Here is a 288358-nt window from a genome sequence, read left to right on the forward strand (position 1 = left end):
AACGATGAGAGATATTAGAGGAAGAAGAAGAAGAAAAGGCTTCCTTAGTTGCTTGTTGGGACAAGTTCTGTGGTGGCTCCTTGTTCTGAGCTTCACTTGTGCTGAGGAACTGTGTGAAGACCTCTCAAAGGAGGTTTGGGAAATCAGGGTCTTCAACATTTGATAGAGGAAAGTTGGAGTCTCAGCGTGTTGGTGGGAGGAGGGAGACTTGATGCACCACCCAAAGAAAATGGTAGTTGGCCGTATCTTGCAGAGCTGTCTCCTTTCTGGTGATGAAGGAAGACCCACGGCTTGATATACCCCCTACATAAAATTTTGAATTTAAGCTTTTGTGGGCCACTACACTAATGGATTGGTGTTTGGGCCTGGCGCGTCCACATTAGTGCAGTCCAAATTGAATTTGCTTTGGCAATTAACAGAGGCCCTGTTGGTATGACTCCAGGGTCCAGCAGTGATCGAGATAGAGAGTTGGAGGCTGCCAAGTCACCTGCTATAAGGAGTCAGATCAGATTCAGGGGGTCTGCACCTGCCTCTTGAAATCAGGGGGTCACTGAGAATGAGGCTGACACAGGCAGGACCCCAAACCTCCCAGAGCAATGGGGCCTGTAGACCCAGAGTAAAGGTAAAGGGACCCCTGACCATTAGGTCCAGTCATGGACGACTCTGGGGTTGTGGCGCTCATCTTGCTTTATTGGCCGAGGAAGCCGGCGTACAGCTTCCGGGTACCAGCTTCCGCGAACCAGAGCAGCACACAAAAACACCATTTACCTTCCCACCGGAATGGTACCTATTTATCTACTTGCACTTTGACGTGCTTTTGAACTGCTAGGTTGGCAGGAGCAGGGACCAAGCAACGGAAGCTCACCCCGTTGCGGGGATTCGAACCACCGACCTTCTGATCGGCAAGCCCTAGGCTCAGTGGTTTAGACCACAGTGCCACCCACGTCTCTAGACCCAGAGTAAGAACCCTCAAAGCTGCCTTCCCCTGAGCCCCAGGAACCAAATACCCCCCAAAGTACCTCTCCAGTCATGGAGTAAAGGAGTGCACCAGGCAGAAGGCTGTGAAAGAGCGCCCATCTTCAGGACAGAGCATTGTCCCTTTAAGAAACCAATTTCTCCACAAAAGGAAGGAGCCTGAGAGAGCTGGGTCCTACATTTATCAAATATTTGTTAAGCATCTGGGAGTTCATACTACATGGTTAATAGATTGCTGCTTGGGCCTGGTGCGTTTGAGCTACTGCAGGGCTGCTTTAATTTGCTTTGAAAATTTGATGAAGCAGGGTGTCTTTTTCCAAGTGAGCTTCAGCAAGAGCTGTCTTAGCTTTGACTAGTTCTTGTTTAAGACATTCATTTTCTTCAATCAGCTGCTCCTTGAATGAATCAGATAAATTCCTAAAAGGTTTAAGAGACCTGCTAATTTACATGGTCCATCGTAGCTAAGATCGTGAAGCTGAGGCTCCAATACGTTGGCCAGCTCATGAGAAGAGAAGACTCCCTGGAAAAGACCCTGATGTTGGGAAAGATGGAGGGCACAAGGAGAAGGGGACGACAGAGGATGAGATGGTTGGACAGTGTTCTTGAAGCTACCAGCATGAGTTTGACTAAACTGCGGGAGGCAGTGGCAGACAGGAGTGCCTGGCGTGCTCTGGTCCATGGGGTCACGAAGAGTCGGACATGACTAAACGACTAAACAACAACAATCATCCAGAGATTGGGCCTAACACCAACAGAACTTGCTTGGGACTGAGCACCCACTTTATGCCTACATTATCAGCTGTGTTAATGCATTGAAACCACTCTTGGAAAGGTGTGACCCAAGAAAATGAGGAAACACTCCAACTGTGCTGGAACCATGCTAATGTTGGGTTTCTTTTTATCCAGTATTTGTGACCATTGTACAGTGAAGAATATTGGAGTGGTGCTTGGTCAGCTGATCTGTCACTAATTAATGATTAAACTAGGGCTCTTCAGAGATGATCACTGGTCATGTGTAGGAACATTCAATACTTAAACCTTTTAAGAGATTGGGTTTGTTTGTTTTTTTAGCAAAAATGTAATCTAACTGTATATTAATGCACTTGGGAGGGGGGGAATCGAATAACTGCCCTCCTGGACTTGTGAAATTCCATTTAAAGTGTAAAACTGCATTATAAAAAAAAAAAGATTGCTTTGAAAATTAGCAGTTTGAGTTCTTCCTCCTCCACCTGTAGCACCCTGCTTGTGGTTAACGCTTAGCTGGAATGAAATATTCAACGCAGCAATAGAGAAATTAAAATAATAATTTATTTGTCAGACAAATAAATGAGAGACACAGTGGTATATGGTTACCAAAGCTCTGCCCACTCCAGCCCTGATGGTCAGCACTTATATTTCCTCAGCTCAGCCCCCTTGCTCCTCCTTTGGCTGCCTCTGTCCAATCAGCCTGGTTGAAATTCCTATTGGCTGTTTGCTAGAACCAATCATAAAAGATACACCCATTTCCTATTGCCTTTTATGGGAGACAAAGAGCTATATTTCCTTCTATCTATAAATGGCAAATAAGTAGTCATATATCTTACATTTGCCTCTACAAGGCACCTTAATTAACATTTCACCTTTTGCCCTATTGCCCTATTCACTGCAAAACAGATGGCTAAAACATATGGTGCATGGGTTTTTTTAAAATTTTTATCTTAAAGAGATCTTGGGTTTACCTTCTCACACACCATCTATGAAATAAGAATCTAACATAAGAATCTAACATTTCTTACTTTCTAAATCCTTTGCATAATTACATTTAAGCCAATATATTTCATACATTAACATATATAGCTTTTTAGAAGGAAAGGAAAGGCCTCTTCAAAGTAAAAAAGGAACTTAATAAAAACAGTTTTGAAAGCAACCCCTTAGATCTACACCCCCCTTTCAAGCCAGCTGCTGTTTCTAAAAGCTCTTGCCCTTTTAACCTTATGAAAATGTGGCTCAAGTTTAATGGGAGGCACAATAATTCTTACTATTTACCAACTCTTAATTGTGTTTTTGTAGCTTGATTATATTCTGTAATTTGTATGGTCAGTGTGACCTTTTGCTCCCAGCCTGTAATTTCCTTTTACAACCCTGAAATATTGCTATAGATCAGTGGGGCCCTTGAACAGGAAGATAAACAGCTGCCAGTCTTTTAGACAGCTGGTCTTCTGCCTGGCATTTAAAACACACAAGCATCTGCAAATATATTTTTAAGCCCATTTTAAAATACAGATCTTGATCAGATGCCTCATAATACAGATCTTGACCAGATGCCTCACACCGAGGGCCAGGACAGCTTGTGAGCTTCACTCAGGTTCTGCTTGGCCACTGTGAAAAGAGGACACTGGACTAGATGGGTCACTGGGGACCTGATCCACCAGAGGCATCATCATTGCTTTTTTTTTTCTGGGGGTGCTAAAGGGTATGCAGTACCAGCACTTCTTTCTAGAAGAAAAGCATTGGGTATTCTTACGTTTTTTTATGATCCAGCTTCTCGGCACCAGCATCACTGCAAGATTACCTGCAGTGCAGAATTCAGCAGCCAGTTTGCTCACCAGAGCAAGATAGTTTGAGCATATTATACCGATTGTGGTCTGACTGTACTGGCTACCAATTAGTTTCCATTCCAATTCGGAGTGCTGCTTTTGACCTATAAAGCCTTAAATGGCTCAGGACCGCAATACCTTGAGGACCGGCTCTTCCCATATTAACCTACCCAGACCCTGAGATCATCTTCTGAGGCCTTCCTTCGTGTGCCTCCTCCTTGAGAAGTCAGGGGGGTGGCAACACGAGAACAGGGCCTTCTCTGTAGTGGCTCCCTGTCTGTGGAATGCTCTCCCCCAGGGAAGTTTGCCTGGTGCCTTCACTATACACCTTCAGGCGCCAGGCAAAAATGTTCCTTTTCAACCAGGCCTTTGGTTGATCTGATTGACATCCTATACCCTTTTAAAATATGTCTCTTTTCTGGGGTTTGTGTGTGTGTGTTATTGGGTTGTTGTTTTTTATTCTGATTATATATGTTGTGATCTTTTCTGTGAACTGCCCTGAGACCTCCATACCCTATAGGGTGATATAATAATAATAATAATAATAATAATAATAATAATAATAATAATAATAATACCTGGAAGGGTCTCAGGTGCAGAGACAAGTTTGGGCTGAGAAGACACACCAATCAGAATGAGGGATTGGTTCCCTCACAAAGCTGAGACCTTGCTTCCAGGATGTCTTATCATGGTCCTATCCAGGTAAGCTAGGTAGTTCCGCCTCCCCACAAGTGACTGTTTAAATCAGGCCTCCCCAGACTCCGCCCTCCAGCTGTTTGGGGACTACAACTCCCACCATCCCTAGCTAACAGAACCAGTGATCAGGGATGCTGGCAACTGTAGTCCCAAAACAGCTGGAGGGCCGATTTGGCGGATGCCTGCTTTAAATGTTACACATGTCTCCACCCTGAGACATGTAACTTATACCGCACACGGGTAAGAAAAGATGTAGCGTGCCACAAAAAGACAGAGAGATTCTAATTATTTATTTAGCTTCCCACCTAGGATGGGATGGAAAACAAATGAGAGGGCTCCCAGCTGGTGGGGAGGTGGGGGGAACCACGGTAAATAAAAATCTATTTACCTTTGTAACAACTCGCCATAAATTATGAATGCGGAGGTGTCAAAAATTTGCATAGAAGATCTACGCCGCCCTCATTTAATCCTTGCACGTGGGGCCGGAGCTTTTCTTATGAAAATATATTCAAGTGCAAAGAGGCCATCCTGGTGCCTGAAATCTCTAATAAGCAATGGCCGAGGTTAGATCGCAGGGGAGGCTGATTTCACCGATTAAAGGGGAAGAAATCACCTGCATCTTCTGCCTCCTTCAGCTGACAGTTAATATAACAAAATACTGAGGACTTTATTCAGCCCTAAGCAGATCAAACCTCTCCATTCTTAAGGAAATCAGCCCTGAGTGCTCACAGGAAGGACAGATCCTGTAGCTGAGGCTCCAATACTTTGGCCACCTCATGAGAAGAGAAGACTCCCTGGAAAAGACCCTGATGTTGGGAAAGATGGAGGGCACAAGGAGAAGGGGACGACAGAGGATGAGATGGTTGGACAGTGTTCTCGAAGCTACCAACATGAATTTGACCAAACTGCGGGAGGCAGTGGAAGACAGGAGTGCCTGGCGTGCTCTCGTCCATGGGGTCATGAAGAGTCAGACACAACTAAACAACAGCACTTCCAAGTCCTACTATTATTATTATTATTATTATTATTATTATTATTATTAAAAAGACCACTTTCTTTCTGTAGGCAGAGTTCAGGACAAACCCGAGGAGATGCCATTCGTGCCTTTAGTAATTTTTTATATAAAAAGTGCAGGCTAGGGCAAGACCCAGGTACAGGAAGTAGGTGAGCAGATCTGGCTGGCTCCAAAAGAATATTTTTGATCATTTAGGACAGGGGCTGGCAAGGTTTACCTCTCCTGGGCCGGTTCACACCAGCAGAGATCCCTCCATGGGCTGGATAGCGCAGGCGTGAGGGTGCTTGCGCCCGTGGTTTCTGGGGTCTGAGTCTGTGCAGAGCCAATTTCTGGCATCTTCATCTGCGCAGACGTGATTTCCGGCATCTGTGTCTGTGCAGACGTGATATCCGGCAACTGTGTCTGTGCAGACGTGATTTCCGGTGCCATGGAAGCAAGTCCACACACCGTGCCATGCCGGTTTAGAGCAGCACACAGGGACTCACCGAGTGGGTGGCTCAGTTTGGGGGCGGCTCAGGGGCCGGTTAAACAACCCCCATGGACCGCTTGTGGCCCATGGGCCTTAGGTTGCCAACCCCTGATTTAGGAAGTAGCTGTGGTTCCTTGCCCCTATGCAAACACAGACCCATGGGAGCCAGACAGGGCCAGTTCTACCATCAGGCAGACTAAGGCAGCTGCCTCAGGTGGCAGATACTGTTGAGAGAGTCAGAACTTACAGGGTTAAGAAGTTCTGAGTGACGCTTCACATTCCGAGAGGTGTGTTTAGAACACTGGGAGTGGTCAGTATCTCTGAGAGAGAGAAAGACACACACTGTGTGCGTGTTTGCTCCGTGGAGAGCAGCAGCAAGATGTGCGCTCTGTCGCCAGGAAATATATAGCTGTTGTGTTTGCTAAGAAATAAAGACTTTAAAGATAAGGAGACTGCTGCGTTTCAGCCTGAGTTATTACCACACGACAGAACGTTCCTGCTTCTGCTTCTGCTGTGTTTACTCTGCTGGAGTCATTGGTCTTTGGGAGAGGTCAGAGCCGCGCAGGGAAGTGTGCCGGACCCCCGGACGCCATCGAAGCAACAGGTTATGGGTGATCAGCAATAAAGATAAGAAACGTTCGTGCGTGTGAGAGACTGCAGCCAGAGGCCAGCCGATGAGACGCTGGGAAGGGTGACTGCAGGCAAAGAGGCTGAGGAGCAGCCAAAGGCCAGCTAAGCAGTAGCTGGAGCTCGCTGGGAGGAGCTGTGCTGTACCGGGTGCCGGGAGGAGCTGATACTGGTCGTAAGTAAGCTGGGCCCCGGGGGAGAAGATGGCAGACAGCCATGAATCGCGTGCAGTCCCTTTTGAAGAGGCAGACGGGAATGAGCCCTGGGTTGGTTGGCAGGCACTGAAGAAAGTGGGAGCCAGACCTGAGGGGGCTAGACGCCAGCCTGAGGGACGCCCAGAGGGGGCCAGATGCTGCACAGAAGCTGAGGAACGCCCAGAGAGTCAAGGAGGGGCTGTGGGACGCCCTGGAAGCCCAAAGTGGGCTAGAGCCGTGTCAGGAAGCTGCTGCGATGCTTTGACACGCCAACGTGACAGGCAGCCGTGTGCTGGAAAGCTGCTGAAAGCTGGGAAGAGGAAAGCAGTGGCAAGCTGTTCCTCTGGAGGCTGTGCACCTAAGTTTGGGGGTGCAGGCCAGAAAGGCCAGTCCAAGGGTCTTGAGAGTGCCAAGGCTGTTTGGCAGGAGCTGGAGAAGGTTTGCAGAGAAACCACAGAGCTGGAAGCCAAAAGCCACGTCCCCAAGCCTCAAAGAGAAGCCTCTAGTAGAGCTGCTGGCAAGAGTGGGGGGGCACTGACGTCCAAAGGCAAGTTTGAAAAGTTTTCCATTCGTTGCTGTTTTGTTTGCGGTTCTCCGGAGCACCTGCGCCGAAGCTGTCCACAGCGAGACAAAGGGCAGGAAAGTCCCAAGGACATTTCCCATGGGAACCAGCCCGGGAGAAGAGGCCAGCGTGGAAAGTCCCAGGGTCGGCCGGAAGGGGAAGGAAACGCTTATCAGCTGTCTGCGTCTATGGCAGTTTTGGACAACAACAACACCTGCAGCGAAAGCCCCAAGGTCGGGGGCAGCAAGAAGTTAGTTGCTAAGGCAACAAAGAAGGACAACTCCGGAGGGGGGAGAGTCCTACGTTGGGTTGTTGACTCGGCTGCGAATGCCCATCTGGTAACAGCGCCACCTGATGGACAAATGTGGAACTGCAAGGCTGTTTCAACTGAGAAAACAGTTAAATTTGCTACAGGTTCACAGGGACATGTGACCCATGTTGCTAACATGTTTGTCTCTTTCTTGCAGGATGAACTGAAGGTCTATGTTCTCCCTGAGATAAAACACTGCCTGTTATCTGTACCTTGTCTTTTACAGGAGGGATATTCAGTGAGTTTTGAGAACAATGTCTGTACAATTTCCAGAGGGGGGAAGCAACTGGTACGTGTTGAGAAAAATCAGAACAATCTCTTTGTTCTGGAATCACCTCTGGAGGGAGAGGGGAACACTCATGTTTCATGTGCATGCGTGTGGCACAAGAGGATTGCACACGGGTCTTGTGATGACTTGCAGGTGTTATCAGAATGCACCAAAGGGTGCAAGGTAAGAGAATGTGGTGCAACCCTAAATTGCAGGGCTTGTAGAAAAGCCAAGAGCAAGGGATGCAGTTATCCCAGAGTGGAGAGGGTAACCACAAAGCCTTTTGAGCTTGTGCACGCAGACCTGTTTGGGCCTATGCCTCAGCCAAGTCTGGGCAAAGCCAGGCATCTGCTGATTTTGATCGATGATTTTACTAGGAACTCCTGGGCTTTTTCTCTGACAACGCAGGAGGAAGCAGCGCAACTGATCAAAGATTGGGTTGCGGCGGTGGAACAGAGGTTCTCCACCAAGGTGCAAGGTTTCCAGTTTGACCGTGGTTCAGAGGTCACTGGGTCTGCTCTAAAGAGTTTCTTTCGCCAGAGGGGGATACGTCACAAGGTGACTTCGCCTCAGGAGAGTGGCGTGGCAGAGCTGAGGAGTAAGGCTCTGATCCAAGTTTCAGAAGTCCTATTGAGTGACTCTGGGTTGCCTCACAGTTTCTGGGGGGAGGCAGTAAAAACGGCCAATTTCACGATGAACAGGTGCTACAATGCAGTGGTAGGTGACACCCCATATTTCTTGCTCAACGGACAGAAGCCACAGGTGCATTTCTTCCGTTCGTTTGGTTGCAGGGCCATGGTGCCTGTACCAAAGTGGTTGCAGCAAGAGAGTGGTCCAAGGTACCAGGAAATGATCTTCTGTGGGTATGAACCCGCGACCAAGGGGTGGAGATTTGCGTACCCAGAAGGTGATCAGACCAAGCTTCTGGTCAGCAAGCATGCTGAGTTCAAAGAGCAGCAGGGAAATAGTTCAAGGCGCAAAGTCAGCCATGACACTGTCTCAGATTGTCTGTCTGAATCCGAATCTGAGCAGGAGGGAGAGCCAGATAATGGTGATCTGGCCGATGATCAGGATCAGGACCAGGGGGAGGCGTCTCCACAGGTTGTGAAAGGAGTGTCCAAGAGTGAGCCCTCATCTCCTGTTAGAGTGATGGAGAAAGCTCACAGACGGGTCAAGTCAGAGGGGGACTCTGATGAAGAAGACGCTCTTGCTGGCCCCAGTGGGTCAGGAGAAGAACCCCAGTTTGTGCCCAGGCAGTCTTCACGGGCAACAAAGGGAATTCCACCTGAGAGGTTTCAAGTCACAAATGCGTGGGTTGGTCTCGCACAGTGCGAACCAGAGATTTGTGAGGAGACTCAACAGGCAGGTGGGAAGGTGTGGGACACACAGAGGTCTGTAAAGGTGTGCTCACAAGTCCTCTCAGAATGTGATGCGAGAGGGGGTGTTGAGAGAGTCAGAACTTACAGGGTTAAGAAGTTCTGAGTGACGCTTCACATTCCGAGAGGTGTGTTTAGAACACTGGGAGTGGTCAGTATCTCTGAGAGAGAGAAAGACACACACTGTGTGCGTGTTTGCTCCGTGGAGAGCAGCAGCAAGATGTGCGCTCTGTCGCCAGGAAATATATAGCTGTTGTGTTTGCTAAGAAATAAAGACTTTAAAGATAAGGAGACTGCTGCGTTTCAGCCTGAGTTATTACCACACGACAGAACGTTCCTGCTTCTGCTTCTGCTGTGTTTACTCTGCTGGAGTCATTGGTCTTTGGGAGAGGTCAGAGCCGCGCAGGGAAGTGTGCCGGACCCCCGGACGCCATCGAAGCAACAGATACTAGGGAGCAGGCAATGGCAGCCAGGCATCCCAAGGGCCAGACTTGGGCTTGTGGCCTGCCCTAAAGCAGTGTTGTTTGACTTTTGGTCCCCAGATGCTGTTGGACTACAACTCCCATCATCCTCACCCAGCACAGCAAATGGTTAGGGATGATGTGAGTGCAACAACACTTAGGGAGCAAAGGCTGAAGATCTGCCATACAGTATCTACAAGCCTTAGACCATTGATGGCCAAAGTTGGCCCTCCAGCTGTTTTGGGACTACAATTCCCATCATCCCTGACCACTGGTCCTGTTAGCTAAGGATGATGGGAGCTGTAGTCCCAAAACAGCTGGAAGGCCAACTTTGGCCATCACTGCCTTAGACAGTCCTAGATTGCAAGCAAGAGGATATGAGCCAGAGTGAGGGGGAGTACTGAAGGCAGCAGCAAGAGACTGAGGAAAGCAAGATTCCATTAGGTGTTTGTTAAAGGGGAAGGAGCGCTTTAATCTCCTTGATCTGTGAGTCTGTAGTGTAGGAAAGAAGGCAGATTAAAGGAGGAGGAGGACGAGATTGGAGATGCAGAAGTCTAGACAGTGGAAGCAAAAAATTAACTCTCCTGGATTTAGGTAGAAGGAAAGAATGGAGGACAAGGGGAATCTGTAAGCCTGGGATTTCTGTTGCCTTGCCAATTGATGTATTGGGAGTTCTCAAACCAAAGGCTGGGGGAGAATTCAGCCGCACAGTGGGAGACAGGGCCAAAATGAGTGTGCAAGGATGAGTTAAAGGAGGAGCAGCCCACCCAGCTGCTACAGGCTGCTAATCTGTATAGAGTCCAGCAAGCCAAGGTAACCTTTGACATAAGAACATAAGAAGAGCCTACAAGATCATGCCAACAGCATTCTCACCCAGCAGAGACATTCAACCTCTGATGGTAGACATAGATTAGAACATAGCCATCAGGCCTAGCAGGCACTGGTAGCTTAATCCTCCATGAATTTGTCTAATCCCTCTTTCAAAGCCATCTAAATTGGTAGTGTCCATCAGCACATCTTGTGGGTGTGAGTTCCATAGACTGTGAGCTGTGTGAAGAAGGGTCTTTTGTCTCTCCTGAGTCTTCCAACCTTCAGCTTTACTGGACGACCCCTTGTTCTATTATTGTGGAAGAGGAAGCAAAACTTCTCCCTCTCTATACCACACATAATTTAAACACCTTGCAGAATTCAGTCAATAAATGAGGGCAAAACACATTTTTGTTCACTGAGCTGGGAAGGTAAACGGAAGGAAGAGTAATTACAAAATGGAGAAATATACATTTTTTTAATTTTCTTCCTTTTTCTTCCTCCCTTAAAAAAAAAATAAAATCAATGTGGGATCTCATCTTCTAAACCGGGTGAACCAAAGTCAACTTTTAAATATATATTTAAAATAATTGATTGACACTCCAAGGTAATACTTTTTAAATTCCTCCAATTAAACAAAGCAAATTTAATTCTAAGTTTAATTAAAAGGAAATTTAATTAGAAAGAAGATTAAATTTTAATTAAATTCCTTCAAAATCCTTATCCATGTCTCCGCTGCTAATATTTCTCTCAGAACCAAATCCCTTCTTAATATTCTTAAATTCTATTCTAGTAAACTTCTCCTTTATATTTAAATCATATCTGCCTGGATGAATGTACTCTCTACTGGGGAAAGGGGAGCAAAAATCATTACGCCTTTTAAAATACTGGAAGAGGGCAGCCGTTCCACTCTGTGAGTCGGAAGCGGGCAGCAGAAAACTTAGGTGTGCTGAGGAATCAGCTCTGCACAATTAAGAATGCAGAAAAGCTGGCTAGTTCGGAGTAAAGGTCCATTCAGGCCAGCACCTTGTTTGCAGCTCTAGCTAGATAGTTAAAAAAAACAACCTATATTCTTACTCCATTTCTTTTCCAATTATTGTATCCTAAAGTGGTTCACATGGGTGGGGAGTACATTTAAAACAGTATCATTCCACTTTGAACAGCGATGGCTTCCCCCAAAAACTGTGGGAGCTGTCATTTATTAAGGGTGCTATTATTAGGATACTCCTTATTTCCCCCACAGAACTACTCAAAGGGAGACTCTCTCTTTTTATAGTTCTCATGGGTGGCATGAAAGATTTATGTTTTGCTTCCCTTACTTTTGGCCCTAGGGTGCTTGTGTCTTTTCTCTCATTCTACAAACCATCTCACCAGCCGTCTGCACCCTGCAGCCCTCCTGGGTGCTCCAGCTTCACTTAAAGCCCAGGGGGAGACTTCATGAAGGAGCTGCTCCTATGGGGCTTTTCCAGATCTGAAAGCACCCAGGGAGGCTGCATAAGAACAAAAGAAGAGCCTGCTGCATCAGACCAGTGGCCCATCTTCTGTAGTCCAGGACCCTGTTCTCACAAGAGGCCAAACGGATGCTTTGAGCACAATCTGAGCTCCTGTGGTTTCCAGCAACTGGTATTCACTGCCTGTGACTGGGGAGGCAAAGTATAGGAGAATGGTAGAAAAATGCTAGAAAATATGTTTATTAGGGAGGGAAAGCACATCAGCCACTCTTTTGTTGTTGTTGTTTAGTCATTTAGTCGTGTCCGACTCTTCGTGACCCCGTAGACCAGAGCACGCCAGGCACTTCTGTCTTCCACTGCCTCCCCCAGTTTTGTCGAACTCATGTTCATAGCTTCGAGAACACTGTCCAACCATCTCGTCCTCTGTCGCCCCCTTCTCCTTGTGCCCTCCATCTTTCCCAACATCAGAGTCTTTTCCAGGGAGTCTTCTCTTCTCATGAGGTGGTCAAAGTATTGGAGCCTCAGCTTCACGATCTGTCCTTCCAGTGAGCACCCAGGGCTGATTTCCTTAAGGATGGATAGGTTTGATCTTCTTGCAGTCCATGGGACTCTCAAGAGCCTCCTCCAGCACCATCATTCAAAAGCATAATTCAAAACCTGGAGCAGGAACCGGCAAGCCACTCCAGCATCCCTGCCAAAAAAACTCCATGGACAAAGCCACTCTTTGCCACTTTGCAAAAATTTGCAAAATTTGCCACTTTGCAAAAATAAGATAAGCTCAAACACCAAGCAGAATTTTATTATTCAGTGCCCTGAGAACAAGGCAGGAAAATGAAAGTCTATTTTGCAGGAAAAGAAAATGTCTGAGAAACCAGGGGGAAGGGGCAGATTTCAGAAGAGTTGACGTATCCTTGCTCCCTGTCCCCAGTCCTAGAGAATTTACCTTGATGCTTTGAGCATCATTGGGATTTGCACCTGAAAACTCTTCCACCAAACTATCTTCTCATCCTTTCCATGAACTCAGCCATTTTCTTCCTGAAGTGCTTGCCTTTAGGTTGTTGCCATTTTTTTCAGGGAAGGGAAAGAAAAAAACTTGCTGACACTCCAGAGGTCATGTGTGCCACTCCTGGACACGAATCTTTGCTTTGAAGATGGTTTCCCTCCCACTATCTCACCTCCAGGTCACCGGCTCCATCCCTCCAGGCGCCCGGCTCACCTTTGATCTTCCCCCCTCCTCCCCCCCTTTACCTCCAGCTAGTCAACAGCACCTGACCCCTCTCCTTGCCAGCTGTCAACCTGCTTTCCCTTAGCGATGCTAACGCCATCTCGCAACTCTGACCCGGGCTCGGATGCTGAGCGTTGGAGTTACGGCCCTGGTGTTTGTCTTCTCTCCCTCAAAGATAAATACCAGCTGAGTGACAAAAATTCATACATATTGATTCTCTGTTGCCGGGGGTGGCTACAAAGTACATGCTTCTCGGATTGATGGATAGCATACGACAAGGGTATTTGCATCTCTCTGGCCTTGCAGGCACAGTCCTCAAGCAGATACAGGCAGGGATTGATACTGCCTACAGCTAACTGTCTTCTATCAACAGCCATCAAAGCCTGGGTGGATTTGCATGATGTAGGCTTTAATCATTTGGCTAAGTGTGGCATTTCCAATACATTCTGAGCAGCTCTGGGGTCACAACGGCATTTTTGGAGGGTTGCCATTTTGAAAGAATTGTCCCCATCCACCCATTCACTCCAGCCCATTTCAGACCCAGGTTGTTCTGGACACAGCTTCCCACAGTCCAGAGGAGCAGTCGGGGAGGGGGCAGTTATTCAGAAGGGAAAGAGAGAGACGTGCCTTTCTCCCAGCCAGCTGAAAGCAGTGGGCTAGAGCCCCCCTTTCCCAAAGGAGGAGAGACAGTACCTTATCAGTACAGTAAGAGCAGGCTGAACGGAGGCCAACCCTCTGGAGAGCGGCCATTAGTCACATCTCAGGGGAGGGGAGAACCTTCAGCAGAGGAAGGGGTGGGAGCTGACCCTGAAAGTCCAAGGGCTCGCAGAAGAACAAAGGTCAAAAAGAGGCGTCAATCAAAAAGGAGGAGGGGCGGACGTTTTCATGTTTCCTGTTGGAGACGCAATGATAGCTCAGGTGCTTCAACTGAACTGTGATGGATAGTTGCTAGTGGGAGCGGCTCTCAGGCTAATGACTGTATACAATAACTCTTCTTGTAATTACCACAACTGCGTGCTGTTTATCTAAGCCGGCAGCCTGCCAGCTCCTGACACAGGTGAAGCTCCAGAAGTGGGGCTGCAGGAATGGGGGAGCAGAGGCAGTCTGCTTCTGTACTTGCCCTTGAAGTTCATGTGTCCGATGTTAGGATATAGTTCCGTTCCACCTTTAGAACAGGCATGTGGAGTTGTTGTATGTCACATATCTGTTTACTTCCAGCACAGTCTGCTGGGAACTTCCGTTGTATACAGCTTTTGCCTATCCTGCTGTTTGCTTGGACACAAAGGGAAGCAGACATGTTTTTCCTTTGTCCTGCTGCTGAATAAAATGCTGTAAATATGCTTACATATGCCTCTGTCCGCCACCTCCGTTGTGAAGAGTTATGCACTCTGCTGATTAGAGCGTGGTCAAGTTTTTGAAGGCTTCTGAAGCTATGAGTCGCTAATTGATGCTGTTCCAAGGGAACCGGAGTTTGCCCAGCTGCCGGCCGGAGGGCTGGAGCCAGCTGGGGGCCTAGGAGTTGCCCCCATTCCCCGGACGCATCCCAACATCCAGGACTGTGCTGAGGAGGGTTGCACTGAGGAGGGATGGTGGCAGCCCCAACCCCCCCCCCTTCCTGCTCTTGCATCTTCCCAGGAGCAGGAGGACACTATAGATTCGGAACAGTGGTTTGCAGAGGGGCATAGTTCAGAAGGCAGAAGCTGGGAAACGGGAAACACTGGATGGGAAACAGCTAGGAGAAGAAACACTGGAAGAGAGAGGGTTAACAGATTCGCAGTCTCTGGACAGCATTCCTCCGCTCAGCCCAAGATCAAGAAGAGCTCAGAAAGTGTCACAACAGAAAGCACAGAGGGTACAAGATCAGATTACAAGACGTAGGAGTGATGTAGATTAATAGGGATGGAAGGGGGTGTTGTCCTTAATTGGGAGCACTGCCATTTCTAGGAGATGTGTTCTTTGTTCTCTCGCTATGATTATTAAAGTTTCTAACTGGTAAGACGTTCCTTTCTTTGATCTTCTTATCTGCTGCCACGGGGGGGGGAGGGGGGAGCTGATTCCCCGAAGCCTGACATCATGGCTGTGGGCCAGCATTTTGAACTGGTGAGGTGTTCTTGCTGGATGTGCTCCAGAGTCTGCGTTTGGCTCCATTGCCCATCATGGCTTCTCCATTCATTTTTCTGGAAGAGGAGCGAAAATTGTGTGCGTTGTTCTGAGCCCAAGCTCAGAAAACTCCATGCAAACTACGTATATCCCCGGGCTGGAGTAAGGGCAGGGTCAAATACTGTGTAGCATGATACAATCTATGTTTCTCAAAAGGAAGGGAATTGAATCTACTGGGGTTTACTCCTCGAGGATGGAGATGGATTGAGGATTAAATTTATAAACTAAAATTTAAAACTCCTGTTGAATGTGTGAGAGACAGTAATCAAGCTATGAAGCCCTTTTAAGCAGAGTAGGAAAAAAAAAACTTTTGCAACTTAGGAATTAGGCAATTACACCTCCTGTCCCTGTTCATTTGCTGTCTGCTGACCTTTCCCGTGTTTGTCCCTGATGCCAAGAATAAACCACATGTTTTAGTAAAAATAAAAAGGTTTACTCACATTCAATGCAGGCAGCAAACATATCAAAGTAGTATGCAGGCAAAAATACTTATTAGTTACAAAATTAAACCAAATTAGTTTCCAAAATGGAGTCTGGGCTCTAAAGTAAGCCCAACCAGGTGTGTTTGCTTACATCGCTGGCTTGAAAGGAAAGGAGAGACCTGTCTTCTGTGAGAATGCAGGGACTCTGTGAGCCTTAAGCCCTTCATAGGCTTATTTAGCAAATATAATTGTCATTTTGACTGCAGATTTCCCCACACCCTAGGAGGTTCGAGTTGACAATCTCCTTCGAAGAAAGGTGGGAAAACAACAATCAAACAATAAAAAGCACCAATGACGCATGGAAAAGCATGCGTGAACAAGTCATTCTCTACCACACAGGGAAGTCTTTCCAGTTTTTTAAAAAACAATTTCTTCCAAGCAGGGCTTGGGAACCTTTCTCAGATCCCTCCCCAAATCTGGGGGACCACATGCCTGTGAAGAACAGGGACAGAGGCAAAACTGGGTCAAACAACAAACACCAACTTGCCTTTGTACAGTAGACTAGTACGTTTCCAAGTATGTTTCCGAGCACAATTCAAAGTGTTGGTGCTGACCTTTAAAGCCCTAAACAGCCTCAGCCCAGTATACCTGAAGGTATACTCCATTGTTCAGCCCAGACACTGAGGTCCAGCGCCAAGGGCCTTCTGGCAGTTCCCTCACTGTAAGAAGTGAGGTTACAGGGAAGCAGGCAGAGGGCCTTCTCTGTAGTGGTGCCCGCCCTGTGGAACGCCCTCCCATCAGATGTCAAGGAAATAAAGAACAATCTGACTTTTAGGAGACATCTGAAGGCAGCCCTGTTTAGGGAAGTTTTTAATGTTTGATGTTTTATTGTATTTTTAACCTTATTTTGGAAGCCGCCCAGAGTGGCTGGGGAAACCTAGCCAAATAGGTGGAGTAGAAATAATAAATTGTTGTTGTTTTTGTTGTTGTTGTTGTTGTTGTTGTTGTTGTTGTGCACACCTCTTTCCGTCCTCTATCCATGGCATAGCATGAGGGGCTGGGGGGACCGTGGCCCCAGGCACATATTTTTTAGGGGCACGACTAGGTCCCCCATGCCAGACTCTCTCACTGGAGCCTGGCTCTGATAGCACAAGGCAGCTCCAGAGACAGCTTCCACACACGATGGCCAAATGCCACCAGCTGCAGTTCCACCCCAGGTCAAGCCTGACCTGGGGCAGGGGTGGAGAGAGGGGAATCGGCAGCAACATTGCTGTCTACTCTCCTGGGCCATGGCGCATGAGGAACCTGCCGAGGCAGCTTTCTTGCGCCAGACTGCAGCTCCACTCCCGGGTCACTTCTGACCCAGGGGCACAGCGGGCTCCCTGCATGCCTCGCCACCCAAAAACCCGTCCTGGGTGGCGGTAGCATATCCTCTGTCGCTGTCCTCCATCCAGGCAAGCAAGAGTCATTATCGGAGGACAATTACATATTTAAGCCAGGCAAAAGCACCTTTTAGAGGGTTGGTAGCAGCTGTGGCCCAGAGGATGGCATTTGGCCTGCAGTTCCCCTCCTTCTGCTCTGAAGTTGCCATTTTGTTTTGGTTCAGTTTCTCCCGATTTTGCAGCAGAGCTTCTTCTATCTCGGTCTCCAGGGTACGAGGCTCTCGAGACACGTTCCTGGCCCATACTTCATTCTCTTCCGAAGCCCACTAGCCATGCCTACCGGCATTAGGAGTCACACAACCGAGCTCCTTGCTCATGAAGACAGATGCTGTAGCAGGCCTGCAGTACACCATCATATATTCATAAGAGAGGAAAGGAGTATATACCATGACCTTCCTTGAAATATTGGGTCTATTTACACGGGGGTTGTGTGGACCACATTACTTATGAGTCGCCAAGGGAAGGGGGGGTGGAACAGAGCTATGGGTAGATAAAGTGATCAGTGCATCCTACTGTAAATAAGTCTGAAATTTCTCTGAAGGTCGACCCATTCTTGATTTATATCCTGGCATCTTATGAAATAATGTTGACCAGGTAAGTGCTTTTTCATCCTCCATTCCCCTTCCTTCTCCCCCCCCCCACACCACCCCCAACCTTTGTTCATATAAGAGATTTTTTAGTTGTTAAGTTACTTGGTTTTGAAAGCATTTTGAGGTGGGAGGCTGGGTATGCATGTAGAGCTTCAGACAGTGTTGTATTTATGGAGTAAAAGGCTGAGGAGGATCAGATTCCAAATAACGTTCGGAACCTCTGTGTTCCTTTGGGAAGGTGATGTATGGCCTGATCCACAATTTATCTGAGTCAATATTTTGGGGTGAAGGGAGGCACTGTATACCTGAAAGAGCATCTCCAGCCCCTATTGTCCAGTTCTAAGAGCCTTCTGTAGGTTCCCTCACTGTGAGAAGTGATGTTACAGGAGACCAGGCAGAGGGTCTTCTTGGCAGTGGTGCCCACCCTGTGAAACACCATCCTGTCAGATGTCAAAGAGATAAAGATGCAACTTTTGGAAGTCATCTGAAGGCAGTCCTCTATCTTGAAGCTTTTAATGTTTGGTATTTCTTTATGCTTTAATATTTGTTGGAAGCTGCCCAGAGTGGCTGGGACAACCCAGTCAGATGGGTGGGGATCAAATAATAAAATCATCATCATCAATCATCATCGGATTGTGGAGTTGGGACCCTGATGCCCATCTAGTCCAACCCCCCGCAATGCAGGAAAATGCAGCTGTGCCGTACATGGATCAAACCTGAAACCTTGGCATTATCTTTTTTTTTTATAAATATTTATTGAATTTTCCAATTTTATACAAACACAAAAAGAAAAAGAAAAAGAAAAATATTAAAAACAAATCAATTTCAATAACAGTTTTTCAATAACATGTTTCTTTGACTTCCTCATACCTCCCCTTCTTGTTTTCTAGTTCAAATTGTTAATCCAGCAAATCCTAATCTCTTAACATTCCTTTTAACTAACACCTTATTTTCCAATCAACTCTTTAAATTTTATGACTTAAACAATTTTAATCCCAGTTATTTTTATCATAACAGCTAGAGACCACATAAGTTCAATCCAGCATCTTTCAGAGTTCATTAATTTGAAACCTTGGCATTATCACCACCGTGCTCAAGTCTAACCAACTGAGGGTCAGACTGTAATTTACCCAAATGGACCAGACTCTGTGCACTCCCCAAACGTGATACCAACTCAGTGGGAGGGAAACAAGATTGGCAAAAATCTTGAGATTGCACTTGAAGATTTGCTGGGGCGCCATGCAAATCTCTCTCTTCCACTCTTCTGCACACTCAGGTCTTATTACCTGCCTTGCCTGTTTATTTCTTCTTCTTCTTCTTCTTCTTCTTCTTCTTCTTCTTCTTCTTCTTCTTCTTCCTCCTCCTCCTCCTCCTCCTCCTCCTCCTCCTCCTCCTCCTCCTCCTCCTTTCTTAGCCATTGGCATTTCAAGTGTGTTAAAATGTGGTTATTATTATGCACAAACTCTCGTTCACATGGGCGATTAATTAAAAACCCAAATATTGTTACCTGAAATCCGAAGCAAATGCTGTTGGTTATTATCCACCTGCACCACAATAGCAGCAGGTGCAGCAGGCGACGGAAAGTCTTCTTTTCTGTGCGTCTGTGCCAGTGGCCCAGGAAGTGAAATCCCAGAGCCTTAAAGTCAGCTGGTTGAGATAAATTGAAGGGGACCTCATTGCTCCCAAACACTCTCCTGGAAATAATGGCATCTTGACATTTTATCAAGCACTCATGCAGTCATTCTCCATGGTATCAGACGGAGCTTGAAGGATAGAGCCGTAAAGAAAGGATTGTCAGTCATAAACATTCTTCAAAACCATGGAAGCCACAAATGAAAGTTTAAGTAATGGAGGACGCAATACCCTTGATATTTCAACAATTACCTGCAACAACTGCCTTCCTTCAAAGGCCAAGCTATTCCCTCTACCTCTCTCGCCCAAGACTATCACTGTTGCAGCAGGAGGGGAATAAACAATGCAATAATGTAAAATCTAACAAACAAAACACAAAGGGAAAACAAAGGGTCATTTTTTAGGCTTCAATTCCCATCACTGGATATTTGGGGAAATTACATAAAATAAAGCTTTGACCGTCAGCTTAGGCTCATGATACTAGCAGCCACGAAACTAGAGCAACCATCAATAGTTCGTTGTGAGGCTGAGCTGTGAAACCAGGGGAAGTATCTAGTTTCTCAGAGTACCGCGGTTAGAAATGTAGTGCTAGTTTTATATTTAGTTATATTGCATTCAGATATGATTATACACTAGCATTTCTGCCCTGTTTTCTAATGTTCCTTTTGCACCGCGGTACCTGCTGTCCTAAGGGACGTGGGTGGCTCTGTGGGTTAAACCACAGAGCCTAGGACTTGCCGATCAGAAGGTCAGCAGTTCGAATCCCTGCGACGGGGTGAGCTCCCGTTGCTCGGTCCCTGCTCCTGCCAACCTAGCAGTTCGAAAGCACTTCAAAGTGCAAGTAGATAAATAGGTACCGCTCCGGCAGGAAGGTAAACAGCGTTTCCGTGCGCTGCTCTGGTTCGCCAGAAGCGGCTTAGTCATGCTGGCCACATGACCCGGAAGCTGTACGCCGGCTCCCTCAGCCCATAAAGCGAGATGAGCGCCGCAACCCCAGAGTCGGCCATGACTGGACCTAATGGTCAGGGGTCCCTTTACCTTTACCTTACCTGCTGTCCTATGGAACTGTGGTTTTCTTTGACTGATAATGCTGACATTTGTGCTAAATTTCATTCACACCAGTGGGTGTGGTGCGATACAACAACACATGTCATTTGAGGACATTGCAATGGCCTCACACTTTCTGAGCATGCATGTTTCTGTGCTTCGCCCATGAAAAGGACAGGAAATAACTGCATGGCAGTATACCAACACCATGTTCACCACTGCTCTCCAGGTTAAGGAGATTTTTTTTTTCCTGGAAGCAATTAACACAAAAATGAGCACTAGACTCCCACTTTATTCCACCACATTTCTGGAAGTGGGTTTTATGTAACATGAAAGCTCGGATATTAACAGTTAGGGACATGTCAGCAAAATGGAACAAACTGTCATGTAAATGTAGCCCAAGTAGTGTATTTCATCAGTGATGCCACAACTGCGGCTCAAGCCAATTGACCTCTCACTCTCTTTGAAAATCTGCCACAGGGCTCCTCTTCTTCCTATAAGAGGCAGCTATCAATTCCGTGTAAAATATTATGTGGCCTCCACACAGAAGAAGAAGAGGAGGAGGAGGAGGAGGAGTTTGGATTTAATATCCCGCTTTATCACTAACTTAAGGAGTCTCAAAGCGGCTCATAATCTCCTTTCCCTTCCTCCCCCACAACAAACACTCTGTGAGGTGAGTGAGGCTGAGAGACTTCAGAGAAGTGTGACTAGCCCAAGGTCACCCAGCAGCTGCATGTGGAGGAGCGGGGAAGCGAACCCAGTTCACCAGATTACAAGTCCACCACTCTTAACCACTACACTACGCTGGCTCACTGAAACACTTGGTGCTTTAAAGCGAGGCCTAGCCCACCCATGAGGAAGGTGAGGCGACCACTTTGGGTGGCAGGATCCACAGGAGCAGTGGATCCAGCCTCCAAGGAATGCAATAGTAGTGGCACACTGCTCAGAGGCTTGGATCTGCTACCTTCTCAGCTGCCCGACTAATGCCGCCTCTACAGTAGCTTCTTGGCAAATAGGAGGCACTGGTGGTCTTCTCTCATCCCCAGAGAGGAAATGGAAGGGGCTGCCCTATGGGGTTTCCTGCACCTGCCCAGTATGATTCAGAATGGGTCACATGCCCCCCAACCACCACCACAGCCTTTGATTCCCACTTCAACCAGTGGGTAAGCTTGATTTGATTCACCGTTTGTTTCCAATTAGTTTTGGGGGTGCTGAAGCTTGAACTGTTATGGGGATCCCTTCGCAACCAGCAACAAGGTCTGGGTAACCACGGTTATCTTCTTCAGTTGGGTTGTTTAGAACATCTGTGCTACTGACTCTCAAACTCTTGGGATTATTGAAATATATACAGCAACGCAGGTGGCGCTGTGGGTTAAACCACAGAGCCTAGGACTTGCCAATCAGAAGGTCAGTGGTTCAAATCCCCGCAACAGGGTGAGCTCCCGTTGCTCGGTCCCTGCTCCTGCCAACCTAGCAGTTCGAAAGCACGTCAAAGTGCAAGTAGATAAATAGGTACCACTCCGGCGGGAAGGTAAACGGCGTTTCCATGCACTGCTCTGGTTCGCCAGAAGCGGCTTAGTCATGCTGGCCACATAACCCGAAAACTGTACGCCGGCTCCCTCGGCCAATAAAGCGAGATGAGCACCGCAACCCCAGAGTCGGTCACGACTAGACCTAATGGTCAGGGGTCCCTTTACCTTTACCTATACAGCAACAAAATGGATCAATTTGAGTTGTGCAATTTTGAGTCGACCCATTTTTATTATTATTTTAAAAAGCAGTGTGGACTAAAGTCACTTAATCAGCTTCCGTCCTGTTCCCATTGTAGATCTTCACCTACTTCTTCTTCCCTAGTCCGGCAGGTGGCGGGCATCATTTTGTGGGTTGCTTCAGGTGCCCAAATGACTTGGGCCAGCCCTGTTCAAAGCACACCTGGGAGTCTGCTTTGATGTCTGATATTGAGCAAGCTGCGTGGCACAACGCTGGGGGCCAGAAGCCTGTACTTTCTGTTTCCGCTAGAATAAAAGAAAACACCTTTAAGCTATTGAGTCAGTGGTATCCAGCTCTGCAGAAAAGTAATGGAATCAGTTCTCAAATGACACCTTACTGCTAGATAGGTATTGACACAATATGCCACACAGGGTGGGCCTGCAATGCAATTAAGCCTTATTGGGGACAGTGGCATTTGGTTTTTTTTTATGAAATCAGTCTTACAGCACAGCTGTACCATGCAGAATACTCCATCCTTGGCTTTACTGATAATATTCCAGGGGGAGCAGAAAGACCTTCAACATAAAGAATTAACAAAACCGCTCCTAGTCTCTGCAAAGCAGCTAATAGCTCATAATTGGAAAAGACTAGAACACCTTCATATTCCTGAATGGCAACAAAAGGTGTAGACCATAGCTGTTAGAGAGAAACTCACAAAAAAGAAATGAGATCACTAAGGGGACAAGAACTTGAAGCTGATTTTACTGAAATATACAGGACCTTCCTTCTATAAGCAAATACTATTTGATCTGACATCCTACATCAACACATGGACAGTTGTGGTACAATGCATTCTATTATTATTATTATATTTTATTTCTACACCACTTTATATTTTTAAAGAAAAATCTCAACTTGGTTTGCAACACATTAAAACGTCAAACAAAACAGTCTGGATTGCGCTGAGGACCCTGAAGAACATCTGAAACTCTTGCTGTCTCAATTTGCCACTTTCAGCCTAAGAAATGGAATGGGAGAGGGGACATTAAGCATCACTGTCCTCTGGGGCCTCCCTCAAAACGTCAGCAGGGGTAGCAGGAACACTAGCTGCACTCTTATACAAGAAGGAAATTCTCCTAAGCATCCAGGTGCTTGAGGTGAGGGGGCTGAGAATGTCCTCACTATTTGCAAGAGGGATTCAGGATTTTGGTTTGTGTATTTCAAGGGGACTGAATTACTCTGTCACACTCATGCAACAAATCCATTTAGAAATACTTTTTTGCACTTTTGAAAAGCAATGGGGAAACACACTGAAAAGTTTGGAATGACCATAGCCCCATCCGAGTCCTGTTGCTGAGCTAGCAGAGCCTTGTAGTCTTGCCTAATGTACATGGGAAGTCAAGACAGTCCAGAGGTAAAGGAATCTAGATGATTACACAACCAAGGCTCCAATCCAGAGGTCAGGGAATCCAGACAGAGAACAGGAAGCAGCAAGGTAGGGCCAAGAACTACAGGTGTTGATTTCAGCATCTGACTGCTGCTGAGATCTCTGTTTAAGAAGCCCAGAGCCAGCTGGTTCTCATCAGTGCTTGATTGATCTCATCAGTGCCTTCTTCTCTGTGAAGGAGTCACTCTGTGGAGTCAGTCCCCCTTCTCCCCCTTCAGGCTGCTGTTCAGCAGGTGAAACTGACTCCTGTCCCATGACAAGGATGAAGAAATGAAGAGGAAAAGGTGGTGCTTGGGAGCTTGACAGGAAACCACAAAGTGTATTTTCCCCTGATTATCTGTTATTCTGAACCCTGCCCTCTACAGACTGGAGGCATGCAAGGTTGCATGTACCCAACCTCCACATAAGCTTTGTGCATGCAAAGCAAGACGAATAGTCAGTAGACAGGTTGCCAGGAGGAGCTCAGTGTGATTGGACTTGTTGAGCTAATCTTCTACGAAATGGTGCCATTTCTTGCAACCGACGTAAGATGGCAATCCAAAACCACTGGTTCAAAATCTGCTGATATTGTTCTCTTAGCCTAGTCTCCTCCACAGGGGTGTTGTGAGGAAGTGGGAAGTGAGGAAGGCCTTGGAGGAAGTTGAATCATGACAATGATGGTGATGATGGAGAAGCAGTTTTTAAAGAACTAGGTAAAGGTAAAGGGACCCTTGACCATTCGGTCCAGTCACGGGGAACTCTGGGGTTGTGGCGCTCATCTCACTTTACTGGCCGAGGGAGCTGGCATACAGCTTCCAGGCCATGTGGCCAGCATGACTAAGCCACCAGAGCAGTGCATGGAAACACCATTTACCTTACCACCAGAGTGGTACCTATTTATCTACTTGCACTTTGACATGCTTTTGAACTGCTAGGTTGGCAGGAGCAGGGGCCGAGCAACGGGAGCTCACCCCATCGTGGGGATTCAAACTGCCAACCTTCTGATCGGCAAGTCCTAGGCTCTGTGGTTTAACCCACAGCGCCACCCGCGTCCCATTTTAAAGAGCTACCCTGGAGTAAATAGGGATATTGCCTATACAGCTACTCATTTCTTTTTTTAAGGACCACAATTGCCTGCATTCTGAAAATGCTGATGTTGGAGAGCTGTCAGTGCCTTACTTTGGATTCATTTATGCATTCCATTTCCATGACAAAACAGGTGATTTTTGTGCAAATGTGTCACATCTTTAAAAGTGGAAGAGCACACTCACTGAGAGGTGAAAAGGTTCCTGTGCTGTGTTAGCAGAAGGGGAAGTTCCAAGGAACAATGATATTAAATCCCCCGTGCTCCCCCTTACCCCCTCTGCAATAAAACATTCATTCTGTTTTGTCTGACGCCTCATCTTTCCCTAAACCATTGTCAGCAGGATCCATCAACATAATAGCATTTAAGTGGTGCAGTTCAGCCAGCTTGTAAAATAGGTCCTGTTAAGCACTCCTCAAGAACACCATTAAGACCCAGAAATGCATACGTTGACCACAGAGGCTGTGTTGGTACATTTGCAGAAGTACAGATGACACGGCTGCGTCTTAGGTTTTGCAAGATCTCTGTCTGTCCAAACTCAGCCCCTCTCGGGGGACCCAAGCCCTGCCCTCGACATCCAACACAGTTACAGCGGCCATGTGTCTTGCTCAGGGCTCACCCAATACATTTTGTTGCCTGCAGAAAAGGTAAAATGGTCAACCTTGTACAGAAGCTGATCAGATGGGTAGCTGAATCTGATTCCCACACTGGCGATGGAACAGCACCCATCGTCGCTCAGAATAGAATGTGGTCTTCAGGCTGAAAACGTTTCCCCAGCTCTTACCTATGGAATCATAGAATTGTAGAGTTGGAAGGGACACTAAGTGTTGTTTAGTTGAACCACCTGCAATGCAGGAATCTCAGCATCCAAGACAAATGGCCATCCAACCTCTGCTTAAAAACCTCCAATGAAGGAGAGTCCACAACCTCATGAGGGAGACTGTTCCACTGTCAAACAGCTCTTACTGCCAGAGAGTTTTTCCCATATGTTTAGTCCGAAGTCCAAGTTAGTTCTTGTAAGTTGAAGCCATTGGTTTGAGTCCTACTCTCTAGAACAGAGCAGGAGAAAACAACATTGCTCCATCTTCCATGGGACAGCCCTTGAGATATTTGAAGATAAGAGTTTGGATTTGATATCCCACTTTATCACTACCCTAAAGAGTCTCAAAGAGGCCAGCAATCTCCTTTCCCTTCCTCCCCCGCAACAAACATTCTGTGAGGTGAGTGAGGCTGAGAGACTTCAGAGAAGTGTGACTGGCCCAAGGTCACCCAGCAGCTGCATGTGAAGGAGCAGGGAAGTGAACCCAGCTCACCAGATTACGAGTCCACTGCTCTTAACCACTACACCACACTCTTTTCCAGGCTAAACATACCCAGCAATTTCAACTGTTCCTCATAAGGCTTGGTCTCCAGAACCTTGATCATCTCGGGACACAAGAAGAGTCTTCTGGATCAGGCCAATGGCCCACCTAGTCCAGCATCCTGTTCTCACAGTGGCCAGCTGGATGGCTTTGGGAAACGTGAAAGCACAAGAACACTCCCTTCACTTGTGGGTTCCAGCAAATAGCATTCAGAAACGTTCCTGCCTCTGACCGTGGAGGCAGAGAATGGCTAGAAGCCATTGATAGTCTTCATCTCCATGAATTTGTCTAATCCTCTTTTAAAGCCATTCAAGTTGGTGCCCAACACTGCTTCCCAGAGGAGCAAATTCCATAGTTCAAGACAGCATCATAGTGAAATGCAATGCAGGATCCCTCCATCTAGGTTAATACTTCTTCCACTCAGGTAGGGTTCCATCTCTCTCACTGAATGGTGCATATATTTGTTTTCTGTCCGTCTCAGCCAGGCAATTAATGTAAAAAAATGTACCCAACCCTGTTTGATTTGGAGATATTGGAAATAGCGTTCTTTCTTTTTTAGGTGGAGAGGGCGACAGGCTATGCTCCATTTTCACACACACACACCCCGAAAGAAATTCTCATTGTGCTGAGTCAGAAAGCTTTGGCTTTTGATCATGAGTTATTGGATAGTGAGCTGCCATTCATCTGTGGCTGGAAAACTACGGGCCTGAACAAAAAGAGAATAGAATTGGCCAGCAACCCCCCGAGGGAGAGCTCTTTTTGCAAACCTTCTCCATTCTCTAAATCAAGACCCTGGATTGCAATTGCCATTTGTCAGGCATTTGTCAAGGTTGACAATCTCTGCAGAGCCAGGCTGGAAAAGCAGAGCCTCTTGTCGCTATCAGATGATTGACAGGGTGGGTGCAGCCAGCACCAGCATTCACAGCAAGTGTGTGTTGGAGAGCTGGATCGCAATGGTAGCACCAGGCAGAACCATACTTTGTGAAATGCACACAGGTCCTGTACTACAAATGTTCATTATATGTAAAACTACTTATCCAACAGGGATGCGGGTGGCGCTGTGGGTTAAACCACAGAGCCTAGGACTTGCCGATCAGAAGGTCGGCAGTTCGAATCCCCGCAACGGGGTGAGCTCCCGTTGCTCGGTCCCTGCTCCTGCCAACCTAGCAATTCAAAAGCACATCAAAGTGCAAGTAGATAAAAAGGTACCGCTCTGGCGGGAAGGTAAACGGCGTTTCCGTGCGCTGCTCTGGTTCGCCAGAAGCGGCTTAGTCATGCTGGCCACATGACCCAGAAGCTGTACGCCAGCTCCCTCGGCCAATGAAGCGAGATGAGCGCTGCAACCCCAGAGTCATTCACAACTGAACCTAACAGTCAGGGGTCCCTTAACCTTTTTACTTATCCAACATGACAAATGAGTACCCAAAACCTCCCTATACATACCACAGATCTCCTGCTTTGGAGGGTAGGACATGAACCAGTAGCTTCAAGTTACAAGAAAGGAGATTCTGACTAAACATCAGGAATAACTTTCTGACAGTAAAAGGTATAGTACCCCTGGATGGTTAAGTCTAGTCAAAGGCGACTATGGGGTGCAGTACTCATCTAGCTTTCAGGCTGAGGGAGCCGGCGTTTGTCTGCAGACAACTTTCCGGGTCATGTGGCCAGCATGACTAAAGCACTTCTGGTGCAATGGGACACCGTGACGGAAGCCAGAGTGCACGGAAATGCCATTTACCTTCCCATCACAGTGGTACCTATTTACCTACTTGCACTGGTATGCTCTCAAACTGTTAGGTTGGCAGGAGCTGAGACAGAGCAACAGGAGCTCACCCCGTCACGTAGATTTGAACTGCTGACCTTCTGAGCAGCAAACCCAAAAGGCTCAGTGGTCTAGACCACCCATTGTTCAACAGTGGAATGGGCTTTGTTAGGAGGTTGTGGACTTTACTTCTTTGGAGGTTTTTAAGCAGGGGTTGGAAGGCCACGAATCTTGGATGCTTTAGCTGAGATTCCTTAATCATCATCATCATCTTTGGGAGGCTTCCAGCAAAATATAAAAAGCATAATATAATGTCAAACATTAAAAACTGCACGATACAGGGCTGCCTTTAGATGTCTTCTAAAAGCTGTGTAGTTCTTTATCTCCTTGACATCTGATGGGAGGGAGCTCCAAGAAGGAATTGCAGAGGGTTGGACTAGATGATGCAAACAGTCAGACCTAAGTATCCCTTCCAACTCTACAATTCTATGAATCTCTATGCAAACAGCCAGACCTGTGTGTAGTACAAATAAGCAGTATTAAACAAGGCTTACTTTGTGTGCTTTGTTGGTCCGTGGCAGCAGTTTCTCCAGAAACCATGCGAGGAGTGGGGAGGAAGGGGAATGATTGGACAAAAAAGAGACACGTTTTTTTCCCTTCCTTGTTTGTCTTTTGCAAGGTTTCAGAAGGTTTTCCTGGATTTCCCCATCATTGTGTTCAAAGTTCTGTGGTCGGGAATGAATTGGAATTTTCCCCATAGGACTCAGTGGAAATCTTCAACTCTTTATGCAAATGCTTGCCTAACTTATAGTTTCCTGAGAATGCATAGTGTTCGGATAGTGAGACCTGTGCTTACACAACATTGAACAGTGGGCCTGGTGGGCCTGGTGAGGTGTAAGGCAGGAGGCCAGCAGTAGGTGGCGCCAGAGCCAATGACAGGCAGAGTCTCCCTGTGTACTTCTATGAATGGAACACCGAGACACAGGAGAGGGAAAGTGATAGATACTGTCAACTCCTGCACTGCTTGTAACCAAAATTGGAAAGGTTCAGCCTGCCATCTTGATTCAAGATGGCGTCAAATGGTATCCAAACATAGATGAAAAGCTCTTCCTTGATCTCAGGAAATGTCAGGCCACATTGGGTGGTGACATTTTTGCCTGCCTCTCTCTTCATCCTAAAGAAGAGCAAAGTAGCAACAATAAAGAATACGGCAAAATTAAAAGCATCTAAAAACAAACGAAGGAGCCTCTCAAGGATTCTCAGTGTTGAGCGTTCCAGTGAGTGGTGTTTTGTCCGACCCCTGTGCCCAAATGCACACTCCCTTTTAGCAACGAAAAAATAAATATTAATCAAGATTTGTGTGTTTGTTTACCTGGAAAATAATAAGCAGAGTGGCAAGGAATCGAGCTTTTGAAGTAAACAGGATAGCGCAGGGAGAAAAACATTGGCGAAGGCATAAAGCTAACTTAAAATAAAGCACTTGACCCTCAAGGCAAAATATTAAAATGCTGTTTTGGCAGCCAGAACGGATAGCCGAGTTGCTGAAAGAGTACCAGCTTTTTTTATAAGAAAAATAATAATAATAAAGGTAGACAAATACCAGCCCTAATCCCAATTCTCCCACCGTGTTCTGCAAGCTGAGTGAAACTCGAGGGGGAAATTCTTATTACAGCAAATAGGTGTGAGTCTAGAGGAAAAAATTAAGTCAACCTGACAATTTACAAATTCCTTTTCAAGCATGAAAGGTGGGCGAAAACACTGGGTTATTTTTAAATCTGAGCTGCCGAGGTGTGTTTTGTAGCTGTTAATAGCACTGTCAGAGAATGAGGGACACAGTGAGAAGAGGTCTCATTATCAGACAGAGCTTCATCTCCGTGGAGTGGAGACGAGGAGAGACAGGGCTTTTTGTCAAGCGACCAATATTGGAAGGGTGGGGGAAGGGAAGCTCATGTCCGGGAGAGGTTTCTCAAGTTATGGTGAGGCCTGGGAGTCTGCTTCTGATGCAGAGCAAAGATGGAAGCTCACCTCTGAAGAAGAAGAAGAAGAAGAAGAAGAGTTTGGATTTGATATCCCGCCTTTCACTCCCTTTATGGAGTCTCAAAGCGGCTAACATTCTCCTTTCCCTTCCTTCCCCACAACAAACACTCTGTGAGGTGAGTGGGGCTGAGAGACTTCAGAGAAGTGTGACTGGCCCAAGGTCACCCAGCAGCTGCATGTGGAGGAGCGGGGAAGCGAATCCGGTTCACCAGATTACGAGCCCACCGCTCTTAACCACTACACCACACTGGCTCTCACTGGCTCTGCTCTGAGGAATTTTGTCTTTTGTCATTTGCAGAACCTTTTTTTGTTCCCCCCAATCCTAACCTGACAATGGCCATTCCACCCACTCTTGCTCAGGAAAACAAATATCCAGTGCAAGTAGAGAAGCAGAGAAGGTGAAAGATGTCAAGAGGAAAGGAACATCTGCCAGGAACTGACAATCTTCTTAGGCCAGGATGGAGATGCACATGGAAGATGGAGCAAGCTTATTTTCTGCTGCTCAAGAGAATAGGACCTGAATCAATGGATTCAAATGACTAGTGTAATAAACAAAATCTGCCCTTATTCCCTTATGGGATACACAAGAGCCCTTGCAGAGTCTTTTGTAGGTTCTCCATCGGTAGAAGAAAATAACAGAGGCCAACCAGAGAATACTGAGAAGCAAAGCAGCTAGTAAGCTTGATCTTTATTCAACCATTGCAACAGGGTGCCCCCTCACAGACAGGAGAAAGGAGGATGAACCCCTAACAAAAGCATGCCTGCCCTTATATAGACATTTAAAATTGCCCATCCTCGAGTCCAAGACCACCCCCAGAAGCATCATACATACATCACAGAAGGGGTATAGCCCAAGACCACCCCCCAGATACATCATACCTACATCACAGAAAAGGCGGTCTACAACAGAAATCTGAGTGCATTGTTTATTTCCTGTCTGGCAGGTTACCTGTTCAATGGCCACTTGATTGGATTGCCTGGGGAGCCTGGCCAGTCTTTTGTAATGATAAATACTTAGTTCCTGAGCCAGGTCACAGGCTCACACCCTATTCATATCTGAAATGTGCCCTTAAGACAGGATTTGTGAGGGAAGAGACAATGGGGAGGTTTCCCACTTTGACCTTGCAGAGAAATATTTGAGGTCAATTTGTTCAGGACTTTTTTTCTATGGGGTTTCAGACATGTGGTTTATCTATTTATGTATGTGCTTGCTTGGTACATTTATGAACATTTATTACATATCGTAAGTCCTTAAAATTCTTATAACACTAGAAAGGAGATTCTGGTGCAACCTTAGGAAGAACTTTTCTCTCTTTTCTTGGAGGTTTTTAAATAGAAGTTGCATTGCCATCTCTCCAGGATTATTTAGCAGTATTAGAAAGTGAATTATGAAAGCTAGAAGCTAAATGGCACCTTTAACCTCAGTTATGGGCACAACAGCAGAATGTCTAGGTACATTTTTTTATAAGAAGAATACAAAGCTGAAGATGAATGAACTGCAGCTAAAAAATTATGTTCATTTTCACATAGTCTAGTCATTCCCCTGCCCATTCCCCTAATATTCTTAAGAGGGTCTCTTCTCCAGTCTTCAGAGAGTAGCTGGAAGTGAGGAGGCTGAAAAAGGTCTTCCTTTCTTTCCACCCTGCAGTTTTGATCTGAAATCTTATGCGCAGCAGCTCAGAAACTGCTTGCGCTAATGAAATTCCCTGTCGCAAAATGTGCATAGAACAGTGGGAATTTCGATTCCTGCATTGCAGATGGTTGGACTAGATGATTCTCAGAGTCCCATTCAACTCTCCAATTCCATGATGAACTAAGTAATTAAATAATGCACACATGCACACACACACAAATTGCCAACTAATTTTTTTCGAAACAGGCAAGGGAATCGGAAGCTATGTTTAAAAATTAGGCCCAGAGAAATCTGTTCAGCTCACCTTTGAAGCATGATTCAAACACTTGGTCATTGGTGCCAAACTCCTGAGTATTTTGCCAGAGCAGGAGGCTCTTAGCTCCCCTAAGAGAGAAAGTTCAGTTTGTTTTAAACCAATCAAGCTGGTCTATTCCCGGCAGCTGCATCATCACCTCTCTGAAGCAGAGCGAGAACTTCAGGATTGAAATTGGCCCAGCTTTCCGAGTCGACACAGATCAGATAAACAACACATTCATTTATTTCTCCAAGGAGCCGGGAATGATAAACAAAAGGGTAACGTCTCCCCGCTTTAAGAACATAGCTGACGCATCGTGTTACATTTGTGTAATGGTATTCAATTAACACATTGCTGTTGTTGGTTGATTAAAAATTAACTGTGAACACTTATTTAACATTTACCCACTTGCAGATGCTCCCTTGACTTATGAGGATTCTCGGGAGTTTAAAAATATTGGGGGAGCACGGAGAAGGGGCCGCTTCTGCCTCCCCTCGTCACTTTAATGAAGTGAGATTACTTTTCGTAGGGCATCTTGAAGCCATATTGCTGAAAATATCTCCCCCACATATAGAGAATTTGCCTATATATTATGTTCCTCAAAAGTCTACCTCTGCATCTGTGTCTCACCTTTCTCCCTTGAACTGGTTTCCCATGATGGCCATGCTCTGCCTCAACATTAAATTGCAGCAATGCTTCTGAATGCTGGAAAGCACGGAGGTGTGGGGCAGGGAGAGTACTGTTGCACTCATGTCTAGCTTGCAGGTCTTGTACAGCAGACCCTCCAAGTGTCTGTATTTTCCAGGGACAGTCCCATACCGTCCCAACATATCTTCAATGAAAATAGGGATGTCCTATCCAATAACAACAATAATAATAATACTTTACCCATCTGACTGGGATGCCCTAGCCACTCTGGGCAGCTTCCAATTTATATAAAAAACTGCTCCCGGAGTCTCTGCAGTCCCAGATTTACAGAAGAATAAGAGTTTGGATTTGATATCCTGCTTTATCACTACCCTAAGGAGTCTCAAAGTGGCTAGCAATCTCCTTTCCCTTCTGCCCCCACAACAAACACTCTGTGAGGTGGTATCTGAAGAAGTGTGCATGCACACGAAAGCTCATACCAAGAACTAACTTAGTTGGTCTTAAAGGTGCTACCGGAAGGAAAAAAAAATTTTTTGTTTTGACTATGGCAGACCAACACGGCTACCTATCTGTATCTGTGAGGTGAGTGAGGCTGAGAGACTTCAAAGAAGTGTGACTGGCCCAATGTCACCCAGCAGCTGCATGTGGAGGAGCGGAGATGCGAACCCGGTTCACCAGATACAGAGACTACCGCTCTTAACCACTACACCACACTGGCTCTCAGAAGCCTTCTGAGTTTCTAATTTGATCCCAGAATCTCCCGCTTTTCCTTAGGACGTCTCTATTTTCATTGGAACAATGTTGGGGAATTTGGAGTTATACAGCCCCTGAGCCAAGGAGATAACTAACCTTTAGACGACACCTGAAGGCAGCTCTGTGTAGGGAAGTTTTTTAAATGTTTAATGGTTTAATATGTTTTTATATATGTTTGAAATAGTCCAGAATGTGGGGCAACCCAGTCAGGTTGGGATATATGAGGAAGAAGAAGAAGAAGAAGAAGAAGAAGAAGAAGAAGAAGAAGAGAAGGAGGAAGAAGAAGAAGAAGGGATAGGACATCCCTCTTTTCACTGGAGAAATGTTGGAGGGCATGTGTACAGGCATCCTGTTGGTCACTGTGAGAAAAAGATGATGGACCTGAATGGGCTATTGGCTTGATCCAGCAGGCTCGGTTTATGTTCTTAAGTATATGTCCAATGATGTCAAACACACTCTCCCCCCTGCTGTGCAAGACTTTGGGTGCCAAGAAACCCCACAGAAACAGAAGATTAGATCTCAAGAGGAAATAGTGGGTGAGAGACTTGATGTGTTTGTGTGTGCAACGAGGGAGGGGAGCCGAGCGCCTTGTTTTGCTTATGTTGTTAAAAGAACATCTGAACCGCAGTTCTGGAAGAGGTCTCCTCTTCTTTTGAAAGCCTGCTGTTTGATAGAGTGTCACCCGTCCCCTCCTTTCAGAAGAACCAGCTGGCAGCTAAGTGCTAAAGCCACTGACTCGCATGTGTTTTTCTGACATTTAACAAATGGGAACAGCTTGCAGATCTGCGTTAAGTCACTCTGTCTGGCAAATAATCATCGGCTATGCGGCGTCGATGTTCAGAACATTAGCGCAAACACAAAAAAGGAGGGGAGGGGGGAGAGGGAGGAAGGGAACAAATAAATTGTGCCATTGGAAACCCTTTGCAGGAGGACCTATCCGTGTGAGTGGGGAGACTTTGGGGAAAGAAAGGAATGCATTTGAATATAAGGACATCAGAGGAGGCCTAGTGGATGGGGTCAAAGGCTCATTTAGTCCCAACTCTACTTCCAACTAGATGCTAGTGGGAAACCTTCAAACAGGACCTGAATTCAACAGCACTCTCCCCTCCTCTGGTTTCCAGCAACTGACATTCACACTTCTGGTATGCAGGGTGAGACCCCACCTGCCCACAGACTGTCTCACCAGGGTGGTGCATGCTCTAGTTATCTCTCGCTTGGACTACTGCAATGCGCTCTATGTGGGGCTACCTGTGAAGGTGACCTGGAAACTACAACTACAGTGGTGCCCCGCAAGACGAAAAACGCGCGAGACGATAGGGTTTTTCGGTTTTTGCGTCGCTTCGCAAGATGATTTTCCCTATGGGCTTGCTTCGCAAGACGAAAATGTCTTGCGAGTTTGTTCGCTTTTTTCCTAAAGCCTCTTGAAGAGGCGCAGTTGCGATGGACCGTGCTTCGCAAGACGAAAAACATCGCAAGACGAAAAGACTCGCAGAACGAATTAATTTCGTCTTGCGAGGCACCACTGTAATCCAGAATGCGGCAGCTAGACTGGTGACTGGGAGCGGCTGCCAAGACCATATGCCTAATAAAGGATTTTGAATTGAATTGACCATATAACACTGGTCTTGGAAGACCTACACTGGCTCCCAGTATGTTTCTGAGCACAATTCAAAATGTTGGTGCTGACCTTTAAAGCCCTAAACAGCCTCGGTCCAGTATACCTGAAGGAGCGTCTCCACCCCCATCGTTCTGCCTGGACACTGAGGTCCAGCTCCAAGGGCCTTCTGGCGGTTCCCTCCCTGCGAGAAGCCAGGTTACAGGGAACCAGGCAGAGAGCCTTCTCGGTAGTGGCACCCTCCCTGTGGAACGCCCTCCCATCAGATGTCAACAAGAAAAGCAACTACCAGACTTTTAGAAGACATCTGAAGGCAGCCCGGTTTAGGGAAGCTTTTAATGTTTAATAGGTGATTGTATTTTAGTATTGTGTTGGAAGCTGCCCAGAGTGGCTGGGGAAACCCAGCTAGATGGGTGGGGTATAAATAAATTATTATTATTATTATTATTATTATTATTATTATTATGTTGTAGATGGTACACAGAGCCATGATGGATAGCAACCTTTTAAAGCTATCCAAATTGGGAGCCATGACTACCTTCCAAAGGAGTCCATTCCACTGTCAAACAGCTCCTACTGTTTCGTCTTGTAACCTTTCCTCACAGGGGAGCTTCTCCAGCCCTACAATCACTTTGGTGGCCACTTTTCCAGCTCTGCAATACCCTCTTCATATTAGGAAGCCAGAACTCAATGCAATATCAAATGCAATCACACCATAGATTTACCCAGCAGCAGAAGGGTTACTGAACTTCTGTCATTCACATTCATACTGTCTCCAGCCTTGCTGGTCCATCGAGTCTAGCATCACGTTTCCGACAGTGTCGAATTTTAGGGCTGTGGCCTGCCCATGAGGCAAGGTGAGGCAGTCACCTCAGATGGCAGATCCAGCTACTTATGCCCTTGCCTGCCCCTGCCACTCCACCTGCATTACAGCAGGCAGACACCACCACACCTGCCATGTGTGTTTGTTGAAGCATTTTCTGTTTTGCCTGAAGTTGCACAAATTCCTAAGCCAGCCCCGGTAATTGGATGCCTCCGGGAAGCTTGCAAGCAGAGCAAGAGAGGGTCACAGGATGGTGACCAGGCCACGTGGACCAGTCTTGCCAGCCTGGTGGCCCACCCTTAGGTGGATGTGCGAAGTCACCCTTCGCTGGTGTCCAACCTATGACCTGGCCTGAGGAAAGAGTACCTAGAAATAGAGGATACAGAAGAGAATGAGGCTTTGGTTCCATCCTTGGGGGAAGAACTAGCAGGACATTCACATGGACTTTCCTGGCTAGAGGACAGAGCCCTCCCTCCCTCCACTGATTCAGAAGATGCGTCTTCCTCAGGACCCCTGTTTCCCCAAGATGTTAAGATAAGGTGGGGTCCCTGCAATAGGCCGGGGAGGAGCTAAGCTACAGATCCAGTTAACATACATTATAGTTCAGATGGATCTGAAAAAGCAAGGACAACAGCTTTACTGCTGCCTCAGTAGGACTTTGGGAGCTCTCCGTGGTGCTGAAAGTGATCTGGGTACCCTTGGATTCCTGACTGGGCTTCTTGTTCCAATTTCAGTGTCAAGCAACACTTAACTGTTGGTCTAGTAGGTTCATCTTGACCTAGGCAACAGGGTTACACCCTATTAAAAAGATGCCATATTATGATATCAGAACATCGATCCTTCTATCTCTGACTGCTTGGTGTCAGTGCAAAGTCTCAGAAATAGCTCTTTGAGAACTGAAGAGCCTTCTGGGTCAGACTAATGGCCTCACTAGTGCAGCATCCTGTTCTCACAGTGGCCAAGCAGATTCCCAGATTGGAAACCCACAAAAAGGACCCAAGCGCAAGAGCAATGTGCTTTCTCAGCAACTGGTATTTGCAAGAACCACAGCTTCCAACTATGGAGGCAGACCATAGCCATTGTCTTTTAAAGACCTCCAGTTGGTGGTCATCAGTTGGCAGCTTTTGCCACCCTGCAATCTTAGATCTTTCACATGCAATTCCACCACATGTGATTTTATTAAATTTGGACATTACAGATTCTGTAAGGTTTATGTTAACTAGTTCTTAATGTTTGCATATGTTTTTACACCCTCCTCTGTAAAACACTTTGAGGTTTTCTCTTAAGTGGTTACATAGGAATAAATAAATAAAATGAAATAAACATTGAATTTGGGACTTTGTCCTTCTAAGTCTTGTGTTTGGCCACAGAGCTTTGGAGCCACCCATTGAATGCAATCTACTTTTAACTCCTCGGGCAGCAAAACGGTTCACCTCTGATTTTGGTAGCAGAGGACCTATCCTCATGTTCGCCATCCAAAAAATGGATTATTCTGCCACAAGGAGCTGCACTAATGTGTCTGCATTTCAAAGTGAGAGATCGGTAGTGTGGGGTGGGGGGCTTTATCCCCAAGAGATGAGATTAAAACCAGAGACAGTTGATAAAGAATCTATTGTAGCCCCGCGTATTAGAAGAGAGAGTTATTGTATCTTCCGGATCCATCAAGGTGATAAAGTAACAGATCACGCTGAAGGAGAGGCTGGAAACTGAGCCCAGTTTTCCCATATGGGTAAACAGAGTCTTGTGGCTCTCAGACGGCACTATAAATCCAAGCTAAGCATTTCAGGTCTATATCAGGGTGACAGAAAGCTTCGCGCCTTGTGATTCATCCTGAACGGATGCATCATCTTTTTGTTCCAATCTAATCAGGAACATTTTTGAAATGCCCATTTTTCTTTCGGAGTCAAAAAAAGGCAGGGAAGAGATTTAGTTAGGGTTGTTTTTCTTCCTTCCTGCCTTCTTCTTCTTCCCCCATTTGATGTGAAGTTTGAAAAACGTCTATCTATCTATCTATGAATGACTTGCCTTCTTAGCAGAGGACCCTTCTGGTGGCCGAAGGTCCCAACTCTTGTGTTTTACCCCCATCTAGTGGTATCTGTGTAATTTTGCATTCTAGGCTGGTGATATTATGATGGTGCCTTTTTAAAAAATGGTTTCACCATTTTATTGTTGAGACTTGTGGACCGATCGGGGAATCCTTAGTCAATTTATTGCAAACCTTTTTTTAATTAGCAACCATAGCTAAGTGATAGAACACAACAGGATAGTTCGGTTGGTTAGAGGGTGGTGCTGAGAAGGAGAAAGTTGCAGGTTCGATCGCCACATGGGACAGCTGCATATTCCTCCATTGCAGGGGGCTGGACTAAAATCAGCCTTTCTCAACCTGTGGGTCCCCAGATGTTGTTGAACTACAACTCCCATCACCCCTAGCTAGCAAGGCCAGAGCTCAGGGATGATGGGAGTTGTAGTCCAACAACATCTGGGGACCCACAGGTTGAGAACCTCTGGAAGGGTCCCTTCCAATTCTACAATTCTAACATTTTATATGAGCAACTGGGGAGATTTTGTAGACTTTTGGACACCACATTTCTATTGCATTGCTGTGTTGTTGTTTGGAGGCATCCACAAAGACATCTGCCCCCAGCCTGGTGCCCTAGAGATGTTTCAAACTACAACTCCTATCAGTCTAAAAGATCTCAAAAATGTCCTCCCCTCTTTTAGTGAGTAGGCTGAACTCTCAAACTGGCCATCTGTCCTGCTTCTCCATCTGTATTTCTGTGAGAAAAACAACAACAATATATTGTTTGTGTGTCCCGCTCCCCTCCCAATATTCTGATAAGGATGTTGTTGTTTAGTCGTTTAGTCGTGTCCGACTCTTCGTGACCCCATGGACCAGAGCACGCCAGGCACTCCTGTCTTCCACAGTCTTCCCGCAGTTTGGTCAAACTCATTTTGGTAGCTTCGAGAACACTGTCCAACCATCTCGTCCTCTGTCGTCCCCTTCTCCTTGTGCCCTCAATCTTTCCCAACATAAAGTCTTGGAGCCTCAGCTTTGGGATCTGTCCTTCCAGTGAGCACTCAGGGCTGATTTCCTGAAGAATGGATACGTTTGATCTTCTTGCAGTCCATGGGACTCTCAAGAGTCTTCTCCAGCACCATAATTCAAAAGCATCTATTCTTTGGCGATCAGCCTTCTTTGTGGTCCTGCTCTCACTTCCATACATCACTACTGGGAAAACCATAGCTTTAACTATACGGACCTTTGTTGGCAAGGTGATGCTGTCTAGGTTTGTCATTGCTCTGATAAGGATAGAGAGTGTTTTTTTCCTGGGGGAACGCAGGGATATGCACACCCCTAAACATTTTGTGAATCTTTGTATTTTTGTTCATTTACTGTATTTATTTTCCCCAATCCGAACTATACAATGGTGATTTTCTTGAGTCAAAATGAGAGTACCCCTAAACATTTTTTTTTTTTAGAAAAAAGCACTGAGGATAGATACTTTCACTACATTACAAATATATTAAAAGGGGGAAGGGGAGAAGCAGCATGAGAACAAGAGCTAGCAAGCCTTGCCACAAAAGCCAAGACGTTAAACACACAATTAGATTTTTTTTTATTTGAGATCTTAACTTTTCTGTGCCACAGTGAAGCTTTGGAGCTTGCAAAGTACAGGAGTGTATTGTGAATGTTTAACTTGCTAAATATTTAGTTTTCCCGTGCAGATAAAAACTAGCATTATATATGTATATATGTATATATATTATAATATATTAATATATATATTAAAATATATTATTGTTTAGTTATGTTTAAACATTTTACTTACATTATCTATTTTAATACTACTACTAATAATAATTTTATCATTTATTCCCCGCCACTCTGGGCGGCTTCCAATGCATATAAACACATTTACTGGGATGGAATGGGTGTGCGGCATAATTTAACACAATATAGTAAAAAGAAGAGCAACGATAATATCCAGCTTTCAAGGCTATTCTGCTTCATGGGCTCCGACGAAAGCTAAGCCCCTCTCACCCAAGTCCCCCACCTTTAACTTTCCCCCCTTTTGAGCAGCACGGAAAAGCTTCCCCCATTGGGCGCCGCCATCTTTGCCTCGCCCTATTCCTCCCCTGGGCGCGGCCATTATTATCATTCTCCTCGTCGTTTTCCGTACGCGCCGCCGCCATCTTTGTACCGGGCACCGCGAAGGGAGCTAGAAACTTCCGGGCAGGCTTCGCTGTGCCCTTTGGAACGCCGGCGGAGGAAGCTCCTGCTCCAATCAGACGGCCGCTCCGAGGCCGGGCGGCTTCTGATTGGAGGAGCGCGGGGGGCGGGCTGCGGGCGGGGCTTCCGAGGAGCCACCAGCTGCTTGGAAAGGAGCAGAAGGGCGAGCGAGGAGGGAGGGATCCCGGAGCAGCCGCCATGGGGGAGGCAGAGAAGTTCTATTATGTTTACAGCTGCGACCTGGACATCAATGTGCAGCTCAAGATGTGAGTGGGAGGGAGGAATGCATGCATGCATCAATCAATCAATCAATCAATCAATGCACATTTATCTGCATGCCTAGAGGCTTGCTTTTTTGGGGGTGGGCAAGATATATGAGGGCTGGTGGGGGGGGCGCAGCCCCATAGGGCAGGCAGAGGCAGCATCGACCCTCCAGACGTTTTGGGACTACAATTCCCATCATCCCTGACCACTGGTCCTGTTAGCTAGGGATCTTGGGAGTTGTAGTCCCTAAACATCTGGAGGACCGAGGTTGCCTCTGCCTGCCATAGGGGCAAGGGGTCGTCATCTCAGTGTCAGAGCCCCTGCTTTAGGGAAGCCTTTAATATCTGATGAATTATTGCGTTTTAATATTTTGCTGGAGGCCGCCCAGAGCGGCTGGGGAAACCCAGCCAGATGGGCGGGGTATAAATAATAGATTATTATTATTATTATTATTATTATTATTATTATGCAGAAAGCATCAGGTTCAATCCCCAGTGGCGCCTACAGGAAACGCTGGGAGCGTCGCCTGCCCAGGAGAGGTGCTGCTGCCAGTCCGTGTGGGCAATGCTGAAGTAGACAGACCAATAATCCGACTCAGTACAATGCTCCTTTCTGATGTAGGGAAAGGGACTTTTTGTTGTTGTTTTTTGGAAAGGGACGTTTTTGAAGTGAAGATTGCTAATGTTCTGCAATTTTTTAATTTTTTTGCTAGTCTGTTTTATTATTGTCATTACATTCAGTTAATCGTTGCAATTAATTCGGTATTTGCTCAAAGGCTCCAAAGGTAAAGGTAAAGGGACCCCTGACCGTTAGGTCCAGTTGCGGATGACTCCGGGGTTGCGGCCCTCATCTCGCTTTATTGGCCGAGGGAGCTGGTGTACAGCTTCCGGGCCATGTGGCCGCTTCTGGCGAACCAGAGCAGCGCACGGAAACGCCGTTTACCTTCCCGCTGGAGTGGTACCTATTTATCTACTTGCACTTTGACATGCTTTCGAACTGCTAGGTTGGCAGGAGCAGGGACCGAGCAACGGGAGCTCACCCCGTTGCGGGGATTCGAACTGCTGACCTTATGATCGGAAAGCCCTAGGCTCAGTGGTTTAGACCACAGCGCTGAGAGGCTTAAACTGTACCAAGAGGCAGTGCCTACCTTGCAAGCAGGAGATCTTGGGTTCAATTCCCAATCACACCTCCAAGGAGCACTAGGAACGTCCCCTACCTGAAACCTAGGAGAGGTGCTGCTGTCAGTCCGTGTGGGCAATGCTGTTCTGGATGGGCTCAGTATAATGCAGCTTGTTGATATAGTGAACGGGACATTTTTGAGGCGAAGGTTCTGCAAGGCATCTTTTCTCCCTTGTCTGTTTTGTTATTATTATTATTAAAATAAATAATTTGTTGGTGCGATTATTTCGACATTTGCTCAAAGGCTCCAGATGTACTTTAAAACAAACGCCGCAAGGCTTGAATTGCAGCAAGAGGTATTAGCAGGGCAGCAACCTACCTTGCAAGCAAAGGGTCCCAGTGGCATCTTTAAGTAGAGTTGGGAACGTCCCCTGTCTGACACCCTGGAGAGCTTGCTGCTGCCCGTGTGAGCTATGCAGGAGACTTCTTCCTTTCCTTTTGAGTCTGAATGCTTTCCCATTTTAAATCATAATGCCTTGCCCATAGAAATTAGCTTATCAAGAAGGTCATGCTAGCCAGAACCCTTCCTCTTTAATGCTATTTTTCTACATGCAGGGAGTTCTCGCGCACACCCCGTTCAGACACTGGAGCCATAACCTACGGTCTGAAGTGGAATTATCTTTGACATAGGCTTGCTACCTTGTCTCTTGCATAAGCCTACTTTAGGCAAGGAACAATTCTCTAGTAGATTGACTTAAAGTGAGGGGAAAAAGTAGTTGATCCCTTGCTAAATTTGCCCGTCCGCCCTCTGACGAAGAAATGACCAGTCCATAATTTTAATGTTAGGTTTATTGTAGCTGTGAGAGATAGAATAACAAGGGGGAAACCCCCAGAAGCCCAAAAGACAAAAGTCAGAGATTGATGTGCATTATAATGAGTGAAACACTAAGTATTTGATCACTTTGCAAAAGATGACCTAGTTGTTGTTGTTAATCGTTTAGTTGTGTCCGACTCTTCGTGACTCCATGGACCAGAGCATGCCAGGCAGTCCTGTCTTCCACTGCCTCCCGCAGTTTGGTCAAACTCATGCTGGTAGCTTCAAGAACACTGTCCAACCATCTCATCCTCTGTTGCCCCTTCTCCTTGTGCCCTCCATCTTTCCCAACATCAGGGCCTTTTCCAGGGAGTCTTCTCTTCTAATGAGGTGGCCAAAGTACTGGAGCCTCAGCTTCAGGATCTGTCCTTCCAGTGAGCACTCAGGGCTGATTTCCTTCAGAATGGATAGGTTTGATCTTCTTGCAGTCCCTGGGACTCTCAAGAGTCTCCTCCAGCACCATAATTCAAAAGCATCCATTCTTCAGCGATCAGCCTTCTTTATGGTCCAGCTCTTGCTTCCATACATCACTACTGGGAAAACCATAGCTTTAACTATACAGGCCTTTGTCGGCAAGATGACTTAGTACTTGGTGGCAAAACCCTTGTTGGCAATTACAGAGGTCAGACGTTTCTTGTAGGTGGCCACCAGGTTTGCACACATCTCAGGAGGTATTTTGTCCCACTCCTCTTTGCAGATCCTCTCCAAGTCAGATTTTGAGGCTGATGTTGTAGCTACTCGAACCTTCAGCTCCCTCCAGATTTTTGATGGGGTTAAGGTCTGGAGACTGGCTAGGTCACTCCAGGACCTTAATGTGCTGCTTCTTGAGCCACTCCTTTGTTGCCTTGGCTGTGTGTTTTGGGTCATTATCATGCTGGAATACCCATCCTCGACCCACTTTCAATGCCCTGGCTGAGGGAAGGAGGTGCTCACCCAAGATTTGACGACACATGGTCCCGTCCATCATCCCTTCGATACGATACGATACGTTGTTATTCTGTCTCCCACAGCTACAATAAACCTACCATTAAAATTATGGACTGGTCATTTCTTCGTCAGAGGGCAAACAGGCAAATTTAGCAGGGGATCAAATACTTTCCCCCTCCATTGTATTTACCTCTGGCTGTGTGAAAATCTTGTTGCTGTGATCTTTTTCTTTGTTCATTGTTTCCTTAGAGGAAGCTTGGAGGGGAAAAGAGAGCAGAAGAGCTACAAAGCGGTTTTGGAAAATCCCATGCTGAGGTTCTCGGGATTGTACCAGGAGACTTGTTCCGACTTGTACGTCACCTGCCAGGTGTTTGCAGAGGGCAAACCTCTTGCCCTTCCGGTTCGGACGTCCTACAAAGCTTTTAGCACCAGGTGGAAGTAAGTGCCTTTCGACTTTCATTTTGGACAGCTGGCTGCCATACCGTATTTTCCGGCGTATAAGACGACTGGGCGTATAAGACGAACCCCCCAACTTTTCCAGTTAAAATATAGAGTTTGGGATATACTCGCCGTATAAGACTACTCCTCTTCCAACGCACACCAAATAATTTTTTTAAAAAACAGTCTCCAGTCCGGCTCGGAAATCCGCTCCACTTCCCAGTGGCTGGGGGCTTCTAGGGCCAATTTTCAAGCGTATTTCTGCTTCATCTAGAGAGCATGGTGTCCTCTGATTTAATTTGCTGTCGTTTTACCCTTTGGTGGGGAGTTGCTGGAGGAGCTGCTGCTGTAGCCAGCGTATAAGACGACCCCCGACTTTTGAGAATATTTTCCTGGGTTAAAAAGTAGTCTTATACGCCAGAGAATACAGTAACTGACCCTGGGCTAAGCAATGACTATTAGCCATGATCTCCACTGTCATAATGACATAGGGACATAAGCAAGCCTTGCTGGATCAGTCCAGTGGCCCATTTAGTCCAACTTCCTGTTATCGCAGTGGCTGACCAGATGCCTGTAAGAAACCTGCAAGCAAGATTTGAGGGGAGGAGCCTTCTTCCCTCCTTTGGTTTCCAGCAATTGGCATTCAGAAGCCTTATCGCCTTTGACCATTGAGTCAGAAGCATAGCCATCGTTGCTAGTAGCCAGTGATGATAGCCCTCTTCTCTGAATTAGTCTAATCCTCTTTTAAAGTCATCCAAGTTGGTGACCCTCTGACTGTAAGAGCTGTTTGACAGTGGAACAGACGACCCCCCCTTTATTGGCATAATTGAAACAATAAGATCATAGATGAGAAAGAGAAAAGTCTTCCATGAAACATTAGTAATGTGAACAAAATAAAAAAAATAATAAAATTCCTTCCAGTAGCACCTTAGAGACCAACTAAGTATGCACATGAAAGCTCATATCAATAACTAACTTAAAAGGTAAAGGACAAGGGACCCCTGACCATTAGGTCCAGTCGTGGCCGACTCTGGGGTTGCGGCGCTCATCTCACTTTATTGGTCGAGGGAGCTGGCATACAGCTTCCGGGTCATGTGGCCAGCATGACTAAGCCGCTTCTGGCGAACCAGAGCAGCGCACGGAAACATTGTTTACCTTCCCGCCGGAGCGGTACCTATTTATCGACTTGCACTTTGACGTGCTTTCGAACTGCTAGGTTAGCAGGAGTTGGGACTGAGCAATGGGAGCTCACCCCATTGTGGGGATTTGAACCGCCGACCTTCTGATCGGCAAGTCCTAGGCTTTGTGGTTTAACCCACAACGCCACCCACATCCCCAATAACTAACTTAGTTGGTCTCTGAGGTGCTACTGGAATGAATTTTTATTATTATTATTTTTTATTTATATTATTTATTTATATTTATATTTATTTATTTATATTATTATTTATATTATTTATTATTTATTTATTTGTTTATTGATTGATTGTTTTGTTTTGTTTCAACTACGGCAGACCAACACGGCTACCTACCTGTAATTAGTAAACCAGACATATTTAACACGTAAAACATACAAAAACTCAGTAGCCACCATTAAGTAAAACTAAGTAGCATTAGATTTGACTTTAAAAATCTCGGCTAAATATCCTGAAACAATCTCAGTAGTTTCAGGCATATCATCCCTCAGCGGATACTGGATCACAGATTCTTTGCAAGTAGGTACGTTGAGCTTCAAGGGAGTCGCCAGTAGATCTGTCTCTCTGAAGAATGTCAAAGACATTCCCAAAAAATATTTTTTTAAAATGATATATTTTATCTAAGTCTACTCTCGAAGGGTATTTTGGGGAGCCTAAAAAAACTATGACCTGAAAAAGCGCTTTTGAATCAACCTAGGGGGCTATTATGGGAGAAACAACACTACGGGTTATAGCACTGATTGCTTTTATTGATTTAAAAACAAAAAACAACAGACCACCTTGAACAGGGCTGGATTTAGGTTTGATGAGGCCCGAAGCTACTGAAGGAAATGGGGCCCTTTATATGTCCTTTGTCAACAACAAATTGTCACTGTTGCTATATCTATATGGTAATTTGTGGACCTTATAGGTATCTAAAGCCATTTGCACATGTTGCTATGCAACCAGCCCATGCAGAATGTAGGCACCCTATATAAAAAAATGAGCAAACCAGTGATATTTTAGGGAGCAGGCTAGCAGGCGGGGCCCATGACTTACATCACAGGAGCCTACACAACACGAAACACTGTTGCTGTATGTAGGTTTTATTTTATTTGTTTTCTATCTTATATTTTGGAAATGTACATCCAGTTTTTTTCCTTTAATTTTTTTTGGGGGGGGCCCAAGAGAGTGGGGCCCTAAGCTATAGCTTATTTAGCTTATACATAAATCCGGCACTGATGAAAGGTGGTTGGCTTTCCCACATTGGAGGTCTCTAAACCGAGTTTGGATGGCTTTAATCTGCCATTGGTGCTTTAGCTGTGATTCCTGCATTTTAGGGGGTTGGACTAGATGGCACTTGAGGGCCCTTCCAGCTCATTAATTGTATGGTTTTGTAAGTCCAAACTAATACCCACAATCTCTCCTCAGCTGGAACGAGTGGTTAAAACTGCCAGTCAAGTATCCAGACTTGCCACGCAATGCCCAAGTGGCCTTGACGATTTGGGATGTCTATGGACCTGGAAAAGCCATCCCTGTTGGGGGAACTACTGTCTCGCTCTTCGGAAAGTATGGGTATGTGGCTCAGCTTTCATGTGTTCTGTGCCTTGCAGATTTAAACACTGAAACACATCAAACATTAAAAACTTCCCTAAACAGGGCTGCCTTCAGATGTCTTCTAAAAGTCAGATACAGTCGTACCTTGGATCTCAAATGCCTTGGCTGCTGGAGAAATTGACTCCCGAACGATCGAAACCCTGAAGTGAGTGTTTTGGTATTCAAACAATTTTCAGAAGCCGAATGTCCGACGCGGCTCCTGATTAGCTGCAGGAGCTTCCTGCAGCCAATCAGAAGCTGTGCTTTGGTTTTCAAATGTTTTGGAAGTCGAACGGAAGTTCAACTTCCAAGGTACGACTGTAGTTGTTTATTTCCTTGACATCTGATGGGAGGGTGTTCCACAGGGCGGGCGCCACTACCAAGAAAGCTCTCTGCCTGGTTCCCTGTAACATCACTCCTTGCAGTGAGGGAACTGCCAGAAGGCCCTCGGAGCTGGACCTGCGTGTCAGGGCTGAACGATGGGTGTAGAGATGCTCCTTCAGGTGTACTGGGCCAAGGCCGTTTAGGGTTTTAAAGGTCAGCACCAACACTTTGAATTGTGGGAGCCAATGTAGGTCTTTCAGGACTGGTGTTATATGGTCTCGGTGGCCACTCCCAGTCACCAGTCTAGCTGCCGCATTCTCTATGAAGCTCGCTGGATGACCTTGGGCCAGTGAAATACAAATACAATACGATAATCTTTATTGTCATTGTCCCATACAGAACAATGAAATTGAAAAATCTACATAAGACATTCAAAAACCAACAAGCCTGCTATCCCAACCTGGTTAGCCCCTTAAAAACTCTGATACCCCATTTTAAATGCAATATACTCCCATAGAGACTCCTTACACTGTGTTTAAAACCAAAATCGCATTTGGATAGAAACTGTTTCTCAGGCAGCTAGTCCTAGTCTTTATAACCCTGTACCTTCTTCCAGGTTACATTTATCGGCATTATGAGTTAAAACATTTCAAAACACTAGGATAAATTTAAAAGGGGCAGGAGTGAGGCTGTCGAGGACCACAAGATATTGGATTGTTCTGCTTCACCCTGTTTATTCCCTAAAGGGATGATTCATTAAGAATCCTTCTGGGTAAGATGAAGGTTAGAAAGGAAGCCACTGGGGCAGAAACGTCCTAGTCCCTATCCGCTAGGAGGAACCTCATTTGGCTTTCTCTCGGAGCCGTGGGTCGCAGGTCCAACATCTTGCTCAGCATCTGTTTGCGGAGTCTGCTGTGCAAAGGGCAGTCCAAAAAGAATATGGTCAGGTGAATCTGTTACTCCCTGACTGCAGGCACACATGCGGGCTTGATAAGGAATTTGCAAGTATCTACCTGTGGTCACTGCGGAGGGCATTTAGTCCTGCGAGCATAAAAGCTCTTCGTTGGGTAGGTAGTAGTAGTGATAATAATAATAATAAATTTTATTTATACCCTGCCCTCCCCGGCCAGAGCCGGGCTCAGGGCAGCTAACACCAATAAAATCACAGTAAAAACATAATAGGGGGGAAAGAGAGAGAGAGAGAAAAACACAACAATTTAAAATACAGGTTAAAATGCAGTTTTAAAAAGCAGGTTCATTTTAAAAGTAGCCCATAAATCAAAATCAAGTCCATAAGGGGAGGGAAACATAAGGGTCAGACTGAGTCCAAACCAAAGGCCAGGCAGAACAGCTCTGTCTTGCAGGCCCTGCGGAAAGATGTCAAGTTCCGCAGGGCCCTGGTCTCTTGTGACAGAGCGTTCCACCAAGTCGGGGCCAGTACTGAAAAGGCCCTGGCCCTAGTTGTGACCAATCTAACCACCTTGCGACCTGGGACCTCCAAAATGTTGTCATTTGTGGACCTTAAGGTCCTTTGCGGGGCATAGGTCTTTTAGGTAATTGGCACGATCCGTAAGAAGTAGTTGGGCCAGTCACTGCCTCTCAGCCTAGTCTATTTCGCACAGTTGTGCTTTGAATTAGGAGCGTGGAGAACCGTTCTTCAGCTCCTTGTATGAAAGGTTGAATGTAAATATGGTGAATAGTTAGGAAATAACGCATGTGATGAGCTACTGCTGCCTTACCAATCCTTTGGTGATCTTTCTGCATGTGGGTGTTCTGTCTGTGCTCGTGTGGTAAGGTAAAGGGACCCCTGACCATTAGGTCCAGTCGTGGCCAACTCTGGGGGTGCGGCACTCATCTTGCTTTATTGGCTGAGGGAGCCGGCGTACAGCTTCCAGGTCATGTGGCCAGCATGACTAAGCCGCTTCTGGCGAACCAGAGCAGTGCACGGAAACGCCATTTACCTTCCTGCTGGAGCGATACCTATTTATCTACTTGTACTTTGACGTGCTTTCAAACTGCTAGGTTGGCAGGAGCAGGGGCAGAGGAACGGAAGCTCACCCCGCCAGGGGGATTCGAACCAACGACCTTCTGACCGGCAAGTCCTAGGCTCTGTGGTTTAACCCACAGTGCCACCCGCGTCCCTGTGCTCACTGTCTGTGCTTGTGTGGGCGTTGTCCTAAATCTGCACTTTTCTCACAGGATGTTCCGCCAGGGAATGCACGATCTGAAGGTCTGGCCCAACGTGGAGGCAGACGGTTCGGAGCCCACCAAGACCCCTGGGAGAACCAGCAGCACTCTTTCGGAGGATCAAATGAGTCGACTTGCCAAGGTGAGGGGAAGTTCTTGGCTTTTGCTTTTGTGGCGCTAGTCCTCAGTGTCCTGCTATTCTGCAGTGCACTCCCTCCGTGTGTGAAAGTATAATTTTAGTGTGATGCACCCTGTACGCCAATGGGAGAAGGACAGCACAGACAAAAATGGTCCTTGTTTCTAATGGGATATCTAAGAAAAACAAATTCATGCCCTTAATAAGCAAGATGATAGGATTCTTTTGTCGTTGATTGGTGTCTTAATACTTTCATCTTTCAATTACCAGCAATTGTCTCAAACTTTCCTTGAGAGTCTCTTTGTCATTCCGGTTAAATACGTACAGTAATTATCATTAAGTCCCATTATAATGTGATACAGTGCTACATCTTTCCTATCATGTTTCAGTTTCTGTATTTATTTTACGCTCCCCTTCTTTCCTTTAAAAACAGTTTCTTTTTCAATTTTAATAAAAGCAGGTGAGGTTGGGGGAGGCTAGCTTCCACGTGAAGTGTTGAATGCCTCCTCCCTCATTTAATGTTACACGAGAGAGATCTGGGGTTAGCAACCACCCAGACCATATGTTGTATTGTAGCTCTGGCTGGAGAGTGTGTGTGTTTGTTGGTCAGGAAGCTCTGAGCTGTAGTAACACTAGCCATTCACTTTCCACCCTAGATAAGAAGCTTTGAACTGAAGTAACTCATTTTTCACCTTCCATCCCAAATCAGAAGTTATGAGCTCCCTTGTCTCTTACATTCTACCCTGGACAGGAAACTCTGAGCTGTAGTAACTCTCAAGCCACTAGATAAGAAGCTTTGAGCTGTAGGAACTCTCTTTATTCCCCTTCCAGTCTAGAAAGGAAGTTCTGAGCTGTAGCAAGTCCCTTGTCTCTTACGTTCTACCCGGGACAGGAAGCTCTGAGCTGTAGTAACTCTCTAGCCCCTCACTTTCTACCCTAGATAAGAAACTTTGAGCTGTGGGAATTCTCCTTATTCACCTTCCAGTCTGGAAAGGAAGTTCTGAGCTGTAGTAACACCTTCCACTCTGCACGTTGGGTCGGAGGTCCTAGATCTGGTGCAATGTTTTCCCCTTGCACTCTGGGAGGTGTCGATTCCTGCTTTTGTGACAGTTTGATATCGTTCACTTTTGGCATCAAGTTCAATAGACCTTGTTAAATCTTTTTTCCCCCTTCCTTTTTCCTTTTTACAAAATATGGATGTCAGATTTCATGGTTTCAAGGCAACTCTCCATGGCTTTGTGCAAATTGAAGTGAATATCTGGAACGGGGCTATAAATATGTCAGTTTGATCTTTTGGAGATTTACCATGGCAATAAACTAACTTGCATTAAAGTTGCACATACCTCTTATAAAGCTAGTTTACCTTGGGATTCTAATACAAAAAAAAGCATTATAATCCACACATTTCTAGTCGGTAGGTCACTGCGACATTGCCGAGGTTGAACTCGAGAGAAAATGTTTGCGGCATCAGCCAGCCAGTCCCTGTTACCACTCTGTGCTGGCAGATAGTATTGGAGGAACTGTATAACAAATACAACAGTTAGTATAGAAGGAACTGTAAAATCTAGTAAAAGTATTTTAAGCTGGTTAGGGTGTCTAGCAAAAGTCGATTTCAAAAAAAAGTAAGTGGCTAGTCCCTTTGTCTTCTTGCAGAGGTGGACTTCAAAGCATTTGGGCAATCTCTTCTACGGGAGTAGAGCGAATCAGGACTCTTACAAATTGACTTGACTTGTGGAGATCCTTCGCTCTCCTTTCCATGCCAGCGTAAATCACGCAACACAAATGCAAAGCTATGTGATTCTTAGTCCAGATTTTGGCAAACTATGACTCCCATTATCCTGGCCATCGGTCCTCTGGAGGGCCTCGGATTCCCCATTCCTGTCAGGTGAGGGGTGCCTTTGGAGCACCAAAAACTGAGTACCACGGCTCTCCACAGAGCAAAGGCTGCACTTTCTGTCTGCCTTGGGCGACATTCTTAGCAGGGTATAAGATTTATAGTTTCACCAGCTGGTCCATTCCCTAAAGCAGAGTAGAAGTTTTTTTGCTTTGAAAGCGAACCATTTTGCAATGAAAGGGCATCTGGGCAGCTGGGGAGAACGATGTTGTCAAAAGGAGACGTATGTGACCTTCGGTTGACATTCAGACTTTTTAAAAGAGTAACCAACTGGACCAGAACTGGTGACAAGGACTTTGCCGCCTGGAGGACGTTTTCTCTGTCTCGCCCAGTAGATGACTCCTAGTCACAGAAGCACGTGCGATTTTGGGATTCTCCTTAAGATGTCGCCACAGTCCCTTTTTAAGAGAATGTGCAGTCTATGTGCAGCTGTGTCAGTTGGTTTATGAACAGGAGAGGGAGACAGCAGTCTAGTTACTCTTACATGGTACCAAACTCAGACAGGGTTTGTTTCTGAACTGAGCTAGATGGGCAAGTGGTCTGACATAGGCCACAACAACAACACCATCCATTTATCATCATCATCATCATCTGATACAATTTTTTAATTACATTTTCTGTTTTATAATTTAAAGTACTCATTTTTACATCCTTAAAATATCAGTGACTTCCCTTCTTCTCTTTCCATGGTTCATTTTGCATATCATAAATCCCTGCATATTTTGCAGAAACTATGCCATTCAGCATTCCATTAGTGCATCTATCATAACTTACTGTATTTTTTGCTCTATAAGAGTCACTTTTTCCCTCCTAAAAAGTAAGGGGAAATGTGTGTGCGTCTTATGGAGTGAATGCAGGCTGTGCAGCTATCCCAGAAGCCAGAACAGCAAGAGGGATTGCTGCTTTCACTGCGCAGCGATCCCTCTTGCTGTTCTGGCTTCTGAGATTCAGAATATTTTTTTTCTTGTTTTCCTCCTCCAAAAACTAGGTGCGTCTTGTGGTCTAGTGCGTCTTATAGAGCGAAAAATTTACACTGCTGGATTTATCTTAATGCTGCCAGCATTTTCAGCTGTTCACAGTTATTTCCCATACATTCAATAAACGTTTTCCAATCTTCTCTAACCATATGTTCTTCTGGTTCTGTATGCTAAGTCTGCAAGCTGCGCATATTCTGTCAACTTAAGTTGGGACCTCTTTGGTTGGGACCTCATCATCATCATCTATTTTCTATGATTCTATTATTCTATTCAGTGTAAGAAACTCAGATATATAAGCTAGGCACCAAATGGCTCCTTAGACTAAGGTTGCAGTCGCAAAACGGAATGTTTAGTTGCCACTTAGGGGCAAGACAGACAGCTCTAAAGATTTATTCTTCAAATGATGGACAGACTGTGGTTGATTCTCAATTAAACATCTGGCTAGTTCAGAAGACAATCTTGAGCAAGGTTAAGAATTCTGAGACCTTCAATAAGAAAAGTCACTCCCCATATATATTGGCCTGTCCCTACCTCTTTTTCTTAATGGTGACATGGACCATTCATAACAGAGGGATATTCTTCACAGCTGTGAGCAGGGCAGTGGGTTGGGGTACGTGAAGATGAGCAAAAACAGTTAACTAGGACATCATTCACTGTTCCTGCTCAGGCTGCACAGGAAAAGCATTTTGGTTCTTCGAGGTTCTGCAATATTAAAACACTATGGTACCATATTGAACATATGTGGCTTTCTCCAAAGAATTCTGGGAGCTGTAGTTTGGGTGGTGAGACATGTTTGGACACCCATCTCTGTTCCCCTCACAGATATACAGTTTCCAGAGCGGTTTAGCAATCAGAGTTCCTGGTGAAGAAATATTGATTGTTAAACCACTCTGGCAATTGCAGCTGTGGGACAGGAATGTGGGTTTTCTAACTCTCAGCACCCTTAACAAACTACACTTCCCATAATTCTTTGGGGGAAACCATGACTATATACCACATTTTCCCATGTATAAGACGTCCCCATGTATAAGACACCCCCTATTTTGGGGGCCTCCAAATAGGGGGAGGATATAACAATGTATAAGACGACCCCCAATTTTAAACATTATTTTTGAATTAAAAAACAAACCCTAGTCTTATACACGAGAAAATATGGCAATTCTTTAAATGAATGGTTGTGAATGTACAGCAACATCCTATTTTCTCACGCTTTCAACTCCCTTCATATCTCTGTTAATACTGCATTAGAGTTACGCTGAGATGGAATTCCCTTTTGCCAATTAGGCTGTGATGCAAAATTTCTGACAAAGCAGAATATTAGATTCCGGTTAATGGTCTAGAGATGGCTGCCCCTTCACAGCTCACAACTAATGAATGGGTCTCTTTAATGTAGGCCTCTGGCAAGGAACATTTGGAGGAAGTAAGTAGCAACACCAAGAAGCCACGGTTTGCTGGAGCCTGTCTTTGGAAAAAAAAAATGCATGTTGCAACTTCCGGGTGACTAACGTCTTAATCACTGGAAAGCTTTCTCTGTGCTGCATATATTATGCTGCAAAACACTGCTCTGAAGCTGCCTTAGTGCGTATTAACCCGCCTATGCTTCTAAATGAACTTTATGAATTGCTATTACGGGTCAGACAGGCCTGGATTTAACCACAGGGCGTTTCGTTTTCCTTCCGAAATGTATTTATTTGCCAATTTATATACGGTTGAGTCATAAGGAACCTAATGTAAATGATAAGAACAGTGTGAATTGCTGTGGAAAGTGTTTAGGCTGTTTTTCATAAAAGCATACAGCTGTGTGCAGGGGAGAGCTTGCATCCTTCAAAAGCACCTGAAATGTATGAGAGATAATAATAATAATAATAATAATAATAATAATAATAATAATAATAATAATAATTTATTATTTATACCCCACCCATCTGGCTGAGTTTCCCCAGCCACTCTGGGTGGCTCCCAATCGAGTGTTAAAAACAATGCAGCATTAAACATTAAAAACTTCCCTGAACAGGGCTGCCTTCAGATGTCTTCTAAATGTCAGGTAGTTATTTATCTCTTTGACATCTGATGGGAGGGTGTTCCACAGGTGGGATCCCACTACCGAGAAGGCCCACTGCCTGGTTCCCTGTAACTTGGCTTCTCGCAGCGAGGGAACTGCCAGAAGGCCCTTGGTGCTGGACCTCAGCGTCCAGGCAGAATGATGGGGGTGGAGACGCTCCTTCAGATATACTGGACCAAGGCCGTTTAGGGCTTTAAAGGTCAGCACCCAGTGCTCGGAAACATACTGGGAGCCAATGCACATCTCTCAGGACCGGTGTTATGTGGTCCCGGCTGCCACCCCCAGACACCAGTCTAGCTGCCACATTCTGTATTAATTACAGTTTCCGAGTCACCTTCAAAGGTAGCCCCATGTAGAGCGCATTGCAGTAGTCCAAGCGAGAGATAACTAGAGCATGCACCACTCTGGCAAGACAGTCCGCGGGCAGGTAGGGTCTCAGCCTGCGTACCAGGTGGAGCTGGTAGACAGCCGCCCTGGACACAGAATTGGCCTGCGCCTCCATGGACAGCTGTGAGTCCAAAATGACTTCCAGGCTGCACACCTGGTCCTTCAGGGGCACAGTTACCCCATTCAGGACCAGGGAGTCCTCCACACCCGCCCACCCCTCTTCCCCAAAACCAGTACTTTTGTCTTGTCAGGATTCAACCTCAATCTGTTAGCCACCATCCATCCTCCAACTGCCTCCAGGCACTCACACAGGACATTCACCACCTTCACTGGTTCTTATCCATGGGCAAGGAGTTCCATAGGTTGGTATTTCCATATGAAAATGCCATGCTCTTCGTTGTCACAAAACTGACATGATGTGGCATTGTCTAAAGCAGTGGCTTTCAACCAGTGTGCCAGGGCACCCTGGGGTGCCTTGAAGGATGGTCAGGGGTGCCGCGAGCAACACTGGCCTCTGTCCCTTTTTCCTTCCCTCCCTCCTCTGATGACCTCTCATGTATCTGCCTCCCAAAGGCTTGCACAGATGTTTGTTGCATCAGCCCTGGCTACAAGCTCCCCAGACGAATGGTGCCTCTGGGGCTGGCCAGGGGGTGTTTCCCAGGCCCCTGTGGGGTAGTGTGAGGGGGCACCTCTCTTTGGGGCAGGGGGGGCAGCTCAGAGACCAGGGGCGCGGCTGCCCAGAGGACTCCCAAGGAGAGGGGAGAGGAGGAAAACTCCACAAGGGAGGGTGTTGGGAAAAGGGTGAGAGACTGCCAGCTTTTCAGGCAAGGGGGGGCATAACTGGGCTACTGAGCCCCACAGGGGTGCCGCAAAAAGAATATAGTTGGTCAAGGGAGCCATGGACCCGAAAAGGTTGAAAACCTCTGGTCTAAAGCATAGTGCATTGGACAGGGATTCCAATTTTCTATGTACAGTCATACCTCGAGTTGAATGTCCTTTGGGTTGAGCGCGTTCGAGTTGCGCTCCGTGGCAACCCAGCGTGTTACTTCCGGGTTTCACCGCTCGCGCATGCGCAGACGCTCAAAATGACGTGTGCATGTGCGGAAGCAGCGAAACGCGACCCGTGCAGATGCGCCGTCGCATCTTGTGTTCCGTTCGGGATGCGAATGGGGCTCCGGAACAGATCCCGTTCGCATCCCGAGGTACCATCCCGAGGCCCCATTAGCTAAAGTGGTGTTTCAGGTTAAGAATAGTTTCAGGTTAAGAACGGACCTCCAGAACGAATTAAATTCTTAACCAGAGGTACCACTGTATATACGAAAAGATTAAGATATATTGTATGGGTAATTGTGGTCAGAAAGGTTTAACGCTACAGAGGGGTGCCATTGGTCTGCAATTGCCCTAATTTCTGTAGGGTCTCTTAGATTACTTATGCATCTTCTCCTTTAACTCAGATGGCTAGGGGATGTTAAGTAAAATGCAGCACTCCCAACATCCTAACTACGGTGTCGACGTGAAATAGCGATTGGAGTCATTCAGACCCCGTCCGCCTTTGATGTCCAATACCGCACCTTCCCGGATTCCGTTTAGCTGAGGTCTGATTGGCCTGAATCTAATTTTCACAACATGGGAAATGCGAGCGGTGCCTGAAACCACGGAGAACGGTCAACCCAATGCGTCAACTCAATGCGTGTGGCACAGGTGGCAGCAGTGCAGTTTTGGTCTACGCTTTGGTGGGTCAGCTGTGACCTCCCCACCCCCCCAAAAAAAAATCCATAGGAGAGTTAAACGAAGTGGTACCTCCCTTGTCGTTGCTCCCCTGCCACTGGGCTTGTTGCCTTTTATAATAATACAGACTAAAAACTCACACCAGAAGTGGCATGCATGGTTTCTTGACCTGTATGGATTTGTGTTTGCTTCAAGCCTCCTATCCCCGAGTGCGTCTTGTTTCGAGCGATATTATGCTAATGTGTTTCGGCTGTGTGTCCGGGACTGCAAAATCCAGCGGTTGTCAAGCATAATATGTGGCCGGTGGGGCTGAGTTCACTGGGATGGGCATGTGTGTTTCTGTCTCGCACGTTTTGTTGAAATCCTCTGTAGACCGCCTTTGGGTCTGAAGCTACCAAGAGAGGGTTCCCTTGTGAGCTGCAGGCACAATAGGGGTTTCTTGAGGCTGTTTTGCCCAATTCTCTGAGGCCTTTGGAAGTGTGTATTACTCTTGATTGAGCAAGTGCACTCTCTGGCCTAGCTGATTCTTGCAGATGAGCTGCATTGTGCAAATTGAACCATCTCATTATATGCCGTTTCCCCCTAATTCGGTAAATTTTGAGTATTGTTCTACGTTAACGAAGCTCTTGAAAACGTAAATGATAAATATTAAAGGTTCAGCCATTGTGCTTAGCTACGAGGACGGCTGAGGTGAAGGTTATTTTGCAGCACAGAATTTACTTCCACAAATTATAGATCTGCAAATCTTCATACAGGGTCGATCTCATGCTTTTGTTTTCGACTTGGTGTCTGGGTTATTGGGTGTTTTTTGTTTTGTTTTTGTTTTGCAGAAGGAAAACCTTTACTCTTTAATATTTTTTTATTACATTTTCTGTTTTACAATTTCAAATAAACATTTTGCAAACTTTAAAATACCCAATGACTTCCGTTCTTCTCTTTCCATGGGTCATTTTACATATCTTACATCCCTGCATAACCGTTCAAATCAATTTTCCACTTTTGCATCCATCAAAAATTATTTACTCGGTTGAATTTATCTTAATGCTGCCAGCGTTTTCAGTTGCATACTGTTATTTTCCATATATTCAATAAATGTTTTCCAATCTTCTGCAAAAGGAAAATCTTTAGGTAGGCTACAATCCAAACCCTTTTTGTGGACTGAGCAGACGTATAATTTAAACAAGCTATAGCTGAAGGCCCCACTCTCTTGGGGGGCCCCCCAAAAATTAAAGGAATAAAAACACCTGGATGTACATTTCCAAAATATAAGATGAAAAACAAATAAAATAAAACCTATGTAGAGCAACGGTGTTTTGTGTTGTGTAGGTTCCTATGACGTAAGTAATGGGCCCCGCCTGCTAGCCTGCTCCCTAAAATGTCACTATTTAGATACCTATTAGGTTCATAAAATACCATATAGCATATATTCAACACACAAAAAACAGCGACAATTTCTTGTTGACAAAAGACAGCTACCTTCAGTAGCTTAGGGCCTAATCAAACTTAAATTCGGTCCTTCATGCATCTTCCACCCACCAGGTATTGCGCCGACGCAACACATGATTCACCTATGAAGCTAACTTAGCTGCCTTTAAAATGTCAATAAGGGCAAGAACTGTGTCAAAGCCCACTCTTTGCAAGAGTTAAAGGAAGCCTCAGATTCAGAGATTGTAGACACAGCGTGGGTTTACCTTTCTGAATCTCGCAAAAGGGTATTGTGTCCAGCTGCTGGAGAAGACCCATGAATGTGGCTCAGCTGAGATGGTTGAGGCTCACTTTCCCTGCCATTTTAATTTATGTCCAGAGACCAGTTAACCACAAGTAATATTGGGCTTTATCCAACATAGTGCTCATGTGAATGTGTTGTGCATGGATAAATTAGCACAAAGATTTATCCATGCACAACACAATGTTTTCCACCATCCGCCCCCCCATGCAACCCCAAAATGTGTGCTGGGAGTTCCTGCAGATCTGGAGAAGGCATGAAGCATGCACAGGGGTAGGAGGGAGAAAAATCCTCTTGCACTTGTGCTAATCAATAATAATAATAATAATAATAATTATTATTATTATTATTATTATTATTATTATTATTATTTATACGCCGCCCTTCCTGGTTCAGAAAACCGGGCTCAGGGTAGCTAACAACAAATTTAACACACTTAATTGATGCAACAAAAACAGCATAAAATACAGTATAAAATGGGAATAACACTAAATTCAGAATTCAAAAATCAATTTAGGGGGGAAATCCATCCAATAAACATTAGATGATCACCAGGGCTAGCTGGCTAAGTTAGTCCTATTTGGGCCAGCGAGGAGGCCAGGGGAGAATTAGCTGTGGGATCCCAATGCGGGTAATCTTCATAAAAAGGGGAAGGGGAGGGAAGGAAGGAAGGAGAATAAAAGATCAGGCTAAGTTCAGATTGAAAGCCAGGCGGAATAGCTCTGTCTTTCAGGCCCTGCGGAAGGAAGTTAAATCCTGCAGGGCCCTGGTCTCATGGGACAGAGCATTCCACCAGGTCGGAGCCATCAATGAGAAGGCCCTGGCCCTGGTGGAAGATAATCTGACTTCCTTAGGGCTTGGGACCTCTAAACTATGATTATTCATGGACTATGCAATGATTTAATCTATGCAATGATTTAATTGTATACTATCCCTATGACTCCTGACATCACCAATGTTGGCTGCGTCCACATAGCAGTTTATTCCATTCCCCCCAGCTGTTGATTTCAGCATTGTATTCAAGGTTTCACACCGCACAGAAGCGACTCCTGGGAAGATGTTCCACAAGTCTAACACTCATTTCTGTGCAGTTTGCCAGAAAGTTGTTTCCTGGAAGTGCTCAACTTCTTTTGCGTTCTGCCATATTTGCAGAAGTTGGCTGGTGTGTTGTGTGAAAGCTCAGCTGAGAGGCGGAAATCGACAGAGAAATGTCAGAGTAATGGAACAAACTGCCATCTCAACGCAGCCTTGGTTCTCTGTAATGACCAATTTGCTTCCCAATTTGGGACGCGGGTGGCGTTGTGGGTTAAACCACAGAGGCTAGGGCTTGCTGATCAGAAGGTCGGTGGTTCGAATCCCCGTGACGGGGTGAGCTCCCGTTGCTCGGTCCCTGCTCCTGCCAACCTAGCAGTTCGAAAGCACACCAGTGCAAGTAGATAAATAGGTACCGCTCCGGCGGGAAGGTAAACGGCGTTTCCGTGCGCTGCTCTGGTTCGCCAGAAGCGGCTTAGTCATGCTGGCCACATGATTGTACGCCGGCTCCCTCGGCCAATAAAGCGAGATGAGCGTCGCAACCTCAGAGTCAGCCACGACTGGACCTAATGGTCAGGGGTCCCTTTACCTTTACCTTTACCCCCACCTCCAGTCTCATGGATTCCAGAAAGAGGGTTGAGGATGCAAAGTTGCAATGCTAAGCACACTTTCTCTGTGGTAATTAATTCTTGGGGAAGGATGCTTGGAATTCCACTGAGCACGTCTCCCATCAAAACCCTTGGGACTGAACACTGTTTTTTAAGGTGGATTGTGACCTTTCTGAATAGGTTAACTATCTCCCCCCCCCCCCCAGTTCCTTTGATTAACATGCTCTGAATTTTGGGAGCATGCTGGCTGTTATAAAGGCAGCTGAACTGTTTTGCCGAGGCTTGAAATACATGCCATGTATATTTAGTTTAAAGCAATTTCCGGTTGTCTTCAAAACAACCAATTCTTGCGTTGCATGGAGTTGGAGTGGATGACCTTTGGAAATCCCTTCCAACTCTACGATTCTGTGATCAGAATTCAGAATGACGCCTCTCTCTTTCTCTTTCCACCCATGGCAGCTCACCAAATCTCACCGACAAGGCCACATGGTCAAAGTCGACTGGCTGGACAGACTGACCTTTCGGGAGATCGAGATGATCAATGAGGTAGGTCATAGGGGGCACTGGGCTTCTAATGAGCTTTCGAGCCTTGCTGATGCAAAAACCTCGGCGCACCAGGATGTCTGTAATTCAGAGGGTGCACCCAGTCTCCACCCGCACTCCATGCAAATGTTTAGGGTGTTTCTCTTCGTTAATTTATAGCTTGTATCTAATAAAGTTTGACATGACCTTTCGTTTGGCGGTGCCTGGCAAGGTGCTTAGCCCAGCCCAGCCCAGCTTCTTGCAGCCTCGCAATATGGGGGAGTTAGAGCAATAAAATAACGAGATAAAGCAATATTAAAACAACAGGACGCAGCACTTGAGGAAGCACTAAAAAAGTTAAAAAATAAAATGGAAGAGAGGGATAAAAACAAGGGCTGGGGGTTGATTATAGAGCCAAAAACTGCAACTTTGATGATTAGGGTGTTAAATTAAAGACTTAGCCCTCCGGACTCTGAGGTTTCTCACTTCAAAGGCTGGAAATGGATCAGTTTCTGTGCACAAATATAAGATGGGGAACACCTGGCTTACTAGCAGTACATGTGAAAATAATCTAGGGGTCTTGGTGGACCACAAGCTTAACATGAGTCAAAAGTGTGATGCAGCAGCAAAAAAGCTAATGTGATTCTAGGCTGCACCAATAGAAGTCTAGTGTCCAGGTCAAGGGATGTGATAGTACCACTCTATTCTGCCTTAGTCAGACCATACTTGGAATACTGTGTCCAGTTCTGGGTGCCACAATTGAAGAAGGTGATTGACAAGCTGGAATGTGTGCAGAGCAGGGCAACCAAGATGATCAAGGGTCTGGAAACTGAGCCTGATGAGGAATGGCTGAAGGAGCTGGGTATGTTTAGCCTGGAAAAGAGGAGACTGAGACCCTAGTCTCTTGTGACAGAGCGTTCCACCAGATCAGAGCCACAGCCGAAAAAGCCCTGGCTCTGGTTGAGGCCAGCCTAACCTCCCTGTGGCCTGGGACCTCCAGGATGTTTTTGTTTGAAGACCGTAAGGTCTTCTGTGGGGCATACCAAGAGAAGCAGTCCCGTAGGTATGAGAGTCCTAGGTTAAAACCAGCACCTTAGTGCAGTAGTCTCCAGTCTTTTCTGACCAGGGGCCCACCTTTAATCAACACATGAATTTGGAGACCCACCTCTTCCCCTTTCTTACCATATATTTGCATTGTAGTGCTTCTCCTGCAACCCACCTTAGATCCAGCTGTGACCTGATGGTGGGTCCCCAATACCCAATGGATTAGTGCAGTGTTTCTCAGACTTGTCGTCCACCAGCTGCTGGAGACCCAACTCCCATCACCTGTAGCTAGCAGGACCAGTGGTCAGGGACGATGGGCGTTGCAGTCCAGCAACAACTGGAGAACAAAGTTCGCAAAACATGGGATTGGTGGGTCTACAGAGAAGCAGAGACTCCAGAGAAACCAGAGGCCTTTCTCCTGGGCATGGTCGGCCAATTGGTGCCAAAGAAGGATAGAACTTTCTTTATGTATGCTACAACAGCAGCAAGAATACTTATTGCAAAGTATTGGAAGACACAAGATCTACCCACCCTGGAAGAATGGCAGATGAAGGTGATGGACTATATGGAACTGGCGGAAATGACTGGCAGAATCCAAGACCAGGGAGAAGAGTCGGTGGATGAAGATTGGAAGAAATTTAAAGACTATCTTCAGAAATACTGCAAAATTAATGAATGTTAGAATGATGCCGGAGGAAGTTAAGTGGTTTTAGCAGCAATGTTATAAAGGAGTATGTAAAAAATGGATTGTTAACAGGTGAGAATGTAAAGTTATAATATATTAAGGTAAAGGATTAAGATAAAAACAAGGAGGGAAAGGATTTGCTGAATTAACTAACTGAACTGGAATACAAAAAAGGGAGGTGTGAGGAGGTCAGGGAAACAAGTAAATGAAAGACAAGATATGAAAACATTGATTTGTTTTTAATTGTTTGTATTTTTCTGTACTTTGTATTTTCTCTTTTTTTCTTTTGTTTTTTTCTTATTTTGTAACCTTTTTTGAAACTTTAATAAATATCTTTTTTTTTTTAAAAAAAGAGAGAAGCAGAGACTCCAAACCTCCATGCTTTATAACATCTACAGCCAGCCATCATTGTGCTTCTCCCCCCGCCAAAATAACCCCTTCCTTGTAGCAACTTTGGAAGTTTCAGTCAGTTTAGCTGTCCCGGTTTTGGGTCACCACAAACCAAGGTTCTGCAGCAGCAGCATGGAGACCTGATCTATTAGTTGCCCGCGCAGGAGATAATTCATTCTTTCCCCCTTCCACAAGCAACGGGTGTTCCTTTCTCAGTGCAGTTTATCCTGGCATTAAATCTCTTTCTCCCCCCTCTCTCTTTGCTTTCAGAGTGAGAAGCGCAGTTCCAACTTTATGTATCTGATGATTGAATTCCGCTGCGCAAAATGCGATGACAAAGAATACGGGATAGTTTATTACGAGAAGGTACGCGTCTTTCACGAGCTTTTACGTTTTTGTTTATCTTTGTATCTCAAGCGCCAGGCAAACAAATTTGTATGTTTTCCCTCGTGTCAGGGCTGGTGGTGGAATACTTATTCCCCCGCCCTTCCAGGACAGTTTAGCAGACACAGCTGCCAGGTGGCAGACACTCTTATGTGAGCATGCAAATCAAACACAGAAGCTGTCTTGTGATTGCGTGTTCCAGTCATTCATGTGATGCACTTCAGGTTTATAGAATTTTGATAAGTGCAAGTAATTTTAACAATCTTCAGATTCACCAGCCTAGCTTTCCTCCTTTGTTTCCTGCCCTCAACCCCCTTCCCCCACAAGCCCCCCCTTCTAATAAACACCCCCACCATCACAACTTAAAAACTTGTGCAGATAAGTTTTGCAGGACTCTTTTATTTCAAATGATTAGAGGGTTTTGAGAGGATGCATTTTACAAAAATGCATGGGCTATGTTCAAGGGCCATGTTACATGGTTGTGCTCTTACACATCTTTTAAAGTAATTAATTATTTCATTAATCAATTGATGTACGTTAATTTGGGTCTCTATTCAAGGTTTGACTTTGCTCATTTGCAAACCCAGAGTGGCAGGGCATGAGGCATAACTATAACCACAGATGCAAAATTGTAAGGCATGTTCATTACCTTCATAATCATAATATGAAATTTAAAGAGTGGGAAAAGCAACTTAAAGCATTGTAATATAACAATATTGCGCCTTTGAAAATGACATAACTGGCATTTGCTTGGGTGTGTGTGGTTCCACTGATATTTTTTTCTGGTAGATATGTTGACAAACAATTAAATCAAGTGCTTGCTGTTTCCCACCCTAACTGAAGATCTGGCCTCTTCCTAACTTCCTCCAGCCCTTAACAAAATCTAGTATCCTAGTATTTTGGTAGGAATGTTGATTGTTGCCCAGTAAGTAACTGCTTTCCAGATTCCTGTTGTTTTCAGCTGGGTAGGAGTGTGTGAAGAAGAGTTGGATAAGAAATAAATAAGCAGTAAGCAAGCAGACAAGAAGAAAAATGATTGTATAAACGTTATATTGATCGGGAACTGGACTAAAGGGATGCAGTTTTCATTTATGCTATTTTCACTACTTGTATAGGCAAAGCTGCATAAGATGCAGACGATGGATGCCCCTAAACTATCTGGGGGTGCAGGATGTATCTGAGACCCTGTTCTTCTTAATATTTCTTCATTCTGGTCACTTTTACACAGTCCAGGATTTGTGTTCCAAAACAGTCCGGTAATGTTATCATTCTCACATTGGCTAAAGAACCATTGCTGTTTTCTTCTTTGAGTAATTTATAGCATCTTATTATGCCGATGACATGATGTTTCCTTTAATCTCATCATCCAAAGTTCTCAGGTATGGTTGGCATTCGTCTCTCTCAGGAGACAACCTGAAGTATACGCTGTGGTCTAAACCACTGAGCCTCTTGGGCTTGCCGATCAGAAGGTCGCCGGTTCAAATCCCCGCGACGGAGTGAGCTCCTGTTGCTCTGCTCCAGCTCCTGCTGACCTAGCAGTTCAAAAGCATGCCAGTGCAAGTAGATAAATAGGTACCACTGTGGCGGGAAGGTAAATGGCGTTTCTGTGTGCTCTGGTTTCCATCACGGTGTTTCTGTTGTGCCAGAAGTGGTTTAGTTCTGCTGGCCACATGACCTGGAAAGCTGTCTGTGGACAAACGACGGCTCCCGTGGCCTGAATGTGAGATGTGCGCTGCAGCCCCATAGTCACCTTTGACTGGACCTAACTGTCCAGGGATCTTTTACCTTTTTTATTTTTATATGTTTACTTCTATTGGTCTCATGTAACTGTCACAGAAATTCCGTACAAAGTTCCCGGCATCTGGCACAAGATGGCAGAGGGTTGAAGTTTCCATCTGTTTTTGGTTTATTGTGACTCCTGAACTGCTTGCTAAAGCTGATGGTTTTGGGTCTTAAAGGTAAAGGGACCCCTGACTGTTAGGTCCAGTCGTGGACGACTGGGGTTGCGGCGCTCATCTTGCTTTACTGACCGAGGAAGCCAGCGTACAGCTTCTGGGACTAAGCCGCTTCTGGTGAACCAGAGCAGCGCAGGAAACGCCGTTTACCTTCCCGCCGGAGCGGTACCTATTTATCTACTTGACTTTGATGTTCTTTCGAACTGCTAGGTTGGCAGGAGCAGGGACTGAGCAACAGGAGCTCACCCTGTCGCGGGGATTCGAACCACCGACCTTCTGATCGCCAAGCCCTAGGCTCTGTGGTTTAACCCACAGCCCCACCCGCGTCCCTCTGTTTTTGGTTTATTGTGACTCCTGAACTGCTGCTGAAGCTGATGGTTTTGTGGTCCTAGCAGGGCCCAAATGAACACTTGAGTTCGAATCTCCCGTCAAGCAGCGAAGCAAATCGGGCAGGCCTTGGATGACCCAGTCTCTCTCGCTCTCTCAAACTAGCCTATCTTACAGGGCTGATGTAACTGGGAATAGACTGGGATCACCTTCTGTATGGCGCTCCCCTATGGACCTCCTTCGGAGGAAGGCCAGAATACAGACTGTATGCTCTGCTATAGTCCTGCTCTCTGTGTCATGAAAGTGGAGAGGGAACATGTGGTTTCTGCTCTGATGGCATTCTCATGAATGCGCAACAAGATGTGCCTAGGTTGGGGATTTGCTGTTCAAAACAGAAGGGAAGGGAGATATCTTAAAATAGCCTTGACCCTGGGTGTGTACTGATGAACCTGCTAGATTATTCGAAAACAAATCCTAGCCATTGCGTATTTCAAAATGTCTTTCCGTTCCATTGCTTTGTTGTGTTGTCTCTTTCCCCACAAGGTCAGATTTCCATGTTCCTCCTCACTTCCACCCATGCCATGGCTTTCTTCAAGGTACTGCGGCTTAAGAGCTGAGTTTCCAAATCTTGTCTCTGGGACACATTAAGTCCCTTTGACAAGCTGCGTTGATCTTTATCAGCTGAGAGATTTAATGTTCCTTTCTCTTTGTGACTTAGGACGGTGATGAGTCATCGCCCATTTTAACGAGCTCTGAGATTGTCAAGGTTCCAGATCCACAGATGTCTATGGTGAGTCCTTTTTCTGCACAACGTAGTCCGTGGAACGGCAAAGGTATGCTGAAATGGGGAGTGTGTATTCATGCACCTTAATGTACAAATGAGGATGCCTCAATTTCCCATAAGTAATCATAATCTTATTTATATGGCACCCATCTGACTGGATTGCTCCAGCCACTCTGGATGGCTCCCAACAAAATATTAAAAACAGAGTAGAACATAAATCATCAAAAAACTTTCCAGTACAGGGTTGTCTTCAGATAGCTTCTAAAGGTGGCTTTTAAGTCATGCAAACACTCAGATATAATGCAGAAGTTAACACCAGGGGAACATTGAGGAAGCGGAATAAACTGTTGTGTGAATGCAAGGTTATTTTCCTTCTCTCTTTTTTAAAATTTTTTTTAATTCAAAGTTATAACAAAACATATTATCCAAAAACATATCCTTATTTCCCCCCCCATTTTCCCTCCCCCCTCCCCCCCACAGAACCCATCCCCCCACCCCACCCTCCGACTTCCCTCAGTTCCAGTCTTTGGTTTCTCCAATAATGCTATTTTCTGCATGTTACAAAATTGTATAGATCCTCAAACTGTTTAGCTGATTATTATCAGTAAAAAAATTGTGAATGTTTATTCAAAACCTGCCAAGGAGTCCAGTTCGCTTTGTTGCGTCTTCAGATCCTTTCTGAAAGGTTCCCATTCATCCTTAAAGTCACAGTTATCCTTGTCCCGTAGCTTATATGTCAATTTTGCCAGTTCTGCATAGTCCATCAATTTTTCTTGCCATGATTCTTTAGTTGGGGTTTCTTCAGTCTTCCATCCTTGTGCTACCAGAACTCTCGCGGCCGTTGTCACATACATGAAAATGTTTTTCAACTTTTCTGGCAGGTCTTTCCCTATGATCCCCAACAAAAATGCCTCGGGTTTTTAAACAAATGTTAAATGGAACATTTTCTTCAATTCATTGTATATCATTTCCCAAATTTTTTTAATTACCTTACAATCCCACCACATATGATAAAATGTTCCCTCCTTTTCCTTAAACTTCCACTTATTCCTTCTCTCTCAACTAACTTTTGTTTACTGAAGGAAAACCTAGTGGAGAGGAAACACCACAAGCTTGCTCGGAGTTTAAGAAGCGGACCTTCTGACCACGATCTCAAGCCCAACGCTGCTACCCGAGATCAGCTCAACGTATGTTGCTGTTCTCCCACACCTTTGAACGGATGTTGGGTATTGTTGACCAGCAGCTCCTGAAATGCAAACTCAAGACATTGTGTGTGCTACCTGTACCCTGATTTTCAGCCTCACCCTCTCAAACTGACCAGATTAAGGCACCACACACTGATTTATGGCTAGTGCTGACCACATTTTGCAAACCTAAACCTTGGTTAAGACTTCCAAACAGTGCAGGCAAGCTGTAGTTTAGAGCACCTTAGCTGTTTGCATTTCCCAGCCTCTCAGCACTCCTTCAGGTTAGCCTCCAGAGGGCATGGTGATGGTTTGTTCGTTCTGACTTCAAAGTTAGCCCAAACTATGGTTTGCAATCATTGCATCAAACCACGTTGTTCTTCAGCCACATTTTGCCAGCTGATTGCAGATCCAGCACCAGCTTTTCTCTGGTGTCTCGGTAGCCTGGATATCGGAGATGTTGGAGCTGTGACTTCAGTTTATTTGGATGTAGAATACAATTGAACTGAAGTATCAGCTTCAAGGGGCCACCTGAGATAAGCCCCTGGTGATAGGACTAAGGAGCAGCCTGAAAGCAGTTGGGGTGGAGGGAGAATGCTCAAGATAGTCTTCTCCTACATGTCCAGATCAAGTGTTCATAAGAAGTGGGGCTAATTGGTGCAAAGAGAGCCAACAGCAGAAGGAAGTAGCTGCCAATGCAGGTTTTGTTTGGCTGAAGAACAGAAGGTTCCCGGTTCTTAAACAGTGGTACCTTGGTTCTCAAACTTAATCTGTTCTGGAAGTCCATTCCAAAACCAAAGTGTTCCAAAACCAAGGCACCCTTTTCCATAGAAACAACCCCTAAAACAGCAATTTAGCATGAATTTTACTCTCTAACGAGACCATGGATCCATAAAATGAAAGCAATAAACAATGTCCTGCAGTCACAGAATCAATTAATTCGTAGTTGAACTGGGTTCCACACAGTTACAAAAAAAAAAAAAAAAAAAAGAGCCACAAAAATGCAAAATAAATAGCAAAACCAGACAGACCTCAGTGTAACACTCAAAACGGAAGTGTGGCACTCAAATAAGAAGCATGACACTCAAAACGGAGCATGTTTGGCTTCCGAAAAAGGTTCGCAAACCAAAACACTTCCTTTTGGGTTTGTAGTGTTTGGGGTTCCAAGTTGTTTGAGTACCAAGGCGTTTGAGAACCAAGGTGCCACTGTAAACTGAAAGTGAAGTTCTCAAGTTTTCTTTTTTTTTTTTTTTTTGTCAGGCTTATATGGGTAAGTTAAGAATACACCTTTCCACAATAATAAAAACTGGCTTCTGATTTTAACTTTTCATTTTTCTTTATTGTATGGGTTTGTGTACTGTGTTGATATTTTATTTAGGAATTAGCAGTATATAAATAAATACAAATGAGGCAGAAGATGAGGAGGCACTTCTGACCTCCTCCATGTTATTAATAGGTATTGGTTTAGAGGTTTGGTGTTCGTGTGCTTAAGATGCACAACACCCCACCCCTTTGGTCCAAATAAAAGAAACCCATAAGTGCCTTTTTATTTAGATCATCGTAAGCTATCCACCGACGAAGCAGCTGACTTATGAAGAGCAGGACCTCGTGTGGAAATTCCGATATTATCTCACTCATCAGGAAAAGGTGAGTGCCCGAATTAAATTTATATTCTTATAATTACAGTCATAACTCGTGTTGCGTTGGGTTCATGTTGCATCTTTTTGGCTTGCAAACGCGTGTGCAGAAGCTCTGTATGGCGCCGCATGTGAACGCAGAAGCGGTACTCTAGTTATGGACTTTTCAGGGTGTGAACGGCACCCCAGAATGGATTGAGTCTGTAACTTGAGGTACCACTGTGTGTTTTAATGCTGCAGGCATCAAAACATGGAAACATGTGTCTGGGTGTGGGTGGGTTTTTTAAAAAAAATCCTTCCTTCCTCCCTCTGTGGATGTGTGCAGTTTGAAATATTTTAAAATACTCTGTTGTTCTGCACGTTCTGCTATCCTGCAACCATGTGAAAGGCTGAATATCCTACCACGGCCCCTGTAGTCTGTAGGCTTTCCACCTCGGGATTGAAGCTGGGTAGCACTTCCAGAGACCACCTTCTGCACAGGAACAGGTCAAAGTGCTGTGGACTCACAGCTCAGAGTTGTGAGCACCGGATTCACTTCCACAAGAAGACAGTTGTCGCACAGCAGAGTGTAGCAGAGTATAGACGACTTGGAGAGCAGCTCTGTAGAATATCTTCTTTATTCTATCTACAACTATAATACATAACTATATACAGAGCTAAATGAGGTCTAAACTGAAAATGCTGAACTGCACTGAGTATCTGCAGCTGCTCTTAGCAGCAACCTTATCTATACACACGATCTCTCTCTAACACTCAGTCTCTCTCTCTCCCCGACACTTTGATGTGAGGCTGGAGCGGAATAAGTAGAGAGCAGAAACTGCCCCTCCTCTCTGAAGAATCAGCAGAGAACATCAGCAGATTCTTGGATATGGGAGGGGTGAAATCTCCTCAAAGCATAGTGAGGAAAAAGAAGGGCAGCTAGACAAGAAAAGAAACAAAACGACAACGACTCTTAGACCGTTGCATGAGATTGCAGCTAAGCCAATAAAAAAGCCTTTGATCCTGCTGTGATTTGGATCCAGCCTTTATGGTTGCCATTGCTGTGTTGCTTCTGTTGTTTTAAAGGCAGGGATGAAGTTGGAAAAATGGCCATGCCTAGTTCAGTAGGAGGAAGGAGGCCCTGTGTGATTGCAGCTTTTGTCTTCCAGGCATTGACAAAGTTCTTGAAGTGCGTCAACTGGTACCTCCCGCAGGAAGCGAAGCAGGCTCTGGAGCTTCTGGGGAAGTGGAAGCCGATGGACGTGGAGGACTCCCTGGAGCTCTTGTCCTCGCACTTCACCAACACCACAGTCCGGCGTTACGCCGTCGCTAGGTTGCAGCAGGCAGACGACGAGGTGTGGGAATGCCCCGCTGTCACTTGTCCTGCGTTCCGGTTAGATTCAACCAGACACGTGTGACTGACTTTTTCCATAGGTTGGCATGTAGAATCAAAGTTGAAATTGAAAATGAAATACTTTTTGAAATTGAAATACTTTATTGTCACTTGTACAACTTGTATACAGTGAGATTACACGAGCACACCCCACTCAGCTCTCTTAGTCTTAATTCCCCTTGTTTACTGACGCACACCCACCAAACCTGAAAGTCAGTTGCCCTGTTGTTATCTTTTCATTCAGCAGCCTAACAGCCCACGGATAGAAGCTATTCTTTACCCTGTTGGTGCGACTAATAATGCTTCTATATCTTCTGCCTGAGGGCAGGAGATCAAGAAAGTGCTGGCCAGGGTGTGAATCATCTCTGAGAATTTCCCTCACTCTCTGGGTTCACGGGACAGCCCATAATATCTTTTGTTGTATTCACCACCCTCTGTAGGCACTTCCTATCAGTTGATGTCAAACCAGCGTACCACACCTGGATCATAGAAACGTAGAGTTGGAAAAGACCACAAGGATCATTTTGTTTGTTTTTTTGTACCTTGCCCATCTGACTCCAGGCAGCTTACCAACAGTTATAAGAACATAATAAAACACCAGACATTAAAAACTTCCCTATACAGCGCTGCCTTCAGATGTCTGCTGAAAGTTGTGCAGTTATTTATCTCCTTGACATCTGATGGGCGGGGTTGCAACCCATTACAATGCAGGTATCTTTCACTCAACGTGGGGCTCAAACACACAGCCCTGAGTGTCAGAGTCTCATGCTGTACCGACTGAACTATCCCAGTACAGTCGCATCTTGGTTTTCGAACAGCTTAGTTTTGGCTCCCGGATGCCACAAACCCAGAAGTGGGTGTTCTGGTTTGCGAACTATTGTTGGAAGGCGAATGTCTGACGGGGCTTCCACAGCTTCTGATTTATTGCAGGAGCTTCCTGCAGCCAATCAAAAGCCGTGATTTGGTTTTTGAACATTTTGGAAGTTGAGCGGACTTCCAGAATGGATTCTGTTTGACTTCCAAGGTACGACTGTATGTGTTTTCTCCCTTCCCCCTCTCTTTCCTCCCCACCCTCTTCCTTCCCTTTTTCATCTCCCTCACTGCATCCATCCTCTTTCATCCACCCCTTTCCTAATTTTCAATATTTATGGAATTTAGTTCCAGGGTGAGCTACATTGCTGCCTTCTGTGGAACAAGCTCTGAAGACATACTTTTCTTCAGAGTGGCGTTTAGACATTAAAATGTGAGCTGTTGGGTTAGGACAGTTGGGCCATGTGTCCAGCGATTGGGCCGTGTGCCCAATGCTGGTTTTAAAATGCCCTAGCCTTATGTCTGAATGCAATAGGGTTTGATAGTTTTGATGTTGCAATTGATTGTAGTTGGTGTAGTTGCCTAATGGAAGGGTGGCTTAAAAGGTTCCCTTCATATGATGCAAATTGTAATTCACACCAGCTCCCATCAGCATGGATAGCGGTCAGGAATGATGGGAGTTGTAGTCCAACAGCATTTGGGGCCCTGCTGGATCACACCAACGTCCCATCTAGACCAGCATGCTGTTCTCACAGTGGCCAACCGAAGGCGCCATTGGGAAACCCAACTGCACAAGCACTTTTTACCTAAACTCACGGAGAAAGAAGCAAGTAAATAAGCAAGATAGGTTAGCTTCCAAAAATCCTGGGATCCCGGCAGCTTAACAGACCGCTGTTGTCCTTTTCCTTATTCAGGATCTCCTGATGTATCTGCTCCAGCTGGTCCAGGCCTTGAAGTACGAAAACTTTGACGACATCAAGAATGGGTTGGAACCTACGAAGAAAGACAGTCAGGGATCCATGACGGAAAGCATGGCGACGTCTGGGGCCAATCCTGCAGAAATAGACAGGTAGGCGAGAGACTTATCCTGACTGGAGGTCCATAGGGGAGTGGGGAGTCTTGCCTACTCAACTTTCTAGACTGCATAGTTTTGCATCCTGTCTTCCTGGGGAGAGCAGGTGTGACTGAGAAGGAGCATGTTCAGCCTGAGAGGATTCCCAGGAGCCTGATAGAGGGGGCTGGGGATCCTCATGTGGCCCCTTGGGACCTGAGGTTCTCCCCCCAAAATAATAAGAAGAATAAAATATACTAGACTGCATGGACTCAAGGTTCTGCTTTGGGTTAAGACAGCCTCCCATGAGAAAGAGGCCTTAAAATCCATGTATTTCCATTCTCCTCTCAGCTCTCAGATCATCACGAGCCCCTTGCCTCTCATCTCCTCCCCACCTTCTGCAGCAAAATCAAAGGAGCCTGCTGACAGCGAAAACCTTGAGGTGAGTAAAATACTGACAGGAACCCTTATGTTTTAAGAGAATGGGCTCTATTGGAGCTGGGGAGGTTCCGGTTTTCAATTCTGAGCTCCACCACGATCTCTCAGAGCAGCTTCTTGTGAGCTACATTGGCCTCAACCCCACCTGAATTATACTGTGGCCTACTTTGCAAAGGTCTTGGGTTTCAGAGGGCAATCTCCAACAAAATAGTTCGACTAGTTGCAAGGATTTCCATTTCTGTGATGGAAGTTCCCTGCCCTCTCCTCTCCCCATGTACTCCAAGTCTGCCCCCAAAGGTTGGGGAAAGCCGTAGAACAGATTTAGAGGGCAGGTGTGGAGAGGGAGGGGAAATTCTGTTGACCTATGCAATAAAGAAAACATGCATAAAAAACCAGAATCTTAAATAACGAGGGAAACCTAAGTTGAGCAACCTTCACTGTGGATATTAGACATCGCAAACCTGTCCGAACCAGACAGCAAATATTTAATCCTATCCTTATTGCTGAGCTACCTCTGCTAACGTTTTCTCTAAATATTTTTCCTAGGGGTTTCATACAGTTTGCATTACAGTGGTGCCTCGGGTTAAGTACTTAATTCGTTCCGGAGGTCCGTACTTAACCTGAAACTGTTCTTAACCTGGAGCACCACTTTAGATAATGGGGCCTCCTGCTGCCACCGCGCTTCCGGAGCACAATTTCTGTTCTTATCCTGAAGCAAAGTTCTTAACCTGAAGCACTATTTCTGGGTTAGCGGAGTCGGTAACCTGAAGCGTATGTGACCTGAAGCGTATGTAACCTGAGGTACCACTGTATAGCATGTAAGGCATTAGGTATCCCTTATCCAGGGAGTTTCTGAGCACAACATTGCTTTCTTTAGTGCCAAACTGTGACCGGTGTTATGTTTGAACCTGACCTTTGTGTTTGTGTGTGTGTGTGTTTGTGTGTGTGTGTGACTTTCCCCCTCCTGCTTTCTCTACCTAGGAGAAAGCAGAGTGGCACATATCCATCACATAAATATCCCAAAGAGCTGTTTGTGTGTTTCAAAGACATAAAGGTCCTTCTCCGTTTCACAACCTTTAAGCGACGTTTCCCTGTACTTTCAGCAAGACCTTTGCACGTTCTTGATCTCGCGAGCCTGCAAGAATTCCACACTGGCAAACTACTTGTATTGGTAAGTGCAGAAAAGGGGGTTGATGCCTTTGTGCACCGGAAACAGTTGCTGCTCTAGCTTCCTGGCAAGTGGGACGCAGTGCGTTACCAGCAAGACGATGGAGAGCAAATGCTTGTCCGTTTTCACCCCCGCTTAGTATTCCTCGCCCTTATCCTCCACCCAGCCCAGACATTGACCAAACCTAGACCCCTCAACCTCAGGAAAGCTGAGTGTTTGCATCATGTTTCTTATACGATAGTGTCAGGGAACTGCCATCAGCAGAACTGGAGAGGAAGGGGCTCACAGAGGTTGGCAGAGACTTGTCAGCTGAGGAGGGAACCAGCAGGGGGAGAGAAGGAGCTCCAAGGGATAGTGAGTCGGAGGGATGGCTCAGAGACACCTCCAGCAGTAACAGTGGGGAGATTTCAGGACCTCCCATAGGGACGCCCACTCCTCGCCGGAAACTGTCGCGTCGAGAGTCCAGAAGGCGCGTTTCCGTTAAGGAGCTTTTATGCTGGAAGAAGTTCCGCAAACGCCCACTGTCGGATTCTGCCAGCGACTGACGGAGCCATGCTTATGGAGCTCCGTTGCAGACAGTGGTTTGTGGACTTAGCCAAACACTGAGGGACTAGCAACTTCACGCACAAGCAGCTCATCATCCCATCACAGATAGTTTGTCACTTCTGAGTTCCCTAAACACAGACCTTTAGGGGAGGTCAGAAAGGTGCTATAGACCTGCTGTTTCTCCCTCAGACTTGGTCTGGGTGCTCAATCTGCCCCCAGGAAAGATTTCTGACCACTTTTCTTTAAAAAATGTGTTTTATTGATTTTCAGTTACAAATGAATTAGAGTGGGGCGGGGGGATAATACCAGTAATGTTGATGATTTTAAAAATTACTTGTACCCCACCCATCTGACTGGGTTGAACCAACAAATAAAATAATATTTTTTTTTTTTTAAATAATATTTATTGAAGTTTCCAAAATACAGAAAGAGAAGAAAAGAAATTATGAAGATACATTCAGAACCTTATTTTCAAACATCCACTTTCTGGGACTCCCCCCTTCCCCCACCCCTACCGTATTCCCCTTTCATACTGTTGTTTCCACAAGTTCTGTTTCTGATTTAAAGCACAATTTATATACCCCATTGTTCAAATTTAAATTTATACAAACCTTATGCAACACCCTTGATAAAAAAAAGCAAAAGATCTCTCCCCATAGCCCGCCCCCTTTTCTTTCCACAATGTCCCCCTTTTTTCCCATTAAAGTAAAAGCACACAGAATAAAAGTATAAAAAAATAAGAAATATATTAGAAAAAAGAAAACCAATTCAGAAAATAGTTGCAAGCCTTTGGATTCTAATTCTCCCTCCCCTTCCCCGGTTTAATTTCCCTTATCCTCCAATCTATGTTTCCAGCCTGGAAGTCTTAAGTCCATCAATCCCATTTTTCCCCCAACTCCTTGCAGAATTATTTCCCATTTTTAGGATTACTTTTTAAAAATTAATTCCTAAATCTTTAAAAATGTCAAATTATAAAATTCCCCCCATTGTTCTTTCAAGGTTATAGTCCAGCTTCCTCTTGTTCCGCTGCTAAAACTTTCTTATTCAGAAGTTTAGTAACTCTACATGGGTTGTTGTTATTCAGGAACAAAAACTTGCGTTCAGTCCCTTCCTTCTTCAGTAAAGTATTCTGTTGTCTCCTTTTAGTCTAAACACCCTGTAGACGAGATTCAGTTTCAGTTTTGCAGCTTTCCCAGGAGATAACCAGTTCTGTGAAATTCCGAAGTGTTGTATTTTTCCCGGCTTACGCCCATCTTTGTAATGTCCCGAAGCTCCTCTAGGGGGGTTGTTGTAACTTTGTTTCCAAAAATCCGATTGTTCTCCGTATTTTCGCCATTTTGTATTCAAGTCTTAACAAATTATATCAAGTTGTAACAAATTTGACCAGCAAGGTCCTTGTAATAAAATCCTCTTTAAAATTCCGACTTTGACAGTTACTTTGACAGCTGTCAAAATCACCGGCTCTTTTCACCAGGCTCACTCCTCAATCGCCCCGGTTCCCAGGGAGGGGGGTGCATTTTCCTTCTCCTTCAATTCTTCCTCCAGCACAATTCTTGTACTTTCCCATCATGGAATTCTTGATTTTAGCAAAGATACCGTTCTTTTTGGGCCTTGGCTTCCCAATCCTTGTTTTAAAATGTCTACAATAGGGAGGGGGACTGACTTCCTTTTTAGATCCCCCCCCGCTCGTCTCAAATCCAAAAAATTTTTCTTCTTTTAAACCCGATTTCCAATTTACTCACGGGTTGTTGTTAAAAGTCCAAATTCTCAATGGAAGAAGTCAGCGCTCTCCGCCGGATGGCATGCGGCTTCGCTCGGCAGGGATGGCAGAGGACTCAAAGCACCACGCTTCTCCCCGGCACCCGATCCGTAGCCTTTAAAAAGGCTCCTTCACGAGTCGGGAGGGCGCTAGCGGTGCTAGCCGAGTCTCCAAGTCCACGGCCCCCGTGGCCGTGGTTTCTAAGGGTCCCCGCATCGCCGGTGCGGTAAAACCCAGCCCCTGCCGAGCCGGCTCCCTCCGGAGCTCGGAGGGAGTCCGCCATTCGGCGATGGCGCCAACCCGGAAGTCTCTAACAAATAAAATAATAATAATAATAAAACACCAACAAGTCAGAGTACAGGGCCATCACAACGAAGGGAAAATATAACAGGAACAATCCCAGTTGTGATCCATTGAATGCATAGTAGTCAAAAGAAGGTGTCATTCCACAATGTACCTCATGCTGTATTTTTTATTTTTTTAAAGCGTTGGTTCTTGTGTGGAGATATCAGTCTATAAACAGGGGCTTTCCACCCCCCATATTCATGGCTCCCTACCCCAAACACTTTCTGCTTCCTTTATCGGTGACAGAATTGGCCAGTTTATTATTATACTTCCCCCACCCCACAAATACACACTTTCCTCTATCCAGACTCCTCCATTTCTCAGTGCCAAAATCTGAATGTCAACAGCTACAGTTCTGGCAGACTTAGCTATAAATCCTCGCGTCTGCTGATCAATGGTGTGTTTTGCCCGACCAGCCTCAGCAGGAGTTGGAAATAATCAAAGGGGTGTTTGGATGTACTAACCCTTGATGAAAACCTGGAGTTTGATTTGTAATCTGTGGCTGGGATACAGAGAAGGGCGAAAGGAGCTGTAGATACAAAAAGCCTTATTTTGAAAGGCTCTGGAGAGAGAGGAGTTCAGTCTGGAGATACACTGAGGCCCCATCTAAAACAGTATCTTCCTTGGCGATCACTCATAGCGGAGTAAGATTGTCTTCAATAAACGTGGTTTTAAAAGTGAGTCCGTAAGTGACTGTCAAGGCCAATTCTGGATCCACACGTTCTTCCACACTGAAGATATAGGTTAGGTTTCTGGGTGGGAGTTGATCATGGTGAGGGTTTGCCAAGTGTGCCTTCCTCTTAGCTCATTTCTCCCTTTCGTCCTGTGTTTGAGTGTCTTCAAAGCCCATGACACCTTTCGTGAAGGCTGGAGTGCTCGCAGGCCAGTGTTCCCCAGTTGTCAGTGGTTATACTACATTTTTTTAGATTTGCCTTGAGACAGTCTTTGTACCCCTCTCTCTCTCTCTCTCTCTCTCTCTCTCTCCATCCCTCCATGTGTCTCTCTCTCTCTCTCTCTCCATCTCTCTCTCTCTCTCTCTCTCTCTCCATCTCTCTCTCTCTCTCTTTTGACCACCAGCATTATGCTTACCATTTTTAAGTTCATACCACTTTAAACAGCCATGGTTTCCCCCAGAGAATCCTGGGAAGTGTAGTTTGTTAAGGGGGTTGAGAGCTGCTAGGAGACCCCTGTTCCCCTCACAAACCACAAGTCCCAGAGTTCCCTGTGAGGAGGGACGATTGCTAAACCACTCTGAGAATTGTAGCTCTGCAAAGGAAACAAGGGTCTCATAAAAACTCTCAGCACTGTTAACAACCTGCAGTTCCCATGGTTCTTTGGGGGAAGGCATGGCTGTTTAAAGTGGTATGGTACTGCTTTAAATAACAGAATCTTAGAGTTGGAAGGGACCCAAGGGTTATCTAGTTCAATGCGCTGCAATGCAGGAATCTCAGCTAAAGCATCCATGACAGATGGCCATCCAACCTCTGCTTAAAAACCGCTGAGGAAGGAGAGTCCACGACCTCCTGAGGGAGACCGTTTCACTGTCAAACATTTCTTACCGTCAGAAAGCTTTTTCGAATGTTTAGCTGGAATCTCCCTTCTTGTGCCTTGACTCCATTGGTTCAAGTCCTACCCTTCAGAGCAGGAGAAAACAAGCTTGCTCCCTCTTTCCATGGGACAGCCCTTGTGATATAGGATACCTAGGTGGCTATCATATAGGATACTGATGGGACACAGAAAAGGCAGAATCCTGCCACTGTTTCACAGCAGGGCCTTGTGCTCTAGAAAGTATTAACTTTGCTCCAAGTCTCACTTTTATGAGTGTGCAAAGCACAAGCTGGAAAATTTTTAATTCCCTGCAGTGCTAGAGCCCGTTTCTGCTCTCTGTGTGTGCTTTTGTATCACAGAGACACCCGTAACATCCATATTTTTTACAAAGAAGCAATCCTGTACAGATTGTGAGATGAATGTCTTTTATTGGCTTCGATTTCCCTCACCAGAGCTTCAATTCTCAGGGTGGTTTGACATTCAGGCCCTCTTCCCAGGAAAGAAACTGGAAGAGGCAGCTCTCTGAAGGGAACAGGGATTTCTTTTTTCCTTTCCTTTCTTAAAAAAAAATATTTTTTATTAAATTTTACATTTTTATCTTCATCATAGTAATATATCAAATACAAAGAAAAAACCAAATTCCCCCCACTCGGTGACTTCCCTCAACTTTACATATTGACTTCTCCTGCCTGTTTTGTTATGCCTTAACATTGTATTCTCTGAATTAAATATTATTTAGTTCTTATCATTCCAACAGCATGTTTGTAGTTTCTATTTTTGTTTTGTAAATTGTGTTTACTCAAACCTTGCTAGTGAGTCCATTTCCTTACAATGTTTCTGTAGATACAACATAGATGGTTCCCAGGCTTTTAAAAAGTCTCTGTTGTCTTTGTCTCTTCAGTTAGCTTCGCCATTTCAGCATATTCCATCAGTTTTTCTTGCCATTCTTCTTTCGTTGGTATCTCGTCATTTTTCCATTTTGGGGCTAGCAATATCCTAGCTGCTGTTGTGGCATATATGAAAAGTTTCTTCTTCTCTTTTGGCAAGTCTTGAGCTGTAATGCCTAGTAAAAGGGAAAAAAGCTTCTGGTCTTTTAACAAAGGTTGAGTGGCAAGTCCCCCCCCCCCCGTGGAAATAATGATACGTGACACAATTATTAAGGTTAATAGGCTAAAAAAGGCCACAGCTTTATTGGTTACAGGTGATGAGTGGTATTGGCTTAGGCATTGGTCCTAACCGACTCTATCCAGCTTCAGCCCATCCACTTGAAGTCCAGGAAGGGTTCACCACCAGTAGGGGGAGTCCTGCTGATGCACATCAACTAGGAACTCCCCCGGAGTCACCGATAGGGGGGCGTGCCTTAGGCCCTCACCTCCCTAGGCTTTGGACAGGGCCATGTCCCCCAGAATCCTTTAGTGGACTACCCTTCAATATGCGGGGCAGGTGATGGCGCTACCTCCCCTCTTTCCATCTACAGAACTATTCCAATGCCTAACTGTCAATACCCAGAAAGTTGTGATCATTTGCTACGAGATAGGCAAAAACCAAGTGGCTGATGCCAATTTGCCAACTGGGAAAATTCCTACCAGGCCCCTCAACGGCGACCAACAAAGATCCATAGCAAGATCAAAGAACAAAAACCTTATAGGCGGGAGGGTGGGAAAAACAGGAATAGCTGGTGCATGGCAAAGAGGGAAATCCCTGGCCACGTCCACGTCCCCTGAACTGGCCAATTGGAATCCCCCCAATCACGCGGAGGCTGGCCTCCACTCGCCGCGCATGTGGAGGGGCCGTGAAGCCCGCAACTCCACGTCCTCCGTAGGGTGGAAGTGGCTTTATCTTAAACATTCTTTTCATTTCATTATAAATCATTCCCAATAATTTTTAATTATTTTACTGTTCCACCACATATGAAAAAAGTGCCCTCTTTTTCTTTACACTTCCAAAACTTATTGGAGCCTGTTCTGGGAACAGGGGCTTCTAAACGACTCTCAGCACCCTTTGCAACAGTGCCCAGGATTCTTCGTGACAAGCCACGACTGCTTCAGATATACCATGTAGATGGGCTCATAGATATCTATATCTCAGGCATTAAAAGCCCAGGGCAAAAAGGTGTTCTTTTTAGTCTAAGCTCTGACTCGTTCTCATCTTCCATGCAAGGTACGTGATTGTGGAGTGTGAAGACCAGGACACCCAGCAGAGAGACCCCAGAACTCACGAGATGTACTTGAACGTCATGAGGAGGTTCAGCCAAGCTCTGCTAAAGGTAAAATTGACTGTTTTGTGTCGTGTGGAGGCTAGTGGGTATCTGAGCATAATTATAAAGGTTGCATGTGCACCCCACAATACAACAGGCAACCCCAAAGGCCAGGGGGATGGATTAACGTCCGTATGAGTCCACATTACAACATTTGGGCCTTTTTTTCATGTAGAGAAAGGGTGGGAAAGTGAGGACACGATCAGTGCTGGATTTACGTATGAGCTAAACAAGCTATAGCTTAGGGCCCCACGCTCTTAGGGGCCCCCCAAAAAATTAAAGGGAAAAAAAACTGGATGTACATTTCCAAAATATAAGATAAAAACAAATTAAATAAAACCTACATACAGCAACAGTGTTTTGTAGACTCCTGTGATGTAAGTAATGGGCCCCGCCTGCCAGCCTGCTCCCTAAAATATCACTATTAGGTCCATAAATTACCACATAGCATATATTCAACACAAAAACAGAGACAATTTGTTGTTGACAAAGGACAGCTGGACATATAAAGGGCCCCATTACCTTCAGTAGCTTAGGGCCTCCTCAAACCTAAATCTGACCCTGGTCACGATAGAAGTGTATAAAATTATTCCCGGAGAAAGTGAATAGAAAGAAGTTCACCTCTCTCTCTTTTACTCATTAGACCAAACATTTGACACTCTCTATTATGTTAACTGCAAAGAAGGAAAAGCTTCTAAGCTAACAGTTGGAAGTACTGTTAGTAAAGTATAGAAATAAATATTTTGGTTTACTTATGCCCATCTGTTTCTGTAAAACACCTGCCACAACCCTGGGTTAAATTCCCCCCCCCCCCTTTTCCTTCTCTGATTCTTAATACTTCAGCAAACAAAGTGCACTGTGATAAACATCACACTTGCTTTCAACCACAGGGGTGATCTAAGGCAAATTCCCCATTCGGGACAAGAAGTCATTTTGCTCCATGCTGTCCTTGGAAACATTAAATGCTTCTCTATATTATTTATTTGGCTGCACAATATTTTAAGAATAGCAGGCTGTTGCACAGGTTAAGAAAAGTACTGTTCTTCACCTGGAGCAGAAATCCATAGTGATGACACTGTGCGAGCAATTTGTGTTTTATTTTCTTGGAGCCTAAACCATAGAACAAGACTTTCTGAGGAAAAACAACAACACGATGCTGTAAGACTTTGCATTGGGACCCTCAGAAATAACAGGAACTCAAGGCTGGATCCGTGCAATTAGAAATTCTGTGAATGGTGCTCTTTAAAAGTACAGTGGTACCTTGGTTCTAAAACTTACTCCATTCCAGAAGTCGTTCCAAAACCAAAGCGTTCCAAAACCAAGGTGCGCTTTCCCATATAAAGTAATGCAAAATGGATTAATCCGTTCCAGACTTTGAATAACAACCCCTAAAACAGCAATTTAACATGAATTTTACTCTCTAACGTGACCACTGAGCCATAAAATGAAAGTAATAAGCAATGTACTGCCGTCACACAATCAATCAATCAGTAGCTGAACTGGGTTCCGCACTGTCACAAAAACAAAACAAAAAAGAGCCACAAAAACGCAAAATAAATAGCAAAAACAGACAGACTTCAGCGTAACACTCAAAACAGAAATGTGGCACTCAAATCGGAAGCGTGACACTCACAAACCGGAACACTTACTTGCAGGTTTTTCAGTGTTTGGGTTCCAAGTTGTTTGAGTACCAAGGCGTTTGAGAACCAAGCTACCACTGTAAACTGAAAGTGCAGTTCTCATTTTGCATTTTGTTAGTGTTCTGAACCACCCTATGGTCTTCAGCTGAAAGGTGGTACACTAATACTAAACATCATCATCATCGTCATCCCTGAAAAGAGCCTTGTGCTTGTTTGGAGTTCTCATTCATCAGGGCTCTGGGGGGTCTCTCCTCCCTCCCTTCCCCTCTGCTGTATAAATTGACTCGTGTCACATAAGTCCTCACCTCCAGAATGATTGTTGTTGGCGCAGTTGTACAAAAAAACAAAACAAAAAAGCCCTGAAAGGTCAGGGAACCAACTACCTGCTACAGAGAACTTTGATTGCATTTTATGGAGGGCTGGGGAGGGCGGGGGGATTGCCCGGGAGAAACTTCCTTTTTTTTTTTTTAGCGAATGTCGGTGTTTATTATCCGCTTGCTCCGAGAGCTGTGATTGCCAAGAGCTCCACTCAAGGCAAAATAATTACAGCAGAGAGAACTAATTCTTTTCTCCTTCTCCTTCTTTTTTCCGCCTTCTAATTTAACGCAGGGTGATAAGTCTGTCAGGGTGATGCGGTCTTTGCTGGCGGCCCAGCAGACGTTTGTAGATCGGCTCGTTCATCTCATGAAAGCAGTGCAGCGTGAAAGTGGCAATCGTAAAAAAAAGGTAAAATGGCAGAATTGTGTAGGGATACATACAGATATACATGCACATAGATAGATAGATAGATAGATAGATAGATAGATAGATAGAGAGAGAGAGAGAGATGATACACAGATACACACACACACACACACACACACATATATATATATATATATATATATATATATATATATATTGCTCCGTCGCAGCTCCTGCCAACCTAGCAGTTCAAAAGCACACCAAAAAAGTGCAAGTAGATAAATAGGTACTGCTCCGGCGGGAAGGTAAACGGCGTTTCCATGCACTGCTCTGGTTTTGCCAGAAGCGGCTTAGTCATGCTGACCACATGACCTGGAAAAACTGTCTGCGGATGAACACCAGCTCCTTCGGCCTGTAAAGCGAGATGAGCGCCACAACCCCAGAGTCGTTTGCGACTGGACTTAACTGTCAGGCGTCCTTTACCTATTTTTTACTTATATACAAATATCTATATTCACCCCCCCCCCAAAAAAAGCCATTTTATCCATACTTGTGTTTCTCATTGCAAATGTGTTCCTCTTTTAATGAGAGTTCCTTGTGACAGAATGTGTAGTTTGGAACTCGGAGCCATAGGCTACATTCACACGGCTGTTTATTCTGTTTCCGTTGCTGTTAATTTCCACATTTTATTTGTGCTGCCACATGACTGCACCAAATACCCAGGGTGGGGAACTTTGCACCTTCCCCAGCCTTGGAGCAACCAATCTGAATTCTGATTTTTAGCATAGACTGCCTTCTCCGCCAGTAAACAGTAAGAATGACAGAAATGCTAACAAAAAAATCTTTATTGGAAATAATAGTCATTGCCCACATGTATTTGTAGCGATAAGGACTAGAAACCTGCTTAATCTTTCTTCTTCTAGAAGCTACGATTTTGCACCCAGTGCTGAATTTTTGGGTGTGTGTGTTTGTGTGCATGTATGTGTCGATTTCCAGCTGCTTTGCGGAGAACGTTTAATGAAAGGCCACGCCAATCAATCGACAGCTGCATGAATTATGACAGCTAGGGAGTGGAAGGGACAAGGAGAACATAAAATAATAGATCAGTGGTATAGAGAAGTGTGGTATATAGCTATTAATGATAAATTAACATGTGCCATTAAGGTAAGACAGGGAATATGCAGGAGAAATGGTTCTGAGGAGATATTGAGTGTGTTTGTAGAATTTGTACTGTTAAAACAGAAAGGGGTCAAACCATCGCAAGAGGTGTTCAAATTTGGATAGTTACAATGGAATGGTCTCGGTAATGGGGTGCACATGTTTATTCTTATTTATGTATGATGATTACTTTGTTAAATAAACAACAACAACAACATGCGATGGACAAACCATTAGCAGGCACATTTGAACCTACTTTCATCGATTTCTCTCTCTTTCTGTCTTTGTGAGTTTGCCCACAAGCTACATTTGATGAACAAGCTACATTGCAGTTGGCTCCCTTCCTCCATTCACGAGTTAGACTACATGCTGCAGCTCCTGTCAGGAGCTTGTCCGACACTCAAGTAGGACCCTGGCAGAGACACCTCCCCGACTGGCATGTTCCCTCCCTCCTGGTCGATCATTCGGGAGCTTCTAAAGCTTTCTTCAGCCCGAACATCACAGTGACCGATGCCAACAGACATCAGCACACTTAGGGATCTGCAGAGTGTTCGCAGTTTGCGTGACAGACCCCAGCAACTTAGCATTTTGGCTAATCTACTTTATTTACATATAAACACACACGGAGCACTGCAACGTGGCTCCCGCTCTCTCTAGCATCAGACAGCAAAGAGAAATAAACAAAGGACAATAGTCCCACTTCATGGAACACAGTAACACAAACATCCTGTCTCTGTCACTTCTCACTTTGTGGAGTCAAAACATACACCGTCATGTGATAGACAACCCATGACTGCAATCATGGAGCAGGAATTCTAACAGCTCCTAGTCCATGTTTTCAGTTTTGGAGTGGTTGGCATTAGCACGTGGTTCAGTAAGTCATGTTGTTCCTTCCTTCCCCCTGCTCTGCTTTTAGAACGAGAGGTTGCAGGCACTCCTGGCAGACAATGAGAAGATGACCCTATCAGATTTTGAGCCCATTCCCCTGCCCCTGGAACCTCAGGTGAAAATCCGAGGGATAATCCCGGAGAAAGCGACACTGTTCAAGGTAAATCACCTACCGTCTTGTCTGTTGTCCATGTTCCGTGAGTGGGATTCCAGCATGTCAACCAGGATTTGGTTGTTGTTGTTTTAGCATTCTCTGGTAAAGCTTGCTAGCTTATGCTTGCACACTAGAACCGACTCCCTCGGAAGATGGTGCGTTCTCCTTCATGGGGGAGGTTTTTTAAACAGAGGTGGGATAGCCATCTGCCAGGAATCCTTTAGCTGTTCTTCCTGCATTGTAAGGGGTTCAGCTGAATGAACCTCTCAGATCTACAGTTCTGTGATTCTGTGAGTTTGTGCACTTGGAGAGAATCTTTCTCTTTTGCAAGAAGGGCTGGGGTTAGGCTCATTTAAGAAGATTTAATAAGGCACTTTTAGGAAGATTTAAGAAGTGGGGCTCGGAGGTGGGAGCCGGCATATTTGAGGCCTGTTGGGGTACAGGATGTGCCCTTTTCTTAAAGGAACTGCTTCAGAAATGAACTCTCAGGGACTGGGCCAAGGAGGAATGATGGAGACCACCTCCTCATCCTGACCTTTCCAGAGAAGAAAACAGTTCCGAATCACAGTAGGGGTTTGAGGGAGGTCACAGCTCAGAGGAAGATGAGCAGAAAAGTTGAGAAATAATGGGAGAAGAGGAGGAGGAAGCAGAGTCGGAGCAGCTGGCTGACACATTATCACTAGAAAGCATTCCAGACCTATCATCTCCCATAAACTGGTGAGCCTTAAAAGTAGGAGAGCAAAGGGCTTGGAGACAAATGGCCCTAAGCGGCAACTGTAAAGTTGGTGGTGCTGTTGACGAATGAGGAAGTAGGAGATAAAGGGATTATGGGATCTGTAGTTGTTAGGAGATCCCGGTTCCCCTTACAAAGCTACAGTTCCCAGAGTGGTCTGACATTCAGTTTCTCTTCACTGTAGCTCTGTCAAGGGAATAGGGATTGCCTATCAACTCCTTGCGCCATTAACAAAGTGCAGCTCCCATAATTCATTGTGGGAAGCCATGATTTTTCAAAATGGTACCCTGGTGCTTTAAATGAATGGTGCAAAGGTGTACGGCCTTAGTAAGGGTTGGGGGAAGACAGCAGAAATGAGGCCCATGTCTGTTTGGGCCTCTGTGTGGTACTCTAACCTCACCCTTGATATGTTGTGCAAGGATGTGGGCAAGTAGGCCTATATCTTTTTTTTGTTTGAGACTCAGCGACAGAGAATAAGGATGCTGGATAATGTAAAATAAAATAAAAAAAAAGATAACTATATTTATTTTGCAGAGGCTAATTGGTTTCATTCCCATACTTTTCACGAGGGACGAATTGCCAGCTAAACAAATCAGGTCTTTTTGGAAAGGGCATTTTAAACAGAGTTGCCATTTTCACTAAGTTAATTAGGAAGGGCAGCTAATTGCTTTAAAGCTATCCTTCCCCTTAGCATATTTTTTTAGGTTTCAGTTCAGTGCCACTTGTTTTATTTCGCCCTTTCAAGTACTGTTGAGATGATAGGGGGTATATTGGATGCACACAGAAGCTGATGTACTTCTGAGTTCGTTCGTTTTCTCCTGTGCAAATATTTATTTTCCTCGCATTTTTACCCCACCTTTCCTGGAACCCAAGGCGGCACCCATAAATACATACATACATATATACATTTATTTATTTATTTGTATGTTGCCTTTCCACAGTGCTCAGGGCAACTTACAACATGAAAAAAAAACGCATAACTGCAACATAACGAAAGTAGTTGTAATGGTTCCTAAGGGGGTTGCTTGTGCGTAAGCAGGTGCCTATCTTCCTGGCTGGGTGCAAATACCTGGCTGGGTTGCCAAAGTGAACCTCCTCTGTCCGGACAGCCACTCGCCCGTGGCTGACTCAGTCGCTGGCAGAAGCCGTGAGTGGGCGTTTCTTAAACTTCTTCCAGCAAAGAAGTTATTTGACGCCTAGTCTCTGCTTACCCTCTCTGCATGGAAGCCTTCTGCACAGGGAGGGCGTGGGCAACGGAGGACCCCTAGTCTCCCCGCTGGTCCCAGGCCAGGAGTCATGGGACCGCCTCGCCACTTCCCCCACCTGCCCCCCTTCTCCACTGGTGCTACGCTGATTTTCTTCCCCAGAAGATGGGCTGCTTCTCCCGATCCCTGGACGCCCTCTGGAATCCCTCTGGCTTTCGCGCTGTCCCTCCAGTACTGATGGCAGTTCCCTGACAGTAGCCCTATACGGTACATTAAAACATGAAGAAATGCGTATGCTACAACAGCAGCAAGAATACTCATTGCAAAGTATTGGAAGACGCAAGATCTACCCACTCTGGAAGAATGGCAGACGAAATTGATTGACTTTATGGGACTGGCAGAATTGACTGGCAGAATACGTGACCAGGGAGAAGAATCGGCAGAAGAAGAATGGAAGAAATTCAAAGACTATTTGCAAAAATATTGTAACATTAAGGAATACTGAGTGATGTTGGATTGAAATTAAGGGGTTATCAGCTGTAATGGTACAAAAGAATATGAAAAAATAGTTCTTTTTTTGTATATAAGTAAAAGTATAAGTTACAATAATTTAAGAAGATGGATAGAAAATAAGGCTTTTAGCTGTAATGCTATGAGATAAGGATTTGCTGGATGAACAATTTGAACTGGAATACAAGAAGGGGAGGTATGAGGAGGTCAGGGAAATATGTTATTGAAAAATAAGATATGAAATTTATGTGTTTTTAATATTTTTTCTTTTTATTTTTTTTCGTTTTTTTCTTTTTTCTTTCTTGGTTTGTATAAAATGGAAAATCTTAATAAATATCTTCTTAAAAAAATAAAATAAAACATGAAGAAATGCAAAACCAGACTGAACAATTTCCATGTAAATCACAATGTCTAAAATAAAGATAGAAAAAAACCAACAGCAACAGACACTGACCAGATCCAGATCTGCTTAGCTTCATCAAGCAGGTGGCCTTGTATGCCTTCAGGCCAAAGCATGCTCAGTCATCGTCTTAACAGAGGTGGACCCTTTGCTTTATGGCAGAGATGGGGAACCTGGTGCCCTTCTAATATTGCTGAACTATAACTCCCAGCACCTTGGACTATTGGCCATTCTGCCTGGGAGTGATGGGAGATGTAGTTCAGGAGTATCTTCAGGGCATCTCAGGTGGATGTCTGGTTTGGGGCGGAGTCAGTACAGCCTTCCACCACTTAAGTGAAAATGGATTTAGAACGTTTCTCACTAGGCTGAAGAGTGGTTGAAGCTAGTATGGATTGTGACCTGCACACCTGATCATGCAGTACATAAGTCCTGCATCCTCTCCATCCTTTTTTATCATTAGCTTACGTGTATCTTTTCCCTCTCTTTAAAATTTAATTAATATAACAGAGAACACAGCACAAAGCAATACATAGTGTAACAACAGCAGTTCCAAAGCAGCTCAGAAAAAAGCCAGCCGCAATGTGTTGATTAAAACCTGAAAAGTTAAATAGTTTTTTTTTTCAAAATAAAAAGTTGAAAGTTCAAAAAGTACATAGTTATATGTGCGCTAAACATGGTGAGGCATAAATAGAAGAGAGAAAATGAAAAGGAGAAACAGAACCCGTGTAGAAGGAAAAATGAAGGGAGAGGGGAACCCAAAACTGTATATTTCACAAGGTTGTTACTGTACTTCACCTGATCTTAACCTATTACAGTATTTGTAAGAATGGATTCCAAATATCATTGAATTTGTCCATGGCAAAGTCTGCGTTTATATGCAAGTTGTTCATATGTTGCAAGTTTATATAAGTCTTCAATCCAATTGTAGAAGGGAGCCTCATTTTTATTTTTCCAATTCATCAGTATCAGTCTTTTTGCTGTGGTAACGGCGCATGGAGAGTCCACTTGTATTGTCCTTTTGTAAGGTTCCATGTGCTGGGCGTATAATCCAAGAGGATATTTTGCTCTGTAAATGTAAGGCTGTTCCATAGAGAAAATAAAACAAATTTTTAACGACCTGCGTATATTATATTAAGCAGGTGCCAGACAAATGTCATTTTACATGGCCTTAAAACATTGGTAGTCCATATACAGTACTAAAATTAAAATGGTACCTTATTGATCTATTCTTCACATTTTAACCATATATTTATATTTTTCTATTGAATATGTTATAGACCAGAGAGGGAAGTTGGGGGAAGTCGCCGGGGGGGGGGGGGGGGCGTTCAATTGAAAATGTTAAAATGTAATTGGCATGTTTGATTATGCTAAACCTTGTTGTGAAATCTTAATAATAATAAAAAATGGGGGGGGGGGCATTGGCAGTCCATTTATTGGTTCTCCACGGACAGATTTGTGAGGCTAGTGGGAGAGAAGAATGTGTAGCTTTCCCAGTATGGATCCAGTATGGTGTAGTGGTTAAGAGTGGTAGACTTGTAATCTGGTGAACCGGGTTCGCTTCCCTGCTCCTCCACATGCAGCTGCTGGGTGACCTTGGGCCAGTCACACTTCCCTGAAGTCTCTCAGCCTCACTCACCTCACAGAGTGTTTGTTGTGGGGGAGGAAGGGAAAGGAGAATGCAAGCCGCTTTGAGACTCCTTAGGGTAGTGATAAAGCGGGATATCAAATCCAAACTCTTAATTCATTTCATGCAAATGACATTTCCATGATCACTGCCCCTCTGGCCATAGGAACAGAGGAACCTGTTTTATACAGAATCCATTGAGCTCTGTATTTTCTGCACTGACTGCAATATACTTTCCAGGGTTTCGGACGGGGAATATCCCCAGCGCTACCTGGAGATGCCAGGGATTGAACCTAGGACCTGCATGCAGAGTAGAAGCTCTCCCTCTGAGCTAGAGAGGATGGGATATTGGCTGAAGAAACCTCAGCTCCGTATCTCTTTCCCTCTCCAACCATGCTGTCCTTTTACAGTCACACTTTTAATTTGCCGCTTTTTCCATTTCTCTAACCAGAGCGCCCTAATGCCAGCCCAGTTGTTTTTCAAGACTGAAGATGGGGACAAGTATCCTGTTATATTTAAACACGGGGATGATTTGCGTCAGGATCAACTGATACTTCAGATCATTTCGCTCATGGACAAGGTGACAATGGCTAAGCAGAAGGGGGTGTGGAGATTGTGAATAGGTCTTTGTAAACACGGCAGCCAGAATTTCATTCTTTAAACAACTTTCTAAAAAATGATCTGAGTGCTCTTATTTTTCTATTTTTCTCTTTTCTTCTCCTTTTCTTCCTTCCTTCCTTCCTTCCTTTATTTATTTCTCTCTGCCCCCTGCCCCCCACTTTTGTGCTTTTATTGTATCTAGATAAAAGTCTTGGTTTGGTTTTTTTTAAAAAAAGAAAAGTTTTGTATTTTTCTCTATAAACCTTAATAAAATTTATTTTTAAGTGATCTAAGTGTCTTACGGCGATATTAGGAGGGATGTAAAGGGAAACGCAGGATAGCTGAGTTGGTAAAAGCATGGGACTCTTAATCTCAGGGCTGTGAGTTGAAGCCCAACGTTGAACAGAAAAGATTCCAGCAATTCAGGAACTCTATGGTTTTATATGATTCACACGCACGGATAAAGGTTAGAAATGTGATGGTTGAAGGGAGCACATCCATACAGGAAGGTCAGATCAGGTGAGCCTTTAAATCAGGAATGGGGAAGCTGTGACGTTGAAGGTGTTTTTATAGCTAGAAGCCTTGCTGGCACAGAACAAAGGCCTAGCTAGTCCCCTACCACAAGCAGGATAGGACCACAATATCGTTTTCCCCACTTGCCATTCTCAGCACCTGGTATATGGAGGCAAACTTCCATCATGGCTTACGGTCCTCCATAGATTTGTCCAAACCCTTTTTCAAGACATCCACACTGGCAGGAGATTTCTGTGAACTCTGGTTCTGCTGGTTTCTTTCCTTACCTGTCCCCTGAGCCATTCTGCAAGCCATTTGATTTGATTTTTCAAATATAGATTTATAACAAAACCAAATACATTTTCATATACAGAGATTTCTCTGAATCTCGAGACCTCCCCTCCGTGGGTCCTAATGTCAGTGTTTTCAACTGCATTTTATATCAAATCTATATTTTATATCTATCCATATTATCCATAGAGTTTGTTACATTACAAGTGAGATTAAATTCATGCTAATGTTTTCATCTGCTTACAGTGGTCTCCTCAATAAATTATAATTTATTTATATAAATAAATTATAAAAATTATAACTATATAATTTATTCTTTCTTGAAGTTTTTGTCTTCTTAGTTCCTGAGCTTTCCGGTCAGTTTTGCCATTTTGGCGTAGTTCCAACAGCTTAGTTTGCCATTCTTCTCTGGTAGGGACTTCGTCTTCTTTCCATCTCTGGGCTAGTAAGATCCGTTCAGCTGTTGTTGCATACATAAAAAGTCTTTTCTGCTCCTTTGGGATGTCGGTACCTACAATTCCTAATAAAAAGGCTTCTGGTTTGTTTGTTTTACAAAAGTTATTTTTAACATTTTTTTTCAGTTCATTATCTATCATCTCCCAGAAAGCTTTTATTACCTTACACTGCCACCACATATGATAGAAGATACCTGTATTCTGTCTTCCAGTGCAGCAATAATTTCTTAGCTCTCTCTCTCTCCCCTGCCTTATGCTTGTCTCTTCTGTTTTTCTTGTAGCTCTTACGCAAGGAGAATCTGGATTTGAAGCTGACCCCTTACAAGGTCTTGGCCACTAGTACAAAACATGGTAAGCCTACCTCCCAAAACACACTCATCATAGCAGGAGCGGTGAGTATTTAGAGAACTCTCGGTGCTAAATGTTAATTTTGGGGTTTTTTTATGAACCTTTCATCCGCTTTGGTGCCCTTAAAAGTGGGATACAGCAAAGATACAAATTTGATAAAATGCAAACTCTAAAGAACAGTTCTCCGGCCTGATTAAGACTTAGTTAATTCCACCCCACTGCTTTTAAAAGCCCATAGGAATTTGAGATTGGCTTCTTAGCACCTACACCTGAGATTTTCTGACCCTGAGTCTCTTTCTCTCTATCACCCTCCCTGCTATTTTCCAGGTTTCATGCAGTTCATTCAGTCAGTCCCTGTGGCTGAGGTTCTTGCAACCGAAGAAAGTATACAGGTTTGTGTTTTGACTTGGGTTGCCTGTACTGGATTCAGCATCTGCTCGTTCTTGCATTTCGCCCACTTGAAGTTGGCAGTGGCGTTCTTCCCTTGTGATTGCGTCACATGTGGGAGATTCAAGGATAAAGCAGTGTGTAAAAGGAACTCTGCATCATATAAGCCTGTTAGGATACCGAAATTCCAAGGAAGGAAATAAAAACTGAGTAGTATTTGTGTGTGCGTGTGTGTGTGTGACCCTTATTGATTAATATTTCTTCTCCTGCCCACCACCCACAACTGATTGCAAAAGGAATGACCCAAATAAATGCTTTTGCTTGGTTGTAATGTTTCTCCATAGGGACGCGGGTGGTGCTGTGGGTTAAACCACAGAGCCTAGGACTTGCCGATCAGAAGGTTGGTGGTTCGAATCCCCGTGACGGGGGAGCTCCCGTTGTTCGGTTCCAGCTCCTGCCAACCTAGCAGCTCGAAAGCACGTCAAAGTGCAAGTAGATAAATAGGTACCGCTCTGGCGGGAAGGTAAACAGTGTTTCCGTGCACTGCTCTGGTTTGCCAGAAGTGGCTTAGTCATGCTGGCCACATGACACAGAAGCTGTACGCCAGCTCCCTTGGCCAATAAAGCAAGATGAGCGCTGCAACCCCACAGTCTGCCACAACTGGACCTAATGGTCAGGGGTCCCTTTAATGTTTCTCCATGTGTACTCCTTAAGGCCAGTTTCCTTTTTAGGGTGAGATTCAGGTCGCCACCCTAGGTGGGTAGGTCTATGCCACTGTTTAGCACAGTAAAAAGTTGTGGAGGGGGGCAGGTGGGGCTTATCAACCTGGAAAGGAAACCTCTGATCCTAAACCTCTTCTCCCTTTCATGTCTTCTCCCTTTCATGTCCAAGCAAGCAGCATAAGCAATAGCTGTACACGAAACGGAAGTTCCCAGCAAGCTGTGCTGGAGTGTAAACAGGAATGTGACGCACAACAGTCATGCCTGTTCCTCTTAAGGTGGAACGAAATATTCTAACAATTTTCAGGAGGAGAAAAGGCTAAGGAGTAAACCCTACAAAAATATGGAGTGGAGTTCTTAAAAGATGATTGGAGACCACTTTAGGCGCCTCCTTCCAGAAACTCCTGCAGCCAAGCTGGTGCCAAACATCTTGCTCTCTTTTCCTTTGGACCACATCGGCAAGAAGAGAAGAAGATCCTGTTGGATCATGCCAGTGGCCCATGGAGTATCCAGCATCCTATTCTCACAGCGGCCAACCAGATGCTTGTCGGACAGCTGCAAGCAGGATTCAAGCACAAGAGCACTCTCTCTTCCTGTATTTTCCAGCAACTGGGGTTCAGAAGCAGTGCTGCCTCTGACTATGGAAGCAGACCATAACTTTGTTGTTTTTGTTTACTCATTTAGTCGTGTCTGACTCTTCGTGACCCCATGGACCAGAACACGCCAGGCACTCCTGTCTTCCACTGCCTCCCGCAGTTTGGTCAGACTCATGCTGGTAGCTTTGAGAACACTATCCAACCATCTCATCCTCTGTCGTCCCATTCTCCTTGTGCCCTCCATCTTTCCCAGCATCAGGGTCTTTTCCAGGAAGTCTTCTTTTCTCATGAGGTGGCCAAAGTATTGGAGCCTCAGCTTCAGGATCTGTCCTTCCAGTGAGCACTCAGGGCTGATTTCCTTCAGAATGGATAGGTTTGATCTTCTTGCAGTCCATGGGACTCTCAAGAGTCTCCTCCAGCACCATAATTCAAAAGCATCAATTCTTCAGCGACCAGCCTTCTTTATGGTCCAGCTCTCACTTCCACACATCACCACTGGGAAAACCATAGCTTTAACTATTTGGACCTTTGTCGGCAAGGTGATGTCTCTGCTTTTTAAGATGCTGTGTAGGTTTGTCATCACTTCAGCTATCATGGCTAATAGCCATTGATAACCACATCCACCTGGAACAGGAATGCTAAGCTTACTCAGGAGCTGTCAGTGTGGGACTTTGTCAAAACCTTTCTTAAAGTTGCGTGTTTTAAAAATCTGTTTGTTGTGGTGGCTAATATGCTGAAGACCAGCAACATGTCAGCATTGGGGCAAAGGGGATTTTGCTCCTCTGACCTCCTACTTTTTAAAGCTGAATTTTCCTCTCCAGGGGGCCTTGTTCATATTTCTAGGCCAATTCGCTCTTGGGATTCTAGTTGTAGCCCCCTCCCTCCCCTAAACAAAGTACATTAATGCCCACTTTGCAATTCGTTTCCTCTATCTTCATTCACAATTGCTTTGAATTGCTAATGCTATTTAAATTTTGCTACCCAGGCACAAAAGGAATATATCTACTTTTGAAGCATTTAGCACTCTCCGTAATTATGCAATAACTCTGCATTTGAAATTCAACAGGATGGGATTATTTTAAAGAACGAGAGGCCCTTGAGTGTGTGTGTGTGTGTGTGTGTGTGTGTGTGTGTGTAATGCAAAGTGATTTTAAATCTTTCCATTGCGGAGGTTAAGAAAATTCCATCAGATATCAACTGAGCGCTGCGATGTAAGCACTAAGGGGAAAAAAATGTAATTTGCTTGATTGTTCTTTGCTTAATGTTATCTGCCGTTTTTAAAAGAAATATAGGCTATTTCTGCAATGAGCCTTGGATGCCTTTTAAATATCAAGATTGATACTTGGGGGTGAGGAGAGGGGGGCTGTGTTCACCAGTAACACGCAGTAATGGATTTTATCCAAGGCCACCAGCTACTTACGAGCTCAGCCAGCCCCCAGAGACTCTTTCAGAGCTTTACGTGGGAGAAGAAATAAACATTAGAGCAATGTTCTTTTTCAGAACTTCTTCCGAAAACACGCACCAAGCGAAACGGGACCCCACGGAATAAGCGCAGAGGTTATGGACACTTACGTCAAAAGCTGTGGTAAGTGATGGCATTAGGAGGGCACAGATTGCATTAAAGCAGGGCAACGGCTGCGGATCAGTGGCTGAGTGTCTGCCTTGCAAGCAATCCCTGGGCTGGGAGAGACTCCTGCCTGTAACTCTGGAGAGCTGCTGTTACTCAGTGTAGGGAACACTGAGTTACCGTATTTTTCGCTCTATAGGACGCACTTTTTCCCCTCCAAAAATGAAGGGGAAATGTGTGTGCGTCCTATGGGGTGCATGCAGGCTTTCGCTGAAGCCTGCAGAGTGAGAGGGGAGAGCCCCAGCGCCAGCCCCACAAGGTCGGGGGACAGAGGGAGGCGGAACGCCGCCATCCCGCTGTCTCCCGAAGTGGTTTGGAGGCTGACGGCGGGGACACCCCGCCGCCAGCCCCGCAAGCTCCGGGGACAGCGGGGAGGCGCAGCGCGTCTCCCCGCTGTCCCCGGACCTGATCTGAAGGCGGGTGGCGGGGAGAAGAGCGCTTCTCCCCGCTGCCTGCCCAGCAAGCTCCGGGGGCAGCGGGGAGCCGCAGCGCGTCTCCCCGCTGTCCCCGGACCTGGTCTGAGGGCCGGCGGCAGGGAGAAGAGCGCTTCTCCCCGCTGCCTGCCCCGCAAGCTCCGGGGACAGCTGGGAGGCGCAGCGCGTCTCCCCGCTGTCCCCGGACCTGATCTCAAGGCGGGCGGCGGGGAGAAGAGCGCTTCTCCCCGCTGCCGGCACCACAAGCGCCTGGGGGGGAAATAATTTTTTTCCCCTTTATTTCCCCCCCCAAAAAAACTTGATGCGTCCTATGGGCCGGTGCGTCCTATGGGGCAAAAAATACGGTAGATGGAGCATGTTCAAACTTGGCGCAAGGTAAAATCTGTTATGGTCAAATGGGCTCAGGATTTTGGTTGTAACATCCCAATGGAGGACTGGGAAAATTTACGGAAAGTCAACATGAAGTTCGCCGCAGGTTACACTCTGAGGGAAAATGTTACGAAGATGCAATACCATTGGTATTTGACACCACTAAAATTATCTAAAATGTATAAGAACATTCCAAGTAAATGTTGGAGATATGCAGAAGGGGAAGGCTCGGTGTTACACATGTGGTGGACATGCAAGAAAATTAAGGTGTTTTGGGATGTAATCTAAAATGAACTTAAAAGAATTTTGTGGGTGTGGGTGTGGGTGTACATTCTAGGCCCTGACATACCAAAAAATCATAACTGTCAACTTTTCCCTTTTCTTGCGAGGAATCCTATTTGGAATAAGGGGATTTCCCTTAAAAAAAGGGAAATGTTGACAGCGATGCAAAAAATGCGAGGGAAATATCCTTGTATGCCATGGTGGCTGCAAGAATATTGATAGCTTCGAACTGGAAGGGTGAGAAATTACCGACAAAGCTGGATTGGCAGAATAAATTGTTGGAATATGCTGAGTTGGCAAAATTAACAGAAAAACTGAGAGACCGCACTGAACAAACTTTTATTAGGAATTGCGGCATGTTTAAAAAGTATCTCAGGGATTATTGTAATAACATGAAGTCTGTGGCAGCTCTTGAATAACTTCTGTGATATATTGGATGAGTATTAGAAAACGTAATATTTATGAAATCTAACAAAATAAAGCTCAAATAAATAGTGCAATAGGCAGAACAATGTTTAGAAGCATGAGGAGTTGGACGGGAAGTCACTGGAATCTTAAGAAGAGCATGATGCAATGTAACAAACACTTTTCTTTTTTGTATGGATAATTTTGTCATATGTTACTTTTTTCTAATTTCAATAATGCATTTTAAAAAGCAAAAACAAATTGGGTACAAGGCAGCTTCCTGTATTCCTAGCAAAGTCAGAGAACTAACTAAAGATCAGTGGTGTTATTTATTAGCAAGGGCAAAGAACAATCCCTCTCTCCATACGAACCTACCCGAACCCCGAGATCAGCATCTGAGGCCCTTCTTCGTGTGCCTCCTCCTCAAGAGGTCTGGAGGGTGGCAACACAAAAACAGGGCCTTTTCTGCAGTGGCTCCTCATCTGTGGAATGCTCACCTTCGTTATGCACCTTTAAGGGCCGGACGAAAATGTTCCTCTTCGGACAGGCCTTTGGCAGATGAACATCCAATGCTCTTTTAAATGTGTGGCATTGAGGGGGTTATCGGTTTGTTTTTGTTCTTGCTTTCAAAGCATATTTTGTATTTCTTTTTAGCTTGTATTTTTATGCTGTGAACCTCCCTGAGCTCTATGGGCGAAGGGTGGTATACAGATTTAGTTGAACGAAACAAATTGATTATTAATGCGCTTTTGTGTAATATCGTGTGGTTTGCGTTCTTTATGTTGTGCCCTGTGATCTTCGGAACACAAATATTATAAATAGGTAAACAAATAAATGAATAAGTCCTTCAGTGGCCAAACCGATACCTACGGGAAGGCCAGAAGCACGACTTGAATGCGACAGCCCTCTCCACATTTTTCTCCCCAGCAAATGTTATCCAGAGGCATATTGCCTATGATACAAAAGGTAGTCGGTCTCCATCATGGCTAGAAACCTTTGATATTCTTATCCTCCCCAGAAGTTTGTTTTAAAAAAACCCTTTGAAAACAACCCACTGTGCTAGCCATCACTGCATCTTCCGGAAGTGAATTCTGTGACATAACTGTGGAGAAGACCCTTCCTTTGGTCTATCCCTAAACCTACAGGGCCATATGTGCCTAATTTGTTGGGTAACCTCATGTATACACAGCTATTTCTGAAGCCTCTGGTCCTTCCTGTGCCAGAAATCTTGGTCAGCTTTCAGAGTCTCGCTCCATAATATTCCCAGTGATCCTGTCTCAGTGTAGGTTTGTGATTTCTGAGAGAGAGAGAGAGAGAGAGAAATTGTGCCAGTTGACAATTATTTGCTTTTTTAAATTTCCAGCTGGATATTGTGTAATTACATACATCCTTGGCGTTGGAGACAGGCATTTGGACAATCTGTTGCTAACCAAAACAGGTAACTACTTCTTCTACTACCACTTATTATTATTGTCATTTGTTGTTGTTCTTTGTTATTGTTATTTGTTATTGCTGTTATTACTGTTGTTGTTGTTGTTGTTCTTCTTCTTCTTATTGCTTTTGTGAGACTTGTATCTTGGTGCAAAATCATTTTCTGCTTTCCGCTTAAAGGAAGGTGGTGCAAGACTCCATAAGTTCCTTCCCCAGCATAATTGCAATAATTTTCAGTGCCATTACATCTGCCATGACAAGAACAGCTAAGAGTGGTGTACAGATCAAATTAACTGGGCCTGTAGGCTTAACAATCTAATCATCTATAAAACTGAATTATGTTTTACCTGTTGCATATTTGGCTCAGGGAAAAAGGAAATTTGAGAACGATTTCCATAGTGCTTTTCCGTAACTAGAATGCTTTTGAAACATTCTTGACTTGTGAAATGTTGAAGGAGTCAGATCTGCTTTTTTGTTTCAAATATATATATATATATATATATATATATATATATATATATATATATATATATTAATTTTATAACACAACTAAACAACACAAACAATACAAACAAGTTCTTGTCTTATCCTTGTTTTATCTAAACATTGTTAGGAGAGCTACCCCAAGCCCCCCCCATCTGATTTTCATTTTACCTCATCTTTAGCAGTTTACATATATAATAATTTTTAACAATTTTTTTTATCGCACTTACTTTTACCATAAAAATCTTCACATTTTATCACTTACAAATAATACTATTTTAAAATACACTATCTTCTACTTCTAACCCTACAGCCTATATCCACTTCCAAAACTATTCTAAGATTTAAATATTAGCATATTTTTTTCAAATATTCTTTAAACTTCTTCCAATCTTCTTCCTCCATCTCTTCTCTCTCGTCTCCCAGTCAGTTTGGCAAGTTCCTTATAGTCCATCATCTTCATCTGCCATTCTTTGATAGTTGGTAAATCTTGTTTCTTCCAATTCTTCGCTAGTAATATTCTCGCAGCTGTTGTGGCATACAGAAAAAAGTAACATCCTTTTTGGGGATTTCACCCCCCAGATCTACTTTTTTTAAAAAAGGTACCGTATTTTTCGCTCCATAAGACACACTTTTTTCCTCTTAAAAACTAAGGGGAAATGTCTGTGCGTCTTATGGAGCGAATGTGTGGTCCCTGGGGCTGGGGGGGGGGGGAACCCGGGCTTCCCCCGCCAGCCCTGCAAGCTCTGGGAGCAGAGACAAGGCTGCACGCAACCTTGCCTCCACTCCCTGGCCTGTTCTGGGGGCTGGGGTCAGGGCAAGCTCGGGCTCCCCCAGCCCCCAGCCCCGCAAGCTCCAGGAGTGGAGGGAAGGCTGTGCACAGCTTTGCCGCCACTCCCGGACCTGTTCTGGGGGCTGGGGTCGGGGGAAGCTCGGGCTTCCCATGCCCCAGCCCCGGGGCTAAAAACAAAGCCAAGACAGCAAACCTGGGCTTCCTCTGACAGCCCCAGAAGCCTGTCCGCTGCTGGGGGGGGGAATAAGATTTTTTTTATTGATTTCCCCCCCTAAAAACTAGGTGCTCCTTATGGACCGGTGCGCCCTATGGAGTGAAAAATACGGTAAGTGGGGTGCACAACAATGCACATTCACAATATGAGGAACTCATAAGCCACCTGCTATCAGCAGCGAGGAGTGTCATAACTAGACACTGGAAAGACCTGTCAAGAATAAACACAGACCACTGGTACCAAACTGTATGAGAAACCGCCCTACTAAAAAAGCTAACCGACAAATTTGAAACTAACACGGAGACAAACAAAGGAGGGTGTCTTCACTCTGGCATGGCTCCCTCTCCAACCTCTCGCACCGCCAGTGGAGACGAACATCTCAGTAAAGAACCTATCCGCAACACACTGACACAAAAACTCTGCATGTTTCACTAAGCAAAAGAATGGAGAAATCACAGCCCCACCTTCCTTCTCTTCCACTCTCCCTCCCAACCTCGCAGTGTCTCACACTGAATGTCACTGACCTGTAGAAAGGACTCTATGAATTGAAAACAGAGGTGTATATGTGCCTTTGTGAACTATGAAAATCATTTTAATAAAAATGCGAGAGCGAGAGAGGCAGAGAGGCAGAGGCAGAGGCAGAGAGAGGCAGGGTGGGAGGAAGTAACCAGAGAAAAGAAATGCAGAATTTACTTTGCTGATCCCCTCACACCTTGCCATGTGCTGGAGCTGAGTTTTAAGGGTTGAAGCATACCATGAAAGCAGAAACAAGCAGTCTTCTGTTCCTCATGCTCTTGTCACCTCTGTTACCCAACACCAACACACACCCTAAAATTATGCACCGTGTAGAAAAAGGTTTTGTATCCCATTCTCTTAACTCCAGGGACACGGGTGGCGCTGTGGGTTAAACCACAGAGCCTAGGACTTGCTGATCAGGTCAGCGGTTCGGATCCCCGCAACGGGGTGAGCTCCCGTTGCTCGGTCCCTGTTCCTGCCAACCTAGCAGTTTGAAAGCACGTCAAAGTGCAAGTAGATAAATAGGTACCACTCCAGCGGGAAGGTAAACGCTTGCGCTGCTCTGGTTCGCCAGAGGCGGCTTAGTCATGCTGACCACATGACCTGGAAGCTGTACGCCGGCTCTCTCGGCCTAAAAGTGAGATGAGCGCTGCAACCCCAGAGTCGGTCACAACTGGACCTGATGGTCAGGGGTCCCTTTATCTTTACCTCTTAACTCCGGAACACATGAACGTCCAGTGAAGCTGAATGTTGGGAGATTCAGGGCAGGTGGTAGAAGGTAACTTCTTCACACAGTGTGTAGTTTAAACTATGGAACTCACTTCCTCAGGAGGCAGTGATGGCTTTATAAAAGGTTTGGACCTGATTAATGGAGGAGGAGGCAGCTATGGTTGGCTACTAGCCACGATCACAGCAATGCTTCAGAATACCAGTTGCTGGAATCCACAAGTTCCCTTGTGCTCAGATCCCGCTTGCAGGTTTCCCTGTTGGCCATGGTAAAGCCAGGATAGTGGACTAGATGGGCCTGATCCAGCAGACCCTTCATATATTCTTAAGTTCACTGTATAAAACCTCTCAGGTTCGGAACTGGCCATGCAAAGAAATACTGTCGATATATTGGAATATTTAGAATTTAAAAGCGACAAACAGGTAGCATTAATGTTAATTGATGCAGAAAAAGCATTCAACAACATCTCCTGGTGCTTCATGAAAAAGCAAAGCCCTTTGACACTGTTACAGCACAGAAGAAGGAAGATTTCAGAAAAGGGGGGAAGTATAGTTCCCTTCCCACTCTTGAGATCTCGTCTGTAAGACTCCTGTTCCCTTAAAAACAGAACTCTTAAGAGCCGAAGATATGCTACAATAAGGCCCCACCTGCACCTCATATCAAGAGCAGTATCAAACCACTTTACACAAATATGGTTTCCCTCAAAGAATCCTGGGAACTGTAGTTTAAGGGTGTTGAGAGTTGCTAGGAAGCCCCTGTTGCCCTACCGCAACCCCTGGGAAGAGGGGTTGATTGTTAAACCTCAGGACTTTTAAAGTGGTAAAATACTGCATTAAATGTACTGTATAGTACAGGTATCTGTACCATACTATGCTGTGTAGACAGCATCTTAAAAAGTAGAGACATCACCTTGCCAACAAAGGTCCGTATAGTAAAAGCTATGGTTTTCCCAGTAGTGATGTATGGAAGTGAGTGCTGGACCATCAAGAAGGCTGATCGCCGAAGAATTGATGCTTTTGAATTATGGTGCCGGAGGAGACTCTTGAGAGTCCCATGGACTGCAAGAAGATCAAACCTCTCAATTCTGAAGGAAATCAGCCCTGAGTGCTCACTGGAAGGACAGATCCTGAAGCTGAGGCTCCAATACTTTGGCCACCTCATGAGAAGAGAAGACTCCCTGGAAATGACCCTGATGTTGGGAAAGATGGAGGGCACAAGGAGAAGGGGAGGACAGAGGACGAGATGGTTGGACAGTGTTCTCGAAGCTACCAGCATGAGTTTGACCAAACTGCGGGAGGCAGTGGAAGACAGGAGGGCCTGGCGTGCTCTGGTCCATGGGGTCATGAAGAGTCGGACACGACTAAACGACTAAACAACAACATAGTACAGGTGGGATCTTGCTGTTCGTGTAATATCAATTCACGTACATAGAAAGTGGAAAAGCTGGTCATAACCATTGTCAAATGCTTACAAGGACAACATTGGCAAGCCCACTTAAACTGCTAAGATGAAAAAGAAGAAGTAAAAAAAAACAAACCTCACAAAATAAACGAAGTAAAGCTGGTATCATTTCCAAAACTCCTAATTTGTTCCTTATAAAATAATGTAGCTAATTGGTATTTGGCGGACCCTTTTATATATACAAGCTATCACAAAAGCAATTTCAAGATCTGTTAATTATATGCCTTTGTGGTGGGTTTTTTATTATTATTTTGTAAAGGCCTTCGACAGATTTAGTAGCTATTATACACTCAACTGCATTCCAAATACAGTGTGTATTTAAAAACATTTATTAGTACTAGTTAATTAGATTGATATTGGCCATAATCACATTCGTACTGAACAAAGGGATTCTTTCCTTTCCGCCGGATCTTCAATTATGGTATTAATCAGACCTTAATGCAGCTGAATTCTCTGTCCTAGAAATGGAGCGCTTCCTTCAGAATCACAACATTTAAAAGTCCGCTGCTACAGTTGTGGCCCAAACTACTGCATAAGAAGAACCTTCTGGGTCAAACCAATGGCTCATCTATTCAGTCAGTCAGTCAATCAGTCAGTTTTATTGCACATAGCCAAAGGTTGCCGTAATGTACACAGAATCATTCAACAATTAAAAGAAAATATACTGGATTGATACAAAAAACTTTAAAAAATTATATTATCAAGACATTACCTACTCTAAACAGAGCTATAAATGTACCTTAATATACAAGTTAAGACATTAAACAATAAAATTTATAAGCTAAAATTATCACATGGCCACTAATATATTAAAAAATAATGTTAATTAATACAATGTGCAATTATATTCAGAGTTTGGTGATAAAGATAGAATATAGCTTGATGTAGATAGGGTGAGATAAATTCATCTCCTTTACAGTTGGTGGCTACCTTGGCTATATAATTTGCTCTAATTTTCCTAGCGGCAGTTGCAAAGAGTGCTACACGCCAGGTCACATACTTATCTGTGTCTGCGAGGAGATATAAAATCATGTCAGAGGGGTTCTGGCCAGGGGACCTTGTCATTATAGGTGCTAAAAATCTTTCTCTTGCTTCATTATATGAGGGGCAGCGCAAGATATAATGCATAAGGTCCTCTACTTCAGGACATCCCCTAATGCAAACACGTTCGTTTGTTGGTCTGCCTCTGTGTCTCCCATCTCTATAGGCAGAGTTTATTGTATTTAATCGTAACTCTGTTAAAGCTTTTTGATGTACAAAAGTCAATTCATTAAAATAAGTTGTGTGTTCATAAGTTTAAAATATAATGGGGCCCATGTACACAGAGTTTAGATCATTTTTAGTTGCCACTGCCCTTATGGTTCATTTAAAGATATTTTTCTGGGAATATAAGGGAAGTTCTTTGATCTTGGTCGCTGAGAGGTCATATTTGCCCATCAGTTGGGCAGTGTGATGTACCCAGTTTTTAAGGAAAACCTTCAAGCGTAGGACCTTAGCACAAGAACAGTCTCCTCTCCTGTGGTCTCCAGCAGCTGGCATTTGGAATCGTTTCTGCCTCCAAGCATGGAGGCAGAGCGTAGCCATTTTGGCCAGTACGCTATTTGTGTGCCAAAGCAGATCCCATCCCAAGGGTGCACAGATAAGCATTCTCGATGGCAGCAACTTTCTCCCCAAAAAAATTCCGAAGCCTGAGGTTGTGCTGCTCTTCTGCTTTTAAATTTAAAGACAGTAGCTGGTGTGTGTGTGTGTGTGTGTGTGTGTGTGTGTGACTGAATTTACATCCCTGTGGTACAGGAGAACATTGGGCATTTCACCTGACTTTCAAATTAGTGATGGCCAGCTCCCCTCCCAACCTGCAGGAGAAATAATGATAATGATAATGATGATGATGATAAAACAAATTTAAAACACTTAATTGATGCAACAAAAAACAGCACAAAATACAGTATAAAACGTGATAACAATAAATTCAGAATTCAAAAATCAGTTTAGGGGGAAAATCCATCCAATAAACATTAGTTGATCACCAGGGCTAGCTGGGTAAATTAGTCCTATTTGGGCCAGCGAGGAGACCAGGGGAGAATTAGCTGTGGGATCCCAGAGTAGGTAATCTTCATAAAAAGGGGAGGGAAGAAAGGAGAATAAAAGATCAGTATAAGTTCAAATTGAAAGCCAGGCAGAATAGCTCTGCCTTACAGGTACTGCAGAAGAAAGTTAAATCCTGCAGGGCCCTGGTCTCGTGGGACAGAGCATTCCACCAGGTCGGAGCCATCACTGAGAAGACCCTGGCCCTGGTGGAGGATAATCTGACTTCCTTAGGGCCTGGGACCTCTAAACTATGGTTATTCATGGACCTTAAGGTCCTCTGCGGGGCACACCAGGAGAGGCGGTCCCGTAAATACGAGGGCCCTAAGCACATAAATAACTTCTGTGGGACTCTGCCTTAGCTCAGGGGCAGAAGACATGCACAGTTGATTTCTGGTTCAGCCCCTGGCATATGGAGAAGAGTCATAGCTCAGTGGTAGAGAATCTGCTCTGCATGCAAGGCAGACCCAGGTTCTTGACCACTGGACCCACTATTGGTCCGTTCAATCTCCCAGAGTCTGTGTCTTTGCATGCAGGGGAAGTCCGTAACTCACCAAGGATTTAAGTCCCATTGGCTACCCTCACCTGGTTTAACTGGCCAGTCGAAGCATAGCGGCAGCTTCTAGGAACCACAGGTGAAAGCTGCGAGCTACTCCCTGCCACAGTACATGGTACTAGATCAGTGTTTCTTAGACTAGGGTCTCCAGCTGTTGTTGGACTACAACTCCAATCATCCCTAGCTAGCAGGAGCATGGGTCTGGGATGATGGGAGTTGTAGTCCAACAACCGCTGGAGGCCCAACTTTGAGAAACACTGTACTGGACTGATACAAAGCAGTTCTCCATGTTCCTATGATGATCACTGTATATTTTGCATAGCAAATTACTACACACACATCCATATACATCCCATCCTGTTTTGTGTTTTGCTTTTTGCACTGGGAAGACCCAAAGAGTACAGTAGGGGGCAGTGCATGAACATGATAAATCTGAAGAAAATTCTCTTTTTTTACTGATTACTGAGGAGTAGTTGTGTTGGCCTGCAGCAGTAAACAGAAAGTCAGGGAGCGCAGTGGCTCTGTAAAGCCTCTGGTTTTTTTTTACAGCACTGGCATACAGATTTTGTCAGGCAAATCTTGAAAGCTCCTGCTTGCAAAAAGCTTACATCTCTTTTTTGTGGCATAGAACGAAACATTGTGCTGCAGCCATACCCTTCATGATATCAGGCTGTGATCCAGTGCAATCCCATTGAACACTGTGGGACTTACCTCTGAGTAAATGTGCGTATTGGATTCGCGATGTTGGTTACCGTATTTTTTGCTCCATAAGACACACCTAGTTTTTAGAGGGGGAATGCAAGAAAAAAAATATTCTTTGAAGGGAGTGCTGAGCAGAGCCTGTATGTGTCTTGCTTTTCCCTGACGGACTGCCCTTCTCCCTCCTCTGGGGAAAAGCTAGGCGCGGCTCTTTAAAGAGTGTGCGGCTCTTGTGGGCTTTTCTACGAGGTGGGGGAAGAGACTGAGGGGATGTCCTCTGTCCCTTCCCTCACCTCCAGCAAAAGCCAACAAGAGCCCTTTAAAGAGCATGAGGAGTGTGTGTGCGGCTCTTGGGGGCTTTTCCCGCCTGCCTCCTGCCTTCATTCGCTCCATAAGATGCACACACATTTCCCACTTTTAGGAGGGAAAAAGTGTGTCTTATGGAGCAAAAAATACGGTAACTAAAAGTCAACTCATAGTCCTATAACTGCTCCCCAAGCAGTTTAGGCTGTAGAGCCGCTCAGAGATTATTCCAAGCCTTGACTTCTCAACAAAGAAAAGAATCATTGGTGATTTTTTTTTAAGATATTTACTGTCTTGTATTTTCCTGTTCATTCAAGGAATTCAGGGTAGTTTGTATCACAACAACTCTGAGGAGTGGATTAGCCTGAGAGCTCATGGCTGCCCCAAGGTCACCCAGTGAGATTCAGAGCTGAGTGGTTAATTGAACTCTAGGGTCTGCCCAGTCCAAGTGCAGCATTCTTTTCACTGCAACAATCTAGAGATGCATTTTCTTCTCTCCCTGGTGCAACAATTTCTCTAAAAGTTTGCGCTGGGGAGTCCATAGCTTAAATTAGCCTCCCGTGGAAGTCCAGTCTTTGGTTACCCTGCAAGAGATCTAGGCTCAGATCCCAGAGCCAACCCGGTTACATTAGGTGGGTGTATTAGGAGTCACAATGCAAAACACTTGCAGGTCACCAAAGATGACCAAAGCTGGCTTAGATCTTGATTCATCCATGTATTCACTAGGTAAATCAGTTTCTTGTCTGTGGGCCTCAGTCCTTCTGTCTGCAATATGGGGAGAACGTTCACCTACTTTGCAGGGTTGTTGAAAGGGGTGCTGAGACGATACATGTGAAATGCTTTGCACATCTTAAAAGGGAGAAGATGCATATTATGTAGAAATAGGATGCCTGATATTACTATTTGCAGAACCACTTTCACAACTGAACTGACGTAGACATGAACCTCTGTGTGTGTTACATGTCTGTTCTCCTGAAAATGCTGCAAAGCAGGGACCTCTTATATGTTAGATCTCTGCATTTATTTATTTATCTACAAGTCAGGTTTGTTTGTTTTTTTAATTACATCCTCAAGGTGGGGATCAGTACCACAGAAGTATGTATACATGTGGTTCAGAGAGCTAGCATGGCATAGGAGTTTAAGGCAAAATAATTGATATAAAGTATACTGTCCACGCACAATGCCCAAATTTCAATCCCTGGCACCGGCAATGGCAATAGGATTTCCTGTAGTGGATAAGAGAGTATTAGATATAATAACCTCACATCTTGCAGTAAGGGAACCGCCAGAAAGCCCTCAGAGCTGGACCTCAGTGCCTGGGCTGAATGATGGAGGTGGAGAGGCTCCTTCAGGTATACTGGGCCGAGGCTGTTTAGGGCTTTAAGGTTCAGCACCAACATTTTGAATTGTGTTTGGAAACTTACTGGGAGCCAATGTAGGTCTTTCAAGACCGGTGTTATGTGGTTTTGGCGGCCGCTCCCAGTCACCAGTCTAGCTGCTGCATTATGGATTAATTATAGTTTCTGGGCCACCATCAAAGTTAGCCCCATGTAGAGCACATTGCAGTAGTCCAAGCGGGAGAAAACCAGAGCATGCACCACTCTGGCGAGACAGTCCGCGGGCAGGTAGGGTCTCAGCCTGCATACCAGACAAATTCATAGATGTGATGACTGTGCTCTGGCTCCACAGACAGAGGCAGAAATGCTTCTGAATACCAGTTGCGGGAAGCTACAGGATGGGAGAGTGCTTCTGTGCTCGGATACTGCTTGAACGTTTCCCACAGGCAACTGGTTGACCACCAGGCGAACAAGATGCTAGACTTGGAGGACCATTGAAGAAGAGTTTGGATTTGATATCCTGCTTTATCACTCCCCTTAAGAAGTCTCAAAACGGCTAACATTCTCCTTTCCCTTCCTCCCCCACAACAAACACTCTGTGAGGTGAGTGGGGCTGAGAGACTTCAGAGAAGTGTGACTGGCCCATGGTCACCCAGCAGCTGCATGTGGAGGAGCGGGGAATCAAATCCAGTTCACCAGATTACGAGACTACCACTCTTAACCACTATACCACACTGGCTCCCTGATCCAGCAGGCTCCTCTTAGATTCTTACAATGGTATTTTGTTTGTTAAGAAATTTGACAGCTGTAGCTCAATGGCAGAGCATCAGCCTTGGTTGCAGAAGGTCTTGGGTTCAACTCCTAGCATCTCAAGGTCAGACTGCAGAGTCTCAGCCGATCAGTGTAAACATTCCTGAGCTTTTCTGTATGAGCTAAAAATGCTGTCATGCGTCTTTGGATTGAATTCACTCAACCAAGATTATTACAGTGGTACCTTGGGTTACAGACGCTTCAGCTTACAGATGCTTCAGTTTACAGACTCCGCTAACCCAGAAGTAGTACCTTGGGTTAAGAATTTTGCTTCAGGATGAGGACAGAAATTGTGCTCCGGCGGCGTGGCAGCAGCAGGAGGCCCCACTGTATCTCAATTCACGCTCACAAGACTCCAACAGTATTATTGTTGCTTTACTTCTAAACCAAATTTTCCATTGCAAAAAAGAAGAAGATGAAGCTTTGAGGTCCCATTGCTTGCCATTTAATTCACTCAGCCAAGATTATTGCAGTATAGTGGTACCTCTGGTTAAGAACTTAATTCGTTCTGGAGGTCCGTTCTTAACCTGAAACTGTTCTTAACCTGAGGTACCACTTTAGCTAATGGGACCTCCCCCCGCTGCCGCACAATTTCTGTTCTCATCCTGAAGCAAAGTTCTTAACCTGAGGTAATATTTTTGGGTTAGCGGAGTCTGTAACCTGAAGCGTCTGTAACCTGAAGCGTCTGTAACCTGAGGTACCACTATATTGTTGTTGCTTCTATACCAAATTTTTCATTGCAAAAAAAGAAGATGAAGCCTTGAGTTCCCATTGCTTGCCCCCTCTCCCTCTTTATTTTAAGCTGTTTTTCAGGCATTGTCATGACTGTTGACTCTGACAAATTTGAAATAAGAAATGCTCGTTCTTTGGGAGGAAACAGTTGATTAAACTGACAGAGACAAATAGCTTGGCGGCATTTCTGGTGGCCCTCTTAACCCCTTTCCCTGCAAATATGCATCCGGGGAGACGGCTGAGAGTGAGAGGGGTCGGCAAGGCTCTCATCTTGGGGTCTATGAATGGCGGCGGGAGCCCCACGATATGAAATGCTGATTATTTGCAGTCCTTAACTCAGTACGGATGTGTCGTGCTGTTGTGCTGCTCATGAATATTTCGAAACAGAAGACCAATACTCCTGGACTGTGTGTGTGGACAGACATGCAGGATGACTTGCGGCGATTAGACTCGTGTTTATACCATTTGCTACCCATAGTTCTTGGAAGCAGTTTCCATAAAATGCAAATACATGCGCATGCAACAGACACAACTGCCACAAAGCAATGAAATGCAAATGTCTGGATCTACAGTACAGTCGTACCTTGGAAGTCGAATGGAATCCATTCCGGAAGTCCGTTCGACTTCCAAAATGTTTGAAAACCGAAGCACAGCTTCTGATTGGCTGCAGGAAGTTCCTGCAGCCTATCGGAAGCCGCGGAAGCCCTGTCGGACATTCGGCTTCCAAAAATAGTTCGCAAACTGGGACAGTCACTTCCAGGTTTGTGGTGTTTGGGAGCCAAAACATTTGGAAACTAAGCTGTATGACTTCTAAGGTACCACTGTACAAGAAAAAGTTGGAGTACAAGAAAAAAAGCCATCTTTCCGGGGCCTGCAGATGAGGGGGTACAATTCCAATCTACCACTTAGCTTCTTCCCTCTTTCCTTATGGCAGATAGGAACCTATTGTAAGGTGGCATCTTCTTTTCTTTTCTTAAAATATATTAGTTTAGTAATGCCTATCCTGTCATGGTTGCTTTACTTGAGATTCCTGCATTGTAGGGATTTGGACTAGATGATCCTTGATGTATCTTCCAACTCTACGATTCTATGATTCTGTCAAGATGCCCAGAAGTTGCACTTGTTTCATTTATTTTTAGCCAACATTAGTTCTAATCATGATTTGAATAGTTTCAAATACCAGTTTATTGTCGGTGATTTTAAACATTTCTTCCTATATACATAAAAGGGTAAGGCTGTCGTCACGCTGCAGTTGAGGAACAGCAGGCAGTCAAGCAAACTGTGTGGGTGGCAGGCAGCCCAGACAAGCTGGTTTAATTGGGGGAGGGGGAGCACTGTGAAACATCTCCTCCCCTCTGTTAAACATGCCTGCAGTGAGGTTTAACAGTGGGATGTGTGCTTCACAGAGTGGTTTGGAAACTGTTGTGTGATACTCTCCCCCTTCTTTTAAAATGGTTTTATGATTGAGCAGATACTCTCCCCCTTCTTTTAAAATGGTTTTATGATTGAGCAGGGAGGAGAAAGGCTTGGGGCAAGCAGGGGTTTTTTTGGGGGGGAGGGGTTACGCTGCTTAGAAATTTTCTTGCAGTCAAGTGGTATATAAATTCTGTTAAATAAATACAAACAAAACAAAAGCATTTGTGCAACATAAGGAACAGTGCTGATATTGTAACCTAAGGTGCAGGATTGGGCATGGTGCAAATCTTTATTTTCATTTATGGAACAGAAGGTATAACGTGTTCTAGTTCTGTTCTGTTTGATGAGGGCCTAACAAACATTTAATGCAATTGCAAGGTACACAAATGGTGTGTGAGAGAGAAAGACAGACAGAGAGAGAAATATTAATATTTCTTTTTCCAGTTCCTTAATTTTTGCACTCCTCCACCAATCCTTCTTGTTGTTCTGACGGCTTTTGAAGTGTGCTACACAGATCTACTGAACTAGCTACATATGCAAATGAGGCTAAGATTAATTAACACCTCTTATTCCCTGTGTACAGAACTGGATGAGAAATGTAATTGCAGCCACAAGACTTATTCTGCTGTCTTTTTTTTTTTAATACATGTATCTCTAGACTCATCATTATGACAGTCTTGAAATAAATGAGTGGAGAGAAGAATCCCTCTAAATGTTCTTAATTAAATAACTAGTGTAACTCTGCAACATAGATCAAAGCCTGCTGATTTTCAAATATTTTTTTTTCAGATGTATGTGTTATTTTAAGTGGGTAATACGTTTTACTGCTCTTGAGTGGAGGTAACCCAGGAAAATTTGAGATTAGTGTGGCTTAAACATATCTGTCTGTGTGGGGGATTGTGCCTTTTTAAAAATCACATCCATCCTTAAATGGGCCCTATAAAGTAGATAATAGAGATCAACCCCATTTTCCTGCAATAACAAATGCTGTGTGGAATGTAACAATGCAAGTAATCAGCACCTATTGAACCATGCCTGTTACATCATTGATGTTTGAGCAGCATGGACTCTAGCCCTCCTAGTTGAGGTTTCCCCCATTGCTGAGATCTTTCAACAGATTCTGCACGGATTATGGAACCTTATCAGATTTTGATAATTTTGTTTTGCCTACTTCTCCTTTAAATCATTTTATTGGCATTTTCTTCTGAATGTTTAATTTTATTTAAGCTGCTTAGATGGCATTATTAAGCAGTATATAAACCTTGCTTTTAAAAGTGCTTGTGCATTGCATAGTTAATCTATGGAACTTGGTGGCCACCAAGTTGGATGACTTTAGAAGAGGATCAGACAACTTGACGATGGATAAGACTAGCTACTAGCCAGGATGACTGCTGTGCCTCCACAGTTGAAAGCAATAATGCTTCTGAATGCCAGTTGCCAGAAACTGCTGGAGGGAAGAGTGCTCTTGTGTAATAGCTTAACAGTATACAAACAGTGTGGCTACAGCAGCCAAGCTACAGGGGTACCACTTTGGTCAAGGATAGAAACTTGACCTCACACCAGGAATGATGAGTTCTCCTTCGTCTGTAAATTCATCACCATCCATCCAAGGCTTTTATTTCCAATCAGGGCATCGTACCAAGTCTCCTTCATCCAAAGAGACTTTCTGGATCCACCCAAGGGTCTGTCTGGTCCAGCATGCTGCTTCCAGCTGTGGTTGTCTAGGTGGTACGATGGCAACAGCCCTCTCCTGCTGTTTCTCCCCAACAATGAACTTGGATATTGCAGTTGGTTATCAAGGCCAATGCTGTTAACAGACCCTGTCCTCAACCTCAGGCTGGTTGCTTGGAGCAAGCAACAATTGCCTCCCAGCCAAGCAGGCATGGACCTTCCACTTGAGAATTCAGACACAACAGTTTTTCTTTCACACACACCCACACCCAGCCTGTGTGCATTTTCCCTTCAGACACAGTGCTGAAGGAAAAAAGCTAGGAAGGAAAATTACAGAGCAGCCCGGAAGAGCAGAGGCAAAAGAAAACCTCTGGCATGTACAGTAGGGCCGCTGGGAGAGCAATCCATACCTAGAATTAATATTTGCAAGATTTTTCCATCCAGTGCATACTGTCTTCTTTCTCAACCCTACCCTTTACGTAGGAGCCTGATGTAAGCATCTCTACTTAGAATTAAGGCTCAGTGAGTTCCCTGTAATTTATTTCCTAGTAAATATGCTCATTAAGAGGAATGTTGTTGTTGTTGTTGTTGTTGTTGTTGTTGTTGTTGTTGTTGTTGTTGTTTGTTTATTTATACTTCACCCATCTGGCTGGGCTTCCCCAGCCACTCTGAGCGGCTTCCAACAAAAAATTAAAATACAGTAATACATCAAACATTAACACCTTCCCTAAACAGGGCTGCCTTCAGATGTCCTCTAAAAGTCTGGTAGTTGTTGTTCTCTTTGACATCTGGTGGGAGGGTGTTCCACAGGGCAGGTGCCACTACCAAGAAGGCCCTCTCCTGGTTCCCTGTAACTTGGCTTCTCGCAGTGAGGGAACTGCCAGAAGGCCCTCGGCGCTGGACCTCAGTGTATGGGTAGAACGATGGGGGTGGAGACGCTCCTTCAGATATACTGGACCAAGGCATGTTGATGGCTGCCAGCCATGGTGGCTATGATCTGCCTCTATGGTTGAAAGCAACAGTGCTTCTGAAAATTGGTTGTTGCAAACCACAGGAAGGGATGGCGCTCTTGTGTTCATGTTCTGTTTGTGGGCCACTGTGAGAACTGGATACTGGACTAGATGGACAATCAACCTGATCCAGCAGGCTATTCTTACCGTAGCCCACAATCTAAAGCAGGCATCCCCAACCTGTGGCCCTCCAGATGTTTTGGCCTACAACTCCCCTGATCCCTAGCTAACAGGGCCAGTGGTCAGGGATGATGGGAATTGTAGCCCAAAACATCTGGAAGGCTGAAGGTTGGGGATGCCTGATCTAAAGACTCAGATGGAGCGTCAGGCCCAAGCTACTTCCTCAATTTGGGGGAGAACCTTCATTTCAGTCCTTTGTGGCCAACCACAAGGTCACAGGCCTGCTGCTGTCCTTGGACGCAGCAGATGAGTTCCCTGCAGTCTCCACAGCCTTTGTTGAAACTGTAAGCACAAAATAAGTCATCAGCCCTTCAGCCAGCTCCCCCGGGAAGGTGGAGCCCACCACAATACAGGCCTTGACAGCCTACTTAAGGTTACAGTTGGCTCTAGCTCCCTGCAGAGACAGCATCTCCTGTAGTAGTTGCCTTAGCAAGTTCCTTTAGAGCTATCCAAGGTCCTGAATATGTTCCTCCTTTGCTTCACCAGTCTAAGAGCTTTCTCCCCTCAAGCAACAAATCATATGCTCTCTGGAACCCTCAAGCAGGGCATGGAGAAGGTGGTCCTGCCTCTATTAGTTCTCTCAAAGCACTTTGTAGTCTAGGGCAGACACGTCCAACAGGTATATCGTGATTTACCAGTAGATCATTGGACGTCTGTGGTAGACCACTGGTAGATCATTGGCTCCCCCTCAAAGAAGCTCAACAACTTTGACCTGAACCCCTAAAAAACAGGCCTTCCTCCTCCCTAAAAAAAGCTCAAAGGGGGGGGGGGTAGATCACTGCCAGTTTTTAACTGTAGATCGCAGTCTTTTGGGAGTTGGCCACCCAACCAGGGATATCCTGCCCATTGGGTAACTTGGTTCATCTTGGCAATCTTGCCCCAGTAGCTGTTGGCAGAACTTTGTTTTGCCTAATCCAGTGGTTACCAAATAATAATAATAATAATAAAAACCTTGGGCTGCCACCCCTTTGGTTCCATAAACTCGTCCCCAGTGCCCACCATAGGTGCCATCTCGTGCCAAAGATTGTGGGTGCCCACAACCAAGAGCTTCAACTTGGCTGAGGGGCTCAGCCCCCACAAATATATTGTGGGTGCCAAAGCATCCATGGCTCTCTGGAGTTTGCGCCAGTGGTGCCCAATGTGTGTGTGTGTGTGTGTGTGTGTGTGTGCGCGTGCGTGTTTGTTCTTCATGCCGCTGGAAATGTTTACCGCTCCTCCGTTTTCATTTGTTTTGGGGTGTTGCATTTAACTGGCGTGGCCTTTCCTCTTTTGAAAGTCAGCTGGTTTATTATCATTTGAAAAGGAGTATGCCTCATAAGGGGGAGTGGGGAGATTGAAGGGCATAGTGTGCTCTCCACCCCCCCCCCATGAAAAATGCAAAATAATCACAACTTCAGGTAGAATAATGAGCTCTCATTGCTTTGAGCCAAGGTGGAATGCTCTCATAAATGATTCATAGTCAACCAACTGACAATATAAATGAAGAAATCCTCAGTTTTCATTCTGTAGCCCCCACCCCCACCCCAGCAGCAGCATCTTATTTCATTATTTTTTTGTTGCTTTTGTCTGTGTTTTGTGTGCTCTGTCTGTTGTAGGGCTGGCCACTCTATCTATTTATCAATGCACAAATAAATACATACATAAATATACATACATAGACATACATATACATACGTGCGCACACTTACACAAAACACAGAGAAACGCACACATATCATAGAATCATAGAATTTTAAGGGAGTGATAGGGTCATCTAGTCTTTCCCCCCACAATGCAGGAATATTTTGTCCAAAGCCACCAGAATGCCTACATTACGCAAATCCAATTGACAAAACATGTAAACGTAATAGGCGTATAGTAACAATCGCAAAGTTATTTACTAGAGACTACTTAAGGGACGCGGGTGTTGCTGTGGGTTAAACCACAGACAGAGCCTAGGACTTGATGATCAGAAGGTCGGCGGTTCGAATCCCCGCGATGGGGTGAGTTCCCGTTGCTCGATCCCAACTCCTGCCAACCTAGCAGTTCGAAAGCACATCAAAGTGCAAGTAGATAAATAGGTGGCGGGAAGGTAAACGGCGTTTCCGTGCGCTGCTCTGGTTTGCCAGAAGCGGCTTAGTTATGCTGGCCACATGACCCGGAAGTTGTTCGCCGGCTCCCTTGGCCAATAAAGCGAGATGAGCGCCGCAACCCCAGAGTTGGGGGTTAATATTTATTTTTATAGTAAATAAAGATGCCATAATAATTAATGATGATGCACCTTCTCTCCAAATGCAGGCAAACTTTTCCACATCGATTTTGGTTACATCCTGGGCCGTGACCCAAAACCTCTCCCCCCACCCATGAAACTGAACAAAGAGATGGTGGAAGGCATGGGGGGGACGCAAAGCGAGCAATACCAGGAGTTCCGCAAGCAGTGCTACACAGCTTTCCTTCACCTGCGCAGGTAACTTTTTAAGCTTTTCTGCTGCTGGGCTGGCCAGCCAGCTCTTCCTTCGCTTTTGAGCAGAGAGGCTGCCTGGCTGGCACAATCACAAATGCGGTCTTTTCATTTTCACCATCACACTTTTCTTCTGCTCCTGCTCCTGCTTTATTTCTTGATCTTTTTTATTTTTAAAAGAATACAAAACAAACGCATTCCTCTATTCCAGGCATGTCCAACTCTCTAGAGACTACGGTCTACTCCCAGTATAATAAAACTGGCAGTGACCTACCCATGATCATGCCAAGATCATGCCAATGATCTACCCGTTGTCATTGCCAAAAGATGTTGAGCTTTTTTTGGAGAGCATTGGCAAGAGGAGTTTTGTTTTGACCTTCTTTTGGGGAACATTTATGGTGACGGCAGCATAAATGGGCGCAGAGCAGGGGTGCAGAGCAATTATTCAGGAGCACACAGGTGATCACTTTTCTTAATCCAGCGATCGACCTGAAGCACCCCAGGGATCGACCTGTAGATCACGGTCGACCGGTTGGACATGTCTGCTCTATTCCATAAAAAAAGCAAAGCGGCGGACCACAAATATACAGCAAAAAAAATGTGAAAAGCAAAAATCTTGGTTATAATTCTAACATCCTAATTTCGAATCTTCCTTTTACACTGCATTACCTGTTGTGTTATGCAGATGTGGCCTTTGGATCGATATTGGGTCATGCTAAATTTTAAATCACAGGGGGAAATGGAGACGGGCCCAAATTTCATCCCATGAAATTACTACGGTGCAAAACTCCCATGATTTTTATTTTTATTTTTAAATTAACAGGGTTGCAGCTGGGTTTTATTTTCTTTTATTTTCGGAAAGAATTATCATTGAAATCATTGCAAGCAGTCCTCTAAACTTACACTAAACTTCCACAAGTGGCTTTTCTGTCATATTAAAGGTCACGTAAAACAAGGAATTAAGCAGGTAAGGAAGTGTCGGGAAGATAGACCAAAGTGATATCTGAATGCCGCCTTTTAGTGGCGATCCTTGGGAGAGGACATGAGGGGAGAATGTGAAAGGATGTCTGGGGAAGTAGTGCTCCGTCTTCTTGAAAAGTAGAGATGGGAGGGGAAAAGAAATGCCTTTGATAAGCTGTCGTTGATAATGCATTAGAAGCAATTCAGCAGAATGAGAAAACAAAGTTATTAATCGGAGAGCTCGGTTACTCCCATCTCTCCCAAGAATCATTGCAACAGGATTAACCTGTGCAGGTGACATTCAGAGCATCAGTTACATATATTCTAATAGGAAACTTGGTAGAAAAAATGCTTCTGTGTGTTTGAGAAAGAGAGACTAAGTACATCTTCGACAGGTCCGGAATTTTCTTCTATCTTTCATCCCTGCAGCATTGAGGTTGACCCTGGCAACACTTGCCAGATTTCATTTGCAGTGTTTTTAAAAACATACACCCCCATCCCAAGCATTTTTAGGGAAGCTTTTAATGTTTAACAGATGAGTGGGGTAGAAATAATAAATTGTTCTTGTTGAGTCGTTTAGTTGTGTCCGACTCTTCGTGACCCCCTGGACCAGAGCACGCCAGGCCCTCCTGTCTTCCACTGCCTCCCACAGCTTGGTCAAACTCATGTTGGTAGCTTCAAGAACACTGTCCAACCATCTCGTCCTCTGTCGTCCTCTTCTCCTTGTGCCCTCCATCTTTCCCAGCAGCAGGATCTTCTCCAGGGAGTCTTCTCTTCTCATGAGGTGGCCGAAGTATTAGAGCCTCAGCTTCAGGATCTGTCCTTCCAGTGAGCACACAGGGCTGATTTCCTTCAGAATGGATAGGTTTGATTTTCTTGCAGTCCATGGGACTCTCAAGAGTCTCCTCCAGCACTGTAATTCAAAAGCATCAATTCTTTGGCGATCAGCCTTCTATTATTATTAGTAGTAGTACTACTACTACTAAGAAATGCAATTTCTTCATTGTAAGGAGTTGCATTGAATAACCCTCAGGGTGCCTTCCAACTATGGTTCTATGAATCTTAACTCTGCATAAAGGAGCTTTGTGTGTGTGTTCCTGTGTACCCGTAAGTGTCAGGAAGGGAGTTAGATGGGCTCCACTGGGAGGTGAACTCACAGGGAAGAGCAACAGGTCTCAGGAAAGACGTGAACAGGTGTGAAGAGCTTTAACGCTGAAGACGACAAACTGGAAATAGATGCCGACAGTGACTGAGAGCTACCGTTTAGTCTTCAGGGAAGAGGTGATGGTGGCGATAGCATCCGGAGAGAAAGATGACTTGAGCAGAATTGTTGTGCGCCGACTAAAGAGGAGTGATGTGCCACAAGGTTGGGCCCACGGAGAGGACATTATAGATACGAGATGATCAGAGCAAGGTTAAAGGGGCATTACTTACGAATTGGCCCCAGGTGCTGAGGAATTGCCTTCTCTCTTAATTTATGGATAGCTGGATGTCCGGAGTTGTGCAAAGAAGCGCTAATAGACAATAAGATTAAAAGGTGAAGAGCGTTGAGGATCTAGCGGTTACAACTTGATTGCCTTTCTAAACGCTCCTAATAATGTGCAATAATAAAACCTTTGCCGGCGCAGCCTTTTGTCTCCAGAAAGCCTGAACGGGAATGAATTTAAATGGCTCGACACCTTGATTGGATCTTTTTTTTATGATGTATGTGGAACAAAATGCACAAAAGTGAGGAATATTAAAGATAATAGTTGCAGAGAAAGACACTTGGAATTTGTGCCCAAGGAATTCGTTTCAGGGTGGGGTGAGATACGGAAGAAGCTTGCTCAAGAAGGTAGCGGGAGACTGGGGGGAATAAACCCACAATCTTTTTCCGTTAAATATATATAAAGCATCTAGGAAGAATCAGGGAGATATCTGTTCTGAAAACCAGACTGCAGTCTGGGGAGTCTCTCAAGTAACTCTGAATGGCTGTATAAATATATTAAAAAGATGCTGAAAGCTGGTGGGGGAAGAGAGAACACAATTCAAATGAAAACACCCTGAGATAGAAAAGAAAGGGAATAATTTGTTAAAAGAATTATTTTCCTGCCTTTTTTTCTGTCTTCATCTTCTGTCTTCAAGGGAGATTCCCTCCACCCCCTTGCTCCTGTCACAGGGAAATGTCATTGTTCAACGGTGATGCTTTCTGTTCTTCGCTAGCTAATTAATTGCGTTTCAGTTCAGCATTGGTAGTGTTTAGCAAAGGCTGGTGAAAAGTCTCAATTTTTTAAGGCTTTGTGTCTTCTGTGGCACAGGAAGAAGGAAGATAAATGCAGCTTAACTGCAGTTGATCTATTGAGGACTTCATTGCCTTACCTTAATGACCCGTTGTGCAAGGAGACACTTGAAAAGCACAAGAACATGAGAGCAACCTTGGCAGATCAGACCCTGAGTTCATCTAAACCAGCTTCCTCTTCCTGGTGCCCTTCAGGTAGTTTTGGACTACAATTCCCATCTCCCTCGCCATCAGTCCCAGACAGCTCTTCAACCCCAGCTACGGACAATGATGATGGAAGCTGTAGTTCTGCACAGGTGAGCCTGTGCTCAGATTGAAAGACCTACATTGGCTCCCAGTACATTTCCGAGCACAGTTCAAAGTGTTGGTGCTAAAGCCCTAAACAGCCTCGGCCCAGTATACCTGAAGGAGCATCTCCACCCCCATCGTTCTACCCGGACACTGATGTCCAGTGCCGAGGGCCTTCTGGTGGTTCCCTCACTGCGAGAAGCCAAGTTACAGGGAACCAGGCAGAGGGCCTTCCCGGTAGTGGCACCCGCCCTGTGGAACGCCCTCCCACCAGATGTCAAAGAGAACAACAACTACCAGACTTTTAGACGACATCTGAAGGCAGCCCTGTTTAGGGAAGCTCTTAATGTTTGGCAGATTATTGTATTTTAATATTGTGTTGGAAGCTGCCAAGAGTGGCTGGGGAAACCCAGCCAGATGGGCGGGGTATAAATTTTATTATTATTATTATTATTATTATTATTATTATTATTATTATTATTAAAAACAGCAAAACAAAACATTTTCCCTTATTTGGATTTCTCCTCTCCTGTTAAATAGGTCAGTTCAAATAATCACTCACAGTGGAAGCTCTTTCAAATCTTGGTACTAACTATTATTAATTTAATTTTTAAATTAAATTTATATATAAAAAAAGCCCACACACCGTATTTTACTTTTAAGAAAGTAAAATGTTAAGCGCATTCCCTTGAAACGCCAGCAACTGTTTCAAGCATACAGACTTCAGTTGTAAAGCTCAAGGCAGCTGTCAGGCTGTTCCTTTTTAATGGTTACAAATGGCTTTTGGATCTCCAAAGTTATAGGTGTAAAACGGTTGGTTCACATAATTCACAGAACTTTGGTCGGGTGCTAACTTTGGAAAGGAGACACGCTCTGAGGTCTGCACAGTGGAAGGGCCAGAAATATTTCGGTCCAGCCCCTGAAACGCCCTTTTAAAGAAAAGTTATTAAACCTTCTCCAAAGGCTCAGTCAGAGGTATAAAGGTAAAGGACCCCTGGATGGTTACGTCCAGTCAAAGGTGACTATGGGGCTGTGGCGCTCATCTCGCTTTCAGGCTGAGGGAGCCAGTGTTTGTCCACAGACAGCTTTCCAGGTCATGTGGCCAGCAGGACTAAACCGCTTCTGGCGCAACAGAACACCTTGATGGAAGCCAGAGCACACAGAAACGCCGTTTACCTTCCCACCACAGTGGTACCTATTTGCACTGGCGTGCTTTCAAACTGCTAGGTTGGCAGGAGCTGGGACAGAGCAACGGGAGCTCACCCCAACGTGCAGATTTGAACTCCCGACCTTCTGATCGGCAAGCCCAAGAGGCTCAGTGGTTTAGACCACAGCGCCACCCATGTCCAAATCTGTTCCTTGGGCAAGGCAGCATGGATTTCGCACTGCCAAAAACCAGTGGTGTAATGCAAGCATTGGGAACTGCATCTGACAAGAAGAAGAAAAAAGTTCCCCACCCATCTTGCGAAGGTAACATAGTCTCTCATCCTCCCTAGGAAATTTAATTAGCCAGTGCTTCAGCTAATGTCAACAAAAAGCTAAGGTTGCTTGTTTTCTACTTGCTGTAGGTTCGTTTCTGAGTGCGATTAATTTGACCTTCGGATGTCTCATTTTGTCCACATTGCGCATCCAACTGTATCTAAAATTTTGGCTGGCAGGCTGCCAATTAAGAATCCACTTCATGCATCAAGTCCCTATAAGCCTGTGCCACAATACTCTCTGTGGCTAAATTGGCTTCCCCTCTGGGTTATTATTTTCTTACCATGTCTGCCCTCTTCTTCTCCACAGGTATTCCAACCTCATTTTGAACCTGTTCTCCCTCATGGTCGATGCCAACATCCCGGACATAGCTCTTGAGCCAGACAAGACTGTAAAGAAGGTAAGAATTGAATACAAAGTGTGTGTGTGCTACGAGATGTGCTCTGCCCACAGAGAGGGGCTTGGCTCCCAAACTCATTTCATTTATTCTTCCCTCCATTTCTCAGCCCCCTGCCATAGTGTGTCAAAGCACACATGCACTTTTCCCATGAAACAGTGGTTGTTGTATTTGTTGATTGAATTTATATTCCGCCCTATAGCCGCTGGTCTCAGTGAGGTTCTCGAGATAAAATCAGAATGTTGTTGTTGTTTAGTCGTGTCCAACTCTTCGTGACTCCATGGACCAGAGCATGCCAGGCACTCCTGTCTTCCACTGCCTCCCGCAGTTTGGTCAAACTCATGCTGGTAGCTTTGAGAACACTGTCCAACCATCTTGTCCTCTGTCGTCCGCCTTCCATCTTTCCCAACATCAGAGTCTTTTCCAGGGAGTCTTCTCTTCTCATGAGGTTGGCAAAGTTTTAGGAGCCTCAGCTTCACCATCTGTCCTTCCAGTGAGCACTCAGGGCTGATTTCCTTCAGAATGGATAGGTTTGATCTTCTTGCAGTCCATGGGACTCTCAAGGGTCCCCTCCAGCACCATAATTCAAAAGCATCAATTCTTCGGCGATCGGCCTTCTTTATGGTCCAGCTCTCACTTCCATACATCTCTCACTTCCATACATCATTGCATAAAATCAGAATATAAAACCACAAAACGCATAATCAAAATAAAGACAACAGCAACACAACAACACATTTTAAAAGGGCTTAGGGTGCCAATCAAGTTTTCCTCGCTTCTGCTGATTCAGAAGCAGGGAACGCACCGGTCCTTAAGGCCAGGCTTCTCTGTCTGAGCTTTGAAACTCTTCCCAAGCTGAGGCGCTCGCCAGCCCTGCTCCACATGCCTCCTCATGTTGGAATATCACCTCAAGCCATGGAGTTGCCTCTTGCTCGCCTACTTGGAGAGATGTGAAGGGGTTCTGTCGAAACCTCTGGCTTTTATGTGACTGCAGTATCGCCCGCAGTACAAAGGTAAGAGATATACGTCCATTGTCTCATCTTCTTTTTTGCCTCTGGCTCTGCCAATCATTGCTGTTCCGCCCCAGGAAAATCACCCAGAAGGAAATGCAGTTCTCAGGCTGAATGATGCTATTCCTGACAACCTGTTCAAATGTTTTGAGATGCTCTTAGTGTTTTTGAAAGTGTTTAGATTAGGGTTGCCATATTTCAAACAGTAAACCCTAGTTTAGATGTTCTTTTAATTTGTTTTTATGTCTTTTAAAGATGTTTCAGATTATTTTAATTGCATTGCGTTTTTTAAAATTGTATTGTTGTTTGTTCCCCAGGGCTCCTTTGAGAGGAAGGCCTGGGTAGAAATTTCATTGTTGTTGATGATGAATGTGATAATCCCTTGTGCGGCCGTGTGCTTGAACTGCGGCACACAGAGGACTCTAGCAGTATGAACTGGCCCAGGGACCGTTGCGAAGTGAGAAATGTAATGTTGGAAGTGATCCTAGACATTATCCAAAGGAAGTCTATAAAAGAAGCGGGAGGGCAGCTTGCCAAACAAGAGCAATCTCATCTCTGTCTTCTGATGATTCAGAAACCCATCTTATTCCAGCCTGGTCTCTTTTTAATTTGACGGAGGAGGGAGAATAGCCACTTCTGAAACCGTTCTGATTTCTCTTGTGGGGGGTTTTACGTTTCCTAACCCTCGTCACTGCACCGAGATGCAGTCGTCAAGGATATATAATTGGTAGAAACCTGGCCATCAAAGAACGAAATTGGCAGTTGTTCTGGATTTCAGGGGTCTTGCTTATTTTCTTTTCTTTTGTTTTTTCCTCATCTGCAGACTTCAAGTTCTGACTTACCACTTAGTTTAATCCCATTCATCTCTGTCAGGAGTTCAGTGTTGCTTGACGTGATGGTGTTTGTGTTTGGCCTGGACTCTGTCTTGCGAGCAATCTGACACTCTTCCTGTATCAAATGGAGAGTCTCCTCCTTTGTGTTTTCGTGCCAATTAAGGCAGAACATAACCGGCTTGTTATTAATATGTGGGCAACAGCTTTCATGTTTGATTTGGGCAACGGCGTACACGTTTTCGTGTTGGCTGGAGAGAGCCATCCATCCCAATTTCTCTTTCTCCATTCAGACTACATTTCAATGTGCCACTTGCTGAGAAGTGTTTCTGAGGTCTTTTGAATGCTTCTTCTTCTGAGTTTTGCCGATCTTGTAAAAGACTCATCTTATTATATTATATCTATGCTTCTGCATTTGGAATCTTATTTATTTTGTCAGTCCTTCACATCACAGCCTTTTTTGTTCCCTTTGTTTTAATGGAGGTGTCTCTTTCCATTTTTCAAAGTCTACTTTAATGGAAAGTCTAATAGAATAAATCCCAAAGCGCTTTCTTCAAGGGTGGGGGTGGGGAGAGTGGAATCAGTTTGTGTGATACCTTGTGATGCCTTTGAAGTTTAGTAATCAATTTCTCTCTGGAACAGTGAGTCGCTCTTGATCTTGTGTGACAATATGTTGTCTTAATGTCATAAGACTGAAGATCTGGAAAGGTTACTGATGTTATGATGTTCTTATTTAATTTCAATAGCTCTCCAGGCTGCACTTTCTTTTACAAAGTTTGATCATATGTGCTTTAATTATTTTATTTTATTTTATTATTTATACTCCATCCATCTGGCTGGGCTTCCCCAGCCACCCTGGGTGGTTTATAGCACATTAAAATTGTAAAACATCAGACATTAAAAATTTCCCAATATATGGCTGCCTTCTAAAAGTCAGATACAGTGGTATCTCGGGTTACAGATGCTTCAGGTTACATACGCTTCAGGTTACAGACTCCGCTAACCCAGAAATAGTACCTCGGGTTAAGAACTTTGCTTCAGGATGAGAACAGAAATCGTGCAGCAGCGGCGGCAGGCCCCATTAGCTAAAGTGGTACCTCAGGTTAAGAACAGTTTCAGGTTAAGAATGGACCTCCAGAATGGATTAAGTTCTTAACCTGAGCTACCACTGTAAAGGTAAAGGGACCCCTGACAGTTAAGTCCAGTCGCAAATGACTCTGGGGTTGCGGCGCTCATCTCGCTTTACAGGCCGAGGGAGCTGGTGTTTGTCGGCAGACAGTTTGTCCGGGTCATGTGGCCAGCATGACTAAGCCGCTTCTGGCAAAACCAGAGCAGTGCATGGAAATGCCATTTACCTTCCCACCACAGCAGTACCTATTTATCTACTTGCACTTTTTGGCATGCTTTTGAACTGGTAGGTTGGCAGGAGCTGGGACTGAGCAATGGGAGCTCACCCTGTCATGGGGCTTTGAACCGGTGACCTTCTGATCAGCAAGCCCAAGAGGCTCAGTGGTTTAGACCACAGCGCCACCCGCGTCCCAACTCTTTTCGGTATATTGAGCCCCCAAACATGGCCAATGAAAGTGTTGCACTTGCCCAATAATAGCAAAAAGCCTTGTGCTGAAATCACCATTGAAATAGCTGGAGTCCCCAAGCGATGCTGAATCTCCTTAACTTCCAAGCCTTGAAGGTGACGGCTGGTATCTCAGTACACGGTGATCTCAAGGAGGACTTCCACTTCTCCCCAGTTCAATAGCTTTTACTTTGTATGGGCTGTTCAGTCTGAAGTGAGAATGATGTCTTATAAAATCATCAGGTATTCTGGGAGAAATTTGAAACTGAATTTATATTATTTTTCCGCTCCCTGTGGCAAAGCTTTTCTTTCTGCAACCCTATCAGGAAAAATCTATATTTATCTAATGCTACAGTTGCATTGATTTTCAGCAATATCATCTCTCTCTCTCTTTTTCCTTTTCTTTTGTTCTTTGTTATAGAAGAGAATTTTCCATTCTTGGCACATCATTCCTATGAAGCAATGTGTTTGGGCTAGATCTAAATTGGGATCTCTTTGCTAATAAAGAGCCAGATGTTTCCAGTATCTATTTGATAGTATTTTATCACCCCTTGCCATATAACTGATTGGGGAACTTTTTTTTCCAGTCTGAGGGCCACATTCCCTTCAGGGCAGTATTCCGGGGGCCAGATTCCAGTTGTGGGTGGGGCCAGAGGCAAAAGGGGGTGGAGCAAATAAATGCGAATTTTGCCTTTGTTTCTTCACCCATCCATCTCTGTCCTCCATCTAGGCAAACTCATTGTTTGTTGTTGTTGTTTAGTCGTTTAGTCGTGTCTGACTCTTCTTGACCGCGTGGACCAGAGCACACCAGGCACCCCTGTCTTCCACTGCCTCCCACAGTTTGGTCAAACTCATGCTGGTAGCCTCGAAAACACTGTCCCACCATCTCGTCCTCTGTCGTCCCCTTCTCCTTGTGCCCTCCATCTTTCCCAACATCAGCATCTTTTCCAGGGAGTCTTCTCTTCTCATGAGGTGGCCAAAGTATTGGAGCCTCAGCTTCACGATCTGTCCTTCCAGTGAGCACTCCGGGCTGATTTCCTTCAGAATGGGTAGGTTTGATCTTCTTGCAGTCCATGGGACTCTCAAGAGTCTCCTCCAGCACCATAATTCAAAAGCATCAATTCCTCATTGTTATAAGAGACTATTCTGGTGCTTTGTAAACAAGGCAGCTCTCGTGAGTTGAGTCGAGAGCGGAGACAGTTGCCTTAAACTTCTCCTGGCTGAAGTGGGCAGCTTTGCTCAAACTCATTTAAACAAGATAACGCCACGTACATTGTGTTGAGGAGAATTTAAACAGATGTTTTCGGTGTCTTGATTGATTTTCGTCTTGTCCCCCCGTCCCCCTCCTCAAAGCTTTAAACAAGAAATCCATATATATTTCGAGAAACTCAAACAAGATAAGGATCCATTTTGCCTTGACCTGTAAAATTAAATTACCTGTCGGTGCCTGAATGAAGTCAATAGCCCATTTTCAGCCATAATATCATTTTCATGGAAGGCTTGGGGGCGAAGACTTGTAAAGTACGCTGTGTTTGCCTGGCTACAAGACAAATGCTGCTATTTGCTTTATGCAGATGGGTGTTCTAAGTCAATGTTCTCATCTCCTGGTACAAGTGCTCCCTAAAGCACCAGGATGACAGAAAAGGGAAACAAAGAGTGGCTGAAATTCATTATTTTAAACAATAAGATGAAATAAAATCTTGTGACTCCAGGTGCTTGGAGGACTCTTCAGAAACTTCAGCTGCAGGTTTGACCAGGGCCCGTTTTTCAGGTGATACATTTCTGATGTTGCACAACTTTCACTGATGTAGATTCATAATGCCTTCATACAAATATATGGTGTGGCTGCATTTGAAATACAGTGTATAGTTCTCACCTCAAGCATATATACATATATATATGTATCGTATTTTCCGCTCTATAGGACGCACCGGACCATAGGACGCACCGGACCATAGGAGGGGGAGAATTGGGGGGGGGGGATTTTCTTGTTCTCCCCCTCTAAAACAAGGTGCGTTCAAGAGCAGATCAGGGAACAGCGCAAAGGCTGTGTGCAGCCTTGCCGCTGCCCCCTGAGCTTTGGGGCTGGCGGTGGGGGGAAGCGCTGCTTTCCCCCACCGCCTGCCTCAAAGATCCCTGAAGCCTTTGGAGCGCAGCTGCACTCCAAAGGCTTGAGGCTTCGGGGACATCCTTTGTAGCCTCCGCAGGGCAGCGGGGTGGAGGCACCCCACTGCCCTGCGGAGGCTTGCTGCAGCCATCCCAAAGCTAGAACAGCAAGACGGCTGCACAGCGCCCCGTCTCGCTGTTTTGGCTTTGGGCTGCAGCAGCTGTCCGCAAGCCTTGGGAGCCCAGCAGGAACTCCCACCAGGCTCCCAAGGCTTGCGGATATCTGCCCCAAGCCCGGGGTGCACAGCGCTGCGCTCTCCGGGCTTCGGGCTGCAGGCTGCAATCTGCAAGCCTTGGGAGCCCGGTAGGAACTCCCGCCGGGCTCTGAAGGCTTGCGGATAGCTTCAGCGGAAGCCTGCATTCGCTCCATAGGATGCACACACATTTCCCCTTCATTGTTGGAGGGGAAAAATTGTGTCCTATAGAGCGAAAAATACAGTATAAATATATATATATATGACATCTGTTTTTCCCCAGTTATATTTTATTAAGCTTCAGCATGTTTAACATCTACAGTCATAATTTCATCTTTCCTCTTATTTTTGTCGACTTTCCTCCCCATTTTCCACAGAGTTGTTTTTTCTCCCCTTCTGCTGCTGTTCTATCAAATCATAGCCACAAATATCATAATCTAATTACTTCCGTTGCTCATAGCTCAAATCCTGCTCACGAGTTCATCATGCTATAATGTTTCTTTAAATAGTCCGAAAACGTGTTTGCATAATTTCTAGACTGCCCTTCGTTCGAGAATCACAAGGCAGTTTACGATATAAAAACTCAAACATACATAACATTCTTCTTCTTCTTTGGCGATCCCTCGTAGCCGAGTAAGATTGTCTTCCATAAACAGGGTTTTAACAGTAAGTGACTGTGGAGGCCAATTCTGGATCCACATGTCCTTCCACAGTGGGGACATAGGTTTCCAGGCAGGAGTTGATCATGGAGAAAGTTTGCCAAGCATGCCTTCCTCCTGGCACTTTTCTCCCCTGCCTCCTGAGTTTGAGTGTCTTCAAAGCCCATGACACCTTTGTTCTTTGGCTGTTCTCCATTTGTAGCACTCGCTACATACCTCCAGAATGAATTAAGTTCTTAACCAGAGGTACCACTGTATTTAAAGAAATATTATAGTACAATGAATTTGCAAGCAAGATTTGAACTATGAGCAACATAAGGAATTAGAGATTGCTGTATTATTGTTATGATATAAGAGAGAGAAGATAGGATGCAGCAAGAGGGAGTAGTAAATAAATAAAAAACACCACAAAAATGGGGTGGGAAGTTGACAAAGCAAAGCAAAAGGTATTATTATGTATTGGAATGTATATGTGATGTTTTTTGAAAATTTAATAAAATATAACTGAAATAAAATTATTCACGTCATGGAGAAAGTGGATTGAGAGAAAAGTTTTTTCTCCCTGTTTACAATTCGTGGACATGAAGTGAAGCTGGAATTTGGAGGGCAGATAAGAGAAAGGGCTTAGTCATGCAATGCATAGTTAAACTACGGAACTCCTTGCCACAGGAGACAGTGATGGCCAGCAACTTGGATGGCTTTAAAAGCGGATTGGACTAATTCATGTAGGAGAGGGCTATCCATGGCTACTGGCCAGGATGTCAGAGGCAATATGTCTCTGAATACCAGCTGCTGGAGGTTTGCAGGTGGGCAGACTGCTGCCCCATAAACAGCAGCCCCTTTCATCGTTTTGACTCCAGCCCCTGTCATTCAGAGGTGCAAAGCCTCCAGACGTGGAGGTCCCCTCTTGCTATCACACTGTCAGAGCTGAGCAGATCCCTTTAAAATATAAGGACAGGGTCATAAACATCAACATTAACAAAGAAAACAGTAGATTTCTACTGCAATTATTTGGAAAGGAATAATATCAAGATGATTAGAAGATGGCAATTTGGGGAGGGGGGATCTGAGTATGTCGTGTGTAAGAACAGCTTACTGTATGTGCTTTGATTATTTTTAATGAAGATACAGTTGCTATAGTGATCCAACGCAGAGAAATATTTTGGTAGACAAAACCCTACATCACTCTTAAGTATCAGTGGGTATAAATTAGCCTATTTATGGAGACAAAGGCAGGAGAATGACAGAAGTGTGTCGGAGAGGACTGCTTTTGTACTGAAGCCGTTCGAAATCATCTTACCCTTAAGCTTTAAACACCAACAGAGTAAAGATTGTGAATAAATCAGAGCTCTCTGTTTCCTGCGATTGTTACAGCACAGGGGAAGTCTTTATCAATGGAGAGGTGTGTAAAAAGGGAAAGGCCTCCATTTGATTATTACTATAAAGTAGTTGTGTTTAAATTGCACCATGATTTTAAAAGATTTTGTCATGTTACAACAACCTTGTGAGGCAGGCAGGGCACTTTTGCTCGCATTTTACTGGTGCGTGCTTAGAGACCCATGGGCTGGATCGAGAAAATACCTGCCCTCGGATCCATTTCCACGTATTGTGAAATTGCTTTGGGATGTTTTACGGGCAGCCAAAGAAATGATGCTTGGAGAGGGTCCACGCCATGTGGCTTATGAGCAGAAAGGGATAAGCGAAGCCGGGCTTTCCTCAGCAAATGCTAAGCTGCTGAGATGCTCTTCCATTTAGTAAAGGTAAAGGGACCCCTGACCATTAGGTCCAGTCACGGACAACTCTGGGGTTGCGGCGCTCATCTCGCTTTACTGGCCAAGGGAACCGGCGTACAGCTTCCGGGTCATGTGGCCAGCACGACTAAGCCGCTTCTGGCGAACCAGAGCAGTGCACGGAAACACCGTTTACCTTCCTGCCGGAGCGGTACCTATTTATCTACTTGCACTTTGACGTGCTTTCGAACTGCTAGGTTGGCAGGAGCAGGGACTGAGTAATAGGAGCTCACCCCGTCGCGGGGATTTGAACCACCGACCTTCTGATCGGCAAGTCCTAGGCTCTGTGGTTTAACCCACAGTGCCACCCGCATCCCTTAACCACCAGCTAGTTCCTCAAAATTGGTACGTGCAAAAAAAAACAGACGTGCAGCGGATGGTTTTTAACATTCCCCATTTAACATTGCATGCAGAAGTTCCTGGATTCAGCCCCCAGCATTTTCAGGTACGACTGGGGAAATTTCCCCTACCTGAAACCTTGGGGAGGCAGTCAGTCCAGACAATCTAAGCTTAGTCTTACTGGTTAGACTCAGAAGAAGGCATCTTTTTCCCTAAACATCCTCCTGGAAAAGAATGTGTTGTTAATAATAATAATAATAATAATAATAATAATAATAATAATAATAATTTATTATTTGTACCCCGCCCATCTGGCTGGGTTTCCCCAGCCACTCTGGGCGGCTTCCACAGAAACCAAAAATACACTAAAATCACACATTAAAAACCTCCCTGAACAGGGCTGCCTTAAGATGTCTTCTGAATGTCAGGTAGTTGTTTATCGCTTTGACATCTGATGGGAGGGTGTTCCACAGGGAGGGCGCCACTACCGAGAAGGCCCTCTGCCTGGTTCCCTGTAACTTGGCCTCTCGCAGTGAGGGAACCGCCAGGAGGCCCTCGGTGCTGGACCTCAGTGTCCGGGCAGAACGATGGGGGTGGAGATGCTCCTTCAGGTATACTGGACCTTGCAAAAGAAGTTTTCCAGCACTTCTCCTTTTTTACCAAAAAATTAAAAGAAATTCAGCCAACGCTGCCTTGGGTTGAGGAAGTCGATGCAGCGATTTGCAAATATCCCCTTTGTTTCTGCTTTAAGTGTCTCTCTCCCCAGCTTCCAAGATGGATAATGGTTCAGATGATAATAACTACAGAATATTTTTGTTCGTTGGAGACCAAAGTGCTTGGGGGCACTTGGCAGTATTGTTCTCTAGGTAACGCTTGGATACAAGTTTCCTATTGTTAAATCTAAACGAGACAAAACAAAACTAGTCTCCTCACCCCCTCCCCAAGCCTTTGAGCCAAGCGACCTCAGAGTTCAGCATGTGTCTTTCTTAGCAAACATGACCTTTAAATGAGAGAGCATCTGGGACCAATGATTTCTTCGCCAGACAAAAGAAACACAGGCGGGTTTCAGAAACATAATGCTTCTGACTGCCTGTGCTCTCTCCGGTGAAACATCCCTGGACTTACAGCAGGGGCCGCTGCTGCATTGTGTGTTTTTTTAAAAAATAAAATAAAATAAAAATCGGAGTTCAGGAGCGGGGATGGATGATAAAGGCCATCTATTTTCTTCAAGCCCAGCAATGCCTGTAAAAAAAAAGAATAGAAAAAGTAGCCCTGTTTTAACTGTTGATAGCATCCGTTTCCTTGACGGAAAGTGACAGCAGGAAGGTTCAAGCGATCCCATAGGAGCCGCAAGTTTCTGCTCATAGGATATGACGGTGCTGAGCGTTTGCTAAACATTTTGCACAGACAAATCCCCCGTGCAAAAATAAAATTAAAAAATGACTCATATTTCTCCACTGCTTCCCTTTTCCTTTTTTAGGAAGACCTGAGCAGGAGAGGTGGTGGGAAATTACCAGAATAAGGCAAAGAGGTAGTTGAGGTTTCTCTACCTGACATTTACTTCCATCTCTGAGGTGGCGCAGGAGGAATGAGCCTTTACCCTACAGCTTCCTCTGCACTTCGTCCCAGTGTTGCACTTGTAGAACAAAGCAAGGAGGAGGGTGGGGACAAAACTAGAATTAATTTGGCTCTACCTTCCATTGGCTCCTGATTAGGAGAGGTTGTGTCTCTGTGTGTTTCAGCCTACATCAAGGGCCGGCCCACACATGAGGCAAGGTGACTTGGCTGCCTCAGGTGGCAGGATCCACAGGGGCATCAGATCCAGCCTCCAAGGAGTGCACCATCTGCTGCAGTTGCCGTGGCATTGACAGCTGTGGCAAGCTCCTTGGGGTCCGGATCTGCCAACTACAGTGGCCTTTTGGCAAAGAGTGTGGGAATGTTGCCCTATTGTGGTAGTGGCCCAAAGGGCCATAATGAATGTGATAATGTAAACCCCTATAAATCCTTGAATATGCTTCTAATAGAGAGGTTATGGTAAAAAGGTAAAGGTAACGGGACCCCTGACCATTAGGTCCAGTCGTGACCGACTCTGGGGTTGCACGCTCATCTCGCTCTATAGGCCAAGGGAGCCGGCGTTTGTCCACAGACAGCTTCCGGGTCATGTGGCCAGCATGACTAAGCTGCTTCTGGCAAACCAGAGCAGCACACGGAAACGCCGTTTACCTTCCCGCCAGAGTGGTACCTATTTATCTACTTGCACTTTGACGTGCTTTCAAACTGCTAGGTTGGCAGGAGCAGGGACCAAGCAACGGGAGCTCACCCCGTCGCGGGGATTCGAACTGCTAACCTTCTGCTCGGCAAGTCCTAGGCTCTGTGGTTTAACCCACAGTGCCACCCGCGTCCCAGAAAGACACAATAGTCTTCTTTCAAAAGTATAACAAGAAGTTTACTCACATTCAGTTCACAGTTGGATCCCTGAAGGCAGGATTTTGCTAAGAGTTACAGAAGAGGGTCTGAGTTCATCTCATATGGGAACTCATTCCACATGCAGTCCAAGAGAAGTAAATGGAAGAAGATTGATGGCTGTGTGACCAGCCCCTTTTATAGGGTCTCCCAGCATCACACCCACCTACCTGGTCACACGCAGGGGAAGGAAGCTCCAGACCACGTTTGACAGGAAGTCTCCTCCTGGCTAGAGTAACACCCCCTGTGTGTCCACTCTGGGCAAATGGGGAGTGTTGTATTTGACTGCTTATGTTACATCCTACAAAGAAGAAGAAGAGTTTGGATTTGATACCCCACTTTATCACCACCCTAAGGAGTCTCAAAGCATCTCACAATCTCCTTTCCCTTCCTCCCCCACAACCAACACTCTGTGAGATGAGTGAGGCTGAGAGACCTCAGAGAAGTGTGACTAGCCCAAGGTTACCCAGCAGCTGCATGTGAAGGAGCGGGGAAGCGAACCCGGTTCACCAGATTATGAGTCTACCGCTCTTAACCACTACACTACACTGGCTCTCAGAGGAGAGAGGAGGTGTTGCTGGTCTCCTCCCACCCTTGCTTCCGATGTAGATCCACACTCACACCATTTTTCCTCTGGCCTCACTCACCACTGACTTGTGCATCCCCCCAGCTCAGAATGGAACATAACCCCTGTACTATCAAGGGCTGCCACCCCTCTCTCCAAAAGAAAGACACTGTGTGATAGTAACATAGGAATCTGCCTTTTACCATGGCACACCATTGATCTTGGGAGAAAAGCAATGACAAACCTAGACAGCATCTTAAAAAGTAGAGACATCACCTTGCCAACAAAGGTCCGTATAGTAAAAGCTATGGTTTTCCCAGTAGTGATGTATGGAAGTGAGAGCTGGACGATAAAGAAGTCTGATCGCCGAATAATTAATGCTTTTGAATTATGGTGCTGGAGGAGACTCTTGAGAGTCCCATGGACTGCAAGATCAAACCTCTCCATTCTGAAGGAAATCAGCCCTGAGTGCTCACTGGAAGGACAGATCCTGAAGCTGAGGCTCCAATACTTTGGCCACCTCATTAGAAGAGAAGACTCCCTGGAAAAGACCCTGATGTTGGGAAAGATGGAGGGCACAAGGAGAAGGGGACGACAGAGGACGAGATGGTTGGACAGTGTTCTCGAAGCTACCAGCATGAGTCTGACCAAACTGCGGGAGGCAGTGGAGGACAGGAGTGCCTGGCGTGCTCTGGTCCATGGGGTCACTAAGAGTCGGACACGACTAAACAACAACAACAACCATTGATCTACCCAGCTCAGTGTTGTGTACACTGACTGGCAGCACCCCTCCAGGTTTTCAGGCCAGGCCAGCTTCCCAGCCCTACCTGGAGCTGCCAGGGGTTGAACTGGAGATGTTCTGCATGCAGGCCAGATGTTCTTCCACTGAGCTAAGGCCCTTCCCCAGCGACTTTGAGCCCTGGTGGAAGCAACCCTGGACTTCCTTCCGACTTGATGGAGTATTGGGGCCGGCTGCCTTTGCAATGAGCAAAGTGATGAGATGTCTCTTAAGCTGTTCATTCATCATAGCGTGAATCAGCAGTGTCTGGTAGCCTGGCTGGAGGCCGAGCGCTGTAGCAACAGATAACTTTCAGAATGGTTGACTTGCAATTAGTCTTGTGAATGAAATATCAAGGGGTGTGTGGGAAAACAGAAGCTTGCCAGACAAGCTTTGGGACTTGGTGTGGACTCTCTTTCTTTCTTTCTTTCTTTCTTTCTTTCTTTCTTTCTTTCTTTCTACCTAACTCTTGAGTTCCCAACATGTAGTCATTAAACATTGATACCAAATTGCCCAGAGTAGCTGACTCAGGCATTGTTAGCCTCTGCCTCAGGAAAGCAGGGTCTGGGCTTACACAGTCTAGCTTGTTAATCCTTCATTCCTTTGGGGCAGGTTATTGCCTTATGGGCAGCCTAATGCCTGATGCCAGAATAGAAGAGATCCTTGCCCCGGCTTGGTTGAATGACCCATGGAAATTCATGTTTTGGTTTTGCTTCTTCGGAGCAAATACTGCCATGTCTAATCTCTTGCATCTGTTATTATTGTTTCTCCTACTGTTGTTAGTTGGTTAAAGGAAGGGGGTTATATCTCAGTAGTAGAACATGTGTTTTGCAAGCAAAGAGGTCCCAGCGACAGAGCTCAGGATCTCCAGCTGAAAAGAATGAGGTAGGGAGTGGTGGCAAAGGCCCCATCTGGAACCTGCAGAGCAAAATAGACCATGGGTGGGAAACCTGGGGGCTGGATCAGGCTACGAGGCCATTTGGGCCAAGCCTGGGGTCACCTGGGGTCATTAAGGGAGCAAGTAAGGATGCAACTGGGCCAAAGGAGTTTTGCCGCAATCAGCTGATCACCCAAACAGGCAAAAACAAGTCTCCTGGTGTCATTTTTTTAAATAATTAGTGGGTTTTTAAAGGATTTTCTTGTGCTATAAACACAGGGGAGTACATCTTTCATCTCCACTTTCAATTTATAGAGTCTTTTTTCACAGTTCGTTTACATGTAGTGAGAGATGCTTTCATCATGGTCATCTTGCGATTTGGGAGAAAGAGAAGGGAGGGAGAGATGGAGGTTGTTCTTTCGTTCTGTTGCATAATGTTAGTGTAGGGGTTTGTGTCAGCATCACTGCGAGAGGTTAGGGCAGTGGTGGCCAAACTCAGCCCTCCAGATGTTTTGGCACTGCAATTCCCATCATCCCTGACCACTGGTTCTGTTAGCTAGGGATGATGGGAGTTGTAGTCTTAAAACACCTGAAGGGCCGAGTTTGGCCACCACTGGGTTAGGGGGTCCAGTGCTTGGCTGGTTGATTTCATTTGGTTGCAGTGTAGCTTGCTTGTACGTAACTAGACACCGCAAGGACCTGTCAGGAGTGAACATAGACCATTGGTACCCAAATGTCCCCCAATGTCATTGTGGTGCCAGGTGATTGACAGACGAGTGGCCTGCCCACAATTCAGCTTTGGCTCCTGGGTAAGATAGAGATCAATCTACCAGCCAGATCCACCTCCCCATTCCTGGAGTAGATAATTCTCAGATCAGGCATTCCAGGTGGACCAATGACTAGGCTCTGCACAAGACCGGAGCTTATATGCATAGGTGAAGCTCGTATATCTGCCAGCTTTCTCACATCGGAGCCAGGTATCATGCAAAAGGTTTGCGTCAATATACGTATCTAGCCTTGAGATGACTGGCTGGAGCTCCGTTGCCCAAAAGCATATGGGGCATGAGCAACTGAAGATCGTGGAATCACAGAATTGTAGAGTCTGTCCAACCAACTGCAGTGCAGGAATCACATTTAACGAATCCCTGACAGATGGCCATCCAACCTCTGCTTAAAAAAGCTCCTACGAAGGAGAGCCCACCGCCTGCCAAGGTGGTCTGTTCCACTGCCGAACAGCTCTTACCATCAGAAAGTTCTTCCTAACATTTAAGAAGATGACATCTACAATAATACAGTGGTACCTCAGTTGTCTAAAGTATTCCATTCCGGAAGACTGTTCAACTTCTGAAACATTTGACAACCAAGGCGCAAAGGGCGGTCTGCAAAGTCAATGGAGAAAATTGGGGGGGGGGACGGACACAGAGGAAGCCGTTCGACTTCCGAGAAGCATTTGAAAACGGAAGCATTTCCTTCCGAGTTTTCATCATTCGAAAACAGAAACGTTCAGGTTCCAAAATGCTTGAAAACCGAGGTACCACTGTACTATGGTTCTTATATTTATAACAGGCCTTGGGCGGCTACGGCTGTGCAGCACTGAAAAAGATCAAACCTTGCACACAGGCTTAGAGTTTGAAGAATCGTTATTGCTCATGAATGAACACTTTAAATATCCAGGAAACAGGTGGAGTAGTTGAAGTGCCCCTTACCTTCTCATTCTGGAGCAAACCTCTGGCCACTTTTCCTCGCCTAAACCCATTCTGTTTACATTCCTGGCATTGTAACGGTAGGCAGAAGGAGTTTTGATCTCAATAATTTTATTGTAACTCCAAGAGGTGGGGGGGGGGAGAGGAGGAGGAGGAGGAGAAGGAGAAGAAGAAGAAGAAGAAGAAGAAGAAGAAGAAGAAGAAGAAGAAGAAGAAGAAGAAGAAGAAGAAGAAGAAGAAGGCGGCAGAGTTTTTGGTCAAAAGGTTTGTTTTGTGCTAGGAGTAGCGGAAAAGAGGAAGCTGCTTTATCTGTGATCTCCCGAGTTACTGAAGAGAATCTGCAGTTTATTCTGACACTGATGGAATGCATCCTGGGGAGCTTTGATGCGTATCAGTTAAAGAACTACCTTCATGGTTACTGTACTTTCTAAGTCCACATAAAGCCCTGGGGGGCGGGGGGATAACTGCTTTAGAAAACGCAGTACATCTCCTCCTGTCAATGTGTTACAAGTACCAAGTATGGCTTTTGTAGTTTTAGGCTGGAGGCGAATGAGGCAGGGGACCCTGCAGCCCTTCAGATGTCCTGGGGCTACCACTCTGACCACTGGACATGCTGGCTGCAGGGGCTGATGGGAGCTCGAGTCCATCTGCAAGGCCAGATTCCCCAATGCTGGTCCAGTCCACATGCCAAACAATATCATAGTGTTGTAAGCCAAAAATGGCTTATGTTCTGAGTTTACGCCAATAAAACTCAGAGACGAGAGGAGTTAGGAGTCCACCGTTGTATATTGCAAAGCAATAGGTTACAGTCGAATCTTTTCACAAAACTGCAACCCCTTCCAAGGGTCTGGGCAGGGTTATTCATAACATTTCAAACACAGGATTTTAATTTTCACCAATCATGTACACCATTACCTCATTTCATGTTTAATACACATGCACAATAAGCATTGCTAACTAAACTTTGATTCTCACCGTGATCTCACATTGTATGCATGTTGGGAACCTGTGTTACATGTGGCCATTTGCATCATGTATCAACTTATGTTCTAGCTTATGAGCCGTATCTTCGTGATTTACGTATTAGCTGTCCTTCTGTCCCAGTAGGGGACGGTGACTTGCCAAATCATCAGTTTCATAATGCAACAGGTTACCATAATTCTCTATTAGAAGCATATTCAAGGATTTGTAAAAGGGACGTGGGTGGCGCTGTGGGTTAAACCACAGAGCCTAGGACTTGCCGATCAGAAGGTTAGCAGTTCGAATCCCCGCGACGGGGTGAGCTCCCGTTGCTCGGTCCCTGCTCCTGCCAACCTAGCAGTTCAAAAGCATGTCAAAGTGCAAGTAGATAAATAGGTACCGTTCCGGCGGGAAGGTAAACGGCGTTTCCGTGTGCTTCTCTGGTTCGCCAGAAGCAGCTTAGTCATGCTGGCCACACGACCCAGAAGCTGTACACTGGCTCCCTCATCCAATAAAGCGAGATGAGCGCCGCAACCCCAGAGTAGGCCACGACTGGACCTAATGGTCAGGGGTCCCTTTACCTTTACCTTTTTACCATAACTTCTCTATTAGAAGCATATTCAAGGATTTATAGGGGTTTACATTATCACATTCATTTTGGCCCTTTGGGCCACCATCACAATAGGGCACACACCTCTCCATCCGCATATTGCACCAATAATAACATGTGAAAAGGAGCAACTTACCAGGAGATATGTTCAGTGGTGGGCAGGGATGCCGGACTATTCTGGCAAAAGGTGAAATTGCCAATGTTGACTTATTCTTCCCAGGTCCAGAATGGAACTAAATCCAGCGAACTCTGGGATTCAATCGGATTTCCCGAGAGCTGCAAGGAGGCTGCCTCCCTTTTGTTTCGAGAGCTAATCGTGTTTGGGCTTAAGCGCGAAGTGTGCCTTTGCTTTGAATGCAGAGGAAATTGGTGTCCGAAAATAAAACATCTGGGCAAAGTTTGTATTAGGTGCAGGAGGGCTTGTGAATTAACACCAGACTGCGCCAGCTGAAAGATAGCATAATGAAAACGCTTCTATGTTTTTTCTACAATGGTATTTGGCCCAATGGAAGATGTGTTAACATTTATTCTTGGACCAATATTGGAACAATAACTTACGTTCTTGCGCTGGTTTGTTGGTTTGTTTTTACCCTTCCCGCCTCCCCACTTTAGTCTCAGGACTTACAAATGGTCTAAAATCCATATTTAATTAGATGCTGGAGGAAAGATAATTGCAAGGGCCTCTGTAGAAGCAATGCGAAAATTATATCTCAATTTCTTCCCCATCTTCTGCATCTAAGATACAGTTTGCTTGCGAGGCATTAATAATTTTAACGGCTGCACAAACAAAGGCTGATTTTAATAGGAATTCAGAAAGTTGCAGGCAACTTCCCACGTGCAAAGCAAAGAGCTTGGGTAGCAGGATTGACCACTTGCAACATAACTGGTGTGTGTGTGTGTTGTTTTTTAATTATTTGGCTAAACTGATTTTGCAAACGCTCAAAGATTCGAAACAAAATTAGTTTCACTTCCTGTACCACTGAGCAGAGTTTTTCTGAGATCTTGCCTGTCCTGTGGATCACTTCACAAGTGGGACTCGTGTGTTCATTAATCTTGGTCGTACAATGACCCCGAGAAATAATTTGTTGCCTTGGCAAGACTTCTTCCTCTCCGGGCTTCACAGACGTCCTCCTCCCCTCCTCTTTTTAATTGCACATTCGCCAGAAGGAAGAGAGAATGCAGCGTTAGTGGGAAGAATTGTCTTATTTTAAAAATAGTAATAAAATAACTTTTCTACCATGTTTCTTGAAAGTGAGCAAGGCGATAGAGAGAGATAAAAAGTTCTGATAGGGCAAGGGCAGTTTTAAAACAAAGCAGTGAATCAAAGGTGTTCAAAGCAGCTGCAGCAAAGTGGTCCTCTGACTGTGGAATGCTCTCCCCAGAGAAACATACCTGGCCCCAGCCCTGTCAGCTTCCCTTCATCAGGATAATGCATTCCTCTTGTCCCTAAATTGTACCCTGGTATGATATATGACCTGCTTTTGCTGTCATTTAGTGGATAGAGATGGGATACCCCCTCCTTTTGTTCTTCTTGTATTGAACACCTATCTATATCTTTATCTACATCTATATCTATCTGTCTGTCTGTCTATCTAATTATATCATTATTTATTTATTTCTAGGTACCTGATTTCAAATAGCTGACAAGGGATTGGAATTTGTTTCTAAAATTATGTAACCCCCTTGGGGATTTTTGTAGAAAGGCATGAACCAATGCAATAATAATTTTAGTGGGTTGCATCCTACATAGCGCTAAGTAGTGAATGTTAAGTCAGTATTATTATTATTATTATTATTATTATTATTATTATTATTATTACTACTATTATTATTATTCCCATCTGACTGGGTTGCCCCGGCCACTATGAGCAGCTTCCAAAAACTAAAACACAGTAAGACATCAAACATTAAAAGCTTCCCTATACAGGGCTGCCTTCAGATGTCTTTTAAAAGTTGTGTAGTTCTTCATCTCATTGACATCTGGTGGGAGGACGTTCCACAAGCCAGGTGCCACTACCAAAAAGGCCATCTGTCTGGCTCCCTGTAATCTGACTTCTCACCATGAGGAAACCAGCAGAAGGCCTTCGGAGCTGCATCTCAGGGTCTGGGCTGAACGATGGGGGTGGAGACGCTCCTTCAGTTAATCCAGGCCAAGGCCGTTTAAGGCTTTAAAGGTCAACACCAACACACTTAATTGTGCTGTTTGCACAGTGGAACATTCGCTACTGGTGCACCCCCTAAATGTGCTCTAGGGCTTACCACAACCTGTTCAGACTTCAGAAGGATGCTGAGCTTCTTTATACTTCTTCTAACCTTGGTCTTCATCCAGCTGGGCATATTGATACTTAATTCTTGATCAGTGGCCCTCTTTGGGTTACAGTCCTTGTTGGCACTCGCTCAACTCTGTTCGCTATTAGCGGGAGTAATATAAAGCACTCTGGAGAGAAGTCTTATATTTGGACAGGGGAACAGACAAGACCTTTATAAATCGAGACCATTTTCTGCCCAACCAAGGCTCTCCGGGGAACGGCTGGCAATTTTATAATTTACGTTCAGAATCTTAAGTTAAAGCAAGTGGTGAGGATACCTTCTCTTTGTCCCGCGGTGGTGAAACTTGGCTGGTAAAATACAGCCATGCTGAGGTCTGAAAGGGTTGAATTGAAATGGCCACTGATGTCACGTAGGATAAGTGGAGCAATAAGTCAACATTTACGCATGTGTGGCATGGCTTATGCACAGAACAGGATGAGCGAAGCCAGGTTTTCCTCAGTAGATGCTAAGCTGCAGAGATGCTATTCCATTTACCTCTGTGCAAATGGAGGATTACGCAAATGTGTGCTTGGGGTTCTTGCCTTAAGGGGCACAACGAGGGAAACTCTTATACGGCAGGTGTGCAACATTGATATTGGCCAGGCATCACCTTCGGAACTGGATAATCAATAAGAGTGCCATTTTTACACGAAGTGGAAGCTTTATGATTTCCCTGTGGCTTTCAGAGGGAATCCCAGAATCCTTGGTTATTATTTATTTGTTTCTTGTGTATCTGATTTTAAATGGTTGACAAGTGCTTGTAATTTTTATCATGTCCTGTAAGTCACTTGGGCATTTTTTTGTGAAAAGCCATGAACTAATGTAATAATAATAATTGTAATGTGTTGCATCCTATGTGAATGTTCCCTCAGCTCAAGGATTCCTGCCTGATGCACCCCCATATCTGCTTTTTAGGGATTCCCACAACCCTATGGAGCAGATCTGGGGAGGGTATGAAGGTGTGTGGAGGGAGCGGAGGAGGTTCTCATTGCACATGTTGAGCTGTATGGTAGGAGTGCGATCTTTCACGCAAACACTTGTGCACTCGCACCATTGTTCACATGTAACGTTGAGTGCCAGTACAGTCTGTTTAGAGCGTAACCCCAGTATTTTAGCTGTGCAAATCAACAACTGCACTCGTCCACACAAACACTTGTACATTTCAAGACAGCTTCTTCACTGTGTTCGGCACAATGTGTGAATAAGGTAGAGGTAAAGGGACCCCTGACCATTAGGTCCAGTCGTGGCCGACTCTGGGGTTGCGGCACTCATCTCGCTTTATTGGCCGAGGGAGCCGGCGTACAGCTTCCGGGTCATGTGGCCAGCATGAGTAAGCCGCTTCTGGCGAACCAGAGCAGAGCACGGAAACGCCGTTTACCTTCCCGCTGGAGCAGTACCTATTTATCTACTTGCACTTTGACGTGCTTTCGAACTGCTAGGTTGGCAGGAGCTGGGACTGAGCAACGGGAGCTCACCCCGTCATGGGGATTCGAACTGCCGACCTTCTGATCAGCAAGCCCTAGGCTCTGTGGTTTAACCCACAGCGCCACCCACGTCCCAATGTGTGAATAAGCCTACTCATAATGCAGGTATATAGAGAGAGCCTGGTGTAGAGCTTCCATTGCCCTTTCCTGAAGCCATATGGCTGAGCTTTGCCTGTCTCCTTCCTTCAGCAGACTCCTGACCTGGATTGTGTAGGTCAAACCTGTTGAGGGCCGGGGAAGAATTAGCCTGTCTCTCAGCAGGAGGTTGCATTAGATGCCCTTTCACACTTTCCCATCTCCGAGATTCCTTGAAAAAATGGAATCCTGCTGCAGAAGACACCTTCCATGTGCTTTATGAGATTCTGGGTGGCCAGCTAGTGCTGATAATAATAATAATAATAATAATAATAATAATAATAATAATAATAATAATAATAATAATAATTTATTATTTATACCCCACCCATCTGGCTAGGTTTCCCCAGCCACTCTGGGCAGCTTCCAACTGAATATTAAAAGCAGTACAGCATCAGACATTAAAAACTTCCCTAAACAGGGCCGCCTTCAGTTGTCTTTTAAAAGTAAAATAGTTGCTTATTGCCTTGACATCTGCTGGGAGGGCGTTCCACAGAGCAGGCGCCACTACCAAGAAGGCCCTCTGCCTGATTCCCTGTAACCTCACTTCTTGCAGCAAGGGAACCGTGAGAAGGCCCTTGACGCTGAACGATGGGAGTGGAGACACTCCTTCAGGTATACTGGACCGAGGCTGTTTAGGGCTTTAAAGGTCAGCACCAAGACTTTGAATTGTGCTCGGAAATGTACTGGGAGCCAATGAAGATCTTTCAGGACTGGTGTTACTTTACTGATCTCTTTTCTGGCCCTCGGATGCAAAAACCTTGAAAAGCGCTTGATGGATATATTTTTTCCTCCACAACCTCCATACAGGGAGTGGTCATGGCATTGCCTGCAAGGGCGAATCAGGAAGACTTGGAAGTTCCTGCATCTCCCCCCACTTTTCCTTCCCCCCCTTTTTTTTTTAGTTTTAGGACTCTAGGCGTTTGGCTTGCGCACCATGTAAGCCCAGCATTGACACTTTCAGAGCAGTCTTTTTAAGCCTCCCAGCTGTCAGCGGAAAGAAACTGAATGAGTGTAGTAACTAATTCACAGATGAAAAATGTAATCCCCGCTAATCTAATTCTTGCCCACCATACAGAGATGGCTTTGGTGGAACTGCTGTTGTCATCTCTTATGTGCTGTTTCCATGCTGCTACCCTGAGCAGCCGTAGGGTTTTTAGAAAAGGCACTTTCTTATTTTTAAAAAAGCTCCAGCGTGTGCCTTTTCACACTGACCAACCTCAACAAACATCCTCTGCTTCCCCATCCCCAGCTGAAAATGGCATTTGCTTGCCTTGGGAACCTAGGAAAATCACCTTCTGCTCAGTCAGTCCCTTGGTCCAACTCACTCAGTATTGTCAACAGTATTGGCAGCAGCTCTCCCAAGATATCAGACCAGAGGTCTTTTCCAGCCCTGCCTGGAGATGCCCAGATGTGCAACCTTCTGCATGAAAACAGATGTTCGAACACTGGACCCCATCCCTTGTAGAGTAAGTCCTGTCCCTTGTACCTACGTTACATGAGGGGAGGATATCTAGGGGCAAGGAGTGAAGCCGCCACCACAACCTCCCCAGCAAGACACAAAACTGTACAGCTATTAAGTGTAGATGCAAAACCAGGCATAGGCAAACTCGGCCCTCCAGATGTTTTGAGACTACAATCCTCATCATCCCTGACCACTGGGCCTGTTAGCTAGGGATGATGGGAGTTGTAGTCCCAAAACATCTGGAGGGCCGAGTTTGCCTATGCCTGTGCAAAACCACGTGCCCATACACCTGGCGTGCTGTTTGTCAAGATTGTATTTCTGCCACTAATTCCATTTCTGAATTGCTTTCAGTAAAATACCTTGATGTGTTTCAACAATAAAAGCCTCCGTAATAAAAACACTTGCACAATTTCGTATTTAAAAACAATTAAACCCATTTTAAAAAATCATATGTAAAAAAACCACACACTTTCATATGTAAAATTAGTTTCAACTCCAATGCAGATGAAGATCTCCACTCAAAAGGCTTGTTGAAAAGGGAAGGGCTTCAGCTGGTGCTGAAAAGACAGTAGACATGGCAGATAAGGTTGTCGGGAGGAAGTTGCAAAGGTTCAGTAACACTAAGGCTCAGTAGCATTGTGTGGAACGGACCTTCTGATAAGACGGAATATTCAAGAGAGCACAGCAATTGGTTGGGTATGTAAGGAATGAAACCATAGTGTAGGTATCTTGGTCTCAAGCCATTTAGGGTGGCGCTGTGGGTTACACCACAGAGCCTAGGACTTGCCAATCAGAAGGTCGGCGGTACGAATCCCTGCAACGGGGTGAGCTCCCGTTGCTCGGTCCCTGCTCCTGCCAACCTAGCTGTTCAAAAGCACGTAGTGCAAGTAGATAAATATACTGCTCTGGCGGGAAGGTAAACAGCGTTTCCGTGTGCTGCTCTGGTTTGCCAGAAGTGGCTTGGTCATGACCCGGAAGCTGTACTCTGGCTCCCTCGGCCAATAAAGCGAGATGAGCACCACAACCCGAGTCGTCCGTGACTGGACCTAATGGTCAGGGGTCCCTTTACCTTTACACTAATACCAAGACCCTGGATTTAGCCAGGTAGCTAACTGACAGCCAGTCCTTTCATGGATTCAAATTATGAGAAAGGAGATTCTGGCTAAATGTTAGAAATGAACTTACTGGAAGTTCATGTAGAAATGTTAGAAAGAACTTCCTGGAAGTAAGAGCCATTAGATGATGGAATGGACTTACTTGGAAAGTAATGAACACTCCTTCCTTGAAGGTTTTCAAACAAAGGGTGGATGGCCTTCTCTCAGGTATTCTTTAACTGTGATTTTTGCATTGCAGGAGGGTTGGACTAGATGATCCTTGGAGTCCCTTCCAACTCTAAGGTTCTATGCTTCTGTGATTCTTTCAGCTGTGATATAACATGGCAATAGTCTGCTCCAGCAAACAGTTGAGCCACTGTATTTTGCATTTCTTGCAGCTTCCGGGGCAACTTTGGGGTGTGTGCATCCCTGTGCATATTTCACATTCTTAAAAAAACCAAAAATATTTTTAAACATTTCTTAGTTTACAAAAGTATGTGTGTCTCTTTTTTCAAGTTACATTTTCTGCAGATCAGTTTCATTTGTTGAGACATAATAATAATAAATTTTTATTTGTACCCCGCCCTTCCCAGTGTGTATTTTTGAATCAGGTTAGCCAGATTGATTTGTATGCTGTTGGCAGATTCTTGTGGTTGTCTTGTTGGGCTGTGATGTGATAAAGGGGAGCCATACCGGGGTGAAGGTGTCTTCTTCTATTTGTCCCCGTGACAGTTTCAGTTTATTGGTTAGCTTTTCTTGGAAGGCTGTTTCCCATACTATTTGATACCACTGGTCCCTGCTTACTCCTGACAGGTCTCTCCAATGTCTGGCTATGATGTTTCTGGCTGCTGAGAGTAGGTGTGTTATGAGCTCTTTATGATGTGAATGGGCATTATTATCTTGGAAGGTGTTGTTAATTGTTGTCCAAAATAGTTGGATTTGGGGGCATTCCCACCACATGTGGAAGTATGTGCCTGTGGAGGTGCATCCTCTCCAGCATTTTGGTGAGGTTCCTGGGTGTGTTAGCGCTAGTTTCCTTGGTATTAGGTACCACCTGTGAGTGAGTTTCAGAGCAAGTTCTTTCCTCTTTGCCGATATGGATTTAAAGGGAGGTTTAGACCACATTCTGGTCCACTGAGTGGGGTTAATCTCATAGCCTATGTTGTCATCCCATTGTTTTTTTTGATTACGTCTAGGGGGGTTGTGGGATTTTGGAGTAGAATTTTGTACTTTGAAAACCTCCTCCTAACAACAAAGGGACACAGCAAAGGGATGGTATCCACAACGTACAAAATCACATTCCTTTTTTAAAATTCTCCTGCTCTCTTCTTTCCTTCCCAGGTGCAAGATAAGTTCCGCCTGGATCTCTCTGACGAGGAGGCTGTGCACTACATGCAGAGTCTGATAGATGAAAGTGTCCATGCTCTCTTTGCTGCAATGGTGGAGCAGATCCACAAGTTTGCTCAGGTAAGAACATTAGAAGAGCCCAAAAGTCTTTCTTTTTTTAGGTAGTAGCTGCCAGTAGGTCACTCCTCGCTGAATTTATTTTATTCCTTTTTTTTAAAAAAAAAGCTGTCCAGATACCGTACCTATTCACCCATTCTAACAGTGAATTCCATAAGTCAATCATACAGTGTATAAACTTGAAAATGCAGTTCCCTGTCTGCCCTGAATCATCTTAGTTCTTTATCACCTGAGACACTCAAGCTGATTTGGTTGAGACTGCCAAATCGCATGCATGCACACACACACTCACAAACATGCACGCTCTAACTCATCTAAACACAACCATCTAAAAGCAAAACAGTAGCTTGGGAAGCAGATCACTTCAGAGGAAAGGTCAGTTGGTTAGAACATGATGCTTATAACGCCAAGGTTGCAGGTTCAGTCCCCTGTATGGAGCAGCTGCATATTCCTAAATTGCAGGGGGTTGGACTACATGATCCTCTGAGTTCCCTTCCAACTCTCTGATTCTATATTTAAGAGGCCCTGTGGTCTCCACGGCCCACTTGCCAAGCTACAGAATTCCAGTCTGCCTGCATTCACAGTGGCAACAGAACTATTTGTGAAGGTCTCCTGGCTTAGCAAGACCTTGGAACAATTGATTCTTTGGCACCCGAGTCAGATTTTGCATTGTAACTCACTGCACATCCCAGCAGGTCTGTGGCAGAGGATCCAGGCGTGCTGTTTTCATCGCGTCTGATTTCTTCCTGTCCAGGAGAAGCATGTGGCGTAGCCAGAATAGAACACTCTGTCTCTGTCAACTGGCTATACAGATGAGAATGTCAAGTCACAAGAAAGCAGAGCCACCCAGGGGAGGCAGAGGGCATAGCAAACAAGATGAGGAGGAATCAGCAGGGCTGGAAGGAATCTCTGATCTGGAGCACAAATAGAGGAGGGCATGCGGTACCCAGCTTTCAGGACCCTGGACAGGTCACTAGGAGCTGATTGCATGTTCTGAAGGCACCTTGCCCCCAAATGCATTTTTTCTACCTTTTGATCCTGCCTACCCATCCCAGGTTCAATATAACATGTGTCCCTCAACTGTGCCTTAAAGACGCACCCCCATGTGATGAGCAAGGAACTGGAAACCCTGAAGTCCCTGGTTCCTCTGGGGATTCTAGCTCAGAAGTGCTGCATCTAGGATTCCTAGCCCCAAGGCTGTCAAGTTCAGGCTCACTTTCTGAGCTGGAATTTGGTGCCTCCAGAGCTCATGCTGGGTCACCCAACCTGGCTTGCCTTACAAATCTGAGTGCTTCCTGCTCCTCAAGTTCCAGACGGAGACCCCCTAAGAGGAGAAAGAACCTGCCTTTCCCTCAGGGTCACGTGAGATGGTCTCTTGTGGCACACTACAGCATAGGAAGCTTTCATCTGAATGTGCAGTCATGGTCACTTAGCCTTCTATATCTCAGTCCATGGCAGGAATCTTTGACCAGAGCAACAACACCTAAAGATCCCTGCTGCATCAGACCAAAAGCTCCTCTATACCAGCATCTCATTTCCAACCAGGCCCAACCAGAGACGTCCAGGCAGACCTTAAGTACAACATGAGAACTTTTTCCTGTTGTTTGTCCTCAAACAACTTGCATCCCAGACACTGTGATGTAAACACACAATTGCAGTAACTGGATATGCACATTATTGATATGAAGTGCTGCCCTGTTTTCCCCCTTTTAAAAATGACATTGGCACACCAAAGACCATGGATTGGATCCTAATGGTCAAAAGAAAAAGGCTACCCGCAGTCTTCTCCATTTGCCCTCCCCAAGGGTTGGTGGGTGGAAGGTAGCAGATTCTTTTGTGATGGGTTCTCATTTCTCAAGTGTTCTTGTGCCAGCAGCACGTTAATGTTCTTTCCAGTTTGGGCTAATAAATCAAGAGGTTACAGATTTGATCTTGGTCATCCATTTTTGCTTCTTCGTGTTTTATTTTTCCAGTTGGGCTCATTCATTCATAACATTTCCCTCCCTCCTTTTGCCAGGAGTTTTACAACCGCAAGACCATTCTGTCATGGTGCAATTGAAAGTTTTCTTAGGCTGTGCTTTGCTAGTACATCAGACGGCCTCAGTGGCTAGGAGAGCTTTCTACCACCCCTGGGTGGTTCACCACTTAGATCCCCTTTTGGACAGAAGTGACTTTTCCTCTGTACTCCATGCTCTGGTAACTTCCAGATTGATTTATTGTAATGTGCTGTAGGTGAGGCTGAGCTTGAAGATGACTTGATGTTGGGAGAGTTTGTAGTCCAAGACATACAAAGGGCAGCAGGATGATGAAGACAACTAGTCAACTGTGTTCATCTTTCGAGAAAAGATGATGTAGCAGAAGTTTGCTGTACTTCAGTTGTTTATTCTTGGGACTGGATATGCTTCCCATGGTTTTCTCCAGGACATCTATTAATTAGGGGCAAAAATAATTACTGCTTTAAATCCTGTGCAAATTGGCATGTGACGCTGTTGAAATACAATGGGCTTCTGTAGCCTCTGACATTATTAAAGCCTCTTATCTCAACCGGCGAAACCAGCAGCCCCAGCTATTATTCCAGATCACCACATTTTACGAGGCTCTTTATTTTTTATTTTATTTTCCAGAAGTAAATATATATTATTACTGATGGGTATCGAGTTTAATTAACTGGAAAGCATCAAGTTCCACGTGGCCTCAGTGCCACAGTATGACCAACCATTGACGTTTTCTCATTGGAAGCCCGTCTGCAAGATAACGCAGCCTTTTTAAAAAGCAGGGAGACGCACTCCAGCTGCAACAAAGTTTGAAAGTTTGTGATTGACACTCTGGCCTGCATGTTGTGCTGGGGTTAATAATAACACCCACAACATAACTGGCTGTGTTTAACCATATGAATTCTTTATACATCATATAAACATACCTCTTTTCACATTATCAAATTAAGTAGACGCAATTAAAGACCAACATTTTGAACAGGAAATACAAATAAATCAGTTCTTATATATGTAATGTCCAAATAGAAGCTTTTTCTTGTTCCACGTATGTCTTTACGAACACAAGTGTCAGATGTGACAACTTTAAGAAGCAGTGCTTGCAGGAAATGATTTTTTTCTTTGTAATGTTCCACATATGCCTTTGCAAAGTATAGCTGTTGTATGCAGGTATCAGACGAAAGATACGAAAGATCTTAACATATGCCTTTGCAAAATATAGTTGTTGTATGCAGGTATCAGACAGAAGTTGTGCTGGGGAGGCATGTGCTTCGAATGGTTAAAACTGAGGGTGGAGAGTTGGGGGAATTGGCATGTGTCCAACTTAGAATGTGAAATCCCTTTATTGCAGATTTGTAGAAAAGAGGGCAAAACAGACGGGTGTAAATCAGCATCTACACAACTCCTGATTGATGAGGAATAGCTCAATCAGTAGAGCAGGAAACTCTTAATCTCGAGGTCGTGGGTTCAAGCCCCACTTTGGGCAAAGTATTCCTGCACTGCAGGGAGTTGGACTCGAATTCAGCGGTTTTCAACCTGTGGGTCCCCAGATGTTGTTGGACTACAACTCCCATCATCCCTGAGCTCTGGCCTTGCTAGCTAGGGCTGATGGGAGTTGTAGTTCAACAACATCTGGGGACCCACAGGTTATGAAAGGCTGGACTCCTCCTAACAGCAAAGGGACATGGCAAAGGGGTGGTATCCGCAATGTACAACTGCATCTCGGCCAGTAAAGCAAGATGAGCGCTGCACCCCCAGAGTTGTTCGTGACTGGACTTAACTGTCAGGGGTCCTTTTCCTTTACCTTTATGGATGTCTTAATGTGGTTGATTTATTGTGTATTTTAATTGTAGGTAGCTGTATTTTATAACTGGTTTGTTTCGGTTATTTTGCTGGGTGTTTCTTCTTGAAATGAAAGGCGGCATAGAAAGCATCTCAACAATAGCAACAGCATCAGGGAGAGCCAAAAGTTTCCAACAAATGCAATGGAGGAAACTATTGAAGGATCAGAGGTGTCTTTTTCGTGCTTGGAACACGTGTGCCGAAGAGGCAAGCCACTTCCCAGCTTTCAGTGTAAAACTGAATTGCTTTTGTGAGTGAACCCTTGAGAGTGGGGGGAAATATTCAGCTCAGCCCTAGTTTTTTTCTTTTTCATAGCAAACTTCAACCTGGCTCACAGCACGAGTGTGTGCCTCTGAATACCATTTGGGAATCTCTGCATAAAGAGGTGCTGTGCGCCAGTGTTACTGGGTGACTTCATGCAAGTCCTGTGCTGTCGCTCCCTGTATAAAAAGTGGGAAACCTGATGTTAATCATGTTAAATTCTAGTCTCCGTCTACCACTCTCTTCATTTTAGTATCGCTGCTGATTCTTTTTCACAGAGAAGAGGTGTCTAAATCTGATTTTGATATTCCCAAATGAACGGAGCCCAAAACTGATTTGCCGTCTTTGATAGATATTTATAAATTACATGCTCGGATTCGGTTACTTCCCAAGATTATTGGGTTAAGCAGCATTGCAAATGAGGGATGTGTCTGAATGGTTCATTCAACCCAGTTTTACCCATTAGGACTGTAAGACAACCCAAAATAAAAGTCCTGCCAAGTGATTTGTGTGCTTTGCTAGGAGTTCACCAGTTGGCCTGAGTCGCTGTCCCTCAGCCTCATCTCCTCATAATAAGAGCCCTGGTGGATCGGGCCAAAGGCTCTTCCAGCATCCTGTTCTCACAGTGGCCAAGCAGATGCTCCAATGGCAAACCATCAAGCCACAAGAACACTCTCCACTCTCCAGTTCCCAGCAACTGTTCCTCAGAGACATTCTTGTTGGTGCAGGGAGGCAGATGGCGCTGTGGTCTAAACCACTGAGCCTCTTGGGCTTGCCGATCAGAAGGTCAGCAGTTCGAATCCCCGTGACGGAGTGAGCTCCTGTTACTCTGCTCCAGCTCCTGCTGACCTAGCAGTTCGAAAGCATGCCAGTGCAAGTAGATAAATAGGTACCACTGTGGCGGGAAGGTAAATGGCGTTTCTGTGTGCTCTGGTTTCCATCACGGTGTTTCTGTTGTGCCAGAAGTGGTTTAGTTCTGCTGGCCACATGACCTGGAAAGCTGTCGGTGGACAAACGCCGGCTCCCTTGGCCTGAAAGTGAGATGAGCGCCGCAACCCCATAGTCACCTTTGACTGAACTTAACCATTTAGGGGTCCTTTACCTCTCCTTTGTTGCCTTACTTATAGGTGATGTGGAGTTAATAACACAGCTCTACTTCCATAGGTTTATTGCAACAACCACTTTGAGATAAATCATACGAAGCATTTTGGACTCTTCAATCTGCTACATCAGTTCTAAGTGACATGATTTGGTGTACTATGACTTGCACCCCAAGGCCAGAATATGAAAGATCTACAAAATAACTGAGGACTCAAAGGACAGGGTAACCAAGCAGAAAGGGCTAAGTCCTCCAAATCATGATGACACAAAAACTAGCCTGTTATTGAAAGTGTTGGACATTTGCCTTCTCATTTGCCATACAATGTTTATTTTTCACTTCCAGCGAATCTTTTGGTGCGGCAGCACCTCTGGAACTCCCTGCTCATTGACACTAGGCAGGAGTCTTTGCTGTGTTGCTTTCACCAGCTGCTAAAACCATTTTGCTTGTTTGTTTGACATATAATTTCATTGTGCATTACTTGTTTAAAGCTGTAGGTTTTAACTGTATTTTGGTACTTAGATTATGTCTGCTTGCTTTCAAAGTCTGTTGATATTGTTGGTATTTTCTTATCAATATTTTATATTATTTAAAATAAATTGCTTTTAGGGGTGTGGGTGTGAGTGTGGGTGTTAGTGTGTTAGTACTAACCAATATAAACCTTGTTAAATTATTTTTTTAAGCCCATTAGATTTTTAATGACAACTTCCCTTGGAAATTAGACACCCATGCTTGAACACCCACTGGTGGGTTGCCATCCACCTTTCTGAAGTCTTTCAGAACCAGCCCAATAAACTCCCCCCCAGTGCAGTCAGTCTTGGGGAAGGCAACAAGTAAAGCAACCTACAACATCCAAGCCAAATTGATGCCTTACTTTATGTTTGATTTCTTTCTCTCTTTCCCTCTCTTATTTAGTACTGGAGAAAATGAGCCCCATCAGCTTCTGGAGGAAACCACATGGCTGTGTGTTAAGCTGTTCAAGATGGCACTCAACAGAGTGTACTGAACACTTTAGCAGCTCAGATAGTTTGCCTCGTCTGGGTTTCCATTAAGACAAGTTCAAGAATGTGTTTTGGTGCCTAGACATTTCCGCCATGCAGTATGGAAAAGAGAGCAGCATCCCTCCAAATGCAAATACTATGAAAAGAAGAATGCGTCATGGCCTTCTAAGTGTTTCTCTACACCTGATGTTGGATTCAGAAACTGAAGCTTACTGCTGCACTTAACTTGGCTGGTGTCTATAGGAGCACGTGTTACAAAATGTCCATTTTAATGAATGGAAAGAAAAGTATTGTCAAAGCTGTTTGTGGACTTGGGAACTGAAGTTTGGGGTTCACTGATAGGACTTGTCCAAATTGTCATTGGGAATAAGCAGCTGTGTGGTTCTTTCTTTTGGCGACAGCTGTCTTCCAAAGTGTCAGCAAGAGCCCACCCACAATGGAAAAAAAAGCTAAATATCACTGATGGTCTTAAAAAGCCCTTAAAGATAGAGAGATTCAATGCTTTCATTCTCTCAATAAAGAATAATGTACATTGACTAAATATTCCAAAACTAATAAATTTCTTTTGATGCAAAGTTCTCTTTATTTTAATTTATTTTAATTTGCCACGTTGTAAAAAATCCCTGTATCTTTTCCATGCTCATTTGTCAGTATACATGTCTCTCTGTTGCAAAACATATGACAGAAAATGTTGATTTATTTCATATTTCCAGCAGAGTATATTATGCGGTCAATAGGTTGTATCCAAAGAAGTTCTGTCCAGACTAGGCCCACTGCAATTACGTTACTGTCCATTTATTTCAATGGGCCTACTCTGAATACAGCTGAGCCAGTCTTACTGTAAGCCAGCCTTACAGTGAACATTTTACTTCTCTACTATCTTAGGGATGCGGGTGGCGCTGTGGGTTAAACCACAGAGCCTAGGACTTGCCGATCAGAAGGTTGGCAGTTCGAATCCCCGCAACGGGGTGAGCTCCCGTTGCTCGGTCCCTGCTCCTGCCAACCTAGCAGTTCGAAAGCACATCAAAGTGCAAGTAGATAAATAGGTACCACTCTGGCGGGAAGGTAAACGGTGTTTCCATGAGCTGCTCTGGTTCGCCAGAAGCGGCTTAGTCATGCTGGCCACATGACCCAGAAGCTGTACACGGCTCCCTCGGCCAATAAAGCGAGATGAGTGCCGCAACCCCAGAGTCGGTCACAACTGAACCTAATGTTCAGGGGTCCCTTTACCTTTACCTTACGATGTTAGAGATGAGATTTTCTCAGTGGCAGGGCATCAGATTTACATGCAGAAGCTGCCAGGTTCAACCCTTGGCATCGCCACTTAGGACTGGGAGAAAGAACTCTGCCTGAAATTCTGGAGAGACACTGCCAGTCAGTGCTGGCAGTACTGAGCTAGATGGACCAACAGACAGACTTGATACAATGCAGCCTCCTACGTTAGCTGAGGCAGAGAAACCCAGCATCATAATCTTACTAAACCATGGGATTAAATGAACTGGACAATATGGGTTAGGAAACCTACTGTGAGGCTTCAATTTGCAGGGCACCGTATTTTTTTGAATTTTTGAAAAAAATGTTCCATACCGAGCCAAAATATTTTGGGGTGGGTTTTAGGGTTTTTTAATGTAATAGTTCTATTATCAACTCCCCCCGCCCCTCTTATCCAAGTGTCACCTTTGTGCCGTCTTTATTTTCTCCAGTCCTGGAAACATGTTGCCTTTGGGTGGAAGTGGAAACTGTAAAATTAGATTGTTCTCCTGGGCTATATATAGCAATATTGCTGCTTTCAGCAGCCGCCACCACTGCAGAGGCTTCTGAAGACATTTTAATTGCAAGAGAGGCTTTCTCCCCCAACTATAAAAACCCAGACAGAAATACTGAAGAGTTTTCTGAGAACAAGGCAATCTTGCTAACCAAAATAGCCAGCTTATCACACTTAGAGACACCAATGGTTATTCGTTTCAGTTGGTTCAAGGGGTTTGAGGAATGCCAGGGAGGAATCCAATTGAGTTTCAGCACCTCGGATAGCAGCATGGCTAGAAACCAAAGTCCTGTTTCAGGACATTGGACAGCAGCCATTTCTTCAACACCTATGGACAAAAGACATGAGATGCAATCATTGGGATGAGTTATTGGCCACTGTTTTATTCCAGGCTTATCAGAAACACTTCAATGAGTTAAACCACCTACTCCTACTTGAAGGTGGATAAATTTGCTGCCAAGACAACTAGGAAGCCTGTCCTGCGTGGCTCACTGCATTGTATTTATAGCATGTTCTTGCTTGCCCACAAACCTTTAAGGCAGCCTTCCTCAACCTGGTCTCTTCCAGATATTTTTGACTACAACTCCCATCAGCGTCAGCCAGCACTGCTGTAGGAAATGGCACCTTCCTATCCTATGCTTCTTGGTTTGCTATGATTGACCTGTTCTCCAGTGCAGTGGTCCCTTATGTATGGGCTGGAACACATGGTAGCCTCTACTGCTGGGCTGTTCACTGCCGCTCATTATTCATAAGTATTATTGCCTCCAACCATGGAAGCAGAGCATTACCATCATGGCTAGGAGCCATTGATAGCCTTTGTTCTCCATGAATTTGTTCAAAACCACCCAAGTTGTTGACCATCACTGCCTCCTGTGGGAGCAAGCGCCACAGTTTATCTGTGCACTTCATGAAGAAATACTTTCTTTTATCTCTCCATGGGTTCTTGTTGTGATGGCCTGGGAATCTGATTCAGAGGCTGAACCTGAGGAATCCCAGCCTGCACAGGAGTCCCTGCCTCTAGGGCCGGCTGAGCCGGGGCAGGGGCTTGAACCTGAAGGGCCCTCACCTGTGCTGGATCCTCAGGAGCACACACCAGCTGAATCCGCTCTGGCTCCGAAGGTGATCGAGGACCCATTGCCTGCAGGTGCTCCTCTCCCAGCCCTGTCAGGGGAAGGTGAGGTTGCCTCTGGGTCCAGTAACCCCCCAGCCTCTCCTGAGCTGCACAGGCTCAGGGCAGAGAGGCGGAGGGAACTAAGTTCTCACAGGAGGAGTGCTCGCCTCCAGGCCAGGAGAGGCGAGTCACCTGTGGACCAGGACCGCCCTATGCCTCAGAGGAGATAAAGGCCAGCCCGCCCAGTTCCAGGTTGCGGGAGCAACATCGTTGGTAACCTGTTCCTGCCAGCACCCTGTCCTGCTCTTCCAGAGTTCCTGACCACGCCCAGCTCCTTGCCTTGGACCCCGCTTCACCCTTGATGGACAGCTTCCATACCCTCGACCTAGGACCGGACTCAGTAACCCCCACACGGTAACCCCACCCCCACCCACGGGACCAGCACACTTGTGTTAGGAGAAGGAGAAAAGCTCTTCTCTCTCCACTTTCTCTGTTCTGTGCATAAATATATACATTTCCTTTTTCATGTCACGTCCTGCAAGAGAAAGGTTGTAGCTCAGGCAAGTGAAACAGTCGAGGCATCCCCAGATGTTCAGTGGAGTTTGGACCCTGAAACATAATGTTTCAGACCCCACCATTTTGATACCTTCCTTCATTAATATATATTATCTCTCACCCCACAATAAAATGGTGGTGCTGCTAAAGAAACCTAGCTATGCTCATCGGCTCCCCATCTCTTTGAAGCCTCGCTATCTGAGCAGAATGTCTGGGAGTCATTTCAAGGCAGTACCCAGGTGTACAAAGCAAGCTGATGGAGGCAACAGAGCAAAAGGTCAGGTCAGTGCAGAAGGGATCTTGTTTTCAAAGTCGGGGGGGGGGTAACCAGGTGTTCAATGTGACCAAATTAGCTAGAGGAACTAATGCAATACAATGCTTTCATGAGGAAGGTGGAAGGGCAGGTAGATAATTGAACAGTCAAATTTATTATTTTATTTTATTTTATTTTATTTTATTTTATTTTATTTTATTATTTTATTTTATTTTATTTTATTTTATTTTATTTTATTTTATTTTATTTTATTTTATTTTATTTTATTTTATTTTATTTTATTTTATTTTATTTTATTTTATTATATTATTTATTAGACCGGACAGTGGTGCAGGTGATTTCTTACTTTTAGTGCTGAAACTCAACCAGCAGTTACAGTTATTCTGTGTCTTTCAGAGATCCATTGGTGTTGCAGTGGGTCCTCGTTGCTCCTGTGAGTGACTCAGCTTGCCCAAGAATCATGCTTCTGGCTGAGGTTATTGGCTCAACTGCTGTGATGTCAAAGAGAGCTTTGCAAATTCTAGCTGTTGTAAGGCAATGGGGAAAACTTTGATGACATGGGAAATTGTATTACACAGTCAAAACTTTCACCTATCTAGCTCAATGGTATCTGGGCTGACTGATCTTCCAAACACTGGAGATTGTTTTCCCAAATTTGGAGAAGTGGTGTGTTTCATTTTATATCTAGTAACTTTTGTGACTTAAAGTCACAAATGCGTAGCTCAAAAAAACTGTTTTCCATCTTCCACTATTTGATAGTGTCCCCTGTGTCTGTCTCTCATATGCATACACCCATATTATACCCAATAAGGTGTTTTTTCTTCTGAAAAAAAGGAAAGCAAGTACACTAATATTAGATATTTGATTAACAGTATATTAAAAAAGGTAAAGGGACTGACCATTATGTCTACTCGTGGCTGACTCTGGGGTTGTGGCACTCATCTTGCTCTATAGGCTGAGGGAGCCGATGTACAGCTTCCAGGTCATGTGGCCAGCATGACTAAGCCGCTTCTGGCGAACCAGAGCAGCACACGGAAATGCCATTTACCTTCCCGCTGGAGCAGTACCTATTTATCCACTTGCACTTTGACGTGCTTTTGAACTGCTAGGTTGGCAGGAGCAGGGACCGAGCAATGGGAGCTCACCCCGTCGCGAGGATTCGAACCGCCGACCTTCTGATCTGCAAGTCCTAGGCTCTGTGGTTTAGACCACAGTGCCACCTGCTGTATAACAGTATATTACTGTTAGCAATTACAGAATGTCCATTTTGTGCACATTCAAAAAATGTGATCGTGCACACGCTCATTGCCATGAACCCAGAAGTGGCAAGAAAAGGGGGCATGATGGGGCGTAATGGGGGCGAGACAGGCTTATCCATGTTCCACCATTGTGTGCAATAACCCAGAATGCTACCCCTGTGTAAATTGGGAGTTGCCTATATCTCTATCTCTATCTCTATCTCTATATCTCTATATCTACACACACACACACAGAGAGAGAGAGAGAGAGAGAGAGAGAGAGAGAGAGAGAGAGAGTCATACCTCGGGTTACAGATGCTTCTGGTTCCGTTTTTTCAGGTTATGGACCGCCAAAACCCAGAAGTACCAGAACGGTTACTTTGGGGTTTCGGCAGTCGTGCATGCGCAGAAGTGCTAAATCATGCTTTGCGCATGAGCAGAAGCACTGAATTGCATCCCGTGTGTGCTCAGATGCACAGATGCGGGTTGCAAATGCTGCGGGTTGCGAACGTGCATTCCGCATGGATCACGTTCGCAACCCGAGCGTCCACTGTATATCCAAACCATGCATAGGGCTTCTGCAGGCAATTACAGGCTAGGAATCTCTTCATCAGGAATTGTCCCTCTGGTTGGGGTTCTGCTCTCTGAAACAAGAATTTGGTAACCTCAAGCCTGGGGGCCAAATCTGACCCCCAGGCTACTTGAGATTCTACTCAGGCCACTTCTCCTCCTTAGCCACACTTCTTCCCAGACCACACCCTTCGCCAGCTCCTTGAGTGCATTTGCCTGACTGGGCGATATGTTCTTGAACTCTGATAATGCCCCCTGCTTCCCTTCAAGGAGACTATAAAGAGGAGTGGGTGCCCTACCATACCAGAGGTTAAAAAAAAAATGCATGCCTTGTGCTGCCCAATTTTGCCACTGAACCTACATCATTAAATAAGGTGCTCACTGGATCACATTTTTGGCAGCAAAGTTCCTTCTTTTGTCTTGCAAGTATACACCGCCTACCATTTGAGTCACAGATTTCTCCCTAACGGCAGGAGGAGAACAACACATTTTCACAGTCTCCCCTGCGTGGGGCATCATGCCTGGAAATGGTGCTTAAGAGCATCTTGACAGTCTTTCTACACAACCCATTGGAGGAGTCTAAAAGTTATTCTCTGCTTGAAAGCCAAATGCTCAGTATAACTGACTGTGCACTTTCTCAAATTCTGCCAAGCCCACACTGGAGGGAAAAAGTATTTATTTCTAGCCATTGTCTTATTTATAGTATTAATTATTTCAGGGAGTTGAAGGAAAGCACAGTAAATAATATATGTAATTTGTAACTGTCAGAAATAGCAGGGGGAAAGGCAGAAGGCTTTATTTAAAAACGAAACAAAGAAAGAATAGCTTTCGTTTACAGAAAATAGTTGGGTCTCCTCTTTGAAGCTGGAATCAAATACTTTATCAGAGCTGTCACCATTATAGATGGGGTCTGTATATAAAGATTTGCATAGCTTTTATCAAAGTGATGCACTTAGCTGATCTAATTTTTCATTTAAAAATGGGGTGAGTAATAATTCAGAAGTATATGAAAAATGTGTCGCCTTTAGACAATCTCAAGGAGGGCCTCAATCTTGTGATTTGCATTGGATGTTATTGAGATTTCATTGGAAGTTTTCGACCAGATTTTCTAAAAGGGAATCTAATTTGTGTCTGCTTACCAGACATAGAGTTGCCAACTGATCACGAATGAAGCAAAGCCCACCTTGCTCTTCTGCCTTTACCAGCAGCTTGATCTTCAGAGATCAGCAGACGAAATTGGCTATTCATTGCATGGTGATGAATATGATTGCAGATGTCCGAGCAACTGGCTGCTACTGAAAGAAGCAACCGCAGGAGCTGAATTAAAAGTTAGGAACCGTAACTCGTCTCAGTTTTTCTCACGTGAGACTCCTACTAAGGATCACTCAGCTCAAGCCTGAAAATGAATGTCAGAGGGGCTGTTATTCACTCCCTCCACTTTTAATTTTGTTTTTAAAATGAATCTTTTGCAGAGATTTAGACTTAAATATAGATTTAGACTTAAACATAACTCTATTGATCTCCAGTGCATTAAGACATTGAAGTATGAATAAATACAAGCAGGTATTAATTAATAATAAATAGAGAGTTTCTGATAATCTCATGTGTGCTTAGACAAAGCAATTAGGTATCTTATAAATTGCATTTGCACTGTGCTAACCTTCCTGCTACCTCGATCCTCCCCTTCTCCCAGGAAACAACTGGGACCCATCTTCCAGAAAACCAGTGTGGCAGCTCCACCCCACCCAATGAAGTACTTCTGGAAGCAAACCTCTCTTCTGATGGATCCTCGTGGATCTCTCCCCTTGCTCCACTTCAGTGTAACCTGTGCTCCCCACTTCCCAAAATAGCAAGAAGTCCCCAGAACAATATTTGTTTGAGTTTATTTGCTTCTTTCTTCTGCCATCCTTTCTACAAGCCACAGGGCAGACAGAAGCAGATTTAGGGCAGCACTACCAGTTCCTCCTAACAGGGCACCAAGCCGAGGGGGGAAGGAGACATGAGGATTCTAACAGGGTTCTAGAGTCTTCCTACTCAAAGCCTAGTTACTGTTTGCCTAGCTTTGGGAAGGAGATGGGAGGGCTCTAGGACCCTACCAGAGCCTTACACCTCCTTCCCAAAGCCCAGCACCTTGCGAGACCTTGGGGCGGAATCACATTTTGGTCTTGCGCAGGGCACCCTATAACCAAAGTCTACCCCAGGGCAGTTTCCTAACTCAAATAATATATATATATCCCATAAAATAACACAATCCCTAAAAATAAAAGCACAGAAGCTATCAAATCATTGGATCACTCATAGCAGCAGCAATTAATATTTGTATCTTATCAGGTCTCTCATTCAAACACACATTGAAAAAAATGTCTTAGCCATTCACTTGAAACTATAAAGTGATGTTGCCAGACACATTGCAGTAGGGAGAGAGTTCCATCTGCAAGGAGCTCCCTATGGAGGCCCTTCCTCAGACACACACACACACCACATACTTCCTCCTTCATTGGGACCATTGAGAGGGCTCCATCTTAGACCATAGTCAAGTCAGTATGGGAGAAGTGATGGCTTTAAAGAAAGAGAGGCTTGGATTCAGATTTTGTGTTCAGGTGACATTTGTGAATGCAGTTGATCTAACAAGGACTCTTTCAGAATAACCTGGGAAAGGGAATGAAGATTCCCAGTTCTTGGAAGTCAGTTCCTGTGGAAGTTTGGCAGGCCCCAATCCAGGGATAGTGATGGGGCAGAATTATCCTTCAGACAGTGGCAACTTGGAGAGTTATGGGGCAGGGTGGCAGCAAGATCAGGACTACGAAGGTGAACCAGCAGGAACGTTGGCAGCTACCAAGGGGACAACATCTGCTGAACTTTGGTTCGGTTTCCTCTGGAAGAGAGAATTTTGGGATGTTTGCAATGATGTATTTATTAGCAGAGCATAAGTGGAGACAAACAAGGGAGCAGTTCTAACACCCCACACCAGATCTCCACAGGGATACTCCTTTGAGCTGATTGTCTTCAGTCAATGCTTTGTCCCCATCTGAAATCCTAGACCTGTCTATTGGTTCGCCTTCATTTGAAAGAAAAGCAGCTGGCATCTGGGTATTTTAGGGGTCAAATGTGTATGCTCTACGGGCAAAGGAAGGGTTAAGCATCCTTTGTTCTCCATCTCAAAGCGACTCTCCTGCCCATTGTTCTCTCCTGGCCCCAATTTGCACAGGAGAAGCAGTGGATGGCCAGTTGTTTAAGGAGGCTGATGTGGAGCAGGTTGTTCTGCCCGATATTTGTCAGTTCAATTAGAAAGTTCCTGGCCTGATCCAGGAAGAAAGTAAGTTTTGTAATTGAAAATTAATTCATACTGGAAAGTGCAGTCAATAGACAATTACCAAGATACAGTACCATGTTTATTGCTTGGCGGAATTCGGCTGACGATTTATAAGGGCTGAAGGCAATTATCTTCACGTTCAAAGAATGGACAGGAGAGATGGAACTTAATTACTGCACAACCCTTTCTCTACAACTTCTTTATTGTGTGTAAATAAGCATCAAACGAGCAGCCATAAAAATAAAAAACCCACTTTGCATTGCCCAAAATTGGCATTAGCATCAAAATTATTAGGAGGAGACAAACTGATAGGGCGTGATTCTCGACCCACCTGGATTAATCTCAGCACTAATGCTTACAGACCCAGAAGCAATTGGACAGTTTGTATGTATGACTTCGACAAACCGTTGCTTCATCTGCAATGTTGCAATGGTCTCACAAATTGCCTGATGCAATTGACAGGGCGGGTTGCTGATTGGGAGGCTCTAGACTGCAAGGAGATCTCTCCCAGCTATAGCAGCAGGTAAACGGCATTCACCAGAAGCAACTTAGTCATGCTGGCCACATGACCTTAAAGCTGTATGCCGGCTCCCTCGGCCAATAAAGCGAAATGAGCGCTGCAACCCCAGAGTCGTCCGCGACTGGACCTAACGGTTAAGGGTCCCTTTACCTTTTTGCTAAGAGCATTTTTAGCAGGGGTGGGGAAAATGTTAGGCTCTGTGGTCCAAAATTGACAGGTGGATGGGACAAGATGCAATTTTGACATAACATGATTGACATGTAGGTTCTCTCACCCACCTTGTGTGCACTTCAAGCACTTTCCTCCGATAGTCTTTCCCACTAAAATATTTACATTTCTGCATTTTTGTAAACAAATTTTGGTTGGAGAACCAAATTGCATAATTATCAGACATGCAAACCTCCAGTGGTAGTTGTGTGTCAGTTCACACATCGTTTCAGAAGCAACAAATAAGGTAGGTGCCCATTTAAATGCAAGCTTGACCAACCCCACCTCCCATTCCTACATTTCTGCCCAAAGTTGCCTGCCATCTGACCTCCTGTAGCTATTCAGATGCGGGCCAAAGAAAAAACAGGGAAGTGCTTTATATCTGAACAGGTTATTTGTAAAATTAAACCAGTATTGCGTACTTGAGCTGGCGACAGATCTCCAGAATCTTAGCAGATCATCTGTTACCCACTACCTGATTCCTTTAACTCAGGGGTGGCAACTTTTTGTTTTAATTTGTGTCTAAGGGCCTTGGTCCATTTTGGAGCATTGCCTTTCAGTGGTGGAAGGGGGTGGAAGCAAAAGTAGAGCAAAGACTGTAAAGTTTGCATTCGGACTGTAAACATTCCCATGGGGCTCTCTACCCAGATAATCAAGAGGCATAATTAGAATTCAAGGATACAGTCCATCCAAAAATGTGTGAGGAGGGTGTGAAAAAGGCCAGTAAGGGTGTGGCTTGGGGAGCAGGCATGTGGTTAAGGTAGAGTGTGTGACCTGGGAAGAGTCCCAAGATCCAGACAGAAAGATGCAGAGGGCCATATTTGAACTGGAAGTACCAGAGATGGAACCTGGTCATTCTGTATGTCAAGCACATGCTCTGCCATTGAGGTACAGCTCATCCCCTTCATGTTTGTTTGTTTGTTTCCCATTGCCTTTGGATCTCACATTGTTATGTCAGCTTATCCTCCAGTTTACCTTGCTCCCTGTCGCCTTCTTGGGCATGAAAAGCCCTACAAAAGCTAAGCCCACGCTAATCCACTTAGTCGTGTAATGCACTGCACCCCAATTTTGACTTCAAACGTTCCTTCTTAAGCTCCTGGAAATGATAGCTAAGCCCTTACTTGAAATATAAAATAAAACTGAAACTTGATTTTCATTTCCCAAATGACTTCTATAAAAAGGGGGGGGGATGAGCGCTGGCTCAGGCAGCCCCAAATTTCCCAGAACTCCCTTTCTTTTACATCGAGTGCTTTTGCAAATAACTCGTTCCACACTGTATAAAAGTTTCAGACACTTATGGGGGACTTAGCAGCAGATTCACTGGTGGAGAAGCCCAGAATACTTCCTGTCTCGTTATAGGTTGCCTCTTGCTATAGTGAAAGGATTTTGCAGTCCTCGCTTTTCTCCTGAGCAATTAAAGAATAGGGGACCCTTATTCTCCTTTCCTGCACATACAAAAATTAAATGGAAAGAAGGAAGATATTTCTGGGGAAGAGAGGAGAATTGGCCTTGGGGTTTATTTACTTCTTTTAATAAAACTGGGTTCCCTTTAGTCTCTGCAAACTTCTAATCTCATTTCCCCCACCAGTGCAGCGAGCAGTAATTCCACTCAAGTTGCATCAGTAGAGAAAAGCATGAAGGAAGGAAAAATTGTAGCAGACGCCTCTCTTGGTTCCATTTTCTTTCAAGGACGCTGATTGAACAGATGCCTTTGGGGTGATTGCTTACTCCAGAGGTTTTAAAGTTGTCATGGATTTAAAGAGCATCCCAATTGTAAGGCCTTACTCAAGAAGGGTGGAAAATCCAGAGCAAGTGTAAATATGTCCCAAAGTTGTGTGGCTCCAGACATATTCATTGTGTGTTTGCCTTTTTGCCAAATGTCTCAACTGTGGTCCTGCATGCTATTTCACATCGCATCCTGGAGATTCTGTCTGCGCACCTGCCCTATTCTATGGCTGAAATGAATTTGCTGCTCCAAATTTCCTCGCTCGATATCCCAGAACTGCTTTATTGCAAAGCGTTTGGTATTTGCCTTTCATATTTGATTTCCATATATGACTGTGCATGAGAGCTGACGTACAGCGCGATTCCGTATTTCATGATATTTGATGGGTGGCAATGCAATGATATTTAATATCTGACTGTGTTTGATGGATGATGTGCAATGGTATTTGGAAAATCTGACAACTTACGAAATTTCATATTTGGTGCCTGTCAAAATCAAAAACAGTCAAGAGATGCCAGCAAGCCTGAGCATTTAAATTAATGTGAAACCTCAAAGAAGAACTGGCTGTGTAATGGATTTTGCTGTCTTAAAGCCTCTCCCAAGTTTGCCATAGTGGTATGGAAACTATTGTAGTGTTAAATTGTCCTTTGGCACTTCCATCACTAAGTTATATGGGAAGGAGAGTTGTCATTGCTCCAGTGGAACATGTGCCAATCGAGACACTTTTCCTCAACCCTTTTATCCTCTCTAGGAAGTCCACACAGCAGAGATTATCCATTGTATTAACTCAGAGAGAATCAGCCTGGAATACCAAGTGACTAATACAGTGTAACATGATTGAAGGAGGCTTGCAATTATGGAAGCCATGCCTAAACTAGAGAGGCATACAATGTGGCGGTTATCAAATGGATTTGCATTTGGGGAGAGAGAGAGAGAGAGAGAGAGAGAGAGAGAGAGAGAAGGAACAAGATGCAATTATGATGTAGTTTAGTGAGGAAGAAAAGGCTTTGCATTCTCAAGGTCCTGAGTTCATACCAGGTAAAGATTCTAACATAATGAGCCAAGGGAGGGAGGAGGAAGAATGCAGGAACAGGCGAAGCTGCATTGTCCATAGTCAGATCATCCATCTAGCTCAGTGTCATCCACACCTATTGGTAGTGACTGCTCAGGATTTCAGGTAAGGTTCTCTCCCAGACCTACCTAGAAGTTCCGAATATTGAAACTGGAACCTTCTGCATGCAAAGCAGATGCTCTGTCTGTAGCGCTGGAAGGTACCCCAAGCATCACCTATAGAATTGTAGAGTTGGAAGGTCCAAACCCCTGCGATGCATGACTCACAGCAATAGAATCCTTGAAAGATGGCCATCCAACCTCCATTTTATAATCTTCAATGAAGAAGAGTCTCACGCCTTCCAAGATAGTCCATTCCGCTATTGAACATCTCTTACCATCAGAATGTTCTACACAATATTTACTCCTTTCTTGTTATTTGAGTATCCTGTGGAGCCACAGAAAATAAACTTGCTCCATCTTCCATGTGACAGCCCTTCAGATATTTGAAGATGGCTATCCTGTCACCTCTCAGTCTTCTCTTCTCCAGGCTAAAGATAACCCAGTTTCTTCCACTGTTCATTTCCAGACGCTTGATCATCTTGGTTGCCCTCCAACTCAATTACAGTCATGGATAGAAAGGTCAAAGGGATTAATCAAGGTGCTCATAAGATTCTGAGCAGTGGAACATGTGCGAGTGGAGACTTGAACATCTTCCAACACTTGCCTTTCCTGCCCAGGTGAGACAGACTTCAGACAAGGGGACAAGGCTCAGCAGGCCATGTAGGAATGCATTATAGGCTAGAACCTATTCAGGGGGCCACCCCTGACCTTGGATATTATGCTAAACATGACTTCAAGGACAAGTTAATTTTATTTTGCATGATTATTTTGCATTTTTTCAACTAGAGAATGATGTTAATTTTTGTAAAAATAAAAAATAAAGAACTACTTTGAAAATGCCTATATTCCATATATCCAGGTGAGACAACAGACTCAGGTGAAAAGCAAGCATGTACATGTAACAAAACTAAATAAAAAATAACAAAACTAAACACCAGAAATCTATGCAGAAGAGAAACGGCCACTTTAATGCTCTACCAACTGGAGCAAAGCAGGGCTGTCCTTTGGATAATGTTCAAGTCTGGCAGTAGTCATAGAAACTTCCTTAGCAATAAAACCACCATGACCCATCTCCAGCTGTGCTCAACCTTCACAGGGGAACGTTCATTTCCCCCACTGAAATAATGTGTGTTTTGGAGGTGATTTGGGGTGCAGAAATACAGAAATCCATCAACGAGGGATGCCTTTGTAGGAGCACTGGTTAGTCCATTAATCCATTTCGCTCAGTATTGTCTACCACAGCTTCTCCAGCCTGATGCTCTTCAGATGTTTTGGACTACAATTCCCATAAGCTCCAGCCAGCATAATTGTGTTAGCTTTGGCCAATGGGAGTAGCAGCCCATTGGCACCAGGTTGCAGAAGACTGGTATGTGATGTACTTTGACAACCCCCAGTGGCTTTCCAAGGTTTTGGATAGGAATCTTTCCCAGCCGTTCCCAAAGATATCAGGGATTGGACATGGGATGTTCTGAATGCAAAGCACGTTCCCCACTGGACTGAGCAACACGAGACAGGAAACAAGAAGAGGGCAAGAGACTCTTTTTGGGAGTGGACCCTTTTTGGGGCTATGGAACGAACATCTTAAGGAGATCCACATCTGTATGGAAGTGGGAAGAGAAGGGTGCTGTTGCACTAAGGTCACACTTGTGGGCTTCCCCCAAGCATCTTGGTGACCACCGTGAGAACAAGATGCTGGACTAGATGGGCCTCTGACTTGATCCAGCATGGGTCGTCTTAAGGTTCTAATGTTCACTAGGATCAGCACTTATACACTTCTGGGGTGTGTGTGTGTGCATTGCCTGAAAAAGACAGAGATTTGCCTTTAAAATGCAAATAATTATTAAAATTTAAATGGAAATACAGTGGGAGGAATTCAAGGGAGCACTAAGGAGCTCTCTTTATCAGTGTAACTATTTATGTTTATCTGTTGGAATGACTTCCCCTCCACTGTGTACTGTTCTACGGGGTTCTCATTCCCCCCCCCCAGCCGATTAGGGGGATGCACAGGTGGAGGAGAGGGAAAACACCACATTGCGCTAGCGGAATTCTTTGTGTTGCCTTCTGCTGGTTGGACTGGTTAGTTGAATCCGGCCCAATAAATTTGCCCATTGTGGGGAAAACTGTGTGTCTCCTCAGTCGGCTGTTCGGGTGCTCACTGTGGATGGGTAGATTTGTGGTCCATGCACCCCCTCCTTGTGATTATTTATGTTTACACAGGACAGGTACCAGATAGCTGTTGAAGCAGAGGACTCCTTCAAATGGAGGACTTTCCTCTTGCAGCCATTCCAATAGAAGAATGTCCTTTGCAAAGCAGCCACACTAGCAACCCTAATTTTCAGGAAATCTGTCAAAACTGCATTTGTGCCGGCAAGCCCTCGATCATGTTGCACCAAGTTTACTGCTGCTAACTTTGTGCTTTCTCTTAGCTTAATGGGATTGGCCCCTGGCATTTGTGTTGGTTTACTAAAAGAGAGAGAACTTTATGGGTTTTTATTGCTTTCACATTTTCAAAGATAATAGCCACAGTCCGAGGCATAATTATAACGAGCTTAAGGGCACTTAGCTCTGTGCTGGATCATGGCCACAAAGCGAGGAGTGCAAAACATTAAATGACTAATCAACCAATTTTGTTCTTTTGCTGGTTTCTGCGCTGCCTCCAAATTGGATAATATGGCGTAGCAGGAAAATTACATGCTGGTGCTCTTAAAAGGATGGAGTCTGCCAATCCAACCTTGCTGCATTCTTTTTAACCGATTAGCAAAAAAAATAACGAGCCACCTCCGAATGGAATCAGATGCAGAGTAGATGAACTGTGGCCAGACCTTATGGCCGAAGTCCAAGTCTCCACAGCCCATGACCCCCACAGGACAACCAAAAGCATGGGCAAGGTTGATGGCAGAAGCACATAGACCTCACATGGGCAAGCGTGGACATTGCTGTGCTCACTGAGGCCAACACTGATCATTATAGCACCTTCCCTTTTCTTTTTGTTTTGTTACATGTGTATGTATGTGTATCCAATGTAGCACTAAGCAACTTGTTCTGATCGTGCAAGGATTTACCCTTGTGCAAGAGAATTTCCCTCCCTCCTCCCCTCCCACGCAGCTCCAAAAGTTGTTCTGGGTCCCTCCACCCAAAATACCAATCCTTCAGAACAGATTTGGGGAAGGTGCAAGACACATAGAAGCAAGAATATAGGGCATAAATCCCTGCACAAATGGAGTAAACGCACTGGAAACTGCTCGTGGTCAGCCAGTGGCTGTCCAGGATTGTACGTGCATACAAATGCTCGGTTTATTATTTTTACTTAGAAAAAAGATACTTTTCTACATGAAAACGGTGCTTATTCCCAAGTAAATGTGTCAGGGCAGCAGGACTCCTTCTGCCTGGTAAACTGAAGGAACAATAGACTTCCTTCCTCACAAGATGATGGGGATTGCTCTAGCTAAGCTTAGCAGAACAGTTTACCATTTATGCATTAATTAACCGCTTCATGCATTAATTAACCCCTCCGTGCATTAATTAAACTTAAGCATTTTGGTTATATGAGACTGGTTATCTCACAAACTATGATCTGCATGAAGTAAGATCTGCAATAAAAACTCAAAAGTAAGATGTGATCTTGAGGGATGCTGCAGCAGGTACTGAGGCCTCTATGCCCCCGGCACCTGTTAATGCGTTTCCTACCCAGATATTCCTTTAAGACATCCAGAGGACATGTGGGCAATTAATCTGGATTGAGTAGCACTAGGTGGGTCCATGCATCACCAGCCAGCACGGCATTCCATGGCACGGCAGAACTTTTCTTTTGATAATAATAAAGCAACATGCATGTGTGTGGGGAAAGGACTCCTCTGCAGAGTTTCAAAATCACACTGTCTGCTCATTTAAAACCAAGCACTTTTCTCCTTGCAGGTGATTGACTGATAGTACTGATGGGTTAACCCAATGGATAGAAACTGTCTAGACACAGGAACAAAACTTATTACTTGCTGCTCTTGAAATACACCGAAACATCAGCCTGCTCCCTTATCTCTGAAAAGGTACACCAACCTACAATCTTTTATTCAGGCACATGCCATATTTTTTATCTCGGGTGAGTGACAAGTATATTGCATGCTTATTTATAGGGTCCTCAAGTCGCGGCTGGAGCTGCCTTGATACTGTAACCGTCGCAGGTGTTTCAAACCCAGCAAGGTCTAGGGAATAAAACAGCACAGGGTGGGTGTCTTCTGCCTGCTGCTGTCAGTGGGACAGAGCAAGGGAGCTTGCAGTTATGTCAGGGTGGGAGTGATATGAACTGCAAGTACAGTGGTACCTCGGATTAAGAACTTAATTCATTCTGGAGGTCCGTTCTTAACCTGAAACTGTTCTTAACCTGAAGCACCACTTTCATGCCACTCTTCTAAGGAATATGTCAGACAGAAAAATACAAGAGAAGATGAAGAAATCAGAAAAGAATATTCTACAGCACTGACAAAATAGGATTTGTATTTTGAACATACAGTGGTACCTAGGTGTCAGGGAACTGTCATCTGAGACGAAGGAGGTGAAAGGGCTCATGGAGGGTGAGAGAGACCACTCAGCGGAGGAGGGGACCAGCAGGGGGAGAAGTGGAGTTCCAAGGGAAAGTGAGTCGGAGGGAGGGCTCAGAGACACTTCAAGCGAGAACAGTGGGGAGGTTTCAGGACCTCCCGTAGGGACACCCACTCCTCGGCGGAAACTGTCACGCCGAGAGTCCAGAAGACGCGTTTCCGTTAAGGAGCTTTTATGCTGGAAGAAGTTCCGTAAACGCCCACTGTCCGATTCAACGAGCGATTGATGGAGCCATGCTTAAGGAGCTCCATCACAGTCAGAGGTTTGGGGACTTAGCCAAACTCTGAGGGATCAGGATTCTACGCACAAGCAGCTCACCATCCCATCACAGCAATCGGACAGTCCCTGAAAGCAGCTTGTGCAGAGAGGCATCATGAGCAACCCAGCCGGAGCCGGAGGAGCAGCAGGAGCTGGAGAAAGTCCAAGTCTGGAAGAAAGGTACAGAGTGTTGGAACTCCAGCTAGCAATGCAAACGGCGAGGCTAGAAGAAAGGAGGGCGCAGGATGCAGAAAAGGCAAAAGGCGCTACATTAGCAAGAAAGATGCCAGGAATGGTGCAGAAGTTTGGGGGGGACCCCAGGAACTACCAAGCCTTTAGGACAGAGATGCAGTATGCTCTCGAACTGCAGTTTAACGACTTTCCCGATGAGGCATCGCGAGTGGCGTTTGTGATTGGCCATCTCGAAGGGGGGGCGAGAGACTGGGTGAGGCCCCTGATGGCAGGGAATAGTGACATGCTGAAGGACGCGAGGAAGTTTTTTCGCGCCATGGATTTGATGTTTTCCAGCGAGATTGAACAGGGGCTGGTGCGCAGGCAATTGATGGCTTGCAAACAGGGGAGCCGATCGGTTCGTGAGTACTGGACTGAGTTTACAATGTTGATACATAAATTGGGGTGGGACTTATCGGCGGAACCCATTCAAATGCTCTTTGAAGAGGGGCTTTCTTCAGCGGTGAAAGACGAACTTTCCCGGGCGCCCAGGGCGGAGTCTATGGACCAGCTGACCAAATCAGCACTGACCATTGGAGCGCGCCAGGAGGCAAGAGCCTTGGAGAAGCGGGAGGGGAAAGGAGAGCGTTGGAGGGATTTCCGCATTCCAGAGATTCCAGAACCAAGTTTCCCGCCCGGAGAGCCGATGGAAGTTGGAACAGCGCGCGCGCGCGCAGTTTCAAATCCCAGTGAAGGGAGGAAGAAGGAGGGAAAGAGCGCCAAGAAATGTTATCTCTGCCAGCAGCCAGGTCACTTTGCCAGAGTCTGCCCGCAAAGAAAGGAATGGCAAGGGATGGCGGGAGCTGTTGGGGGGAAGGAGGAGGAAGTCCAGGAGCCAGTAAAAGCCAACGCCTGTCTGCCACTGTCAGGGCACTGCAGACAGGCCAAGGAGCAGTAAAAGTGCCCACTCCGGAACCTCCAAGACCAGCCCTAGTAATAGAGGTGTTGCTAGAGCTGGCAAACGGATACCCACTAAAGACCAAAGCGCTGTTGGACTCAGGCAGCTCCTGTAATTTTATGAGCAAGGAGTTTGCAGCTGAACACCAGATACAGACACTCCCTTTAAGCAACCCCCTGCAGGTCACCACGATCGATGGGAGGGAGCTGTTGGGGGGAGAAGTTAGCCTACAGACCGTCCCAATGGTTATGAGGGTGGCAAGGCACACCGAAAGGATAGCGTTCAATGTAGCCACCCTGGGAGGGGCGCCAGTCATTTTGGGAATGAGCTGGCTAGCGTTGCATGACCCGCTAGTGGGCTGGCATCAGAGAGTGGTCTCCTTTGGCTCAGCACATTGCCTGGAACACTGCAAAGAGGGAAAGGTGCCAGAAGGGGCAAAAGCCTCCCTAGCAGGGACGGAAGTGGCGGACAAAGGGAAGGTGCCCAAACAATACGCTGACCTGAGCAAGGTCTTCAGCGAAAGGGAAGCAGATAAACTACCACCGCATAGAGACTTTGACTGCCAAATTAACCTGGTCCCTGGGGCCCAGCTCCCCGTGGGCAAGCTGTACGCCATGTCAGACAGGGAAATGCAGGAGTTGAGGGAGTTTATTGACAAAAACCTGAAGAGAGGTTTCATCAGAGAGTCCAGAGCGGTGGGGGGCAGCCCAGTGTTTTTTGTGGACAAAAAAAACACGGATAAACCGAGATTGGTCGTGGACTACCGGCGGCTGAATGCCGTGTCAGAACCAGTGACTTTCCCCATGCCCAGGATTGATGACATTTTGACCAGGGTGAGGAAGGGAAAGATATTCACGAAACTGGACCTGAGAGGAGCGTACAACCTGATACGAATAAAGAAGGGGGATGAATGGAAGACAACGATGTTCACCCCCCTAGGGGCTTTCGAATATCTTGTTATGCCCTTTGGATTACAAGCAGGCTCCGCCTGTTTTCAATCGCTCATGAACCATGTACTGGGACCTTTGCTCTACAAGAATTGCGTGGCATTCCTCGATGACGTGCTGATATATTCAGAGAATGAGGAGCAGCATGTAAAGGATGTCAGGGAAGTGCTGAGCCAGCTGCAAGCAAACCAGTTGTGGGTGAAATTGGAGAAGTGTCAGTTCCACACCAAGGAGGTGGAATTCCTGGGGTACCGCCTATCAGACAAGGGATTAGCCATGGATCCAGGCAAGGTCCAGGCGGTGCTGGAATGGAAGACACCGAAAACGAAAAAAGATGTGCAAAGGTTCTTAGGGTTTGGGAACTTTTACCGTAAATTCATCAAGAACTTTGCCCACTTAACGGCTCCCATCACGGACTGTCTAAGCAGCAAGAAGAAATTCGTTTGGACGGCGGAGGCGGAGCACGCTTTTGAGGAATTGAAAAAGGCATTCGCTTCGGAAGAACAGCTCCTGCATGTGGATTTACAAAAACCCATGAGAGTGGAAACTGATGCCTCAGACCGGGCGGTGGGGGCGGTGCTGCTTCAGCCAGGGAGCAATGAGTCGGAATGGAGACCGTGTGCCTTCTTTTCGCGTAAGCTGAACAAATCCGAGAGGAACTACACGGTATATGACCGAGAACTACTCGCCATTCACGAAGCGTTCCGGAGATGGAGACACTTACTAATTGGCGCACAGCATAAGGTGCAAGTGTGTACGGACCACAAGAATTTGGAGTATTGGAGAACGGCACGAGTGCTCAACCAACGACAAGTGAGATGGGCCCAGGAGTTCTCCAAATTCCATTTTGAAATCTGCTATGTGCCAGGTCCAGAAAACATCAGAGCGGACGCTCTCTCTCGCAAACCTGAATATTTGGAGGGGAAGGGAGCGCCAGAAGAGAGACATATTATCCCAGAGGACCACTGGGTGTGTGGTGCGGCCTGGGTGGGGCAAAGAGAACTGGTAGAGGGAACGGTAAATGATGAGTACGCCCAGGATAAGCTCAGAGGTTTAAGGAGAGAGGGAGAAGACCCCGGAGGTTTTGAAGAAAGAAACGGGGCATTGTATTACAAAGGGGCGCTATATATACCCGAAGGGGAATTGAGGGGGAGAGTACTCAAACAGCTGCACGACAATCCCACAGCGGGGCATTTTGGGCAACACAAGACCATGTGGTTGGTGACCAGGGAGTTTTGGTGGCCCAAGGTGAGGGAGGATGTACGGGAGTATGTGAGAAGGTGTGACCAATGCCAGAGAGCCAAAGGAGAAAGGCGGGCACCAGCGGGGTTATTAGAACCGTTACCCACACCAGAACGACCGTGGGAGGCGGTGTCGATAGATTTTATGACTGATCTGCCCAAATCCCAGGGGAAAACCGCCATACTAGTCGTAGTAGACCAGTTAACTAAGATGGGTCACTTTGTAGCTTGCTCACATGCAGTCACGGCGGAAGAGACAGCGAAATTGTTTGTAGAACATATTTTTAGGCTGCATGGCGCCCCCTTGAGGCTGGTTTCCGACAAAGGGAAACAGTTCACGTCCAGGTTCTGGAGGAAGCTTATGAGCTTGTTGCACGTAGAGGTCAACTTTTCGACTGCCAGGCACCCTGAGACCAATGGGCAGGCGGAGAGGGCAAACGGTATCCTTCAACAATACCTGAGGTGTTATGTCAATGACAGAGAAAACGATTGGGTCGAAAAGTTGGCACTAGCGGAATTTGCTTACAATAATGCAGAGAATGTGTCCACAGGGATGAGCCCCTTTTTGGCTAATTATGGGTGCCACCCCAGGGCGTTTCCAGGGGAAGGAGGAGAGAGATGGAGTGTTCCGGCCGCTGAACTTTTTGTAGAAGAAATGGAAGCGATCCATCGTCAACTCCAACACAACTTAGAAAGGGCCAAAGAAGAATATAAGAGGCAGGCAGACAAGAGCAGAAGGGAAGGTGAAACAATTAGGGTGGGGAGTCGGGTCTGGCTATCTACCCAAGGATTGCCGTTCAAGGGGGGTTGCAAGAAATTGAGACCCAAAAGATTGGGACCATTTGAGGTCATCCAACAGGTCAACCCAGTGGCTTTCAGACTCCGGTTACCGAACCACATGAAACTGCACCCAGTATTCCACAGGTCATTACTGTCACCATACAGGGGGGAAGGTGAAGGGGTATCCACACGGGGGCCAGCCATAGAAGAAAGGGAAAGCCGCAACTATGTGGCGGAAATCATCGACTCCAGGTGGAAGGGTAATCAGGTGGAGTATTTGGTCGCGTGGGAAGGGGAACCGGAGTCGGAAAACACCTGGGTGAAGGCAGAGGAGGTCCATGACGAGGTCTTGATCGAAACGTTCCACCAAAGGTTCCCCAGGAAACCTCAGCCAGTAGCGAGGTTCCGGAGGGAGTACTTTGGCACCACCGACGATGAGGAGGAACTGGAGGGATTCAGGGAATCGGAGTTGGAAGGAGGTACAGACTCCGAGGAGGAGGAGTACTTGGAAACTGGAAACAGCAAAAGGTGGAGGGAAGTGTTCGAAACTTCGGAAGATGAGGGAGGTTCCTTCAGGGGTTTTGCTCCCTCGCCTCCCGCAGAGGAGGGGAGGGAAGGGGGTGAAGGGGGCCCTGGAGGGGAGGTGGATGTCAGGGAACTGTCATCTGAGACGAAGGAGGTGAAAGGGCTCATGGAGGGTGAGAGAGACCACTCAGCGGAGGAGGGGACCAGCAGGGGGAGAAGTGGAGTTCCAAGGGAAAGTGAGTCGGAGGGAGGGCTCAGAGACACTTCAAGCGAGAACAGTGGGGAGGTTTCAGGACCTCCCGTAGGGACACCCACTCCTCGGCGGAAACTGTCACGCCGAGAGTCCAGAAGACGCGTTTCCGTTAAGGAGCTTTTATGCTGGAAGAAGTTCCGTAAACGCCCACTGTCCGATTCAACGAGCGATTGATGGAGCCATGCTTAAGGAGCTCCATCACAGTCAGAGGTTTGGGGACTTAGCCAAACTCTGAGGGATCAGGATTCTACGCACAAGCAGCTCACCATCCCATCACACTAGGGTTAAGAACTTAATTCGTTCTGGAGGTCCGTTCTTAACCTGAAACTGTTCTTAACCTGAAGCACCACTTTAGCTAATGGGGCCTCCTGCTGCCGCCGCACCACCAGAGCACGATTTCTGTTCTCATCCTGAAGCAAAGTTCTTAACCCGAGGTACTATTTCTGGGTTAGCGGAATCTGTAACCTGAAGCGTCTGTAACCCAAGGTGCCACTGTAAACAATGAGAACTCTGGGCTACTTAGATAACGCAGGTGGAAAAGGTGACTGCTTATACCCAACCAGCAGAAATGCATGTATTCTGGTTTGCACATGCATATTCAGCATTGAATGACTGCGTCATAAAACGGTGTCTGACATGCCTCCCCATAGATTCATTTGATGGTCCAGCTCCTCTTCTCCCCGCTCTGTTAAGTTATGTTCCAGCTGGGTGTAGCAGGACCAGTGGTGTTGTAGAATGGGGAACCCAAGGGAGCTGTGAGACTTTTTTTTGCAGATCAAAAACAATAATTTCATCTTCAGGAGAGTCCGGGTTGAGTACACTTGATAGTGGAGACTGGCAGAGCCAGGCAGGGCTCAGATCTGGATTAGTCTGTCAGATCACTTTTATTTTGATACTTGATATACCACTTAACATTTAAGGGGGATGGGATCTCTAAGCAGTTTACTGGTATCATGGCATATTACGAACAGAAATAAGAAAATAAGAGATGCATTAGGTCATAGCCATTGCAACACGAAGTGGTATATTGAATTACTTTATTGTCACTTGTACAACTTGTATACAGTGGTACCTCGGTTTTTTGAACATAATCTGTTCTTGAAGACTGTTCAAGTTCCGAAACGTTCAAAAACCGAGGCGCAAACGGCGGTCTGCAAATTTAATAGAGAAAATTGAGAAAAATAACATATACACTCAGTGGAAGCTGTTCAGCTTCTGAAGCCTGTTCGAAAACACAAGCATTTACTTCTGGGTTTACAGTGTTCGAAAATCAAAACGTTCGTCAATTGAAACGTTCGAAAACCGAGGTACCACTCTACTTGTTTCACTTGTTAAATGTTCTGTGCCACTGCAACGTTGTTGCACAAGAAAGCATACAATCAGGATTCTGATTACTTTGTGAGTCGAGGACCTGCCACCCGCTTGAGTTTAAGAAAGACACAAGGACACAGTATATTAGCTTAATGGGCTGAAAAAGGCCACAACTTTATTGATTACAGCATGTGAGAGGTATTGGCTTAGGCATTGGATAAAACAACAGAGTGTGACTCCACCCCCTCAGGAAGGGGTGAGCCTATCAAGGGTTAATCACCAGTAGGAGGAGATTGTTGATGCAAATACAACTGTAAGCTCCCCCTGATGTCACTGGGGGTCATGTCATGGCCCTAGCCACCAGCAAGGGTGTCGGACAGGATCCACAACCGCCGGGTTCCTTTACCGGAATACCCAAAAGCAGAGGGGAAGGTGATGGCCACAACCTGCCCTTCAATACACAAACATATTCCAATGCCTAACCGCCAATACCCGAAAAGTTGTGACGATTTGCTATGAGGTAGGCAGAAACCAAGTGGCTGGTGCCAATTTGCCATTTGGATAAAAATTCCTACCAGGCCCCTTGGGCAACCAAGGCGACCAACCATAGGTCCATAGCAAAGTCAAAAACAAAGAAATGAACTAAAGGGATGGTGGGTGATCCGACGAAACCCAGCAGTGCAATCAAAGGGCAGTGCTGCTGCGGCCACATTTGAGTGGCTAAACCCCGCCCCCAAGCTTCCGCCTGATTGGCTGGCTGCCAAGGGGTGCTGTGCGGCAGCCGGGACAGCTGATGCAGGGACCGGAACGCCCCCTGCCGACGCGGGAAACGGCTCCCACTTACAACTCCTCCCCTCAGGAAGGAGGAGAGGCTTTGTTGCACATTGGATGGCACAATCTGTTATGCAACACGTTTCTTGCTACTACAACGGTTACAATCGATTCTTCTCCATTCAGAGGCAGCAATGCTTCTGAATGCCAGTTGTTGGGAACAACAGGAGGCGGGTGTTGCTCTTGTGCTCGGGTCCTACTTGCTGGTTTCCCATAATGAGCATCTGGTTGGCCACTATGAGAACAGGATGCTGGACCTGATTCATCAGAGCTCTTTTCTCTCTCTCTTATAGACTGGTGTGGGCACCACAAAATACCCATTTCACAAAAGAAGAGCTGGTGAATCTCAGAAACACTCCCGCCTACCCAAAGGGACAAAAATCCACACACACACCCAAAAACAAACACAAAAGGCGAGCAACACCCCCAAAATGTAACCCACCAACCAAACAGCTTTCTCAAAGCCAAATGACCTTTTTTAAAAATAAATAAATGAATGAATAAATAGGAGTTGCAGGTGCCAAAGGGGCGTTCAGGTTGCTGAAGAATCCACCAACTCTGCAGTGCGGACCCCAGAATTAGAATAACAAGGAATAAAGTTTAAAATCAGAGTTTAGCTGCAAAGCTGTGATTTTCCATCTTCAGGGAAGTGAGAAATGTAACTTAGGCAAATGGGTTGTACTTTACTGGAGTATGTTATTATTATGCTAATAATGAAATATGCTGCTTTGGCTCCTTGACCTGCTGCCAACTCCTGATAAGCTATTTTGCCTCCTTTTTTTTTCTTCCCTAGAAGGGAAGGTGGTGAGTGATACCACTACCACCACCCCACTCCCCACCCCCTTACAAATGGGTCTATTTGTGGAAAATTGCAGCCAGCAAGGTTTGCAACTTGACCGTTTTTATGAAGTTGAAGGGAGAGCAAGGTAAGGTTTTTATGGAAGGCGCTATCAGGTAGATACACATTTGACATGGAGAGCGCTGAGTTATCAACTCCCGCCAAGGGCAACCATATATCTTGTGCATCCAGAGCCAAATGATATTTGACACTTCATTTCAGGACCAAGACATCTTGATGCTAAGGCAGAGGATAAGGGCTAAAGCTTGGGATCGTTCAATTTGACAGAATGGATGTTTCTCGTCTGATCTCCCCTGTCCTAGTAATAGACAAGCTCTAATGGGCTCCCTTTTTCTTCCATCTTTATTTGTATTATTACATCTTCTGGGCAAAGACCACCCAGTTACCTCTCTATGGTGCATTTATTTCGTAAATTAAGAACATCAGAATTGACTTGCTGAATCAGGCCAATGGGTTCTTCCAGAGCACCCATTTATTGATCATTTATACTGATTTCCTTGCAGAAAGCTTACATGGATGTTAGACCGTGCCTGGTTTTTATAGAGCATTTGTTCTGATTTCTTTGCAGGGAGGTTATACAACAGCAAGCATCCATCTGTCTTTGTTCCAACTTCAGGGTGTTTATACATCTCACTGAATATAGTATGTTCATCCCATGCTTTTCAATGCATTTCTCCATCACCGCAAGCATTCTTATTTCTTTTTTAGAAAGCTGATTTGTTTTGTTTCGCCAGCAGAGCATTTCGATCCACTTTAATTCCGGAAAACCCAAATTTCCAAGAAAGTGTTTGAATCCCTCCCGCAAAATGAGAACATAGGGTGAGCAGGCTGGATCAGGCAAGTGACCCATCTAGTCCCATCAGGAAATTCTTCCCAATGTTGAGTCAGAATCTCTCTCTCTCTCTCTCTCTCTCTCTCTCTCTCTCTCTCTCTCTGCAATTTGAATCCATTGGTTCATGTCCTGCATTCTGGAGGAACAGAAAATGAACTTGCTCCATCCAGTCTGGGAGGAGGAAGAAGAGAACCATTGTGGGAAATTTCAAATTGTAAGCATAGCTGTCAACTTTTCCCTTTTATTGTGAGGAATCCTATTCAGAATAAGGGAATTTCCCTTAAAAAAAGGAAAACATTGTAAGTTTGGTATGGGTAATGTTGCCCAGCAAAGCAAAACCTCCCGTGAACTTAAGATCACATTCAGAAAACAAGAACAAGAACTTTGCAACAGAAGGACAATGTCTGAGGGAGAGAGACCTACGGCTGTTTATGGTCATTGCTGAATTAACACAGGAGAATTGTGCTTTCCCTACCATACAGATAAGCTAGGAGAGCTGTTAAATGAGCATCCGTTTTGCAGTAAAATTGTCAGATGGGTTTCGGTGCTTTCAATCAATCCCAGGATGCTTGTTTTATGGGTAAAAAAGAGAGCAACATATATTCCCTCTCTGACCTTATTAAAAGGCAAGGAGGTGGTCATGTAAGGGGTTTAATTAATTCTTTTCTGCGCCTTAAAAATGAGCCGAGGTCCTACCGAAAGAAGGCTCAATTTAGCAAATAGCACCCTCATAAATTTTCAGCTTTAATATGCCTCCCTTATCAATTGCCTCCCCATCCCCGAATACACTCCAACATTCGGAGCAATAATGAGGCTTTAACAATCAATAAGTCTCTAATGAGAGAAAGCTGGGAGAAGGACCACAATAATAATCTTTTGGCAAATCAATAGCGAAAGCAATGTGAAAACCGTTTGATGAGTTTTGACTTCCTCTGTTCTTGTCGTCGGTGATATTCCCTTCCTCCTCCTCTCCAGAGACTAGGATATTTCCATCTCATAAGATAATCACATAATTAAGATGTATGAAATGTGCCTTGCACATGACACATGCAGCGCGAATAGAACGAAAGGAACTGATGCAGCATATAACCATGCTCGTTCCCAGCTGGAATAATTGACTGAGGCCCAAAAGCAATACAATGATAATAAGAATGAGTGAAGGAGATGTGCTTGCAACAGATCATAAAGAGATCATGACAGCAGTAAGAGACACACACCACGATCGACAGATCGGAAGGCGCAGTTGAAAGTTGCTTGCTCTTATGAGTTTCTAGGGACTAGACACCCTCAATTCTTGGGTCTTGTAGGTGTTAGAATTAATTAAGGCTTGGGTGTCAAAAGCTAGCTAAGCTAGGCTAATCTCCTGTGTGAGGCAATAGCTAGACCCTGTATATTAGGCTGTCTGCTAAACACTTCCAAATCCTCCAGAATCAGCATGTGTTAAAAGCAAATTAAGCTAGGCTCATCTCCTTTGCAAGGTGATAGCCTGGGCATGGGCCATTAAGAAGAATATCAAAGGAAACCCTGTGTGAAATGGCAGTGGGTGGGCCCCTTCCACTCTGTGGAAAAAGCCAGGACTTGGAGAAGAGAAATTTGAAGCAATGTGGGCTGGAAGCTTAGACTAGGAGGTTAGGAGTGATGTAATGCAGAGAGAAAAGCCAGTGGCTGGAGAAGGAGTCAGAAGGCATGGTGTCTGATGTCTGTCTGAATCCAAGGCTGTGCTTATGGAGAAAGCAAGACCCTCGTGGAGTGTTAATGTTGTGAACCCCTCCATCAAAGGTTGAATATATTCCTGCATTGCAGGGGGTTAGTCTAGATGACACTTGGGGTCCCTTCCAACTTTCCAATTCTTTGATATGCGTACATAAGCCACATATCATAAAGACACTGCAGTCTCCACTGTGCCTCATTTCTAAAAGGAAGCATGGACCCTGGGCAAGAGTACCTGGAACCCCTGGCACTTGGAGATTGGGGTGCTGTGCAACGATGCTTCTTGTAAATAGTGTGTTGCTGTCCCTGTTGCTGCATAGCCACTGCTTCACATTGTGCACCCCTCAGCTGAACTGTGCATCTCACCGACACCCCAACAGGTGCTTAGAATGGTCAGCAGTGGACCGTAGATGAATGAACGATGGGAGGTAGGCCATAGTTAAATGGAAGAACATATGCCTGGCATGCAGAAGGTTCCAGGTTCAATCTCTGGCATCCCTGGAAAAGAAATCCCTCTTGATAATGCTGGAGAAGTGCAGCCAGAAATTGCAGACAACACAGAACTGGTCTGGCTTGGCAGGTTTCCAGGCTTGCTGCCATGGTGGTGCATAGAATGTGCACTCTGTTGCCTTTCATAGATTTTTGGACTCCGTTCCCCTCTTCCCTTTGCCAACAAGACAAAGAGTGATGCCAGTTGTACAGTCCAGCAGCATCTGGATGGCTGTAGGTTCCTGCGTGCTAAGGCAAGGGTGAGGAAACTCTAGCCCACGGGCGTCAGACCTGGCATGAGTCCCAGTATGGCCTGTGAGTTGTGGTGCAAATATGGATACAGCTACAAAGGAACCACTAAGAGCTTACAGGAAGTTCCTGATTGTTCCTTGCACGCAGGGCTCCCTGATAGGTAAGCCCATTGGTATCACATGATCCCTAGTGCAGCCAAGGTGACTGGAGGAAGTGAAATGTTTCCCCTGCAGAAGGGGGAAATCTGGGGTGCACACACCGAAGACTCTTCCAGGTGGTATCTTATCCATTCATAAGCACAAACATCTGCAAATCAAGGACTTTAATTTCAAGTATTGCTCTTCCCATCATAGGTCTATTGCCTATCTCTTGAATTTGCCCATGGATGTTAACGGGGCTAGAGGGCTGGCCTTGTGGGTGACCTCTGGCCCCTTTTTGTGCTCTGCAAAGGCTTTCATAGCTACCATAATCAAACATAACCATTATTGCTAAATGAATCCAGCAAAGCATCAGGAGATTGGGCAGATCAAGACGCAGGGATCTGTGGTCAGGGTAAATGAAACCTTGTCGTTGCCTCCTGTTACATCAGTATCTGATTCCGGGCAGTTGGCAATTAAATCTGTCTTTCACAAGAGGCTGCTGACGACAAAGACCTTGAAGCGAGGTGTGAGTCACTGGAAACTGATGCAAAGTGAACCTGGGTGCTGACCAAGAAGTCTGACGATGTTGCATCCACCCAAAGCAAGGAGCCTCCTGAATCGTTTTGTTATTCAGAGGCATTTGCTCCTGGCATTGTTCAGAATCAACACCTATGCTTTCTCTCTGCTGGGGAAGAATGACTGGTATCAACTCTTTTCATGGCTGAAACTAAAAGATAACCCTGGACTTGTCTCCAGACCTTACGTATATGCTTTATTAAGAAAAAGCAGCAATCTGGTTGGCCACTGTGAGAACAGGACGCTGCGGGGAAGATGAGTCTTTCACCTGATCTTGTAGGTTCTTCTTATGTTCTGGTGGAAGTGTTTTCTTTACATGCTCATGTACACGTGTGTATGTGTGTGTCTGGACTTCAGTTTACAGCAGGGTCCGTTCACCCATATTCCTTCACCCCCGATTCCCTTGATTAATATGATGCATCTGTTTTCTGCTTTTGACATACAGATGTCCAAGGAGGAGAGACAGACATATGGATGCCCTTCCTTGCACTGGCTGATGTTTTAATTTCCTTCACTCCCTATAGTTGCTTTTGTTTTGCTTTTTTATTATGTATTTTGTGTTTTCATTTTGTATTTTTTTCCCCTGTTGGTAACTGCCCTGGGTCTTCAGATGAAGGGCAGCAGACACATTTAATTAAAGATTGCTCTGAATGTATGGTTCAGATGCAGCCTAGGACACAGTGCTCACCTAGTCCGCAAAATTATCCGTAGAGCTATAGTAGGTGGTTTTTTGCTAGAATCCTAACAGCTGCCTTTGCTGCAACACCTGTTCCTGTTTTAGAATTGTTGCCTCCCCACCACTGTGCCCCCACTCCCCGCCCAAGGCAATTGTTTCACTGGTGCCGAGGGAAAGGTATCTTTGCAATGCAGTCCCTGGATGCCCTCCCCTTTCCAGTTGCCACAGTAACCTTTCAGGTACTGCAGCTGGCATCTACTCTAGGAAGTCCACACAGCAGAGAGATAATTCATCATATTAGCTTAGGGAGGATCAGCCTGGAATACCAAATGACTAATACAGCGTAACACAATCAAAGGCGGCTTGTCATTACGTAAGTCGCGCCAGGGCTGGAGAGGCATGCGATGTGGCACTTACCAAGCAGATTTGCGTCTGGTTGAACAGGGGAGCGAGCAAGCGAAGGAACAAGAAGCAATTACGGGGGACGTAGTTCAGTGGGGAAGAGAAGGCTTTGCATTCTCAGGGTCTTGGGTTCATGCCAGGTAAAGGAGCTCAGTTAGTGAGCCAGGGAGGGAGGAGGCAGCAGCAGCAGCAGCAGCAGCAACAGAGGAAGCTGCCTTGTCCCAGTTCAGACCATTCATCCAGCTGGCTCAGTATTGTCTACACGGATTGGCAGCAGCTCTCTCTCTCTCTTAATTAAATTTCTATACAGTGGTACCTCGGGTTAAGAACTTAATTCATTCCGGAGGTCTGTTCTTAACCTGAAACTGTTCTTAACCTGAGGTACCACTTTAGCTAATGGGGCCTCCCGCTGCTGCCTCACTGCCGCTGCGCAATTTCTGTTCTCATCCTGAAGCAAAGTTCTTAACCCGAGGTACTATTTCTGGGTTAGCAGAGTCTGTAACCTGAAGCATCCGTAACCTGAAGCGTCTGTAACCCGAGGTACTACTGTACTGCCCTTGGAAGGGCAGATGGGACTCGTCAACCCGGGAAGGTAGCCCATCTAGGAGAAGGAAAGCTCTGATCCTAAACCTCTGCTGCCTTATGGGATATATTTGGGAGAAGAAAATGTTAAGGAGGAAACCCTACGCAAATCCAGAGTTGAGTCCCTAAGACTGTGGAATGGCACCTTGTACGCCTCCTTCCAGCAACTCCTGCAGCCAAGCTGGTGCCAAACGTCTTGCTCTGCTTTTCTTTGGACCACATCAGTGAGGCCAAGAGGGGGTTCTTGTCATCTGGGCAGCCCAGGACCTCCATGCACACTGCCCAGGCTTGCACCCCAGGGAGGTCACTTAGATGCTGCTAACACAGAGGTTTGACCACCCCCCAGAGGTGCACGCCATTGTCTTTCAAGACAGATGGATGCAAACAATGATACCGCCCTTCATCTTAACACCTCAGGGAGGTTCACAACAGAAAAACAAAACAAAAACAAGATGTGAAAATGCTCCGGGGTTTTGGACAAGTTTCTCTCCTGGTCCTTCCTGGAGTTGCTGGGGATTGAACCAGGGACCTTCTGCATGCAAAACAGATTCTTTGCCACTGAGCTACAGTCTTCCCTCTAAATAGGAACATAGGAAGCTGTCTCATACCAAGTCAGAGCATTGGTTCTTTTGGCTCAGTGTTGTCCAAATTGACCAGCAGTGCCTCTCCAGGGTTTCAGACAGGAGATGTTGTGTTTTGAACTGTGGGCTTTCTGCATGCAAGGCAGGTTCTCCAACAGAGAGCTAAGCCGGCAGCATGAAAAACTGTGGTTGGCCCTGCATGGAGCAGCAGGCTTTTCTTGTAATGCAGTGTGACAGGGGAATGAGCAAAACTTGATTTTCAGCAAATCCAATAAAATGCAATCTGCTGCTGCTCCACATGAGCAACAACCTGGAGCCCTACATGTTTTGAAATACTTCTGCAGCTCTGGCTAAGGGGGCAATGAGGGAAGCAACAAAGGGGAGTTGGAAAACATTGAAGCAGAGAAGGTGCATTCTTGATGTACAGACGGGAGGGTAGAGGGAGATTTTTTTTTGCTATGGATGCTGATTTATTATTATTATTATTATTATTATTATTATTATTATTATTATTATTAAAAAAATAAGAAGGACAAAGCTTCTCTTAGGGGTTTCAAGGCTAGGCTGGAGAAATGGAGCTGAAAATGGAAAGAAAAGCCTGGAAATCTTCCTGCTTCCATTGCTTCTTCAGAATAGTACCCTCTCTCTCTCTCTGTAGCTTAAGTCTGAAGAATGACATATTTGCCCATATACATATAAAGACAGAATTACCAAGTTCAGAAAAAAACAAGCCTTGCTGAAGCAGAAACAGCATGGCTTCTGCAAGGATAAGTTCTGTTAGGACTAGAAGGCAACCCTGTGGAAACACTGGAGAGCAGCTGCTAGGTTGCATAGTGAATATTGAACAAGTTCAGGGATGGGGAACTTTTTGTGCATCCTTATCTCCCCATCCCACACCAACATGATAGCCATGTTCAAATATATAAAAGGATGTCACATAGAGGAGGGAGAAAGGTTGTTTTCTGCTGCTCCAGAGAAGCGGACACGGAGCAATGGATCCAAACTACAAGAAAGAAGATTCCACCTAAACATTAGGAAGAACTTCCTGACAGTAAGAGCTGTTCGACAGTGGAATTTGCTGCCAAGGAGTGTGGTGGAGTCTCCTTCTTTGGAGGTCTTTAAGCAGAGGCTTGACAACCATATGTCAGGAGTGCTCTGATGGTGTTTCCTGCTTGGCAGGGGGTTGGACTCGATGGCCCTTGTGGTCTCTTCCAACTCTATGATTCTATGATTCTATTCTATGATTCTAACTTTGACAGGCGGGTTGGTAGGTGGCTGCTCCCACCCACCGGACAAAGCTGACCTGTTGAATGGGTCTGCTTCACCAGCTGTTGGGGGCACACTTTCAAAGCAGCAACCAGCAGGATTTAACTCTCCACTCCCCAGCTAAGGGTTTAATCCTGTTCTTTGTAGAAAACAAACAGTTTCACCATTGATATATAGTGTTAGGAGTTTTGAGGGACAAGAGCCCTCTGAATTCCTGGATCCACTAGGTGTTAGCACTTAATCAAGGCTTGGGGTGTTAAACTGGATGCCCAGCACCTAATCCCTGTACCCAGCAAATGTTAAAAGCTTATCAGGCTGGGCTGCAGCTATGGGAAAAGCAAGTCCCCTTGGGGGTGTTAATGCTGTGAAATCCTCCATCGTAGGCTCAGGTGGTGTCAAGGACTGGACTGAAGATGAGGGCTGGAAATTGCCCCCTCCTCCCCTTCTGCTTCCTTCTTTCAGAGGAGGAGGGGGAGGAGGGGGAGAATAACCCTCCGCATTATCCACTAGCTGCAAGAGGAGAAGGAGACAGGACTGAATTACAAGAGGATGCTGAACTGTCAAGTTATGAGGTATTGGGAAAGGGAAGGGGAGTTGGAGTAGACACTGTTGGGATATTCCATTCCACCTTAAGGAACAGGCATGATTGTTGTATGTCTCATGTCTGTTTAAACTCCAGCACAGTATGCCGGGAACTTCCGTTTGTGTATAGCTTTTGCTTTTGCTTTGGACATGAAGGAGATCAGACATATTTCCTTTTGTCCTGATGTACGCTGAATAAACTGCTTGTAAATATGCTCACACAGCCTCTCCTGCCACTTCTGTTTGCGCAGTATTTACTCTGCTGAGTAGCGTGCCCTAGCTTCTGAAGCTAGGGTCGCAGATTCATGTTGCACCAAGGACTGGAGTTTGTCCAGCACACTGGCCAGTGGGCTGGAGCCAGCTGGGGACTGGAGCCAGCTGCCAGTTGCCCCCGTTCCCTTGGATGCATACCAACAGACACATCCCTGGAGAGCTTGGGAACTCCCCCTTCTCCAAGGACACGGCAGTCACTTAGAATTCAAGAGCAAAGAGTGCAATAACATTTGACTCCAGGGACCTCCAGAGACAGGGTGTTGCTGGAGAAGGAAAGGGAAGGGCCCAGAGTTAGAATTGTCACCATGGCGTCCAGGACTAGATTCATTCCCTTGCTCCACAATTGCTGAATAAAACCATAAATGCGAACTTTCTTGTTTCTTCTTTGATCCTGGAGGCTACCAGGAGATGAGAGAATCCCTCAAGTCTGACAGGTGGTATATATGTGTACATAAAGCATATAAAGACACCACAGTCTCCAAAAGGAAACACAGACTCTGGGTAAGCACCTGGAACATCTGGAATGTCAAACATCCCAGAAATTGGAGAGGCATGCAACTCTCTCCTCCCCATCTCTCATAGTATAATGCAGTGCACAGCATACCACAACATTAACGTGCAGGTGCATTACAGAATATAAGAGCGCAAGTCTTTTCTCTAAAATTCAAGCAAGGAGAGACAAGCGAATAAGGGGAGAATGATGGCTGCAGGAGTACACAGGAGATGATGTGTTTATTTCAGTTTATGTGTATACTGGCATAGGGGAACAAGCGGGGTTGTGCTTAACAACTTCCAGACATCTGTGCATTGAGCAGTGATGAGGATGAAACAGGAGAGAACAATGTGGTGTTGAATGAGACATCGCCCAGAGAACTGGAATTGACAGAAGGCAGGATTTCAAGTTCATGATGTTCAGGTACTGCGAGTTGTCCAATTTGCATGGCTGGCTACTCTGAGGCTGTATAGTTTGGGCACCTCATTATATCAGCAAAGTCTGACCATGCCTTCTGCTGTCAGTGCCTCTGTGATTCTCTAAGAAATGCTCAGTCTTGTCCAGCTTTTATCATTCTCTCTCTCTCTCAGGAGACAATGGGAGCTTTCAGGGGTAAAGTCAAACCATTGGAGAGTTACAGCGCCTGCTGTGGCTGTAGAGACTGATACGGGAGAGACATGTTTCGTTGCAGCTGGGGCAGATGAAGGCATCCGGTTGTGCTGTGGCAGATGCACCATGGCATTTCCTCTCTCTGTGGTGCTCCCAGTGGTCATTCCTCCTCTGACCACTGCTGTGGATACACAACTCGACTGTCTCCAGGCATTTACATATCCCACTTTTCCGCCAAGGAGTGCAAGTTGGTGTGAATGGTTCTCCCCTCCACATTTTGTCATCATAGCAATGCCAGTCATTGGCTGGCCCAACACCATCCCTTGAAGTTCACTGCCAAGAATCTCGGTTTCCCAGGTCTTAGCTCAACGTTCTGTTGAGCCAGTGTGGTGTAGTGGTTAAGAGCAGTGGACTCGTAATCTGGTGAACCGGGTTCGCTTCCCCGCTCCTCTACATGCAGCTGCTGGGTGGCCTTGGGCTAGTCACACTTCTCTGAAATCTCTCAGCCCCACTCACCTCACAGAGTGTTTGTTGTGGGGGAGGAAGGGAAAGAAGATTGTTAGCTGCTTTGAGACTCCTTAGGGTAGTGATAAAGCGGGATATCAAAACCAAACTCCACTCTTCCTCCAATGCACCATGGTGGCTCTGGCACTCCTGTTTAAAAGGAGGGAGGAGTCATCATGGAGGCAGTTCCAGGCATGTGGGACAGAGCACAAAACAGTCATTTCCTAATGGATGCTAGTCCATTATGCCAAACAGGGCACTGCCGCATCAACACCTGTCTACCTTCAGCCCCAGCATCTGCATATCTTTTTAACTTGCAAAGTAGTCAAGTGAGTTGCTCTGCCTATCATTAGCTCTGGCTCCCCCTATTGTTGGTCTTCCCGTCTCCTCCCCTGCGAATCCCCAATGGTCACCAGTGGCTACTGTGTTTTGCTTAGGAATTCTCAAAACCCCTTTTCCTTTAAGAAGTTTGTGCACAATTAGTCCATTGTAACACCACTACTCCCCACCCAGCCCCCTGAAATCCAAGCCCCCACCAAAATACTTTTGTACTGGAATCATCTTGGCCACATATATATCTAGTGGTACCTTGGTTTATGAATTTAATCCATTCCGGAAGTCCGCTCTTAAACCAAAACATTCTTAAACCAAGGTGTGCTTTCCCATAGCAGCGGGGAACTCAATTTACAAATGGAACACACTCAACAGGAAGCGAAACACATTCTTATTCCAAGCAAAGTTCACAAACCAAAACACCTACTTCTGGGTTTGCAGCGTTCTTAATCCAAGTTGTTCATAAACTAAGCTGTTCTTAAACCAAGGTAGCACTATATATATATTTAGACAGAACAAGTCCATCAAGAGAGCTGAATAAGTTGGACCAAGATTAGAGGGGGAAGAAAAATCCAGCGGGGAGTCTTTTTTTTGCATGTGCGAATCTATTCCATCCTGCTGACAGTGTTTTATCTTGTGGGGGGCTTCAGCTTTGCTATTGCCCCTTTGCCACTAATCAATCATAACCCGCAAGGGAAAGCTGAACAACTGGTCTGCTTGTAGCACATTAGTTTTTTTGCAGGTGGGAGGGGGGCTTCGCCATTTATCCCCTTTTATGTCCCCCCATTCGTATCTATCACAGACAAAAGGAAATGAGCCCAATACCTTATTTTAATGTTTTCGTTTATCTTGGAGTTTAATCGTCGTAAAAAACGTATGTTTTAAAATGTCCCGTGGGGCTTACAGTCCCATAAAGTCTTGTAGCCGAGTGGCATACAATAATGAAACCTTCCCGACAAAGTACAGCAAAATGAGATTTTTTTTTATTGTAATCATCAAATAGTCTGCCCCAAGGTATTGATTGAATTATACATAATCCTGACGCAGAGCCGTAAAAAAGATGACAGGCAAACTCGTTCGGAGTAAACAGGGGAGATCAGTCTTAAGGAGCGAAACCTTTAATTCAGATGGCGACATGTCGAGCAAGCAGCATGGAAGGAGCGGGGGGGGGGGGGAGCTTGGGTGGGAGAATTGTAGCTTCCAGCTCAACTTAGAAATTAATTACTGAATGTTGTTCTTACTGTAGATCCGAAATAGCTGTGAGGCTCAGAACTGAAAGACGAACCACGCAGAAACAGAGATAACCAAACAACTGAATGGAGTACAGGCAATACTGCCATTCTGCCCGAATTAAAAGTATGTCTCTTTCCCACTCATACTGTGTGTGGTGCAGTCACATATTCTGGAATGAGCTCACCTGGGGTTGCTGCTTGCAGCCAAATTATGCAGAACTGTTGCAGCGTGGGAAAAGGGTCTTCGTGGTGTGCTTTGATGAGGTTCATTTTCAAGGCACTTTTATTCTGATGTCATGGACTGGCTGGTTGCAGAAGAGTGGTGGAAGGCACCGACTGCGGAACCCCCAGCAGATGAAGGCTCGGAGCCAGGGGATTGGTGGTGGGATGATGATGATGAGCAGTCAGAGGGAGAAGAGGAAGAAGACAGGGAGGAGGTGGTGTTGGAAACTGGAGAGGCAATAGGTTGCAATGAGCAAGAAGAGGCTGTCTCAGACAGACAGGGATGGACAGGGACCAGGAGACAAAGATGAGGAAGGCTGTTGAAGAATCCAGGGAGTCTTCCCTTCCTGCTGTGACCAGCTCCCCTCCTCCTTGGTTTCCCAGAACACACAGAGAAATGAAGAGGGTGGAGATTAGATGACAGAGCCTTAGGCTGCTGGGGAAGGAACAGGGGAGGAGCCTTAGAGAGCAGTGGGAAGACCTTCAGTCCTCACAACTGCCTCAGTGGGGCAAGACCTACTGCGAAGAGTTGCAGTGATCACTAGACCTGTGCTGTTCTGGTTTAGTTGAATAAAGAGTTAACTTCACTGACATCGGTCTTTTTTTTTGCTGATCTGCTCCTGACTGTGGCTCCTGACATCCTCCTAGGAGATGTCCGTATGTAATTTAATGATACAATAATAATACCTGTTCATTTTAAGCAGGCATAGGCAAACTCCAGATGTTTTGGGACTACAACTCCCACCATCCCTAGCTAACAGGACCAGTGGTCAGGGATGATGGGAATTGTAGTCCCAAAACATCTGGAGGGCTGAGTTTGCCTATGCCTGATTTTAAGAGAGCAAGAGGCACCACGATAGAAGCATTTAAACAAAATTATGCTTGGTGTGGACAAGTTTTTCTCCCACTGTCATAATGCTAGAACTTTGGGTGATCCAATGAAACTGAATGTTGGAAGACTGAAGGCAGACAAAAGAAAAGGACCTCTTTTGCACGGTTCAACTCTGCAAGTCACGCCCACAGAATGTAGTGATGCCAACTAACTTGGATGGCTTTGAAAGAGGATCAGACAAGTTCATGGAGGACAAGACCATCAATTGCTACCAGCCACAATGAGTACCGTATTTTTCACTCTATAGGACACACTTTTTCCCTTCCAAAAATGAAGGGGAAATGTGTGTGCGTCCTATGGAGCGAATGCAGGCTTTCGCTGAAGCCTGGAGAGCGAGAGGGGTCGGTGCGCACCGACCCCTCTCACTCTCCAGGCTTCAGGCAGCTATCTGCAAGCCTTCTGAACGCGGCGGGAGTTCCCGCCGGGCTCCGAAAGCTTGCGGATAGCAGCCTGCAGCCTGAAGCCCGGGGAGCACAGTGCCAACTCCCGCTGCGCTCCCCGAACTTCAGGCAGCTATCTGCAAGCTCCAGGAGCGGCGGGGAGGTTGCACGCAATCTTGCCGCCGCTCCTGGACCTGCTTTGGGGACTGGGGTCGGGGGAAGCCCGAGCTTCCCCCGCCCCAGCCCCGTGGCTAAAAACGAAGCCAAGACAGCGAGCGGGATCCATCCCGCTCGGTGTCTTGGCTTCTGCCAAAGCCGCGCACAGCCTCTCCCGGCTGGAGAGGTTGTGTGCGGCTAAAGAGGAAGCCAAGACAGCGAGCGGGATGGATCCCGCTCGCTGTCTTGGCTTCTTTGCTCTTTGGGGCTGGGGGGGGGAATATATTTTTTTCTTTATTTTCCCCCCTATTTCCCCCCTAGGTGTTCCCTATGGTCCGGTGCGCCCTATGGAGCGAAAAATACGGTATGTTCTACCATTACCTTTAGGAACAGAATTCATCTGAATACTACTTGCTGGGAATCACAACTGGAAGAAAAAACTGTTGTGTTCACACCCTGCTTGTGGTCTTCAAATACGTGTAATTGGCCTAAAGATAATTGCATTCTTATGTTCTTGTTGCTTATTAGCCTTTTAAACAAAGATTTCTAAAAATAATAAATTAGTATAATAAACAAAATATATAAATATATAAATATATAAATGTCTAACACATATTCAATGAGAAACCACCTTCACCTTTGCACGTGGCCTGTGATTAATTCCAATAGCCATAACCCTCTCCTCTGCAAAAGAAAAAGAAAAAAACCCACATCCTAATTGCATCCAATCTGCTGCAGTTTCCTTTTATTATGCTCAAATGGCCACTCCCGGGAGCATTTTGCAAAAACAGGTAGTTAGTGGCTGATCCCACCGGGGTTCTCCAAAGCATCTTACTCTATGCACGAAGCTCTCTGGGCTCACATACTCTCACATGCCAAGAGCACAGCAGTTAAATATTCATCTGGGGATTTTATTTAAACACTTCCCTCCCTCCTTCACCCCTCTGAGCCGTGCTATTATGCCCCCTTTATTTCCATGCCATTTTCAATTCATTGTTCTCTGTCAGAGATTAAATCAAGTCTCGAAGAAGCGCATCTAGGAAAGTGCTGCACTGGTCAATGTAAGTCCAACCTTGTCAGCCCTATCTAGCCCAAAAGTCATTTTCCAGCAGTGCCCATGCTTGTCTCCAGAAGCTCAAATGTAGGACGCGGAGGACACAGTTGCTTCCTGTTTTCAATCCCCAGGTAGCCCCAAATGCAGCCCCATTTGTAGGCTATGAAAGTAGACTGGCATTCTGTGGCTGGGAGAGAAATTCATTTTGGTTCACATTTAAAGGTGGGCCAATCTAATTGGCACTTTCTGAAACAAGATGCGCTTTGAAACACCACCGTCCTTCAAAATTTGTAATGCTCTGAATTTTGCAATGCTGTTCTCCAGGCAGGTAAGTATTAAAAAAAAGGTAAAGGTACCCCTGCCCGTACGGGCCAGTCGTGTCCGACTCTGGGGTTGTGCGCCCATCTCACTTAAGAGGCCGGGGGCCAGCGCTGTCTGGAGACACTTCCGGGTCACGTGGCCAGCGTGACGAAGCTGCTCTGGCGAGCCAGCATCAGCGCAGCACAAGTAAACGCCGTTTACCTTCCCGCTATAAAGCGGTACCTATTTATCTACTTGCACTTAGGGGTGCTTTCGAACTGCTAGGTGGGCAGGAGCTGGGACCGAACGAGTTTGGATTCGAACCGCCGACCATGCGATCGGCAAGTCCTAGGCGCTGAGGTTTTTACCCACAGCGCCACCCGCGTCCCATAGGTAAGTATTACGCAAATGCAAATATTAGGATAAAGTGTTCATAGAAATGCACAAGTTAGTGAAAATGGCACAGAAACACATTGTGGTGGGGAAAATTGCTTTGCAAAAAGCTGTGTTTGATGCAACATTCCAGACAAAAATGTGTATGTTGGAATAAATTCACACTGAAATGCTGAGAACTTTTTTTTTTTTTTAAGTCACAACCTCATAGGGAAATGTGGAGAAATGGATTTAAGATTAGAAACTCAGAAACTCAGAAACTGATAAGCTGTGTAATATGCTCCCACCTACCATCTCTTCTCAAATCCCAAAGAGTGCCACTATGTAATGACTCAGCATGTCTTGTTCAAAGAAATGATGTCCATGCCCCAAACAGTGCTGGTGTGAGTGTGTATTTCCCCCAGAAGCCCCACCAGAGTGATGTCACATCAAGGAATGGGGGTGTTACCCTAGAAAGGGGGTCTGAAAATACGCCAGGCCTCTTTAGCCCAAAGAAAGACCGCAGTGCCATGGAAAGTTCAACTTTAGAGCTTACTGCAGTAAAAACAAAAGATGTCCCAGTGGATAATTCCAAAAGCTGGGCAGAAAATACAAGAAGTCAAGGCATTTATATAGTATTCTGAATACATGAAGTTCTCGGGCCTGTATCATTTCTGCAATATTATTGGTTACAGATTGAGGCGGCTAACGGATTGAGGTTGAATCCTGACAAGACAGAAGTACTGTTCTTGGGGGACAGGGGGTGGGCTGGTGTGGAGGACTCCCTGGTTCTGAATGGGGTCACTGTGCCCCTGAAGGATCAGGAGCACAGCCTGGGATTCATTTTGGACTTGCAGCTGTCCATGGAGGCGCAGGTTAATTCTGTGCCCAGGGCAGCTGCTTACCAGCTCTATCTGGTATGCAGGCTGAGACCCTACCTGCCCGCAGACTGTCTGGCCAGAGTGGTGCATACTCTGGTTATCTCCTGCTTGGACTACTGCAATGCGCTCTACGTGGGGCTATCTTTGAAGGTCACCTGGAAACTACAACTAATCCAGAATGCAGCAGATAGACTGGCAACTGGGAGTGGCCGCCGAGACCACATCACACCGGTCTTGAAAGACCTACATTGGCTCCCAGTACGTTTCCGAGCACAATTCAAAGTGTTGGTGCTGACCTTTAAAGCCCTAAATGGCCTCGGCCCAGTATACCTGAAGGAGCAACTCCACCCTCATTGTTCAGCCCGGACACTGAGGTCCAGCGCCGAGGGCCTTCTGGCGGTTCCCTCACTGTGAGAAGCCAAGTTACAGGGAAGCAGGCAGACGGCTTCCTTGGTAGTGGTGCCCATCCTGTGGAACGCCCTCCCATCAGATGTCAAAGGAAAAAACAACTACAGTGGTACCTTGGGTTAAGTACTTAATTCGTTCTGGAGGTCCGTTCTTAACCTGAAACTGTTCTTAACCTGAAGCACCACTTTAGCTAATGGGGCCTCCTGCTGCCGCTGTGCCGCTGGAGCTCGATTTCTGTTCTCTCTCTTTTTTTAAAAAAATATTTTATTAGTTTTCCATACATTTATACCACATTAACAATTTGCATTAAACTTTTCGGTTTTTTGACTTCCTTCGGCTTCTCTGCCAATCATTCAAATTCTAATTTTTTTAAATACACATTTCCAAATTTTAGTATTGCCTTTATACCTACCCCCCTCTTATATTTTGCTTTTTTACAATATTTCTTATTCTGTTACAGAGCTTCTTTAAATGCCACTAATGTTATTCCGTTATCACTTATACATTCCCAGTATTCTGCTAATTTTCTCCAGTCCTCGATGAATTTTTGATCTCGTTGATATCTAATCTTCCCAGTCAGTTTATCAAGTTCTGCATAGTCCATCAGCTTTGTTCTCCATTCCTCCAACGTTGGTATTTGTTCTTGTTTCCATTTCTGGGCCAGTAGTATTCTTGCCGCTGTCACTGCATATTGGAAAATTTTGTAGTCCTTTCTATTTATTTCATTGCCAACAATTCCTAAGAGAAAAGCCCCTGGTTTCTTAACAAATGTATATTTCAACATTTTTTTCAGCTCATTATATATCAACTCCCAGAAGCTTTTCACTTTCTTGCATTCCCACCACATATGAAAAAATGTACCATCTTTTTCTTTACATTTCCAACACTTCTTACATGTTTTGTACATTTTTGCAAGTTTTACTGGTGTAATATACCATCTATATATCATTTTCATAACATTTTCCTTTAATGCAGTACATGCAGTAAATTTAATACTTTCATTCCATAGTTTTATCCAATCGTTAAATTGTATATTATGTCCAATATCTCTGGCCCATTTTATCATAACTGATTTAACTTCTTCATCCTTTGTATGCCATTCCAACAATATCTTATACATTTTGGATAGGATTTTATATTCATTATTTATTATTTCTATTTGAAATTTAGAATCCTTCTCTGCATATCCATATTCTTTAAGATCTTTCTTAAACATTTCATTTATTTGGAGATAATGTAGCTGTAATGGCTTTAGGGGTTGCTTGTGCGTAAGTTGCCTCTGCTCTGGGCTAGGTTGGCTGGTTAAACCATTTCTCGCTGGACAGCCATCCACTCCGTGGCTGTTCAGTCGCTGGCAGAATCTGTCAGTGGGCGTTTCTTAAACCTTTTCCAACATAAAAGTTGTTTGACGCCCAGTCTCCTCCTACTCTCCCTGCGCGGAAGTCTTCTGCTCAGGGAGGGCGTGGGTAGCGGAGGACCTTGTGCTCTCCCCACTGGTGTCCAGTGAAGAGTCCCGGAGCCTGCTCTCTGCTTCCCCCATTGGCCCCCCTCTATCCCTGGTGTTGCGCTGATTTTCTTCCCCAACAGGAGACCTGCCTCTCTCCCTGCTTGGCCCCTCTCCAGCATCGCTGTGGAGCCTCGCCTTCTCCTCTAGTTCCGATGGCAGTTCCCTGACAGTAGCCAATCATACACAAACTCTTTCACTTCTTCATAGGGTTTCATTTTCCATTTCCCCCCTTCTTTAGTAATCAGATTTCCATATGTAATCCAATTCTTTCTCATATTAATTTTTTTAACAGTCATAACCTCTAACGGAGACAACCAGTGTGGAATTTTTGCTTCCAGTAGGTTTTTATACCTCTCCCATATTTCTATTAACGGTCCTCGGAAAATGTGGTTTCCAAAACCTCTATGGATTTTCTTCTTTCCAGCCCATAAATACGCGTGCCATCCAAATCTATTATCAAATCCTTCCAAATCCAGCAACTCTGTATTTTCTAATTTTATCCATTCCTTTAACCAACAGAGACATGAGGCTTCATAATACAATTTCAAGTCTGGCAAGGCGAAGCCTCCTCTTTCTTTTGCATCAGTTAATAACTTAAATTGAATTTTTGGCTTCTTTCCCTGCCAGATATACCTCGAAATCACTCTTTGCCATTCTTTAAAAACCCCAGTCCCGATTTCTGTTCTCATCCTGAAGCAAAGTTCTTAACCCAAGGTACTATTTCTGGGTTAGCAGCATCTGTAACCTGAAGCATATGTAACCTGAAGCATATGTAACCCGAGGTACCACTGTACCAGACTTTTAGAAAACATCTGAAGGCAGTCCTCTTTAGGGAAGCTTTTAATATTTAAGACTGTTGTATTTTAATATTTTGTTGGAAGCCGCCCAGAGTGGCTGGGGAAACCCAGCCAGATAGGCAAGGTATAAATTATTATTATTATTATTATTATTATTATTATTATTATTATTATTAATTACTACTACTACAGCAATGTGAATAGCTCATCACTCTTTACCTGGCCTTCCAATTTGGAGTTGTTTTCTACCTAAGAAACTCCCGTTATCTTATCAACGTGTCTTCTTCAATCATTTTCCAGCTGGCTTTGATCAGCCTAATTGACTCTATAGCAGCCTCTCCTTTACACTGGCATGCAATGCCTAAACCCTGTTAATGGGGGCAAGGGGCCGTATAAGTGGTATCAGAGCTACCTGCTCTTTCCGCCTGTTAATAATGGCACAGCTTTGGTTAAAAAGCAAAACAATCAGAGAAATACAGAGAAAAGCATGCAATACAGAGAGGCACAATTCTAAATTGGGCAGCGGGACTACCTATTTGGCTAAATGGCAAGAAAATCAGTCCAGTTCTCATTTTAATGCAAAACTATCTAATCTGCTTATGCAAATGGAAACAGCTATCCTTCAAAAACTGCACTTCTCGAAATTTTGCAGTGCGGTTCTCCAACCCAAAGTTGCACAAACAAAAATGTGTGTATTGCAGGAAACTGTGTGTGAATCATGTATTTTATAGAGAATAATGGAAGGGGGAATTTTTTAGTGGAAATTGCTTGCAGAAACATGCATTTTGGGTAAAAATGCATATAAAAACCTATACATTGAGAGAGTTGGGTATTAAAATGCTGATGACATTTTGCATCACTGATGTGTTGGGCTGATCGTAGCACTGGGGGAAAATAGAAACAGAGAAACCAAAAAATGATAGATTCATCTGTCCTTAGTTACATCACCCTATAGCATTGCTCTCGGGGGAGATTTGGGTGAGTGAAATGGTTCATGTTACTGGGAGAAGTAATTGCCAGGCTGGACAATTAACATTCACCTTTTTTCCCTGCCCCCCTCAAGGGGAAAAAAACCCATCAGCCAAAAGCTATCCAGTGAGCATGTTTGGTCCAGCACAACATTGCTTTTGCTTTCAGCAGTCCTTGTTTAGAGCCACGGAGGCTGATAAATGCAATGTTTCCTCCTATTGAATAGATATCAGCCCAATATCCATTTGATGCCTTGGGTGTTTGCTGCCCGATGCACACATGCAGAACCCTTCTATCTACCATGTTAAGGCATTGACATATAGAGCCTTGCTGGATTTTCCACCCCAAACGGTATTTAAACTTTTAACCTTCAAGCGGAGACTTCGGGCAGCTGAGCTCATTTAATTTCCTACTCTAATTTGTAACCAATGCTTGATTTACTAAATGCCAGGATGGATGAGGAGAGCCCCAGGTAACTACTGACCTTCTTATTACAGGAATAAGATAACTTTACTAGATTTAGCATTCAGAGATCTATATAGATTCGATTGGAAAGATTTTTTTCTCCTCCCTCCCCAGTTCAAGTTGTGAAATTAAAGCATCTTGGTTGAACGGGTTACAGGGCGATTTCACCCCCGAAGAAGCAAAGACTTGATTTAAATTAGGGGTAGCCAGTGTGACATCCTCCAGATTTTGTTGGACTACAACTTCCATCACCCCTGACCCTTGGTGTCGTAGTCTTGTGCTGCCAGACATGGCAGAGCTCAGTGCAGCGAGAAGCCAGCCCACCAGCTGAGTCTCGGGGGTAGTTGCCTGGAGGCAGAGTCCGTATATACAAGGTCCAGTCTAGTCTTAAGGTCAGGAGTGTCTCTGTTCACATAGTCAGACAATCCAGGGGTCAAGGAAGCCGAGGGCCCAAGGTCACGAGAAGCAAGAAGCAGCAAGGTCTGACCAGGAACGACAAATATTGTTTCTAGCAACCGACTGAGGCATGAAACCCTGCTTAAGAAAGCTGGATCCAGTTGGTTCTCCTCAGGAGCAAGAAGGCTGATCATCAGCAGGTGGAGTCATTTCGCTTTCTGCTCCTTCAGGCTGCTGCTCAGCAGGTGAAGCCAACTCCTGGCGCATGACATGCTGACTGGGGCTGGCGGGGGCCTATAAGGATATGGAAGGTTACCCAGCCCCAGTTTATGCCAGAATCAATTCCCAAGGACTTTCCGAGACAATAGAAATGTGGGAGGGTGTTGCATGTTGACTGGGGGTGGCGGGAGTTGTATTCCAAGTAAACTGTGGAGGGCATTACATTACACTAGCTAGCCTTGATTTAAGATATTTTGCCTTGCTCTAATCCCACTGCTGGCAGTAGCTCATCTGCAAGCCTAGGGACTGACTGGGCAACGTCTCCAACTCACACACACCACAATTTAGAGTGCCCACCTTGTGTTGAACCAAAGGTGAACTGTTCTGGAAGCTCTGCAGATGCCATCTTGGTAGTCAAGATAAAAGCAAGCAACAGCAGCTGCCAGACTTGTATGGCAGCCCAGGGGACGAAGGGAGGTTTGTTATGGGAAGACCAGAGGAAAGTACGGGGGGGAGTTCACAGCCCAGAGAAACACAGAACTTATCAGACAATAGCTTGTCCGAGCCAGTTTCCAAACCTCTCAGCATGCAAGAACGCAGGAGAGGAGGGTTACAAGAAAAGGGGAAATTGACATCACTGAAGTGACAGAAGAGATTCGTTTTCATGTGTTGTTTCCAGAGGAAGAGGAATAACCCTGAGGATTTAGTTGAGTCATCATCAGGGTAGCCATAAGTCATGGGGGCAGAGAGCTCCAGACAAGTGGCATGTTTTTCTGGAATAAAACCAGCTTTTAATTTATTGTACGTGTACGTGCCTTGCTGCAGCTAAAAAGTAAAGGTAAAGGGACCCCTGACCATTAGGTCCAGTCGTGACCGACTCTTGGGTTGCAGTGCTCATCTCGCTTTATTGGCCGAGGAGGCATACAGCTTCCGGGTCATGTGGCCAGCATGACTAAGCGGCTTCTGGTGAACCAGAGCAGCGCATGGAAACGCCGTTTACCTTCCCATCAGAGTGGTACCTATTTATCTACTTGCACTTTGATGTGCTTTCGAACTGCTAGGTTGGCAGGAGCCAGGACCGAGCAACGGGGGCTCACCCCTTCGTGGGGATTCAAACCGCCGACCTTCTGATCGGCAAGCCCTAGGCTCTGTGGTTTAACCCACAGCGCCACCCGGGTCCCATCTTGCTGCAGCTACAATAACCTATTTGCTCACTTGTTAGACCTTCTGCATTTTATTTGAATGACATGCTCCCAGCAACTGTGTTTAATGTTTAGTGACATCATCAGGACCCACCCTGTGACACCACCAGGAAGGCCTCCAACCCCCAGGTCTCAGTTTGGGACCTTCAAATCTCAGGGTCTGGGATGCTCCTGAGCAGGCAACCTTAAAGCATTTGTGATGAGGCTGTGGGATAAAACAAACCCACAAAGACAGCAAAACAGTTGAAGCAGTTAAATCTGCAATTACAGTGATTAGATTAGGAGGTTCAAGTCAGGAGATCTGGGGAATACTTGTCTTAAACAGGTGCATCTTCAAGAGCTGGCAGAATGCCAATACCGGGGGGGGGGGTGTCTCTTGTATTTCAGATTTCGTATTTCTCATATTTCCAAAGTCCCTGTTAAAAGCCCCATTCAACAGAGAATTTACCTCCATAACTAAACAAGGGGCCTAGGACTACTTGTTACTATTATAACATCTGTTTGTTTTTCAACACTCATTTAATGCATCACCCCTACAAAAAAACACAAAACAATTAAATGCCATTGAGAGAAAAGTATAAAGTGATTGTGAATGGTTAATGAAAATACAGCAATTAACAACAGCAACGAAATAATAATTGGAGAAGAAATTCCTGCGGAGAATGCACAGGGTTGTTTTTTTGCTGTGCTATAAGAAAAGATCTGAAATCGCAGTGGTAGATCTGTTTACTCCTCTCTTGACACTTAATCACAATAAATTACATTTTGGGTTTAGATTTTGCTACACTGTAACTCTTCCCAGCATGTAATAAGCTGAGCTCTGGGTAGCCAAACGATGCTTAACTGCTTGAGAACATCAACATCCCCCCCTCTCCCTTTACCATACATGAATAATGCATTCCAATATGACTTTCATTTGGAAAAATTGTTCCCACCAGCCTCCAACAGTTTCGAGAAATCTAAGGCTGGAAAGTCACTGCGCTAGGTGGGTATAAATGGCAATGGCCCCTGCAAATAATATTGGTAGCCTGATTCTCTCACGCGATGGGCTGGCTGCTGCAGCCCTGACATCCTTTGCATGCATGGGGAATATTCATGAAGTGTCCCAGATTACTATGCATGGCACTTAGTGGAGTGACCCATTTTTTTTAAAAAATAAGAATAAGAAACACCCCATGGGAAGCAGCAATCTTGGATGCAGACTTTGATGTGTGTGTGTACGCAAGGAATGGTAAAACTTTCATCCACTTAAAATAATCATAAGAAGAGTCTTGCTGGATCAGGCCAATGGCCAATCTAATCCAGCATTCTGTTCTCACAATGAGCAACCAGATGCCTATGGGAAACCCACAAGCGAGACCCAAGTGCAGGGGCAGAGGAAGGGGGGGTGCGGTGGGGGCAAACCGCCCCTGATGTCACCACTGAAGGGGGTGACAAAATGCCTGACGGCACTCACCATGGGGCCTGCAGCGCTCTTGAGTCACGCGTCTCTCCTGGGGTTGACAACAACAACAACAACAACAACAACAACAACAACAACAACAATTTATTATTTGTACCCCACCCATCTGGCTGGGTCTCCCCAGCCACTCTGGGCAGCTTCCAACAAAGATTAAAAATACATTAAAAACTTCCCTGAACAGGGCTGCCTTCAGATGTCTTGTAAATGTCAGGTAGTTGTTTGTCTCTTTGAGATCTGCTGGGAGGGCGTTCCACAGGTTGGGTGCCACTACTGAGAAAGCCCTCTGCCTGGTTCCCTGTAACTTGGCTTCTCACAGTGAAGGAACTGCCAGAAGGCCCTCAGCGCTGGACCTCAGCATCCGGGCAGAATGATGGAGGTGGAGAAGCTCCTTCAGGTATACTGGGCCGAGGCTTTAAAGGTCAGCAGCAACACTTTGATGTGGTGGCTTGGGCACCTGCAGGCTCCACACTCCCCCAAACTGTCTGCCCGCCACCTCCATCTCAACTGTAGGGCGAATGAGTGAGAGTCAGTCAGTCCGTCAGTCAGTCAGTTTTATTGCACATAGCCAAAGGCTGCTGCAATGTACACAGAATCATTTAACAATTAAAAGAAAATATACTGGATTGATACAAAAAACTTAAAACATTATATTATCAAGACATTACCTACTCTAAACAGAGCTATAAAAGTACCTTAATATACAAGTTAAGACATTAAACAATAAAATTTATAAGCTAAAATTATCACATGGCCACTGATATATTAAAAAATAATGTTAATTAATACAATGTTCAATTATCTTCGGAGTTTGGTGATAAGGATAGAATATAGCTTGATGTAGATAGGGTCAAATAAATTCATCTCCTTTACAGTTGGTGACTACCTTGGCTATATAATTTGCTCTAATTTTCCTAGCGGCAGTTGCAAAGAGTGCTACACGCCAGGTCACATACTTACCTGTGTCTGCGAGGAGATATAAAATCATGTCAGAGGGGTTCTGGCCAGGGGACCTTGTCATTATAGGTGCTAAAAATCTTTCTCTTGCTTCATTATATAAGGGGCAGCGCAAGATATAATGTATAAGGTCCTCTACTTCAGGACATCCCCTAATGCAAACACGTTCGTTTGTTGGTCTGCCTCTGTGTCTCCCATCTCTATAAGCAGAGTTTATTGTATTTAATCGTAACTCTGTAAAAGCGTTCCAAAGTTGCAACTGTAGGGCGGCTGAGTGAGAGGAAACAGGCAGATTCCTTGGAGGCCCTGTGGAGTGTCCTGCCCCAGCTTGCCCCTGTTCCGAAAAAGGAGCAATGCAATTGAGTGCTCCAGATGGCTGGAAAGCCAAACAGGATGTTGATGTTTTGGGACTGTACCGTGGGAACAAAGGAACAGTCTATTCACACCACTGAGCACCGGATGTTAGCTCAGAGTGTCACCTGACTTGTACTGGAAGTACATGGGAGGAGTTTTTTTCTCTCTCTGCTGTTGATGTTAAGAGAGTGCAGACATGTTTTCTCTGTACTGCTGGAAAGACAGAAATAAAGGCATGTAAATACATTTCTGTCTGTCTCTCTCCCCTCCCTGGGGATGGTGGGGGAGGAGTGGTGTGTTCTTCTCACGTTTGAGGAGGATCGCCGATTGAGATCTCGCCTTGTCTTGCCGGGAGCCGCTGATGGGGAGGTCAACAAGGAACTCAAGCTGGGCACCTGGAGAGTGGCCAATTCCTCTGACTAAGGCTTGAATTCCGACAGCCCCGCCCCGTGGGTGGCTGGCCTCACCCTGGGGCGCAGGGCATGGGCGCTGCCCCAGGTACCTGATCATCTTGCTCCGCCACTGCCTGAGTGCAAGACCAATGCTCTCCCCAGCTGCAGTTCCAAGCAACTGGTCTTCAACGGCACGCTGACTTTGACAGTGGAGTCAAAACAACTGACTTTGACATAGCCAATTAGCCATTGTGGCTAGTAGTCATTGGCTGCCTTACCCCTCCATGATTTCGTCAAGCTGGTGGCCCTCACAACCCCTTGAAGGAGCAAATTCCAGAGTTTAACTATGTGCTGTGTAAACAAGACATTCCTTTCTCCGCCCTTTCTCTTCTATTTATTAAAAAAAAATCATTTGCAAGTTGCCCATTCATAAAATATCATGGTGGTGCAGAGTAATGTACAAACATTTTTTAATTTTTTAAATCCATTAAAAGCGATCCGGAATGAATGGCTTCACTTGATCTGGGACAGCTCAGTTGGCAAAGCATAAGACTCGCTATCTCAGGGCTGTGAGTCCCAAGTTGGGCAAAAGATCCCTGCATTGGAGGCGGTTGGACTAGATGATTAGATGAGCCTTGGAGTCCCTTCTATGATTCTATGTGTTTAAGACTATTCATGGTGTTGAGGAAGTGGGAAAGGGGGGTGGCACTCTCTCTCATAATGCCAGGACCCAGTGGGGACACCATGGAATTGCCGACTGAGCTCCAGCCATCCCTGCATATCATTGCCTTTCTTCCTGTGTGGGCAAAGGACGTTTTCCCCCTACACGGAGAAAAGCAAGTGAGGATTCATTAAAACTGGCAATCAGCTGGAATGGCAAGAGATTTGTGAACATTGCACACACAAAAATCACACAAGCCTCCTGTGGGCGCTTTTCCCTTGGGAAAAAAAAATACAATCAGAAACTGGAACTGTGCATAATACATGGGGAGGCGGCCTTAATTCTCAATCTAATGTACTGCTCACAGTTATTGCAAAGTAAGCCTTCCATATGGAACCTGGGGGAAAATGGAGATATACAAATGTAACCATAGCGGTTCACTTCACTTTCTTTCTTTCTTTTTTAACTTCCCTGTCATTCCCTTTAGTGAGCCGCAGACAAATAATTGCCCAATATCTTTGCCGAAGCTCAAAAGCAAACACCGAATGAGATAATTCAGGTTGTCAAATACCTTTCACCTGCGCTGGAATCAGCGGGGACAATCGCCTGTGAATATTAGATGAAGCTGCTGGAAAATCCAGCTGTTGAGCGATACAGCCTGGATCCGCATAGTCAGGCAGTGTAAGGAGGGCGATTAATAACCGCGCTCAGTTCAAATATGGAAAGGTTTATCTTCTCCCCTGTTAAAATAAAAAACCGGCCGTGATCACGCTCTCGTTTCTGGTGGAGATTAGCCAGGCTTTTCACAGCTGCCTCCTTAAACCCGAGCTTCCAGAGAGCTCAGGTGCAAAATATAATGCTTAAATTTTTATTTTTATTTTACTGCAGGAAGCCCCAACTGGAGAACAGCTTCTCCTGTGAGCATTTGGACCACTGAGTGACATTGTGCCTTACAGAATGTCTGGCTCCCTAACCTGATGCCTGTCCTTTCTCCTCTGCCAAAGGCATTTTGCCTCTGAATACCTGTTTCAGGGAATTACAGGTGGACTGAGGGCTGTTGTGCTCAGGTCCAGCTTGCAAGCTTCCCGGAAGCATCTGGTTGGCCACTGTGAAACTAGGATGCAGGGCTGGAACTAGACACATTAAAAAGAAAAGTCTCTATTCTTCTTAATGTATGTGTGGGGTTTTGTGTCAGCGGTTCTGTTCGGCTGTTTGCTTGTGTTCCTTTGGTGGTGGGGGAGGTTGGGGTTGGCCTGGGGTGTGGTTGTTTGTTTGTGACTGGCTGTTGTGAACTTTGTTTTCATGTGTGAGTGGGGTGGGTGGGTGTTTTTGAGTTGGGTTGGCCATTTTGATTTGTGTGCTGTTGGTGGATTCTTGTTGTTGTCTTGTTGGGCTGTGTCAGTTTCAGTTTATTGGTTGGGTTTTTTAGTGGGGCTGTTTCCCATGCTATTTGGTGCCATTGGTCCGTGCTTGCCCCTGGCGGGTCTCTCCAGTGTCTGGCTATGATTCAGAGTGCATTTGCATAATATCTGGAGTCCTCTTATTCAATCAGGCACAAATAAGTGTAATTCTAGTGCTTTTTCTAGAGCTAAAACATATCATGAGCGAATACATTCTTGTGCAAATTGTAAATGCATATGTGTAAATTTAAACTTGAAAGCCAAGATTTGAATTTTTAAATATATCATCAATAGAAACACACCTCTTTTCAATGGCTATGATATAGAATTGCACATTTGCAGCAAAGATTATTTGATGTTAAAAAAAAAAGTTTCAGGAAAACGTGTTGTAAACCTCATAATGGGAAATCACATTGCTGAAGAACCTAACTCTACAGCGCCACTGGTGTCGCAGTGTTATAATGCATTTAAAATGCTTTTGAAAAATACTAACGTAGTTGAGTCCCTGGACTAGACGGACTGCTGGCCTGATCTAGCAGGCTCATTTTTTATTCTTATAAGGCTGGATGCAGTCATCTATCTGGCCTTTGAGTCACACACCCCTCCCACATCATTTGCCCCCAGATTGGCACTGTCCTCTCCTCACCCTGCCTGGCTGGAATGTATTATTGATTTTAGATATATGTAAACCTTCCTCCAGGGGACGCAGGTGGCGCTGTGGGTTAAACCACAGAGCCTAGGGCTTGCCGATCAGAAGGTCGGCGGTTCGAATCCCCGCGATGGGGTGAGCTCCTGTCGCTCGGTCCCTGCTCCTGCCAACCTAGCAGTTGGAAAGCACACCTCTGCAAGCAGATAAATAGGTACTGCTCTGGCGGGAAGGTAAACGGCATTTCCGTGCGCTGCTCTGGCTCACCAGAAGTGGCTTAGTCATGCTGGCCACATGACCCGGAAGCTGTACGCCGGCTCCCTCAGCCAATAAAGTGAGATGAGCGCCGCAACCCCAGAGTCGGCCACGACTGGACCTAATGGTCAGGGGTCCCTTTACCTTTACCTTTAAACCTTCCTCCATCTGAAAGGCATTTAAACCATCAATAATGATAACCAAGAGGAAAAAAACAATGATAATGTCATTATAAAATTCTATACTGAATTCCGTGCCAAAATTTGCTTGTGGTGCCACCCCCATTCTTCAAAGCACACACTTGTGGTGGCTTTGTGCAAAAAAGTCAGGTGTAAAGTACCTGCAGAACATAGGAGCCAACTTCTAGGGTCCCTTCAGCCCCCCCTAAAATATTTGAGGGGCATTGCCATTCAAATAGTATGTCTGTTCTGCATCTTGCGATTGATTAAGGGAGTATGTGGCACTGTGGTCCAAACCACTGAGCCTCTTGGGCTTGCCAAACGGAAGCTCTGTCCCAGCTCCTGCCAACCTAGCAGTTTGAAAGCACGCCAGTGCAAGTAGATGAATAGGTACCACTGCAGCCAGAAGGTAAATGGTATTTCCATGCACTCTGGCACTCATCACAGTCCTCCGTGTGCCAGAAGCGGTTTAGTCATGCTGGCCACATGACCCGAAAAAGCTGTCTGCAGACAAACACCTGTTCCCTTGGCCTGAAGCGAGATGAGCTTCGCATGCTATAGTCAAGTTTTACTGGACTTAATCACCCAGGGGTCCTTTGCCTTTACCTTTACCTGTAATTGATTATGCAGGGTGGGGCTTACCTGGCCCCTCCCTCAATATTTTATTCAAGTTGGCACCCCTGCTGCAAACACCAGGAGTTTCTTACACCTCACAGCCGACCGTAAGCCAACCACTTATGTAATAGAACTACGAATGAAATAGCAAACTGAGATAAGGACTGTTGCTTGCCTGAGTGGAAAAATCCCTGAGTTTCTTGTGGCTGGAATGTAGTCTATTGGTAGGATTCAAAATTAGCTTCTGGACTAAGTTCAAGGTGCTGGTTTCGGTGTATAAAGCCCTATCCAGCTTGCATCCAGGACATCTGATAGGCCATAGCGAAGGAAAAAGAAGAAAGCTTCGTTAACCCTGAAAATGTCCCTTTAGTGACATTAGAGCAGAGAAACAACTGTACATACAAATGCAAACAGAGAGGAAATAAAGTATAAAGAGGGAAGTCAGGGATTTCTGGGATACTTTCAGCAACTGCTAAACATCTAATGGGAACATACTCCTTTGTCTTCAGTTTTCAGGGTTGTTCTGTTTCCATAGCTTCTTTGTGTGAGCAGTTTAATAAATAAATCACTGGTAATAAGTAAACAAGATGAGACACATTATGCACGGAAAAAGAGTGAGAGCTAAGTGGATTTATGGCACAGGCAGAGTTACAAGATGCTTTACCTGGTTCCAGCAACAAGGAGGAGCGTTTGCAGTAATTCATCGAATGTGGTATGGCGTTTTATAGAGGTTCAGTTTATTATATCCTATATTTTATTGGGAGGGAAGCATCTCACTGTGTTATGGCTCATATTTGTTTCATGTCGCAGATATGAAGAGTAACTGTGACCACAGTTGCCCCAGTGTGGCAATTTACACCTGGCACCAGGACTCTAGAGAATGTGAGGAGCTTCTCTTCCACCCAAGACCTCCTTTTGTTGTTGTTTAGTCATTTAGTCATGTCCGACTCTTCATGACCCCATGGACCAGAGCACACCAGGCACTCCTGTCTTCCACTGCCTCCCGCAGTTTGGTCAAACTCATGCTGGTAGCTTCGAGAACACTATCCAACCATCTCGTCCTCTGTCGTCCCCTTCTCCTTGTGCCCTCCACCTTTCCCAGCATCAGGGTCTTTTCCAGGGAGTCTTCTCTTCTCATGAGGCAGCCAAAGTATTGGAGTCTCAGCTTCAGGATCTGTCCTTCCAGTGAGCACTCAGGGCTGATTTCCTTAAGAATGGAGAGGTTTGATCTTCTTGCAATCCATGGGACTCTCGAGAGTCTCCTCCAGCACCATAATTCAAAAGCATCCATTCTTCGGCGATCAGCCTTCTTTATGGTCCAGCTCTCACTTCCATACATCACTACTGGGAAAACCATAGCTTTAACTATATGGACCTTGTTGGCAAGGTGATGTCTCTGCTTTTTAAGATGCTGTCTAGGTTTGTCATTGCTCCTTAGGCACATAGAAAACAGCATCTGGATGGTGGCTCATTGTTAGAAGACCTGCTTTGCATTAAAAAGATTCTAGGTTCAATCCCCCGGAAAACTGCTGCCAGACAGTACTGAGCTAGATGGTGAGACTCAATGTAGGTCACTAACTCACTGATTTTACTTACACTGAGGGCCAAAATTATACAATTGTAGAATCGTAGAACTGGAAGGGACCCCAAGGCTCAACTAGTCCAACGCCGTGCTATGCAGGAATCTCAACTAAAGCATCAATGACAGATGGCCATCCAACCTCTGCTTAAAGACCTGCAAGGAAGGAGAATCCACTACCTTTCAAGGGAGTCTGTTCCACTGTTGAATAGCTCTTACCACCAGAAAGTTCTTCCTGATGTTTAGTTGGAATCTCCTCTCTTATATCTTGAAGCTATTGGTTCAGGTCCTAGCCTTCAGAACAGGAGAAAACACTAAAAGCTCTGTAGCTACAATGCAAGGGATTTTCTGGTGAGAGGGCATCTGCAGGAAGCCATCTTCCACTGAACACAATGATAGATTGAACATCTAAGTGGTAGACATCTACAGGATGGTGCTGCAAATGCATTTAATCATTGACTGCCCTGCGCTGTCTGATGCAGAATAAGGCAGCCTGTCCCAGACTGGGGCGCTCCATACATTTGAGATTCCAAATCCTATTACTCTAATCCAACACAGAACATGGCTCAGGTGAGAGGAGCTGTAACCCAAAACATTTTGAGGGCACCATGTTGCACTGCCCTGTTTAGCAACGGATAGAAGTTTAGTGAAATCATAGACAAGTGGGACCTCACAATACATCATATTAAAATATAGTGGGGAATTTCAGGGGCAGGGAATCTGCTACACACATTTATGTGAAATTATTGCACTTAAAGAAATATTGACAGTTTTCCACCAAATGAAGAACAAGTTAGACACTCCTTGATGCATCTGCTCCTTTTATTATGTAACTGTTTTATTTATTCCAGAGCAGTAATAGTAAACAAGGTTACAGATGCTTCAGGTTGTGTTTTTTCGGGTTACAGACCGCCGAAACTCGGAAGTACTGGAAGGGTTACTTCCGGGTTTCAGTGGTCATGCATGCACAGAAGCGCCGAATCACAACCTGCGCGTGCACAGAAGAGCCGCTGCGGGTTGCGAACGCTGCTGGTTGCAAACGTGCATCCCGCATGGATCATGTTCACAACCCGAGCATCCACTGTACATTTAAGCTTTTAAAATATTGGTGTTTTTGACACTTTTGAACATGTGGATTTTGTATTAGAATCACATGTAGAGTTGGAAGGGATTCTGAGAGTCATCTAGTTCCTCTATAATGCTGGAATCACAGCTAAAGAATCCCTGATCCAACCTTTCTTTAATTGATTGTATGAAAAGCGAAGTATTCAAATCATTCTGGGGGGGGGGATTAAAATACATGTGCCCCATAAAACATTTTTTGGGGGAGGGCACCTGGTTATACAGGGAAAGTAGTAAGGCAATCAATGAGTTTTTGTACACCTAACCCAGCTTTGGATCATGGATATTTTTTAAAAAAATCCATTTTCTTTGTTCCAAACCCTGTCAGAGAATACAGATTAATTGTGCAAGGTGTTAAAGTAAGTGGACGTTTATTAATTCAAATTTAGACCAGGATTTGTATGGAATGGCATCTTCCTGGCTTGCTCTGTAAGACCAAAAAGGCTTTGCCATGATTAATGCTATTGTAATGAGCATCACAGAAATTAATAACCATTTGTCACTTATAATAAAGTGTTCCCGATTAATTTCATGCCACTTCCCCTCCTCATTTGTCAAGAGAATGAGGGGCTGGGAATTAACTTGAGTGAATTCCTGAGCCATGAGGGGCGGCTGTCTTCCAGCATGCTGCTGTTGGATTAGCCAGCCCTGCTGACCTATCCTGAATCAGTCATTCAATGAATGGAAGTCGGGCGAGTAGTGACTGCGGGCTTTCGGAGCCTTGGAGGGGATGAAGGGACCCTAACGATCAGATCCACCATAATGGGTGTCTGATGTAATTTGCTATGTATATTGGAGATGCAGATTTTGCATTCCATTCATTACCTTGACAAACATGGTAATGGGCGCAGAAAACAATGGAACATAAATCCATACACCTGACAAAGATCATAATGAGAACGGGAAGAGTCATCAAGTAAATAGAAATTGCTTTGCAGTGTGTTTTCTGCACATGCTTTTTTTTGGGGGGGTTGGGGGTTGGGGGAACTCTTCATTTTGAGTATGACAGGACATATTCTGGCCATTCAAGGACCGCCTCTCCCCATTTGAAGTGACCTGGACCCTGAGGCCCCTTTCCATGTGCTCTTCTGCAAGAGGTCCAAAGGGCCTTTTCTGCGGTGGCTCCCCATTTGTGGAATGCTCTCTCCAGGGAGGCTCACCTGGTCCCTTCATGGCATATCTTTAGGTGATGGGTGAAAACAGTCCTTTTCTCCCAGGCCTTGGGATGATTAAACCATCACTGGCATTTTAATCTCTCTCTCTCTCTCTCTCTCTCTCTCTCTCTCTCTCTCGGAGGGGGTTATTGTTTCAGTTTGTTACCAGGGTATGTATTTTTCCTGTTTTTATATTTTAAACTGCCCTGTGATCCTCGGATGAAGGACGGTATAGAAATTTAGTCGTTGTTTAGTCGTTTAGTCGTGTCCGACTCTTCGTGACCCCATGGACCAGAGCACGCCAGGCCCTCCTGTCTTCCACTGCCTCCCGCAGTTTGGTCAGACTCATGTTTGTAGCTTCGAGAACACTGTCCAACCATCTTGTCCTCTGTTGTCCCCTTCTCCTTGTGCCCTCCATCTTTCCCAACATCAGGGTCTTTCCCAGGGAGTCTTCTCTTCTCATGAGGTGGCCAACGCACTTTAGTAATCAGCTATAAGCAACTATTGCTGCTGAGCACGTTCCTAACTGAGTCTCTTGTAGTTCTCTCATGGGTAAGAGCTGGGTGAACTGAGACTGTTGCAAGGCTCCCAAAAGCCAAAGAGCTCATCTGGTTGTGCGAGTCCAGGTGTGAGTCCAGAGCAGGGAGATGTAGGCTGGATCCTAAACCTGCCAACCCAGCAGAGAACACTATTTTAAAGGCTTGTCTTCCATCTGCCAAGATTATGCAAAGCAGCAGCCTCACTGCTGAACAAGGTATGGGTCTGTTGTTAACTTCACACCGCTTTAATTTACACTGGTTTGCTTCACACCATCTCCTTGTGCATAGGATTTCTCCTGAAGTGAAGCAATCGGGGAAACACCACAGATGAAGCCAGCTAGCTGAGCTTAGAGAGAAGGTAATAAAATTAACTCTTGCTTTTTGGACCAGCCAAACGTCAACCCTCTTTCAGATATTTGAAGGCCTTTGCAGGGAACAAAGAACTCCCCACGCTCTCAGAGACAGCCTCTTCCTACAGTGTCAACCTCTCTGTTTTGTGTCTCTTGTGCACCCAACTGCTAAGTATTGAAACTGCTACTAATAAAAATAACACACAGTGCAGTTTTCAGCACTTCCCAGTTGTAAACCCACCGAATAAACACACTCCAAAGGAAGATTGCCTTCTTCTTCTCCTCCTTTCTTTTTTGTCAGCATAATGCACCTTTTAATGGAATATTTAACACTCACCAGCTATTATGGTCGGGGGTTTTTTAGACTTCCACTCCTCCCTAATTTCTGTAATTTCAAAGGGAAATCTCACAAAGGAAGCAGAGCTGCTTAAACAGCAGAAGGCGAGATGCGAGTGTGTGCCCAGAAGTGTCCTGTCAATCACTCCTATTCAGAAATCTGTTAGGTTAATGGGCTTGGATTTCCAAGCAATTTAGTTCCCATGAAACCAAAGCAGAGGCAAGGGACTACAGCCTTCCAGCCTTCTCTGTCTGGCCCTTGAGACATTTCCCCTCCTCAGCCACACACTCCTCTCCCCCAGAACATACCTCACTTGCCCTGCTACATCCCTCCCCCACAATTGTTTCTGCATGGCTGGAATGCGTCTTTGAACTCCGATAGAAACACTGCCATTTTAGGGTGGGTACCCACGAAATTAAAAGACGCTTGCTTCTTGGGAGAAAAGCAATGACAAATCTAGACAACATCTTAGAAAGCAGAGACATCACCTTGCCAACAAAGGTCTGTATAGTTAGACCTATGGTTTTCCCAGTAGTGATGGATGGAAGTGAGAGCTGGACCATAAAGAAGGCTGATCACCGAAGAATTGATGCTTTTGAATTATGGTGCTGGAGGAGACTCTTGAGAGAAGATCAAACCTATCCATTCTGAAGGAAATCAGCACTGACTGCTCACAGATCCTGAAGCTGAGGCTCCAATACTTTCGCCACCTCATGAGAAGAGAAGACTCCCTGGAAAAGACCCTGATGTTGGGAAAGATGGCGGGCACAAGGAGAAGGGGATGACAGAGGATGAGATGGTTGGACAGTGTTCTCGAAGCTACCAGCATGAGTTTGACTAAACTACGGGAGGCAGTGGAAGACAGGAGTGCCTGGCGTGCTCTGGTTCATGGGGTCACGGAGAGTCGACACAACTAAATGACTAAACAACAACCCTAAATCATAGGGGGTGGGGTGGGGAAAAACAACATGGATCCCAAGGGATGGAGGGAAAATGTCAACCCCAGCAAGGACCCAACATCCCAGCTGCTGAACTCTGTTTACAAGCTTTCCGTGGGTTGATACAGGGGTAGGCAACCTAAGGCCCAATGGCCGGATGTGGCCCAATCGCCTTCTCAATCCGGCCCGCGGATGGTCCGGGAATCAGTGTGTTTTTACATAAGTAGAATGTGTGCCTTTATTTAAAATGCATCTCTAGGTTATTTGTGGGGCATAGGAATTCATTCATTCCCCCCCCCCAAAAAAAAAATTCCAGCCCATCACATGGTCTGAGGGACGGTGGACCGGCCCACAGCTAAAGAAGGTTGCTGACGTGTGGGTTGATAGGCGACCCCGATTCCCCTCATGGAATTATAGTTTCCAGAGTGGTTTAACAGTCAATCCCTTTTTCCAGAGAACTCTGGGAATCATTGTTCTCAGCACCCTTAGCGAACTACCATTCCCAGGATCCTTTGGGAGAAGCCATGACTCTTAAAGGAATATATTAGTGCCTTAAATGTATGCTGAGGGTATGGCCTAAACGTCATTAGCTTTAGCCCTTTCCACACAGTCATTTCAATAGGGACAGATGTAAGGTTCTACACTTAGGCAGGAAGAACCAGCTGCAGAAATACAAGATGGAATGAAGAGGCAAGACAGAAGGTCGGGAATTAAACAAGGGGCTCTTTATTCAGTATAACTTTGGACACTTTTGAAGTGCGCAAAGGAAAACAAGTGCGGGAAATATTCAAACTTTCTGTCAGGTTTTGATTGCAGGTTTTCCATGGGCATCCAGTTGGTCAATGTGAGAATAGGATGCTGGATTAGATGGGCCTTTGGACTGATCTAGCAGGGCTTATTATTATTATTATTATTATTATTATTATTATTATTATTATTAATTACCCTGCCCATCTGGCTGGGCTTCCCCAGCCACTCTGGGGAGCATCCAACAGAATATTAAAAACACGCTAAAACATCAAACATTAAAAACTTTCCTAAACAGGGCTGCCTTCAGATGTCTTCTATAAGCCAGATAGTTGCTTATTTCCTTGACATCTTCTGGGAGGGCGTTCCACAGGGTGGGCGCCACCACTGAGAAGGCCCTCTGCCTGGTTTCCTGTAACCTTACTTTTCACAGGGAGGAGACCGCCAGAAGGCCCTCGGCGCTGGACCTCAGTGTCCGGGCTGAACAATGGGGGTGGAGGCGCTCCTTCAGGTATACTGGGCCGAGACTGTTTAGGGCTTTAAAGGTCAGCACCAACACTTTAAATTGTGCTTGGAAACATACTGGGAGCCAGTGTAGGTCTTTCAAGACCAGTATTATATGGTCTCAGCGGCCACTCCCAGTCACCAGTCTAGCTGCCGCATTCTGGATTAGTTGTTATGTCCTTACTTAATGCTCTTTGAAGTACCTTTGACTTTTGTGGGAGAGTGAAGCACATGCTTAAATGTGCCACTGATGAATGTGGGGACATTACCCCCCCAGCTCTTCCATATTGCTCCCCTCACCCACCCACTGGTTTTTGATTGTGTGAAAATAAAAGGACTGTGCCTTAAACTTCCATGAGTTCAGAATCAGAGAAAATGGGCAAGTTTGAGGATGCATGAGAGCAAATGAGGCGGTGCGCATTAAAAGGACCAATTTCCTCTTCCCGTTCCCCAATTGCTGCAGAAGGGCTCTTAGGTGACCTTCAGTCTTTAAAGACGAGAGTTGTATATTTAACCGCCTTATTTATTTATTGTGGCGGCTGAGCTGCAAAACCCCTGATTTGCATCATAAAAGGGAAACTACCTCTCGTGTGCAGTGACCTTGGTGCAAACCTGCTCCAAAAGTGTGTGAGGGGGATGAAGATCCTTTAAAACACACAGCCCAAGGGGGAGAGGCAGATGGCTATAAAATGAACTTTAAGCAATGGCTAGAGATTGCTAATCCAGACATGCCAAGCTGAAATGAACACAAAAGGTTAACGTTGATTCATATGATTGCATAGGCCATTTTATGGGATGCTTTGTACAGTCTCCTTTTCTTCTAATTTTCAACAGGGATTTGAAAGAAATAAGGACCTCCCTCCCAGCAAAGTTAATATAGGTAAGGGGTCAGAAGGCAGTGTTGGTATCAGTCAGTTGATAGTCTTGTTATGTTGCCAGTGAAATCTTCAGAAATACCATAAAAGCAAAGCAGCTGTGGAGAATGACGGCTGCCCTTTTAATTGAGAGGGGGGGAGCATCATTGCCTGCATTGTAAAAGGCTTCAGAAACTGGCCAATAAATAAAAATAAAAGGCAGTCATTGCAGGACACTTAAAACCAGCAGAAGATAGTCTGCTCACTACCAGTTGTTGTCATTATGGGTTTCTTTGGACTTGATTAGCATGTGATAGCCTGACTGCAGAAGTGTCCCTGTGTACAGTGGACGCTTGGGTTGCGAACGTGATCCATGCGGGATGCATGTTTGCAACCTGCAACGTTCGCAACCCACGTCTGCACATGCGCGGGTTGCGATTCGGCACTTCTGCACATGCGCAAAGCGTGATTTAGTGCTTCTGTGCATGTGTGACTGCCAAAACCTGGAAGTAACCCATTCTGGTATTTCCGGGTTTTGGCGGTCTGCAACCCGAAGAAACGCAACCTGAAGCGGCTGTAACCCAAGGTATGACTGTATTGCTCATAAGGTATGTGTGGTGTTGTTGTGTATAGTGGGGAAATCCGTGGCCCTCCAGATGTTACCAGCCTGACACAGCCCAAGTTTGAAGAAGGATGCACCAAGACAGTAGTCCTCTGCTGCCTGACCCTCCAGCAATTGGTGTCCTGTTGTGCACCACTTCTGAACATGGCAGTTTCATGCAGCCAACATAGTTATGGATAGACCTTTCCTTCGCCATTAGGTTTTCCCATCCCTTCCAAAACCTGACACCTTTGCCTTCTGCTTGAAGGGCATGAGCTGAAAGTAGGGTTGTGAAGACTCCCAGTTGACACTCCAAGTTCAAGTCAGAGTTTACTTTACTGGTGTCAGTGAAGGCACACATTGAGACAGGATTTATACACTCCCACAATGCTAAGTGAGCCCCCACTATATGTGCATTTTCAGTTTTGTTCCTGGGAAGTGGTCCCAGCTATGAGAGAGGGTTTCAATCAAGGTGTGTGTGTGCACGCTGGACATATAGTTCAGGAAAACTAGAACACACAAATCAGTTTCAAATGCAAGAAACAGGATCAGGTCAAGAAAGAATAGATTCTTCCAAGGCAAGGTCAGACAAAGCAGAGGGTTAGTCCAGAAAAACAAGGTCAAAGATTAAAGTAAATCAAGCAAATCAGCTAGCACCCTGGATAGCTCCAAATGGCACTAATGTTAGTAGTCAATTAAGTTAAGCATGAATGTTATTCTAAAAAGCAAACTTTTGTGTGTTTAACCCCACTCTGAGTGAGTAGAGCCTCTACTCTGAAAGGGTTGCAGACTGTTTTTAGGAGCTGAGGTGTAGGAGTGCTTCTTCTATCAGAAGGTAAAGGTAAAGGACCCCTGACAGTTAAGTCCAGTCGTGAATGACTCTGGCGTTGCGGCACTCATCTTGCGTTACTGGCCCAGGAAGCCGGTGTTTGTCTGCAGACAGTTTTTCTGGGTCATGTGGCCAGCATGACTAAGCCACTTCTGGTGAAACCAGAGCAGCGCATGGAAACGCCATTTACCTTCCTGCCAGAGCGGTAGCTATTTATCTACTTGCACTTTGACATGCTTTCAAACTGCTAGGTTGGCAAGAGCTGGGACCGAACAACGAGAGCTCACCCCGTCATGGGGATTCGAACCGCCGACCTTCTGATCGGCAAGCCCAAGGCTCTGTGGTTTAGACCACAGTGCCACTGAAGAGGGTCATGAGACCTCTTTCGGCATCAGGAAGTCCTCTGATGATGGACATTTTGAGGAGTCAGGAGCATCAAAGACTGTTTCAGAGGGTGCATTCTCCTCCTAGTCTGAATTGTCCTTTGAATCCATGACCCTAAGGATGAGGAGTCAGAGCACTGGGTCATGGCATTACCTCTTCTGATGTTTACAAGAAGGAACCTCATTGGCCCCATATAGCTAATAATAATAATAATAATAATAATAATAATAATAATAATAATAATAATAATTTATTTATACCCCGCCCATCTGGCTGGGCTTCCCCAGCCACTCTGGGCGGCTTCCAAAAAAATATTAAAATACTATGATACATCAAACATTAAAAGCTTCCCTAAACAGGGCTGCCTTCAGATGTCTTCTAAAAGTCTGGTAGTTGTTGTTCTCTTTGACATTTGGTGGGAGGGCGTTCCACAGGGAGGGCACCACTACCGAGAAGGCCCTGTGCCTGGTTCCCTGTAACTTGGCTTCTCGCAGTGAGGGAACCGCCAGAAGGCCCTCGGAGCTGGACCTCAGTGTCTGGGTAGAACGATGGGGGTGGAGACGCTCCTTCAGATATACTGGACCGAGGCCGTTTAGGGCTTTAAAGGTCAGCACCAACACTTTGAATTGTGCTTGGAAACGTACTGGGAGTAACAGCTGGCAGTTTCAGTGGCTTCTGGTCATTTCAAGAAGCCAGTTCAAGAAGTGCAGAGTGTCAGTGTGTGTTTGCTTTGAGGACTGAAACAACCATGTGAACATCTTTGTTCACTGAATTCTTAAACTGCCATACCCTTACGCTGATTCAAATGCAGACCGACTATCCATTATAAAGCCTATGAATGAGGATATGAGATCATTTTTTTTACATTATTCATCCAAGCGCAGATTTTGAACCTCTGAAAGAACATATGTTGAAGCAAAAATAATAATAATAATTCCTCATTGATTCATCCATCCAGTTCTAATTTTGAAAAACAAAACCAGCATCTCTAACCCCCTTCCTTCCTCTCTTTGAACAATGAAACTCTCCCAAAAAAACAAGACTATTGTCAAATGGTTGTCAGCATAATTATGGAGGTTTTGTGAAATAAACTCCCACCAGGCTCTCTGATAATTAAACTGTTCTCCCCCCCTCCACACCCCCAGCCTTATGTTCCTTTGTACACAACTAGATTATTGTTCATTAATTTCAACTTCAGCCATTTGTCACAATATGCACCACTGACAAAGACTTATGCTGACGCAATTGAGCAAAACAATCTTTACACAATTGAGAAGGGTGTGGAATGTTTACATGGGAGGCAGACTCAAGTCAACAGAAAACAGCCTTCAAGGAAATGGAAATGGTTGCTCATTTTTTGACTGTCTGTGCTGGTACCAAGTCAAAGTGAGGAGGTTCATGACACAGAGACAATACTGCTTCTAAGCCGATCTGAGTCTTGTTGCTTCCTGGATGGAAGTCTTCCTAAGAAACCTATGTATGCCGCCTTGAGCTCCCTGGAAGAAAGGTGAGATATAACTGAAGATTTTCTTGCTGGTTCATCTCAGTTAGCATTCTGCTCCCTAGTGATCATTGGTCAGATGTCTACCAGCCATGATGGCTATGTTCTGCCTCCATTGTTGAAGGCAGTATGCCTCTGAATACCAGTTGCTGGGAATCAAAGGCAGGAAGAATACTGTTGTGCCCAGGTCCCCCTTGTGGCCTTCTCATAGGCATCTAAGAACAGGGTGCTGGGCTAGATGGGCCTTTGGCAAAATCCTATGGGTCATTTCTTATTTTTTTCTATTTCTTATTCTTATGGTCTTGAATGCCTTTGGCTGCTCAGAAATGAAGGATACAACCACCCTTTGTTCTTTATTTCCAGCATCTGGCCCTAAGAAATGCAATGCTACTGAATACCAGTTTTATGTACACTGGTCTTCTCCATCCTGATGCTCTCTAGAGGTTTTGGATTGCAACTCCTATCATCCCTGACCATTGGTCATGCTGGCTGGAGCCGTAGTCCAACACCTCTGAAGACCATCAGTTGGGGAAGGCTGTTCTATAGTGCTATTCTCCTTGAAGACTAGACAGCTCAGTTCGTTAGAGCATACTGCTGATAATACCAAGGTCGCAGGTTTGATCCCCACATGCGACAGCAGCATATTACTGCATTGCAGGGGATTGGACTAGATGATCCTCATGGTCCCTTCCAACTCTACAATTCTATGTTACCCTGCTCTTGCTTTTAAATGGAAAGTTGTGTTTGTGTGTGTATTGTCAGGAAAGTGGCCCCCCAGAGCGCAGCGGAAGAGTCGGCCTTAGAAATTGAGCTAAGTGAGCAAGGGGCTGGCTCTGCAGATGAAAGTCTAGAAAGGGCAGCCCCCCCCCCATTCCCAGGGAAGATGCTGTAAGCTCCCAAGGAGAGGAAGAGTTGGGAGGTGGCCAGAGCATTGCCAGGCAACCAGCAGATAAGCCAGAGTCTAAGGTTGTGTCTTCTGCGAGTGGGGAGGAGATAGGCCAGCAGTTCAGTCCCTGTACTAGGAGATTCGAGAAGCTCAGAGAACAATGGAAGGGAAGGAGGAGAAAGGTGGGATTTTGGCATTCTTCCTGTTGGGGGAGGAATGATGAGTCAGACTGATCAACTACTATTAATGAGAGCAGGTGGGAAGCCTTGCTCTGGATGTGTTTTTCTTGTAAATAAACGTACATAAAACTGTCAGAGAGCCATTGCTGCTTATCAGGCTGCTTGCCTGCCAGGGATTGTTATAAGTATTTTATTATGGAGTAAGCTTGTGAGATCTTTGGAACTTGAAGCAGAAACTCTCCCACAGTGATCTACTGGATGTATAAGAAATAAGGTGTTCTCTCAAGCTTGAGAAATTCAAGGACAAAAAAAATGACACATCACCATTTTTTCCTATTTTTCTCAGGGGCCCACAAAGTTTTTGAGCCAGCATAAACCGGAGTCATGATCAGGCATTTCTTTATTGACTCTAGAGGACTCGGTTTCACACAGAGTGAATTATACTTTGCTCCTCTCCTATACTTCCTTGGCCCAGGATTTTCATTTTTGCAACTCGAGAATGAAACCACGGCTTCTGAAACACAGCAAGACACTGAAACCCCCTTGTGCTTCTTTGAAACAAATGCACAAAGAATATAGGAAAATAAAAGAGCAGAACAGAGGGGATTTTTATTGCCCCCATTTCTACATTTCTCTTCCAAAACAAAACAAAAACTGTCAACAATCCTTATTCATCCACGTGGAGATTCTAGACAGGAACCCCATTCCGATAACTTTTATTTCTTCAAAGTGCCATTTTAAAAGTAGAAACCGAAGCACAGTAAATCACCAAAGGAACATACAGCCCCCAAGAGGGCTAAAACTCTCGGAATCCAATATTATTATTATTTTATTTTATTTATAAAAATGTATCCAGGCCCATTGCCAAAAAGGAATTAATTTCCAGTGGCTTTATGGACGTGCCTCAAGTGTATGATAAGCAGTATGGTTTTCAATGCTGTCACCCGGTTACAGGTAGTCAGATCTCTGCCTTGCACACCTTTGAATCTGAAATGCAGCCCATCTGTGAAAACAAAAACCTCAAAGAATTCAAGGGTCAGTTTGTGTTGGTGTGTCAGTTTACATTCATTTCAAAGGGACTTGATCAAGCCTTTGCTTCGCATCAAAGGCTTGGTTGGGTGTGCATTTGAAGAAGTGTTCTTGCATGTTGCCACAATCCTAAGATTGCTGCTGAAAAGGAGGTTCCATTAGTGCAAGGATTTCTGTGTGTGCAATGGGAATTTCCCCCTCCCTTTACCCTATACATTCCCTGTACCCTCTCCAGATCTTCCCTAGAAGGTTGGAGGAAGCCCTGGATTCAGGAGGTGCACAATGGAAGGAGCTGGGAAGAGAGAAGAAAACCTTGCACAGATGAAACATTCACTTTAGAGCTACATCGGATTTTATGGCATGGGACTTATTCCAAGGAAGTGGGTATAGGATTGCAGTAAAAGAATTTCATGAGCAAATAGAGCGGGGCTTTGTTGCCGTTGTTTAGCCGTTTAGTTGTGTCCGACTCTTTGTGACCCCATGGACCAGAGCATGCCAGGCACTCCTGTCTTCCACTGCCTCCCCCAGTTTGGTCAGACTCATGTTAGTAGCTTCAAGAACACTGTCCTGCCATCTCGTCCTCTGTCGTTCCCTTCTCCTTGTGCCCTCCATCTTTCCCAACATCAGGGTCTTTTCCAGGGAGTCTTCTCTTCTCATGAGGTGGCCAAAGTATTGGAGCCTCAGCTTCAGTCCTTCCAGTGAGCTGATCAGAAGGCTGATCTGTCCTTCCAGTGCGCACTCTGGGCTGATTTCCTTCAGAATGGGTAGGTTTGACCTTCTTGCAGTCCATGGGACTCTCAGGAGTCTCCTCCAGCACCATAATTCAAAAGCATCAATTCTTCAGCGATCAGCCTTCTTTATGGTCCAGCTCTCACTTCCATACATCTCTACTGGGAAAACCTTAGCTTTAATCAGGCCAGGAAAGGATCTTAATTTAGCCAGCAAGGGCAGTTCTCTCAAGCCACAGCTCCCTGCCTCATCGCTGATGTCATATACTACAACACGTGTGAAGCAGCTAAATGTTTGGCTGACATTGTTTTGACGTTTGTTTGCAAGTTGTTTGCAAAGGGACTTCAAAGGTGATGTCTCCAAAGGAAGAAACAAAGTCTGCCCACCCATTTTTTTGTGCACATTTTCCCTGATGCACACTTTTTGATACAGAATTTAGCTAAGTAGAATCATAGAATTGTAGAGTTGGAAGAGACCCCGAGGTTCATCTAGTTCAACCACCTGCAATTGAGTCATCTTTTGCCCAATGTGGGGCTCAAACCCACAACCCACACAACTTTATGTGTGTTTTGAAAACGATTCTCCCCTAACAGAATGCATCTTTTGGGAAATTAACTTGACAAGCATATGCATTTCACAAATATGCCCATTTCTGTATGCAAAGTTTGGTATGAGAACTGCAATGAAAATTTTGGAGAAGTGTGGATTTTAAAGGAGAGCAGTGCTCTAGGGTTGTTGCTGCTGTCGCTTTGCAAAGTGCAAATTGAGTAGGTTCTTATTAAAATGTGAACTGAACAAGTATCTCCCTCTTCCATCCAGGACACTCAAAGGAAGTGTCAAGGCTCAGTATGATTTGTCTTTGCTGAGTAACATCAGGAGATACCAAGGAGTCCACACTGAACCCTGGCTGAGCAGGAAGAGAACATTTGTAGGGGATGGAAAGGCAGCAACTGAGCATTAGGGATAGAAGGGTCTGTCATTCATTTTCTCTGTACCCCTACCCCACCCTTGTTCCACAGGAATAACAGAATTGTAGAACTGGAAGGGACCCAAAGGGTCATCTAGTGCAATACCTACAATACAGGAACCCACCCCCCTGCAGGAACAAAGGAACTGCCATGGACTGGTTGGATACAGAGGAAGGGTGGAAGGAACCAGATGGGCAACCATCAAGGGAAGAAGGCTCAGAGCCTGGGTATTGGTGGTGGGACAACAATGAGTGGTCAGAGGGAAAAGAGTGAGGAAGGGGTGTCAGAAGCTGAAGAGGTAACAGGGCATAGCGAGCTGCGAGAGTTTGTTGGAAAGAGAAGCCCAGAAACAGAGGCAGAAGGAGAAGCAGGAGAGGAGGAAGGCCAAGAGGCAGAGATAAGTCAGTCTAGTGAAGAGTCCCGGGTGTCTCCCCCTCCTGCTGTGACATGCTCTCCTCCCTCTGGTCTCTCAGAACTAGAAGAGGCATGAAAAAGTTGGAGAAGAGGTTGGTTTCACACAGACGAGTGTTTGGGGAAAACCCTAGAAAGGAGGGAACTTAGATGGCTGTGGGGAGGTGGGGACTTTCAGCCTTGGCGACTGAACCATGGGTGATCCAGGCGGTGAGCTGCTGTGCTCATAAGGCCTGACCCTCTGCCAAGTCTGTGAAGATCTCCAACTTCCACGGTGTTATTTACTGCCAGCTTGTCCCTGACAGGAACTGGGTGTGTGTGTGGGGGGGGGAAGAGAATTGGAGTGAGGTACTGGATTGAGAATGCAGTTTCTGAGGATCTCAGCCAGCCAACTCATAAACTGCAGCCACTGTGCAGCCAACAGTCAGGGATTATGGCAGTTGCAACCCCTAACTTCTAGAGAGCATGATTCATTGATTGATTGATTGATTGATCATCCTACCCGGAGGTCTCAGGGAGGTTCACAGAACAAAATCAAAATAAAAGCAACAACCCAATAACGCCCCCCCCGAAACCCCCCTCCGTGTTTTAAAAGGGCATTAGGTTCATTTACATTCTGGAAACGCTGCTTTCATTCATGTCACTTCTGGTCTTTTCCATTCAAATGTGATGTCTCCTAACAAGTTTGGGAAGAATGGCTGCTTGCCTTTATTAACTCAAACGCAACTTGTACAGTGCAGGAAATGTAATCCAGCCCCCTCCGCCTCGACAGGCTTCTTGTCATAGAATGGCCTTATTTGATTAACTTGCCCCTTTGGTGGTGCTCATGATCTCATTATATCTTTAATGATAAAAATCCCCATCTGCTGCATGCTATTCTGTATTACCTTAAAAGGGATTCATTCATTTTCCGCTTGTCACTCGTGTAATTGGATAAATATTTAACGGGAGAGGTTTGATTAAATTTCTACTAAAACTTAGCTCGCCTCCAGTGACACCTTAAAAGTTGGTCCCTTGGCCAGCAGTGGGGCAAACCGACACACCCAATGAAGTTTCTTTGAAGTCAGTGAGAAAGCTCTTTGAGTTGCCTTATACTTACGTAGATCATTAATCCCTGGGCTGGAAATATCAGGAATAATTTTCTGGCAGTAAGAGTTGTTTGACAGTGGAATTGACTCCCTCAGAAGGTTGTGGTCTCTTCTTCCTTGAAGGTTTTTAAGCAGAGGTTGGATGGCCATCTGCCATGGATGCTTTAGTTGAGATTCCTGCATCACCACGACAAGGTGATGATCCAGCGAGTGGGTCTACAATTATATGAACCCAATAGCATTGTAAGGGATGCGGGTGGTGCTGTGGGTTAAACCACAGAGCCTAGGACTTGCCGATCAGAAGGTCGGCGGTTTGAATCCCCACGACGGGGTGAGCTCCTGTTGCTCGGTCCCAGCTCCTGCCAACCTAGCATTTCAAAAGCACATCAAAATGCAAGTAGATAAATAGGTACCGCTCCAGCGGGAAGGTAAACGGCGTTTCCGTGCGCTGCTCTGGTTCGCCAGAAGCTGCTTAGTCATGCTGGCCACATGACCCGGAAGCTTTACGCCGGCTCCCTTGGCCAATAAAGCGAGATGAGCGCCGCAACCCCAGAGTCGGTCATGACTGGACCTAACGGTCAAGGGTCCCTTTACCTTTAATAGCATTGTACCCATTTGTGGAACCCAGCAATTGGTATTCACAGGGATGTCTACCCTGTCCCTACCCATGGATAAGTGAAACTACATATTAACAGGGATGGAGGGATGGGTGTAGGGCAGAACATGATATAGGGAGGCTGTTTTCAGCAGCCATCAAAACAGTCTGCTCTCTAACATGCAGTTAGGCTTCTGTTGTTCAAATGAATTGGTCTGGCTCGCTGGAACTATGCCTTCAGACTTGTTCGTTCTTCAAAGTCATATTTCCTCCTCTCTCTTGAGGCAACATAACTTTGGAAACATTCTAGAGGGGGATGAAGGGGGTGGGAGAGAATGGAAAAGGAGACCAAACCATAACTCCACACAAATCCTTTGCCACCTCAGCCCTTGGTAATCTATCTCCATAAACTCAGCTGGCAACAATTGGAGATAGAGGCAGTCTTTCACCAAAATCCACCTGCAGGGGCCAAAAATGAAGGGAAATTGTTTCTGTCTGGAGCAGATGAGAACTGGGAAGCAGTTGGGGGGCAGTAAGGAGAAATAGGCTGTGTTTTTCCACAGTAGGGGTGAGGAAATTTACTGAGCCCAGATGTTAGCACTGCAGGGCCTCATAAAACAGCTTGTCCTGAGTTTTCTGTGGCTTACAGGGGAACTAATTTCTGTGGCTTACAGGGGAACTAACTGGAGAACTAATTTTGAAGAAAAACAGTTTGCCCATCATTTGGACTGTTAAATTTAAAACTTTGCAATAGTAATCATGATGACGACGACATAGTACAATTGGAATTTGGCTGTCCCAGGGCTAATTCGTATGGTGCTCAATTAGCATAACTGAATCCAGAAGTTCCAGCTTAGGAGGGTGATTGAGGGGGCCAATGACACGCATGTGATGTCCTGACATCACGTGCGATATCATGATGTCACATGCGTGACCTCCTGACGTTGGGAGGAGCCAGAGGTGGAGTCAAACCCAGTGGGCGCATTTGCATTTCTGAACTTACAAATTCAGGGATTCCCCCACTGCCTCCTTTACACTCCATCACCACCCTTCCCATGTAAATCATCATCACCATCAAGCACTCACTATGGTTGTGCAAGTCATCCTAGAGAGGGCTCTCTCTGCAACCAACCTCCTCCTCTCAATATACCACCTTTTGTGAGCATTGTGACATCCTCTCAACCAATTGCAGTTCTTTATTTTCTCTCTCCACCAATCCCAGGTGTGTGTGTGTGTGTGTGTGTGTGTGTGTGTGTGTGTATTCTGGAGGAATCTTGATGTGTTTTTAAACAAATGGCTGCATGAGTTTGTAACTGAGTTGGATTTTTTTTTCTTTTTTGCATCAATTTTCACAAAGGAAGATTAAACAAAACACAGCAAATTGAACAAATTAAGGCAAATTACACATAACTGAACTGAAAAGAGATGCATTGATTTGAATCGGATTAAACATCACCATCAAGGCTCTCAAAGGAAGGATATACAAATTTGAATATCAAAGGAGTGAATGTTTGAATTTTATTAGTGGGCTGATTAAAAATATCTTTGTGCTTCAGCTGTGGGACGGGGATTTTCATGTATCAAAGATTTGTTGCTGATGCTCCAAAAGCTTTACTTCCAATATCCTCTCTCATTAGGAAGGCACAATATAGGTTTAGTTCCAACCTTCTACCAGCCTGCTGAGAGAACATATTCTGTGGTTGCTTTGCACAATCAGGTGACATGCATATGCAAGTGTTAAATCTATTCTTGCTCTTTCTGACCTCCATTCATTCCATTTTGGAACAGAACCCATATACCTGTCACATGCTCAGACAGCAGAAACGCTCTATTCAAACATCCAGTCAAATGTGGTGTGGAGACTAGGACATGTCACAATGTCCCCATGCATGCCAGCCCCATCTCTGCACTCACAAACTATGTTCAAGACAGTCAGGATCTGATGAATTTGTTAGGATATTCCGTTCCACCTTAAGTACAGGCATGATTGTTGTGTGTCACATGCCTGTTTACAGTCCAGCACAGTTTGCTGGGAACTTCTGTTTGTGTATAGCTTTTGCTTTTGCTGCTTGCTTTGGACATGATGGGGAGAAGACCGTGTTTTCCTTTTGTCCTGATGTATGCTGAATAAACTGCTTGTAAATATGCTCAGCACAGCCTCTCCCTGCCACTTCTGTTTGTGCATTATCTCTGCTGAGTTGTGTGCTCCAGTTTCTGAAGGCTTCTGAAACTCGGGTCGCAGTTTCATGCTGCTCCAAGGACTGGAGATCACCCGGCACGCTAGGCAGTGGGCTGGGGCCAGCTGGGGGCCTGCCAATTGCCCCTGATTCCTTGGCTGCATCCGAACAGAATTATAGTTCCATAGAGTTGGAAAGGATACCATCCGATCCTCTGCTGAATGCAGAATCTTCAGGATGCAACTAGAGCTGTGCATGCCTCTCCTGATCCAGTTCAGGGTCTGATCCAGCTCTTTGGAGTGGCCCCAATCCAACCCAGGACAATCTGTTGTTGACACAACCCAGAATCATAGCCTGACCTTATTTGGGATCTCGGTGCGGTGTTTAAGTAAGCTTTTAAATTCTAGCTAAACATGTGGTTGGGAGCAGGTGGTTCAGGCAGTCTGCCTGACTCCCCTTCTCTCACCTCTCCTTGTTGCCAGGCCAGCAAGATCACATCTTAACCACAAATTCCTTCAGAAGGTTTAAGCAAGCTGCTATCTATTGGTAACCTGCAGTTTAAAAAAAGGATGATGTACTTTACAGTGTTTTTGAGAGAATGATTGAGATAAAGTTATGAAAGTTATTTTGGTAAGACTGTAATCCTTTCCACATTGCTCTCTTAAGATGAGGTGAGCGACAAGGTGCTCACCAAATGTTGGTGGACTACAACGTCCATCGTGAGTCCCATCAAGGCTGACTTGAGTCCCATCAGAGGAAAAGGTGGAGCATAAATAAACATATCATCATCCCTGTCCATTGGCAAAGATTGCTGGCTGGGGTTTATGGAAATTGATCCAAAAACCTCTGGAGAACATTCTGTTGACTACCCCCCTCTTCTTAAGCCTCAGGTCTCATTTCTTTTGCAGATCCTAAATTTTCACTGTTCCGAAAACATCTGTGAGATGGAAGGATTCACATTGGACGTTTGAATATTGTCTATACCAACTACATTTATTAAACAAAGGAACTACTAGACATCCTTTCTTCCCAGGAGAGAACTTCACTGACCAAAGGTTGCAAAGCATAAAATAAAATAAAATATGGAGGGAGGATTCTGGCATTCATTGCCTGAGATTTCAATGACTAATTTATAGAGGATGCACATGCCATGATGTTGAGAGATGACCTCAGCAATTACTGTCCTTCCTGCCATCTGCACACTCCACTAGAAAACGTTAGATACCTTGTCCATCAAGTAAAATAAACAGCTCCTCTCATGAAGAGACCTAAAGAATACCCTATAAATCATAGCTGTCAGAAATGCTGGTAACACGGCTGAAGACAGAAATCAATCCAAAACTCATTAGTTTGTCTGACAAGTCTTTAATCTCATATTGTTTAATGCCAACCTGGACAACTTTGGTGGAAGGAACCCATGCAAAACAGCGGCTGGGTTTCCCATTACAGAATGTATGGCAATGATTACAACTTAATCTTGTTTCTCAAACCTTCTCCCTTTTCATTCTTCCTTGTTCAGTAGGTCTTGGGAGAAGGTATTGACTCCTACCCAGTTTACCCTCCGGCTCATGGAATCGATACGTCATTGTTACTGCATTCGATAGTTTTGCAGGGCTTTGCTTCTGCCATTTTTCAACACTCTCCTGCAGTTGTATTAAGCTAAGCAGGACAAACAGTGCAGATTAGATCATCTCTTGTATTGTTTGGCGAGGTGGCTAATAAAAAGAAAACGGGTTATTGGTTTTTTGTCAGATGGGGAGTGAAATGTTAGAAAGCCGCAGGCGCAGGATCACACTACATATCCCCCAAGTGCACATTTCAGAAGAGCAGTTATTGTCAAGGGACCCTGATTCAACTGTATTAGAAAGAAAGAAAGAAAAAGAAAGAATCTGAAACCATGGGACTATCGTAGAGTTCTCAGAATAAATTATAGAACATATTGCAAAAATCAACTTTGTTTGAAAATATTATCCTTGGAAATTTAGCATTGAATGAGTTGCTTTGATAAAAAAAATGACACAGTTACATGCCAGAGGCGGGTGGGTTCTGTCAGGAGCTCGTCCTGCTCTCGAGTAGGACCCTGGCAGAGACACATGCCCAACTGGCATGTTCTCTCCCTCCTGGTCTTTCGTTCGGGAGCTTCAAAAGCTTTCTTCAGCCCGAACATCACAGCGACCGATGCCAACTGACACCGGCACACTTAGGAATCCGCAGAGTTTGCACAACTCTCAGCAACTCAGCATTTTGGCTAATCTACTTTATTTACATATAAACACACATTGAGGACTGCAATATGGCTCCCTCTCTCTCTAGCATCAGACAGCAAAGAGAAAAAGAACAAAGGACAATAGTCCCACTTCATGGAACACAGCAGCACAAACATCCTGTCTCCGTCACTTCCCACTATGTGGAGTCAAAACATATACTGTCATGTGATAGACAAAAATCCCATGACTGCAGCCATGGAGCAGGAATTCTAAGAGGCTCAACACTCAGCTACACTGTCAGTAACTGACTCTGAATATCAGCTACCCAAATACACAAATGGATAGAGCACAGTAGCACTTACATCTAGCTAGCAAGTATCTGATTGGCCACATGTGAGAACATGAAGCTGGATTAGAGGGGCCATTGGTCAGATCCAGCAGGCTCTTCTTCTGTTCTCATGTACTAATTGTCACCCTCCTCGAGAATTACTCCTTATTTATAAAATGGCAGACCATATATTTCCCCTGACAATCCATTCAAATGCATCCAGCCGTCCTTTGAGCTGGCATGCTGTTTTTGAGATTGTACAGTTCTTGGTTGACATCCTTGTGCATCTGTTCAGTGCTGTCAGTCACAGTGCATCATGGGTTATGTGGTTCCCCAGTGCTACATATACTGTAACTCCATGCACATGTGGAAAAAAATGGCGTCGGTGAAAGGACTGTTGCACCTGATTTTACTGCAGACTATAATTCAGGATTCTAGACAAATCACACTAGCCAATTATAAATGACATACAATACCACATCTAGGCTTACTCTCTCTCTCTCTCTCTCTCTCTCTCTCTCTCTCTCTCTCTGTGTGTGTGTGTGTGTGTGGTTTGGAACTCAAAGTTGTCGGGGAATTCCCTCCATTCTTGACCTGGTGACAAATGCGTTGGTTGATCTTGTTTGGGTTAATGTGGTGCACTGTATGCACCTTTGAAAAATGTTTAGAAACTTCAACAGATCAAGAGTGTCCTAACTGAAGCTGGATATCAGGGTCACATGGCAGTTACACTGGCTTTTAAGTTCAGTGTAACATAGAATCATAGAATTGTAGAGCTGGAAAGGATCCCAGTGCCATTTAACACAACCCTCTGCAGTTCAGAATCTTGACTAAAGCATCCATGACAGATGGACACCCTGTTAAAACTCCGAAGCCTGTGAACACTTTCTGAAATCCTCTCGCATGCTACTAGGACCAGTCTCTTTACCTCTGAACTTTTTCAATGATGCACAACTTAGCAGAGTAGTGCAGCTTTTCCTAGGCAATGATCGAGACTGCTCAGTCAGGACGACGGTCAGGAACAAAGCTGACGACTAGTAACTTGATTTTGTAGTTTATTATATATGGCAGTAAACTCACAAGCTATATACAAGTTAGTATATACAGACACAAACTTCAACACTCTCCAAGCACTCCAAAAAACTCCTAACTAGCCAAACAATGTCATAGGTCATGCTGCCTATATGAGAGACCTCAGCCATTCACCAAGCTGTTACTAGGTCCTCTTATCTCCAGGCAAATTTCTCCCGTGCTCTGTCTTCCCTGACCTGTAGAAAAAAACACTAATTGCTCACTTGCCAAGCTGCACGTAGACTATGAACTCCAACACACCCAACCTCTGCTTAAAAACCACCAAGGAAGGAGAGTCCACAACCTCCCGAGGAAGATTGTTCCAGTGTCATAAAGTTATTCCTGGGGTTTAGTTAGAATCTCCTTCTTGTAACTTGAAACCACTGGTTCAAGTCCTACCTTCCAGAGCAGGAGAAAACAAGCTTGCTCCATCTTCTATGTGCTTGTGATAACTTTTCAAGCCCTCAGTGGTTACCTGTACACCCCCTCCCCCCAGTATGAATGGGTTTATTAATACAGAATCTTCCCATGCCCCATCAAAGTTTGTGAATCCATTTAGCAAGGCTGAGGAGAGGGCCTTCTCACACCTGGGCATTACAGCTCCCCAGGTTGGTCTGGGTTCCATTTCATTCCATCAGCTAAAGACTTCTCTATAGTATATAGCAAGTGTTGAGGAACCAAGCTTTCCAGCTTGAGGGCCACTTTGTTTCATGAGACACCTTGCAGGGGCCACTGCATAACTGATGTCCTTGCTTTGTGATGGTGGTCTCTCAATCCTGCATGTCAGTGTTGAAGGAGAAGGGGCAGCTTATGAATTCTTGACTTGAGGAATGGAATAGAAGAGCATTTATTGAGTAAGTCCATAGACCATAGCAGAAGACTTGAGGAATGTGCGTTGCCATCGCCCCGCATCATTGCTTGAAAATGATTCATGCTGTTATTGGGCAATAATTATATTGTGCTTTCTAGTGTGGATTCAGTAAAAATAAATGCTGCATGGATGAATTAGAACCTACAACTGCAGGCAAAGAAACATATTGATTCACAATTATCTCTTACTTCAATCTCTGTCCTTTGAAAAAAAATGTATTTCTAGTTAAAAAAAAGAAGAAGGTTCATTTAATTGTATAAAAATGCTGTTCTATACTTTGAACAGGGTCGTAATAACTGTAGCAGCTATCATTGCCCAAGGGAGAAAATTAGCAGCGCAGACCTTCCACCTCTCTCTTGAAAGGAAAAATAATAATAATGACAGTGCATCTGTTACAGATTCAATAGAAATGTTAGGGAACCATGATCCACTCTGGACTTCCTGGGTGCCAAATATATTTCTATAAAGGCATGGCCTGCAAAGCATTCTTTTGTAGAAATAGTGGGAATTTGGGAGTTGTAGAAACATGCCACAGCTGGGCTGCGAAGAAAATGAAAATGGATGGGAGAATACCCCAAAATCCGAGGGCATCTGGCTTCTGTACACATATCCTAAGTTTAGCTGAGCAATGGGAGAAGGAATAAAAACAGGTATTGCCTGTACAATTTGTATCTTTATAAATATCCCCTGGGTGGGGAACAGTTTTCAGCTCAAAGGCCACATTCCCTCAAATACAACCTCTGCATGTCAGTGGAGGGTGGAGTCAGGGTGAAACGAGGGCAGGTAGTCAGCAGGTAGAAAACAGTAAATTATGCTGAGCAAGTTGGTGTTAACTTTTTATTAGCAAAAACAGGATCTGCACAGGAGTGTCATGCTTAATGGGTATAGCAACTCATCTCCAGCAGGTCCTGCTGAGACTGAAGGTCCCCGCTTCCCCACAGCCACCTAAGTCCCTTCCTCCCCAGGGTTTTCCCCAAGCAACCCTGAGATGGCACCTGCATGATGCTAATTTTTCCTCTGCCCTCTTCATGCCTCTCCTGGTCCTGGGAGACCAGCAGGGAGGAGAGCTTGTCACAGCAGGATGGGGAGACACACATGCCTCTTCCCCAGCCAGGCTCATCTCTGGCTCCTGGCCTCGCTCCTCTTCTGCTTCCACTTCCACTTCTCTAGACTCTCTGCCACAGACTCTCCCTGCTCACTAAGCCTTGTTACCTCTTCAGTTTCTGACACCTCCTCCTCCCACTTTTCCCTCTGACCAGTCATCATCATCCCTTGGAGGATAAAGCTGTGGGTGCCTTACAACCTGTCTTGCATCCTCATAACTACTATGCTGCCCTCAAGCCTGGTTGGGGTAGTAAGGGGATAAACATTTTTAAAAAAGAGATTCAGAGTAAAATGCTGGTGAATTTTCCTGGTGAATTTTTTTCTTCAAAAGAATGCAAACTGATATCAAAATACAGAGCACTGAACTGAAGGGTGGGAAAATGAGAGAGACAAAAATTGACAGGTTTGCTCATCCCAAGGCAGAGGACATTATCCCATTGCTAATATGGATGTAAAATTCAGTTGTTGGTCCAACTGGATTCTGGCCATTGGAGGGACCATCTTATTCCTTTTTCCTAGAGAGCAAAATGAATGCCTTGAGTCAGCTGTGTCCAGTTTGATCCAAGTCCCATTGAATAAACTTTGGGAAAACACACTGAAAATAACTTTTACTTTTCCTTGCACATTTTAAATTGCCACCAGCCTCATGTGCATTCCCTTTCAGTTCCAAAAACATTGATTTCTTTCCCTCTTTTTTAAAGCCGAACATGACATCCACCTGTTTATTGTTAACTACAACAAAGCCACAGGTATGAATCATGAATGATCTCGGTTAGCTTGTCTGTAATAGAGGATTAGCCTGGCTGTAAAACCTTCTAGGCAGAAATTGTATAAATTATTCTTTTCCAAATACTCGGCTGTATATCTGGAAGCTGTTAGCTCATGAATCTTACAACATGAACATGAGATTGGGTTATGATTAGGCACAGCTCAGAATTGCTATGGATTTTTGCAGCTTGCACAATAGCAAGCTTATGCTGCCCCAGCTGTTACAGGTCACAGAGACGGTTTCAGAGACAGCATTGCCTAGTGGGCAGACTGTTGTGTTTGGATTGGTATAGAACTGCTGGTGAGTTCTGCAAAACTGAATCTTTTGGTCTCCTGAAACGTGTAGTTTCAAGCTCACATCTCATGACTCTAATGCATTCATTTGGGGAGAGGACAGTGATACTTCCTTGGTGAGAGAAGTTGAGTCCAACCCTACTCCAGGGGCTAGGACCTGTACCAGTGGATTCAACTTCCAAGAAAGGAGATTCCAGCTAAACATCAGGAAGAACTTTGTGACTTTAAGAGCCGTCTGACAGCAGAATGGACTCCTTTGGAAGGTGGTAGACTCTCCTTCATTGAAGGTCTTTAAGCAGAGGTTGGCTAGCCATCTGTCATGATCTAGATGAGATTCCTGCAATACAGGGGGTTGGACTAGAATCAACATTTCTCAACCTGTTGGTCCCCAGATGTTGTTGAACTACAACTCCCATCACCCCTAGCTAGCAAGGCCAGAGCTCAGGGATGATGGGAGTTGTAGTCCAACAACATCTGGGGACCCACAGGTTGAGAACCGCTGGACTAGATGAATCGTGTGGTACCTTCCAACTCTATAATTCTATGAGCCTATGACACTTCCTCCAGCTCCTATCCTCGGTCTGCTGATGGGCCAGCCAACTCCCCTGTCATTGTGAGAACATCACTCTCAGAAGGCAGGATGGCCTTGGTGACCTCTTCCTCCTCCCCTTTTGGGATAACTGGCAATAGCAAGGCAGGGCCCCTATCCAAGTCATGCTTGGGATGTCCCCTTCCTCCATCCCAGATTGCCAACTCTGCCCCATCATTCTTGGCATCATGGGGCCCATGACATCATGCTGGGCAGTCCCAATACATTTTGGCACCTAAGGCAAACCACAAAACAGTGCCCCTCTCCACCCCAGGGAATGTAAAAACACAAAATACATAACCAAAACAAATAAAAAATGAACAAGCCAACACAACACATTTTAAAGGGACATTGGATGTCAATCAACCAAAGGCCTGGTCAAAGAGAAATGTTTTTGCCTGGTGCCCAAAAGGTGTATAAAATAGATTGAAATGAAAATACCAAATTCTCCTATGAAGAGGAGAATACTGTGGAGTTGTTGATGAGATCTCTGGATTATATCTCATTATATCTCATTTCATTCCTGTGTCCAAACCAGCTTAGAAATGAAGAATTCCTTGTTGGGTTGGCATGTTTTATTACTACATATTGTCTTGCTACTTTCGTTAATAACATAGTCTATTTCTTATATTGTTCATGACTCCCACTACTTTTCTCTGGGTTTTTTATCTCCATGGTGAGAGCACTCTGTCCTCTGCATTGAAAGTGAGAGTGGTGAAAGTGTTTAAATTTAGGCTGGAAGTGCCAGTAAGAACGTCTGTGCTGTGTGTCTAACTCTTGTCATTTGCTATCTCTCTGATTGCAAGAGAGCAGCATTTTTGGGTGGGTGAAATTTCCACATCTGCTAGGTCTTTAGGCACCAGGTGGCACTGTTAAGTAGCTCAAAGTAAAGGAAACAGCCGGCACCTTGTCTATATGCAGGACCATCTTTGCAGGCTATTGGTGACTCTTCATGAAACGTGTGAGGAAATCACACATTTATGCCTCTTATTTTCTCAGCGTTCCTTCCTCTGCCGTTGATGTGACAAATGTTAAGTCATCCTCTCTGCCAAGCAAAAATGAAAGCAGAAGGGTATGTTGCTCTTGTTTTGGCCCTGTTTTTCCAGCCATCCTGTTTCAAAGAATCATAGAGTTGGAAGGGACCCTGAGGGTCATCTAGTCCAACCCCCTGCAATGCAAGAATCTCAGCTAAAGCATCCATGGCAGATGGCCATCCAACCTCTGCTTAGAGACTTCTAAGAAAGGAGAGCCCACAACCTTCCGAGGGAGACTGTTTATATATTTCAAATAAATTCCTTCCTATCTCTATTCCAGAATACTTCACAAAATAACTGAATGTCAATAATAATAATAATAATAATAATAATAATAATAATAATAATAATAATTTATACCCCGACCATCTGGCTGGGTTTCCTCAGCCACTCTGGGTGGCTTCTAACAGAACACTAAAATACAATAACCTATTAAACATTAAAAGCTTCCCTAAACAGGGCTGCCTTCACATGTCTTCTAAAAGTTTGGTAGTTGTTTTTCTCTTTGATATCTGGTGGGAGGGCGTTCCACAGGGAGGTACCACTACCGATAAGGCCCTCTGCCTGGTTCCCTGTAACTTGGCTTCTCGCAGCGAGGGAACCACCAGAAGGCCCTCGGCACTGGACCTTAGTGTCCAAGCAGAACGATGGAGGTGGAGATGCTCCTTCAGGTATACTGGACGCTCCTTCAGGTATCCAAGGACGCTTTGCTAACACACCAAAGAAGAGCTGAGACCAAGGGCAGATTTATTGCCATGTGAGTGGTGCTCACTCGCTGGGCACTGGCCTGAAGGGCGCCATCTCAAAGCCCGATAAGCAAGGCACTGGACTTTGGGAAGGAAGCATGAGTCTCTGACAGGGTCCTAGAGTTCTCCCTTCTCCTTTCCAAGCCTAGTTAGTGCTTTCCCAGCTGCAGGAAGGAGGTAGGAGGACAAAAGGACCCTGCCAGAGTCCTCCCTCCTCCTTCCCAAAGCCAAGTGCCTCATTTGGGCAAGGAATGAGGGGGCACCAAATTTTGGCCTTGCGCAGGGTACCATAGTACCCATGTCCGCCACTGCCAAGATGATAACTGTTTGGTAAACAGGTTGCATTTATTAAATGTAACGAATAGGAGGATCTGTCTCACCATTTCCCTGCATGGACAGAGAGTGTGACATCGAACTCAGCCCACATCCCCACAGGGCTGCACATTGCAAAGGAAGATCAGCATTGATTGACGGGAATGAAACTGATCTCACCTTTGCACTTGTGGCAACTCATGACGCTGATTGAAAATGTTTTTGCACCATCCATCAAGTCAAAGTAAAGTCTCAAAACTGTGAACGTGGAAAAGGCAGAACTGCAACACCACCAAAAACCTAGCATAGTCACCATTCTGTCTGTGCGGTTGCCACAGAGCCGTTAAATGTGCTCCTCTGATATTCTCTGTTCACATACAGCTTCCAAACATCTCCAAGGGCAGCCCTACCCAGAAAGCAGCACGTAAGTCAATCCTTGAAACTACAAAGGGATGTGAACCTGTTGAGTGATTCTGGGCTATACACAATGACTGCCCCCCGCTTAAAACGGGGGGCGCCCTTTGCGTGGACGCGTGCAGCCCCTGGATCTGGAGCAGCTCCATCAGCATAGGCTTGGCTTTGCCTTCCGTCAGGTGGGATACCTGGAGGTCTCCGCCTACCTCAGTCAGTTGTCCAATCCCACCTGGGGGAAGCGTTGCCAAGGAGACCAGGCCAGGTATAATTTATGTAAGTTCGGGAACCTGTGGTCCTCCTTACTTTGCTGGACTCTTATTCCCATCAGTCCCAGTCATGGAGGCCAATGATCAGGGTGTCGGAACTTGCGTTCGGCCGAGCTGCTCTCAAGTCCTCCAACGGTGATTAACGACCTGAGCCTTTGATGAGGCTCCAGGCACGTTCCCTCATTACGCAGAGTGTCCAAGCAGCAGAAGAGGACGAGAAATATGAGCTACATTGCTAAGAGTTTTATTTCTAACTACACAGACAGAAAAGAAATATACATCCTCTCTCTGTGAAAGCAGAGAGGCAACTGGATACAAAGAAACAGGAAACCAGTAATATCAACATCTGTCTCCCATGAGACTTCCAACAGTCTGGAATCTCTGGAATGTAAACAGAGTCTTGTGACTCCAAGCACGGCACAAACAGAAACCTAACACAGGGATGATGGAAGCTATAGTCACATCAACACATGGTATTCTGCTTCCTGTTCTCACAATGGCCAGCCAGATGCCTGTGGAATCATACAAGCAGGATTCAAACACAAAGCCCTCTCCCCTCTTGTAGTTTCAAGCAACTGGTATTCAGAAGCATTGCATAGCCATCCTGGCTGGTAGCCATCGGTAGGCATCTCCTTTATGAATTTGTCTAATCCTCTTTTAAAGCCATCTAGGTTGGTGGTCATCACTGCCTCCTGGGGTGATGAGGTTCCATAGCTGGAACTCACTGTTGAGCTGTTTGAAGAAGTTCTTCATTTTGCATGACCAGGCACAACAGCCCCAGCCCCCAGGGATCACAAGAAAGGAAGAAAGCAGAGAGCCAAGAGGAAGCCCTCTGGCTCACACCACTGTTTAAATTGTTCCTGGCCATGCCCCCCAGCTGCTGGATTGGCCGGCTGGCGCTGATGTTGTCCCCTGCCCCTGGAGGTGAGGTGGTGGCCACATGGTCCACCGCAACTCCTCCCCACAGGTAAGTGGAGTGGATTAAAGACTCTGACAATGTTATGGAATTAAAATTAGGCCACAACTTTATTTAAATTTCTGAATGTAGGAAGACCCTGGCTTAGGCCTTGGGCGTGTATCCCCCCCCCAGCCCACCAGCCAGGGGGACTGGGGCTCATCAGGGTAAATGGAATATGGGGGTACTCTGTGAGACGTAAATGTAGCAGGCAGCCCAGCCCATATCGCCACACGCAGGGTAGTTCACTGACAACCGTTCAGTGTATGGCCAGTGACGCCCATATATATAATCCCTTTAAGAGGGGGACACTGTAATCACCGCCGCAGGGGGGTGTCACCACTTCATGCTCCCCTCCCCCCATTATAGGGAAGAAAAGACTAAAGGATTCCACCCAAGGCCATAACCGCCAAAGTGGTGATGAATTGCTACGGGGAAGACAAAACCTGCCAATGCAGGGAAATTTCTTCCCAGTCCTTCAACAACAACCAGTCAAAGACCACAGCAGCGCCCGCTAAACAGGAAGAAAAAGTTAACCTGCAACCAAGAAAACATTAAACAAAGGGAGGGTAGGGAGGGTGAATCTCCTGAGTCGACTGCCCAGCTACTATCGGCTCCACCCCCTATTTATAAATGAGGCTGGCCCCACCGCCCAGAAAGAAACTTGATTACTGAGGCTGGGCGTGTACCTCCAAATAATAACACTGAGAAGCAAGCCGGCCCCCTATTTCTAGTAAGTTCCCTGGGAACTGTAGCCCCACACGCGATCCCGCAAAGGGCACCCACCTATGAAGTGTTAGTGCTCGTTATCTGTCCAACATCACCTGGAGAGGATTTATTAGGTTAGGAAAAGCTGGCGTACATGATAAATAACAAGTATATTACGCTACCCCAAAGCTTCTCACTTAGCACCAATATCACATTGTCAGGATTCAGCTTCTGCTTCTTAACCCCTGTCTCCCTGGGCTGCCTCTTGCAAACCATGATTCAGAACAGGTACAGTTGCTTTTGATTGCATAGTTAAAGAAATATAGAACCGGGTGCCATCGAGCCCAGAGCTCCAACCGACTTGTTGCAGTCCCTTTAATCTAATGCTAAATGGCACAGATTGTTTAATGGCAAGCATCATTTAGCTGTGGGCAAGCTGTCTTTTAGATAACGTGTTCTTTTCCAAGACTGATATTTTTATTGAGTAGCTTCAGATAAGCTTCACGGGAGACCCAGTATCCAGCGCACCCCCCTCCGAGATGTGTGGAAAGGAATGGGGCTGATGGTGTCCACTGAGGGATCAATGTGGATTAATCAACTGAAGCGTTAATTGCTGGTCGCGATTGGGTTCTTGATTAATGGGCCCTACTGGAAAAAGTGGCATTCCTGCAAATCCAGCACCAGGTTTCACATAAAGATGGCTGTTCTTCCTTTATAGGGCAGGGGTGGGGAGCCGCAGGCCTGGTGGGCAAATGTGTCCCTTGAAAGTCTCTCCATTTGGCCCTCAGGACTCTCCCCAAGCCAGCCCCCCCCCCCACTCAACCACCGCTCCTGCTGGTTTTCCAGGAAAGTGCAAAGCAAGGAGGTGAGAGGTATGGCTCAGGAGGGAAGGTGTCCTGGGTAGGTCCCAAAAGACAGAGAAGTTTGGAAGGTGGCATTTACCCCCTGTGTTTAAGGTTCCCATTTCTGCCAATAGAATCTTAAGTTATTGTGAACTGCTCTGAGATCTATGTGTATAGCACAGTTTATCATCATCATCATTTGCCAAGGCCTATCTTTTGAACTGTGAGTAGCCTGTTACTATCCAAAGCTGTCATTTCAAGAACTATGCAGTGTTAAGAAGGTGATTTCCAAGCTTGCATGTTACAGGGGGGAGGTTCAAAAAGCATCTACATGGTGCTTAGAGAATAACTTGCACCTAAATATTAGTAAGACAAATGAGATGGTGTTGGACTTCCGGAGGAAGAGAGGGGAACCCATCCCATTGTATATCGGGGGGTGGCTGTGTGGAGAGAGTCTCCTCCTTTAAATTTCTGGGAGTTTACCTTAGTGAGAATCAACATAACTCAGGTGGTCAGAAAGGCCCAACAGAGATTCCATTTCCTCAGGGTCTTGTGAAAGAATAATGTTAAACAACAACTGATGAACTCCTTTTACTGGTCCACAATAGAAAGTGTCCTTTCATATTGTATCACAGTGTGGTATGCTGGCCTGGCAGCCACGGACAGAAAGTCTCTACAGAGGGTGGTGAATACAGCACATGATATCATGGGCTGTCCCTTGAGTCCGCTAGATGACATCGCAAGGGATCGTTGCCTTAGGAGAGTGAGAAAATTTTTCAGGGATGTCTCACACCCTGGCCATCACCTCTTTAATCTTCTACTCTTGGGCAGGAGATATAGAAGTATAATCAGTTGTACCAACAGGCTAAAAAATAGCTTCTATCCGTGGGCTGTTAGCAAAATTGACTTGCGAGCTGGTGTGTTGTTTGATAAGAGATTGTTTGGGGGGGGAGGCTCATTTAATTTCATTGTACACAGGTTGTACAATGACAATAAAGGTATTCTTGTTATTCTCTTCTCCCAATCCATACAATCTTCCTTTTGTGTTGTGGACTTTTTAGATTAGGGTCTCTGTTATTTTTATTTACTTGTAAGCCAGTTTGGGAGGTTCCCCACTGGGCAGCAGGATATGAATGCTTTGGATGAACAAAAAGCAAAGAAAGCAAGGGATTAAAATGCCTGAATGCTAAAGGAACACTGTTAAAAGCCACAAGTGGGTTTGTTTTTTTAAACTACCTGTCTGAATACCTGCCAGGGATAGGGATAATCCTTAGGGGAGGAATCTGACAGATGAGGTGCTACCACAGAGAAGACTCTGTCTCAAGTTCCTGCTAACTGAACTTCTTAATGTGGAGGGACAATGAAAAGACATAAACCATTCAGCACCAACAAAGAGAAATCTGATCAGATGAACAAATAATCATACAACTGCTGGGTCATCCATTACAAATACAGATAGGTAGCCGTGTTGGTCTGCCATAGTCAAAACAAAACAAAAAAAATTCCTTCCAGTAGCACCTTAAAGGCCAACTAAGTTAGTTCTAGAAGATATCAGTCTGTACCTGTGCAAGTTTCTTGGTGAGGTTGATGGACTTCCATTTCATGCGGCTCAATGTGGTGCCTTCCATAGTTCCAGTTACAGATAGGTAGCCGTGTTGGTCTGCCATAGTCAAAACAACAAAATTTTTTTTCCTTCCAGTAGCACCTTAAAGACCAACTAAGTTAGTTCTTTGCACACGAAAGCTCATACCAAGAACTAACTTAGTTGGTCTTTAAGGTGCTACTGGAAGGAAAAAATTTTTTTTTTGTTTTGATCCATTACAAACTTCAGCAATTTCCTAAAATTGGGCCTCCCAGGGCCTGGCCACCCACCAGCTGAACTTTAGGTGGTGGTGAGTCATGGAGCAGAATCTACTCTGGTGACTTTGTTGGTTGGGTTCAGCCCAGACACTGAAGTCCAGCTCCGAGGTCCTCCTGCAAGAATCAAAGTTACAGGGAACCAGGCAGAAGGTCTTCTCAGCAGTGGCACCTTCCCTGTGGAATGCCCTCCATCAGATGTCAAGGAGATAAAGATCTATAGAACTTTTGGAAGACATCTGAAAGCAGCCCTGTAGCTTTTAATGTGTGGTGTCATGTTATGTTTTTATATGTACTGGGAACTGGCCAGAGTGGCTGGGGCAACCCAGCCAGATGGGCAGGGGTATAAATATGATGATGATGATTAGCTGACACATGTGGGAACTCACAATCATTTACATTTGGGGGACAAGCTTTTTAGACAACCTTTTGGGAGCCATATGTCGGTGACAGGTGGGGGCAAAGCAACATATGAAAATCCCACCTTTGCACAATAGGATAGTTTATACAGCCTCCCTATCTTCCACGCAGCAAGGCAAGATGCATAATCAGAGTTGAAGGATGAATTTCAGCCAGGCACTTACACTAAAGAATGGTGCTGAGCAAGGTTGTTAAGTGTGGTCTGGGGATAGGGGTAGCCAAATAGAGAGGCTTCATTTACACACACACACAAACACACGACTCACCCTGTTTAAGGTCCACCAAACCCTATATGGAGTTTTAAGGAAAATAAACTGGATAACGAAAGCGTAAAGGCATATGAAACAAAGGCTGATGTGAATGATAATCTCACATCTGGAAAAGACATAAAATGGGAGCTTGTTGAGGCAATATGAATCCCCGGCAGAAACCTTGCATTTCAAAAGCTGCGGAGAACTCATGGCAGGGAAGGGATGCATTAAAACCCCAAACGTTAAAAGAGTTACAGTCTTTCTTTTATTTATACTAGAGCTTTTAATCCTCAAATAATTAGTCATTACTAGTATTTAACGACTGGTTTGCTAATTGGGTATCCCTCGATGGAACTGAGAGCTGTTAAAACTATAACAAACTGGTCATTAACTACCGTAATGATCAAAATCTCTGGGATTATTACTATTATAAACCATAATTAACAGTTTATAACTGCTATATTTTATTTTGTGGGTTTCCCCCCTTCTCATTCTCGGGAAAATGCCGGGAGGTGACATGTTCCATTCTGACAAGATCTTTATTTGAAATTTTAGTGAGTGGGGAAGATATGGCTGTTTGCTCATGTTTTGATGTATTTTGAGGCAGACATTAACATTTGTTGAGGGAGTGAAGTCAATAAGGCTCCCAGAGTGGCCTACAGATCAATAAGTGTCGAGATAATGTGAAAGACACAGCACAAAATGAAAAAGGATGGGGAGGGAGGAGGAAACAAGCAAGCTCATAGACTCATTCTTAAAGTTGCAGAGTTTAGAACAAGCATTTGGGATGGAAAGAGCTGAGGAAGAGGAGGAAGCAAAGTTAGCTGGTCTCAGCAGAGCTTTTTACAAAGACTCTACTTCCTACCTCTCCCCTTCTGCAGCCTGCTGGAAAGGTTTGCCCTAACTAAGATAGCATTCTCCTCCAAATGGCAGGTAGTAAAAGTGTGTGCAGAGACACATTTACCATGAGTTCCAGAGGAAGAAGCTAAAACATCTTGAGATCTTGCCTGAAGTGAGAGCTTGCTTTAATGGAAAATGTGGTGCAGGGAACAGAAAATCTTCACTTACTCTCTATCTCCTCCACACTACATAGAGTTCCACTCTTCCTTCACCCCCAAGACTTGGATTGGTTTGCACTATATAGAGGGTACATTTAATATAGAGGACTAACTCTATGCAATGGTGGTGGAACAATGATGGTATGGTGATGACAACGTCCTGCTTGTGGCTGGCCGCTGTTGGGAAGAGTGTTGAACTGGAAGGCCTTGTGGTCACATCTGCTGGAGTACCATCTTATCACCAAGCATAAGTGGGTAGGTTTCAGAATTCAGCCCTGCCCAGACCTTGAACCAGAGGTCTACACAGAGGAAGAGAAGAGGACCCTCTAGGAAGACCCCCCACATTCCCAATGACCTCAAAGAGTCCATCAGGACTGAACACCTCTGCCCTAGAACTGAAGGTTCCCACACCAGATGCCTTGGTTGCTGGTCGGCACTCATTCCTGCCCCTAGGAGAAGAAGAGATGGCAGGCTGGGCAGAAACTTCAAAGCCACCACTGAAAGGCCCAGCTGGCTGCAGCTGAGGCTCCTTGAGAGGAGGGAAATGCATATAGATCAGGGTCTGAATGAGAGCCAGGAAGTGGTGGAGTCTCTAGGACATGGATCCTCATCCAATGGTGAACAGATTAGACTCACCACCAAACCTGCTGTTGTTGTTTAGTCGTTTAGTTGTGTCCAACTCTTCGCGACCCCATGGACCAGAGCACGCCAGGCACTCCTGTCTTCCACTGCCTCCCGCAGTTTGGTCAAACTCATGCTGGTAGCTTCAAGAACACTCTCCAACCATCTCGTCCTCTGTTGTCCCCTTCTCCTTGTGCCCTCCATCTTTCCCAACATCAGGGTCTTTTCCAGGGAGTCTTCTCTTCTCATGAAGTGGCCAAAGTATTGGAGCCTCATCTTCAGGATCTGTCCTTCCAGTGGGCACTGAGGGCTGATTTCCTTCAGAATGGAGAGGTTTGATCTTCTTGCAGTCCATGGGACTCTCAAGAGTCTCCTCCAGCACCATAATTCAAAAGCATCAGTTCTTCGGCAATCAGCCTACTGATAGTACAAGTTTAATTCGCTGTGATGTTACTTTTATTCCTTCACTCCTTAGACACCATCTTTTCCATGAAGGTGGAGATATAACCCCTCTGTTTTCATGCTACTAACTTCCCCTATTTGCATGTAACTCAAATAATTGTCTAGTATTCTTTCCCTGTTTGCAGCAACCTCTCTTTATACCTGCTTTCTGGATTGTCCTCAGGGCAGAGAATTGTCTTCTTAAACTTTATAAATTACCTAACACACTGATGATGATGAAATGACATGTCCCCCCCCCAAAAAAAGACCCAGAGGAGGCTGTATATGGAGATAAATATGTATGTATTTATTTCCTTGCGTGTTTCCCTTCCTATAAAATATCTCAAAGCAAATTAACAATGAAGACACCAACAATTAAAACAGTTTCATATATCTATACACAAAATTTCAAATGCAACAGTGATAAGGACTGGGATGGGGGGCAGGGGGGGTGAGACTTAAATGGTGTGCTGAAAAAAAGAAGGCCTTCAATAGGTCTCAAAAAGAGAATGCCATAATCTGCAAGAAATTTCATATCAGTCCCCTGAGTTTTTCAGTGATTACCACATGCAAAATATTCACTGATTTTATTTGTTTTAAAGGTATGATTGAGCATGACTTTGGGGTTGCACTGTGATGCTCAAAGACAGTGAATTTGGTTGGAGATAATGTACGATTAAACATGCGTAGGATTGATAGTCAGTATGGAGAGGCATCTCAGGCTACAATCCTAACCATGTCTGCTCAGATGTAAGTGCCATTGAATTTGATGGTAACTGAGGGTAGCCTAACATTTTGCAATAACAATACCTCACTCTAAATAGAAGATACCTTGCGCAGGCGGGGGTTAGCGGTGGAAATAATGGCTCCCTCAAATATCAGGCTAGCTTTATGGTTTCATTCAAAACTCAAATCTTGCTTAGCATTTCAGTCTTTGCTGCCCCATGGAGAAGTAATAATAGACATTAAATTCACCCTGGGGGAAAAGCAAATTAAAACTCAATTGCAAATTAGAATTTCAGGGTTCTTTTTGAGCTCTTTCACACACACCTTCCCGTAGCTCCCCAGTAACCTGGCAAGGATTGGAACCCATACCCAATGCCGCCCTCTGCGATATTCACAGACAATCTTCTTTCAGGCTTAGAGAGATGGAAGTCAAAGGTGTATTTGCAAAATGGCTGAGCAGGTTTTGCGGGGAGACAAGTGGCACAGCTGTCCTCCTGCAGGCCACTAAACCCCGTATTTAGCAGGAGCCGGTTCCTATGTCTTTGAGGGCCCCCTCACAGCTGGGTAATGGTTTACAAGCCTCTTTTCCCCCAGCAGGGCCTCTCATTTTGAAAGATAGTCGTTAAAAATCTTATTAAGCCATTAAAAGTCTAGAAGGTGATTGCGCAGCTGTAATTATGAATGTTCTCTATGCAAAGAGGTCTGTTGGGTATACCGCCGCTCTTGTGATGGGAGAGGGATTCGTTTTCAGAGCTCCTCTTCCCACTGAAAAGGGGCAGATCCTGGACCAGGGTTAAGCACCTTAGCAACGCGCTCAATTTCCTTAGGGCTGCACGGATTTACACCACCGGAGAGTCCAACCGCAAGGCTTTTAAGATTCAATTTCAATTTCTTTTGGTGCAGAAATCAGTGTTTTAGAACCCTTCATTATGAATTCTATTTATGAAGTAGCCAAACTTTTATTAATATCCAAGGGATGGGTTACAGGCTGTAATTTATTTTTTATATCCTAGTGATATAAAAGAAGGTCTTTCTCCCTCCCACTCTCTCTCCTTCAAACCCCCCCCCAACTTTTCACTTTAAAATTGGCCAAGGGAAACTAGGTGAATTATATTTGAGACACATCCATGTCTTTTATCCTCCCACAATTCCACTTGGAACAAGAAAAGTGATACTGAGGGATACCCCATCCACCCCCCCCCAACACACACAAAAATAATGCTGTTTTGTATTATATCTGAGATGCATTGCACTTTCTATCCTCCCACAGTTCCACTTGGAACAAGAAAACGTTTAATGGGAATCCACCCATTAATGTGATTTTGCATTTACATGACTTGCACATTATACATATAGTGCAGGCACACCCAACAGGTAGATCATAATCTACTGGTAGGTCATTGGACATCTGTGGTAAATCACTGAACCCCTAAAAAATGGGCCTCCGTCCTCCCCCCTAAAAAAGCTCAGCAACTTTGACCTGAACCCCCCAAAAGGGGGTAGATCACTGCCAGGATTCAACTCTGTGAGTAGATCTCAGTCTCTTGGGAATTGGCCACCCCTGATATAGTGCATTTACATGAGATGCATATTACTAGCCCTATAATTCTGAACCCCACATTAATCCCAGAGCCCAGATTCACTTCTGCCAATCTCTGAAACAACCTGGGCTTGATGCTCCTCAGTCAGCTGGTGATGGGTGCTTTCAAAGTTCTCTTCACAGGGCTTTGGAGATGTCCCAAAAACCCCTTTTGGCACAGCTGGAGCTTTACCTGCCCCATTTCTGAACATCACCTCTGATATCAGATGTGGGAGAAATTTGATTTGGTTCACATTCTGATGAGAAGCTGCCCAAATTGCATTTCTTGAACCAATGCACAAAGGACAGTTGTCTTAAATTTGCTCATCTCTGAACTTTTTCTCCAATCAAGCAATGTGTCCAAAAATGCATATTGCTATGGGTTAGAGCACACACACACACACACACACACACACACACACAATGGTGAGATTTTGATTATTTGGCTGTGAAGGGAGAAATACAAGCTGCAGAGGAATTCCTCAGCTAGCCTATGCAAAACAACCTGGCCAAACTAGGGCCATTAAGAAACAATACAGGACCATTGAGGGCCATTGACAATGCAAGAGAACTGTCCCTCCCACCAACCTGAGGTGTGAACAAAGACTGGGGAGTTGGGAGGTTGCACTGTTTTTAGCGAGATGTGCTGGGAAGAAGGGAGAGAAGCGAGAGCTCCCTCTTGAAGAGGCTAGCTGTGAGAGATGCCTTTGACTCCAGTGCCTGCCCTGCTGTGGGGAACAAGCCCTTCTTGAAATGACCATGCTGTAAGATCTGAACTCCCTCCCTCCAAACTCAGGTGTAAGCATGTGAGTAAATCATATTTCTTAAAGCTATGACAGTGTCCTCTGCCTCTCAGTTCTCCAAAGGAACATAGACCCTGGGTGCCTGGAACCCCCTGGAATCTTGCTACTGCTTGACAGGTGTGTGGCACCCAATTTTTGCAGCAATATAATAGGCAGAAGTGTGTATGGAAATGCGTATATTAGTGACAATAATGAAACACCAGAGTGCAGTATATCTTGGAAATTGGCTTGCAAAAATGAGTTTATCAGTCAAAAGTGCATACGAAATACAGTTGTACCTTGGTTTTCGAAGACAATGCGTTCCTGAAGTCCGTTTGACTTCTGAAATGTCCGATAACCCAAGACGCGACTTCTGACTGGCTGCAGGAACGTCCTTGCAGCCAATCAGAATCCATGGAAGCTGCAGTGGACGTTTGGCTTCCGAGGCAAAGTTCACATATCAGAACACCTACTTCCAGGTCTGCAACGTTCAAGTTCCAAGATGATCGTGAACTAAGCTGTTCAAAAACCAAGGTACGACTGTAGTGTATTTATTGGAAGAAATTCATATTAAAGCACTGACAAATTTTCACGGGGATTTATTTTTTAAAAAATGCAGATTACTGTGAAATGTGGAGAACAGAACAGGGAAATGAGAAAACGGGAGAACCAAAATCAGAAGATATTTCCATCCCTAGTTGTGGGATAAGTGGATGAGGCTTCCCAAAAATGACCTCGCAGGCCAAATGGGGAAGGCTGGAAAGCCCAAATAGGCTTGTAGGGTGGAGATTCCCCACCCCCAGAGTTAAGAACCCAAGAGCAGCTCTGCTGGATCATGCCAATGGCCTATGCAGCCCAGAACCCTGTTCTCACAGTAACCAGCCAGATGCCTGTGGGAAGTCCACCAGCAGGACTTGAGCTCAACAGCATTCTAACCACTTGGGATTTTTAGCAATTGTGGTTCAGAGACATAATGCCTCCGACAGTGGATGTAGAACATATCCATTAGGATTAGTAGGCACTGATGGACATATTCTCAATGAAAGATTGAGTGAGAAGAAGGCAAAGTACCCTCTAAATTGGTAGGATGCCTCCTGCTGTAGGTGACAATGAGTAATAACAAGAGACCAGGAAAACTAGGGGAAGAGTGTAGAGTCAGGAAGTTTAGCAACGCTCTGATTTTGCCTACAAGGAATGCTTCAATGCTGCTTAAAAAATAATAAATCAGGTGTCAAATTCTTTCCAAAAACCCTCTTTCATGGTGCCCTTGCTTCCCATAGAAGTAAGGCAATTTTTTAAAAAAATGTAGTATAGACACCAACAATTGGGAAACACTTGCCTGCGAGTGCTCCAGTTGGAGAACAGCCTTTACCAAAGGTGTCGTGGGCTTTGAAGACACACAAACTCAGGAGGCAAGGGAAAAATGTGCTAAGAGGAAGGCACGCTTGGCAAATCCACACTGTGATCAACTCCCGTCTAGAAACCAATGTCCCCACTGTGGAAGGACATATGGATCCAGAATTGGCCTCCACAGTCACTTACAGACTCATTGTTAAAACCGTGTTTATGGAAGACAATCTTACTTGGCTACGAGTGATTGCCAAAGAAGAAGAAAGAAGTTTAGTCTGTCTATTGGGTAATCAGGGATTGTGTGCTCATTAAAGTCCAAGGTCAAAGTAGGATGAGCCAGGGACATCACCTGCATCCTAGGAAAATCTTAGGATCCATTCCCAAACTTTCAGAGACATCGCCAGATAGAACGTAAGGCTATTTGGAAACATTGGTCATGATGTCCAGAACATCATTTTGACTCATCTATCTGGCCCATGTCTCTGCCTGTGCTGCAGGATGAAGGTGACTCTCCCATCTGAGTCTCTTGGCCTTTCGCCTGCTGTCTTATAAAACCTTGCAAAGTGTGCTAATTGCAAACGCTTCTGCCTACTGTATATTCTCCAGACATAAAATAAGCATTAAGAGGCTCTAAAGGGCAATGTAGCTTGATAAACTTGTTAACACATTGTTCTTGGGCCGCCGTAAGATCTCAGCCTGACACCCTCTCTAAGTGGTCTGACTAAAACCTGCAGGCCATGATCCAGCATGTGATTGAGGCGCATTTAGGCTCACATTTCAATAAATAGGAAAACAGAGGGATGTGAAATTTAGAACATGGGAGGAGGACTGCAGAATTTAGGCTGCAATCCTAGACCCCAGTTACAGGGAACCCTCGTAAAGCCAAGGGGCACATTTCCTTCTGGGAAAACCTTTTGAGGACCACAAACCAGTGGTGGGAGGGTCTGAAGGCAAGAACAAATGTAAATTTTACTTCCATACAGTATGCTAGTTTCTATGCACATTTGTCTTCTATCCAGGCAAGCAAAAAGCGTTATCCAAGTTCCAGATAAGCAAAAACACTTGAGGTGAAAAGCAGGGTCAGGAAAGTGAATGGCTGGGGTGAGGGTGAGTATGGTTGTGGTACTATGTGAAATAATACTTAGATACTTGAGTGTGCAATGGGGCAGAAGAAGAGTTTGGATTTGATATCCCACTTTATCACTACCCTACGGAGTCTCAAAGTGTCTCACAATCTCCTTTCCCTTCCTCCCCCACAACAAACACTCTGTGAGGTGAGTGGGGCTGAGAGATTTCAGAGAAGTGTGACTAGCCCAAGGTCACCCAGCAGCTGCATGCGGAGGAGCAGGGAATCGAACCTGGTTCACCAGATTACGAGTCTACCGCTCTTAACCGCTTCACCACACTGGATACAAACTGAAAGGGGATTTAGCAGCTTGTCGCAAAGGTACATAGGTAGCCTGGTAGGTCATGCCCCGTGGTCTCAAATTTCAGTGCCACCCTGTGCAATGCCAAAATCCGGTGCCCCCTGCTTCTTGCCTTCCATTATACATAATAGTTGCGGAGCCTCCAAGGCTCTGTACCCAGTGCAACCGAACTGGTCACATTCCCCTAAATTCCTGCATTTCAGGGAACAAAATAATAAAAAAAAATTCCTTCCATTAGCACCTCAGAGACCAACTAAATTTGCTATTGGTATGAGCTTTCATGTGCATGCACACTTCTTCGTATCTGAAGAAGTGTGCATGCACATGAAAGCTTGGTCTCTAAGGTGCTACTGGAAGGATTTTTAAAATTTTGTTTCGACTACGGCAGACCAACACGGCTACCTACTGTACCTGTGTTTCAAGGAGTTGGACTAGTTGATGCTTGGGGTCGCATCCAACTCTCCAATTCTATGATCCTATTATTCTAAATCCACCTCTGTAGGTACCATAGTAACCAATAGATCAGAAGATGTGGCTCAACTTCAGTTAGCTCCCTGGGAATGGGGAGTGGACAATGGGGGTCGATTAAGTGGGGATTGAGTGTGTCAACTGGCAAGTCCCCTCCATCCAAATACCGCTTGCTGCTGCTTGTAGGCTCCCCAGAGACATTTGGTTGGCCACTGTGGGAACAGCATGCGGGATGAGATGGACCTCCTTTGAGCTGACCCAGCAGGATCTTCTGATGTTCTCATCTTGAAGAAGAAAATAGCAGCACATCAAGGTAAAAAGAAACAAGTGAGGTACCAAGGAACCAAGAGTTGTCAGCTACGAGCAGGGAAAGGGCTTGATAGCTCTGTACATTAGGGAGTTAATTAGTTGGAAGTTAGCAAGAAGGCACCACAAAACAGAGTTGATAAAACATGTCTTCCGAATTCTGCAACCACTTATGGTTAAATATTCATGGTACACGTTGTGTTCAGCTATCAGGCTATTGAAAGAGCAATAAAACATCCGTAATTCATGGGGGGTACAGAATTGGGCAAGCTTTTCGGAATCACGGGAAACACCAAGGGGAAAAGACTAGGCGTCCTGAATGAGCCACTTTGTAGAATTAAGTCAGGAAAACCTACCTCTCCCCTAAGGCATTTTCTTCCTGATATAAGGAGGGGCTAGAAACTAAGGCTGCTGTGCCAGCGTCTCATTGAGTTTTACTGCTGCTAATGTTTTAGTCTACTTCTCTGTTGGCTGTTAGGATTTTACTGTTATGGAATGGATATTTTAGATGGTTTTATTGTATATTATTATGTTTAAGCTTTGATTGTATTTTACATATGTTGTGAGCTCCCCCCCCCCTTTGGAGAATGGTTGTCCTAGGAACATAGGAAGCTGCCTTATGCTGAGTCAGACCATTGTCCCATCTAGCTTAGTACTGTCTACACTGACTGGCAGCAAATCCATGGGGTTTCAGACAGGGAATGTTCCTGGTTTTACCCATGTCCAGGACAAGACCTTCTGGGGCAAACCAGATGCTCTACCGCTGCGTTTTAACCCCTTCCCCTAATGAAGATCATAACTCCTTGCTGTAAACAAATATAGACTGTCAGGCATGCAGGCAGATAATGTTGTTGTTTAGTCGTTTAGTCGTGTCCGACTCTTTGTGACCCCATGGACCAGAGCACGCCAGGCACTCCTGTCTTCCACTGCCTCCCGTAGTTTGGTCAAACTCATTCTGGTAGCTTTGAGAACACTGTCCAACCATCTCATCCTCTGGTGTCCCCTTCTCCTTGTGCCCTCCATCTTTCCCAACATCAGGGTCTTTTCCAGTGAGTCTTCTCTTCTCATGAGGTGGCCAAAACCAAATCAAATATCTTTAATACGGTCAGTGACCAGGAAGGGTGGCCAAAACATTGGAGCCTCAGCTTCAGGATCTGTCCTTCGAGTTGATTTCCCTCAGAATGGATAGGTTGATTTCCTTCAGAATGGATAGGTTTGATCTTCTTGCAGTCCATGGGACTCTCAAGAGTCTCCTTCCAGCACCAGAATTCAAAAGCATTGATTCTTCGGCGATCAGCTTTCTTTATGGTCCAGCTCTCCAGCTCTCCATACATCACTACTGGGAAAACCATAGCTTTAATTAGACGGACCTTTGTTGGCAAGGTGGTGTCTCTGCTTTTTAAGATGCTGTCTAGGCAGATAATATGGAAATATATATTTTTACTATATTGTGTAAAAAAATCTCCTAAGTCCCCCCCCCAAAAAAAAACACCAAAATAAATATTTCTCCCCTTCTGTGAAGGACTCTGTCTTCTTTTCCCACTGTAAGGAAGCTCTTCTGATACAATTTTGTGATGATCTCCTTGAAACTGGTGACAAACCACTTGATTGGAGAACCATGGGCATATGGGTTCTTAATTGGCTGCCAAGGACCAAATTGTAAGGCAACTGACAAGATTAGTGGCTATGGAAGAAGGGGACTTGTGAGATCAGCCCAATCTATTTAACATGCATTATGCTGTTGTTATTATGGGAGCGACTGAGCGAGCAAAAGAGGTATGCAGGGAAATCAATGACACTCGCTGCTTCCTAACCACATCTCATCTTCTAAAATGGAACGTCTTGGGATGTTGGCAGCTGATGCTGCCTCTTCTGGGATGCTGACATGCCGTGTATTCCTAGGATAATTGGAAGTACTCCAGATTTGCAGTGGATAATATTGCATCAGCAGCACACCATAAACAAAACAATCTGACAGTCTGGGTTTTGCTAGTACAAGGTGTTGCAGCAGGGTTAGGAACAGGTAGCATCAATTCTTAAACCTTTGCAGAGTTGAGAGACATCCAAGGGCTTGTCTGTATGTCATTGTACTGAGTGTGTTTTAAATGGGGATTCCACAAATTTGGTTGCCATGGTGTGAATATAATAATAATAATAATAATAATAATAATAATAAAAGTTTTTATTTATACCCTGCCCTCCCCAGCCAAGACCGAGCTCAGGGCAGTTAACAACCAATAATAAAAACAAGTTGATTAAAATGCAATTTAAAAGATTAAGATACAACATTAAAACATTAGGATGCAGCCTCTAAATAGAAAAAAGAAAGAGGGGGAGGGAATCAAACTGATTCTAAGCCAAAGGCCAGGTGGAACAACTCTCTCTTACAGGCCCTGCAGAAAGAAATCAGATCCTGCAGGGCCCTGGTCTCAAGAGACAGAGCATTCCACCAGGCCAGAGCCAGTGTTGAGAAGGCCCTGGGCTCTGGTTGAGGCTAATCTAACTTCCTTAGGGCCCAGGACCTCTAGGGTGTTGCTATATATGGACCTTAAGGTCTTCTGTGGGGCATACCAAAAGAGGCGGTCCTGTAGGTACGAGGGTCCTAGGCCGTGAAGGGCTTTAAAGGTCAAAGCCAGCACCTTAAACAGTGCAGTGTGAGAAGATAAGAGGTGACGTGATAAAAGTTTATAAAATTACATATGGCATGGGGGAAAGTGGATAGAGAAAAGTTTTTCTCACTCTCTCATAACACTAGAAGTCATGGACATACAATGAAACCCAATGTGTGAATATTCAGGCCATTGACTTGACCCAGCTTGCTCTCCTTATGTTCTCATGGATGTCCTCTAAGGCAGGGATGGGGAATGTGTGTCCTTCCATATGAAAAGTGGAAGCTACCCTGCACTGAGGTAATGGTTCCATCTAGTTCAGTATTATCTATGCCAGTGTTTCCCAACCTTGGGTCTCCAGCTGTTTTTGGACTACAACTCCCATCATCCCTAGCTAGCAAGACCAGTGGTCAGGGATGATGGGATTTGTAGTCTGAAAACAGCTGGAGACCCGAGGTTGGGAAACATTGGTCTACACCAAAAGGTCACAGCTCTCCGGGGTTTCAGACAGGGGTTCCTCCCAGTCTGACCTCTAGCTGCTGGGGATTCAGCTTGAGACCCACAGCATACAAACCAGATGCTGCTCCATTTTGTGCTCAGGTGTAAATAAACCCATACCTCCTAAAGAAACCACAGTCTCTGCTGGCCTTCACTGCTAAGGAACAGAACCCTGAGCAACCGTCTGGAACCCCCAGATTATCTCAGAGATTGGGATGGCATGGAACAATACGAAGAACTTACAGCTACAGTGGTACCTCGGTTTACAAGTCCGTTCCTGAAGTCCATTCTTAAACCGAATCCATTCTTAAACCAAGGCGTGCTTTCCCTAAAGAGGCCTCCCACCACCGGTGCCCTTCCACCTTTTGGATTCCCTTCTTAAAGGTAAAGGTAAAGGTAAAGGTAAAGGTAAAGGTAAAGGTAAAGGTATCCCTTACCATTAGGTCCAGTCTGGACGACTCTGGGGTTGCAGCGCTCATCTCGCTTTATTGGCCAAGGGAGCCGGTGTTTGTCCACCTAAAGTTTTTCCAGGTCATGTGGCCAGCATGACTAAGCCGCTTCTGGCGAACCAGAGCAGCGTATGGAAACACTGTTTACCTTCCCGCCAAAGTGGTACCTATTTATCTACTTGCACTTTGATGTGCTTTGAACTGCTAGGTTGGCAGGAGCTGGGACCGAACAACGGGAGCTCACCCTGTCGCAGGGATTCAAACAGCCGACCTTCTGATTGGCAAGCCCTAGGCTTTGTGGTTTAGACCACAGCACCACCCATGTCCCAGTTCGGTTCTTAGACCGAGGTAAAGTTCACAAACTGTGACACTACTTCCGGTTTTGCAGCGTTCGTAAACCGAGGAACTGTGAATGTGCCTTCGCAACAACAATGGACAGATGGGCATAGGGGTGTCCATCTGCTCCCTCCCTCCCTTTCTCCTTTCCATGCGGCTGCCTTTTCCTCCAGCTGATGGAAACTAACAAAGCCTCCCATCTCAGGCACTTACCTGCAGGGCGTTTTGGAAATTTCCCCTAGATGGAGCAGCAAGAAAGAGCGACAGCTTGGGCCACTGTTTGATGGGCTGGTAGCCCTGTCTGTCACTTCAACTGTGAAGGTCTGCTAGGACATCTGAAAAGCAATTCCACTCATGCTTATTCATAAAAAAAGTCTTGTTGCAATTTTAAGGACCGGGGTGGAGAGGCTCAGGCCCAGTAGCCAAACATGGCCCTCGAGGGCAATCAATTTGGCCCTTGGGACACTCCCCATGCCACACCCCTTCCAAAGGCCACACCCCCCTTGAGTGAGTTAGCTTGGTAAGGAGGGATGAATCTATCACTTTCAGTTTCTACCAATTTCTAACTTTTCCATTCTTAAATTCAGTTCTCCACATTTTCACATCAGCTTTGGCTTAGTATTATTTTCAAGTTCTCGTGATATTGATCAACATTTTTGTGCATTTCCCACCTCCCTATTAAATTTGCATGCATTTTTTTTTGGCTAATATATCCATTTTGGAAACCAATTTCCTCAATATATTGCATTTTTGACAATATATCTTTTTTTTTTCACAAGCCTATGCATTCTTTACCTTAGTACATACTTTTTTTTTGCACACACAACTACCCTGCAAAATTCAGAGAAGTTTGGAAGAATGGCTATGTTTGAGTTCTTACATCATTTGGAAAGAGTGCAAGTTACCGTAAGTAGGTTTGCCTTTGAATGCAAACTGAACCAAATAACTCTCCTAAACCTAGTCTTTCAACTGTGATAATGGCTCTTATTTGACAGGAGAGATGCATGGCATTTGTAGAGCCAATGTGCTGTATTTCTTAGAGCGTTGGACTAGGGCCTGGTAGACCAGGGTTCAAATTGCTGCTTGGCTATGAAACTCACTGGGTGACATTAGGCAGACCCTCCAAGTATCCCTATTTTCTAGTGACAGTTCCAGATTCACAGAAGCTGTCGCAGTTTCTGATGTGATCCCAGAATGCCCCGCTTGTCTTTAGAACATCCCTATTTTCATCAGAGAAATGTTGGAGTTATGCGACCCCTGAGCCAAGGAGATAGGCAAATATATAGCCTTTAGAAGGCATCTGAAGGCAGCCCTGTATAGGGAAGGTTTTTTGATGTTTAATGCAGGAGTCAGCAAACTTTTTCAGCAGGGGGCTGGTCCACTGTCCCTCAGACCTTGTAGGGGGCTGGACTGTATTTTGAAAAAGAAAGAAAGAAAGAAAGAAAGAAAGAAAGAAAGAAAGAAAGAAAGAAAGAAAGAAAGAAAGAATTCCTGTGCCCCAGAAATAACCCAGAGATGCATTTTAAATAAAACCACACATTCTACTCATGTAAAAACACCAGGCAGGCCCCACAAACAACCCAGAGATGCATTTTAAATACAAGGACACATTCTACTCATGTAAAAACACGCTGATTGCCGGACCATCCGCGGGCCAGATTTAGAAGGCGTTTGGGCTGGATACGGCCCCCGGGCCTTAGTTTGCCTACCCATGGTTTCATGTTCCATTATGTTTTTATATACGTTGGAAGCTGCTCAGAGTGGCTGGGGCAAGCCAGTCGAATGGGTGTGGTATAAATATCATTATTATTAATTATTACAATGGAATTGGACATCCATATTTTCATCAGATAAATGATGGAGGGTATGCATTATATCATTGACTCTCACCCTAATCTACCTCCCCAGGTTGGTGCAGGGATTAATTGAGCAGGGAAGAACCATGTATACCAGTTTGTTGTGCTGCCATAAGTCAGGGGAAACCCAGACATGTCCTCTTTTTGGGGGTCAACATTCCCATCTGGTCAGAGTTTTATATTTTAAAGGAAATATCTGGGTTTTCCCGGCTCGGGCTCAGATTGCTCTGCATGCCACAGCCACTGCCAGCCTGAGTCGGGGAAAGAGACATGCGGGTACTAGTTGGCAGCAGCTTGGGCTGTCCTCTTTTTTACTCTTCAGGATATGGCAATCCTACCAGTTTGTATTCTTTGGAGAAAAAGGTGGGATATAAACTCAGTAAATGCAATAATTAAAAATAGAAGCTTCTGACTTTTAAGTGGCTGGGATGTACCCTACTGTAGAAATAATAATAATAATTTATTATTTATACCCCACCCATCTGGCTGAGTTTCCCCAGCCACTCTGGGTGGCTCCCAATTGAGTGTTAAAAACAATACAGCATTAAATATTAAAATTTTTCCTAAACAGGGCTGCCTTCAGATGTCTTTAAAAAATAAGATAGCTGCTTATTTCCTTTACATCTGATGGGAGGGCGTTCCATGGGGCGGGCGCCACTACCGAGAAGGCCCTCTGTCTGGTTCCCTGTAACCTCACTTCTTGCAGTGAGGGAACCACCAGAAGGCCCTCAGCGCTGGACCTCAGTGTCCGGGCTGAACGATGGGAGTGGAGACGCTACTGGGCCAAGGCCATTTAGGGCTTTAAAGGTCAGCACCAACACTTTGAATTGTGCTCGGAAATGTACTGGGAGCCAATGCATATCTCTTAGGACCAGAAGGGCAAGAGATGAGAACATCTCCCCTTATTCCACTTCAATTTAACTCCATGTGATGTTGAAAACTGCACACATTTGCCCTTCATTTTTTGCGGACCCTGTATCCGTTACTCTTTCCTCATGCTTTTCTGAGTTAACTTAGCCCCAGAAGACTCATACGTCGTGGCTCAGAGAAAAGAGACGCCTCTTTCAGGTTTTTCCCCTGGGCGGATGTTTTGTCATTTCCTCAGAAATGGAGCGCATGGCAAGGCAAAACTCCACAAAGCCTCTGAGAGAAAGAAATGATAATAACCGTTCGGCTCGAACTCCTAGGGCTTTAAAGTCTGCTGGGGTAAAATTAACTCTGCAATTAGCAGTGTGAATCGGTGCTCTAATGAGCTCCAGTCCTATAAAGATCTGGAAGAAAAGAGATGGCTAATTATAATGGATGGGGTGGAGTTCTTCGACAACCTGCTCTCCGAGGGAGCTAATGTTCAAACATGAGTAATATTTGAGAGCTGAGTTTTCGGCTGCAATCAGACAAGAGGGAAGTGAGTGAACCAGGAGCAAATGAAATCCTGATTCTGGAAAAAGGTGATTACATCTCAAACAGTGGTTCTCTGCTAGGTAATGATAATAATTATCTCCATCTACTTTTTAAAGAAGTAGAAATAGCAATAGCAGCTAAGGACCAGAGGTAAGGGGCCTCTGCCCAACAAGAAATTCTCCTCCAAGAGATTCATGATAAAATATCTGGAAATCAAGCATTCTGAGGAACAGTTGAGGGAGTTGGGCATGTTTAGCCTGGAGAAGAGAAGACTGAGAGTTGGCGTGATAGCCATTCTCAAATATCTGAATGGGTATCACAAGGAATCATAGAATTGTATAATTGTTGAGTTAAAGGTAAGGTAAAGGGACCCGTGACCATTAGGTCCAGTCGTGACTGATTCTGGGGTTGCGGCGCTCATCTCGCTTTATTGGCCAAGGGAGCCGGTGTACAGCTTCCGGGTAATGTGGCCAGCATGACTAAGCTGCTTCTGGCGAACCAGAGCAGCACATGGAAACGCCGTTTACCTTCCCGCCGGAGCGGTACCTATTTATCTACTTGCACTTTGACGTGCTTTTGAACTGCTAGGTTGGCAGGAGCAGGGACTGAGCAACGGGAGCTCACCCCGTTGTGGGGATTCAAACCGCCAACCTTCTGATCGGCAAGTCCTAGGCTCTGTGGTTTAGCCCACAGCGCCACCTGCGTCCCTAATTGTTGAGTTGGAAGGGACCAAAAAGGTGTTCCAGTCCAACACCCCAGCAATGCAGGAATCTCAACTAAAGCATCCATGACAAATGACCATTCAACCTCTCCTTGAAAACCTCCAATTAAGGTGAGTTCACAACCACCCAAGGGAGTCTGTCCCACTGTCAAACATGTCCACCGTAGAATATTGAGGAAGCTTGTTTTCTGCTGCTCCAACGGGTGACCCAATGGATTTAAATGCAAGAAAGAAGATTCTGACTAAACATTAGGAAGAACTTTCTGGTGGTAAGAGCTGTTTGACAGTGGAACGGACTCCTTTGGAAGGCGGCGGACTCTCATGTAGTGGAGGTTTTTAAGTAGAGGTTGGATCACCATCTCTTTTAAAAAAAATTAAGCAATTTCATCATAACAAATTATCAAACCGTATACTCACATACATTATTTCCCCCCTTTTTTCCTGCCTCCTCTTCCATCCCTCCCTCCCCCCTCCCACCAGGGACTCCCCTCAGATCCTCTCTCTGATTGCTCTACACATATTATTCTCTGCATGTTATAAAGTTATACATATTTTTACCTTATCTATCTATCATGCTATCAACCAATAAATTTGTGCATATTTATTCAAAACCTGCCAAGGAGTCCAGTTCATTTTGTTGTCTTTTTAGATAATTTGTAAAAAGCTCCCATTCTTCCTTAAAGCCACAGTTGTCCTTGTCCCTCAGTTTGTATGTCAATTTAGCCAACTCTGCATAGCTCACCAATTTTTCTTGCCACTGTTCTTTCGTTGCGATTTCCTCATTCTTTCATCCTTGTGCTAGGATCTCCATGGATGCTCTAGCTGAGATCTCTGCATTGCAAGGGGATGTACCAGGTGACCTTCAATATTCCTTTGAACCCTACAATTCTATGATGGAGCACCTTAAACATGGCTGAGGAGCTAGTGGACTTCCCAATTCTGTTGAGTTCCCACCACCCTTGACCATTGGCTAGTGGGACTCCTTGCCTTCCTGCCTTCCAGAGAAAAATGGAAGCGACACTTTCCCAATGATCTGTTGCTTGTAGTTTGATCAACACCCGTTGATGTTGTTCCTGCTGGATTTTCTTTGATGCTGTTGGCACCATTGGTTGTTCAAATGCTTTTTTTTTTTTTTACTGCTTTTAGTGTGTGTGGATATTTGGAGCTTCCATCTCTAAGACAGAAGTGTGGGATGTTATTTTTTTTTATAATAAATAAATGTGTTGGACATACAAAGCAGCTATAAAAAATATTATGGACATGGTTTTGCTCATAGTTTTGTGAAGGAATAATTATATACTGTAACTGACCAACCATGAGTCACTTCATTTTCCTGCCTCTGAAAACACAAAACAAATGAAAAATGAAAAAGAGGGGGGGCTGAGTTTCTGGAGACAAGGAAGAGGAAGAACAGTAAATGTTCATTTCCAAAAATATAGATATTAGGGAGTCAATGTGGTGTAGTAGTCAGAGTGCCAGACTAGGATCTGGAAGACTAGGATTTAAATCCCTGCTCATCCATGAAGCTCACTGGATGACCTTGGGTCTACTTTGAGTGAAACTTAGTTGAATGCATTGCATTGCATTGATATCCCACATTTTCTCAAAGAGAGTCAGGGTCTGGCGGTTTCCTCGCTATGAGAATCCAAGTTACAGGGAACCAGGCAGAGGGCCTTCTCAGTAGTGGCACCCGCCCTGTGGAACGCTCTCCCACCAGATGTCAAAGAGAACAACAACTACAAGATTTTACACGACATCAGAAGGCAGCCCTCTTTAGGGAAGCTTTTAATGTTTACAAGGTTATTGTATTTTAGTGTTCTGTTGGAAGCCGCCCAGAGTGGCTGGGGAAACCCAGCCAGATGGGCGGGGTATAAATAATATATTATTATTATTATTATTATTATTATTATTATTATTATTATTATTATTATTATTATTATTGAACCCTGGCTTCCCAAGTCCTAGTCTGATGCTCTAATGCCCCCACCTGAGAAATGTTGCCTTTTAGCTGGCTTGTGAATGTCTACTGGTGATTATTGCTGCAACACATCCCTTAATATCGTAGTTATTTTGACCTACTGAAATGGTGTATGGCAAGACTGCATTTGCCGGGTGGAAAGAAAGCAACCCTGGAACAAGTCGATCGCAGCAAATGCTTCCCTGTACCTGCTCTGATGCACCAATGTGATACAATGTGACAGGTGCTCCCTGCTAGTTGTGCCACCCTAGGTGACCGCTTTGTCTGGCTGTATAGCCAAACCATCCTTGAATTGGTCCAGACATCCTGAATTGACTCAGGAGTCGAGGTTCCATCCCGTTGCTAATTTATGGATTTGTGAGCTCAGTGGAGTTAATTGCTGACATGTGCCGCGATCCCTTATCTAAAGTGAAAGAAACGGACTCATATTGATGAATGGTTCTGTAGCCTCTCTCCTCTTTTGACTCCTGGTGGACTGCCCACCAGTTATGGGGTAATGGGCTATTTAATCCTTCCGCAACTACAGATGGACTGTAGAACAGCAGGGCAACTTAGCAGAGGCTACCACTATGGAAGATTAATTCTGAGTGAAATTAAAAAGGCGTTTTTTGAAAACGACCCATAAAGTAAGGGGGGGAATAAACACAGCATGGTCAATCATGGTTCCACAACAGAGGGGGTGATTAAAGAGAGAGACAGCTGTATGGCGTTTCTGGTCTAGTAACAGACCCAAACCCTGTACTTTCATCACACTCCTCATAAACTCCCTAGTTCTGCCTTCACGTTTATCTGGCAGTCTATGAACAGGATGAATAATGAGAACTTGCAACAGGCTCAACAAATGATGGGAATGTGGCTCTTGCACGGCTAGCCTACTGTCAGGATCCCACACAACACACACAGTGAGAGTAAGTAAGGAAGAGATCTTTATTCAGGTGAGCAATGGTACAGACTCAACAGCAGAGATAAACCACAGTCACCACCCATTTAAAGTGCTATGATAGCACATTGAACAGTCATGCTACCCCAAAGAATTATGGGAGCTGTAGTTTCCTAAGGGTCCTGAGAGTTGTTTAGGAGGCTCCTATTCCCCTTTCAGAGATACAATTCCCAGAGCTCCCCATGAAGAGGGGCTTGATTGTCAAACAATTCCAGGAATTAGGGGCATAGGTGTCTTCTAACAACTCTCAGCACCTTTAGAAAACTACAGCTCCCAGGATTCCTTGAGGGAAGCCATGACTGTGATATCATAACACTTTAAACAGATGATGTGAATGTGGCTATAACAGGCTTCCTCAACCTCGGCCCTCCAGATGTTTTTGGCCTACAACTCCCATGATCCCTAGCTAGCAGGACCAGTGGTCAGGGATGATGGGAATTGTAGTCTCAAAACATCTGGAGGACCGAGGTTGAGGAAGCCTGTAGCACCTATAACATTCAGGAGTCACAGTTCAGGAGCTGAGGAATCAGGCAAGGAGGTAAGAGCTGGAGGGAAGTCACAAAGATGTCCCAAGAAGTTTTGATGCCCTGCTCACCAAACTTTTAAAGATGAGGAATGGTGCACTCACTTGCAAGACTTGCTCCCTCTGTAAGAATGCTGGGATTGCAAATACATGCTTCTTCAAGGTGCATCTGTTCCCATCTGTGAAGGTGGCACCTGGTTCTAGGGGACAATACTGTACCCTCCTGTTCAAAGCCCTGATCTTTTGAGGCTGCCTCTTGATATGTATCCCCTTCCCGCAGCCCCCCTAGCTTCTCCCACTGAAGATTGGTGGGAAGAGCCGATACCCTTGCTCACCTGTGTGGTGTAGTGGCTAGAGTGTTGGAGTAGGACCTGAGTGACCAGGGTTCGAATCTCCACTTGGTCATGAAGTTCACTGGGTGACCTTGGGCCAGTCCCGGACTACCTCACAGGGTTGTTGTGGGGAGAGGGAGAACACCTTGGGCTCCTCGGGAGAAAAGCTGGAGTATAAATAAATAAATAAATAAAGTAAGTGTGAGGAACCATGCAGAGATCCCTCCTCCAGCTCTGATTTATACCATTCACTTCTGCCCCAGTTATACCTTCTTCTGAATTTGGGTCTGCCAATCGGAACCCAAACCCAACTATTCTGCATTTATGGGATTATTTTTGAAGATGGCCTGGAAACAATGCCCAGTACAATGGAAGGTGCCTAGTGCCTGATCAGGCCACTTGTCCATTTAACAGAAATCCTCCAAGATCCTAGGCAGAGAAAGGTCTTCTTCATCACCTAATTACTTCTTACATCCTCATTTGCTTGATAACAGTATGTAAAGTTTTGTGGAAGGGTTCATAGTTCAATGGCAGAGCACCCACTTTACATGCAAATATCCCTAGCTGAAAGCTTCTGGCATCTCATGGCATTGCAGGATGGAGTTACACTAGATGGCTGTTTGGGTCCCTTCTAGTTCTACACTTAGGGACGCGGCTGACGCTGTGGTTTAAACCACTGTGCCACTTGGGCTTGCCGATCGGAAGGTCGGCAGTTCGAATCCCCGCAACGGGGTTAGCTCCCGTTGTTTGGTCCCAGCTCCTGCCTACCTAGCAGTTTGAAAGCACGTCAAAGTGCAAGCAGATAAATAGGTACTGCTCCTGCGAGAAGGTAAACGGTGTTTCCTTGCACTGCTCTGGTTCGCCAGAAGTGGCTTAGTTATGCTGGCCACATGACCCGAAAAAACTGTCTGCGGAAGAGGACAAACGCCGGCTCCCTCGGCCTGTAAAGCGAGATGACGGCTGCAACCACAGAGTTGTTCGTGGCTGGACTTAACTGTCAGAGGTCCCTTTACCTTTACCTTTCATTCTACACTTCTCCGATTCTATGAAAGGACCAGGTGGTGGCGGTGGGAACAATCTCTGCTACAGACCCTCAAGAGCTGCTGACAACCCAGAGCTAGATGGATTAGCAGCCTAGCCCTGGGTATAAGACAGCTTCCCATTTAACCCCAAGGCTTCCCAAGAAATGGCTGGTTCATGTTACCTCTGCCGGGTTTCTCTCTCTCTTTCTCTCCCCCCCTACAACCACTTTCTTTTCTTTAACGATGTTAATTTGTGGTGAGTTATTTTGGTATTAATGCAGAGAGCTTATTCAGTTGCAATTTAGCATTATTGACTCTGCCATTACACGAGGCATTGCTGTGTAACCATTATGTCTTGTTTACAGTTTATAAAGATGCTAAGTATGGGGGTAAACTCGATAATGTGCCAGGATTGTACATAGAAGGGATAAAGCCATTTCTCCTCGCTAACAGCTGGGGAATAGGAGGAGGGAACCCAGTGAGCAATGAAGGAGTCTTTGCTTCTCATTCCTTCTCCTAGTTATCCAATGCCTAAAGTCCATTATGGATTATGAAATGGAGGTCACCTTGCAGAGCAGCTGCAGGGAACCCTTAATGGATCAAGGGCCACATTCCCTTCTGGGGGCCATGTATCAGTAGCAGGCAAGGCCAAATGGAAAAGAAGACAGAGCAATGGAAATAAATCTTACCTTCACGCAGTAGGCTAGTTTCTACATACTCTCACGTTCAGTGGTACCTCGGGTTACATATGCTTCAGGTTACAGACTCCGCTAACCCAGAAATAGTACCTCGGGTTAAGAACTTTGCTTCAGGATGAGAACAGAAATCGTGCAGCAGCGGTGCAGCGACAGCGGGAGGCCTCATTAGCTAAAGTGGTACCTCAGGTTAAGAACAGTTTCAGGTTAAGAACAGACCTCTGGAACGAATTAAGTTCTTAACCCGAGGTACCACTGTACTCAACTCTGCTCTCCATCCAAACAAGCAAAAGGCCTTGTCAGAGTTCAAGGACAACTTCCAGCCATGTACAGGGTCCAGAGCAGGACCAGTGAGGGGCGTGGCCTGGGAAATGTTTCGAGGGCCACATACAAGGGCCTGGAAGGACCACATTCAGCCCCTGGACCAGATGTTCCCCAACCCTGTTGTAGAGGACTGACACCAGCATTCAGCATGATTGGAAAGTTGTTAGGGCCTCAGCTTCACGACAGGATTGTTAACAAGACCTCTGCCCCTCTTCCCATGGAGCTATAATTTCCAGAATTCCTTGGGAAGGGGGATTGACTGCTAAACCACTCTTAAGATTCATAGCTTGGGGTTCTCTGACAACTTTCAGTATTCTTAACAAACTACAGTTCCCAGGAATCTTGGCGGCGAGGGGGGAAGCCATGATTATGGTATAGTGCGGTGTTGAATGTGTAGTGCAAATGGAGCCCTGGTTGAGTACCACCCAGTAGCTTGAACACAGGAAGCTGACTTAAACCAAATCAGAACATTGGTCCATGTAGTTCAGTGCTGCATTTTTCAGTGCTTCAGAGCAGAGACAATCTGGAGATGCTGGAGTCTTGTTTGCAACACCCTGCCCCTATTCTATTTATTTCCACTGCAGGGGTGGGTGTGTTTGCAGAGTTATATTTTAATGACGACACACAATACAGTGGTACCTTGGTTTAAGAACAGCTTAGTTTATGAATAACTTGGATTAAGAATGCTGCAAACCCGGAAGGAGGTGTTTTGGTTTGTGAATTTAGCCTTGGAAGCAAAACATGTTCCACTTCCTGCTGAGTGTAAACTGAGTCTCCCACTGCTATGGGAAAGCACACCTTGGTTTAAGAATGCTTTGTTTTAAGAATGGACTTCTGGAATGGATTAAGTTCGTAAACCAAGGTACCACTGTACCCATATTGCCAAATGATGTCTTTCCAGCCCTCGGAGCTGCTTTCTCCCATATGACAAGTGGAAACCCTCCCCACCCCTCAAAAAAGTTCCCTCTTTCTAGATCAGTTCAGCTTGTTCTTTGCAATTTCCCAGATTCTTTTGGTGAAATATGTTTCTGCCTGGAATGAAAATCTCTCCACCGGGTGTGTAGGAGGGAAGGAGTTGTAATTGTCTTGGAGAATAGCTTTCTATCTGGCTTTGTTATCATAGAACAGCTGTAAATTTGGCAAAGAAGGAATGAGCTCATTTCAACAACTTTGTTTACCGAGGGTAACAAAGCAGCCTTTTGTTTTAAAGGGATCAGCTTCTGGAGGTGCTGCTTGGATGTAGCCAACATTGTTCTCTCTGGATACTGCTGGACCACAACTCCCATGATCCCTGATTATTGAGGTGGAATTTCTGTTACCAGTTATCTGTGAGGCCAGTGTCACATATGAAAAGTTTGGATTTGATATCCCGCTTTATCACTACCCTACGGAGTCTCAAAGTGTCTCACAATCTCCTTTCCCTTCCTCCCCCACAACAAACACTCTGTGAGGTGAGTGGGGATGAGAGACTTCAGAGAAGTGCGACTGGCCCAAGGTCACCCAGCAGCTGCATGTGGAGGAGCAGAGATGCGAACCCGGTTCCCCAGATTACGAATCTACCACTCTTAACCACTGCACCACACCGGCTCTCAATATGCAAGAGTGCAGTCTGATTACAAAACTAGTAATAACCAATTAAGGGAGAACTCAACACTGACTGTTAAGGTAAAAAAGCAACTCAATATAAGGTGCAAGGAGGGCTCTGTTAGGTTCAATGAAAATGGGTTGAGTAAAGTTGCATTTCAAGGATGGTGGTTAGATGAAGAGCAGGTGGGGCAATGGGGTGGCTGAAAATGGTTGGTCAGAGGATGAAACAGCCAAGATGATGTCTTCTTCTTTGGCGATCACTCATAGCCGAGTAAGATTGTCTTCCATGAACACGGTTTTAACAGTGCCTGTGTAGGCCAATTCTGGATCCACACGTCCTTCCACAATGGGAACATAGTTTTCTGGGCAGGAGTTGATCATGGTGAGGGTTTGCCAAACTGCCTTCCTCTTAGCATGTTCCTCCCTTTCGTCCTGAGTTCGAGTGTCTTCAAAGCCCATGACACCTTTCCTAAAGGCTGTTCTCCAGTTGGAGAGCTTGCAGGTCAGTGTTTCCCAATTGTCAGTGTTGTGGGAGGGATAAGCAAATACTTTTATTGTTCTTTGGGGAAGAGGGTAGTTAAAAGGTGTTGGGAACTGGGGTGATTGACAGGGGCAGGTGATGGGCTCATGTTTCTACATGCCAAACACTCCTACTTTGTGACATATTTGTGATGCATGAATGATGCTGTTGAAAAATGTCTTATGGTAAATGGGGAAAGGTCTTAAAAGTTCACACAACCCCATGCTCGGGGTTCCTACTCTTTGTGTGTATGAACCTTGTTGCAACAAATAAAGATCAGGTCTACTGACTGCTGTTTTGCTTCTTTAACTTGGCTGGAGACTCCTTTTGCTGACCAGAGAGACCCGCAGGTAGTGGCACCCCAATGAACTGGGCAGCGGAGTAAATCCGCACCCTGAGATTTTTTCCTTTTCATCAGTTAAACCTCACAACAACCCTGTGAGGTAGCCTAGACTGAGAGGCAGTGACTGGCCCAAAGTCAACCCCTGAAACTTCATGGTCGATTGGGGATTCGAACTCTCATCTCCCATGTCCTAGTCTGGCACTCAAACCACTATGCAACACTGGCTTTCTAAAGGTGTAAGCTATGCCTCCCATGCTTCACTTCTGAAAGTAAACTGAACCAAAGCAGTGCCTATAGTCAGACCCACCACAATTCAGAAGGGGTGATTTGATCTCTCTCACCTTCCCATTCTCAAATTATTTGGGAAGCCTTTGTGAAACAGGTCCTTACTCTGAAGAGTTAATCGGAAAACCTTACATTTCCTGGAGTGCTGGCCATGCACTATGGAATGCCAAAGTGTACTTTATTTTTTTTTAAGTGTTTTACAGTTTATACAACTGCTGCAGAGCAGACAGTTCTGAGCACACAGTGCTCTGTCTGTCTGGAAAACTTGCCTTTGATTGTATTGCCTGACTGGATCCACTTGCTGATTTATCAGCTGGTTAACGGATTTTAATCTGCATGAAAATGGAGCCTGCAAACTGATTTGGATTAATCAGGTCTGACTTTAATTCCTTTTGGTATTCTCATTTGAATAGCACATTCATCACCTGGCCCTCTTTTGATAATAATGTTACTGTAATATCTAATTCCACATTAATTCCATTGTAATTTAGCTGGCATTCATTCTAACAGTAATTTCTATGGAATTACATCTGATGTCCCCATGAATATCAGAACACCTCAGCGTGATAAATGTTATTGCAGTGAATACCGAAGGAAGCAATAAAAAATGCTGTTAAGTCCTGCCCGCAAACCTTTACTGGACATTACCATGTAGCACTAAATGTGTTCGCTTGTAAATCTTAGAAGGATGAATTTCAACACCTTTTATTGTTACGTGATGACTGTTGCAGTCAATACACAACTGGGATATATTTGAATAAGTCACTGTCTTCCTCTACTTGTGACATGGGTGATAATTTGCCCCAATCAATTGCATACCCTACAAGAGGCATGTCCAACTTTCAAGAGACTGAGATCTACTCCCACTATTAAAGAACTAGCAGTGATCTACCAAAGTTATTGAGCTTTTTTTTAGGTTGGGGGAGTGCGATCTACCATGATCTACCACAGACACCTCACAATCTGCCAGTAGATCACGATCTACCTGTTGAACATGTCTGCCCTACAACATTTCTCCAATGAAAACAGGGACGTCATTTTATTTTATTTTATTTTATTTTATTTTATTTACACCCCACCCATCTGACTGGGTTACTCCGGCCACTCTGAGCGGCTTCCAAAATGTGTAAAAACACAACAATACATGAAACATTTTTTTTTAAATAAATCTTCCTTATACAGGGCTGCCTTCAGATGTCTTCTAAAGGTTGTATCTCCTTGGCTCAGGAGTCACATAGCTCCATACCATCCAGTATTTCTCTGATGAAAATAGGGATGTCCTCAGGAAAAGCAGGATCAGTTCAGAAACCAGGATGGCATCTGTAAATCCGGGGCTGTCCCTGAAAAATAGGGACACTTGGAGGGTCTGCAAACACAATCACAATCTCTCCCTCTGCAAATATCAATGGGTCTTTGGTTTGTTGAAGAGATAGAAAGTTACCTCTTGACTCAAAGAAAACAGCACTCAGTGTGCAAGTTCAAAGCCTTCTTAACACACACTAGTAATACAGAGACACAAGATACATGAGTAATAAAGCTACTTCCTTGCTAGATTACCATATGTAGCAAGGGAGAGATTGTGATTGTGGTGGGGACAACTGCAGACCTTCCACGTCTTAGAACAGGCATGTCCAGCCCTCCAAGCAATTCTGAGAAATGAATCCGCCAATGACTTCAATCCTAAGCTCAACAACTTTGGCTGACTCTCACGCATGTTCACTTCATCAAATTTGGCCCCCTTTGAAAAAAGTTTGGACATCACTGTCTTAGAATAAAGGACTAGAATGGAGAACCTTCAAGATATCTCTCTTTCTCCCTCCCTCCCTCCCTCCCTCCCTCCCTCTCTCCTCTTTTTTTTTATAAATATTTATTCAATTTTCCAATTTTATACAAACACAAAAAGAAAAAGAAAAAGAAAAATATTAAAAACAAATCAATTTCGATATCAATTTTTCAATAACATGTTTCTTTGACTTCCTCATACCTCCCCTTCTTGTTTTCTAGTTCAAATTGTTAATCCAGCAAATCCTAATCTCTTAACATTCCTTTTAACTAACACCTTATTTTCCAATCAACTTTTTAAATTTTATAACTTAAACAATATTAATCCCAGTTCTTTTTATCATAACAGCTAGAGACCACATAAGTTCAATCCAGCATCTTTCAAAGTTCATTAATTTTGCAATATTTCTGTAAATAGTCCTTAAATTTCTTCCAATCTTCTTCTGCCGACTCTTCTCCCTGGTCGCGGATTCTGCCGGTCATTTCTGCCAGTCCCATACAGTCAATCAACTTCATCTGCCATTCTTCCAGAGTGGGTAGATCTTGCGTCTTCCAGTGCTTTGCTATAAGTATTCTTGCTGCCGTTTTAGCATACATAAAAAAGTTCTGTCCTTCTTTGGCACCAAATGGCCGACTATGCCCAAGAGAAAAGCCTCTGGTTTCTTCAAGAAGGTATACTTAAATACCTTTTTCATTTCATTATAAATCATTTCCCAGAAAGCCTTAATCTTTGGGCACATCCACCAAAGGTGAAAGAATGTACCTTCAACCTCCTTACATTTCCAACATTTATTATCAGGCAAATGATATATTTTTGCAAGCTTGACTGGTGTCATGTACCACCTGTATATCATTTTCATAATATTCTCTCTTAGGGCATTACATGCCGTAAATTTCATACCGGTGGTCCATAACTGTTCCCAGTCAGCAAACATAATGTTATGTCCAACATCTTGTGCCCATTTAATCATAGCTGACTTAACCGTTTCATCCTGTGTATTCCATTTCAGCAGCAAGTTATACATTTTTGACATGATCTTAGTTTTAGGTTCTAGCACCTTTCTCTCTCCTCCATGTGGTGACCCTATCAGACTTGCAGCTTGAGCTATCTTCCTGGTAGAGTAAAATTCTGAGGCTCTGGACTGCCCCCACTCATGGAGACTATCCATTAATCCTCCTGTTTGGGTTTAGAACCTCACCTGAGCAACAAGATTTAAGGCTTTCCTGGATCTGATGTGCTCCTGAGCTCTTCTAAGTGCCTACTCCTTTGTCCAGCTCCTGGCTTCTGGGCCACCACTTTTCCATTGGTGTTTGCCTACAGCTTAGCCTCGACATTTGCCCAAACCACCACCCCCAACGGTCTGTCTTCAAATAGCCTTTACAACAGCACATTGTGGACACAATTCCTAACAATGAACAATCTGTAGAAAATAACAGATGGAGACAACTGTAGAGATGGCCCCTTCTGCATGATGACAGAATCCTAAAAAACGGGTGGTGGTGAATCAGGCAAGTGGAATGCAGACAGCAGCTACTTGCTAAAGTCTGGCTTTCATAGCCCCTGCAGATCCCACCTTCCACCTCCTTAACCCATTGCTAATTGATATATGCAGGGCACAGAAGTCATGAGTTTGAACTATAAATGTGTGTGTGTGTGTTTGAAGCACAATATTTTATGTTCATCCACACAAGTCTCCCCACCAGACTCCAGGAATCTTTAACTTTATATATATTGATTTGTTCCTTTAAAACATTTCTAACTTGCCCTTCCTTGAAATCAGTCCTAGGGCAGGATACAAGCACAGTAAAAAGAACCCACGTTGAAACAATAAATATATGAACACTGTGTAAGGCATGGCATGTTTGTTACGGTGCAAAGGTTGCATGATTAATGCAGATAGATGATGGTAGGAAATTAGTAAGGACAGGACTAAAAAGAAGGTCAGAGCGACCAACAGATGATGAAGAGCCATGCCAACAGCTGGTTGGCCTGCAGGTCGATCACCCACTGTTGCCTTTGGAGCAGGAGTCAACAGACTCACTAATTCTGACTTGGAACAAAATGGATATTGAAATTTAGAGAAGTTAGAACCTGTATTATCCACACTTCTTCAAAGCAAGATATTTCTCTGCACCCACATTATTGCTTACCTTCACTGCATCTCTCTTCTCAAGGTTGCATCAGTGATGGTTGCATCATGTAAGATACAGGATGATTCATTTACGGCAACACAATTATATAGCCTAGGTCAGGCTTCCTCAACCTCGGCCCTCTAGATGTTTTTGCCCTACAACTCCCATGATCCCTAGCTAGCAGGACCAGTGGTCAGGGATGCTGGGAATTGTAGTCTCAAAACATCTGGAGGTTGAGGAAGCCTGGCCTAGGTTCTTGCCAATGGACCTATCACAAATCTCAAGTGGAGTGTATGCTGGATCAGGCCATTGGCCCATCTAGTCCAGCTTCCTGTTCTCACAGTGCCCAACCAGATGCTTGTAGGAAACCCATAAGAAGGATGTGACTTATGGCAACTCACACTCAGAAGCATTGCTGCCTCACTGTGGAGTCAGGGCATAGCCGTCATGGCTAGTAGCCACTGATCATGCATTGTATATACTGAAGTCAACATGGATCCTGTCCCATGTTGAAAATTAATTGGGGGGGGGATGGGACCTTTAGGTAAAGGGCACCCTCCGTTCGGTGGAGGTAGAACATGGCATTGCAGCTAGCAGCCACAGTGTGTATTGTCTACACAATTACAATTCCCATCTAGACTTGGTTCGTGGAGAGGCCTTCAAGCCCCCTTGTTCTTAACCAGAACAACTTCCATTATAAACAAGCCCAAGATCAGAGCCACAAGGGTTTCTTGCAATTGCTCTTCAAGCTTACTCAGCAGTGTTGTCTTTGGAGAACCGCAGGTTTTATCTTTTTTGTCTGGGAATTTGATGTCTTTATCAGAATGAGAGTCTGGTTCCGCTCCTCCCGATAAAAGATTTCTCGAGTTTTCAAAGGAGGCCTTCGGCTAGATTGCAGTGATCAAGTTGTAGAAACGACAGGCACTCAGGAAGATGGTGATTGGCCATGGTAAAAAGAGAGAGAAGTAAATAAGACTGGGAACAATAAGAGATGCAAGCCCTGATATCTTCATCCCTCTACAATCCATCTGTTTTTAGGCATTCTGCTTTCTAATATTGTGCTGCATAAAATAAATAAATATACGCTCACTTGATATGCCCTGATCGCTGGGGCTCTGACACAGCAACAAAACATGCTGGGGAACCCAGCTGAGATGAATGGGGGATACATTGCTCCACATAAATTGAGTTCACTAGCTTAGTTAATCTGCTATAACAGACGTTCAGGGATGCAAAAACCCAATTCTGATTGAGATGCCCTCATTTTACAGACCAGAGCCCCAGCCCCCAGGAGAATCACGCCCAAGAGAAAATGGGGGGGGGGGGAGACCTTCTAAGAACTACTAGGGGGAAAGGAGGGAAGTCATCAAGTAGGCCAGGCTTCCACCATTTGACTCTTTGTGACAATATTTTATTAGCACGAATGCTCAGATTGGGTTTCTTTAACTGCTAGGAACGGCTTAAAAAATATTGACGTGACTTCAGGTATCAGACAATGAAACCATTTTGGTGTATAAGTATGTAACGGAAATGGGAGTACATGGGAACATAGGAAGCAGCTCTCTGCATACCCTCCAACATTCCTCAGGTGAAAATAGGGACATATTCTACATCAGGGTTGGTTTTGTGTGCCCTTCGCACTGTGCGCCGCCTTCTCAGAGGCTGAGGCAGGGATGCACATGCAGGCTGAATGAGGAAAGCTGTAGCCATCCCTTATTCCTATTGGTGGAGTGAGGGACAGGGGGCAAGAAAATAAGAAACACACTGGAATTTTAAACGTAAGACTGTACATCATGGGGACTTCACCAAGAGAGGCTGCAGCAGCCTTGGAAGCATAATAATAATAATAATAATAATAATAATAATAATAATAATAATAATTTATTTATACCCCGCTCATCTGGCTGATTTTCCCCAGCCACTCTGGGCAGCTCCCAATCAAGTGTTAAAAACAATACAACATTAAATATTAAAAACTTCCCTAAAAAGGGCTGCCTTCAGATGTCTTTTAAAGATAAGATAGCTGCTTATTTCCTTCACATCTGAAGGGAGGGCATTCCACAGGGCAGGTGTCAGTACCAAGAAGGCCCTCTGTCTGGTTCCTTGTAACCTCACTTCTCAGTGAGGCCCTCAGGGCTGGATCTCAGTGTCCGGGCTGAACGATGGGGGTGGAGATGCTCCTTCAGGTATACAGGACCGAGGCTGTTTAGGGTTTAAAGTTCAGCACCAACACTTTGAATTGTGCTCGGAAACGTACTGGAAGTCAAGGCAGATCTCTCAGGACCGGTGTTATGTGGTCCCGGCGGCCACTCCCAGTCACCAGTCTAGCTGCCACATTCTGGATTAATTGCAGTTTCCAGGTCACCTTCAAAGGTAGCCCCACGTAGAGCACATTGAAGTCGTCCAAGTGGGAGATAACTAGAGCATGCACCACTCTGGGGAGACAGTCTGTGGGCACATTGGACACAGAGTAAGGACTCTAAATCATAGAAACATAGAATTGTAGAGTTGGAAGCGACCCTGAGGATCATCTAGTCCAACCCCCTGCAATGCAGGATTATGCACCTGTCCCATAATGGGGACCGAACCTGCAACCTTGGCATCATCAGCACCATGCTCTCACCAACTGAGCTATCCAGGCTGCATGTATTCATTAGCATCAGGGATGTTGTTTTCAGCAACTGCAGTTCAAAAGTACACCGCCTCTGAAGTGGAAGTAGAACACCAGGATTGGCAGCCGCCAACAGTTTTACTCTCCATGAATTTGTCTAACCCTCTTTGAAAGACACCCAAGTTAACGCCCAGCTAGTATTACTTCCAATTCAACATTTAAACTCTGCAACCCTTCGGCCCATATTCTGTACCCACTAACTTGATTGTGTGAATGCACCATCTGAAGCTAGATGCAGATCAGCTAGTCAAAAAATAAATCTGTCCCTTTTTGCTGAACTTCCACGCTGAGCAGAGAGGTAGGGAAAGCTGCTCCATTTCCTTCTGAATTGGGTCCTCTCTTCACGCTCCAAGCTCCTTAACCTCCCCAGAGCTACATTTGTAGCATTTCCGCACACCCCTGAAAACATCCATTAGCTCTAGAAAACTATCGACGGGAACAGTGTCCGAAAGCCTTTTTTGCAGGGCAATTGTGTACCGCTGCCATTCCTTCATCTCCGTCACACTCAACTTTCATGTCCCTTCCCCGCTGTGATGCCACAGCGATCCACCCGTCCCTGGATTTGTCCAAAAGGGTTTGAGGCATGTCGGTTTATCAGCCTGTGACCTTTTCTATTAACACTGTCTTCAGGTTGGCTTGGCAGCACACATGGAAAATAAATCTTGTTACCCAGGGCTAAGCTTGCTGGTTGGGACAGTACAGCTGTGGCAGAAAACTGTGGAAATTTTTTAAATTGCGAACATTGCTAGGTCTACATATAATTTATTAGCTAGAACGATCCCCAGGAGGAACGGAAAAATAAAAGTCAGACAAATGGATGCCATTAAAACAGCTCTGAGAGAGAGAGAGAGAGAGAGAGAGAGAGAGGCGGTTTCTGTACTCCTGGCAAAAGTTGCATTGTTTAGCTTATTTATAACCGGGATCGCCACCTTGGAGATAATGCAAATAAAGCTATCCCATAAATTACATGACCTTTTCATCTTGCAATCTCCAGGAGATCTAAATGGAAATGAACCCAAGAAGCCGCAGTCCACCTCGAGTCTCTGCTGACCTTGTTTATCGCTCTCACCCATATGTTCATAATCTTCCTCTTTCAGGAGAAGTTTTGGTAATGGAGGGCAAGGGAGAGAGGTTTAAGAACTTCAAAGCATAGACAAACCTTTTGCGACCAAGGCGGTCTCCTTTCCCCCTGGCTCCTTTGATATTCAGTGACAGGAGATAGGAGTCTGGGAAATGATATTTCCCAGAATGCTCTTTGCCATGACATTTGTATTGGGTGTCCAGGACTGCCTTACCATTTGTAAGATGGGGGAAGGAAGAAATTCAACCTTTCATACACACACACACACACACACACACACACACGTTTCTAGCTCGCTCATCTCCTCCACTGCCCACCAACATCACTCCTTTGAGGCAATAAATGAACCGGAGCATTTAATATATGGAAGGCATCAATAAATAATATATCTGGGGAACCAAAATGGGATTCAAAATGAACACATAGGATCATAGAATTGTAGAGGTGGAAGGGACTCTGCGGGACAACTATCCCAATCCCCTGCAATGTAGGAATCTTCACCAGATCATAGGTGGACCTGTGATCAAATATAGTCATTAACAACACACTGCTAAGCTCAGAGTTGATTACTGCAATGTGATCTATGTGAGGTGAGCCTCGAGGAACTGTGGCTGGTGCAAAATACTGAGGACTAGAGTCTTGGGGGTATGTTACTGCCAGCATATAACACCAATGCTTCATGTTACTGCCAGCATATAACACCAATGCTGGATGCTCAAAAATTATCAGCCCAACTTCAAGGTTGTTCCAGAGTGTTTGAGTTATCAATTCAACTTCCCATTAGCTAAAGTGGTGCTTCAGGTTAAGAACAGTTTCAGGTTAAGAACGGACCTCCAGAACGAATTAAGTTCTTAACCCGAGGTACCACTGTATTATTATTATTATTATTATTATTAGTAGTAGTAGTAGTAGTAGTAGTAAATCCATACACTCCCTAGACTTCTATTCCAAACCCTTCTGGGACAGTGATAAGATGCAACTTTAACAAAGTTGCCAAAAGCCATCGTGAACCCACAGGGTAGACTGGGCGTAATAAACAAATGGCAATCACTTCCATGAATCAATTCATTAAAGGCACGCACAAAGTAAATCTTGCAAAAGTTCCACCTCACAGTTCCGTCTAATGTAAAATCTCAAGAGACAAGAGAAAGTTTTTTAAAGACCTTCTTTTACAAGCCGAATGTGCTCATTGCTAAAACGGAAGATGCATCTGGATGCATGTTAATAATAATAGCAATAATAATAATTGAAAAAATGAAAAATAAAACCAGCCACCCCTTCAGCTTTTTCTGAACGACTCACTGGAAGTTTCCCTTTTTTCCCACTGGGTGCCTTTGATGTGCTGGCACATCAAAGGCAAGCAGAAAAGCATTCTCGGCTTTTTGCGTCTTTCCCACTGTGCAAAATGCGCATTGACCCACTTTCTCTCACCCCCACCCACCCTCCCACCCACCCTGCCTCCCTCCCTCTCTGCTCCGTGTCCTTGATTCATGTAGAAGAAAGACATGAAATCCCCTGATCTGGGAGCTTTCATTGTCTGTTCGTTTAGCTTCCACTGTGGGCTGGGGACCCAAAGGCTTTTTTTGCAGGCGGCAGCTGCTTCTCTCAAGCAAACTCCTGAGTTACAATGTTCCTCAGCCGTGACAAACATATTGCTTGACGTTCAAAGGAGCTTCGTGCCCGCCTTAGCCCAAGACATGCTCTGAGCACATTGACAGACCTTCCTGGAGCCTAGACAAGGGAAGCAAAGCCCCCAGCCAAATTGAAATTCAGGCCTTTTCCCCATTTTCTCATTCTTGTAACTTAAGTGAAGCTTGAGCCTTTTGGTATCTGGCTGAAGAGATGAGCTAGGATGGGAATGGGAGGAGGTTCATTTTTTGGAGGGGGGGTTGGTGGGACTCGCCTCCTGTGAAACACATCTTCCATTTTGGAGAAAATGGGGGGGGGCATGATCCTGCAAATTACAGTGAACACCAGTGTGACAGAAGGAGGCATTGTCCTTGCTTTGTTTTGGCTTTAGAGAAGGGCTAAAGCTCAGTGGTAGGTCATGTGCTTTGCATGCAGAAGGTCTCAGGTTCAATCCCTTGCATATCCAGGTAGAGCTTCTGAGTATCTTCTGCCTGAAACCCTGAGGAGCTACTGCTAGGCAGTGCATACCCATCAACTGCCCTGAAAGGAAAAAAAAGGGATATCCAGGTTTCCTTCTTTCGAAATGACAGCGGCCAAAATGGCTGCCGTGATCTTGCACAATTTCAGGCTGCAGATGGTGCTCAAAAACACTTGTTTTGGGGAACTGTGCCCAGAAGAAAAAGACTTGGGGAGTGAAATATACTCGGAGTCAAGTGTGGATTTCATGCTCTTTATTCAGCTCATAGTAGTGAGGAATGGAAGTTCCCCCCGAAATGTCTGCTTTATATACATTATTTACACAATGGGCCCCATGTGATTGGCTAATTCTGGGATTCTCCTGTAGGCCAATCAGGTTGCAGATTCACTTTCACCTGGAGTTGGTTTGAGTGGCTCCTGCGGACCAATCAGACTGCTGCATTCTGAATCCTATTGTTCTGGGACCAATCAGATTGCTGCATTTTGGATCCTATTCAACTCAGTACATAACAGGGAGCACACAATCTCATGTGGTTAACGTGACTTTTTCAGGACTGTGGCCCTGGAAGATAGTGTCCCAGTTTGGGGCCACTTCATTTTGGAGGCACGACAGTGTAGACCAGGGGTTGTCAACCTGGTCCCTACTGCCCACTAGTGGGTGTTTCAGGATTCTAGGTGGGCAGTAGGGGGTTCTATGGCACAAGCTGAATCCTCCTTCCATTGAGCACTGGTGGGCAGTAAGGAAACTGGACCATCAATAAAGATGCATTAGTGGGCATTAGAATACACAGAGGAACTATACCAGAAAGAAATTGATGTCTCGTATACCCCAGGTAGTGTGGTTGCTGACCTTGAGCCAGACATCCTGGAGAGTGAAGTCAAAAGGGCCTTAGAAAGCATTGCTAATAACAAGGCCAGTGGAAGTGATGATATTCCAGCTGAACTATTTAAAATTTTAAAAGATGATGCTGTTAAGGTGCTACACTCAATATGCCAGCAAATTTGGAAAACTCAGGAGTGGCCAGAGGATTGGAGAAGATCAGTCTACATCCCAATCCCAAAGAAGGGAAGTGCCAAGAATGCTCCAACTACCGCACAATTGCACTCATTTCACACGCTAGCAAGATTATGCTTAAAATTCTACAAGGCAGGCTTAAGCAGTATGTGGACCGAGAACTCCCAGAAGTGCAAGCTGGATTTAGAAGAGGCAGAGGAACCAGAGACCAAATTGCAAACATGGCTGGATTATGGAGAAAGCTAGAGAGTTCCAGAAAGATATCTACTTTTGTTTCATTGACTATGCAAAAGCCTTTGACTGTGTCGACCACAACAAACTATGGCAAGTTCTTAAAAAAATAGGAGTGCCTGATCACTTCATCTGTCTCCTGAGAAATCTCTATGTGGGACAAGAAGCTACAGCTAGAACTGGATATGGAACAACTGATTGGTTCAAAATTGGGAAAGGAGTACGGCAAAGCTGTATATTGTCCCCCTGCTTATTTAACTTATATGCAGAATTCATCATGCGAAAGGCTGGGCTGGATGATTCCCAAGCCGGAATTAAGATCGCCGGAAGAAACATCAACAACCTCAGATATGCAGATGACACAACCTTGATGGCAGAAAGTTAGGAGGAATTAAAGAACCTTTTAATGAGGGTGAAAGAGGAGAGCGCAAAATATGGTCTGAAGCTCAACATCAAAAAAACGAAGATCATGGCCACTGGACCCATCACCTCCTGGCAAATAGAAGGGGAAGAAATGGAGGCAGTGAAAGATTTTACTTTCTTGGGCTCCATGATCACTGCAGATGGTGACAGCAGTCACGAAATTAAAAGAAGCCTGCTTCTTGGGAGAAAAGCGATGGCAAACCTAGACAGCATCTTAAAAGGCAGAGACATCACCTTACCAGCAAAGGTCCGCATAGTTAAAGCCATGGTTTTCCCAGTAGTGATGTATGGAAGTGAGAGCTGGACCATCAAGAAGGCTGATCGCCGAAGAATTGATGCTTTTGAATTATGGTGCTGGAGGAGACTCTTGAGAGTTCCATGGACTGCAAGAAGATCAAACGTATCCATTCTTAAGGAAATCAGCCCTGAGTGCTCACTGGAAGGACAGATCGTGAAGCTGAGGCTCTAATACTTTGGCCACCTCATGAGAAGAGAAGACTCCCTGGGAAAGACCCTGATGCTGGGAAAGATGGAGGGCACAAGGAGAAGGGGACGACAGAGGATGAGATGGTTGGACAGTGTTCTTGAAGCTACAAACATGAGTCTGACCAAACTGCAGGAAGCAGTGGAAGACAGGAGTGCCTAGCGTGCTCTGGTCCATGGGGTCACGAAGAGTCGGACACGACTAAACGACTAAACAACAACAACAGTGGGCGGTAGGGTATAAAAAGGTTGAGTACCCCTGGTGTAGACAATACTAAGCTGGATGTGCCTGTGGTCTGGCTCCATATAAATGACTCCTATCGTCCTACGATGTCATCAAGTAGTCAAGAGAAAAATGATGGGCTGCAAAGCCTAGTTGGCTTCATTGCACTGGCTGGGATAATGGAGGCAGCAGCAGTAGGAACCCTGATCCTTTATTTAGGTAAAGGTAAAGGGACTCCTGATCGTTAGGTCCAGTAATGGATGACTCTGGGGTTGCGGCGCTCATCTTGCTTTATTGGCCGAGGGAGCCGGTGTACAGCATGTGACCAGCATGACTAAGCTGCTTCTGACAAACCAGAGCAATGCATGGAAACACAGTTTACCTTCTGTGGTGGGTATATTTATTCTGGGCTGCTGTGATTTTTATTGAGGGCTTTTAAATGTCTTTTATTAAGTGGTTTTAATTCCTTTATTTTCATTTTTTATAAAGAAAAGAAACATTGGTATTTTATGATAGGCACCTTAAACTTTTGCAGAAAAGGAGTCAGGTTAACATACTGCTTAGTGTGTCAGACTACGAACTGGGATACCAGGTTTCAGACCCCAACCCAGCTGTGATCTTGAGACATCACATATAGTCATACCTCATGTTGCATTAGGTTCATGTTGTGTCTTTTCGGCTTGCGAATGCGGTATACTTCCAGGTTTCGCCGCGCTCACACACAAAAGCATTCTGCACACTTCGCGCATACGCAGAAGTGCTCTATCGCATTCCACGCTTGCACAGAAGCGCCACTCTAGTTGTGGACTTTTCGGGGTATGAACGGCACCCTGGAATGGATTGTGTCCACAACTAGCGGTACCACTGTATCTCAGCCTAACCACTCTCTCGGGGTTGTTCTGAGGAACACACACACAGAGAGAGGCGAGAGCCTTGACCTTTTCCGAAGAAACCATTTTGATTATTTATTTATTTTAACACTCAAGTGGTATATAAATGTTATGAAATAAATACATATAAATGCGGGGAAAAAACGATGCATGGTAATTTATTTTTATTTTTTTGCAAGGGAGGTAAGTGGTTATGGAGATCGTTTGAGAGGCCCTCAAACCCCACTTTTTCATTTCAAATAATTACTTGGGAAAACTCAGCTCAGCCTTCAGGTGCAATAGTTGGTTTAAAATACATGACAGCTTCTTCTTTTTTAAAAAAACCTATTTTTAGTTGTAAGGGGTTTACACTTGCTTCCTCCCAGGTCTTTATCCAGCTGTTCGAGAGGCAGAAGGCAGAGAACTCTCACTGCTTTTCCGATTACTGAGTGCTAATTGGATTCGATCTCTTAATCAAAGATGGTGTGCTGTGAGAGTGTGCAGAGCCTCCTAGGTTGATTCCACACTAGCCATTTCCTCCAGTATTGATGACATCCACCCACCCATTTATTCCAGCTGCACCCCCAAGTTTCTTTGAGACTGTTAGTCTTAACAAGAACCTAAGATGTGCCTGCTATATCAGGTCCATGGCCCATGTAGTCCAGCATACCTGTTCTAAGAGGGGCTGACCAGATGTCTGTGGGAAGCCTGAAAGACTGGCAGCCACCATAGCAAACAGCCATCAATCTTCTTGTCTTCCATGAATTTGCGGAACCCTCTTTATAATTTAATTTTAATTTTATTATTTGTACCTGGTCCATCTGACTGGGTTGTCCCAGCCACTCTGTGTGGCTTCCAGCATATACAAAAACACAACAAAACATTAAACATAAAAAAAAACCTTTCCCATACAGGGCTGCCTTCAGATGTCTCCTAAAGGTTGTGTAGATACTAATCTCCTTGACTTCTGATGGGAGGACGGGTGCTACTACCGGGAAGGTCCTCTGCCTGTTTCCCTGTGACTTCACTTCTCACAGTGAGGGAACTTCCAGAAAGCCCTCAGAGCTGGACCTCAGTGTCTGGGCTGAACGACAGGGGTGGAGATGCTTCTTCAGGCTTCAAAGGTCATGACCAACACTTTGAATTGTGCTTGGAATCATACTGCCATCCTAGTTGAGGGCCACCTCTCCTTCCTTTAGGTGTGGCTTCTATAGTTCAACTATACACTGTGGTGAAGTGCAATGGAATCTCCACGTTCAAAGGCATGGAGGGGAAGGGCCATAGATCAGTGGTAGGACATCTGCTTTCAGTGCAGAAGGTCCCAGGTTCGGTCCTCAGCATCTCCAGGTAAAGCTATCTGATTATACAGCGGGAGCTCCTTTCTCCACAAACATCCTCAGGACCTCTTCACCTGGGTTTGAGTGCTTCAGCTGGGAGAGGAACCCTGGTTGAATCCCTGGAGAGCCACTGCCAATCAGTGTACACAATGCTGAGGTAGATGAACCAATGGTCTGACTCAGTATATGGATGCTTCTTGAGTTGCAGTATACTTTTGGATTCCAAGTACTGGGACAATCAACAGAGGAGTCCACCCCCTTTGTCCCCTCCTCAAAAACTCTCAAGTGAGCTGGGAAGGAGGCAGAAAAATGGAAGTCTCTCTTGAAGAGGGAGAAAAATTTTGAGCAGCTAGAATGCAGATTTGCAACAGCACTCTATAAGATCGTTCCTTCTGACTTCAGTGGCCTCCAAGTCAAGACTAGGGAATGCCAAACCACCCTTTCCCCTTTGGTTCCAATATATTTGAAGCCCTACAGCAAATCATTTTTTACATCAAACCAAGCTTTATCGAATTTCTAAAGTTCTTTTTCTGTGAAACGACCTTTTGGGATTTCACAAACTTTGGTGGCTGTTGTGTGCAGACTTTTAGCCCTTAAAAAAAAAATCTATAATAAACGCCTGTCAGGTATTGCTGCAACAAGATAACATATTACCCCTACCACTGGGATCAATCAAACCCAAGTGGCTGGGATTCAATACGTCTTGTCTAAAGGATGTGAAATTTACTGAATAAATTAAGGGGGAACTTTGCAGAACCCTGGGCCATAAATTGGCTGGTAGAACTCCAACAGGCAGATTCTTCACGTGGAATGCAATGAAGAAAGTGCGATCGTGATTGAGAATATACACACTGATCCTTTTGTTCTGAACCACATGTGATGATTGCACTAGAACACCTATATTTCTAACCTGTTCCCTGGTAATACAAGCTGAATGACTATTACTATAAGCATGTAAATAGGCCTCTGTGCTAGGCAATATGCATAAATGCCAAAGGGCTTTCAAATGTGTGTCAGAGCCATATGCAAATATTACTATAATGCAGAAAAGGCAGTGGTGGTATCTGGGCGGGAGCTGTATCTGGAGCAGTACTCTGAATAAAAGTTAGCTGAATCCCAGGCTATGGGGCTCAAATTTCTTAAGGGCTGTGACATGGAAGATGGAGCAAGCTTGTTTTCTCCTGCTCTGGAGAGTAGGATTCGAACCAATGGCTTCAAGTTACAGGAAAGGAGATTCCGACTAAACATCAGGAAGAAGTTTGTGACAGTAAGGGCTGTTTGAACCTTGAACAGACTCCCTTCAGAGATTGTGGACACTCTTTCCTTGGAGGTTTTTAAGCAGAGGTTGGGTAGCCATCTGTCATGGATGCTTTAGTTGAAATTCCTGCATTGCAGGGGGTTGGACTAGATGATACTTGGGTCCCTTCCAACTCTATGATTCTATTATTCTATGAAGTCTCATCACTGGAAGCCCCATGCAAGGACTTCCACTTGTGCAATGGGGCTTTCACCCTCTCCTCTACCCCCTGTGACCCCCAGAATTGGCTCTGTGTGTTTGGAGAACCTTCAGAACAGCATAGGCGAGAAGGAAAGGGAGATTGTCACGCAAACTGAAATGTTTGCTTTCTTTCTCCAAACCTTTATTAGGCATTACAGATATAGACCATCTTAAAACATCCATATACAAAAATTTTAAAACATGTACAAAGAAGCAGCCATATAAGATACTGTATATAGTAACAGATATTTTCATTGCAATCTCTTCCTGCTAAACAGTGCCATCACCATTCTAAGAGATACTATTGACAGAAACTCAGCCACCTTTGCAGTTAGTAAAAAGGTAAAGGGACCCCAGACCATTAGGTCCAGTCGTGACCGACTCTGGGGTTGCGGCACTCATCTCGCTTTACTGGCTGAGGGAGCCGGCGTACAGCTTCCGGGTCATGTGGCCAGCATGACTAAGCCTCTTGTGGCAAACCAGAGCAGCGCACGGAAACGCCGTTTACCTTCCCGCCGGAGCGGTACCTATTTATCTACTTGCACTTTGACGTGCTTATCGAACTGCTAGGTTGGCAGGAGCAGGGACCGAGCAAGAGGAGCTCACCCCATCGTGGAGATTCGAACCGCCGACATTCTGATCGGCAAGCCCAAGGCTCAGTGGTTTAGACCACAGCGCCACCCACGTCCCTACCTTTGCAGTTACCTTCAGGTTAATATCAGACAGGTAGAATCTGATATTTTCCATTGTGCCATGATGTTAAACTACCCCAAAAGGGGGATAACATGCATTACATAGCTGGTTGTACAGTGTACAGTAGAAAATAATATGTTCTACAGTGTCCAGCACATTCAGATAACATCCACAATGTCTATCATTTCTAGGAATGCTTAAATATCTGCCCTTAAAAGCTGAGTAGAAACCGTTCAGTTAGGCCGACATAAATGCCCTGCGTTGGGCTGGAATTATTAACTTTGAGATATAGGTGATCCTGTTATCGGTTGTATTTAAACCATAGAGCTTGGGGTAGCAGATTTTATTTACAGCTGACTCAATGTTCTGTTTTTCAATATCCCTTAATCTAATTTGGATATTGTGATAAATATATTGCTCACTAGAATTATACAATAATTTCAAGTCAATACACCAACAGATCTAATTTTTTCTGTGTATGAGTTGGAGCCATCTGGATTTATAGGAGTCCTTAAGTAAATCGGAAAGCCAACTCGAAGGTTGGGAATGAAAATGGCAATGCAGTCAGTATTTTATAGTGCTGGTCCACACCCTATATTCCATCATGTGTACAGCTAATTCTGCACACATTGTCTCATACTTGATTGAATTTGGGAGCCCTAGGAGACGTCTCAAGAAACTAGAGTGCATCTTATCTAAATCACTATTATATGCTTGTATCCATATTGGGGGGAGTGGGTGGCGCTGTGGTCTAAACCACTGTGCTGCTTGGACTTGCCAATCAGAAGGTCGGTGGTTTGAATCCCCGCAACGAGGTGAGCTCCCATTGTTCAGTCCCAGCTCCTGCCAACCTAGCAGTTTGAAAGCACGCAGTGCAAGTAGATAAATAGGTACCTCTGTGGCAGGAAGGTAAACGGCGTTTCCATGCACTGCTCTGGTTTCACCAGAAGCGGCTTAGTCATCATGGCCACATGACCCGGAAAAACTGTCTGTGGAAGCGGACAAACACTGGCTCCCTCGGCCTGTAAAGTGAGATGAGCTCCGCAACCCCAGAGTCATTCGTGACTGGACTTAACTGTCAGGGGTCCCTTTACCTTTATCCATATTGGGATCCCAAAATGTAGCTAGGACGACACTTTAGCTTGAAAAATCTGAATGGCAGCTGGTGTAAATAGGTTACCTTTCTGAAAATAAAAGCAAGCTACTGCTGAGGAGGTACACTTTGCCTGTTTTATAGGACTTGTGTGATGGTTTGATCAACATGAGTTGCTCTGGAATAAAATTCCGAGATATCTATTCATCTTTATTTGCTGGATTTCTTGTCCTCTTATTTCCATTTCTATAGTTTCCGGGCGTTAGAGAAGACCAGAACTGTTGCCTTCTCATAATTTATGGAGAGTTTGTTAATTTTGAAGTAAGAAACCAAGGAGAGGAAAGGGCAATTTAAACCTATCCTCATCTGTCACATCATTCGCATACAGCAAAAGTGGGACCAGACTTTGGATGATTTGGGGGGCATGTGATTCTATTTTTTGGATATGCTCTGGAAAATCTAATACACTCAAACCTCAGTCCCCGAACACCTCCATTTTAGAATGTTTTGGCTCCCGAATGCCAAAAATCTGGAAGTAAATGTTCCAGTTTTCGAATGTTTTTCGGAAGCCAAACGTCCAACACGGCTTCCGTTTGAGTGCAGGAAGTTCCTGCAGCCAATCGGAAGCCACACCTCAGTTGTTGAACATTTCGGAAGCCGGATGGGCTTCCAGAACGGATAATGTTCAACAACCGAGGTTTAACTGTAAAAACAAATTAAAGAGAGAAGGGGCAAGAATACACCCTTGTTTTACAGCTTTTGTGTTAGGGATATCAGAGGTGACCTTTGATATTGAGTTTGATTTGGGAGATGTTAAAAGGATATAAATTCTGTATTAAGATCAACAAACGTCAATCAATTCCTAACTCTGCAAGCTTCTCCCACAATATCACACGATCGACTGAATCAAAGGCACCACGGAGATCTACGAATGCTGCAAAAATCTTGGACTGATTTTGAAATCTGTATTTTTCAACCAAATGTATAAGTATGAGACAATAGTCTAAAATGGAGCAGCCATTTTACCCTTGGCCACTCCTCTAGTCTGTCCAGTTTGTTATAATTGGTCTCCTTTCCATTCAATTCACCGTGCAGGTCATTAAATATAGATATGAAATACTGGGTCCATTTGGATTTTGCAATTGGTGGAACAACTAAATTGTCACCAGTTTTCAGGCCTTCATACCCGAACAACTAAAACACTTTGTTGTTTTTGTTTGAGAGCCAGTGTGGTGTAGTGGTTAAGAGTGGTAGTCTCGTAGTCTGGGGAACCGGGTTCGCGTCTCTGCTCCTCCACATGCAGCTGCTGGGTGACCTTGGGCTAGTCACACTTCTTTGAAGTCTCTCAGCCCCACTCACCTCACAGAGTGTTTGTTGTGAGGGAGGAAGGGAAAGGAGAATGTTAGCCGCTTTGAGACTCCTTCAGGGAGTGAAAGGCGGAATGTCAAATCCAAACTCTTCTTCTTCTTCTTTGGATAGAGTTGAGTAATTGGGACCATTTGGGAGAGGCATATTTCTGTTTCTTTGAAATGATGAAATATTTTCACTAATGGAACATTTACCACAGGGCTTTTTTTTCAGCCAGAACTCACCTGAACTCAATTCCGGCTCCTCTTAAGTGGGTGCCATTGCCATTATAAGAAATTGAGGGAGGCATTCTTGGTGAGTTCTTCTACCTCTTTTTCTAGAAAAATAGCACTGGTTCAACATAGTGTGAAGTTCGATTCCTTATTCTGTGGTGGGTGGGTGTGTTGAATTGCACATTGCATTTTAATTGCGATATTTTTGTTACCCGCCCTGGGACCATTTAGTGAAAAACAGGCTATAAGTATTAATAATAAATCAATGAATTGCATATGCTCTTTGAGTAGGGACTTGGGGAGTTCCACATCATCTGAAACCAACTTCTCTTTAAAACAAAGAACACAAAAGACTTCGGCATCAGTAGAAAACCTAAATAAGCCTTCAAGAAATAGTTGCTATGCCCTTGGCAGCCAAAGTCCTTGATTCTCATAAAGCTTCTGTGCACTGGCTTAAAATGATTAGGAGTATGACATGGCCAAAATTGCCTTCGTACAGGCTTCTTACTCCGGAGATTAATGACAAACTTGGAGAACTTTATGTCACATGGGAAGAATTTATCTTTCTTCTAAGGAAATCAAAGATGTCTCTCTTCTGCTGGATCACATACGTGAAAGGATTTTCTTTTTTTTAAAAAAAAAAAAGATGAAATACTGTCATAGGAGAGATCCAACATAAGCTTCATTGCTCACCCAGTAAAGACATACGAATGCATGGCTAAAACTCATTCAGCAACTGGAGCAACCAAGCTAGACTGCCTGAGGGTAGTGCTGTGGTCTAAACCACTGAGCCTCTTGGGCTTGCTGATTGGAAGGTTGGCGGTTCGAATCCCCACGATGGAGTGAGCTACCCTTGCTCTGTCCCAGCTCCTGCCAACCTAGCAGTTCAAAATCAGACCAGTGCAAGTAGATAAATAGGTACCACTGGGGCGGGAAGGTAAACGGCATTTCCATGTGCTCTGGCACTCATCACGGTTCTCTGTGCGCCAGTAATGGTTTAGTCATGCTGGCCACATGACCTGGAAAACTGTCTGTGGACAAACGATGGCTCCCTCAGCCTGAAAGCAAGATGAGCACCGCAACCCCATAGTCACCTTTGACTGGACTTAACCATCCAGGGGTCCTTTACCTTTACTTATTCTATTCCTACCACTACTAGCTTTCCTTTGGCTCAGGTGGAGAAAAGTCACCCCCAGTTCTGCTGTCTAAGATCTTTTAACTAGAAGGTGGAACGTAGGACCTTGGACATGCAAGGTATGTGCTCTGCCATTAAGCCATGGGTGAGGAACCATTTCTTTTCAATGAAGGAACACTGAAACACGAGGAAAGCCATTTGGGACCTACAGCCAAAGCTGGATGCAAACAGAGTTTGAAGCTTTGCAGAACCACCCCTCCTTCTCTCTCTCTTTCTCTTTCTCTCTCTCTCTCTCTCTCTCTCTCTCTCTCTCTCCCCCCCCCCGCCCCAGCGTTGGAGCATATGCCTGCACTGCCCAGGGCGGATTCGCTCCTGAGGGGGGCGGGGCATGCTCCCGAGGGGGTGGGATGTGGAGGGTGCCCTCCCAGGCGCGGGATAACCACTTGGGTGTACTGAGTGGCATGCGTACCCTGCAGCCAGGGGTGGAGCGAGCTGCCGATGGCAGACATTTGCCATGCCACCCACCCGCAACTGCCAAATGTCACCCCCCTCAGCGAAGACACCCGGAGGCCCGCCCCCACCACCCCCTTCCTCAGCCCCCATTTTCCCATTCTCACGCACTCTGCCCACCCCATCTTCCTCTCCCTGCACTTTACCTGTGCAGGGTGCATGAAGTTCGGACTGTAACAGAATGGGAAGGCTAGAAGAACCTCTTCTTTGGACAATGGCCTTGCAAGGAGGGTAGCTGAATCTTAGAACTATCTGGTAACTGCAGCCCACAACACCCACTCAGTTCTTACAGCCCTCAGAAAGGAGGAAATAAAGGGAGCTCTCTAGCTCAATTCTGCCTATTCTGATCGCTTACCAACAGGCTTCCAAGCTCTTCATGAGTAACACAGCATAGGTGGTCGTTTTTCAGGGTTTTCTGTTGCTCAGTGATAGACCCAGAGGTGAGGAGGAGCCAATGGATTTTTCTACCAGCCTCCCTTTAAAGGGCTTCTTATGTTGGGTTGAGTGACAGCTGGCACTTTTTCAGTCAGTCAGAACACAAGGCCACGTTTACCAGGTAACCAGTGTGATACCTTTGCAGGATTTGGGGGAGATGGTGGACTCCTGTGGACAAGGGAAGATTATTATCACTATTGGAAATTGCCACTGGGATTTCTTATTCTTCCTATATAGAACATATGTTGTCCTTGCGTATTCAGCAACTTGGGTGGAGGCTGTGTCTGGTTAGGTAAAGGTGAAGGGAGCCCTGACCATTAGGCCCAGTCATGACCGACTCTTGGGTTGCGGCGCTCATCTCGCTTTATTGGCCGAGGGAGCCGGCATACAGCTTCCGGGTCATGTGGCCAGCATGACTAAGCTGCTTCTGGCGAACCAGAGCAGCGCAGGGAAACGCCATTTACCTTCCTGCCGGAGTGGTACCTATTTATCTACTTGCACTTTGACATGCTTTCAAACTGCTATGTTGGCAGGAGCAGGGACCGAGCAACGGGAGCTCACCCCGTCACGGGGATTTGAACCTCCGACCTTCTGATTGGCAAGTCCTAGGCTCTGTGGTTTAACCCACAGTGCCACCCGCATCTGTGTCTGGTTACTTGGATGTAAAAGAAGGAAAGAGGTAAAACAGCATGGGGTCTAGGCGGTAAATGTGGGGCAAGGTGGGGTAGGGGGTTGGAAAAGAGGAGCAGAAATCCATTTCCCCAAAGCATGTTCAGTTCTCATTCAGCTGTTTTAGAGACACCCCCCCTTTAAGGTCTCAAACATTTTGTACTGGGAAACCCAGCCAGACGGGTGGGGTATAAATAATAAAATTATTACTATTATTACTACTACTACTTCAAACCTTGGGGACCCCCCCTTCTTCTGTGGGGGTGGCACTGATTTGGTTACATGATCAATGTCCCTCAGAGCCTGAACATAGAAGGAATTAATACTAAATAATAATATGAATAATAATAATGTGAATCAAGATTGCTAGCCAATCAACTATTCTACTAATCTTACCAGGAAAAGCTCCTTCTACCAGGAAAGTAGTAATAATCCAGCAAACCTCAGAGCTACCTTGATAACGATGATGCTGCAATTACATTTAATCTCTTCATTTGCTCTTAAGTTTTTGTAAGATGATTTACTTTCATTTTAATGGACATGATTCAACCAAATGTAAGGACTCTTACATGCATTGATTTCCTTGGGGAGATTAAATACACATTGACATAAACGCCAATGGGATTTCAAAGAAAGCTTCATTTCATCTGAGTGGGAGGGAATCTTATTTTCATTATTTTGTCATTCTCTCTCTCTCTCTCTCTCTCTCTCTCACACACACACACACACACACACACACACACACACACACATATTTGGAGTCAGTAGATGAAGCATAGGATGAATCAGTAATAATATGTCGGTACTGAAATATCATGGGTTCTGTGAGGTTTCATCTACTGGCTCACCCAATAACTTCTATATTCTGGGCCTTTCCATCTTTTAATTCGTGTGTTACTTTGTGGGTTTGTTGACTTCTGTTTTGTTGCATTTACTTAGCTTTTGATTTCTTGGTAGGACTGGGCATCCAGTGCAGAAAATCCAGATCATGAACTGAATCAGGCTGCTCTGGGATCTGTCAGGAGTGGGCTGTGGCAGCCCCAAATCTGCCCAGATCAGGTCAGGGCCACCCAGAGTGATTTGAAGCTATCAAAAGTGATGAGGAGAGGAGAGATGGTTGGATGGCTAGATTGTATGGATAGTGAGGAATAAGGAGATGGTGCAGCCACAGAGTTTGCCCTTTCCTCTTCACTCAAATCTAGGGTTGTGCAAGGCCCTTGACTTGGTTCAGGGCCTGCATTGGACCTCGATTGGGTCTGTAGGGTATGGAGAAATTCAACCCAATCAGGTTCACTGAATGAGGAATACTTGCACCAGCCCCATTTATTGGGGGGTGGTAGTATCTTCTTTCATATTTAAATAGCTCTTTTAAATTATTTATTGTAATCCACTTAGAGAAGTTTATACTATGGGACATAACAAAATGCCATAAATAAATAAATTGACGTTCCAGCGTACTCTGTCTCTGGTCTTCATCCACCCTTCTGACTCGTGATTGTTAATCAACATAAAGGCCACTATTCAATGCAAAATGTCAAGGGCTTCCGGTAATAAACCAATAAAAAAAATACAATAGAACACTGTAGGTAATCAATTCAAGTATTAGAGAATCAACAAGACTGGTACAACCCATACAATCTAGCAAGCCATAAAATATGTAGCATCTAGCCAAACTAGAAAATATGCCGGAACATCTGAGCTGAAAATATGTCAGGATTGGTACCAGACAAATTTCTCTGGGGTCGGCACTTCTATATAGGGGCTTCACAACTGATAAAATCTTCTCCTTAGATTCAGTCATCTAGCCTCAGGCAGAGGGAGAACTCTGAGGAGGAGTGGACTTTTGTGATGAACAAAGGATTCAGAGCAGCTCATAGGGCTGGGCAATATTAGGTTTTGAACATTGTGATATATCACCAGCTAAACATCATGATATACTGATATATGACGATGTCTGAAATAAGGATGTAGCTATATAGAGGCAAGCGGAGTAACATCCTGGCAACTGCTGCTACTTAGGGGTCAAAAACTGACACGTTTTTTATTACCTTTAACATATTGTTACAACTGTCATTTTATAAAACAGAACAAAAGGGGCAGCAGGAATCGTAAGAGGAGGAGTTTTTCCCATATTGCAATGTTTTACATAACACACACACATACACACACGCACACACACAGAGTGATATATCACAATATATCGTCATGATAAATATTACGAAACTGTTATAAAACCAATTTTGGACAATGTATTGATACATCGCCCAGCCCTAACATGTGAACACCCTTAGGTCTTTTTGACCCTGAGCACAAATAAACTCCACCCATTGAGGGATCCAAATGAAATGTTATTTCGCCTTAACGGGAGAAAGATAGAAAGGTTTTTGGTAATATGGCTGCAACTCTTTCCCCCTCTCTAACCTGCCTTCTATAACCTTTCCCTTTTCCTTGATGCTGCCATATAAAGTTTGCTAATAAATATGTTACGAGCCACCAATGGCCCATATGTCTGTCTAGAAATATGCTTAAT

General features: G+C 45.1%; 1 protein-coding gene and 1 long non-coding RNA gene across 3 annotated transcripts; one reads left to right on the plus strand and one right to left on the minus strand.

Moving 5' to 3' along the window:
* Positions 1-39804: 39804 nt before the first annotated feature.
* On the plus strand, positions 39805-150869 carry PIK3C3 (phosphatidylinositol 3-kinase catalytic subunit type 3). Of its 2 annotated transcripts, XM_083575582.1 has the most exons (26): positions 39805-39949; positions 43117-43305; positions 45912-46055; positions 48600-48729; positions 52988-53014; positions 59597-59683; positions 62049-62144; positions 65163-65234; positions 66311-66415; positions 67967-68059; positions 69198-69383; positions 71146-71300; positions 71634-71724; positions 72824-72891; positions 79247-79352; positions 81593-81709; positions 83742-83873; positions 88791-88919; positions 90480-90549; positions 90874-90938; positions 93749-93833; positions 96729-96803; positions 114067-114235; positions 119544-119634; positions 143978-144103; positions 150209-150869. In XM_083575582.1, the coding sequence occupies exons 1-26, from the start codon at positions 39882-39884 to the stop codon at positions 150221-150223; spliced, it is 2691 nt and encodes an 896-aa protein (XP_083431708.1). In that variant the 5' UTR covers positions 39805-39881; the 3' UTR covers positions 150224-150869. The 2 variants fall into 2 exon arrangements, with proteins under 2 accessions (XP_083431708.1, XP_083431709.1); XM_083575583.1 differs by lacking the exon at positions 52988-53014.
* A 74174-nt stretch (positions 150870-225043) lies between these two features.
* Positions 225044-233969, minus strand: LOC310744757. The gene is made up of 3 exons (XR_014539725.1): positions 233689-233969; positions 231786-231924; positions 225044-225306 (listed from the first exon to the last, which is right to left on the minus strand). It is a non-coding gene; the product is annotated as an uncharacterized lncRNA (long non-coding RNA).
* Positions 233970-288358: the final 54389 nt, after the last annotated feature.

The sequence above is a fragment of the Podarcis filfolensis genome (genome assembly GCF_964270895.1).
Source record: "Podarcis filfolensis genome assembly, chromosome: 11".
NCBI lineage: Eukaryota > Metazoa > Chordata > Lepidosauria > Squamata > Lacertidae > Podarcis > Podarcis filfolensis.

Bases quoted from the DNA above. Each gene is read 5' to 3' on its own strand.
- PIK3C3 (XM_083575582.1), top strand. From the start codon at position 39,882: ATGGGGGAGGCAGAGAAGTTCTATTATGTTTACAGCTGCGACCTGGAC. The intron at 71,301-71,633 runs GTAGGCGAGAGA...TTCTCCTCTCAG, and splicing joins AATCCTGCAGAAATAGACAG to CTCTCAGATCATCACGAGCC. The intron at 72,892-79,246 runs GTAAGTGCAGAA...CTTCCATGCAAG, and splicing joins CTGGCAAACTACTTGTATTG to GTACGTGATTGTGGAGTGTG.